This window comes from Macaca mulatta, chromosome 10 (assembly GCF_049350105.2).
Source record: "Macaca mulatta isolate MMU2019108-1 chromosome 10, T2T-MMU8v2.0, whole genome shotgun sequence".
Lineage (NCBI taxonomy): Eukaryota > Metazoa > Chordata > Mammalia > Primates > Cercopithecidae > Macaca > Macaca mulatta.
The window spans coordinates 85,634,662-85,874,492 of NC_133415.1; the positions used below are offsets into that span (position 1 = coordinate 85,634,662).

General features: G+C 48.7%; 5 protein-coding genes and 1 pseudogene across 10 annotated transcripts; 4 read left to right on the forward strand and 2 right to left on the reverse strand.

Moving 5' to 3' along the window:
- The first annotated feature begins 3,314 nt into the window (after positions 1–3,314).
- MAPRE1 (microtubule associated protein RP/EB family member 1) lies at positions 3,315–36,518 on the forward strand. 3 transcript variants are annotated; one of them, NM_001266800.1, is given in 7 exon segments: positions 3,315–3,436; positions 10,002–10,125; positions 19,573–19,718; positions 23,118–23,325; positions 26,162–26,283; positions 32,413–32,565; positions 34,792–36,517. In NM_001266800.1, coding segments are annotated over 6 exon segments (807 nt in total). In that variant the 5' UTR covers positions 3,315–3,436; positions 10,002–10,004; the 3' UTR covers positions 34,849–36,517.
- Positions 36,519–54,591: 18,073 nt separating this feature from the next.
- On the forward strand, positions 54,592–151,552 carry EFCAB8 (EF-hand calcium binding domain 8). Its single transcript, XM_077949063.1, has 26 exons — positions 54,592–54,600; positions 55,247–55,412; positions 64,311–64,429; positions 67,182–67,285; positions 75,060–75,195; positions 78,865–78,970; positions 81,849–81,933; positions 82,769–82,893; positions 85,907–85,980; positions 88,138–88,268; positions 95,907–95,974; positions 96,170–96,321; positions 97,592–97,729; positions 99,126–99,236; positions 101,077–101,304; positions 102,399–102,469; positions 106,840–107,044; positions 107,902–108,114; positions 109,632–109,769; positions 120,660–120,878; positions 121,437–121,595; positions 133,928–134,096; positions 148,198–148,327; positions 149,546–149,750; positions 149,831–149,929; positions 150,848–151,552. The coding sequence occupies exons 1-26, from the start codon at positions 54,592–54,594 to the stop codon at positions 151,319–151,321; spliced, it is 3,834 nt and encodes a 1,277-aa protein (XP_077805189.1). The 3' UTR covers positions 151,322–151,552.
- Positions 151,553–172,314: 20,762 nt separating this feature from the next.
- SUN5 (Sad1 and UNC84 domain containing 5) lies at positions 172,315–195,212 on the reverse strand. Its single transcript, XM_015149205.3, has 13 exons — positions 195,042–195,212; positions 193,648–193,706; positions 193,373–193,447; positions 191,988–192,054; positions 190,851–190,912; positions 188,440–188,489; positions 187,128–187,162; positions 186,426–186,534; positions 179,938–180,016; positions 176,477–176,592; positions 174,576–174,743; positions 173,947–174,033; positions 172,315–172,807 (listed from the first exon to the last, which is right to left on the reverse strand). The coding sequence occupies exons 1-13, from the start codon at positions 195,116–195,118 to the stop codon at positions 172,661–172,663; spliced, it is 1,131 nt and encodes a 376-aa protein (XP_015004691.1). The 5' UTR covers positions 195,119–195,212; the 3' UTR covers positions 172,315–172,660.
- Positions 195,213–198,392: 3,180 nt separating this feature from the next.
- BPIFB2 (BPI fold containing family B member 2) lies at positions 198,393–214,487 on the forward strand. Its single transcript, XM_015149224.3, has 16 exons — positions 198,393–198,527; positions 199,302–199,444; positions 201,784–201,877; positions 203,576–203,680; positions 204,550–204,696; positions 206,367–206,427; positions 207,902–207,962; positions 209,088–209,179; positions 209,467–209,652; positions 209,892–209,945; positions 210,376–210,546; positions 211,123–211,190; positions 211,337–211,382; positions 212,079–212,142; positions 212,487–212,563; positions 214,110–214,487. The coding sequence occupies exons 2-16, from the start codon at positions 199,336–199,338 to the stop codon at positions 214,149–214,151; spliced, it is 1,377 nt and encodes a 458-aa protein (XP_015004710.2). The 5' UTR covers positions 198,393–198,527; positions 199,302–199,335; the 3' UTR covers positions 214,152–214,487.
- Positions 214,488–214,626: 139 nt separating this feature from the next.
- On the forward strand, positions 214,627–234,347 carry BPIFB6 (BPI fold containing family B member 6). Of its 4 annotated transcripts, XM_077951453.1 has the most exons (16): positions 214,627–221,594; positions 222,270–222,377; positions 223,232–223,331; positions 224,438–224,542; positions 225,012–225,161; positions 225,330–225,393; positions 225,861–225,921; positions 226,681–226,772; positions 227,617–227,793; positions 228,841–228,894; positions 229,299–229,472; positions 230,203–230,270; positions 232,076–232,121; positions 232,927–232,990; positions 233,401–233,477; positions 234,125–234,347. In XM_077951453.1, exons 2-16 carry the CDS (start codon positions 222,278–222,280, stop codon positions 234,155–234,157), a joined length of 1,365 nt encoding a protein of 454 aa, XP_077807579.1. In that variant the 5' UTR covers positions 214,627–221,594; positions 222,270–222,277; the 3' UTR covers positions 234,158–234,347. The 4 variants fall into 4 exon arrangements, 2 of the variants coding, with proteins under 2 accessions (XP_077807579.1, XP_077807578.1); XM_077951452.1 differs by having other exon boundaries at positions 214,627–222,377; XR_013399782.1 differs by lacking the exon at positions 234,125–234,347 and having other exon boundaries at positions 214,627–222,377; positions 232,076–232,267; positions 233,401–233,473.
- Positions 234,348–235,125: 778 nt separating this feature from the next.
- On the reverse strand, positions 235,126–235,829 carry LOC100430085 (pseudouridine-5'-phosphatase pseudogene; annotated as a pseudogene).
- Positions 235,830–239,831: the final 4,002 nt, after the last annotated feature.

Here is a 239,831-nt window from a genome sequence, read left to right on the forward strand (position 1 = left end):
ATATCCCATTTAATTCTAACTTTCAGCAGAGTCAGAATTTGAACCCAGACATACTGGCTTTGCTATTTATTATTTAGCCTAATGAAAAGTTAATGTCGGCTGGGTGCGGTGGCTCACGCCTGTAATCCCAGCACTTTGGGAGGCTGAGGCGGGTGGATCACGAGGTCAGGAGCTCGAGACCAGCCTGGCCAACATGGTGAAACCCTGTCTCTACTAAAAATACAAAAATTAGCTGGGCATAATTCCAGCTACTCAGGAGGCTGAAGCAGGAGAATGGCTTAAACCCAGGAGGCGGAGCTTGCAGTGAGCCGAGATCACACAATTCCACTCCAGCCTGGGTGACAGAGTGTCTCTGTCTCAAAACAAAAAAACAAAAAAACAAAAAAAGAATATAAATAAAATACAGGTAACAGATGTTGCATCAAAGCACTTATAAATATCTTTAGTTGATTATCTATGCTTGATACCAGCTTACCATAATGTTCATATTACTACTGTTGCCATAATCATTTGTTACATGGCTCTTTATTGTTGCCTCTTTCTTTCTTCTTCTTCTTCTTTTTTTTTTTTTGAGTCTCACTCTCTCACCCAGGCTGGAGTGCAATGGTACCATCTTGGCTCACTGCAACTTCCGCTTTCTGGGTTCAAGCAGTTCTGCCTGAGCCTCCCGAGTCACTGGTCCGCCACCATGCCCAGCTAATTTTTGTATTTTTAGTAGAGACAGGGTTTCGCCATGTTGGCCAGGCTGGTATCAAACTCCTGACCTCGTGATCCGCCCGCCTCGGCCTTCCAAAGTGCTGGAATTACAGGTGTGAGCCACCGTGCCTGGCCTTTCTTGTCTTTTTTTTTGCTCAAACTCTTTTGCCAGAGTAACTCCTCATCTTTCATGGTAAGTGTCATTTCTGGGAAGCCTTTCCACACTACCTAGGAGAGGTCATGTCTCTTGTGATGTGCTCTTGGAGCAGTACTCGTGACCGAAGTATTGAAATGCCTCTAGACCTGTTGATAAACAGCTCCTGCCCCAGCTTCCCTACCCATTCTTCCCTGAATGTCTTCCTGGGCTTCAGCAACTAACTGGGTGAGATTTGGTATAGAGGGACCTCTAGGCTCCTGCTCCACACAGTGGAAGTACCATCAGCCCACCACATAATGTCCCTGCCTAGCATTGAGCCTGATTTCTAATTTAGCAGGGATTTGTGTCATTAATTGTGTCCCCTTTGCCTCCCCTGCCAGTCTGGAAACTTTAAGAGGTCAGAAGTTGTGTCTAGTTTTCGTTTTTATCTTTTAGAGACGGAGTTTCACTCTGTTTTCCAGGCTGGAGTGCAGTGGCGTGATCTTTGCTCACTGCAGCCTTGAAGTCCTGGGCTCAAGCAATCCTCCCGCCCCAGCCTTCCCAGTAACTGGAACTATAGGCACACACTACCATGATCAGATTGTGTCTGTTTTTTTTCATCAGGGCCTGATTGGTTAGAGAAAATATTTGTTGAATACTTGAATAAATGATACCCAGACCAAAAAAAAAATCAGCTTGAAATCGGGATCTACCTCTGATACTGGGCGAGTCAATTAGCCTCTTTGTTCCTCAGTTTCTTTCTGCTGTAAAGTGGTGCAGTTCCTCTTTTTTTTCTTCTTTTTTTTTTTTTTAGACAAAGTCTCACTGCAACCTCCGCCTCCCAAGTTCAAGTGATTCTCCTGCCTCAGCCTCCCAAGTAGCTGGGATTACAGGTGTCCACCACCATGCCCAGCTAAGCTTTGCATTTTTAGTAGAGATGGGGTTTCGCCATGTTGGCCAGGCTGGTCTCCAACTCCTGACCTCGGGTAATTCATCTGCCTTGGCCTCCCAAAGTGTTGGGATTACAGGCGTGAGCCACCACGCCTGGCCCAGTTCCTCCTTCAGCCAAGGCTCTCTTGAGAATGTAAGGGCCAGGTGTGGTAGCTCACGCCTGTTATCGCGGCACTTTGAGAGGCCGATGCAGGTGGATCTCTTGAGCCCAAGAGACCAGTCCAGCCTGGGCAACATGGCAAGACCCCATCTCTTAAAAAAAAAAAAAAAAAAAGGAACGGGCAAGAGAGAATGTATGTATAGGAACTGGGAAACAACCTGGAACAGGACTGAGGAGGCTCTTGCTTCTGTGGACTTCACAGAAGACAGACAGTAAAGGTACAAGATGCCTTCTTATGGTACTAAGAAAATATGCCACATGATATTACAGATGTTGAGGGGGGCATCACAGAACGTTGACTTTTTTTTTTTTTTTTGGGACAGAGTCTTGCTCTGTCGCCCAGGCTGGAGTGCGGTGGGTACAGTCTCACCTCACTGCCACCTCTGTCTCCCAGGTTCAAGTGATTCTCCTGCCTTAGCTTCCCAAGTAGCTGGGATTACAGGCGCGTGCCACCACGCCTGGCTAAGTTTAGATTTTTTTTTTTTTTTTGAGATGGAGTCTTGCTCTGTTGCCCAGGCTGGGGTGCAGTGGCTGGATCTCAGCTCACTGCAAGCTCCGCCTCCCGGGTTTACGCCATTCTCCTGCCTCAGCCTCCCGAGTAGCTGGGACTACAGGCGCCCGCCAGCTAGTTTTATGTATTTTTTAGTAGAGATGGGGTTTCACCGTGTTAGCCAGGATGGGCTCAATCTCCTGACCACGTGATCCGCCCGTCTCGGCCTCCCAAAGTGCTGGGATTACAGGCTTGAGCCACCGCGCCCGGCCTAAGTTTTGATTTTTAGTAGAGATGGGGGTTCACCATGTTGGCCAGGCTGGTCTCGAACTCCTGACCTCAGGTGATTCTCCCACCTGGGCCCCCAAAAGTGCTAGGATTAAAGGCGTGAGCCACCGCATCCGGCCCAGAACGTTGACTTCTAAGCCTTTCCCCAAAGTGTCTGTCAGGTATCGTTATTATTCAGTAACCCATTCTTACAGAAATTAATTGTAAGGCTGGGCGCGGTGGCTCACGCCTGTTATCCCAGCGCTTTGGGAGGCTAAGGCAGGAGGATCGCTTGAGGCCAAGAGTTCGAGACCACCCTGGGCACCAGAGCGAGACCTCCATACATCTCTAAGAAAAAAAAAATTCATTGTAACAGCAATTTTCTTTTTGGCTACTGCCATAGGGATTTTGTCACCGAAAGAGTCACACCGGGCCGAGGCGGGATCTCATTGGCTGCGGCCGACCACGTGCCGCAGTCGCCCCGGCGGTCGGGGCCCCGCTTCTCGGCTCCCGTTCTGTCGATCAGAGGCCGAGCTCCGCCCCCGGCGCGCGGCTGAGTCTCTCTCTATAAAAGGAGCCGGCGGAGGATGACGAGCCTTTACGTCGGCGCGTAACGGGAGGGGGGGTGCGTGTGAGGTCATCGCGCGGGCGGGCGGGCGGGGTCTGGCGGTTTGAACGAGACGAAGACGGAACCGGAGCCGGTTGCGGGTAGTGGACGCGGTTCTTCTGAGAGCCGGTGAGCCGGCCAGCGGGCCCGGGGGAGTGCGGCTGTGGGGGCGCCCGCGTGGGCCAAAGCCGGGCGTGCGCGGGTAGGCCCTACGGGCGGCGCCTGGCCAGTTCCACACGGCGGTGCTTTGCGAGCCGGGTGGGGGAAGGGCGGGGCCGTGACCCGGCGCGCGCGGGCTGGTCCTGGGGGCGCGCTCTGCGCTGTGCTCAGGGGGGCGGGGTCTCGGGCCGGAAGTGGGGGCTGCTGCTCCGTGGTGTGGGGGTTCTGGGCCGCCGCTGAGGTGTGGTCCCTGCGCTGCCGCGGCTGGAGGTCCTGGGGTGGTTGGGCCCTGGGAGGGTGTGGGCGTGGTGGGCCGTCCTGGGAGCTCTTGGGACCCACATTGTAGGAGGCCGTGTCGCTTGAGGACCGGAAGATCGGGTGGTGGATTCAGACCTTGGTTGGGTTCCGTGCGGTGTGACTTTAGACAGGTGCTTTAACCGCTCTGGACCTCAGCTTCCTCATCAGTAAAACGAGGACAGTAATACTATCCACATTAAACTCTTAGCGCGATGTATGGCAAAAAGCAAGCCAGCTCTTGGACTCCCTGCTTTATTCAGTGTGTTTATTGAGTGCCCACTAGGTGTTGGGCACCGAGCTAAATAAACCCTGGCTGTTTTCCCGGGAGCAAAGATTTGCTCTCCAGGAATCCACATTGTGATGAACAGGAGGACAATATAACAGGATGGTATCAACAGTGCTAGTTCAGTCCCTGCTTCACAGTTGTCCTCGGATGCTGCAGGGCAGAGCTTGACCTCTGCCCCATTTTGGGGATGAGGATCCTGAGGCTCATTGAGGGAGGTTATGCTAGGCCGGGCATCCACTTCTCTGATGGCATGTCACTAACAGTAGTAATGATAATAGCGGCTCTTTGTTAGTTGGGCACTTGTTCTGTGTCAGGCACTATGTTAAGTGCTCCATGTGGCTTTGTGTCTTTTAATACTGTCTTTAAGAGAGATTATTTTCTTCCTCTTTTTTTTTTTTTTGAAGCGGAGTTTTATTCTGTCGCCCGGGCGTGCAGTGGCGCCATCTCGGCTCAGTGCAACCTCCGCCTACCGGGTTCAAGCGATTCTGGTGTCTCAGCCTCCGGAGTAGTTGGGATTACAGGCGTGCGCCACCACGTCCGGCTAATTTTTGTATTTTTAGTAGAGACGAGGTTTCACCATGTTGGCCAGGCTGTTCTCGAACTCCTGACCTCAAGTGATCTGCCCACTTCGGCCTCTACAGTGTTGGGATTACAGGCGTGAGCCACCGCCTCCGGCAAGAGAAATTACTTTCATTTTACAAATGAGGGGTCTGAGACTCTGAGAGGTGGGGTGTCTTATGCAGCCCAGCAAGTGGCTGAACCCACGCCTGAGACTTAAGTGTCTAGGCTCTTAACGTCTTTATTACACTTTCTTCCTAAGGTCCAGAGCTACAGATCCAGATGTGCCCTTTGTGGTGGTGTGTCAAAGTGCCAAGCACAGTTTTAGGCACATAGGGAAGCTTAGGACGTGATGCACCTTTTGCTTAAGTGTTTTCATGTAGATTCTCGTTTAATCCTCACCACCACTTTGTGCAGAGGTGCTGTTTTACCCATTTTACAGGATGAGCCGTTTGTGGTGCAGGAAGATTAAGTGACTTGCCCAGGGTCACATGGCTCCTTTCTGGTGGCATCTCTTCCCTGTCTTTGCATAGGGCTCAGTGTGGTGCCTTGAAAGTAATAGAGTGCTGTAGAGCCAGCGTTGAATTCGTATAGATTTGGGATCTTGCTAGGAGAGCGGCTGAAGGAAGAGAGATCCCTGGGTAGGCTTGAGGGAGCTTTTTCATGGTGGTGGAAACCTGGATCAGGAAGCCTTGTAAGGGTGAGATTTGCGTGGTAGTCATGGGTCTTCCGTGGCTGCCAGTGATGGAATTGTGAAGGAAGGATGAGCTGGAGCTCTGTTTTGACTGTCAGGAGGAGCCAATTAATTGATTGAGTCCGTGGATGTTTATTGCACATCCACATCGTGCCTAATCCATGTATTTAGTGGTTGCAGCATTGGTGGAGCACGTGGGACCAGGTATTAATGTACTGCTAATGAAAGTTTTAAATTATATGATGATGAAAGGCCATTAACGTTTTTTGAGCTGGGGTGTGGTCAGGAGACAGACGTGGCTTTACCAGCTGCTTAGAGTTTATGGCAGCATGATGCACTCAGTACAGTATATATAGGAATGTTGCTTTAATAGATTACAAGTGCTCAGCTGGGACCATGTTTTTTTGTTTGAATGTCTCTGCTTGGTACCTGATTTTGCACACGGTATTTTGTTCATTCAGGGATTTTTAAACAAGGGAGACTCTTGCTCTGATTTGTGATTCAGAACATTCTCTCTGGTTTGCTGTGTAAGAACAGATTGACACAGACACATTTGAAGACTGTTGCAGTGCATCTCCATGCGAGATAGTGCTGGCAGGTCTCAGGCGCACTGTTTTTGGCACTGGAGATAGGAGGATGAATGAGACAAGGTCCCTACCCTACATCTTGTTTGTTTAATGCCTCTTAAATTAGATGCCATGCCAAATATTTTATATACCTTATCTAATTTAAACCCTTCTTTGACCCTTTTCAGATAGGTGGCTTTAACTTGTAACTGAGGTACATTGAGTTTAAGTTTAACTTGCCTAAGATCACACAACTAATGAGTGACTGCCTCACATTCAAACCCATGTCCTCCTGGCTTGAAATCCTCAGCTATTTGCATCGAGTGGATTGCCTCCTGGCCCAAATCTGGTTCCAGAATGGTTCAGAAATAACAAGATAGTAACAATTCATTGTGGCAATTCCTGTCATAAAGGTTCGAATGAGTTGCTCTGGAAACATAGGGATTAATTTCCCAGTGGAGTCAGTAACTAAATTGTGTTGGTGTCTTGCATAACATGGTTTTATCAGCTGATTTGGGGAGTGTAAGACTGTTGATGATTTGCTTTCTGACAAGTTTATATAGATACATTTTTCTTTGACACTGTTCTGCCAACCTGAAAGCAAGTAGTGAGTGCTTGCTATGTGCGAGACACTAACTATGAAGTGCCTGGGGGATGTGAGGGGACGCAGACCTGACAAGTTATTGACCTCTACAGACCTCAGTCACCCCATTAAAAGGGGACTGGATGGATGGATTTGCCTCTTCTGGCTGTCACATTCTGTAGCTTGGTGACTCAGGAGGCCTTGCAGCAGCTTAGTGCAGGAGACCGATGTGGAAAGACCAACTCTATACTAGTCACTAGGTGGAGGGAACGAAGTACCAGAAGAGAGCAAAGGGCTAGGATCTCAGGGTTGTTCCAAATTGCTCTGCATCTTTCCCCTGCCCCTCCCCACTGGTAGTGTTGCTGTCTTATGAAATGAAGAAAATTGTAAGTGTCTAGGTCACTATGAAATATCTGGTATTTTATTGTGTGTCCTCATGGTGACTGCCCAGGGATTTGATTTAAATCTGGATTAGCCTGCTTTTATCTTGAGTCTTCCCTCCCTGCTGTCTGTTCTCTACTAGCAGTCAGTGTGATCTTTTTCAAACTGTAATGAGAGAAGATTCTACCCCACTTAAAACCTGAAAGTGCCTGAGTGTGGTGGCTCATGCCTGTAATCCCAGCACCTTGGGAGGCTGAGGCGGAGGATCGCTTGAGCCTGGGCCACAAAATGAGACCTGGTCTCTACAAAAAAATTGAAAAATTAGCTGGGCTTGGTGGTGACCATCTGTAGTCCCAGCTACTTGGAAAGCTGAGTCAGGAGGATGGCTTGAGCCTGGGGAGTCAGGGCTGCGGTGAGCCGTGATTGTGCCATTGCACTCCAGCCTGGATGACAGAGTGACACCCTACCTCAAAAACAAATCCGACAGTGGATTTCTTAATAGAATAAAATCCTAATTCCTTCCCATAGTCTGCAGAGCCCGTTCATGGTCTGGCCTCTTGACTTCTGTTCCCACCTCAGGTTCTGCTCTTCCTGTTGCTGGCTGGGCTGGAATGCCCTATCTCTACAGCTTCATGTAGCTACTTCCTTCTGATCCTTAAGCTCACCTGTTCACCTCAGAGAGGCTTCCTCTGACCACATTCCCTAAACCCCGTTGCATAAGTGGTTGGTATGAAATGATGTTTGTTGGTGTATTTGGTCAGTATCAGACTTTGCACCACTAGAATGTGAACTCCCTGTGGACAGGCACCTTGTCTCTTGCTTCTCTGTTTCCTGATCCCTAGAACAGTGCCTAGCACGTGGTAGAGCTGGTAGACATTTGTAGAATGAGTGAGGGTTGACTAAACTGGTGCTCATAGACAATAACACCCACGTTTACTAGCATTTGAAAATTAGACTCATTGCTGTGTGTTTATTGTTTTGAATTTGAAAGCCTAGCAGGAAAGGGAGGGAAGAGAATGTGGAGGCTGGGGCTGGGCAGGCTTGCCTGCCAACCCCGAGGGCCTCTCTTGTCCTCACCTGTAAAATGAGGAACATGAAGTGAACCTTGCAGAGGGCTGTCAGGGTTAAACAAGTGTCTGTGAAGCTTCTGGCACTTAGGCCCTCAGATGCCCTACCATCCCCAGGTAGCTCTGCAGAGAATTAACTACAAGGATTCTTCACTTGTAAGGTCATTTGATACTGCTTTTTTTATATCTAGGTGTTGAAAAGCTGATTTGCTTTTTCAATTATGAAATTATTTATTTTATTTATTTATTTTTTTGAGATAGGATCTCACTGTGTCGCCCAGGCTGCAGTGCAGTCCTGTGAACATGGCTCACTGCAGCCTCAACCTCTTGGACTCAGGTGATCCTCCTACCTCAGCGTCCCAAAGTGCTGGGATTACAGGCATGTATGTGCCAGTGTGCCTGGCCTAGTATAGTCTTTAAGGAAAATTTGGGAAGTAGTGAAAACTATAAACAGGAATTAATAAAAATTGGGCCAGGCGTGGTGGCTCATGCCTGTAATCTCAGTGCTTTGGGAGACCGAGGTGGGTGGATCACCTGAGGTCACGAGTTCGAGACCAGCGTGGCCAACATGCTGGAATCCTGTCTCTACTAAACATACAAAAAATTAGCCGGGCGTGGTGGCATGCGCTTGTAATCCTAGGTACTTGAGAGGCTGAGGCAGGAGAATCACTTGAACCTGGGAGGCGGAGGTTGCAGTGAGCTGAGATTGTGCCATTGTACTCCAATCTGGGCAACAGAGCAAGACTCCATCTCAAAAACAAGCAAAAAAAAAATCTGAAGAAAATTGTAAACATTTTGATATCTTTTTTTTTTTTTTGAGATGGAGTCTCACTCTGTCGCCCAGGCTGGAGTGCAGTGGCGCAATCTCAGCTCACCGCAATCTCCGCCTCCCGAGTTCATGCCATTCTCCTGCCTTAGCCTCCAGAGTAGCTGGGACTACAGGCGCCTGCCACCACGCCTGGCTAATTTTTTGTATTTTTAGTAGAGATGGAGTTTCACCGTGTTAGCCAGGATGGTCTCGATCTCCTGACCTCGTGATCCACCCGCCTCAGCGTCCAAAAGTGCTGGGATTACAGGGGTGAGCCACCGCGCCCGGCCCATTTTGATAGCTTAATAGGTAAGCTTGGGTTGATGTTTTCTAAACGGAAAGCATTCTCGTTTGTGCATCTGCCTCCCATCATAAAGCACTTACTCAGGCCGGGCGCGGTGGCTCACGCCTGTAATCCCAGCACTTTGGGAGGCCGAGGCGGGTGGATCACAAGGTCAGGAGATCGAGACCACGGTGAAACCCCGTCTCTACTAAAAAAAATACAAAAAATTAGCCGGGCGCGGTGGCGGGCGCCTGTAGTCCCAGCTACTCCGGAGGCTGAGGCAGGAGAATGGCGTAAACCCAGGAGGCGGAGCTTGCAGTGAGCCGAGATCGCGCCACTGCACTCCAGCCTGGGCGACAGAGCGAGACTCCGTCTCAAAAAAAAAAAAAAAAAAAAAAAGCACTTACTCATCCCCTTATTTAATGCCTCTTGTAGTTTAGAATTGTATATTAATCACATTAAAATGGGGCCTCAATTTTAGGCCGACTAGTGTTGCACAGTTCATTTCAGGTCGTGTTTGTATGCGGAAATCCAGGTTCTGTGGCCAGGTTTCGTTTGGCCTCTTGGGGAAGAAGGTGAGGCTGAAAAATTCAGTGTTCCTAGGTTGGGCGTGGTGGCTCACACCTGTAATCCCAGAACTTTGGGAGGCCAAGGTGAGCGGATCATCTGAGGCCAGTAGTTCAAGACCAGCCTGGCTAACATGGAGAAACACCATCCCTACTAAAAATACAAAGATTAGCTGGGTGTGGTGGTGCACACCTGTAATCCCAGCTACTCGGGAGGCTGAGGCAGGAAAATCACTTGAACTCAGGAGGTTACAGTGAGCTGAGGTCGCGCCACTGTGCTCCAGCCTGGGCAACAAAAGAGTGTGATTCTGTCTCAAAAAAAATAAAAATAAAAGTAAAATTGAGTGTTCCTGCAGGTTTGCTCTTGGTGACTCTCTAGGAAACACTTGCCCTTACTGGCATGCCTACTGTAACATGGGCCCTTCTTTTTTCCTCCCATGCTTTAGAAGATGGCAGTGAACGTATACTCAACGTCAGTGACCAGTGATAACCTAAGTCGACATGACATGCTGGCTTGGATCAATGAGTCTCTGCAGTTGAATCTGACAAAGATCGAGCAGTTGTGCTCAGGTAAGACAAATCATCTAGATCATTTTTCTAGGAAAGCCTGTAGGTTTTTCAGGAATGTGAAGGCCTGTATCTGACTGCAAAGCCACACAGAGAGGTTCAGGGTCTTTGTTAGGGCCACCCTGTTTCTTCCTCTCAGCTCTGTCTTTGCTTCTGCTTCAAAAAGAAACTATACTTTTTTTTTTTTTTTTTTTTTTTGTGATACGGAGACTTGCTCTGTCGCCCAGGCTGGAGTGCAGTGGCGTGATCTTGGCTCACTGCAAGCTCTGGTTCCCAGGTTCTCGCCATTCTCCTGCCTCAGTCTCCCAAGTAGCTGGTACTACAGGCGCCCGCCACCACACCTGGCTAATTTTTTTGTGTTTTTTTTTTTAGTAGAGATGGGGTTTCACCATGTTAGTCAGGATGGTCTCGATCTCCTGACCTCGTGATCCACCCGCCTCAGCCTCCCAAAGTGCTGGGATTACAGGCATGAACCGCCGTGCCCTGCCTTTTTTTATTGTTTATTATTTTATTTTTGAGATGGGGTCTGGCTCTGTTACCCAGGCTGGAGTGCAGTGGTGCAATCTTGGCTCACTGCAACCTTCGCCTCCCAAGTTCAAGCGATTCTTCTACTTTAGCCTCCCGAGTACCTGGGACTACAGTTGCGCACCACCACACCCTGCTAATTTTTTTGTATTTTTGGTGGAGACGGGGTTTCACCATGAGGTCGAACTCCTGACCTCAAATGATCTGCCTGCCTCAGTCTCCCAAAGTGCTGGGATTACAGGCATGAGCCACCGTGCCTGGCCAGAACTAAACTTAAATAAAGAGTATGCTCTCGCTTGTAGATCCACCATCTTCTGCTCTAGAGACTGCATTCTGAGGCCTGGAGCTCAGCCCCGACTTCTTGGTGTCTATTATTGTGCATCCAGATTTCATGTTTTATTTGAGGACAGTAATTGTACTAACTACTGTCTGTACTAACTACTAACGTAAAACTGTTCTAGTTTTATGTTAGTTCATCAGTGGCATTTCTTATTGCCAAGAAGCACAAGATCAAAGTCAGGCAAGTGTCATTTCAGCCACAATTTTATGGAACTACTGTTTAACAACAATTTGACAAAGATATAATGATTTAAAGACTGGGTGTGGTGGCTCACACTTGTAATCCTAACATTTTGGAAGGCCGAGGCAGGCAGATCACCTGAGGTCAGGAGTTCAAGACCAACCTGGTCAACATGGTGAAACCCTGTCTCTACTAAAACTACAAAAAAAATTAGCCAGGGATGGTGGCAGGCGCCTGTAATCCCAGCTACTCTGGAGGCTGAGGCAGGAGAATCGCTTGAACCCGGGCGGCGGAGATTACAGTGAGCAAAGATCATGCCACTGTACTCATCCTGGGTGATAAGAGCGAGACTGTCTCAAAAAAACAAGAAAGAAGTAATGATTTAAAGCAAGAGCAAAAATATGGTCTCTTTCTATATATGCTAATTGTATGACGTGGGAAACTAGAAAGAAGAAAATAAAAAATGCCTTATGCCGGTGCGGTGGCTCACGCCTGTAATCCCAGTACTTTGGGAGGCCGAGGCGGGCGGATCACGAGGTCAGGAGATTGAGACCATCCTGGCCAACATGGTGAAACCCCATCTCTACTAAAAATACAAAAATTAGCTGGGTGTGGTGGCGCATGCCTGTAATCCCAGCTACTCAGGAGGCTGAGGCAGGAGAACTGCTTGAACCGGGACCCGGGAGGCAGAGGTTGCGATGAGCCGAGATCACACCATTGCACTCCAGCCTGGGCAACAAGAGTGAAACTCTGTATCCAAAAAAAAAACAAAAAAAAAACCAACTTATAATTCCACTATTCAAGCTGGCTACTATTCACTCACTATTCCTGAGCCACTGTGCCTGCCCTGGATCGATCTTAAATTATTGCCTTTGCTTGGCTGGGTGCGGTGGCTCACGCCTGTAATCTCAGCACGTTGGGAGGCCAAGGCGGGTGGATCATGAGGTCAGGAGTTTGAGACTAGCCTGATCAACATAGTGAGACACTGTCTCTACTAAAAATACAAAAAATTAGCCGGGTGTGGTGGCACATACCTGTAGTCCAGCTACCTGGGAGGCTGAGGCAGGAGAATCACTTGAACCTGGGAGGTGGAGGTTGCAGTGAGCCGAGATGGCGCCACTGCACTCCAGCCTGGGTGACAGAGCGAGACTCCGTCTAAAAAAAAAAATTGCCATTGCTTATAGAATTTTTTATTTATTTATTTTTTTGAGTTCAGCTTCTGCCCTTATTTTATAGCTGGGGTCCTGGTCTCGGTCTTAGTTTCATTGGCTTGTCTTGTTATTTCCTTGGTGAGGTGTATTTAATCTTGATTTTACAGATGGTCAGATGGAGACTACGTGTGAAGCTGTAGAGTAACACATGGTGCCCAAGAGTTGTGTTTATTCAGCATTAATTACTTTGTTGATCATAGACAACAGGTTGTTAGCCTTAGATCTGTGCTGTGTCCCCCCCCACCATTTTCTATTGGTTTCCTCATTATTTATTTCCCTATCCCCATTTGTGTGAGGCTTTTAAAGCACTTGTTTGACCTGTGATCTGTGACTAATGTGGGTATGAGGTCATCCTAGTTTTCACTGGAGCCAACTTTTTCACCAGCAATTCTGTCTAAAATTTACCTCCTTCTGTAAATATATTCCAAAGTCTCTTTCACTTAGTTAATTGAAAAATGTGATCTTGAATGTTTAGATAAGTTGTGTATGTGCTGATCGGGCTCTAGGTTTATCTCATTCAGGCAGGGAGCTGTTGCAGACAGGACTGGGCATAAAGAGGCTTCAGTCTGCTCTGAGCCATGTGACTTTTGACAAGACCCTTAATGTTTTAGTTCTTCATCTGTGAACTGGGGCAGCGATACCTGGCCTACTTGTTGGCCAGTGTGAGAATCACCTATAATAACAGCTCTCAGATACTGATTGTGTGCCAGACCCTGCAAATGAGTGCAGGTCATTTGGTGGGGGCACATCCTCCTTTTACAGATGAGGAGACTGACCCTGTAATATATGGCACAGCTTATGTATTACAGAACCTGGTTTTGAACCAGATCTTTCTGAGCACACAGCCCACATACATCCTGGTGCATATATGTTATATCTTTTAGAGAAACATTTGGAGGGGATTAAACAAATGTAAATTACAAATGTAAATTACATATAGTTACAGTGATTCTGTTTCACTATAAAATCTGTGAGGTTTGTCAGTTACTTTTTTTTCTTTTGGAGACTGAGTCTCGCTTTGTCACCCAGGCTGCTGTACAGTGGAGTGATCTTGGCTGACTGCAATTTCCGCCTCCCAGGTTCAAGGGATTCTTCTGCCTCAGCCTCCTGAGTGGCTGGGATTACGGGTGCGCACCACCTGTAATTTTTGTATTTTCAGTGGAGACGGGGCTTCACCATGTTGGTCAGGCTGGTCTCAAACTCCTGACGTTGTAATCCGCCCACCTCGGCCTCTCAAAGTCCTAGACAGGTGTGAGCCACTGCGTCTGGGTGGTATGTCAGTTTTGGCTGATGTCTGCTACTTTTCCCAGATAAAGTGCTTTTTCCCAGTAGGCAAGGGTAAGTGCAGGACACTTAACTGTGATTTGTAAACAAACTTGCTCGTTCTTAACTAGTCTTCTTGAAAGCCATATAGAGGCCGGGCGTGGTGGCTCACGCCTGTAATCCCAGCACTTTGGGAGGCTGAGGTGGGTGGATCACTTGAGGTTGGGAGTTCAAGACCAGCCTGACCAATATGGTGAAACTCTATCTCTACTAAAAATACAAAAATTAGCTAGGCGTGGTGGCGCATGCCTGTAATCCCAGCTACTTGGGAGGCTGAGGCAGGAGAATTACATAAACCCAGGAGATGGAGGTTGCAGTGAGCCAAGATTGTGCCACTGCACTCCAACCTGGGTGAAAAAGCAAGACTCCATCTCAAAAGAAAAAAAAAAGAAAGCTGTATAGGATGTCTCTTGGAGTATGTAGTTGGTTGCATTGTGTTTCACGTTGGTGTTTAGAAAATGAGGTCTTGCTTCCAGTACGAGAGCAGACAGGATGAGACACAAACATTGTCTCTCTGAAGAAGGCCCGCTGCCAGGGGATTGGAGTCAGAGAAAGTGAGGCTCCTCAACTCCTTGTGCTTACTGAGGCCCAAGGAGAATTCCAGGTGCTTTTGACGCTGGTGCCAGATCCCTCCTAGCTCTGTTGCGCAGAGGATCTAGCGGACCAGAGTTCTCCACCAAACACAGCTTTACAAAGTAGGAATAAGTTTCTTCCTTGAGAGGGCAAAGTGCTGAGGTCCTGTGTTAATCAGCCGGCTGCCTTGAAGTGGCCAAATTTTGTTGACAATGGGCTCCCGTACCCCCAACAGTGAGCTGAGCCTTTGCTTGGATATGGTAGAGGGAGATTAGGCAAGGATAGCTTTCAGTGAAGAGTTGGCAGGTTGTTTCAAGATTCATTAATACATTCTGTAGTCTCCGTAGTTTGGAGAGGTAGTTATCAAGTATTTTGGAAAGATAGTCATCATGAGGAAAATCCTGGTCAAAGAGAATGATTTTTATGAGAGCTTGCTTTTGTCAGAAAAGGAGTACAGGTTGCTTTTGTGAATTGTTCGTGTGTTGCATTCCATATTCAGGCCCCTCTGCATTTTCTCAAGGGCACAGCTTGGTCCTCTGCACATGTAGAGGGCCTCACTGCATGTATTTGGCTTTCCCCTTCTCTTTGTCTTCTCCCTCCAGCCTGGCCTCCTTTATGGGTTCCTTCGCAGCAAAGGTGTTGATGTTCCCAGGCAAATGGGAGGTTCCTTTCTCCTCAGCTTAATGTGGGGCCCTGACAGCCCTTGAGTTCATGTAAGACAGCTTGGCGATCTTGTTTCTGCTGCACTGCTAATGCCATGGTCCTCCTGCTCTGAGAGTGTGTTATCACACCCCTGACCAGGCCTCCCTCAGCTCAGATCTGGTCTGATGTTTCTGTTTATGGGATACTTTTGCCCTGCCTGTCATTACTTAAAATCCCAGCTTTGTTTTCTTCTCAGGCTTGCTCCTTTTTCCAGGTACTCCATTTGGAGCAATGATTCCACCTTTTCTTCCAGTGTCCCAGGCCTGAGAAGCATCTTTTGAGGCTAATTCACAGTTTTATTTGTCTTCTGAAGGATCTTCTAGATCCAGCCCCTTTTCAGATTGCTCACCGCTGCTGGCAGTGGCCTCCTTACTGAAGGAACGAACACTAAGTTCCCTCTTAAGTTCCCAGCCCCCACCTTCCCTTTTATATTGAGTAAGTCTGGAGCCTTTCTGAGGTACTAGTTTTATCAAGTCACACTTCTGATCAAGGAAGTATTTCTTCAGACTTTTTTTTTTTGAGGCAGAGTCTCGCTCTGTCACCCAGGCTGGAGTGCAGTGGCGAGATCTCCGCTCACTACAAGCTCTGCCCCCCGGGTTCATACCATTCTCCTGCATCAGCCTCCGGAGTAGCTGGGACTGCAGGCACCAACCACCACACCTGGCTAATTTTTTTGTATTTTTAGTAGAGATGGGGTTTCACCGTGTTAGCCAGGATGGTCTCGATCTCCTGACCTTGTGATCCGCCTGCCTCGGCCTCCCAAAATGCTGGGATTACAGGTGTGAGCCACCGCGCCTTTGCCTAAGTCTTCAAGCACCTCCTTGATTTTTCCCTTGCTTTACTTAAAGCAAAACAAAACAGAAGATAGGAAGCTCATTTTCTTCTGGTTATGAATAGTTAGGTCTTGTGGTAGCTCACGTCTGTAATCCAGCACTTTGGGAGGCCGAAATGAGAGGATCACCTGAGCCCAGGAGTTTGAGACCAGCCTGGGCAACATGACAAAACCCTGTCTCTAAAAGAGAAAAAGAAATATGAAGAGAATCATACTCGCATAAAAGTCTGTCAGGAGGACTGGATGCCAATATTGATGTAATTGATTCTCTTTTTAGAAATAGGGGAATTTTTGTTTTTTTTATTCCTATACAATTTTGGTAACCAATTTCATTCATAAGTCGTTGAGCTTTTTTTTTTTTTAAACTCCTGTGCAGTTTTGGTAACCAGTTTCATGTATAAATCGTTACCCTTTTTTTTTTTTTTGAGGTGGAGTCTTGCTCTGTCTCCCAGACTGGAGTGCAGTGAATGGTGCGATCTTGGCTCACTGCAACCTCCACCTCCCGGGTTCAAGTGATTCTCCTGCCTCAGGTTCCCGAGCAGCTGGGACTACAGGCATATGCCACCACGCCTGGCCAATTTTTTTGTATTTTTAATAGAGGTGGGGTTTCACCATGTTGGTCAGGCTGGTCTCAATCTCCTTACGTCAGGTGATCTGCTTACCCTGGCCTTCCAAAGTGTTGGAATTACAGGTGTGAGCCACTGTACTTGGCCAATTTTTTTTTTTTAATTGCATAAAATAGTACTGGGTAAAATAGCACTGTGGATATAGTTGCTTAATAGATTGTCTTCTGTTTGGGTTTTTAAAAAAAAGTTGGTTTGTCCGGGCGCGGTAGCTCACGCCTGTTATCCCAGCACTTTGGGAGGCCGAGGCACTCAGACCACCCAAGGTCGGAAGTTTGAGACCAGCCTGTCGAACATGGAGAAGCCCCATCTCTACTAAAAATACAAAATTAGCCAGGCAGGGTGGCGCATGCCTGCATCGCAGCTACTCGGGAGGCTGAGGCAGGAGAATTGCTTGAACCTGGGAGGTGGAGGTTGCAGTGAGCCAAGATCGTACCATTGCACCCCAGCCTGGGCAACAAGAGCGAAATTCCATTTCAAAAAAAATAAGAAAGCAAAAAAATGCCCTCAGTGTACTTTTGTTGGATGAGTAAATAAATCAGTCACCTCAAAAATCAAGGCCTTAACCTTCTGAAGATCCTTTCTACTAAAAATGTCACTCTGGTCACTGAAGTACCCCTGCTGTCTTTATGTTGAATTTCCGAAAATAATGGTAACTGAATGCTGGAACCAGCAGAGAACTGGTTTGGCCTGACCTCAAGTAAGTTGAAGATGCATTTTATGGCAGTCTTGAATTCTGCAGATCACTTACTGTTTAGCCACTGGTTTAGCTTCCCAAGCTTGTTCCGTTGGCAAATTAACTTTGGAAGGGCAGTAAAGTACACAGTGAAGCCTGCTCTGATTTAGGAGAGTTCAGTTTGTAGGCATTAGAGAAATAATCTTCCAAAAAGTTTAAGTACTAATAAAACACTTTTTGGAAAAAAAAATGGGCAAATGGGGGAAGGAATGAAATGGGATGAAATATTACAATAATTTATTATAGCAGTCTCTTTTTTTTTTTTTGGGGACGAGGTCTCTCTCTGTCCCCCAGGCCAGAGTGCAGTGATGCGATCATGGCTCACTGCAGTCTCAACCTCCTGGGCTCAAGTGATCCTCCCACCTCAGCCTCCTGAGTAACTGGAATGAAAAGGGCATGCCAACACCCCAAGCTAATTTTGGTATTTTTTGTAGAGACAGGGTTTCACCATGTTGCCCAGGCTGGTCTCAAACTCCTGGACTCAAGCGATCCACCTGCTTCCAAAGTGCTGAGATTACAGGCATAAACCACTGTGCCTGGCCTTATCATAGTCTTTATTTACTTTTGAGCCTGAGTTTTGCTCTTTTTTCTTTTTTTTGAGACAGTGTAGTGGCCTGATCATGGCTTACTGCAGCCTCAACCTCTCAGGCTCAGGTGATCCTTCCACCTCAGCTTTCTGAGTAGCTAGGACTATAGGCATGCGCCACCACCATGCCTGGATAATTTTTTTTTTTCTTTCTTTCTTTTTTTTTTTCCAGAGACAGAGTTTTGCTCTTGTTGCCCAGGTTGGAGTGCAATGGTGCAATCTCGGCTCACCACGACTTCCACCTCCCAGGTTCAAGCGATTCTCCTGCCTCAGCCTCCCAAGTAGCTGGGATTATAGGCATGCACCACCATGCCTGGCTAATTTTATATTTTTAGTAGAGACGGAGTTTCTCCATGTTGGTCAGGCTGGTCTCGAACTCCTGACCTTAGGTGATCTGCCCGCCTCGGCCTCCCAAGGTGCTGGGATTACAGGTGTGAGCCACCGCGCCTGGCCCAGAGTTTCACTCTTGTTGCCCAGGCTGAAGTGCAATGGCATGATCTCGGCTCACCGCAACCTCCACCTCCCAGGTTCAAGCGATTCTCCTTCCACAGCCGTCCGAGTAGCTGGGATTACGGGCACAGGCATGCGCCACCACAGCCGGCTAATTTTGTATTTTTACTAGAGACTGGGTTTCACCATGTTGGTCAGGCTGGTCTCGAACTTCTGACCTCAGGTGATATGCCCGCTGTGGCCTCCCAAAGTGCTGGGATTACAGGTGTGAGCCACTGCGCTTGGCCATGGTAAGTCTTTAAAAAAAAAAAAAAAAAATTTGGGCGCGGTGGCTCACATCTGTAATCCCAGCACTTTGGGAGGCCGAGGCAGGTGAATCACAAGATCAGGAGTTCGAGACCAGCCTGGCCAACATGGTGAAACTCTGTCTTTACTGAAAATACAAAAAATTAGCTGGGCGTAGTGGCGGATGCCTGTAATCCTAGCTACTCGGGAGGCTGAGGCGGGAGAATTGCTTGAACTCAGGAGGTGGAGGTTGCGGTGAGCCGAGATTGTGCCACTGCACCCCAGTTTGGTGACGGAGCAAGACTCTATCTCAAAAAAACAAAACAAAACCAAAAAATTTAATAGAGGAACACAAAAATGTCTTCTATTCAGCTTTGTTAATTAAATGACGGGTTGGCCGGGTGCTCTACAAAAAGAATAAAAAACTAATTGGGCGTATGTCACACGAGCCTATAGTCCCAGCTACTCCAGAGGCTGAGGTGGGAGGATCACTTGAGCCTTGGAGGAAGTTGCAGTGAGCTGAGATTGTACCACTGCACTCCAGCCTGGGCGACAGTGAGACCCTGTTTCAACAAAAAAGAAGAAAAGAAATGATAGGTTAAATGTATTTAGAGATGTAAAAAGCCCAGGGAGACAGACATCTTAGGGGAAAAAAAAGTTTTTTAAACTAGATCAAGGATGGATCTTGGAAATCCCCTCATGAAGAGGAGGGTATATCTTTGTGAAAAATCAGAAAATGTCACTTCTGTTATCTTTTCTGTATTTTGGGCATTCATTTATCTTTCTAGTGGTCATTTTATTGTCATGATGATTACCAATAAAGAACAGGAGTTTTAACATTTTGTAGAAACATTCCTTTTCTCCTTGTTACAGACGTCTGGGTTGCAAGTACGTTGTAGAATATATGGGGTGAAAACCACAGTCTTGTTATAGATTTTAAAAATTGACTTCACATGAAATCAGTGAAGCTTTTGGTTTTTGTAGATCTACTTCACAGCTTTTAAAATTGTATTTGGTTTAAGTGGGTCTGGGAAGAAGTTCACCCTGCTTCTTTAATTGTATTTTTCTGTTGCTGTTCATTCAGGGGCTGCCTATTGTCAGTTTATGGACATGCTGTTCCCTGGCTCCATTGCCTTGAAGAAAGTGAAATTCCAGGCTAAGCTAGAACACGAGTACATCCAGAACTTCAAAATACTACAAGCGGGTTTTAAGAGAATGGGTGTTGACAAAGTAAGTAAATGTTATCTTTTACTGTGGTTAATGTTCCTTAATTAATGATCATTACTAAGGATATAGATGCTAGCTTATGACTTTGGACATTTTCTTTTTATTCTTAATTTATCTAGTTAACTTTTCTCAGTTAACGTAGAATTTACTGGGAGCAGTTTCCCTCTACCTTCTTGCCCCTATGCCCCTTTCTTGTTTCTTTCTTCATTGTCTGTGAAGTTAGTAACTGTTTAGAGGAATCAGCCTGTAAATTTGTACAGTGATTTTTATTTAAAAAAAATTACTGTGTAATCTCTAGTAGTCTGAAATCTAACTCTCTTAATCTGGATTTACTTCTGTAAAAGCATACTGTATGTAGAATAGTTCCAATAGAGAAGGCCAGCCACGGTGACTCACACCCGTAATCCCACCACTTTGGAGGCTGAGGTGGAGAAGATTCTAGAAATACTTGCTTTTTACAGAAGGATACAAGGAGGCTCTGTGGTGGGTGCTGGAAAACTCCTTTCTGCCCCCAAAGTTTTTTGAGGGTAACAGAAACATGGTCCACCGGGCATGGTTTAGCACAAACATTACCTCTGTTTTAGTAGATAATAGATTAAGTAGTTTGTCCCTTCCCCCACCCTTGTGAAGGGTTTATCCTTTTAAGTCATTTTTGGGGGGATAACTTTTTTTTTTTTCCTTTGGCAAAGGTAGTAACACCCCCAGTTATCTTGCTGGTGTGTCTGGTTTTTATGTATTTTGAAATCAGGTTTTTTTTTAAATTTTAGTTCTGTCTCTACAATATATAAAATAGGCATTTATAGTATAAGAATATCACTTAGTTTCCAGGCATAGTTTAAATAGATATAGCTTATATACAGTAATTTTGCATTCATTTTTATGGAATTGTATTTTATTTTTTGAATATGGAAAATGTCTAAAGTATATAAAAGTAATAATAGTGTATAAATAATAAATAGTAAATAGTGTAATGATCCCTCGTGTACCTCAACGGTTAGCATGGCCAGTTTTGTTTTATATCTAATTCTGTCCCATGCTATGTATTTCTGGGTTATTGAAATGAGTACAGAGGTATTATTTGTGAATGCTTCAGTATCGTGCAAAGTAATTTTTAAAAATTATATTTGTCAGGGGGGGTGTATATATAATTGCATATATTCTTTTTATAATACATTGCAACTGGAATCTTTGGAGATTAAAAGATAGTTAAAAGCCAGGCATGGTGGCTCATGCCTGTAGTCCTAGCTACTCTGGAGGTTGAGGCAGGATCATCACTTGGACTCAGGAGTTTGAGGCAGCAGTGAGCTATGATTGCACCACGAGACTCCAGCCTGGGCAACAGAGCAAGACCCCATCTCTAAAAAAGATTAAAAAGTTAAGCTGTAGCCAACACTTCAGTGATTTGAATACTTGAAAACACAGTATTCTTGTATAGTAAAAATACTTACAGGGTCCTTATGTATATTTATTATTATTGTTTTTTGTGGGGTTTTTTTTTGGTGTTTTTGTTTTTTGAGATGAGGTCTTGTTGTGTTGCCAGTGCTGGTCTAAATTCCTGGACTCAAACAGCCCTCAAGATAGCTAGGATTGTAGGTACATAGCCCTGCACCCAGCAAGCATGTTTTAATAGGATTTGGAATTAACTTGGAAATCATATCATTTTGTAAAAATTTATCCTGAGACTGATTCTGCATCTTGATCTATTTTCAGGTTAGAATTATTGTTTTTTCTTTTATTTTCTTTTTTTGAGACAGTCTTACTCTATTGCCCAGGCTGGAATGCAGTGGCACAATCTCAGCTCACTGCAGCCTCCACTTCCCGGGTTCAAGCAATTCTCGTGCCTCATCCTCTTGAGTACCTGGGATTACAGGCGCCCACCACCACACTTGGCTAATTTTTGTATTTTTAGTAGAGACAGGGTTTCACCGTATTGGCCAGGCTGGTCTCGAACTCCTGACTTCAAGTGATCCACCCGCCTCGGCCTCCCATAGTGTTGAGATTACAGGTGTGAGCCACCATGCCCAGCCCAGAGTTTTCTTGAACACGGTTCATTGTAGATGCCTTTGGTTGATTTGTGCAATGGATTTTTCTTCCTTTTAATTACATTTATTTTAATGCTGAATTTACTCCCGTGCCGTAAGTTTTTGTTTCTTCAGTTTCTTCTGGGATATCTTTTTCTTCTGGGCAACGTCCTCTTCTGGTTTAGGAACAATCTATTCCTTTTCAGCAAGGATCATCTCAGTGTGGCAGGGAGAGCTCATGTATGGGTTAATCCGACCATGAGCTCTGTAGATCCGTCGGCGCATCTTAGGTGCTTTGTTCACTTGGATATGCTCGGTGACCAGAGAATCTACATCTAAACCCTTAAGTTCAGTATTACTCTCTGCATTTTTAAGCATGTGCAGCAAAAATTCAGCACTCTTTGGGCCACCGACCTTGTGTCCAGCCCCACTGCTTGGCCTGGGCACACCTGCCAACTCCACCATTGTAACGTTGGAATGGTACGCACTGTTTCTGTAAAGTGACATCTTTCAGATACTTCGTGGCTTTTTGAATATGCATACCCTTGATGGCCTGGGCAGTTTCACGAGTGTTCTTAAAGTGAACACGAAGATTGGAACCTCTTGATTTGCATGATTTCATAGGTTTCTCCGGGTCAAGTGAAGAGCGAACCATTTTCACAGATTACCTCAGGCCGCTTAGGGAAAGAGAGGTCTTCCCTTTTTTTTCAATGGGGTCTCTCTCTGTCTCTGTCACCCAGGCTGGAGTGCAGTGGCACAGTCTCGGCTCACTGCAGTCTCTGTCTCCTGGGCTCAAGCAGTCCAGTTTCAGCCTCCCAAGGAGCTGGGACCATAAGCGCATGCCACCACACCTGGCTAATTTTTTTGTATTTTTGGTAGAGTTGAGGTGTCACCATGTTGCCTAGGCTGGTCTCAAACTCCTGGGCTTAAGCAATCTGCCTGCTTTGGCCTCCCAAAGTGCTGGGATTACAGGCATGAGCCACTGTGCCTGGCCTATGCAGTGGATTTCATGCTTTGTGATAGGCACTGTGGCCATGCAAGTTATATGGCAGACCTACTCTTTATAGCATGATGACACTTGTATCATGTCTTAGGATGTGCTTGGATGTGTATATGTGACTTATATGATACTTGTTCCTTTTTTGTTTCTGATTCCTTTTCATAAATTTGAGAGAGTGGGGAGGGGTTGGTAAGTGTAGGTACTCTTGAAGGCAAACTGCATAAAACTTGCTTTATAAATTTAGGGGCTTACTTAGCCCTAAGGTCTCTAAAATATTTTTTTCTCCTTTTGGCAGAGCTTTATAATGAATTGATGCATGGACTAGTTTGATGCTTGCCAAAAGCCTCTTCTTTTGGGCTAAACAGTTGTTTTTCTCTGCAGATAATTCCTGTGGACAAATTAGTAAAAGGAAAGTTTCAGGACAATTTTGAATTCGTTCAGTGGTTCAAGAAGTTTTTTGATGCAAACTATGATGGAAAAGACTATGACCCTGTGGCTGCCAGACAAGGTCAAGAAACTGCGGTGGCTCCTTCCCTTGTTGCTCCAGCTCTGAATAAACCGAAGAAACCTCTCAGTTCTAGCAGTGCAGGTAAAAAAAACAACCCCAAAACGTTTCCAAAAGATAGCGTTCTAGATATTCATTCAGCATTCAACTAGAATTTTTTCAGTAGCCGTAGGCTTAAGGATCTTAAGAAGTATAATCCCAGGTATGTGGCCCGGGCATGGATTCTGGCATCAGGCAGATAACTGTGTTTGTCCTTAGGTATCTGTAGCCCTGTGTAAGCAACTTCAACTCTGCCCCACAGTTTCTTCCTCTGTAAAATGGGAATTTTAATACTTGCCCCAGAGGGTTTTTGAAACTTGAACAAGTTACTGTATGCAGTTTTGCCAAAGCTCTAGAAATCCATCAGGCCAGCTCATGTAAGAGAGCATTTGTTCATTCCAAAACAAGGGCATTTTCACAGAGCCCTAGGATGGGAAGTTATACCAGAGCTGAACTCCTTGAAGGAGCTGTGTAGGTCTCTCAGGGACTGCTCTTGGCTGTCTGTGTTATTCTGTCTGTAGACCAGCTTCCTATGTATACTCACGGCTTCCCTACCTGCCCTAGAACTATAGCTGTTAGGTGACTTTGGCTTGCCATGGTGCTAGCAGAGTCGAGGGGCTAGGGAGAGGCTCATTTTACATACCTTCTCAGAAGGGTATGGGCTTGATAGCTTTCCCAGGATGTGTTTACAGTAGTATAGAATGTGTATATTGTGGGACAGGGTAGATAATTAAGGTTTCATAATACCTTGAGAGAGGCTGGTTCATCTGATAGAGAGGGTAGGCTGAGTGCTTTCTAAATAGCTTTATGGAGAGACAGTTCGCATGCCATATAATTACACTTTTATATTTAGAGTATAAAGTTAAACGGTTTTTAATATATCTCAAGAGTTGTGTAACTATCACCACAATCAATTTTAGAACATTTTCATCACTCCAAAAAGAAACCTTGTGCTGGGCGCAGTGGCTCATGCCTGTAATCCCAGCGCTTTCGGAGGCTGAGGCAGGCAGATCACTTGAGGTCAGGAGTTTCAAGACCAGTCTGGCCAACATGGTGAAAACCCGTCTCTACTAAAATACAAATATTAGCTGGGCATGGTGGCGCATGTCTGTAATCCCAGCTACTCAGGAGGCTGAGGCAGGAGAATTGCTTGAACCCCAGTGGTGGAGGTTGCAGTGAGCCAAGATCGCACCACTACATCGCAGCCTGGGCGAGAGAGAGAGAGACTCTGTCTTAAGAAAAAAAAATTTAAAAAAAGGAACGTTGTGCGTAGTTAATAGTTGTCACTTTCCACTTTCCCCAGCTTTTCGCCCGCCCTCCAGCCCTAAGCAACCACTTGCTTTCTGTCTCTGGATTTGCAAATTCTGAAGTTCTGCTATACATAGAATCATAGAGTATGTGGTCTTTTGTGTATGGCTTCTTTTGCTCAGCCTGCTGTTTTCAAGGTTCATCCATGACCTAGCATGTATCATTCCTTCATTCTTTTCTATTGTGGAATAATATTCCATTGCATGCCTGTACCTCATTTTATTCAGCAGTTCATGGTCATTTGCGTTGTTTCCCACTTTATGGCAAATGGGGATAATGCTGCTATGAATGTTCATGTGCAGCTTCTGTGTGGACATACGTTTTGAGTTCTCTCAGTTACAGACTCAAAGGTATATACTCTGGGAGCAGAATTGCTGTGCCATGTGTTAACTCTGTATTTAACCTTTTGCGGAACTACCTGTTTTCCAAAGTGGCTGAGCTGTTTCCATTCCCATCAGCAGTATATGAGGGTTCCCATTTCTCTAGATATTGAGTACTTTTTATTCTTTAGCTGTTTAGAATGGGAAACTGCATAGATAACCCTGTGCATTTCATATTTCAGATGCTGCTACCAGTTGAGTGGAGACGTGCATTAAGCATTTAGTCTTTGGGATAAACGTGCTAGAGAGAGTCATCCAGAGGAAATGCCTGTTACTGTGGGTGAAAGGCCTTGTGATTATAGTTTGGGGTGTTAGGAAGATGAGATATTTCCAAACCTGGCATGTAATATGCAAACTTTACAAAATAATTGCTAAGTAAGTGAATCATCAATGATATCTATACCTTGAGGTTTAGCCCATTCTTGATTTTTACTTGTAGATAGGTTGGCTGCTTTACTCCTTTTTTCTTGTCTTTGTCTGCTTTTGGCTGTAAATACTGAGAGACGTCTGTAAATACTAGTCAGTGTGATGCTTTTCTCTCCTCACCTTCCTAAACTCCTTCTAAAAGGTAAGCAGAGAGAAAGATTTTAAAGCAATTCATGGGAAGAGCAGGCTCTCCTGCTCTTATGGATTCCCTCCCTCTTCCAGTCCAAGGAGTTGGAGGTGAGGAGTTAGGAGGGACCTAACTTTCCAGATGGGGAGCAGTGGGCACCTGGCAGCAGCCAGGACTGTGTGCTCATGCCTGGCGTGAAGTTTGCCTTTGCTCTACGAAGCTGGATTTGGTTTGTAGATGTGTTAACTAAATCTTAGCTGTTGTAACCAACATGAAACAACCTGTTTGTGGATTTGGTCAGAGCTGGGTTAAGGTGGATCATCTCTATGCACCGGAATGACTGTACCCCTTTCAGATGCTAGTCCTGTTCACCGCAGTGGAGAAAAGACCTCACTGAAGGACTTATTCCCGGCATGAAACATCATGACTGAAATTGGTACTTAACTCTGCTGCCAGGATAGAAACCACTCAGGCAAATGTGGGAGTGTGGTCTTGCATGCTGGGTCTCGCTAGCATTGGTTCCCTTCACTGAACACCTGTGGAAGGCAGTTGGTCACAGCTTCTCCATGTTGTCTTGTGGATTTTTTGTTTGTTTGGTCTGAAATTACTCCTTTTCAAAAACCTGTGCTCTCTTTTTCAGCTCCCCAGAGGCCCATGTCAACACAGAGAACTGCTGCGGCTCCTAAGGCGGGCCCTGGTGTGGTGCGAAAGAACCCTGGTGTGGGCAACGGGGATGACGAGGCAGCTGAGTTGATGCAGCAGGTGGGCACCCCTGTGTTTAGCACGTGAGTCACCTCGGGGGATAGGATCCTTGCAGTGGCTGGGGTGCCTTGTCCGTGTTCTTAGATGAACAGCTGCCTTGTTTGCTTGCCAGAGCATGTGACACATGTGAGCCTTAGGTGCTGTGTGTGGGGAGCATGAGTGTGGAGATGTAAGGGAGGGATCAGGCATGCCTGGGCTCTCTTAGTGTGGCAGAAGCCTGTGCTCGGAAACCAGTGCTTAGAATAGAATCCCGTTGAATGTTTCTGGAATGCTGCCAGGGACCTGGGATTCGGAGAATGAAAGATAAAGGAGGTCTCCTTTTTGAATAATTTAGTAAAAAGAATTCTGCAGTCTCTCTGCTGAGTCCCGGACTGGGGTCACTGGAGATTGGAATTGAGAGTGGAACTGGTATGAAATGCCTGTTGCTCTTCTAGTTCTATTCTTAGTAACTGGGTGATTTGAAATGTCTTCTTCAGGAGTAAATGTCCTTAAGCCACCTGTCAGAGGTCTCTGTGGATCAAAACAAGTTTTAGAATTTTAGACATTTTCCCACTAATCCTTGTAGTTGCTTTGTTTGCTTGCTTTCAGATGATTCTTTTTATTCTATTTTTTAAATTTTATTTTATTAAAAAAGTTTTGTTTTAATAAAATAGAGATAGGGTCTCACTATTGTTGCCAAGGCTGGTCTCTAACTCCTGAGCTCAAGTAATCCTCCTGCCTCAGCCTCCCAAAGTGCTGGAGTTACAGGTGTGAGTCACCACGCCTGGCTCCATTGAAAAAATCTGGAGTGCTCTGTGATTCCAGTGAGTTTGGGATTGAATCCTTTTACTTTTCTAAAAGCCAAGTCCTAAAACTTGAGGGAATTGATCTCTAATGCAGAACCTCTCATGACGCACACTTGAACTCCTGAGAGATCAGGACAGTGAGAACCTGCCCAAAGATTATGTTTCACTTTTTTATTTTTTCTTTTCTTTTATTGAGACGGAGTCTAGCTGTGTTGCCCGGGCTGGAGTGCAGTGGCGCGATCTCAGCTAACTGCAACCTCCGCCTCCCAGGTTCAAGGGATTCTTCTGCCTCAGCCTCCCGAGTAGCTGGGACTACAGGCGTGCACCACCGCGCCTGGCTAATTTTTTGTATTTTTAGTAGAGACAGCGTTTCACTGTCTTAGCCAGGATGGTCTTGATCTCCTGGCCTCGTGATCCACCCACCTTGGCCTCCCAAAGTGCCAGGATTACAGGCGTGAGCCTGAGCCACAGTGCCTGGCTGTAGCTAACATTTTAAAAGTGCTTTCGTCATGCACAGTGTAAGCACTTAATTTCACTTTCGCAGCAACCCTGTGAGGTTTTACACATAAGGATAGTGAGGCTCGGAGAGGTTAAATAACCTGAGCTAGGATTTGAACCCAGGTATACCTGTCTCCAGAACCTAGATCCGTCAGTCTGTGCTGAATGGGGAATTGAGGAAGAGGTTATTTGATTTATCAAAGGTATATAGATGTTTCTCTTCCTTGCACCCACCTTTGGAAACTGTAAGTACTCACCAGGTAATTACTCTGGGCAAATTGCTGCTAAGCGTTGATGAGAATACCAAGGCATGGGAGATCTGACCTAGACCTAGACGGGTTTAATACAGTTGGAGAAGATGGACTTGGTGCCTGCCTGTGGTCAAGTCCCAGATGAGGGTTACAGAAGGCAAAGACCACAGCTCTTACGGGGGAGAGTGTGACTGGGGTCTGAGGAGGCTTCCTTCCCTGAGAGGGTGACCAGAATTAGCTGCTTTGGATGGTTGGTGTTGTAGAACTTTAACAGTTGTTGTTGGGAGGGGTTGTGGTCTTGAAGTGACTTGTAACTCTGTTGTATGTCTGTCGGTGCTGGGGAACGTTGAGAGGCTAAGGTTGCAGAGGCTGAAGGTCACTAACCAGGTGCTTTGTTGATCCTGGAAGGCTGGGATCAAATGCTCATACCCAGGTGGTTCAACCCTGACATAGAAGTACTGTGTTTGGTCTGCACAGAGTTTTGTTTGTTTGTTTGTTTGTTTGTTTATTGTTTAAATATAAAGGATTTGTCTCCAGGTTGTCAGAGTCCTTCCCATGCCTGTTACTAACCCTCTTGGCTCATTGACATTATCAGGCCTCCCTGAAAGTGTTTGCATTTGGAGCCCTTTGTAAGTACGAAAACTGGAGCCACATGGGTTTATCAGGCTATGGGAAAAACAGTGTATCTGCACAGACTACCTTGTGGTATTCGTATCCTTGGGAGATCTGCAAAGATTCTACATTCTTAAGTCGTCCTGGAGAAATTTAATTGATTTTAGTCCAAAGCAGTGCTGTCCAATGAAAAAGTAAAAGGTGAGTCAGAAGTGTGAGCTACCTGATTTACACTGTCTAGTAGCTACACTAAAATGAATATAAAAGAAACAGGTAAAATTAATTTTATCAATACATCATCTAATATGTAAAAAATAATACTCTAGCATATAATCAAATATAAATGATTATCAATGAGCTGTTGTACATTTCAAGACTCTGTTACATCTTTGAAATCAGGTGTGTGTGTGATACTTGTAGCTCATCTCAGTGGCACTGGTCAAGTTTAAGTGTTTATCTAGACACATGTGGTTGATGGCTACTGTGGCCAGTGCAGGCCTGAAACACTGACTTGGGCTTCTTAGGTTATAACTGTTGCTTTACTTCAAGATAAGGTTCTAAGAGTGACCTTAATTACTAGCCACAGATTTTTTTTTTTTTTTTTGTCTTTCGGAGATGGAGTCTTGCTCTGTCACACAGACTGGAGTGCAGTGGTGTGAGCTCGGCTCACTGCAACCTCTGCCTCTCAGGTTCAAGCGATACTCCTGTCCCAGCCTCCCAAGTAGCTGGGATTACAGGTGCTTGCCTCCACGCCCAGCTAATTTTTGTATTCTTTTTTTTTTTTTTTGAGACGGAGTCTCGCTCTGTCACCCAGGCTGGAGTGCTGTGGCTGGATCTCAGCTCACTGCAAGCTCCGCCTCCCGGGTTCACACCATTCTCCTGCCTCAGCCTCCTGAGTAGCTGGGACTACAGGTGCCTGCCACCTCACCCGGCTAGTTTTTTTGTATTTTTTAGTAGAGACAGGGTTTCACCGTGTTAGCCAGGATGGTCTCGATCTCCTGACCTCGTGATCTGCCCGTCTCGGCCTCCCAAAGTGCTGGGATTACAGGCTTGAGCCACCGCGCCTGGCCTAATTTTTGTATTCTTAATAGAGACAGGGTTTCACCATGTTGGCCAGGCCGGTCTCGAGCTTCTGACCTCAGGTGATATGCCCTTGTTGGCCTCCCAAGGTGCTGGGATTACAGATGGGAGCCACTGCACCTGGCCAAGCCACAGATTTTTAATAACCTCATTAATACAAACTTAAAAGGAGTGCCACATGAAAGCCAGTGTCTTAGTATATATTTTTGAGTGATTTAGTGTTTATTATGTGTGTATAGTTATGAGCAATATCATGGACAAATGCTACTTTGGCCTTTATAGGTGGGACCCAGAAGGCTGGGTATCTGGTTTGGCCTTGATAATTTGTTGGACAGAGAAGGTTTTAAAGGGTTTGAGAGGGTAGCACTAGTGAAACGTTGGTGTATAGGTGGTTACCAAGCTAGCATTCCTTTTTTTTTTTTTTTTTTTTTCGTGGTGTGATCTGGGCTCACTGCAACCTCCGCCTCCCAGGTTCAAGTGATTCCCCTGCCTCAACTTCCTGAGTAGCTGGGACTACAGGTGCGCACCACCACGCCCAGCTAATTTTTATATTTTTATAGAGATAGGGATTCACCATGTTGGCCAGGATGGTCTCAATCTCTTGACCTCCTGATCCGCCTGCCTTGGCCTCCTAAAGTGCTGAGATTACAGGCGTGAGCCACTGTGCTTGGCCAGCATTCCTTTTCATAAACTCTTTTGACTTCCTTTCCTCCTTGGTCATTAATGCCACCAGGCATGTGATTATAGAAGACCCCTTCCCTGCCTTTTGGATTGTGGAGCTGTAGCTCTGAGTCTGCTTCCTGCTGGGGCTGATCAACTGCTCTTTGGGACTGTTGGTTTCAGGAAAGGCAACAAACTGCAGCAAAAGCAGAGGCGGGGACAGTGAGGGAAAATGGATGATTTCGCTTTGCTGGCCACCAGGCAGTAGCTGTACTGTATGTATGTATGTATGTATGTATGTATGTATGAATGAGTGAGTGAATGAATGAATGAATGAGACAGGGTCTTGCTGTGTCTCCCAGACTAGAGTGTAATGGTGCATTTATAGCTCACTGCAGCCTTGAACTCCTGGGCTCAAATGATTTTCCCGCCTCAACCTCTTAAATAGCTGGTACTATTGGCATACACCACCCTACCTGGCTAATTTTTTAGATTTTTTTTTGTAGAGACAGGTTTTGCCATGTTGCCCAGGCTGGTCTCGAGTTCCTGGCCTCAAGGGATCCTCTCACCTCGACCTCCCAAAGCTTTGAGATTACAGATGTGAGCCACTGCACCTGGCCCCTCTAGTACTTTATTGAAACTTTCAGTTATTTTTGATTTCTGTGGCTGGTAAAGGAATCGTGAAAGGCTGTCTAGAACTGTGATTCTGGTTTGGTCTGACAAGACTTTGATGATGAACTTTGAAGTTCGCTTTGATAAAATTGTCCTGGTGGTGTCGCCTGCTCCTCATATCTGGATGCCTTTTGACTGTAGGTTATAAAGAGGGTCCTGTCTTCCTGGGTTGAGACTTGATCTCTGTTGTGTTTGGTGTCTTCATCAGGCTGTGGGGAAGCTAGATAAGCTGTTTATTTCTGTTCTTAAATTTTTATTATTTATTTTTTAAAAAGATGGAGTCTTGCTATGTTGTCACAACTGGCTTTTAACTCAAGCAATCCTCTTGACTCAGCCTCCAGAGTAGCTGAGACTAGGTGTGCACCACTCCACCTGACATGCTTCTATTTTTGTGGCTGTAAGTTCGGAAGGCTGGACTAGATGACTTCTCTGGTCCCTTCTGGCTTGTAGAATTCCCTTCTGCCGAGGTTGTTCTCAGTAGCTGTACCTTTGATTTCATTGCTTTACTTTCCATGCTGCTCTGTGGCCATGACCTGTAAATACAGGTTTTTATGAGGGTTTTTTTTTGTTTTTTTGTTTTTTTTTGAAACGGAGTCTCGCTACGTTGCCCAGGCTGGAGTGCAGTGGCCGGATCTCAGCTCACTGCAAGCTCCGCCTCCCGAGTTTACACCATTCTCCTGCCTCAGCCTCCCTAGTAGCTGGGACCACAGGCGCCTGCCACCTCGCCTGGCTAGTTTTTTTTTGTATTTTTTAGTAGAGACGGGGTTTCACCGTGTTAGCCAGGATGGTCTCGATCTCCTGACCTCGTGATCTGCCCGTCTTGGCCTCCCGAAGTGCTGGGATTACAGGCTTGAGCCACTGCACCCAGCCTTTATGAGGGTTTTATGCTGAAGGATATGCCAGGCAACTTGCATTCGTTGAGAGTTAAATGGAATTCATTTGTCATAGATGTGAATACAGTACACTGGAATGAAGATGCACCATGGTTAAAGTACACACGGGACTGTGAGTGTTATAACTTTTATTAGTCTTGACTATATAGAGTCCTGGCCTAAGCACTGAGACTGATTTCTTCATAGCCTCTTAATGGGAATCAGAGACCCTCAGTGGGGCTAATGGAGGGTCAGAGCACTTTCCATTGGGCTTCCAAAGAGTTCCATTGAGCCCTTTCCAGGGTCCTTTCTATTGATCCCCTTGTGCAGTCAGACCTGGACTCGATTGTCCAGTCCTTTTGTAAGGACTCAGTTTATGATTGTCAGCTACCTTGCCAGGCTGTAATTGTCTCAAACTTCCCTAGTTCTTTCTCCTTAATCCTTTTTTAGTCCCTGAGAAGCTTCTGCATGTTTCAAGGTGTAGTCTGCCCTTTCTGGGAGCTGTTATCGTCAAGGTTGCCATAAACAAATCCATGTTGTTTATCTGAGGCTGAAGAAAATTGACATTAAACTGATGTGGTTTTTGTCAATGTTGGGGTTTGATCAAAGACCACATCTCCTTTTGGGTTAGAAGTCTGCCTGATATTTTATTGCCATACTAATGCCAGGCATCTCACCCTTTTTTAATGTCTTGTGCAGGTCAACGTATTGAAACTTACTGTTGAAGACTTGGAGAAAGAGAGGGATTTCTACTTCGGAAAGCTACGGAACATTGAATTGATTTGCCAGGAGAATGAGGGGGAAAACGACCCTGTATTGCAGAGGATTGTAGACATTCTGTATGCCACAGATGTATGTGTTGACATGAGGATATTTTCTTTCCATTTTACATAGTTTGGTTGGTGAACTCTGTGCTGACGCTTGTCGTATTCCAGTGTTGCAGTCATCAAAAGACTTCATCTTTGACCCCTCAAAGTCAGCCAGAGGGCACCTCTACCCAGCTTTAGCTTCTGCCTGAGATCTATGAGCTTTTGAAGAAGGAATAGGGCAAGGAGGTGGCTGGCTTGTCCAGCCTCTGTAGTATGCGGCCACTGATAGGTGATGAGTGCCACAAACTGCTCTTAGCCAGAAGCAACCCCTGTCCCCACCCCACCCCACCTCATATTGCTTGGATCCTTCAGCTTCAGGTGCTGCCTCCATTTTATCAGCGCCTGGGGCATGCCCGGAGAAGCAGGCACATGCTCCCTTTTTCACAGCGTGCCCTCATATCACATCATGTCTGGGCATGCCTTTGTCCTCCCTCCTAGGAATTTGCCTGGTTCCCACTCCCTCAAAGTACTCTATGATCAAGTTTCTTTGGATCCATGTTTATTGCACAGTCAAATCTGTTGATATTAATCACGACATGTTAGTTGATCAGGGAAGACTCTTTTTTTTTTCTAGATTTAGGATTTGTTATCTGGCTGTGTCCACTGTTTAGTGGTCATGTTTGTAATTCTGTGTGCCTGGCAAGGTCTGTAGGATCAAACTACAAACTATTGGTAGTATGTGTAGCACTATGCAAATACAAGGTGGTAATAATGCTGTTACTATCACTGTCCTTGAGACGTATCTTGTGAAATTTCAGGGGATTAAGACAGATGACTGAAAAGTTGATAATCTGCTGAATAAATCTTTAATTTAGAGCTTGCTCTGTGCTATGTAATGAAAAAAAGACAATGAAGATATAGGGGTCCTTGGTTTAGTCTGAGTATTATTTTAGTGGAGCCACATCTTAAGCAAGTTCAGCTATAGAGATTTAGTTAATAGAAATAAGGTAATGGTTGAAAGAGAAGTCTGATTTTACAGCAGAATAGTATAATAATTTCCTGCTCTGAGTCCATGCCAGAATGCCCTGGAGTGAGAATGAGGTGGGAGCCATGAATCTCCTCTTTCCTTGTGCACTCAATTTTTCTGCCACTGATGTTGAGTCAGTCTTGCTGTTGTGAATATTTTGGGTAAAGCATGACTCCTAAGTACAACAAAAGGAAGGCATAAAAGGAAAGCTGGCTGTATAGACAGTGTATTGAGAGAAGATGTTAGAGTACTGAACTTTACAGGGGACTTCAGGGATATTTGAGGGTAAATTTTATTTTTTTTTTTAGAAATGGGGGTCTCACTTTATTGCCCAGGCTGGAGTGCCTGGTGGTGCGATCATGGCTCAGTACAGCTTTGACCTGGGTCAAGCAATCCTTTTGCCTTGGCCACCTGCGTAGCTGGGACTACAGGCATGGCCCACCAGGCCTGGCTATTTTTTTTTTTTTTTTTTTTGAGACATTGTCTCACTGTGTTACCCAGGCTGGTCTTGAATTCCTGGGCTCAAGCCTTGGCCTTCCAAAGTGCTGGGATTACAGGCATGAGCCATCACACCTGGCCTTCTTTTTTAAAAAACTGTTTGTTTGTTTGTTTGTTTGTTTGTTTTTGAGACGGAGTCTTGTTCTGTTGCCCAGGCTGGAGTGCAGTGACGCGATCTCGGCTCACTGCAAGCTCTGCCTCCTGGGTTCACGTCATTCTCCTATCTCCTCCTGTCTCAGCCTCCGGAGTAGCTGGGACTACAGGGGCCGGCCACCATGCCTGGCTAATTTTTTGTATTTTTAGTAGAGATGGGGTTTCACTGTGTTAGCCAGGATGGTCTCGATCTCCTGACCTCGTGATCCGCCCGCCTCGGCCTCCCAAAGTGCTGGGATTATAGGCGTGAGCCACCGTGCCCGACAAAAAACAGTTCTATTGAAGTATAACTGACATAATAAATTGCACATATTTAAAATGTACCTTTGATGACATAGGTAAAATTACCACCATAATGAAGACAATGTACATATCCATCACTTTCAAAAGTTTGAGGGTAAATTTGATGGTGCTCAGTTTTTGTCTTTGGTGAGATGCAATTCTACTACTCAAGAAATAAAATAGCAGTCACCTGGCCTGTGTAGAACCAGGAAGAACCATTGTCTTTGAGAGGCTTTAAGTATGAGGAAAGTGAACTCACAGTAGAAATGGATCTTTCAGTGGCTTTCCCCTCTCATTTTCCTATTTCAGGAAGGCTTTGTGATACCTGATGAAGGGGGCCCACAGGAGGAGCAAGAAGAGTATTAACAGCCTGGACCAGCAGAGCAACATCAGAATTCTTCACTCCAAATCATGTGCTTAACTGTAAAATACTCCCTTTTGTTATCCTTAGAGGACTCACTGGTTTCTTTTCATAAGCAAAAAGTACCTCTTCTTAAAGTGCACTTTGCAGACGTTTCACTCCTTTTCCAATAAGTTTGAGTTAGGAGCTTTTACCTTGTAGCAGAGCAGTATTAACATCTAGTTGGTTCACCTGGGAAACAAAGAGGCTGACCATGGGGCTGACCGTGTGGATGCGTGTCACACTGAGTGCGGGAGAAGGTGTTGTGTAATATGCTGAGGCGGTGACCTCAGTGGAGAAATGGAAAGACTGAATTGAATTTTAAGCTAATGTGAAATCAGAGAATGTTGTAATAAATAAATGCCTTAAGAGTATTTAAAATATGCTTCCATATTTCAAAATATAAAATGTAACACGACAGGAGACTTTGCGTTTGACATTGTGTCTGGGAAGGAAGGGCCAGACCTTGGAACCTTTGGAACCTGCTGTCACAGGTCTTACAGGGCTGCTTGAATCCTCATAGGCCTAGGCTTTGGTCTAAAAGGAACATTTAAAAAGTTGCCCTGTAAAGTTATTTGGTGTCATTGACCAATTGCATCCCTGCTAAAAAGCAAGAGGCATCGTTGCCTGGATAATAGAGGATGTGTTTCAACCCTGAGATGTTCGAGTTGAAGAGCTCGGTTTTCATTGAGAATTTCTCTATTTTTCCAGTTATCCCCGAAATTTCTATGTATTATGTTTTTGGGGAAGTGAGGTGTGCCCAGTTTTTTAATCTAACAACTACTTTTGGGGACTTACCCACATCTCTGGGATTTGAATGGGGATTGTATCCCATTTTACTGTCTTTTAGGTTTACATTTACCACATTTCTCTTCTCTGCTCCCCTTGTCCACTGGGGACTCCTCTTTGGCTCCTTAAAGTTTGCTGCTTAGAGTTGGAAGTGCAGCAGGCAGGTGATCATGCTGCAAGTTCTTTCTGGACCTCTGGCAAAGGGAGTGGTCAATGAAGGCCATCTCGTTACCTTGGGATCTGCCAGGCTGGGGTGTTTTCGGTATCTGCTGTCCACAGCTCTCCACTGTAATCCGAATACTTTGCCAGTGCACTAATCTCTTTGGAGATAAAATTCATTAGTGTGTTACTAAATGTTAATTTTCTTTTGCAGAAAGTACAGTACCGTGTCTGAATTAATTATTAATATTTAAAATATTTCATTCCTTAACTCTCCCTCATTTGCCCACAGCCTACTCAGTTCCTTTGTTTGGCAGGATTCTGCAAAATGTGTCTCACCCACTACTGAGATTTTTCAGCCCCTGATGTATTTGTATTGATTTGTTTCTGGTGGTAGCTTGTCCTGAAATGTGTGTAGAAAGCAAGTATGTTCTGATAAAATTGTTGTGTAGTGCATGCTGTGTGGAGTTCAGAGGAAACCCAGATTCAGTGATTAACAATGCCAAAAAATGCGAGTAACTAGCCATGGTTCAGATGGCAGTGGTGCTGTTTCTCTTTTGTGGCCTTTTAGACTTTTGTTGCCCTAAAATTCCATTTTATTAGGAACCCATTTTCCACCTGGTCTTTCTTGACAGGGTTTTTTTCTACTTTAAACAGTTTCTAAATAAAATTCTGTATTTCAAGAGTATCATGTCTTCTGAAATTTGTCTTGCCCTGGGTATATGCTGTTAGGTTCAAGTCATGAGAAACTAGTGCTTCTTTCTTCAGTGAGGACTGATCTTTTCACATCCTTTACTGATTTTTCAGATGTGCTTATTTCTTCTTCTTTTTTTTTTTTTGAGATGGAGTCTTGCTCTGTCACCCAGGCTGGAGTGCAGTGGCATGATCTCGGCTCATTGCAGCCTCCACCTCCTGAGTTCAAACAGTTCTCTGCCTCAGCCTCCCAAGTAGCTGGGATTATAGGCACCCGCCACCATGCCCGGCTAATTTTTTTGTATTTTTAGTAGAGACGGGGTTTCACCATCTTGGCCAGGCTGGTCTTGAACTCCTGACCTCATGATCCACCCACCTTGGCCTCCCAAAGTGCTGGGATTACAGGCGTAAGCCATTGTGCTTGGCCAGATGTGCTTATTTCTAAGCTGACTTATTTTCTCTTCATTTACATTATGTTGCAGAGCCTCCTGCTTTTTAAATTCCCATTGCTATAAGAGGTTTTTTCTCTCGGAAGTCCAAGGCCTGGCCTATCTGCTGTGAAGCCTTTTCAGGGCATTTCCTCCTAAGAAATATAGCAGGACAGTGCTTGGCAGATGACTGTGGGGTGATTTTTTTGTGTGTGTTTTTTCTGAAGGTGTAGTTCTTTCTTCCTTTCTTTTTTGAGACAGGGTCTTCCTCTGTTGCCCAGTCTGGAGTACAGTGGCATGATCTTGGCTCACTGCAGCCTTGACCTCTTGGGTTCAAGCAATTCTCCCACCTCAGCCTTGTGAGTAGTGGGGCCAGAGGCGCGCACCACCATGCCCAGCTAAACTTTGTGTTTTTTGTAGGATGGGGTCCCCTTATGTTGCCCAAGCTGGTCTTGAACTCCTGGGCTCAAGTGATCCTCCCACTTTGGCCTCCTAAAGTGCTGGGATTACAGGTGTGAGCCATTGCACCCAGCCCTGAAATTGTTTCAAAGGCAGTTAACATGATCTCAATCTATAAAATAATCTAAAATTGTCACTATTTTTTTTCTCCCTTGTAAAATTCTGTGCCATTAGAAATGAGTTCAAAAGGAGACTTGCCATTTTCAGTCAGAAATAAAGTTAAATGGGCAGAGGTAGTGTGTTGTAGGATATGTAGAGTCATGGTTATGGATGCTCTATAAACCTAACCTGCTGATCTTGACAAGGGCTGCACCCATAGTTAATGCTGTGATACCTTCCTTAAAGTGTTAAGTACCTTCAGAAGGAATTTGACATCATATGTATTGGTCATCTACAAGAAGATACCTTCCAGGAGTGCAAGGAGTTTGTGAAGATACTGTTGGCTACTGTCAACTGAGAAGTTACCTTGGTAAGGAGAGAAGCCGATACTGTGGGTATCTGACCAAGTGCATTGACCTGGCTCTTGAATTTGAAGCACATACAGTCTTTGCTGCTTGGTTTGCTGGGCAGGTTCTGTGTTTCATGAAGGATAGGTAAACACATGGGTTCTCTGGCTGGATTTGGATCATTGTTCGTTCTGGTGATTCTCAAACTGATGGGCTTCAGAATCACATGGGGAACTTGTTTGACATAATGTATTTATAAAAGTTCATCACCTTAGATTCTTAGTTGGGAGGTTGAAAACCTGCATTTTAAGGCCGGGCGCGGTGGCTCAAGCCTGTAATCCCAGCACTTTGGGAGGCCGAGGCGGGTGGATTACGAGGGCAGGAGATCGAGACTATCCTGGCTAACATGGTGAAACCCCGTCTCTACTAAAAATACAAAAAACTAGCCGGGCGTGGTGGCGGGCGCCTGTAGTCTCAGCTACTTGGGAGGCTGAGGCGGGAGAATGGCGTGAACCCGGGAGGCGGAGCTTGCAGTGAGCCGAGATCATGCCACTGCACTCCAGCCTGGGCGACAGAGCGAGACTCCATCTCAAAAAAAAAAAAAAAAAAGAAAACCTGCATTTTAATTTGGGCCTTATCTATATGTCTGCAATTTTAAATAATAATTCTGGCAAGGGGAACATCAGACTTGAGTCCTCTTGCAGGTCTCTCCTGCTTTGTGAGTGTTGAGCTGTTTGACTTCTCTTGTTCTTACCTACAAGACAGAGATGATGATTTTGGCTGAAGCGCCTCCCTCACTGGGTACTTGTTGGAATTAGAAGGAGCTGATGGACAGAAGAAGAAAAAAAAGAAAAAACAACTACAAAGCTAGAAAGCTCTGTACAGACAAGAGACATTATTTATGGCACAAGTTCTTCGGATCCAGTCTGAAATTCTGTTTATAGATTAGAAAAAGCTTAGGACAGGGCTTTTGTATCCTGAGAATTCGGAAGGGCATTCCTTCAGACAGGTTTTGGGTATTTTATAAAATAAGTAACATGTTCTTTTAGTATTTCCTTTTCAGCATGGTAGTATGGACAAGTAGAACTCTCTTCTGTCTTCAGGCGGTTACATTTATCCTGTTTTTGTTTTCTTTTAAATGAAGATTCAGTGTCTCAGATTCATTGATTAAAAAACCCATATTTTCTTCAAGGTTTGCTCTCTAGAATGTGAAGCGTTTTGAAAAGGAAACATTTTTCTTTTGCTCTAGCCAAGGTGATCCTCTATAGTTTTTCTTTTAAGGATTGTTTCAGAAGATTGAGTATAAAGGACTCCTTTTGCGACGTTGACCATAGTTCATTGCAAAGTCCGCAAATAAAAATCCAAGCTTTAGGCCTGATCAGCCTAATCAGATTAGCTTGCAAGCATGTGGGTGACCCAAATATGACTTTTGACAACAGAGAACATTGCTTTGAAACAAGCTGAACCTCAGTCTGTGATCAGGGTTATGAACCACCCGTCATTTTTCTGGTCTGGCACCGTTGTAATATGCCTTTTTTTTTTTTTTTTGAGACAGAATCTTGCTCTGTCACCCAGGCTGGAGTGCAGTGGCATGATCTTGGCTCACTGCAACCTCCACCTCCCGGGATGAAGCAGTTCCCATGCCTCAGCCTCCCGAGTAGCTGGAATTACAGGCCTGTGCCACCACATCTGACTAATTCTTGTATTTTCAGTAGAGGTGAGGTTTTGCCAAGCTAGTCTCGAACTCTTGGCCTCAAGTGATCCACCTGTCTTGGCCTCCCAGCACTTTGCTGGGATTACAGGTGTGAGCCACCACTCCTGGCTTGATATCGTACTTTTGAATTCACACATTTAGTTTGTAAAATGTCAAAACCAGATGAATTCATATTTATTTCTGTATCTTCATGACGCTTGCTGCTTTTTTTCTCTTCATTTTCACATGCAAGGGTATAACAGAATGTTCAGTTTTCTCTAAAAGCCTGAAGGGATTCTGTACTTTTACATTGAACTTGACTTTAGTTAGAACCATTAACCTAGATGACTTCAGCCAAATTATGTATCGTTTTTTTTGTTTTGTTTTTTGAGACAGGGTCTCCTGTCACCAAGGCTGGAGTGCAGTGGCACAGTCATGGCTCATGGCAGCCTCAACTTCCTGGGCTCAAGCTATCCTCCCACCCCAGCCTCCCTAGTAGCTGAGACTGTAGTGCACACCATGCCTGGCTGTCTAATTTTTTTGTGTTTTTGTATTTTTTTTTTTTGAGACATAGAGTTTCGTTCTTGTTGCCAGGGTTGGAGTACAGTGGCGCCATTTTGGCTCACTGCAACCTCCGCCTCCTGGGTTCAAGCGAGTCTCCTGCCTCCGCCCTGAGAGTAGCTGGGATTACAGGTGCCCACCACCACGCCCAGGTAATTTTTGTATTTTTAGTAGAGACGGGGTTTTGCCATGTTAGCCAGGCTGGTCTGGAACTCCTGACCTCAGGTGATCCACCTGCCTCGGCCTCCCAAAGTGCTGGGATTACAGGTGTGAGCCACCACGCCTGGCCAGTATTTTTGTATTTTTTTGTAAAGACGGGGTTTGCTATATTGCAGGCTGGTCTTGAACCTCGGGCTCAAACAATTCATCCATCTCTGCCTCCTAAAATGCTGGGATTACAGGTGTGAGTCACTGTGCCTGGCTCAAATTGTTATGTAGCTGTAACTTGTGAAGGTCTATCTGTTTCCCCTTTGGCTTAATCTGATTTGGAAAGTAATGTTACCTTAGTCCCTGGAGTACAGAAGCTTTCTCTGTACTCTACTGAGGTTGTATCCGGCAGCTTCATTAATTTGGTTATCTAGGTGAGCAGGTCAAGCCTTAGAGTCAAATTTCTAGGCTCCTCAATCTAGAACCTTAAATCTTGAGAGGGATGTGTGTGTGTGTGTGTGTGTATCAAAATTTAACTCTCGTTTCCTTGTATTAGAGGCTCTCAGGTTCTGAAATGTGAAATGGAAATAGCCTTCATAGACATGTTTCTGAGTGTGAGGAGAGGCAGTTCTTTGTCCTGTGACCATTTGAAAGCAAACCAGGTTACCCACCAATGCCTAGAACTTTGTAAGTGGCATTAAGAGATAATTTATAATTGTAAAATGACCTATCAGCAGTTTGGGGCTGGGTGTCGGGGCTCATGCCTGTAATCCCAGCACTTTGGGAGGCCAGTGCAGGAGGACTGCTTGAGCCCAGGAGTTTAAAACTAGCCTGGGCAACATAGCAAGAGACCCTGTCTGTATTTAAAAGATAAAATATATATATATATATAAAGGCAGTTTGGAATTCTATTTGTCTTGCCTTATTTACTTTTTAAAAATTTCTACCTTAGGTTTTTCCTGGTTTACTTTGAGTGTCTTTTTGCAGTCTGAGGAGATTGTTGGTGAGGCTGGGTGTAGGTATGAGGCAGAGGAGGAAGAGCAATTTATTCCATCTACTGAGCCTTTCATTTACTTTCTGTTTTGGTGGTAGAGTGGGATGTGGGAAGCTTTTGTTGGGTGAGAGTCGGTCTATCAGGGTAAATCTTAAAAAGCTGGATTTGTGGCTCTTACTAGTTACTATGTCTCCAGTGGAGACAGAGATTAGTTTTTAAGATTTAGCCTTAATGGATGATTCACAAATTGCAATGCAGAGTATCGAAGTGAAGTCCAAGGTCAAGCATACAAGTGGGTAGACTGAACATATGAAGGGGGTGTGGGGTTGGCACCCACCTCTGACCTTTGCTGAAATAAATGAGGGAGACAGTGCTGTAAGTGGAATGCCATGGACCAGGAGTTAAGACCAGAGTCCTCTGCTAGGCCCTGCGTCTGAAGTCTGCAGAGCATGGCTTTTCATTGGCTCAGTGAAGAGTTGAGTCCTGGTTCAGAAAAAGTTACTGAGGTCTGTAAAAATCAGTAGGATACTGGAACAAGAAAGAGTGGGAGAGTGCCTAGTTCCCAGCAAATGTTGCCAGTGGAAGCTAATTTTCACCAGTGAAGGGTGATTTTGATAGAAAAGCACAGTGTCTCAACTACTTTTGGTTTTGACTCTGAAAGAGGAGGCTTTGACTGGAGGGATAATACAAGTGGCCTACCACCTGTCTGGCTTTTTCCCCACAGGTTGCAAGCTGCAGGGAGGGCCTTGCTAATTCTAGTACCTCCATCCCCGAATCATCTAAATGTATTTTACCCAGGACCTGTCATGGTTTATCTCAGTGACGAGTTTTCCTTTTCTCTCGCTTATTTATCGTGTTCATATTCATATTTTTCATAATGGGGCCTGTTTATATATTTTGAAGTAGTTCTAGTGATTTTAAGATCCAGCAAAACTTCAAGGTCATCTGGATTTTGGCATTCTACTTAAGTTTTCTAACCTGATACATTCTTGTTTTTGTTTTTGGGTGTTTTGTGTGTTTTTCTACAAAATGTGAGAGAGTTAAGCATGTATAATTATATATGACTGCTGTTTTCACTTTGAAATTTTAAATCCTGCTTGGGAGAATGGAATAAGCTATTGTATTTTTTGCAGGCAGCTATGGGATACCCCAATTTGTCCCTCCCTCCTCAATTTTGAAGGCTGAGAGAGGAAGTAATTTCTTTTTTTTTTGGTGGGGATGGGGTTTCACTATGCTGTCCAGGCTGGTCTCCAACTCCTGAGCTCAAGTGATCTGCCCTCCTTGGCCTCCCAAAGTGCTGGGATTACAGGCCTGAGCCACCGTTCCTGGTCCGAAGAAGTAATAATTTTAAGATTCAGTGTTGAGTGAAATACATTTATTCTTTAAAATTTCTAAGAGTCTTTAACTCTCTAACCTAATATTTAATATTTTCCCCAGTCATTAAGAAGTGCTTTTTGTTGTTGTTGTTTTCCAGGCAGGGTCTCGCTCTGTCATCCAGGCTGGAGTGCAGTGGCATGATCACGGCTCACTGCAGCCTCGACTTCCCGGGCTCAAGTGATTCTCCCACCTCAGCCTCCCAAGCAGCTGGAACTGCTCAGCTATTTTTTTTATTTTTGTAGAGACAAGGTCTGGCTATGTTCCCTAGGCTGGTCTCAAACTCCTGGACTCAAGCAGTCCTCCACCGTTCCTGGCCAAGAAGTGCCTTTTTTTTTTTTTTTTTAAAGTAGGTGCTGAACACATGAGAATCTGCCTTTTTGTTGAATCTTTTTTTTTTTTTTTTTTCTTTTTGAGACGGAGTGTTGCTGTTGTCGCCCAGGCTGGAGTGCAGTGGTGCTATCTCGGCTTACTGCAGCCACCGTCTCCCAAGTTCAAGTGACTCTCCTGCCTCAGCCTCCTGAGTAACTGGGATTACAGGTGCATGCCACCACCATGCCCGGCTAATTTTTGTATTTTTAGTAGAAACGGGGTTTCACCATGTTGGTCAGGCTGGTCTCAAACTCCTACCTCGTGATCCACCTGCCTCGGCCTCCCAAAGTGCTGGGATTACAGGCATGAACCACCACGCCCAGCCTGAATCATGTTTTTTTGAAACCATTGGCATCTGAACCTGTAATTCTGTCGGGTAGTGTTGTGTGGTTTTAAATGTCATGTGAGCTGAGTTACTGACCTCAACCTACTGCCAGGTGAAGGTGTGATCCTGTGATACCAATCTTGAGGGTCCCTGCTAGTTTTAGCAGTCAGTGACTTCTCTCGTGTTTATTTTTGTTTGAAAAAGAAAAAGGCTCTCTTTTTGGCTATAGAGTTGCATCTTGAAATTTTTGACTAATTACATAGAGCTGAAGAAGGATACAAGTTTTGATATCTTAAAATCGTAGGATTGAGGCTTGAAAGGACGGTATTGGCATTGCAGCTAAGTGGGAGTGTGAGGAAGCACCTTCTCTAGGGCAGGTGATTGCATTTGTTAGTGTGGCTCTTGGCCCCCTGAGTTGCTCCTTTCCAGTCAGAATTTCTTTAGCATTAGCAAGTGATGCCTGAAGTAATCTCAGGTAGGACTTCTAACTTTTTTCCAAATTATTTTTGTGCAGAGGTTTATCGAGGAGATTTTTCTTCTAAATGTCCTCCTTCCCACTTATTTTATTGTTACTGCTTTTTTCTCTTTTTAATTTTTTTTTTTTTAATAGTGACATGGTCTCACTATGTTGCCCAGACTGATCTCAAACTCCTGGGCTCAAGTGATCATCCTGCCTCAGCCTCCGAAAGTACTGGGATTATAGGCATTTGTGCCTGGCCCTGTTACTGTTTTTCTAACCCGAGTTACTTAGGATCATATTTTCATTCTTTTGTAAAAAGGTGGGAGTTTTCTGAACTTTTCCTTAACTAAAAAGTGGAATGCATCTTTGTATTTTCCTTTTTTTACTCATATTTCTCACCAGGGAGGGAAAAACATTTATTGTGACAGAATTTAGCATATTTTAGGCCATATTAAAATACTGATAAATGTATTAATCAGTGAAGATTGGTTATAGTGAAAAATATATACCATTTGATTAATGTGTGTTATTAGAAAAATGGCAGGAACTGCTGTAAGAATTGCTAACATTGTATTGGAAAATGAATATACTAAGCTAAGAAACAATGGGAAACTCATATTTAGGGCCATCAGCCTTTTTTTTTTTAAAAAAAATCCCTTCTAATTTATTAATATCTAGTCTAATAAACCCTGATTTATAGGACCTTTGCACCTTTTTTTGACTTTTTAATTCATCCACTCTTAAAATTCTACTCTTGACAAAATCCTTTGTCTCCATTATTGATGAAATGAGAACAGACTTTTGTTTTTGTATGTTGGTGTTCTCTGAGAGGTGAAGGCCCAGGGAGAATGTTTTGTTTGGTGGTCATGTAGCATTTGAAAACGTCCACTTCCACGTGAAATGTGACTTAGCTGGGTGTCTTTTAACATCTGGAATCCACATCCCTGGTTGAAATCTCTGGAGACAATTACCTTTCACCAACTTGTCTGCTGAATTGCGCCATGGATCAAGATTGCAGTGGCTGCATCAAGTCTTGGCCTGCCCTGAAGTCTGGATTTGTAAGTCCCCCATTTCACGCATAACGCTCTTGTCTCCTTCTTATTTTCAAAGAATTGGAGCTTACGCAGAGGGCAGAGGAGGCACTGTGCCTTTCACTGTCCTGGAGCCAGTTGGTCTTTTGGTTTTGGTGAACCCTGCTTTTTAAGAGGACTCCCTGGCATCTTCCAGTTTCCTGCTACTTGTTTTATGTATTATTTTGTATCTGTGTTTGTCCTGTTTGTGCTGTAGCTCCTTTCACTGTCTTCTGTAAGTTCAACTTCTTCAATAAAAGAAATTGGATGAAAAATGGTTCTGTGATTATGGTTTGTGGGCTGGGTTCTGATGCTTCATTTATGTTCTTCATATGGAATTCTGTCTCATTTCCCTGGTTCTAAATGTGACCAGCAGACCCAGAGTTCCATCTCGACTTCATAAAGGAGCTGTCTTGGACTGGGAACAGCTGCCGATGTCTTTGTTGAGATGGGAGTTGGAAAGTGATAGCACTTTGCCAGCAAGATTAACCGGGGAGATCAAATTGAGTCAGGGTGAGTGAGGGTGTTGGGTCAAAGTTGCACTCCAAAAGATTGGATACCTCTGCTGAAGACCTCTGCCTGAGCTCCAAGGCTGGAGAGCAGCTCTTACCTGTGTCCTGACCGGCTTTCAATGCGCGTATCCTTAAGTCATCTGCCTCTACAAATTCCTACAAACCACTCATTCCCCTTTAATCCCTAGCATGTTCCCCTAGTGGCTGCTCTGAATTCTCACCCCTGTTCCAGGTGATACTCTCCCCACTTGCCTTGCCCTGCCCCTCTTCCATAAGCTCCGGACAGGTCAACTTTAGGGAACAGATTGAGGCAGATGGGTGTGACTTCCGATCTGACCTGTTCTCCAATTCTGAATATCAACCGAGTTTTATATCTCAGCCTTCCCTTCCGAGTTGGAGGAATGGTACTTGTCTTGGCCTCTCCCCTCTTACTCCTGCCCTTTTCTTTGGGTGGTCTCTCTTGCCAGCAACCAGCATTTTTTTTTTCCACTTGGCATTTTACCTCTGTTCATGAACATACATAGAACCACTTTCTCCTGGTGAAAGACATTTCTCTTACAAAACGTTTAGTTTTGAAATAATTAAAAATATATAAATAGTGGGGCCGGGCGCGGTGGCTCACGCCTGTAATCCCAGCACTTTGGGAGGTTGAGGCGGGCGGATCACAAGGTCAGGAGATCGAGACCATCCTGGCTAACACGGTGAAACCCCGTCTCTACTAAAAATACAAAAAATTAGCCGGGCACGGTGGCAGGCGCCTGTAGTCCCAGCTACTCAGGAGGCTGAGGCAGGAGAATGGCGTGAACCTGGGAGGCGGAGCTTGCAGTGAGCCGAGATCGCGTCATTGCACTCCAGCCTGGGCGACAGAGCGAGACTCCGTCTCAAAAAAAAAAAAAAAAAAAAAAAAAAAAAAAATATATATATATATATATATATATATATATATATATATAAAAATGTAAGACTACTACAAAGAACTTCCCTTTGTCTAGACTAACTGAACATTTTGCTGCATTTGTGTTATTATACATGTATTTGTTTTTTTGTTTTTGTTTTTTGAGACAGTCTTCCTCTGTCGCCCAGGCTGGAGTGCAGTGGCTGGATCTCAGCTCACTGCAAGCTCCGCCTCCCGGGTTTATGCCATTCTCCTGCCTCAGCCTCCCGAGTAGCTGGGACTACAGGCGCCCGCCACCTCGCCTGGCTAGTTTTTTGTTTTTTTTTTTTTTTTTTAGTAGAGACGGGGTTTCACCGTATTAGCCAGGATGGTCTCGATCTTCTGACCTCGTGATCCTCCCGTCTCGGCCTCCCAAAGTGCTGGGATTATAGGCTTGAGCCACCGTGCCCGGCCTATGTATTTGTTAAACCATTTGAGAATTACAGACATCATGCCCTTTTACTCCTAAATACTTTTAAGTGTACATTTCCTGAGAACAAGGACATTCTCATAACCACAATACTGTTATCAAAAGCAGAAAACATTAATATAATGTAGAGTCCACGTTCAAATTTTACATAATTTCACCGAGAATAACAGTTCTTGCAGCATTTTTGTTTTTTCCCAATCTGGGATTCAATTCAGAATAGTGCATTGCCTTTAGTTGTTGGGTCTCTCTTTTGTTTTATTTTATTTTTTATTTTATTTTTTTGAGATGGAGTCTCGCTCTTTTGCCCAGGCTGGAGTGCAGTGGCGCGATCTCGGCTCACTGCAAGCTGCGCCTCCCAGGTTCACACCATTCTCCTGCCTCGGCCTCCTGAGTAGCTGGGACTACAGGTGCCCATCACCACGCCCGGCTAATTTTTTGTATTTTTAGTAGAGATGGGGTTTCACCGTGTTAGCCAGGATGGTCTCGATCTCCTGACCTCGTGATCCGCCAGCCTCAGCCTCCAAAGTGCTGGGATTATAGGCGGGAGCCACCGCGCCCTGCCAGTTGTTGGGTCTCGAGTCACCTTTCATCTCTAACAGTTCCTTAGCCTTTCTTTGGTTTACATGGCATTTTATTTTGGCCAGGTGTGGTGACTCACACCTGTAATCCCAGCACTTTGGGAAACTAAGGCGGGCGGAAAGCACTTGAGGCCAAGGAGTTCGAGACCAGCCTGGCCAACATGGAGAAACCCTGTCTCTACTAAAAATACAAAAGTTAGCTGGGTGTGGTGACGGGCGCCTATAATCCCAGCTACTGAGGAGGCTGAAGCATAAGAATCATCAGAACCTGGGAAGTGGAGGTTGCAGTGAGCCAAGATTGAGCTACTGCACTCTAGCCCGTGTGACAGAGACTCAAAAAAAAAAAAAAAAAAAAGTTATTTTGTAGAATATCCTGTAATTTGGGTTTGTCTGTTTCCTTATGATTAGATTCAGATGTATTTTTTTGGCAGTAATACTACTGAAGCAATGTGCCCTCCATGTATTGGATCAGAGTGGCCCCATCGCTGATGGTGGTAACTTTTTTTTTTTTTTTTGAGATGGAGTCTTACTCTTTCGCATAGGCTGGAGCATAATGGCACAATCTTAACTCACTGCAACCTCCACCTCCTGGGTTCAAGTGATTCTTGTGCCTCAGTCTCCCAAGTAGCTGGGATTACAGACGTAAGCCATTGTGCCCGGCCTATTTTTTCATTCTATAAAAATTGGCATCATACTATGCACCTTTTCTGCATCTTTTTTTTTTTTTTTTGAGACAAGGTCTCATTCTGTCACCCAGGCCCCAGAGTGCAGTGTTGTGATTACAGTCCACTGCAGCCTCGAACTCCTGGATGCAGGTAATCCTCCCACCTCACTGTCTTGGGTAGCTGGGACTACAGGTGAGTGCCACCGTACCCAGCTAATTTTTTGTATGTTTTGTACAGATGGGGTTTCACCATGTTGCCCATGCTGGTCCCAAACTCCTGGACTCAAGCGATCTTCCTGCCTTGGCCTCCCAAAGTGTTGGCATAGATGTGAGCCACTGTGCCTGGCCTGCATCTTGCTTTTCTTATTAGTACTTCATGGAAATCTCTTAGCTGCTGGAGGTCAGATTCATCCTTCTGATGTTTGGGTGATGTCCTAGGTGCAGGTGCACTGATTCATTCACTTCTCTATAATGGTTCACTTTTGGTTTTTGCTCCTATGAATGATGCTGCAGCAATCACTCTTCAACAGTGGCCTTTCACAAAGGAGTCATTTAAATTACTACCCCTACCCACTCCACTGAAACACATTTTATTTTATTTTTTTGAGACGGAGTTGTGTTCTTGTTGCCCAGGCTGGAGTGCAATGGTGCGATCTCACCGCAACCTCTGCCTCCTGGTTCAAGCGGTTCTCCTGCCTCAGCCTCCCAAGTAGCTGGGATTACAGGCATCCACCACCACACCCAGCTAATTTTGTATGTTTAGTAGAGACGGGGTTTCTCCATGTTGGTCAGGCTGGTTCTTGAACTCTCAATCTCAGGTGATCTGCCCACCTCAGCCTCCCAAAGTGCTAGGATTACAGGTATGAGCCACTGCGCCCAGCCATTGAAACACATTTTAAAGATTGCCATGAGCCTGGTGTGGTGGCACGTGCCTGTTGTCTCAGCTACTTGGGAGGCTGAGGTGGGACGATCAGCTGAGCCCAGGAGTGCAAAACCAGCTTGGGCAACATAGCAAGACCCCATCTCAAAAGATTGCCATGAACCCTTTTTTAATTAAAATAAAAATCAATTGCATGATTTAGGCTATAAACATCTTCCATAATCTCACCTGCCAGAGATGACTGCCATTAATTTTGGAGTATATGTCTCCAGGCTCTTTTTTTATGCATGTGCCAACATGTACATGCATATATTCTTAACAGAAATGGACTTTACATACACTTCAGCTTTTTCACTGGTAACCTCTTAATTGCCTTTTTCAATGGCCGTTTCTTTCCCTTATCACCTTAGCTCACTTTGTAGCATCCCATGCTCCTAGCTGTCTTGTGTGTTTCTCCCTCTTTCTGTAGCCACTCCTCAAGTTTCAGTCCCCAGATTTCCAGGTATTCGTTTTTATTATTTCTTTTTCTTTTTTTTTTTTGAGACAGGGTCTCACTCTGTCATCTAGGCTGGAGTGTAGTGGTACGATCTCAGCTCTCTGCAGCCTCAACCTCCTGGGCTTAAGCAGTTCTCCCACCTCAGCCTCCTGAGTAGCTGGGCATGTAGGTGTGTGCCACCACACCTGGCTAATTTTGGATTTTTTGTAGAAATGGGGTCTCAGTGTTGCCCAGTCTGGTCTCAAACTCCTGGATGCAAGTGATCCTCCTGCCTTGGCCTGTTTTTTAATTCCTAACTGGACAGCCTAGTATCACATGCATTAAACCACTTTCCCTCCTTGCTCCTTTTTTTTGGAAGTGGTTCTGGCATTTCTGTTAACTTGGTTCTTGGCTTCCAAATCTCCTTCCTTTAGGCTGTCCTCTCTCCTTTGGTCCTTAGGTGTGAGCTGGTGCCAAGACACTGCTAGATTAGAGCATTCTTGGGTACCGTTCAGTCTTCTCCCTCCAGCTTGTGCTGATGAATTTTATTTTTTTGAGACAGAGTCTTACTCTTGTCGCCCATGCTGGAGTACAATGGCTTGATCTTGGCTCGCTGCAACCTCTGCCTCCCAGGTTCAAGCAATCCTCCTGCCTCAGCCTCCCAAGTAGCTGGGATTATAGGAACCTGCCACCACACCTGGCTAATTTTTTGTATTTTTAGTAGAGACAGGGTTTCACCATGTTGGACAGGCTGGTCTCATTTGAACTCCTGACCTCAGGTGATCCTTCTGCCTTGGCCTCCCAAAGTGCTGGGAGTACAGCTGTGAGTCACTGCACCTGGCTGCTGGTGAACTTTCATAGTTGCCCTTCATTTTATTCAGACTGGCCAGGTATTCAAGATTCTACTTTCTGCTGCCAATTTTTTTTTTTCTTCTCTCCCATGATTTCTCCCTCCCTTCTGCCCCCAGGGCCCTTCAGGTCAAGCCAAGCTGGCTCACTTGGTCTGTCTCCTGTGCATGTCCTGGGCTTAACTATTTCTTGGCTGTCCCCCTGCCATCCTAGAGTGCCTTCTGGACTCTTGCCTGGTGGGACTTGCTGACAAGGTGGATTGGTGCTCCAATGACCCTAACAAAACTCTGTCATCTGTCTCATATGGAGGCCTTGCTGACCCAATAGAAACGTTCCCTTTATATTCCCAGAGAAGAGCTCTGTTCTGTCTGCTCTCCCGAAGTCCTGACTTGCAAGGGCACTGGAAGGCGGGTGGGGAGGGTATATGCAGCGGAAATGAGGGGCCCTCATTTTTCTAATCTGTTTATTGTACTTGTACTACCACATGGCCTCCTAAGATTCTTCTACTTCTGTAGAAAGTGTGATCCCCTTTAGAAAGCCTCTGGCATTAAGTCAGGAGTAAAGAAACTTGTGAAACCCCATGGCTTCTGCAGGACAACTCCTCTCTATCAGGGGAAGAAAGGCTCAGATGCAAGCTTGGCAAAAGCTTTTTGCTGGAGAAATCTCTGGGAAAAGGGATGCTCATCAAATGCTTGCTGGGAGTGTCCATGGGCAAGGGGCAGCCACCCTCTCCCTTGACCTTGACTTCTTTTCCACCTTTTTGTGACCTGGCTAAGTCAACCTTCCACGGGGTCCTTACAACGACTGGAGTTAAGTTGACTATGATTCCCTATTCTAGGTCAAGACTAATGTCTTCTGAAGACTTAGCAGAGATCCCTCAACTCCAAAAGGTAAGACAATTATCTGAACTAATAAAGGGTGGGGCATTCCAGAGTCACCCAAAACCTCACTTACCAGCATGGAAGTACAGTGGTTTCTGCATTGGGGAGGGGGTTGCATACTCAGACGTTTACCGGGCAGGTAACTTAAGTGTACTTTTTTTGTTGTTTTTTTGAGACAGAGTCTTGCTCTGTCGCCCAGGCTAGAGTGCAGTTGCACCATCTCGGCTCACTGCAACCTCCGCTTCCCGGGTTCAAGCAATTCTCCTGCCTCAGCCTCCTGAGTAGCTAGGATTACAGGTGTAATTTTTGTATTTTTAGCAGAGACAGGGTTTCACGATGTTGGCCAGGCTGGTCTCGAACTCCTGACCTCATGAACCGCCTGCCTCTGCCTTCCAAAGTGCTAGGATTACAGGCATGAGCCACTACACCTGACCTAAGTGTACTTTTAAAGGGCTGCCTGAAACTGGGTATGGTGGCTAACACCTGTAATCCCAGTACTTTGTGGGCCAAAAGCAGGAGGATCGCTGAGCCCAGGAGTTTAGACCTGCCTGGGCAACATAGTAAAACCCCCATCTCTACAAAAAGTAAAAAATTACATAGTGGCACATGCCTGTGGTCCCAGCTACTCCAGAGGCTGAGGTGGGAGGATTGCTTGAGCCTGGGAGGTCAAGGCTGCAGTCAGCTATGATCTCGCCATTGCACTTATCCTGGGCAACAAAGTGAGACCCTGTCTCTAAAAAAACAAAACAAAAAAGCTACATGAGTCAAATGCAACACACCCGAGCCCCCTGATGTACAGTCTGTACATGGACTCCACTTCTCTACTTAATTTTGTCCAGCAGGTTGTGATAATGGTGGGATGGGCTGTAAGAGTTTTTATCAAGCCAGGTTTGTATTGTCTGTTATGTGCTTGGGGCTGGGGAATATAGAGATAATTAATACAAATTAGATTAAGATTAAGTTAAACATGCCCTTGCCTTTGAAGAGCTCACTATGAGACAAGGAGTAATAACAAGAGCTGTCATTTATTGTGTAATTACAGTTTACTAGGGCTTCACATGTATTCAGGTGTCATTTAGGTCTCAACCACAACCCTGCAAGGTAGGGACTGTGGCTCTCTGTTTTGCAGATGAGGAAACCTGTGGCTCAGAGAATGACGTGATATGCCTAAGTTAAAATAGCCTGTAAGTGGGGGAGCCAGACAGAATTCCAACCCAGAGCTCTGGGGCTCTGTAGCCGTGTGCTTCCCCTCATGGCTTGCTGCCTACATGTATGGACAGACATGCACACTTACTATGCCTTGAGGGGCAGATATGAACAAAGACCTGGGAATATGGAGGTGGCGGCAGTGATGACCGTCATCTGAAAGTTATGGAAGAGCTCCTGGTGGGGAGGTTCTATTTGATCGAGAGTCTGAAGAGTGGGTAGGGGTTCACCTCTGAGGGAGACGGGCTGGATTGTATATGGGAGACAATGTGAGTAAGCACGGAATGCTTACTGGGCTTGGGGATGGTGGGAGCAGGTGGTGTGCCTGGAACATGGTACATGCTTGAAACTAGAAAGATAGATCAGAGCTGGTTAGGAAGTGTTTTGAATGCTACACTCAGGAGTTGGGGTGAAGAGTGTCAGAGTCAGGGTAAAATCATTTATCAGATTTGCTGCCTAGAAGCCAGGTGTGGTGGCCCATGCCTGTAATCCCAGCACTTTGGGAGGCTGAGGCTGGAGGATCACCTGAGGTCAGGAGTTCGAGGCCAGCCTGGTCAACATGGCGAAACCCTGACTCTACTAAAAATACAAGAAATTAGCTGGGTGTGGTGGCTTATGCCTGTAGTCCCAGCTACTTGAGAGGCTGAGACAGGAGAATCACTTGAACCCAGGAGGCAGAGGTTGCAGTGAGCCGAGATCATGCCATACTCTAGCTGGGTGACAGAGTGAGACTCTGTTAAAAAAAAAAAAAAAAAAAGCCGGGTGCGGTGGCTCATGCCTGTAATCCCAGCACTTTGGGAGGCCGAGATGGGCGGATCACGAGGTCAGGAGATCGAGACCATCCTGGCTAACACGGTGAAACCCCGTCTCTACTAAAAATACAAAAATTAGCCGGGCGCGGTGGCGGGTGCCTGTAGTCCCAGCTGCTGGGGAGGCTGAGGCAGGAGAATGGCGTGAACCCGGGAGGCGGAGCTTGCAGTGAGTGGAGATTGCACCACCGCACTCCAGCCTGGGCGACAGAGCAAGACTCCGTCTCAAAAAAAAAAAAAAAAGATGATTGGTGCCAGTGTTGGGAGGTGGATGGGAAGAGAAGGCCGAACTCTGGTCTCAGTTAGTGGTGGTCATTGTACTTGTCCCAGCAAAAGACTAGAGTTTGAGGCGAGCAGGGGTGTGGGAGAGGAGGCTTATATGTAGGTGGTGGATCCCAGGAATAATTAACTGGAGGGACAGTAGAATGCATAAGAGGAAGAGGGAAGAGCTGAAGGTGGTACTGAGATTTCTAATTTGGGACCTGGGTGGGTGGTGAGAGCTTTCACGTGCTCCTGTGTTGGGCTCCATGGAGGCAGGGACCCTCAGGGTGTTCACAGTGTATCCATAGTGCTGTATCCACAGTGCCTGGCACTCAGTCAATGTGTGTAGACCCTTGGCAAATGAATGAAAGGTCACAGGAGGACGAGCACATTTGCTCTTTAGTTGGGGCTAAGGTGGGGAGAGTGAGCAATTCAATCTCTTGTCTCTTGTCTTTTTGGACTAAAGTCTTCTCAACTTCCCAGGGCCCAAAGCAATGTGTCTCAGTGAGCAGCACTGCCTGCCTGCCACTCAGGCCATCTAATTGTCCACGTTTGGAGCCTTAGGGGAGGCAGCCTTTGATGGCCTGAGCTTTGGTGACCTGACACATTATGCTAAGTATCTGTATGAGTCTCACAGAGGGGTGATGAGAGGAAGCATCATGAGGCCTAGAGGGGTGGGGAAGGCTTTTGGGGGGGATCTGAGAAGGATGAGTAGAAGGGGGAAGTAAGGGAGAACCCCCAGTGGAGGGGTCTGTTTGAGCATTGGTGTGTTGGTAGCAAGGCCAGGGCTGGGGCAGGTGAGCTTATCTGACCCAGATGGGACATCTGGACTGGTCAGGACCAGGTCAAATTAAGGAAGATGGAGCTGGATTCCTTGGGGTCTTTTTTTTTTTGAGAAGGAGTCTTGCTCTGTTGCCCAGGCTGGAATGCAGTGGCACAATCTCAGCTCACTGCAACCTCCATCTCCTGGGTTCAAGTGATTCTCCTGCCTCAGCCTCCTGAGTAGCGGGGACTACAGGCACACGCCACCACACCCGGCTAATGTTTTTGTATTTTTAGTAGAGATGGGGTTTCTACCATGTTGGTCAGGCTGGTCTCAAACTCCTGACCTCAAATGATCCGCCCTCCTCGGCTTCCCAAAGTGCTGGGATTACAGGTGTGAGCCACCGCGCCCAGCCCCCTGGGGTCCTGAATTCTGACCACTGAAGATTTGAAGTGATATAGTTACTGAACTGAGGTCCCTTATAAATGAACACCGTTATGTGTAAGGTAGGACTTGGCTGTATCCTCCTTGAGCCTCACGTGTGGCATCTGTAAAAGGGGAGCAATGGTTCCCTCTCCAAAGTCAGGAGAGTCTAGATTTTTCTTTATCTTCTTAGGTCTAAAAATGGTTAAGAATTATGTGTTTCTCCATGGAATACTATGCAGCCATAAAAAAGGATAAGTTCATGTCCTTTGTAGGGACATGGATGAAGCCGGAAACCATCATTCTGAGCAAACTACCACAAGGACAGAAAACCAAACACCGCATGTTCTCACTCATAGGTGGGAATTGAACAATGAGAACACTTGGACACAGGGTGGGGAACATCACACACCAGGGCCTGTCGTGAGGTGGGGGGAAGGGGGAGGGATAGCATTAGGATATATACCTAATCTAAATGATGAGTTAATGGGTGCAGCACACCAACATGGCACATGTATACCTATGTAACAAACCTGCATGTTGTGCACATATACCCTAGAACTTAAAGTATAATAATAATAAAAAAGAATTATGTGTTTCTGTCAGTAACATCATAACACTACTTACCTTGTTCTTTCTCAAAGAGTCTCTCTTTAAATCATGTGCTGAAAATGTTTGGCTCAGGAAATTGAAACATTCAGTCCCTGGTTCTTGTTATATTCGTTCCAGCTGTCTGTCCCACATGGCTTCCAGAACAAGGAGGCTGTTAGCTCCCCAACACCATCCATCACCCTTAGCCAGGTGCCCGACCTCCAGCCTGGGTCCCAGCTGTTTACTGAGGTACACCTGGCCAAGATAGAGAAAATGTTTGAGGAGGACATCAACTCGACTGGAGGTAAGGCCTCTCTGTAGGCTCGGTTTTTGTGTGAGTTCTGCAACAGGGCAGGACCCAGTACCTGGGGTATGTGGAGGGTTCAGACATGATAAGCATTTTGTTTTTGTTTTTGAGATAGGATATTGCTCTGTCGCCCAGGCTGGAGTGCAGTGTTATGATCACCACAGCAGCCTCCACCTCCCATGCTCAAGCGATTCTTCCGTCTCAGCTCCCAGAGTAGCTGGGACTACAGGCACATGCCACCACTCCTGGCTAATTAAATTTTTTTTTTTTTTTAGAAACAAGGGCTTGCTGTTAGGTTGGTGAAAAGTAATTGCAGTTTTGCTATTAAAAGTAATGGCAGAAATCGCAATTGCTTTTGCACCAACCTAATAAGTGGTCCAGGCTCGTCTGGAACTACTGGGCTCAAGTGATCCTCCTACCTTGGCCCCCGGAGTAGCTGAAACTACAGGCACATGCCACCATGTCTGGCTAATTAAAAAAATAATAATTGTAGAGACAAGGTCTTGCTACGTTGCCCAGGCTGGTCTCAAACTCCTGGACTCAAGCAGTGCCTCCTGCCTTGGCCTCCCAAAGTGCTGGGATTACAGGTGTGAGCCACCATGCCCAGCCCTGATCAGCATCTTTGCATCTAGTTTCTCCTGTAAAACTTTCAAGCATTATGTAGGTATTGCAAGCATATTGGAGGCTATTTGGGATCTAGAAAATTTTAAAAAATATCCCTAGTCCAAATACCCAAATGTAACCACTGTTAGCATTGCGATGTATGTATTTTCTTCCAGTTTCATATGTATGGTTTATTGTCTGTTGCTGTGTGACAGTACCAAAATCTTAGTGGCTTAAACCAATGCACGTTTATCACTTCACAGTTCTGTTGGGGCAGGAGTCTGGGCATGGCTTAGCTGGCTTCTCTGTTCAGGCTCTCATAAGGCTGCAATCAAGTTGTTGGCTGGGGCCGGGTACAATGGCTCATGCCTCTAATCCCAGCACTTTTGAGAGGCCAAGGTGGGCAGATCACTTAAGGTCAGAAGTTCAAGAGCAGCCTGGCCAACATGGTGAAACCCTGTCTCTACTAAAAATACAAAAATTAGCTGGGCGTGGTGGCACGGGCCTCTAATTCCAGCTACTTGGGAGGCTGAGGCAAGAGAATTGCTTGAACCTGGGAAGCAGAGGTTGCAGTGAGCCAAGATCACGCCACTATACTCCAGTCTAGACCACAGAGTGAGACTCCATCTAAAAAAAAAAAAAAAAGTTGTCGGCTGGGGCTGTGGAATCATCTCAGGCTTGACTGGGGAAGGAACCACTTCCAAACTCACTCAGGTTGTTGGCAGAATTCAATTCCTTGCTGCTGTGTGACTGAGGGCTTCTGTTTCTTCCTGACTGTTGGCAGGAGGCTACCTTCAGCTTCTAGAGGCTGCCCACAGTTCCTGGCCATGCAGGATTCGCCAGCAGAGCTGCTTGCAAGGCTCAAGCCAACAACAGGGAGAAAAACTCCAGCAAGATGGGTGTTGCAATCTCTCTTTTTTTTTTTTTTTTTTGAGATGGTGTTTCGTTCTTGTTGCCCAAGCTGGAGTACAATGGCACGATCTTGGCTCACCGCAACCTCCGCCTCTGGTTCAAACGATTCTCCTGCCTTAGCCTCCCAAGTAGCTGGGATTACTGGTATGTGCCACCACGCCCAGCTATGTTTTGTATTTTTGGTAAAGACAGGGTTTCTCCATGTTGGTCAGGCTGGTCTCGAACTCCCGACCTCAGGTGATCCGCCCGCCTCGGCCTCCCAAAGTGCTAGGATTATAGGCGTGAGCCGCTGCACCCGGCCAGGTGTTGTAATCTTATATAACAAATCATGTAATCACATGCACATAGTCCTGCACACCCTGTCACCTGTGCCATATTCTGTTGGTTAGAAGCAAGTCACAGGTCCCATTACACTTCAGGGGAGGGGATCAAAGGAGGGATTGAGCACCAGGAGGCACACAGTATGGGGGCTGCTTAAGTCTCTCTACCACAGATGGCTCTGCGTGTTTCATATGTCTTTAATCATACTATATGTGTAATTTCAGACTATTTTTCACTTAATGCTAATATCCTAAGGAATTTTCCATATTGCTACATAATCTTCCAAGTCATCATTACTAATGGAGGCAGTTGTTTCACTGGCTAAGCTATTCCCCTATTTTCAGACATGTAGGTTTTATTGAGTTTAATGTTGTAAAGATATCCTTTGTGCATCAAGCCTTTTTTCTGTTTAGAGCTTGATTTTTCCCCTGAGATAATACTCCTGTAAGTCAAATAATAGGAATACTTAAAGGCATCTTTCCTCATATCCACTAGACCATGCCAGGGTCCTATTTACCTGCCCTGTGAATTTTTTTTTTAGATTTACAACCACACTGTGATGTGGGCAGGAAAAGATAAGAAATCTCAGTTTACAAATAAGTAAAGTGAGACCTAGGAGGGACAATTTGTGTCTGGTCTGAAGATAGGGGGGTTCCTGGGCGGTGGTCTTCAATATCATTGTTTGCAGCCAGGAATTGCCACCACTGTGTCTGGGAGGACCCCGCTGGTACTGACTTTGGCCATTGTTTTTATTGTGTTTGTGTTTGTTTTGAATAGGTAATATATCCACACAGTTCAATGTACCCAAACGGTTCAAGATCCAAAAGGTACTTTTTTTCATGGTACCTTTTAGATACACAGAGAAAATGTCTTTCTCCCCCACCACCCATGTGCCCAGGTATATCCCTTTAAGTGATTACTGTTTTCTGTTTCCTGTGATCTTTATTTTTAATTTTTTAGGGACAGTGTCTCGCTTGGTTGCCCAGGCTGGAGTGGAGTGGTGTGATCATAACTCACTGCAGCCTTGAACTCCTGGGCTCAAGTGACCCTCCTGCCTCAGACTCTGGAGTAACTGGGATTAGAGGCATGTGCCACAATGCCTGGGTAATTTTTAAAAACTTTTTGGTAGAGATGGGGTCTTGCTATGTTGCCCAGGCTGGTCTTAAACTCTTGGCTTCAATCAATCCTTCTGCCTCTGCCTCCCAAAGTGTTGGGATTACAAGCGTGAGCCAATGCACCCAGCCTCCAGTGACCTTTAGAAATACAGAAGTACCTTTAGTCATTTCTCTCTACTTCTTTTTTTTTTTTTTTTCCTGAAATGGAGTCTCACTGTGTCACCAAGGCTAGAGTACAGTGGCACGATCTCGGCTTACTGCAGCCTCTACCTCCCAGGTTCAAGTGATTCTCCTGTCTCAGCCTCCTGAGTAGCAGGGACTACAGGCACGCACCACCGGCTAATTTTTGTATTTTCAGTAGAGACAGGGTTTCACCGTGTTGGTCAGGCTGGTCTTGAACTCCTGACCTCAGGTGATCCACCTGTCTCGGCCTCCCAGAGTGCTGGGATTACAGGTGTGAGCCATCACGCCCAGCCCTCTCTACTTCTTTTAAATGTTAGTGTCCAGTCGTCAGTTTCCTCCCTTTTTTATATGAAGTGGCACCCTACTGTTCACACTGTTCTACTCTTTGCTTTTTATTTTTTAAAATTTTTATTGTTTTTTTTTTTCTTTTTTTGTGAGCCAAAGATTTATTTATTCATTCCTTGCATTTGAAGTACTCTTCGATAACATCCTTGGCCTGAGACTCCTTTCCATAGTCCTTAACTACTACACAACTGCAACCAACCACTTTACGGGGTTTCCCCTCTCTGTCAGTTTTACAGAGGCCTACCCATTCTCCTAGTTTCTTATTGTCATCAACCTTAATTAGGTTGATCTGGTGTTCAGCACAAAGGGCCTCCACCAACTTGACATACATAGGCTCATCACAGTTGGTTGCAAGCACACAAAGATGGGCTTGGCGCCTTTTCCTAGGTTTCCTGTAGGATGGATGCCATTCAGAACTTTTGCGCTAACACCATGAACTCCACGCCTTCTTCCCTTGGGTGGCAGTTTTGTTCCGGTTGCAAGAACCCACAGTATTGAGACTGATACACGTACTTGTCTAAGGCTTTGGCAGCTTCGCGAATTCCACGTGCTAGGCCATCGTGGATGAGGGCGGTCTTCAGCACCTCTTGTAAGGCAGTATTAATGTCTCTTACACCTCCAGCAGCAATGCCTTCCTCGGCCATGGCGGTGGGTTACGGGTGAAGCGGAATGTTGAACGCACCGAAGCCTCCGCCTCTGCACGACTCTGCGGCGGCAGGGAAAGAGCTACATTTTTATTCTTTTAAATTTCTTTTAGAGATAGGCTTTTGCTTTGTGGCCCAGGCTGGCATGTAGTGGTGTGATGATAGTTCACTGAAGCCTCGACCTCCTGGGCTCAAGCAATCCTCCTGACTCAGCCTCCAGAGTAGCTAGGACTACAGGTGCATGCTACCACATCCAGCTACTTTTTTCATTTTTATTTTTTGTAGAGATGGTGTCTTGCTATGCTGTATTCCTTGCTTTTTTAAAAAATTAATTTTAACAAGTTTTACCTCTTGCTTTTTACTGAATGTATCTTGCAGATATTTTCATATCAATGTAAAAAACCCTTTCTCATTTTAAAAAAACAACTGTGACTTTAAATGGGAGAAAGGAAAATTCACCTTTTGTTGATGTAGGATAAAGGAAAATAGGATAATTTTTCTCTTTCAAAAGTCTTTTAAGGAGGTGGATTATGAGTACGGGCTCCATACCGTGTCTTAGGCTCCCCAACTGTCAGTGTGTGCCTTGGAGGGAAGAGGGGACACGCTAGTGTCCTTCTTCCTGTTCCGTAAGTTCCCTTTTCCTAGCTTCAGTCCAGGTTGAATCCAGATCTTTGAGGGAAGTCAGTGGTTCTTAAAGAGGAAGGAGTGCCTTTCAGTCTCCCCAGAAGGTTTTGAAAGCACATAGAGGCAGTTTGACTCCCAGCTCTGTCTGGAAGGAGGCTGCAGGGCTCATGGCCTGTCCCCTGACATCTGTCTTCTACCTGGAAGGACCATTAAGTGCTTAAGCACCTTGGCTGTAACTCCAGATAAGCAAGATGGGTCCCTCTTTTAGCAAGGCATGATTTCGTCAGGCTTTCCATTTATTCCTTGATCCAGCAACAAAGATAATAATAATTACTGTTGTATCATTGTGCTGGGTGTTTTATAAGGAGCATAGAATGGGGTTAAGAGCATGAGTTCTGGAGCCAGATTGCTGGGGTTAGTATCTGGTGCTACCACTTACCAGCTGTGTGACCTTGGGCAAGCGACCACACCTCTCTGTGACACATTTACTTCCTTATATAGGTAGTCCGTGTGCATAAGGCACAGAGAACAATGCCTGGCATGAAGTGCCATCGCTAGCACATCTTAGTGCAGTGCCCACAGAAACCCTCAGGGGACCAGTGTTTGTTGAAGCCAGGACCCAGCCCTGGGGAAACAGGCTCATCATCTCTGCCATCCCAGAGCTCTCAGGCTGGAGTGGGAGATAGAAGACAGACAGACAACAGTGAAAGCGAGCTGGGCGCGGTGGCTCACGCCTGTAATCCCAGCACTTTGGGATCCCAGAGAGCTGAGGCGGGTGGATCGAGAGGTCAGGGGTTCAAGACCAGCCTGGCCAACATGGCGAAACCCTGTATCTACTAAAAATACATAAATTAGCTGGGCATGGTGGCGGATGCCCATAGTTCTACTTACTTGGGAGGCTGAGGCAGGAGAATCGCTTGAACCCAGGAGGTGGAGGTTGTAGTAAGCCAAGATCGTGCCACTGCATTCCAGCCTGGGCAATAGAGCGAGACTCCGTCTCAAAAACAAAAACAAGGCCGGGCGCAGTGGCTCATGCCTGTAATCCCAGCACTTTGGGAGGCCAAGGTGGGCGGATCGTCTGTGGTCAGGAGTTCGAGACCAGCCTGGCCAACATGGCGAAACCCCATCTCTACTAAAAATACAAAAATTAGCTGGGTGTGGTGGTGCACACCTGGAGTCCCAGCTACTCAGCAGGCCAAGGCAGGGAGAATTGCTTGAACCCAGGAGGTGGAGGTTGCAGTGAGCCGGGATCATGCCATTGCACTCCAGCCTTGGCAACAAGAGTAAAACTCCATCTCAAAAAACAAAACAAAACAAAGCAAAACAAAACAAAAAAACACCACTAAAAACAAAAACAAAACACAAAACAATGAAAGCGAGTGTGTCAGCTGATAAAGAATGTCAGCAAGAACCATGGAGCTGGGCAATGGTGGGGGTGGCCTCCTTAGATAGACCCTAGGAAGGCTTCCCTATGGAAGGAGTCCCCTGAATTCTGAGGATGTTGGCCAGGATGGTCTCAATCTCTTGACCTCGTGATCTGCCTGCCTCGGCCTCCCAAAGTGCTGGGATTACAGGTGTGAGCCACTGTGCCCAGCCCAGAAGCACTTTTTAAAGACCGTGATTATTTAAAAAAAAAAAAGTTGTAGACGGGGTTATTGACCCATTTGCAGACAGATCCTCTTATAGACCCAGCATGTGGAGAATTTTCTATCCTTGCCTGCTCCTCCTTTCTTCTCCCCATATTTTCCTTCAGTCAAAGTTTATATTTTGATAATTACTTTTAAAAGATACAGTTTGGCCAGGCGTGGTGGGCTCACGCCTGTAATCCCAGCACTTTGGGAGGCTAAAGAGGGTGGATCACTTGAGGTCAGGAGTTTGAGAGCAGCCTGGCCAACATGGTGAAACCTCATCTCTACTAAAAATACAAAAATTAGCCAGAAATCGCTTGAACCCAGGAGGCAGAGGTTGCAATGAGCTGAGATTGTGCCACTGTACTCCAACTTGGGCAACAGAGCAAGACTCTGTCAAAAAAAAAAAAAAAAAAAGATGCAGTTCACCTCTCTCCTAGATGTCTGAATTTATTAATGTCTATTTGTTGCCATTATATACTTTCATTCTGCTGCTTTTCTTCATTTTTATTTAATTAATTTATTTATTGAGACTGGGTCTCACTCTATTATCCAGGCTGGAGTGCAGTGGTGAAATCTCTGCTCACTGCAACCTCCACCTCCCAGGCTCAAGCAATCCTCCCAGCTCAACCTCCCCAGTAGTTGGGACTACAGGCATGTGCCACCATGCCTGGCTAATTTTTGTATTTTTTGTGAAGATGGGGTTTCACCGTGTTGCCCAGTCTGGTCTCAAACTCCTGGGCTCAAGCCTTCTGCCCACTTCAGCCTCCCAAAGTATTGGGATTATAGGTGTGAACCCTTGCATCCGGCCTTTATTTTATTTACTTTTTAGAGACAGGGTCTGTCTCCATTACCTAGGCTGGAGTACAGTGGCGAGATCATGGCCAACTTCAGCCTCTGCCTCCTAGGTTCAAGCCATCCTCCCACCTCAGTCTCCCGACCAGCTGGGTCTACAGGCTCACGCCACTACACCTGGCTAGTTAAAAAAATTTTTTTGTAGATTGGGTCTCCTTATGTTTCCCAGCCTGGTCTCAAACTCCTGATCTCAAGTGATCCTCGTACCTCAGCCTCCCAAAGCACTGGGATTATAGACATGAACCACTGTGCCTGGCCTTGCTTCTACTTTTCTTTTTCCTTTTTCTTTTTTTGAGACAGTCCCACTCCGTCGCTCAGGCTGGAGTGCAGTGGCGCAATCTCGGCTTACTGCAACCTCTGCCTCCTGTGTTCAAGTGATTCTTGTGCCTCAGCCTCCCGAGTAGCTGGGATTACAGGCACATGCCACCAAACCTGGCTAATTTTTGTTTTTTAAAATATTTAGATATTTATTTATTTATTTTGTTTCTTTTTTTTTGAGACAGAATCTGGCTCTGTTGTCCAGGCTGGAGTGCATTGGTGCGATCTTGGCTCACTGTAACCTCTGCCTCCTGGATTCAAGTGATGCTCCTGCCTCAGCCTCCCAAGTAGCTGGGATTATAGGCGTGTGCCACCATGCCTGGCTAATTTTTTTTTTTTTTTGTATTTTTTAGTAGAGACAGGATTTTGCCATGTTGGCCAGGCTGGTCTTGAACTCCTAGCCTCAGGTATCTTCCCACCTCTGCCTCCCAAAGTGCTGGGATTACAGGCATGAGCCACCGTGCCTGGCCTGGTTCTCCTTTTCTTTGCAGAGTTATCTTTGTCTCAATCCTTCGTCTTTGTTAATTGTATGGAAATGGGAATTGATCTTTTTTAGTGCCTCCCTTCCCTGCACTGCTGTGGGACCAGCACAGTGCTCCCATATGGTGCATGTTCAGCCAGGATTTGTGGGGTGGTTGAATGTTGAGCAGATAAGATGCAAAAGATAACCATGTGAGGACAGAAGCTTCCGGAATTGGCCTAGGCTGGGGTGGCTGGGGTGGATGCTGAGATGTGAGGAAGGGAGACAGGTCCAAGAGAGGGGCTGGATTTGAGTTTTGAGGGGCTGGAGGAGGCAGCCTTCTAAGGGCCCCGTATCTGGCTGGAGCCATCTCCCTTCTGTGCCCCCTGCAGTGGCCCAGCTGAGGACGGTAGGGGTGGCAGCACCAAGACTGCCTTCAACCGAGCGCACCTGGTAAACATGGTGTTTTTTTTTCTTTTTTGGAAACAGAGTTTTCGCTCTTGTTGCCCAAGCTGGAGTGCAGTGGCGCGAACCTAGCTCACTGCAACCTCTGCCTCCCGAGTTCAAGGGATTCTCCTGCCTCAGCCTCCCGAGCAGCTGGGATTACAGGCACCCGCCACCATGCCCAGCCAATTTATTTTTGTATTTTTAGTAGAGACAGGTTTTCACCATATTGGTCAGGCTGGTCTTGAACTCCTGACCTCAAGTGATCCACCCGCCTCAGTCTCCCAAAGTGCTGGAATTATAAGTGTGAGCCACCATGCCTGGCTGTAAATGTGGTCTTCAGTGTGTGCCTCTCAGCACTGAGACACTCGAGAACTCCGTGGCAGTGATGGGCCGAGGGACTTGTGAGGAAGGGGATGATGCTCTCTCTTCTCTCTTTGAAGCCCTGGGCATGGACGCCTTCATCAAGGCCATGAAGAAGGTTCTAAGCTGTGTGTCGAATGAGATGCTAAAGGAGCTGTTTTTGAAGGTGGACTCAGACTGTGAAGGCTTTGTCACCTGGGTGAGAAGGGTGCCCCTGCTTCCTCAGGTGCTGGAGGGAGGCTGGAGGGTCCAGTCCTTGACCAGTTGGTGGGCTGAAGATGGGAGGCCATCATGATGTAGGAAAGCCTCCCTGTGGATTCCGGCCCCAGCTGGGGGACTTGCCCAGTGGAGAGGTCCCTCCTAAGACCTGTGTGAGCTGAGTTCCTGGCAGCTCATTCCCCAGGGACAAGTGTCATTGGCCCCTATGTGAGACCTACTGAGTTGCAGCAGTGACCCTACCTGCCACGCGGCTGTGCTGCCCACCAGCCTCCCATTTGACTTGAGGGATTCAAGCTGGTACCACGACCATCTCATGACCCTTCACTGTCACTCAGGAAGAGGCCAACTTGTGGCTGTTACATCCAAAAATGTCAGGCTTTTACAGCAGTGTAATAATAATGCTTTCATGTTTTTCTGGTTCTAAACGTTCGACAATGGGAATATATAGCTTTTTTTTTTTTGAGATGGAGTCTCGCTCACCATTCTCCTGCCTCAGCCTCCTGAGTAGCTGGGACTATAGGCGCCGGCAACCGCGTCCGGCTAATTTTTTGTATTTTTAGTAGAGACGGGGTTTCACTGTGGTCTCGATCTTCTGACCTTGTGATCCGCCCACCTTGGCCTCCCAAAGTGCTGGGATTACAGGCGTGAGCCACCGCGCCCGGCCTATATAGCTTTTTAAGCATACAGAAAAGTACCAAGGATAGTCTGACAAATTGATATAGCAAAGATGACAATGATAACTAGCATTTACACCAAGCACTGTGCTAAACTCCCTATGTATTATTTTACTGAAACCTCATAGGAGCTATTACTTACCTCTATTTTGGCCGGGCGCAGTGGCTCATACCTGTAATCCCAGCACTTTGGGAGGCCGAGGTGGGTGGATCGCTTGAGCTCAGGAGTTCATGACCAGCCTGGGTAACATGGTAAAACCCTGTCCCTACAAAAAATACCAAAAATTAGCCGGGTGTCCTGGTGCACGCCTATAGTCCCAGCTACTTGGGGAGCTGAGCTGGGAGGATCGTTTGAGCCTGGGAGATTGAGGTTGCAGTAAGCTGAGATTGCACCACTATACTCCAGCCTGGGTGACAAAGTGAGACCATGTCTCAGGAAAAAAAAAAAAAAAACTTACCTCCATTTGACAGATTGGGAAATTGAGGTATGGGAAAGTTAAGAGTTTGCCCAAGGTTTCAGACTCATCAGCACTGGAGCCAGTGTTCAAACCAGGGAGCGTGCCTTGAGAGTCCTGGTGTTAATTGCCGTCTCATAGCTCTCCTCAGCGTAGGTATACATTATAGGTTTTATTCTTCTTAATTTTCTTGTTTTTATTTCTCTCTCTCTCTCTCTTTTTTTTTTTTTTTGGAGACAGAATCTTGCTCTGTCGCCCAGGCTGGAGTGCAATGGCACGACCTTGGCTCACTGCAACTTCTGCCTCCCGGGTTCAAGCAATTCTCCTGCCTTGGCCTCCCGAGTAGTTGGGATTACAGGTGCCCGCCACCATGCCCGGCTAATTTTTGTATTTTTAGTAGAGACAGGGTTTCACCATGTTGGCCAAGCTGGTCTCGAACTCCTGACCTCAGGTAATCCACCCTCCTTGGCCTCCCAAAGTGTTGGGATTACCAGTGTGAGCCACCACACTTGGCTGTTTTTATTTCTCTTAATGTTCTGTAATAAACATTTCCTTTAGAACTAATGAGACCAACTAAAAGAAAAAGAATAAAAAGTAATTTAACCCCCTCACATTCCCGGCATTCTCAGGGCTTTACCCAGTTGTCCTTCTCTACAACCCCCCATTTCTCGTTATAGCTTCATATGGTGGCTGCTTTGGGCCTTGGCCATGTTTTCCAGCAGCTGGGCAGCGGAATGGAGTCTGGAGTTGCGCCAGTGGCCCTGGTTGTGGGTGCTCCCTGCTGTTAACTTGATGTTTGAGCATGAGCATCGCATATCCTTACAGGGGCCTGAGTCTTATTACCCATAGGGGAGAGTGAATTAAGAGCTCCCAGGGCAATGGCAGTTGTGGAGGTGATCTGAGGATGCACTTAGCGCTTCAGGACGGCTAGGGAGGCGCTGTTGTGCTCTTTCCATGAATGCTGCGAGTAGGCTCTTCCCATACTCAGGATTCAAGAACAGGTCTGCTGTCCAGGCGTGGTGGCTCACACCTTTAATCCCAGAACTTTGGCAGAGCACTTGAGCCCAGGAGTTCAAGACCAGCCTGGGCAACATGGTGAAACCCCGTCTCTACAAAAAATACAATAATTAGCTGGGAATTGTGGCATGCATCTGCGGTCCCAGCTACTCAGGAGGCTGAGGTGGGAGGATCACTTGAGCCTGGGAGATTGAGGCTGCAGTAGGCTGTGATCACACCATTGCACTCCAGCCTGGGTGACAGAGCAAGACCCTGTCCCAAAAGAGAGAGAGAGAGAAAAAAAAAGGGCCAGGTATGGTGGCTCATGCTTATAATCCCAGCACTTTGGGAGGCTGAGTAGTGAACTGTGATCACACCACTGCACTCCAGCCTGAGTGACAAACTAACAGAAAGAGCAGGTCTCTTGCTTGGCCACCTGCATTGGCCAGTACTTAGGAAGCAGCCACCAGAAAGCTCCCCGTTGGAAGGGCCTGGGAGAGATGAGGTGGCAGGGGGGACCCTGGGAATCAGGCTTGGGTTCTTGAAACCGAAGGCCGAGACCATTTTGCCAACACCCTGCCTCCCTTGTGCTTTCTTTCTGAGGCAGCAAAAGTATGTGGATTACATGATGCGTGAGTTCCAGGGAAAAGAGGACATGCAAAAGAGCCAGTACCGCCTGCACTTCTACCTTCCCATGAGGGTCGTCCCCCTGTAAGGAGCCTCTTCCTGGGCCTTGGTGGGTGGGGTGACTGGACAAGTGCTGGTGCCAGCCTGCAGCAAGCCCCTCCCTCAATCCATGACCTCGCTGGTGCTGACCAGGGATTGGCATCAGCCTGCTGCCTGATGTCCTTTGGCTCATTTCAACCTCACAGCCCTGTAAGTGTTAGGACTAAGGTAGGTGATTTGTCCACATTTTATAGATGAGGCCACTGAGGTCTGGAGAGGTCAAATGGCTGGCCCCAGGCCAATAGGTAGAAAGTGGCGGGGCTGCTGTGTTTGGCCCTCTCAGCCCCTATTCTCCAGTATACAGCATTGCTTCACCTGCTTCCTATGCTGGTCAGTGCGGAGTGGGTCCGGCAGTTTCATCATAGGGGCACAGGTGGCACAGTTGGCCAGCACAGGGAGGAATAGGAGTCTCTTCCCAGGCGACAGGGAGGGAATTGCTCCTCAAGCCCCCAGTCAGGCCCTGGAGGCCTCAGTGTGGCTGGCCGTGGGAGCAGGTCCCTCTGTTACTCCTGGAGCTGGTGGCACTGCCCTGCCTTGGCTTCCGCCTGACCCCCCTGCTGACTCCTCCTCCTCGTGGCTCCTCCACCCACTGTGCCCACTGCACCCTGGCTTTGCAGGGGAGGAAAACTGTCTTTTCCTTCTACCCATCTGAGGTTCATTGGCAGGGACCTCTGTAAGAGAAGATAGAGTCACAAGGATGAGCATACAAGTTTATTTAATATAAGTTTTACATGACTTGGGAAACTCCATAGGAAATGAAGACCCTAAGAAATAGATAACCTGAGGCTTTTCATGCTAGGTTCAATGGAGGGTGGAAAGCTGTGAAAAAATAAGATAGGACAGAGGGGCCATGAGCCAAGGATAATACATGGCGGAAACAGCAAGGCAGTTAGTTCAGATTCTTGTCCCTGTCCCTGTGTCTTTGGGTACCCCTCACATGAGTCTTATGACCGGCTTCAGGGGAAGGTCAAACGGTCCTTCCTGAACATACTGCTTCTCAAATTCCTTCAGTTTAACAGACTCAGTATGCTGCGGTGCCCTATTTAGGGGTAGCATGTCTAAAACCCCCTCAACCTCTTCTGTCTGTGCCAGGGCTCAATCTGCCCCACTGTGTGTTCCTCCCCCGGACTCCCTAAGCATGAGAAGCACTGTGGGGGCTCTGACCTGCTGGGTCCGGGCCGCCCAGGTCACTGGCTCCCTTCCTGCAGTCTGACCTGGAGCACTGCTGCCTGGGGCAGGTGGCCGGGTGGGGAGCTGGGTCCTGAGGTACAAGGTGTGGCAGCCTACATTTGTGACCAGGTCAGGAGGGAGCTGTGGGTGGGTCTGTGCTAAGAGGACCAGACCTAGACCAGGCCACAGGGAAGACCAAGAGCTGGAAGGCAGCCCCGGCCCTCAGGCAGCCTGGGATTTAATAGAGAAGGCGGCTTGAATGAAAGTCACCACAGGGTAACTTTTTTTTTTTTTTTTTTGAGACAGAGTCTTGCTCTGTCACCCAGGCTGGAGTGCAATGGCGCGATCTTGGCTCACTGCAACCTCCGCCTCCCGGGTTCAAGCGATTCTCCCACCTCAGCCTCCTAAGTAGCTGGGATTACAAGCGCCCACCACCATGCCTGGCTAATTTTTTTGTATTTTTAGTAGAGACGGGATTTCACCGTGTTGGCCGGGCTGGTTGCGAACTCGTGACCTCAAGTAATCTGCCTACCTTGGCCTCCCAAACTGCGAGGATGATAGGTGTGAGCCACTGAACCCAGCAATAACTTAAAATTTTGGTTGGGATTTAATTGAGAAATAACCAATAAATATGAATGATGAGAGATTTCATAACTATTTTTTTTAACATTTACTGGTTTATTATAAAGAATATTGCGAAGAATACTGATGAACAGATGTGTAGGGCGAGATATGGAGAGAGGGATGCACAAGCTTCAGGACTCTCCGTGTGTTCAGCCAAGGGAAGCTCTCGGAACCCAGTCCTCGGGGGTTTTTAGTGGAAGCTTCATGACATCATCATTCCTTCCCCCAGGGCATAGGGCAGGACTCTCTCTGGGGCTGTGGGAGTTATGAGCCAGGAACTATCGACAAAAACATATATATATAAAATACCACAGGCCCCCACTCCTGGTTTTTGAACACAGAGAACACAGCTCCCTTATAGCAAAAGAATACACAACTCAAAAGATACTGCCACATTACTAGAGTCCCATTCAGTCATTAATAATTCATCCCGTCCGTCATACTATATGGCTCCCAAGCTGAGGCCACTCAGGTTTGCAGGCTTCCTTTCAATCTTGTCAGGTTCCAAAAGCTGGAGTTGCTTGGCAAATAAACCTCTAAGGCATATGGAATCAATGCCATCTCTCTTTTCTTTTCTTTTTTCTTTTTTTTTTTTTTTGAGACAGAGTTTTGCTCTTGTTGCTCAGGATGGAATGCAGTGGCATGGTCTCAGCTCACGGCAACTTCTGCCTCCCGGTTTCAAGTGATTCTCCTGCCTCAGCCTCCCGAGTAGCTGGGATTACAGGCACCTGCCACTATACCTGGCTAATTTCTATATTTTTAGTAGAGACGGGGTTTCACCATGTTGACCAGGCTGATATCAAACTCCTGACCTCAGGTCTCCCAAAGTGCTGGGATTACAGGTGTGAGCCACTGCACCCAGCCAGTCATCTCTTGCTCTGAGAACTCCTTCGAGTTGTTGGTGTAATACTGGATTTCTCTCCATTTAATCCATTTGTTCATCTTTACCCTCAGCTAGTATTCTTCCTTTTCTCCATTTGTCATTTATTTTTACCCAAACGTTTCCACCTTTGCAAGGGACATCAGGTTCAGCCACTGCCCATCTGGATCGCTGGTAGCAATGCTAGTCTAGCGAGTGCCTCCCCTCAGTCCATTCCCATTTATAGAGAATATGGTTACACGAGTTGCAAACTCATGAGCCATTTTTACCACGAGGCAATATAGCTGTATTTATTTTTAACCCCCATTTTGCCAGATGGGATGAAGGCACAATCCACCCCCATCAGGCCTTTAGGGAATTCTCACAACATTTTAAAACATGGTGACTGTTTCTTGCTTAGAAATTATCCCTGCCGAAGCATGGTGGCTCACACCTGTAATCCTAGCACTTTGCGAGGCCGAGGTCGGTGGGTCACCTGAGGTCAGGAGTTTGAGACCATCCTGGCCAACATGGTGAAACCCTGTCTCTACTAAAAATACAAAAATTAGCTGGGTGTGGTGGCACAAGCCTGTAATCCCAGCTACTCAGGAGGCTGAGGCAGAAGAATCGCTTAAACCCGGGAGGCAGAGGTGCAGTGAGCTGAGATGGTGCCACTGCACTCCAGCCTGGGTGACAGAGCGAGACTCAAAAAAAAAAAAAAAAAAGAAATTATCCCTGCTTCCAACACTTGTAATTGGACCCTAGGACCACTGGACCAACAGGTAGGGGAGAAAAAAAATGTTACTGGAAAGGGGTTCCGATCCAGACCCCAAGAGAGGATTCTTGGGCCTCATGCATGAAAGAATTCAAGGCGAGTCCGTAAAGTGAAAGCAAGTTTGTTAAGAAAGTAAAGGAATAAAAGAGTGGCTACTCCATAGGCAGAGCAGCCCCAAGGACTACTGGTTGGCTATTTTTATGGTTACTTCTTGATTATATGCTAAACAAGGGGTGGATTATTCATGAGATTTTGGGAAAGGGGTGGACAATTTCCAGAACTGAGGGTTTCTCCCTTTTTTAGACCATGTAGCAGTAACTTACTGATGTTGCCATGGCGTTTGTAAATTATCATAGTGCTGGTGGGAGTGTCTTTTAGCATGCAAATGAATTATAATTAGCATATAATGAGCAGTGAGGATGACCCGAGGTCACTTTCATTGGCATCTTGGTTTTGGTGGGTTTTGACTGGTTTCTTTAATAACGCATGCTGTTTTATCAGCCAGGTCTTTATGATCTGTACCTTGTGCCAACCTCCCATCTTATCCTGTGACCTAGAATGCCTGACCTCCTAGGAATGCAGCCCTGTAGGTCTCAGCCTTATTTTAACCAGCTATTATTCAAGATGGAGTTGCTTTGGCATTCAGATGGAATTGCCTCTGACAATTTGGGCAGGAAAGAAAAAAGTAGTCATTTTACAAGTATATTCCTCCCTTGGCACAACTGCATAGTCATACCAGCATCCTCCCCAGTTTTCTTCCCACATCAACCAAAAAAACAGAAAATCTAGTGAGGACACCCCTTTGATCCCACTCCTGCTGAAGGTGAGCGCACACTCTTGAGGGTGGGTAAGCCAGCGCCTTCATGCATCCGTCCCCTCCGTTTTAGGCAACCAGTGTTTCGATTGCCTGTTGTGCTTTCTACCAGCAATGGGGTTCTCTGCCATTGTTGGACATTAAGAGCTCAAGAGTTTGTTTCTTGGTCTGAAGAAATGACGGTCGGCCCTCAAACCCATCTGACATCTTCTGCTCTGTGTTTTTATGGCGCTCTGAGCAAAGCCCACTCCAGAGTTAGTGTCTCTTCCTGTCCAGACTCATTTGTAGCCCTCCAGGGCTACCAGCATCAGTCTCAGCTGTCTGCTGTGTTTCAGGACCTTCCCAGAGGGACTGTGTCTCATGGTCATTGGCAGTCTCTGTCTTCTTCCTGGCATTATCTGCCTGACGGAGTGCAAGAGGAACATGTCTAGATTCAGCCCATCTCCACACTCTGTAGCTCCCCACTAGTTACTCATTTTATGGAACCAGGTGGCCACCTCATGGGAGCACATGGGGATCTCTGCTTGTCAATTCTAGTCAGCTTCTGAACCTGGGAGTTCTTCTGAGGGGCATTGACTTGTTCAGCTTTAATGCACCCCTCAAATCTCCACAGGGCCGTGCTCCATGGGGCATCCCTTCAACAGGCCAGGTTTCCCTGGCCCTCTTGCCTGAGTGCATGGCCAGGCCATTGGTCACTGCCTGTGAGTCAGTAAAATCCCAAACACAGGAGCTTCCACCACTATTCAATTCTTCCATCACTGTTAGAAAAACAGCACGCAAGGCCGGGTGTGGTGGCTCACGCCTGCAATCCCAGCACTTTGGGAGGCCAAGGTGGGCGGATCACCTGAGGTCAGGAGTTTGAGACCAGCCTGACCAATGTGATGAAACCCTGTCTCTACTAAAAAGACAAAAATTAGCCAGGCGTGGTGGCATGTGCCTGTAATCCCAGCTACTCTCGAGGCTGAGACAGGAGAATCGCTTGAACCCAGCTACTTGGGAGGCAGAGGTTGCAGTGAGCCGAGGTTGTACCAACGCACTCCAGCCTGGGCAACAAGAGTGAAAACTCTGTCTCAAAAAAAAAAAAAAGAAGAAGAAAAACAGCATGCAAATGCAATTCAGCCCACTGAGGCTGATCAGTTTCTACCTTCTTTGCTCCAAGTAGCAGCCCTCCAGACAGAATATTGTTCATTCACTTTGAAACTGGAAAGCCAGCATTTCCTTGTTGGACACTTGATAGCTGTTCATAGCAACTGTCCAAGTGTTGATAGAACCCAGCAGCACCTCACACAGTTCCAGAATCAGTCCTGGGGTAAAGAGGCTCCCGGCTTGTGAGTATCTCTTGCTTGCATTCCCCAGGTAGCAAGATGCTGTGTAAACCATTTCCATTTTATTGTATTTATTTTTTTGGGATTTTTTTTTTTTTTTTTGAGACAAGGTCTTGCTCTGTGGCCCAGGCTAGAGTGCAGTGGCATCATCTCCGGTCACTGCAACCTCTGCTTCCTGGGTTCAAGTACTTCTCTTGCCTCAGCCTCCCGAGTAACTGGGACTACAGGTGGCCGCCACCACACCTGGCTAATTTGTTGTTGTTGTTTTTGGAAACGGAATCTTGCTCTGTTGCCCAGGCTGGAGTGCAGTGGCTTGATCTCGGCTCACTGCAAGCTCCGCCTCCCGGGTTCATACCATTCTCCTGTCTCAGGCTCCTGAGTAGCTGGGACTACAGGCGCCCGCCACCACAAAATACAAAAAATACAAAAATAATTTTTTGTATTTTCAGTAGAGTAGAGATGGGGTTTCACTGTGTTAGCCAGGATGGTCTCAATCTCCTGACCTCATGATCTGCCCGCCTCAGCCTCCCAAAGTGCTGTGGTTACAGGCGTAAGCCACTGTGCTGTCCTAGTTTTTGTATTTTTAGTAGAGACGGGATGTCACCATGTTGGCCAGGCTGATCTTGAAGCCCTGACCTCAAGTGATCCACTAGCCTCAGCCTTCCAAAGTGCAGGGATTACAGGCGTGAGCCCCCCCTGCCCGGCTAGGTCTTTCTATTTCTTTGGGCCATTTAGATCTCAAGGGTGTTTAAAAGTCCTGAAACAAAATATCAAGAGGCTTGTTCCTATTTTCTCCTATTTGTTTGTTCAACCTGCAAACCCGGAGAGCTTTCCAACTTGGTGGGGAAAATAAAGGAGTAATATTTAATTACCTTCATGAAAGAGTAACTTTAAAAAGTTGGCTTACCTTTACTGAGCCTGGGTCGGGTGCACCAAATGCAGCCTCCCATCTGATCCCAGCCCTAGGAGGTGCAGGTACTGTCGTCAGGCAGGTGAGGAAACCAAGTCCTCCCTGAGATGCCCGTAGGGCTGTCTTCCCTTTTCCTAGCTGTCACCTATCATCCCATTCTGCACCATCTTTGGCCCTGACAAGTGTCAGGGTTGGAAGAGACGAGAGGGCAACTGAGAATATTCATCACAATCTGCCCAGAGCCATGGGCTGAGGACAGGAGAGAGGAGAACCGTGTCCAGACACGTTTCCCTTGCTCTTCTGCAGAGATGGTAATGGCAGTTGAATTTTCACAGTGGCGTGGGTTATCCTTAAGCCAGGGTCAGACCAGGCCCACTGGATTTGGAAAGGGCCCTGGAGGAGGGGTCACAGTGCCTGGGTTCTAGTTCCAGCCCTACTGGTAAATAGAACATAACTCCAGGCAAATGATTATCCCCTGGGCCTCAGTAGGAGAAGGTAATATCACCTGCTCTGCCAGGGCCCAAAGATTGGGCAGATCAAGTAGGAGAGTGTGTGCCATGCCATGTTGGGAAGCTGGAATGGCAGGGACTCTTGATGGCCAGATAGCTGGCTTAGCCCACTTGGGTGCTGGGGAGCAACCCCCAGAGGGGAGCATCAAAGCCTGTGCGAAGGCTCAAGGGTGGCCTCCTGCGAGGCCAGGCCTGCCCCAGGAGCTGTTGGCTGTAGGGTTTGGTGCGTGGGGCCCTAATTCCCCACTGCTCCTTGTCCACTTTGATTTTATCCTTCGGTTCTGTTCCCCCCTCTACCCCAGAGCACTAGAGCAGTTGCAAGAAAGTGCTGTTGCTCAGTTTTCAGCCTCAGGCTCCACTCTGCTCACCCTCTGGCCAGCTTTTCCTATGAAAAGAGCTTTGCGAACAACCTCCGTTCTGTCTCCTCTGTCCCATCACGTCGCAAGGAGGCTGGCTGGCTACTCGCAGGATAAACCTGCTGCTTCTCGCTTCTGGAGCCCCGCCTCATATCAGCTTCTACGTGAGGCCCTTTTTCTTTTGGCCACTGCTGATGATCCAGTAGAAACCCGCTTGGAGGAGCCAGCTCTGGTTTTCTGGCGTGCGCGTGTGCGTGCGTGCGTGTGCGTGCATGCATGTGCGCATGTGTGCGTGCGTGTGCGTGACGCTCCGCCAGCTTTTGCCCCTCCTCCTCGGTGGCTCTCTGTTCTGCTGCAGGTGCCCCCTCCCTGAGCTGTTTTTTCTTGGGCTCTTCTCTCTCTCATCGCCTTCCACAGGAACCATGGCTGTGAGGTGGTGAAGGTGGTGTTTTTAATCCACCGGTTCAAGAAGATCGGGTGTTTCCTGACTGTCACCAAAGATGGCATCCTGCAGTTCTGGTCTGAGGCCTTCTCGCTGATCAGCTCCTTTAGGGTGAGTGGGGCCCGTATACATGGTACACACATGGGTCATTGGAGAGTCTCTGCCTTAGCACCCCCATGGTGAAGGTGACCTGGAGCCAGGCAGATTCATGGTCTAAGCAGCCTGGACTCGCAGTCACAGCACCTGGGTCCTGTGGGAGCCACACATTTCCCTTCTGCTAAGCGGGATTCCACCTGGATGTCCATTCCATGTGGTGTCTCACAGACCCCTCAAACCCATTAGCCCAAACAGCATGTCCCTTTTGCTAGCCCGGCCCACCAGGTTTCCTTCTCTTGCATCCCCATCTCAGTGAATGGCATCGTCACCCCCAAGACTCCTGTGCTACGGGTCAGCCGCTCCCATGCTGTCACCACGTCCTACCAGTTCAGGCCTTTTGCCTGGACCAGGCGGGAAATCATAGTGGTTGTGAGCATGGGCTCTGGAGCCCAACTCCCAGGGTTAGAGTCCTGACTGTACCACCTGCCAGCTCTGTGACCTGGACAAGGTACTATAGATGCCCCATGCCTCAGTTTCCCCATCTGTCAAATGGGGCTAGTTACAGTGCTTCTTCACAGTGCTTTTGGGAACACGCGATGACATAATACATGTGTAGTGCTTGGGGCAGGGCAGGGCACACTGCAAGTCCCCGCTGGATATATTGTCTTTGTACTGCCAGCTGCTGGCTGAGAGTAGTAAATGAGAAGACACTCAGGAGAACCCGCTGTGTACTTGGTCACCAGGCCAGTCCAGAATCCTCCAGCAGACAAAGAAAACATTGTTCTCCAGGGCTCTACAGAAAGGTTGATTGAGAACACAGCCCCCAGATGAAGGGCTTTCTGAGCCTGTGTAACTGCAGAGTGATTCACAGTTGCATCAGGGCTCATCCTTTGGGGAAGAAGAGACCTGGGTGAAACTAAGGTCCGTGGGGGACCCGTGGCTCTCCTGGGTGCACCAAGCGGGAGTCACGATTACCATCCTGAGGCTGTGGCTTCCATAGCCCTCCACCTTCTCTTTCTGTGTGTGGACTGGGGCAGGGTGTGTTGCAGCCAGAGCTCCTGCTTGTGACTGCTACATGGTCACCGAAGCACCTCCAGAGGCTGAAGGGGACAGAGGAAGGCTCTCTGGGAAGGCCCAGCAGACCTGGATTCTTCCTGGAGGGGCTGCTCTGGCAGGAGTAGGCCTCTCAGGACCACACACCCACTGTCATGAAGATGGAAAGACCTCAAGTTGGAGGCGGGGCCTGAGCTCCCCTCAAGAGCTGTGTGATCTTGGGCACAGGTCACTGAAATTCCCTAGGGCTTTTGGTTTCGCTGAACACTGCGGGGCAGGGGTGGGAGTTACCAAGCTACGGGTGTGTGTGAGTTAGACCCCAGCCCTGGGCAGGAGAGAGGGGCTCAGGAGGGTTCTTGTCCACTGTCTTCACCACCAGAACCACCTGGGGAGCCTTGGTGCTCTCTGAGTTCTGATGGGACAGGCTCCTCTCTGCCCCTGCCTTCCCTATTCCTTCTGATTATCCATGTAGAGGAATTGGTTTATGCTCCTCCCTGCTCCTTCCTTCCAGCTTTTCAGATCATACTTCTTTCTGCTTTCTTCAGTTCAGAGTCTGTGGTGTCATTCAAAGAGTAAAATACAGCACCACACACGGAGGCTCATGCCTGTAATCCCAGCACTTTGGGAGGCCAAGGCAGGCAGATCACTTGAGGTCAGGAGCTCGAGACCAGCCTGGCCACCATGGTGAAACCCTGTCTTTGCTAAAAATACAAAAATTAGCCAGACATAGTGGCACACACCTGTAAGCTCAGCTACTCGGGAGGCTGAGACATAGGAATCGCTTGAACCTGGGAGGCAGAGGTTCCAGTGAGCGGAGATGGCGCCACTGCACTCCAGCCTGGGCGACAGAGCAAGACTCTGTCTCAAAAAAAAAAAAGAGAGTAAAATACAGATGCCTTAGGTGGCCACACCTACCTCATCTCTGGTTCCTCTCCAGCTCTAAACTGAGTGGGCTGGCCTCCCCCTTCCCCAGGACACAGCAGCTCATTTCTGCTGACCTGACTCTGCTCGTGGCTTTCCCTGCCCGGAGTGCCAGCTCACATTGTCTGTGTGTACATGCTACACGAGTGCAGGAGGCACCGGTGCTGAGCTCCTACTGAGTGCCGGGCACCACCCTCAATGCTTTAATTATTCCATTCATTCCTCGCAACTTTGCAGAACAAATCCTTGGTTCATAAGCCACTTTGACCAGGTGACACCTGCAGATGGAAAACAGGATTCATACCTATGGAGGGGCAGACAGGGGAAGTCAGTCTTCCTTCCCTCAGTTCCTACTTCCTCTCCCTGCAGGCAAATGCTATGACCAGTTTTGGAGTGCTCTTCCATGGCTATCCTCTCTGCATACCCGCCTTTTCTTTTCTTTCTTTTTTTTTTTTTTTTTTTTTTGAGACTGGGTCTTGCTCTGTCACCCAGGCTGGAGTGTCGTGGTGCAATCATGGCTCACTGCAACCTTAACCTCCTGGGGTCAAGGGATCTTCCCACCTCAGCCTCCCAAGTAGCTGGGACTACAGGCATGCACCACCATGCCCAGCTAATTTTTTCTTGTTCTTTCTTTCTTTCTTTCTTTTTTTTTTTTTGAGACGGAGTTTTGCTCTGTCACCCAGACTAGAGTGCAGTGGCGTGATCTCGGCTCACTGCAGCCTCTGCCTCCCAGGTTCAAGTGATTCTTCTGCCTCAGCCTCCCAAGTAGCTGGGATTACAGGCGAGCACCACCACGGCCAACTAATTTTTGTATTTTTAGTAGAGACAGGGTTTCAACATTGGCCAGGCTGGTCTCGAACTCCTGACCTAGTGATCTGCCCACCCCGGCCTCCCAAAGTGCTGAGATTACAGGTGTGAGCCACTGCGCCCAGCCTTTTTTGTTAATTTTGTAGGGATGGGGTCTTCCTATGTTGCCCAGGCTGGTCTTGAACTCCTGGGCTCAAGTGATCCTCCCGCCTTGGCCTCTGAAAGTACTGAGATTACAGGCATGAGCCACTGTGCCCTTTTCTTTTTCAATGTGATAATGGAGGCATATTATAATGTTGCTTTTTACCTTGATTTGTTACTTAATCATATCTCTTGGCAGCTCTTTATTGGCATGTGCACAGCTCCCTTGTTCTTAATGTCTGGGTGGTGTCCATGGTATGGGTTGATATCAGCTCTGCTTTCCAGGTGGCTTCTGGCCTGTTGCTCTAACAGCAGCTGCAGCGTCCCCTTTGAGTAGATGCAAACACACTCATAGAAATATCTTGGAAACAGATCCGTGGATCATGATCTATGCATATTCAAGACTTTGGTTTTTTTTGGGTGGGGGGACAAGGTCTCACTCTTGCCTAGGCGTGAGTGCAGTGGTGTGTTCACGGCTCACTGCTGCCAAGACTTTTATAGAACTGTGAGACTGCTCCAGAAAGGGGTTGTAAAGAAGGTGTTCTTCAAGCCCGTTTTACAGATACGGAAACTGAGACCCAGGGAGGCCAGGGAGTTTATCTGTTTATCCAAGGCCCCCACCACTAGTCTTAGTGGTAGTGCTGGGCTCCCTGCTAGGTCTGTGGTGGCTCCAGGGCCTCGTGTAGCAGGAGAGGTTCACGGGGAGCTGTGCTGGACTGAGTATGCTTCCCAGCCCATCTCCTCTGCTCTTCCTCTGGCCAGCTTAACCAGACCCAGCAGCTCTACAACCAGCCGATGTGGGTCGTTGACATGGTATGTCTGCACAATATGAACCTCATTGCAGTGGCGTCTACCAAGCAAAAGATAGGTGAGTCCCCCTGGGGGCTCCCCAGCCCTGCTCTCAGCCACTGGGAGCCATGCATTTGTGCCTGGGAGAAGTCTGTTAGCTGAGCAACTGTGAACATGAATCAGAGCCCCATAGGAGGATTGCCAGGTGGAGAGGCCTTAGTGCCAAGCAGGCAGGGGGTGGTCTGTGAATGCTCGAATGAATACAGTGATGTTGAACAGACCGAAATTTACAAGCCAGAGGCCATAACTGGTCTAGCTCCGGTCCTGATTCTACCTCCTGCCTCTTGCCACTCCTAGTCCAGGCCCCCTTCACTCTCACTTAAATAGCCTCTCCTGGTTAGGTGTGGTGGTTCACTCCTGTAATACCAGCACTTTGGGAGGCGGATCACCTGAGGTCAGGAGTTCAAGACCAGCCTGGCCAACGTGGTGAAACCCTGTCCCTACCAAAAGTACAAAAAATTAGCCGGGCTTGGTGGCGGGCACCTATAGTCCCAGCTACTCGGGAGGCTGAGGTAGGAGAATGGCGTGAAACCAGGAGGCGGAGCTTGCAGTGAGCTGAGATCCTGCCACTGCACTCCAGCCTGGGTGACAGAGTGAGACTCTGTCTCAAAAACAGAAGAAAACAAAACAGAAAATACAAAAGTTACCTGGGTGTGGTGGCACACGCCTGTAATCCCAGCTACTCGGGAGGCTGAGGCAGGAGAATCGCTTGAACCTGGGAGGTGGAGGTTGCAGTAAGCTGAGATCACACCACTGCACTCCAGTGTGGGCGACAGAGAGAGACTCAGTTAAAAAAAAAAAAAAAAAAAGCCTCTACTGCATGCCGTGCTTCCCTCATGCCCCCAAAGGCAGGATGTGCATTTACAGTACCCTCTGCAGAAAGTCTTCACCCTACCCCAGTGTTCTTAGGATGGAGGCGGGATCCTCGGTCTCTGTGCCCTGCCATCCCTCCTGCCCCTCTCTCTGCCCCGACAGCCTCTGCTTTTCTTTTGGTTCTCATCTTAGAAGTTACTTCCTCCAGGAATCCCTCCCTGACTCTCTATTCCAAGATCCTCTTAAAAAGACCGCATGAGATTGTATCTCTTCCCTTCAAGGTCCTCCTTTCAGTGTCATCTCACATGTATTAGTGTGCTTCTGTTTAGTGCATGTCTCCTCCTCCAAACTGGAAGCTCCATGAGGTCAGGGACTGCATCTGTTCTGCTCAACTCAGTGTCTCAGTGCCTGGTACCTTCTGGATGCTCGATGACTATTGAATGGATAGATGACGAATGAGGCCTCTGACTGAGCAGACCCGTAAGGTGGTCAGGAAGAGAAATTAATACATGAAATGACAGCTGGCAATGCAAGGCTGAATGGGAGGAGAGAGCGTGGCTGTTCTGGAATAAACAGGGACTTTGGAATAAAAAGGACCTGGGTTCAGAGCCTGGTCCCACTGCTCTGTAGATGTCTGCCTTTGAGCAATTACTTGACCTCCCAGTGCCTCACTTTACCCAGAGGTAAAATGGGGCCAATGATACATGACTCGAGGGTGAGTGTGGCTTAGTAGTTAGGTGTGTGAAGCTGTGGGCATAGTGCCTGGCACATAGTGGGCAGTTAATTAACACTGACATCATTATGAGGCTAAATTGTGTGATACAGAGAAAGTGGTCAGCCATCAGCAAGGGCTAGATTAATCTATCTGTGACCTGCCTGGGCTTTCCATTGCAACACCTGTTTCCTGGGGACCCGGTGCTGTCCCAGACATTCTCACCCTTTATCCTCAGACAACCCTGAGAATTTGGCATTAGAACCCCATTTATTTTTTATTTTTTTGAGACGGTCTCACTCTGTCGCCCAGGCTGGAGTGCAGTGGTGCAATCTCGGCTCACTGCAACCTCTGCCTGCTGGGTTCAAGTGATTCTCCTGCCTCAGCCTCCTGAGTAGCTGGACTAGGGATTCATTTATTTTGGTTGAAAAAAAAATATTGAATTCTGGTTTGATGATGGGTTGGACCTGGTCTGCTGGGCCTGTGTTTGTGGGCTCATCAGGTGTCTGGGTATACAGGCGCACACCACCACACCTGGCTGATTTTTGTATTTTTAGTAGAGACAGAGTTTCACCATGTTGGCCAGGCTGGTCTCCATCTCCTGACCTCAGGTGGTTCACCCGCCTCAGCCTCCCACAGTGCTGGCATTACAGGTGTAAGCCATTGCACCCAGCCTAGAACCCCATTTTAGAGATAATTATGTCATCACTGCTGTCCTGATGGAGCAGCTGTCACCTGCTCGGAGGCACTCAGACAAGGCCAGAAGCAGGGGTGGAAGTGCCACCAGTGTGATCCCTGCCCTTTGTGGTCCCAGCCCAGTCCAGCCAGCGCTCCTCTTGTGACCCACAGCCCTCTGGGGTGGCCGGCCATATAGAGAGGCAGAGGAGGGCGACAGGCTGCCATTCAGATGCAGGAGACAGCACGATGGCGAGGCTGTTGCTCATCAGAGGCTGAAAATGAGGCTTGATCTGTTGGAAGGAGTCAGAATTTTTTTTTTTTTTAAATTGAGACAGGGTCTTGCTCTGTCACCCAGGCTTTAGTGCAGTGGTACAATCACTGCTCACTGCAGTTTCAAACTCCTGGGCTCAAGCAATTCTCTTGCCTTAGCCTCGCTGAGTGCTGGGATCACAGGTGTGAGCCACCATACCCAGCCTGGGATTTTATTCCAGCTGCAGTTGGAAGCCTTTAGGGGTTTTCAGTGGGGTTCCCAGTGGGTGGGTTTACTCTGTAAATAGCTGTCTGTGGTTACCATGGGGGAAAAAGGGCTGAAAGGGCCAGAGATTCCTTGGGAGAGCAATGAGGCTGCTCACTGTGACTGAAGACCTCTCAGGCACGGCTGTGGGCTTCATGTGGCCTTCTGTCTTTCCCCCAGATTTCTTTGATATTAGTGACCGCAAATGTGTCCCGGCCTTCACCTTTATTGATCTGGACAGCTGTGCCCTGGTCATGGACTACTGGTGAGTCTCCACTGGGTGTTCCCCACATGAACCAGGAGGCCCAGGCCTCCTGCAGCAGCCACATCACTGACTAGGGTTGGGGCCCCCAGAAAGCCTCCTTGGAAAGATCTGGAAAGATCTCCCCTCTGGCTCCAAGGCCCCTGTGTCTTCCTCCCTCCAGGCTGCTTCTCTCTCAGAGTCAACTCTCATGGTCACTCAGAGCTTGGAGTCATTGTCACTTCCCCACTCAAGACAGCCATCAAATCCCAGCAGAGGCTTGTCTGGCTGTGGCTGAGGAGTCCGGGGACATCACAGTCTATCGGGAGGGGTGACTTAACAAAGGGCAGCTGGAGGACTAGGGATTCATTTATTTTGGTTGAAAAAAAAAATTGAATTCTGGTTCAGTGATGGGCTGGACCTGGTCTGCCTGTGTTTGTTGGCTCCTCAGGTGTCTGGGCAAGGCCAGAAAGTCTTGTTGGAACTGCCCTTGCTTCCAAGGAGAAGGGAGGCTATTGGGGGGCAAGGGAGGGAGTGGAGGCTCCACAGCCTCTTTTTTTTTTTTTCTTTTTTTTTTTGACTCAGAGTCTTGCTCTGTCTCTCAGGCTGGAGTGCAGTGGCACCATCTCAGCTCACTACAGCCTCTACCTCCCGAGTAGCTGGGATTGCAGGTGCCTGCCACCATGTTTGGCTAATTTTTGTATTTTTAGTAGAGATGAGGTTTCACCATGTTGGCCAGGCTGGTCTCGAACTTCTGACCTCAGGTGATTAAGCTGCCTTGGCCTCCCAGAGTGCTGGGATTACAGGTGTGAGCCACCGCGCCCGGCCCACACAGCCTCTTCTCTCCATCTTTCTGCAGGTCTGACTATCATAGAGGTGTATTCTGCTATGGGGACGCCAAAGGCAATGTCATTGTCTTCACCTCCGAAAACGTGACCAGTGGGCTGTTCAACCCCCGTATTCTCCCCAGGGCCTCCAAGTGGGGTAGCTAAGATGCTGGGGAAGGGGGCGGAGGCCTGGGCATGGCCTAGACGTGGGTGCTGAGCCCATCCTGGTCCCTGAGCCCCCCACTCCCTGCCTCTGCTCTGGAGCCTCTGGGAAGGCATCTGCTTCTGAGCGCAGGATGCATGCAGCTCAGCACAAAGGGAGAGGCGATGGGGGACAGCAGAAGACCACGGGGGCTGGGGAGGGGTCGGCCTCTCTGAGGATGGGAGGCTGTGCGGGTGTGGTCTGGGGGTGCAGGACGCTTCTCACTCCAGCACAATGCCAGTGGTGGGACCCTGGGGAAGTCCCTCATCCACTCTGATCCTGGTTGACAGTGCTGATGCTAACTTCCTCGGATGGTGGTGAGGAGGCATGTGCTCTCCTTGGCTCTAGTGCTGCCTTTGGTGGGCAGGGGCTGTCCTGGATGTGGGCTCTGTGGAGCCTGGGCACTGGCTGGCTGGCGTGGGTGAGTGGGCACAGCTGCTAGAGTCTAGAGCACCCCTTGCTGAGCGCTTTGCGTGCATCATCTCCCATAGCTGCCCCTACTGTCAGGAGGGAGGAGCCGCTGCTGCAGCCCATAAGAGGCAGAAAGGGTGAGGTCACCTGCACACACCCCTGCCCGGTGAGCGGGGGCTGAGATCTGAAGTCCGGCCGCCTGCCTTGGAGTCTGTGCTTTTAGCCTTTTGCTGGGCTGCATCCCACACTGATTAAACGCAGGAGGAAGTCACTGGAGCTGTTCTGCCCAGGTCGCTAGATCCTCAGAGGACACGGCTCAGGGCTGCCTAGGAAACTCATCTGAACTGGAGCGCCTCTAGAATCCAGCCTTGCACGCACAGTGCTGCCTCTCCAGGTTGCCTCACATCCACCAGGAGGCCCAGGCCACCAGGGACCCCATACAGGGACACTGACCCCTCTTCCAGCCAGAGTTACTAAGCAGGACACTCCAGGGGTTCCCAGGCCTTGGTAACAGGCCCCTGGCAGGCTTGTTGGGGCAGTGTCCAGATCCTGTCCTGGACACAGCAGTGGGCTGGCACCCTGCTTGCCTCATCGGCCTCGGGGGCCTGCCCTGCCCTGAGCCGCCCACTTAGCTGCTTGAGCCTAGTCACTCTGTACTACCCTGGGAACTAGCATGGGAGGTTGTGGTGGTCTTTGAGCCACATGGTGAATGGGATATCGAGGGAGGCAGATGACACTGGAATGTTAGGCAGGAGTCCTTCCATGCCAAGTTCTGATTGAAGGCTGGGGACAAACATGAAGATGAGGTGGGCCCAGTATGTGAACTTGGGAGGAGATGGACAGACCCAGGTATGCACCCCAGCTCTGTGTGACCTGGAGCCAATTGCTTAACCTCTCTGGCCTCAGTTCCCTTATTCAAATAGGGATGGCCCTACTTCATTGATAGCTTTGGTATAAGAAACGTGGAACGTTAGGCACCTAGTAAATGCACAGTGACTATGACTTCTTCCCTGCCCTCCTTCACAGCCCTAGTAGGAGAGACAGGCAGGTAAACTGATGATTAAACCACAGCGCATCATAAAGCTGACTCCTGCCTGTGCGCATGCACGACCAGCCCCACTCTGGCAGTCTTGGGCAACTTTCTACCCCTCCCTGGGACTTACTTTGCAAGCTTCCTCCTGCCCTTGCAAGATGGGGCTGGTGACTTTGCAGCAGTACAATGCTTGGCATGAGCCCCCAGATCCATCCTTGCTGCCTCTTCCCTCCTCCATCCCTGGGAGGGAACCTGAGCCTAGACTGCTCCAGCATTTGCGACCTGCCTCCTTAAACTACTCTGACAGAGGACCCATGTTTGTCCCTAACAGTGCTGGCTCCACTCGTCTGTGTCAGATTGGCTTTGCTTTCCCTGAGGATCCATCAACTGCTGGCCTTGAATGGTTTCAGCGGCCGGGAGATGCTAAGCTCCATGAGGGCTGCACCTGGCATGTCTGAATTCCTCTAGACAGGCTTGTTTTGTTTAAGTGTGTGTGTGTTTTTTTTGTTTTTTTTTTTTTAAATTTTGAGACAAGGTCATACTCTGTTGCTGGAGTGTAGTGATATGATCATAGCTCACTACAGCTTTAATCTCTTGGGCTCAAGTGATCCTCCCACCTCAGCCTCCCAAGTAGCTGGGACCACAAGCACGCCACCACCACTTCTGGCTAATTTTTAATTTTTTTGATTTTTTTGTAGAGATGGGTTCTCACTGTGTTGTCCAGGCTGGTTTTTGTTTTGTTTTGTTTTGTTTTTTTGCAGAGTCTTGCTCTGTCGCCCAGGCTGGAGTGCAATGATGCGATCTCGGCTCACTGCCACCTTCGCCTTTCGAGTTCAAGTGATTCTCCCACCTCAGCCTCCTAAGTAGCTGGGATTACAGGTGCATGCCACCATGCCCAGCTAATTTTTGTATTTTTGTAGAGACAGGGTTTCACTATGCTGGCCAGGCTGGTGTCTTAACTCCTGGCCTCAAGTGACCTTCCCACCTTGGCCTCCTAAAGGGCTGGGATTACAAGTGTGAGCCACTGCGCTTGGCCCAGACATGCTTATTTTATGATGCATACCTGGAACTTCTACTTTTTGGAACCTGTGCTTTCTGGACAAGGAGTGCATGTAGTTTGAGGCATGATGGCGAACTCCCAAGTGATGACTTGTCAGAATAAAAAGAGCCTAGAGTCTCAATTCCTTTTCCACTCCAGCAAAGATGGAGCTCCTTAATAAAGAATCAGCTTGTTTAGATTGCAGCACCTAGGAAGCATGAGGTGCCCTGAAGTCTGGTTCTAGTTCTGCCATGCACTGGCAGGGGTACTCTAGGAGGCAGCATTGATCTGCCTGAGTCTTTTTCCTGGGGCGGGGGCACTCCGCTGAGCTCACCAGGACACAGTGAGGCGCCAGTGAGGGTTTGGGTGGAAAAGCCTTTTGAGAAGCACTGGAGTTGCAAGCCAACTTAAGACGTTTTTGAGGCTTTGCTTGCCGAGCAAAGGGGGAAAGCTGCTGATGTGGACCTTGATTTTTCCCCTGTCAGATCACTGGATCAAAGTTTCCATGCGGAAACTCTTAAATGAGAAGTCTTCTTTGTATAGAAGCTACCGGCTGAAGGTGAGTTGTTTCTTTCCTTGGCCTGTTACAATGGTAATTATCTGTACACACACACCACTCAAAATAAATACAAAAAGTAGATTTACTCCCTGGGTTCAGTCTCTGGAAACAGATTGTGGCAGCTGTTGGATCCTGCCAGCTGCATCTGCAGACCACATCTCAGTGTGGCCATGCCCCTCTCACCACCGCCATGGCTAAGCCCTGGTCCTGGCCAACACTGCCTCGCTCCTGGATGGCTGCAGTGGCCTCTAGCTGGGTTCCCCACTTCCTTTCTTCATGCAGCACTGTCTCCATTCAGGGCCAGAGGAATGATGAGTTAGAAATACAGTTGAGTCACCCTGGTAGCTTCTCATCACATTTGGAACATAATCTCAAGTCCTTACCACGGCTGTCAGGACATGAGGTGATCTGGCCCCTGCTTGCAAGCTCTGGGCTTGTTTTCAACCTTCTTTCTCCCCATTTGCTCTCCTGCAGAGGCACAGGCTCCTCTGCTGTTCCCTGAATGCGCTCAGCCCCTTCCCGCCTCTGTGCCTCGGCATGTGCTGCGCCTTCAGGCTGCAGGGCTCTCCCCGAAGGTACCTGTATTCCCCCTATCTACTTCTTGTGGTCCCAACCAGCCATCCTAGGACAGCCCTGTGCCCGCCTCTGCTTTCATCCCTTCACCGCAGTGTTTCCCAGCTCCCAGCTTTGTGTGGTCCGACCATTGATTCCTCATGCTGTCACCTTCACGAGATCGATGGCTCCTCGAGGGCAGGGACTTTGTGCTCTCGGTTGTCTCCAGTGCCTAAAATAGTACCCTGCACTTGGTGGGCTCCCAATACGTTTGCTGCACAAATGAATGAATGAATGACGCACTCCGGGCGGTCTGGGTGGTCCAACAGGCCTGCACTATTTTTTTTTTTTTTTTTTTTTGAGTCAGGGCCTTACTCTGTTGCCCTTGCTGGCATGCAGTGGTGCGATCATGGCTCACTGCTGCCTTGACCTCCTGGGCTGATCCTCCCACCTCGGCCCCCCGAGTAGCTGGGAATACAAGTACCACACCCAGCTAATCTTTTTATTCTTTTTTTGAGACGGGGCCTCACTATGTTGCCCAGGCTGGTCTAGCTACCTTGGCCTCCCAAAGTGTCTTAAATTCAGTGCCTTCATTGTGACAGACGCTTGGTGACAGTGTGTGTAAAACCCAGCTCAGGGTCTTGCATGTAGAAAGCACTGAAGAAATATTTGATGAACCAATGTCTCCAACCTGCCTTTTCCAATCTTGTCCCGGAGAGGAAAATCTCTAGATTGGGAGGCCAAGCGCTGGTCCAAGTCACAGAGCTGGGGCCAGAGAATTCAGAGCCCAGCCAGCCCCTTCGACTGCGTGTCATCTTTTGTGGCTCAAGTTGCAGTGAAATGAACATTCTCTTGCCCTCTGTGCTTCCGTGAGCAGTCCACTGTATGACAAACATGGAGGGTGGCAGTGGGCCAGGAGCACAGCCCATCTGTAGAGGTGGCTCCATGTGGATAACTCGACTGTGGCCTGGACAGACTCGAATTCATCCTTTCTCCCCTCGCGGGAGATGATTAGTATGGGCCTGACCCTCCCCATCCTCTAACTGACAGGATTTAAAATGAAACTACGCTTGTGGCCGGGCGCGGTGGCTCAAGCCTGTAATCCCAGCACTTTGGGAGGCCGAGGCGGGCGGATCACAAGGTCAGGAGATCGAGACCACAGTGAAACCCCGTCTCTACTAAAAATACAAAAAATTAGCCGGGCGCGGTGGCGGGCGCCTGTAGTCCCAGCTACTCAGGAGGCTGAGGCAGGAGAATGGCGGGAACCCGGGAGGCGGAGCTTGCAGTGAGCCGAGATCGCGCCACTGCACTCCAGCCTGGGCAACAGCGTGAGACTCCGTCTCAAAAAAAAAAAAAAAAGAAAAAAAAAAAAGAAACTACGCTTGTGTGCTCTTAAACATTTTCAGTGACAAGTGATGGCCAGTGCTGGTCCTAGGAACTGGGCCAGGACTGCGGGGCCACATCACTTTGTGATCGCGAGGAGAAGGGCATTAGACTCCGTGATATCTGGGCACCTCCAGTCCCAACACCTGGTCGTGTTCTGGGGGCTGGGCCTGGAAAGTTGTCCTTGGGTGGAGTCTCTCACCATTGCTACTGTCTTCCCAGGCTCTCCATCCCAACTGGTGTCAGCAGGTCAAGTTCATCCCCCAGATGAACCTGGTGGTCTCCTGTTCAGCTGTTGAGAAGTCCTCTCTGGTGCTGACAGTATTGCCAGCCAAAGCCTCTGAGAAACCCAAGTAAGAAGTGCTTCTCTCCTGGCTAAGGCAGTGGAGTTGGAAGGAAGGGGGGTGGTGAGTGGACTGTGGGGGCTGACAGTGGCAGATGGTGGTTGGTGTATGGACTCTGGAGTTTAGTTTTTTCAGCATCGCCACCAGCAGCACAGTGAGAACACAGTAGTCTCTTTTATCTCTCGATCTATATGCAAAGCTCAACATAGAAGCCAGCACAGAGTGAGTGGCAGTCAGTGAAATGTTTTCTGAATGAAGGGATGACTGTGAGTTACTTCCTCCTCTGTGACCCTCAGTTCCCTCATCTGTGAAAGGGTATGAAAGCGTGTACCTCACTTCTTCAAGGGTTGTGTGAGGGAATCCTCTGTGGTATGTGTTCAGTAACTGGCAGCGTTGGTTCTTTGCAGATGGTTCCAATCTGTTTCCTTCAGTCTAGATTCCTCTACCCCAGAGTGCGGTTTTTTCTTTTCTTTTGAAAAACCAGTTAATCACCAGGTGTGATGGCTCACGCCTGTAATCCCAGCACTTTGGGAGGCTGAGGCGGGCGGATCACAAGGTCAGGAGATCGAGACCATCCTGGCTAACATGGTGAAACCCCATCTCTACTAAAAATACCAAAAAAAAAAAAAAAAAATTAGCTGGGCGTGGTGGTGGGCACCTGTAGTCCCAGCGACTCTGGAGGCTGAGGCAGGAGAATGGCGCAAACCCAGGAGGCGGAGCTTGCAGTGAGCCGAGATTACGCCACTGCACTCCAGCTTGGGCGACAGAGCAAGACTCCGTCTCAAAAAAAAAAAACAAAAGAAAAACCAGTTAATCACACAAGAATGTATTAAATGCATTGTCCATGTAAAAAATGAAAACATTATAAAGAAGGTTGGAGTCCTGAGGGGCCCCCTCTTTATTCAATCCCCATTCCTTGACACAGTTATCAGAAGCTACCACTTCTGTTTTGTTTTGTTTGTTTGTTTGTTTGTTTGTGATGGAGTTTCGCTCTTGTTGCCCAGGCTAGAGTGCAATGGTGCGATCTCGGCTTGCCACAACCTCCGCCTCCCGGGTTCAAGCGATTCTCCTGCCTCAGCCTCCCAAGTAGCTGGGATTACAGGCATGCACCACCATGCCTGGCTAATTTTGCATTTTTAGTAGAAACAGGGTTTCTCTTTTTTTTTTTTTTTTTTTTTTTTTTGAGACGGAGTCCGCTCTGTCGCCCAGGCTGGAGTGCAGTGGCCGGATCTCAGCTCACTGCAAGCTCTGCCTCCCGGGTTTACGCCATTCTCCTGCCTCAGCCTCTCAAGTAGCTGGGACTACAGGCGCCCGCCACCTCGCCCGGCTACTTTTTTGTATTTTTTTAGTAGAGACGGGGTTTCACCGTGTTAGGCAGGATGGTCTCGATCTCCTGACCTCGTGATCCACCCGTCTCGGCCTCCCAAAGTGCTGGGATTACAGGCTTGAGCCACTGCACCCGGCCTGAGACAGGGTTTCTCTATGTTGGTCAGGCTGGTCTCGAACTCCTGACCTCAGGTGATAGGCCCACCTCGGCCTCCCAAAGTGCTGGGATTACAGGCGTGAGCCACTGCACCTGGCCTACTTCTGTTCTTTTACTGTGTGGCTTCTACTGTGCAGTTTATGGTAGATCAACTGGCAGGTATGTTCTCTGGTGGAGTCTTCCTGCTGGGTTGCTCTTGCCCCTGTAGTTTTCCTCCAGCCCCTAGATTTTTCCTTGAGCCTTTGGGGCTGTGACATTTTGCTCCTGCACAGTCTGAAGAATGAGCCTCAGGAGAGTCTTTTTTGGGGAACAGCAGGAGATTTGAGGCCTGTATTGGGGAAAGACTGGGTGAGGCCAGGGTTGGGTTGGGGCAGAGACCGAGGGCCATTTAGACCCCTGTCTGTCCCTTTCTGTCCTGGTTGTTTTTCAGGGGAAATTTCAATCCTGAGATGATAAAGCTAATTTAGTCCAACTCCTCATTTTACAGATGGGAAACCCGAAGCTTAGGGAGGGGAAGTGACTGTCTTAGAGCAGACACTTGAGCTGGAGTTTTATCTTGGGCCTGTATTATATGTCCAGTGCCTTTTTTTCTTTTGTTTTTGAGACGGAGTCTTGCTCTGTCACCAGGCTGGAGTGCAGTGGCACAATCTCAGCTCACTGTAACCTCCGCCTCCTGGGTTCAAGCGATTCTCCTGCCTCAGCCTCCTTAGTAGCTGGGACTACAGGCGTGTGCCCCCATGCCCAGCTAATTTTTGTATTTTTGGTAGATACGGGGTTTCACCATGTTGGCCAGGATGGTCTCAATCTCTTGACTTTGTGATTTGCCCACCTCGGCTTCCCAAAGTGCTGGGATTACAGGCGTGAGCCACCGCGCCTGGCCTTTTTAACCAAATAGTGCACTGCGTGCATTTCTAGACAAGTCCTGGACCTCCCTGCAGGCTGGAAAAGGGGGCCTCCGGGAATGTCTGATGTGAAGGGGAAGTTTCAGTCTTGGGTTCAGTGCTTTGAATGGGGCCTTGTGGTGGGAGTTTGCTTGGAGTTGTTTGCTGAGGCTATCTGTCTGCACTGGTGGTGATATCACTTAGTGTATAGCAGGGGTGGCCAATCTTTTGGCTTCCCTGGGTCACACTGGAAGAAGAATTGTCTTGAGTCACACATAAAATACACTAACACTAACAATAGCTGATGAGCTAAATAAAAATCACAAAAAAATCTCATAATGTTATAAGAAAGTGTATGAATTTGTGTTGGGCCACATTCAGAGCTGTCCTGGGTTGCATGAGGCCCGTGGGCCGTGAGCTGGACAAGCTTGGTGGATATGTGTTTCATTCAGATCTTGTTTTATTGAGTCCCAGTGGCAGGAGGATATCAGGGGGTCACCTCACCAGGGCCAGGAGGGCTTCCGTGGGCTGGGCCTGCTGCCTTCCTGACCTCACTGCCTCCACCTGCCCACTCAGCTCCACTGGCCTCCTTCAGGCTCAGGCATGCTCCTGCCCCAGGGCCTTTGCACAGCTCTGCTGTCTGTGGTATGCTCTTGTAATTGATTGACAGATTGAGACAGAGTCTTGCTGCGACACCCAGGCTGCAGTGCGGTGGTGTGATCTCAGCTCACTGCAATCTCCACCTCCCGGGTTCAAGAGATTCTCCTGCCTCAGCCTCCTGAGTAGCTGGGATTACAAGCACGTGCCATCATGGCCGGCTAATATTTGTATATTTAGTAGAGACGGGGTTTCACCATTTGGGGTGGTCTTGATCTCTTGATCTTGTGATTCACCCGCCTTGGCCTCCCAAAGTGCTGGGATTACAGGCGTGAGCCACTGCGCCCAGCCTTGTTTTTTAAATTAATTAATTTTAAATTAATATTTTCATTATAAAAAGTTTCAAACACACACAAAAAGAGATAAAATAGTATTAATTCTTTCATATCACTTAGTAGTTAGTCCACATTAATATTTCCCTAAGTACCTCAGAGTATCTTCTTACAATATTCAGAAGTAGATATAAGCGCGGTTCTGGGATGGTTTTGGGCAGAGAACTAGTGTGGTCTGACTTGTATGTTGCAGGTAGAGTGTCCATGGGCAGAGGTGGCAGTGGGGACGCCAGTGAAGAGGCCACTGCAATAGTTGAGGCTGTATAGGATGGTGGTCTGGAGCTGGGCTGTGTTATAGGATGAAGGGATTGGGGATGTATTTTTGGGGTAGGGTAGAGAATATATTTACACAAACACAGAGACACATGCTCCCTTCCTTCAGCCTGGGTGATAGAGCTCTTAAGACCCTGTCTTCAGAAAAGACAAAAGACTCCATTTGGGCCAGACACGGTGGCTCACGCCTGTAATCCTAGCACTTAGGGAGGCCAAGGCAGGAGGATCCCTTGAGGCCAGGAGTTCAAGACCGGCCTGGGCAACACAGCAAGATCCCATCTATACAAAAAATTTAAAAATTAGCTGAGAGTGGTGGCACACCCATGCATTCTTGGCTGCATGCAGTGCAATGTACAGGCCAGCAGGTGGCACCATTGACCACTTGCTGGTCTCCCGTTTTGGCAATGCCATCTTAGGGCATAGCCTCTGCGGGTGGGGCCTGGCATTGGCACCCCAACCTCTGCCTATGGAGTCAGCCTCAGCCTCCAAGGCAGCGTGGGCCTGAGGGTCTGGCTTCCCTGCAGCCAGCCTCACCCGAGTTCTCAGATGGTTCGAGCCAGGAGCAAATCTGATGGAGCGGGTGTGGTGGCAGGAGCTGGTGCTGAGTGTGTGGACTGACCCCCGAAGTCTCCCCCACTGTCCCCTCTTCCTTCACTTCTGCCACCACCACCTAGTTGAAGCCACCGTCATATCCCACCTGAACTGCTTGCCGTGGCCCTCTTAGCAGCCTCGCTGCGTCCCCTCAGGCCACGTTCCCTGACCCGCAGCCATCGACAGATCTGATCCAGCCAGGGCCCTGTATGGAGCCTTCAGTGGCTCCTGGCCAGGGCTGTGGATCCGGCCCTGCCCGCCTCTCCCATGTCCTCTCATGCCCTCTCCTCCTGGCCCACCTGGTGCCCACCACACCAGCCTTGCACAGGCTGCTCCCTCCAACTGAAGCCTCACCCCTCCCCTGGGCTCCCTGGGGCCGACTCCTTCTCACCCTTCAGGTCTCCGCAGCCCTGGACCCTACTCAGAGAGGCCGGCAGAAGTGAGCCTCCTTCTGTTGTCCTCCGTCAAAGCCATGTGCTTATGTCCCTTGCAGGACTTGCCATGATTTGTAAATGTCCGTCTCCCTTTGGTGTGTCCACTTACTCCTGCTGTTTCCCTCTAGAAGGAAAACCCCCTGTGGCAGAAGCCTCATGTCTGTGCCCCTGGTAATCCTGGCGGGAGTAGGAGCCAGGAAATCTTTGTTGATGAATATGTGAATCGGCCTGAAATAATTTCTACTAACATTCTAGTGACCATTCTTCCAGAACATTGTTTGGCAGCACATTTACTTGTGGAGGGAGGAATATCTTGTTTGGCAATAAATGAAATGTGTGTACTGCCATCTGTTCTCTTTGAAGCTTTGATTTTTAGAGGAATCCTTGTGGCTCTGGAGAGATGATTTAAAGGGGAGCAAGGCTGGAGATGAAGGAACTGGCTGGGAGGCTGATACGGCAAAGTCAGGGGCCTGGGCTAGCAGCGGTCATGGGAGCGGAGGGAAATGGGTAAGGAGGACTTGGGGCCAGGCTGGATAATGGGAGCCATGATGTCCAGGTTGACGCCCAGGCACCTGGCTTAGGTCCCCCGGGAGTGGTGGAGGAGCCGGGTGAGGGGTCAGTTCAGTGGAGGGCATGCTGTGTCGGGGGGCCGGGGGCCCTATTACAGATGCCTTTGAATGGAGTTTTTGGTTTTTTTTTTTTTCCTGAGGCAGGGTCTTGTTTTGTCACCCAGGCTGGAGCTCACTGTAACCTCAAACTCCCAGGCTCAAGCGATCCTCCTGCCTCACCTTCATAAGTAGCTGGGACTGCAGGTGTACCATCACGCCCAGCTAATTTTTAATTTTTTTGTATAGTTGGGATCTGGCTGTGTTGCCCAGGCTGGTCTTGAACTCCTGACCTCAAGGGATGCTCCTGCCTCGGCCTGCCAAAGTGCTGGGATTACAGGCATGAGCCACCGTGTCTGGCCTGAATGGAGTCTTTTTGTGTTTTTCGTGGACAGGTTCTTGCCCTGTCCCCCAGGCTGGAGTGCAGTGGCATGATCACAGATAACTGCAGCCTCAACCTCCTGGGTTCTAGCAATCCTCCCACCTCAGCCTTGCAAGTATTTGGGACTACAGGTGCGTGCCACCAAGCCCAGCTAATTTATTTTTTGTAGAGGCGTGCGCTTACTATGTTGCTCAGGCTGGTCTTGAACTCCTGGGCTCAAGCAGTCCTCCTCCCTCGGCCTCCTAAAGTGCTGGAATTACAGGTGTGAGCCACCACACCTGAATAGAGTTTTGTTTTGTTTTGTTTTTTGTTTTGTTTTTGTTTTTTTTTGTGGGGTGGGGGCAGGGGGTACTGAGTCTTTCTCTGTCGCCCAGGCTGGAGTGCAGTGGTGCAATCTTGGCTCACTGCAATCTCCACCTCCCAGGTCCAAGCGATTCTCCTGCCTCAGCCTCCCGAGTAGCTGGGATTACAGGCACATACCAGCATGCCTGGCTAATTTTTGTATTTTTAGTAGAGATGAGGTTTTACCATGTTGGTCAGGCTGGTCTGGAACTTCTGACCTCAGGTGATCCGGCCGCCTTGGCCTCCCAAAGTGCTGGGATTATAGGTGTGAGCCACTGTGCCCGGCCAGAATGGGGTTTTGAAGAGTGTAGAAGAAGGAAGGGGCGGGGCAGGATGTTGTGGATGAGAGGCATGGGCATGGGCATAGGCACAGAGCATCTGGGGCTCTCAGGCCTGTGAGGGCTGCGGGGCCCTGGGCTTCCTGGAACTCCTGTCTGGGCCTCTCTGGCCCTCTGAGCCTCACCTGGCCCTGATGAGCCTCTGCTCTCCTGGATCACTGCTTACTGAACTTCCTGTCACCTCCTGCCGTGTCCACCCTAGGTCTGAATCCTGACCCCTGTGTGGGTGGAGTAATATTTTTTCTTCACCCATTGCAAGGTTTATGGCTGAGACCCTGATAACAAAAGGCAGATGAACAAGAGAAAAGCATGCACATTTACGTTTCATGTGACATGGGAGCCTTCCGGGAAAAAAAACAGAGAGACAGGGACGCCTGTGTATTTTTATGCGAAGTTTGGTGAAGAATGGACAGTCATGCAGGATGATTGGACTAGTACCATCTGATGGCAGTAAACTCTTTGTCCAGATGCCTCTCTGTGTCCCTGTGTCTTCAGAAATAAGGACATTCTGGCTGGGTTCAGTGGCTCGTGCCTGTAATCCCAGCACTTTGGGAGGCCATGGTGGGCGGCTCACCTGAGATCAGGAGTTCCAGACCCGCCTGGCCAACATGGTGAAAGCCCGTCTCTACTAAAAATACAAAAATTAGCCAGGCGTGCTGGCAGATACCTGTAATCCCAGCCACTCGGGAGGCTGAGGCAGGAGAATCACTTGAACCTGGGAGGCGGAGGTTGCAGTGAGCCAAGATTGCACCACTGCACTCCAGCCTGGGCGACAGAATGAGACTCTGTCTCAAAAAAAAAAAAAAAAAAAGGGACATTCCTTTCCCCCAGGTATAGGTATAGAGTGGGCACCAGTGGAATCAGTGTTCTATGGCCTGCTTCAGAGAGAAGGCTAGGGGAAGGCAAGTGTGGCCCTCCCCGGCTTTTTTCTTGATTTGTATCATGGATGGGAAGATGCCTGTCCCAGTACAGTTGATGTGAAAATCAAACTTGCCCTTGGCATGATGCCAGATGCTTCACAAATGTCAGGAGTAGCTCCTGCCTGGGAGCCGTCTATACCTGGAAAGTGGCATCTGCCCTGTGGGCTGTTGGTTTGGGGTCGGGACCAGGCTGCTGCTTTTCCTGTGGTGCTGAGCCCTGACCAGGCGGCAGAGGGAATGCTGGGTGGTCTCTGGGGCTGCTCCTCTCCTAGAATGGAGAGGTAGTGACTCCTCCCTAGACCTCCTGGGAGGCTCTGCCTCCAGCTCCTCCCACCCCAGGGTCAGTCTCAGAGGCTCTCTTAGGGCCACTGCTCCCGGCCCTGCAGCCCTCACTCCTTTGATATTGTAGGTTGTCAGTGCTGCATGTAAGGAAAGGGATTCTTTGCTTTGATTACTGCCCAGAGAGGAACTTCCTGGGTAAGTCATCTTCATGTCACCCAGAAGCTGCTGGAGGGAGGGCTGCTGGGGATGGGGGGACCACCAGAGCTCAGGAGAGGGCTGCGCAGCTTCTGGTCCTGCTGCTCTTGTCCCCACTTCTGGGCACCACCTTCACCAGTGGGTGAAGGTCCCCAGTGGAGGCCCCTGGGATTGACACCCACGTCTTGACCCCAGTGACTGGTGGCTACGATGCCTTCATCCGCCTGTGGAACCCCTTTGTCTCAAAGAGGCCCGTGTGGCTGATGAAGGGACACCAGACCTCAGTGACACACATCCTCGTGGACAGCAGGAACAGCAGCATCCTCATCAGTGTCTCCAAGGACAAGGTCTGCCCCGACAGTCCGCCCGACTCCTTCTGTTCCTCAGGGAAACACATTAGCCAGAGGAATGGCATGACCTCCCTGCCCACAGCCCCACATCTGGCCAAAGGCCTAGGAGGGGGCCTCAGGTGGAAGGAAGACGAGGGTGGCCATGAGCCTCTGAGCATGTCCCCAGAGCTGGGTTCCCAGGTAGCACAGCCTGGCTTCTTACTTTGTGACCCTGGCAAGTCCTTCCCTTTTCTGAGCCTCAGTCTCCCCATCCAAAGAATGGGCTGTTGAGTAGTTTAGAGAACCAGCAGCAAAACAGCAGTGCAGCATCCGGCGCAGGGGAGTTGTGCAATGCATGGCAGCCGTTTGCCTGTGCTGCCCTGCCCTCGATCTTCACCTCTCAGCTGCTCTAGTGACCCCTCCTCAGCTGCCTGGTCATCAGGGCCGGGCTTGGCCTTTCCCACATGCCAGGGCTCCCACTCGGGACCTGCCACTGTGCTCCTCTGCAGCTGTAGGCTCAGGATACTGCCCAGTCTGCTGGGCTGTGGTCCTGCAGTGCTTGGGGCCCTCCTTTAGGGGACAGGTTATGTTTTCTGGGACTCTGGAGATGAATTGTCAGGGCCCTCAGGGTCACCCAGACCACCCTCTCCAACATATCCACACACCCTCCTGTCTGGAATTTTCCCAGAAGCCCTGGGAGCTGGGATCATCGCCTCTGATGAAGGGTCTGAGTCTGGGGGCATGGGGACAGGGACGGGCTCCCTGAGGTCCCCAGTCAGCCACGGGCAGAGGATGCCTCCAAGAAGTGAGGGTCTTGGAAGGACTTCTGTGGGGCCCTCTAGGGAAGGTTCCTTCACCTGGGAGGAATGGGAGGGGCTCCTCTGGGGACAGGCAGGTCACTGTGGCAACTATGTTGGTAGCCACTGTCGGACTGTGTCCCAGGCTGGAGTGGCAGCAAGGGAGGGCCTGGGGCCAGCATGTGCTGCCTGGCTTGGCTTTTGTGCCCAGCCAGTGAATTCAGCTGCTCCAGCAGGGTGGAGGCCTGGGGGCAGGCGGGGGGGTGGAGCTGTGCCCGGCCCTCACTCACTGTGTGCTTGGGTTATCTGAGCACAAGAGTAGCCTCTCTGCTGCTGGGTGTGACGGTGCCAACACCATGTGTGTGTGTTGGAAGTGCTTGGACGGACGATGTGCCCTGGGCTTGTCCGCCGGAGGCACCCCCAAGGCTTCAGGAGCCAGCTACATCCCCGAGCACCCATGCTCAGCCTCTTGCCTATTTCCCATCCCCCAGAATATTCGCGTGTGGGACATGCTGGACTACATATGCCTCCAGTCCTTCTGCGGGAAGTTTTTTGCCCTGGGAAACTGCCCCATCACCAGTGCCTACTTCTTCGAGAAGGACAATACCCTCATCTGCAGCACCTACTCAGTGAGTGCTGTCCCAGGAGGGAGTGGGGTCGAGGCCACAGGTAGAGGGCCAGGGTCTGAATCCCATGAGACACCCAAGGGGTGGCCGCGTCCTGTCCCTCCTGGGACTGCTGAAGTGGCTGGACTCTGTGGCCTGGCCTGTGAGGGGCCGTGTCTTGGGATTTCCTGAAATCCTGTTTCTAGGCCTCCAGCCTGTCACTGTCTCTGCAGCTGCTGCTGCTGTCTGCTCTGTCCCCACTCAGCTTCTTCCTCTGGGAGCCACCCTGAACCTCAGGCCTGTTAGGAGCCCTTCTTCCATGTTTTCTTGGCCCCGTTCCTTCTCTCAGTCACGAGCCTCATAACTCTGTCCTGTCACTATTACGTGACTGTTTTTCCTGCTAAGTCATGAACTCTGGGAAACAGGGGCCGCATCTGAGCAACGTCTCTGCAGGAGAGACCCTGGGGGAAACTGAGTCACAGAGGGGAAGGCCATCTGTGACTCAGGACTCAGCTGGAACCCCTGCGAGGTCTGTACTGACCCTGGAGGACAGGAAAGATTGGGACAAGCACGAGGGGCTTCCTGTGGAGGATGGGGGTAAGGGCGCCCACAATAAGATGGAGGCTTGGGGAGCTGCAAGGCTGAGCCACAGCCCATAAATGGGAGCAGAAGTCCAGAAAGGAGACATGGGGGCCACGGTGCTTGAGCTCCACGAAGGCCTCCCATGCTCTGTGGGCTGAACCACCCTGGCTGGTGATACATTTGTCATCCTTATGCACTTGGCTAGCTCTCCCGTAGACGGCAGTTTTCTTGAGAAGGAAGGTCATGGGTTCCTTTATCTCCTTGCTGAGTGCCAGACAGGTGGTCAGCATTTGTTGAATTAAATAGGCCTTTGAAGTTCATTTCAGATCACCAAACCTTATCAACCCCCTGCCTTTTGTCGTGAACTGAGAATATATGACAAAGATACTGTCCCATCTCTCTAGGAACCCACAGGGTAGAAGAAAAACAGATAATTTCAGTAGAAAGTGCTGTGTGTTATGGTAGAGTTGTGTGCTAAGTGCTTTCTGGAACACAGAGGAATCCTTAGCAACGGGGAGGCAGGGAGGGCTTCCCGGAGGGAACATCTGATCGAGGCTTCAGCTTCTCAGAAGTTATAAGGTGAAAGGGACCTTGGACTTGGAATTTGGGGTTCTAGGAACACTAGGGTTTGGGAGGCTCAGTCCCGGGGAGCGGGAGCCACGGAGTAGGGTGGGGGTATCTGCAGGCCTGCTGAGGAACCTGGAGTCTGCTGGAATCAGGCCTGCGTGTGGTCAGGATGTCTTGATGTTGTGATTTATTGGAAGGTTTTCCCGGCGGCCCATCATTGTGAGCAGGGCCCTTCTGACAGACGAGCTCTCTGCCCTTTCCTCACCTACAGATTGGGATCCTAAAAGGGTACTTAGAGGCCCAGGGGCCTATCAAAGCAAGGAAGAGGACCACTCATTGCTCACCCCTGTGTGCTGTCCTCTACAGCAAGATCTTTAAGCAGGTGAGTGGCCCAGGGCTCGCCTCTGAGGCTGGTAGGAACACCAGGTGACACAGGAGAGGACCAGACCTCCCTGTGTGCCTGGGTCTGTAGTCAGCTCCCATGGCACACTGGGAACACTTACAGCCTTGATGGTGGTGCTGGGGCGGTGGGATAGACACAGAAAGCAGCTCTGCAGATGGGCTGGCGTGGGATCAGCTCGGAGCTCCATCCATTAGCCATGGGCTCGCCTAACTCTCCTGAGCCTCATGCCCTTGGCAGAGCGCCTTGGGTCGGCTCTGGACCGGGCCTTCTTTCCATGGAGTGTGAGATGGAGGGCTAGTTGTGGGGCGCTTTCCTAGGTTCCCAGAGTGGGTGCTGTTCTTGGGCATCTCTTTCCAGGGAAGCCATAACTTGGCTTTGTTCATTGTAGGAAGGGAGGGAGGCCCAGGCGCAGGCAGCACCTTGGTCCTGCGTGGAGTCTCTGGGTTGGACAGGGCAGCTGGGCATGAGGAGTTGCTTCTGAGGTGTGAGGACAGGAGGGGCTGCTGCCTGAGGCCCTCTGCTCACTCCCACCCACTGGGGCCTCTTGTCTGGCCCAGGCTCTGGACAGGGGCGCTGCATTGGGTGTACAAGCTTGGAGCCCCCCATTCTGGGCTTCTCTCCCATCCTGGCTCCTGCCACCACCATCTCTCATTGCCTTAGGGCTTAGGCTCTTTAGTACCTTAAAAAAGTTTCTTTAGAATTAAAAAAAAAAGGCCGGGCGCGGTGGCTCAAGCCTGTAATCCCAGCACTTTGGGAGGCCAAGACGGGCAGATCACAAGGTCAGGGGATTGAGACCACCCTGCCTAACATGGTGAAACCCACCCTGGCTAACACGGTGAAACCCTATCTCTACTAAAAAAAAATACAAAAAACTAGCCGGGCGAGGTGGCGGGCGCCTGTAGTCCCAGCTACTTGGGAGGCTGAGGCAGGAGAATGGCGTAAACCCGGGAGGCGGAGCTTGCAGTGAGCTGAGATCCGGCCACTGCACTCCAGCCTGGGCGACAGAGCGAGACTCCGTCTCAAAAAAAAAAAAAAAAAATTTTTTTTCAGCTTTTCTAGATGTTCTCATTAGGGAGGGTTGGTCCAAAACCACCTCACCGGCTACTTTTTTTTTTTTTTTTTTGCCAGGGTCTTGCTCTGTTGCCCAGGCTGGAGTGCAGTGGGATCTCGGCTCACTGCAACCTCTGCCTCCTGGGTTCAAGTGATTCTCCTGCCTCAGCCCCCCAAGTAGCTGGGCTTACAGGCATGCACCACCACCCCCGGCTAATTTTTGTATTTTTAGTAGAGACAGGGTTTCAGCATGTTGGCCAGGCTGGTCTCAAACTTCTGACCTCAAGTGATCCACCCACCTCGGCCTCCTAAAGTTTTAGGATTACAGGCATGAGCCACTGCACCCGGCCTCACCTGCTATTCTTGCATTATAACAATGGTCATGGTGGCAAAATGTTTCATTGAGTGGCATGACCATCCTTATTCTCAACATTTCCCTACTTAGGAGCAGTTAGTTTTTTGACGGGGTGGTCACGATTAATGTTGCTTCAGTAATGTCTTTTCCACATAGGGATTATTTTCTTTGGCTAGATCCTGGTAAGTGCCATTTCTGAGTTAACAGGTCTTCACCAAATGTTCCAGTTTGCACTGCCCTGTGATACAGGGCAGAGGAGGTCCTGTTGTCAAGAGTGGCTTATGCTATAGCAGGGGGCCCTGAACGTCCGTTTTTTCAGTGGGTGGAGGGGAGGGGCCAAGGCAGGCTAGAGACCACCCTTGGGAGTGGAGTCCCCGGCCTCTCCAGCAGCCCCCAGCTGTGTGCTCTCCACAGGTGGTGAGTGGCTGCCTGCGCGGCATCGTGAGTGTGTGGGAGGTCGTGACGGGCAGGAAGACGATGGAGTTCTCTGTGTCTGGGGGCCAGCACGTGGAGCTGACCGCCATGGCCCTGGATGAGTCAGAGCGGTGCCTGCTCACAGGTTTGCGGGATGGCACAATGAAGATGTGGAACTACAACATTGGCAAATGCCTGTTGACCTTTCCCAATCCGGACCAGCTGGAGGTCAGTCTTGCTTGTTAACTAGAGCCAGGGACAGCCTCTTGGGAAGCAAAGCACAGCTCTTGTGACCCTGGGATGCACTATTTTTGGACCTCTCTGAAAGGGTGTTCATCATAGTCAGGTGGCCTGGCTTCAAACCTCCCGGAGCCTCTGTGTCTCAGGCATGAAATGAAGACAGCTAACAGTGCCTGGACTAATGGGTTTCCACTAAGGTTAGCTACTGTTGCTCTTTAAATTTGCTAGCACTTCTCATTCCTCATACTGGAGCTTTGGATTGCATTTCTAGCAGTGGCATCAGTTAATTCACAGCCACCCATGGTCACCCGTATTTGGGAAATGCCTGACAGTATTATTATAGGGCCAGTCCATGGGAGTGGCATAGGACAAAGCCAGCAGTTCCACCCTAACTTTTGTGACACAGACCTTTAACCAACTCAGAATGTGTACTTAGCTGGCCAGGCAGTGGCTCATGCCTGTAATCTCAGCACTTTGGGAGGTCGAGGCAGGGGGATCACCTGAAGCCAGGAGTTCGAGACCAGCCTGGCTAATATGGTGAAACCCCCATCTCTACTAAAAATACAAAAAAAAAAAAAAATTAGCCAGGCGTGGTGGTGGCTGCCTGTAATCCCAGCTACTCAGGAAGCTGCGGCAGGACAAACTGGGAGGTGGAGGCTGCAGTGAGCCGAGATCGCGCCATTGCACTCCAGCCTGGGCTGCAAGAGTGAAACTCCATCTTAAAAAAAAAGAAAAGAAAAGAAAAGAAAGTGTACTTAGCCAAGACGCCAGGGGTTGAGTACTGCTCCAGATCCTATCACTCAGTAATGACTTGACCTTAGCCAGGTCACTTGCCCATTTCCCAGCTATTCTCTCTGAAAAATGGACGTGGATGCCTATTCTATCTGCCTACCCTAAGTCCATCAAATGAGGGAATAGGATGTGAGCGCATGATGAAAAATACATGGTGGTATCAACTGTAGGCGATTCTCATCATCATTGAGAGGTTTGACTTCTTGCTGGCACCTTTAGGAAGGCATTTAGGGCCCAGAGCCATTTTCTCTGAGAAGTTTTCTAATTCTGTTTTCTTTCATTTTCAACAGATTAGTGGGATTATCCATATGAACAAAGTGTTCTATGTGACAGGATGGAGTAAGAGAATCACGCATTTTCTGTGAGTAGAAAGCATGCATGGTGAGTAGGTCCCAGTAGCTGCGTGTTCTCTCTTCAGATGGGTTCCTCCATTCCGAGCTTTCCTGGTGGTTGGAACACCATGCAGGAAGTTAGTGGTGGTTAATGACTGTTGCTTCATCTGCTCATCCATCCATTCATTCATTATTCATTGAGGCTAATATATTCTTGGCCTTTTGCTAGGTGCCTGGGATGGGTATAAACAAGAATGTTGGAGTCTTTATCCTCTTGGAGTATCTAGTTCAGTGGGGGAATGTCTTAGTCCATTCGGGCTGCTGTAACAGAATATCATAGACTGAGTTGCTTATAAACAACATAAATTTATTTATCAGAGTTCTGGAGATGGGGAAGTTCCAGACAAGGTGCCAGCAGATTTGCTGCCTGGTGAGGGCCCACTTCCTGATTCATAGACAGCTGTCTTCTTACTGTAAGCTTACATGGTGGAAGGGGTAAGAAATCTCTCTGGGGCGTCCTTTATAAGGGCACTAATCCCATTCATGAGGGCTCCATTTTCATGACCTCATCACCTCCCAAGGCCCCACCTCCAAATATGCTCACCTTGGGGATTAGGTTTCAATATATGAATTTTGGGACCAAAATTCAATCTCTGGCATTCCATCCCTGACTTCCCAAAATTCATGTCCTTCTCTCATGCAAAATATATTCATTTCATCCCAGTAGCCCCCAAAGTCTTAACTTGTTCCAGTATCAACTTTAACGTCTAAGTCCAAAATATCATCTAAATATCACCTAAATAAAATATGGGTGAGTCTCAAGGTACAATTCATTCTGAAGCGGATTCCCCTCTAGCTGTGAACCTGTGATACTAACATGCTATGTACTTCCAAAATAGAATGGTGGGACAGGCATAGGATAGATACAAGGGAGAGAGAGGAAAGGAGAAAGGAGGGACAGGTCCTGAGCAAGTCAAAAATCCATCGGGGCAAATACTAGTAGACCTTAAATCTCAAAGATAATCCTCTTCGGCTTGCTGCCCTGCCCTTCAGGACTGCTGGGGTGGCAGTTCTGCCCCTGCAGCTTTGCCAGGCAGGTGATCAGAACCCTAAGACTCTGGGCAGCCCTACACCTACAGATTTGGGGAGCCTTGGCCCCCTGGTGGCTCTATGCCTGGGCCCTGCCCCTGTGGCACTTCCCCGCATGAGCCCCCTGGCCCTGTGGGGCTGCAATTCCAAGGCTGTGGCTCTGCTGGGAGGCCCTGTCCTTTGAAATCTAGGTAGTGGAGGCAGCCATGTCCTCCCAGCTCTGCTGAGTGCAACCCATGCTGTACCATGGTCCACAGGAGCCACACCTAGAGTGGTCAAGGAGCATGAAGAATGGAGCCTGTGAAGTTAGGCGATGATGGTAAAGTGTACTGTGGTCCCATGGGCACTGGTGGCCATTCCCTTGAAACCATTCTGCCCCCAGGGCCCTTGTACTCTCTGGTGATGGGAGGGACAGTCCTAACGATTTCTGAATTGCCTTCAGGGTCATTCTTTCATTGTCTTGGAGAACAGCACTGGCTTCTGTTGGGTTGGCTGATCCATACTAATCTCATCAAACAGTGCTTGGCTATGTCTTTAATGATTGTATTAGTTTGTTTTCACACTGCTATAAAGAATGCCTGAGACTGGGTAATTTATGAAGAAAAAAGGTTTAATTGACTCACAGTTCTGCATGGCTAGGAGGGAGCCTCAGGAGACTTACAATCATAGTGAAGGGGAAGCAAGGCACATCTTACATGGTGGCAGGAGAGACTGCAAGGGAAACTGCCACTTTTAAACCATCAGATCTTGTGAGAACTCACTCACTATCACGAGAACAGCATGAGGGAAACTGCCCCCATGATCCATTCACCTCCTACCAGGTCCCTCCCTCGACATATAGGGATTACAATTCAAGATGAGGTTTGGGTGGGGACACAGAGCCAAACCATATCAATGTTCTGTCCTGAACAGGCTTTCTCATTCCTTTCTATATGGATAGGATGAATCTTTTAAGTTCTGCTTCCTTTTTTTTTTTTTTTAAAGACATGGGGTCTCACGCTGTCACCCAGGCTGGAGTGTAGTCATGCAGTTATAGCTCACAGCAGCCTCAGCTCCTCCCACCCCAGCCTCCAGGGTAGCTAGGACTACAGGCACATACCACCATGCCTGGCTAATTAAAAAATTTTTTTTTATAGATATGGGGTCTTGCTATGTTACCCAAGCTGGTCTTAAACTCCTGGCTTCAAGCAATCCTCCTGTCTTGGCCTCCCAAAGTACTGGGTTACAGGCATGTGCTCCTGGATTCTGCTTCCTTTTTGATTAACAGTTTGGTTTTTAAACCATTTCTCTCTTGTTGCATTTTATTATAAGTTGTCAGGAGGAACCAGGCAACTCCTTCATTATGTTACATAGAAATTTCCTCAGTGAAATATCCAATTTCTTATCTTGCAAGTTCTACCTGCCTCAAAACACTAGAACACAAATATGATTCAGCCAAGTTCTTTGCCATTTTGTAACAAGTAGGACCTTTCCTCTAGTTTCCAATAACGTTTCTCATTTCTGTCAAGACTTCACCAGAATGGTCTTTAACATCCATATTTCTACCAAAATTCTGTTCAGGGTTACTTAGGTATTCTCTTAAGAATACTGAGGCTTTCTCTGCATCTGTCCTCTTTTCTTTCTAGGCCCTCACTGAAATCACCCTTAATGGTCTATGCATAGCAATGCAGGCTTTTTCTAGCATGGACCTTCCATCCTCTACCTATTACCTACTTTTTTTTTTTTTTAAGACAGAGTCTTGCTTTATGGCCCAGGCTGGAGTGCAGTAGTGCAGTCTTGGCTCACTACAACCTCCACCTCCCAGGTTCAAGTGATTCTCGTGCTTCAGCCTCCCAGGTAGCTGGGATTATAAGTGTGTGCCACCACAGCTGGCTAATTTTTTGTATTTTTAGTAGAGACAGGGTTTCGTCATGTTGGCCAAGCTGGTCTTGAACTCCTGGCCTCAAGTGATCCACCTGTCTCAGTTCCCAAAGTGCTGGGATTACAGGCGTGAGCCACCCTGCCTAGCTGACATTACCTGGTTCTAAAACCACTTCTGACATTTTTAGGTATTTGTTACCATTTTCTGTCTTCATTCACTCAGGCTGTTATAACAGAATACCATAGAGTAGGTGGCGTATAACAACAGAAAATTATTTCTTACAGTTCTGAAGGAAATTCTTAGATCAAAGCACTGGCAAATTCAGTGACTGCTGAGGGCCACTTCCTGGTTCATAGATGGCCATTTTCTTACATGGTAAAGAGGACAAGGGATCTCTTTGAGCCTCTTATTTTTGTTTTATTTTTTTGAGAGACAGGATCTTGCTCTATTGCCCAGGCTGGAGTGCAGTGGCATAATTACAGCTCACTGCAGCCTTGAACTCCTGGGCTCAAGTGATCCTTCTGCCTCAGCCTCCTGAATAGCTAGGACTACAAGTGTGTGTCACTATGCCTGGCTAATTAAAATTTTTTTTTGTAGAGATGTGGTCTTGCTCTGTTGCCCAGGCTGGTCTTGAACTCCTGGCCTCAAACAATTCTCCTTCCTTGACCCCTCAAAGTGCTGGGATTATAGGCATGAGCCGCCATGCCTAGCTTAGGACCTCTTTTATGAAGGCACTGATTCCATTTGTGAGGGTTTTGCCCATCTATCCTAATAACCTTCCAAAGGCCACACCTGTGAATATTCTCACATTGAGGATTAGGTTTTAACATAAATTTTTGGAGAATATGAATGTTCAGTCTATATCAAGAAGGCAGGTACTAATCAAATATTAATACTTTCATTTATAATTATAAAGTATATTAAGTGCCATGGAAAAGTAGGAGTTTCTATGAGGGTTGAATGCGTGGAAACCTGATTTCTTCTTGGGGGCGGTGGTCAGGAAAGTCTCGGTGAAGGTGTGGTGGCTGGAGTGCAATCTGAAGCGTGAGAAGGAAGGGTCTCTGTGAAGTCTTTAGGATAGGATGAGTATTCCAGGCAGAAGGAACACTATGTTCAAGATCCCTTTCTTTTTAGAGACCTCTGTAAGGCCACTGTTCCCCCCCCTTTAAACCTTAATCCTTACCTAGTTGTCTGACTGGGGGTGTGTTACGCATTCATTATCCGTAGGATTAGTTTATGTAAAGCCCCTACGACAGGGCCTTTGCAGAAGGCACGTAGTAAGCGCTTAGTAAATGAGGTCAATGGGGCATGGCCTCAGCCTAGCCCTGACACCTAGGAGTATCCTCCTCTGAGTCGGCTCCCAGAATCCTCAAGGCTCCAGTGCTTCCCCAGTGGATGGAGCATTAAAGGCTGAGCTCTCAGCCCTCCTGCCTCTGGCCATGTGCACAGGTTCCACAAGACCAAGCCGGTGCTCTTATGCTACCACTGGCAGACCTACCACACGGAGGACATCCTGAGCATGGCCAAGTACCAGAACCAGTTCCTCGGGACCTCCTCCTACAGTGGGGACATCCTCTTCTGGAACACCGGCACACTCAAGCCCATCTTCAACTTCAATGCCTCTAGGAGTCCCTTGCCCTTGCAGCCCAAGAGGGTATGTTAACAGAAGCACACTCTCCTCCCACCCTTCTCTCAGCTGTGAACCAGAATCCTGTGGGGCAGGGAAGGTGGGGAGCACCCTGGGAAGCAGGAGGAATAACGGCAACTTGTTCTGGAGGGGGTGGGGAGCTTGGTTACGTAGGTGGTTAGTTTCTGTAATTATCCTCATTGGACAGATGAGAAAGTGGAGGCACAGGGAGGTTAAGCACCTTGCCTAAGGTCACACAGCCAAGGAGTAGATCCAAACCCAGGCAGTCTGACTTCAGAGGCTGGCAGTGCTGGTCCTGCCATCTTTAGTAGATTACTCACTCCTTTCCCATTGCTACTACACATTACCACTCTGGGCTCCCCAGTAGGGACTTAGGAAACCTATACAGTCTCCAAATTCCCATATCTCAGCAGATCAAAGCAGGAAGGGACCTTAGGGGCCGCCTCATCCAGTGGTTTTCCAAATGTGTTGGAGAGAGATGCTTCGGAGCTACTGCAGGGGGGCTCTGGTTGTTGGGGTTTCCCCCAGAATAGGTCAGCTTTTTGTCTATTTTATGCTTCGGAGGAGCTTCCCTTGAGATTAAAGAAAGCCTCAAAAATATTTGGAAACTACTGTCCATTTTACAGATGAGGAGACTGAGTTCCTCATGGGAGCAGTGTCTTGCCTGTGGGTACTCAGGGCATTGCAGCTGGCCAGGAATGGGGTTAGAAGCTCTGGTCTGATGCTTTTAAGGGGGCTAGGTTTCTGGGAAGCAAGCCCTGGGGGGCCGGAGGGCCCTGTGGTGTTGGCATTGATCTGGGGCAGCCCAGAATTTACCTCTAGGACATTGCAATGCCTTAGGGGCTGCTTTCTCCTTGGTACAGGTGAAAGATGTGAACAACTGCCTGCCTGAGAGCCACGGGCCCATCAGACCCTGTGTGGAGCGGGAGAAGTGGGCATACAAGACCCCCAGGAAGCTCTGCAGTCTCAGCCCCAAGTCTGCGGCCAATACCAACCTGAGGCGGAGCCTGGTGTCGGCTCCCCCAGTGATGAGGCGCTGGAGAGACAAGGAGCCAGTCAGGCCTGAGTCCCGGAAGGTGGGAGCAAGAGCCCAACCAGAAGGCTACCCTCACTTTCCAGCTGCCAGCATTCACACACCTGCTGTGTGTGTATTTTCTTATTGGGATGTACTTTTTCCAGAGTGCCTTTAGGTCCCTAAACTCACTTGTTTCGAACATTGTGGGCCTGGGCAGGGCACCCTCTGGTTTTAGTCCCACTGTGTCTAACCCGGAGCTGGGGCTAGGTCCCTTTCCAGGGCATGGCTAATACCAGGCCTAAAAGTCTGAAAGCTGAAAGGCAGAACCCAAAGAGAACACAACCCTGGAAACCTAAAATTGGAAGTTAGATCCTGGACTGCATTCTCAGTCCTCAAGCGCAAGTCACCTGACCTTGGCCCAGGTGCAGAGGGAGCCATGGGGGCCTCACCTGCTCGGAGACCAGGCTGCAAGAGTCTGAGACCCAGATACAGACAAACCACTTTCCTCCTCCTCTGAGCCTCATCTCTGCCCCAGGACCAGCCCTTCCAAGAATGACTGACAGTTCTATTTTGCGGCGAATAGGGAGAAAGAGAAGGAGGAGTTACTCTTTCCTCTTTCCCTACTTGTAGGGGATGGCTCGCCTTTGAACTTTCAGCAGTGAGTACAGCATTCCAACAATCAGTGCAATAATCTCTTGTATGGGGCAGGAGGAACCAGTGAGATTGTTCTTGCAGTCAAAGTCTGATTTCCATTCCTAGGAGCTGAGGCTTGAGTGAGAAACACCACCTTCCCCAAACACACAATAATTGCTAGGCATAAGGCAGTCTAGACCTAGATCCAACATGGTCTGCTGGGATATAATTTTGCCGTAAGATGTGTACACTTGACCATAAGACGCTCATACCATCTTTGAGTTATCAGAGGTTAGACCACTGCTTTCAAATCTTCTAGGGAAATGGGTGTATAGGTATGTTTGCCCCTCTATCCTTATTTTTATTTTTATTTTTTATTTTTGAGATGGAGTCTCACCCTGTCGCCCAGGCTGGAGTACAGTGGTGTGATCTTTGCTCAGCGCAACCTCTGTCTCCCAGGTTCAAGCGATTATCCTGCCTCAGTCTCCCTAGTAGCTGGGATTACAGGTGTGCACAACCATGCCTGGCTAAATTTTTTGTATTTTGATTGGAGACAGGGTTCGCCATGTTGGCCAGGCTCGTCTCAAACTCCTGGCCTGAAATTATCTGCCCGCCTCGGCCTCCCAAAGTGGTGGGATTACAGGTGTGAACCACCATGCCCGACCTTTATCCTCATTTTTAACCAGGATGGTCTCTTCCAGGACAAAGGAAGGGTCTTCCCCAAAGGCAAACTCAAGTCTCTGCCCCAATTTTGCTCTAGCAGAACTGCTGGGAACTTAAAGTGGAGGTTTCCCGGGATCCACTGAGTGCTGCTTTTTCCAGGACAGTGTGCCTACTGCGGGGCCTCGGGAGGGCCGCTCTTTTGTCATCTTCCTCTGGTCTCTGGTCCCCCATGGGGAAGGGAAACGCCCTCATGGTGACTTGGGTGCCCATCTTTCTTTCCAGAAACCTTCCAGTGCTGCTGGCACATCCATGCAGCCAGGCAAGATCCACAGCAAACAGTCCATTTACGAAGAGGATGAAACAAGAAAAGCAGAATTGCAGAAGAAAATGTTGTTTCGATCCAGTGCCTCGGTGGAGAAGGTTGGCCATGATCAGCCAGGGAGTGGGATATGAGCCGGGGAGTGGGCCATTAAGATGGGGCTCGGGGGCCTGGGTTCTGGGCCTGGCCTGATTCTCCCCAGTGCCCAGAAGGCGTCTTGGAGAGGATGGAGCCGCTTGGGATACTGGAGCCAGGGCTGCAGTGTCTGGGGAGAGCTCCTGTATTAATTTGTTTTCATGCAGCTGATAAAGACATACCCAAGACTGGGAAGAAACAGAGGTTTAACTGGACTTACAGTTCCACATGGCTAGGGAGACCTCACAATGATGGCGGGAGGCGAAAGGTGCTTCTTACATGGCAGAAGCAAGAGAAAACGAGAAGACGCAAAAGCAGAAACCCCTGATAAACCCATCAGATCTCGTGAGACTTACTCACTCTCATGAGAATGGCATGGGAAAGACCAGCCCCCATGATTCAGTTCCCTCCCTCTTGTTCCCTCCCACAACACGGGGGAATTCTGGGAGACACAGTTCAAGTTGAGATTTGAGTGCAGACACAGCCAAACCATATCAGTTCCCCAGGAGGTGGAGTTGGGGTGCCTAGGGAGGTGAGCAGTGTTCCCTCTGGACTGGGGGTAGCAGTGTCCTCTCTGGGCAGGGAGGAAGAGAGGTAGGAGAAGTGACATCTCCAGACTCTAGTTAGAATGCCCTCCTGTTAACTGGGAGAGTGTTTTATACCTAACAAGAGTTGGGTATGGATTCATCTTTGTTCTTCCTCTTGTACCTTCCCCTTTCTGACCCTGGACACCCCTCACTGTGATACTGACTCCCCGTCCTGAAGACACAAATCATAGTTGAGCTAGGGTGTGGGAGGCCTGCCCCATCATCTAGCTCCAGGGACCAGGACTTGAGGACAAGGGGGCAGTGCCCTGAGAGCTGGGTTTTGCAGTGTTGGCAGGGAGAGCAGGAGTGGCTACACACCCTCCTCCAGGTTCTGATTATTTCTCTCTCCTCCTTTTTTTTTTGTTTTCTTGAGACAGGGTCTCACTGTCACCCAGGCTGGAGTGCCATGGTGTGATCACAGCTCATTACAGCCTCAACCTCCTGGGCTGAAGTGATCCTCCCACCTTAGCCTTGTGAGTAGCTGGGACTATAGGCATGCACCATTATGCCAAGCTATTTTTTTTTTGTATTTTTTTTGTAGAGATGGGGTCTCACTATGCTACCCATGCTGGTCTTGAACTCCTGGGCTCAAGTGATCCTCCTGGCTCAGCCTCCCAAAGTGTTGGGATTACAGATGTGAACCATTATACCCCGCCTCTTCCTTCTCTTTAAAAAAAAAATACTTTAAATAACTTTTAAAAGTAATAATACTAGTTTATAATAAAAAAAGAAGTGTGTGTAAATGAAAAAATAAAAATAAAAGTCTCCTATGTCTCACTCACCCTATCCCATCTCACTCTCAACAGCAGCAGTCGCTGCTAGCAGATTGGCTTTAGCTTTGTTCTTTTTTTTTTTTTTTTTTTTTTTTTTTTGACTAGTAATATAAAATGATAGCTACATCCTGCCATTTGTTTTTTTCTATAAGTCTATAGCATGGATATACTTTCATGAGAGGGATTTAGATTCATCTTATTCTTTTGTTACCTTACTCTTTTTTTAAGATGGAGTTTTGCTCTGTCACCCAGGCTGGAGTGCAATATCAGCTCACTGCATCTCCGTGTCCTGAGTTCAAGTGATTCTCCTGCCTCAGCCTCCAGAGTAGCTGGGACCACAGGCACATGCCACCATGCCAGCTACTTTTTGTATTTTTAGTAGAGACGGGGTTTCACCATGTTGGCCAGGCTGGTCTCAAACTCCTGACCTCAGGTGATCCACCCGCCTCCGTTTCCCAAAGTGCTGGGATTATAGGCTTGAGCCACTGCACCCGGCCATCTTATTCTTTTTAACAACTGCCCGCTGCTGCATAACTTGGATGTATCAGGAACTATGAAGCTGGTCCTCTATGAATAGGTCTGTGGGTTAGTTCCAGTTTTTAGCTTTTAGGAGCAGGACTGCACTGAACATTCTTGCATGTACATTTCTGGGCACTAGTGTGAGTATATCGAGAGGATGGATTCTTGGAAGCAGAATTGCCAACAGTCCCATCCCTTTAAATCTGCGAAGTCAAGATAGATGGCTCAAAGCTTGATCTTTCAGGCTGGTGACCTAGTGCTGTCTGGACACTAGCATTCGCTACATGCCAGGCACTGGGGAAGGAGCAGTGAATGAAAGACATCAAGCCCCTGACCTCTGGAGCTGTCATTATAGTTGGGGCGAGATAGACAATTAACCAGCAAATAGAATAAAGGGCATGTCACAGAGTGAGTGAGGACAATGGAGGGCAAGAAAGCCGGGAAGAGCCGGGCACGGTGGCTCAAGCCTGTAATCCCAGCACTTTGGGAGGCTGAGACGGGCGGATCACAAGGTCAGGAGATCGAGACCATCCTGGCTAACACGGTGAAACCCCGTCTCTACTAAAAAATACAAAAAACTAGCCGGGCGAGGTGGCGGGCGCCTGTGGTCCCAGCTACTCCGGAGGCTGAGGCAGGAGAATGGCGGGAACCCGGGAGGCGGAGCTTGCAGTGAGCTGAGATCCGGCCACTGCACTCCAGCCTGGGCAACAGAGCCAGACTCAGTCTCAAAAAAAAAAAAAAAAAAAGAAAGCCGGGAAGAGGGCAGGGAGAACGGACATGGGAGGAGATGGCATTGCTGTTTTATGAATAGGCTAGTCAGGGAGGGCTTCACAGTGGAGGTGGCATCTGCAAAGAGCCTGAAGGAAGTGAGGAAACATGGCCTGCAGTTATCTGGAAGGAGGGTGATGCAGGCAGAGAAGGTAGCAGGTGCAAAGGCCCTTATGGGAGAGCTGGCATGGAATGTTCGAGAATGAGCACTTCTCTCTCTCTCTGTGTCTGTCTGTCTCTCATACTTTCTTCCTCTAATTAGAAAGTGATACATGTCCTTAATTAAAACTAAAAAAATTCAGGCAGAGAACAGTGGCTCACACCTGTAATCCCAGCCCTTTGGGAGGCCAAGGTGGGAGGATTGCTTGAGCCCAGGAGTTCTAGACCAGCCTGGGCAACATGAGAACTCATCTCTACAAAAAATTTAAAAAATGAGCCAGGTTTGATAGTGTGCACAGTGCTCCCAGCTCCTTGGGAGGCTGAGTTGGGAGAATCACTTGAGCCTGCGAGGTCAAGACTGCAGTGAGCCGTGATTGTGCCACTGCACTCCAGCCTGGGCAACACAGCTAGACCTTGTCTCTTAAACAAACAAACCTGACCGGGTGCGATGGTTCACGCCTGCAATTCTAGCCCCTTGGAAGGCAGAGGTGGGCGGATTGCCTGAGCTCAGGAGTTCAAAACCAGCCTGGGCAACACAGTGAAGCCCCATCTCTACTAAAATACAAAAAATTAGCCAGGGGTGGCGGCATGCTCCTGTAGCCCCAGCTAGTCAGGAGGCAGAGGCAGGAGAATTGATTGAACCCAGGAGGCGGAGGTTGCAGTGAGCTGATATTGTGCCACTGCACTCCAGCCTGGGTGACACAGTGAGACTTGACTCCAAAACACCACCACCACCACCACCACCACCACCTACGAAAAAAATTCAAACTTTATACGAGTGTATAAAGTAAAAGAATGGCTGCTCCCTTCTTAGCCTTCAGAGGTAATTGCGTTAAGACGTGTTGTAGCCTTCTAGAATTTTTCTATGCATATACAAGTACATACATGTATGAATGTATATATGTAAATATAGATATTCTTCACCAAATAATATCATATTGCATATATTATTCCAGGACTTGCTGTTTTTCACCTGACTCCTCATGGGCATCTCTTCATGATGGGGTTTACAGAGCCATGGCATTCCTTTTACTAGTCACATCATGTTCTGGGTACACTGCACAGAGTCTGTCTAGCCATCCACTGCCACTGGTGGATGGCTAGGTGACCGGGTTTTGCCTCTATAGAAATCATTGCAATGAACATCCTTGTACATAAATTTTGGACCTCTTGTCTATTTCCAGATATAAAGCCCTAGGATTAGAAACACAGTCCTGGAAAGCTTTTGCTGTGTTGCATTATGTTTCAGTGATAACTAGTATTTATTGAGCGCTCAATATCTGTCAGACAATGAACTTAACGGTTTACATGTGTTATTTTTGTTTTTCGAGACAGAGTCTCAGCTCTCTTGCCAAGGCTGGAGTGCGGTGGCACAATCACGGCTCACTGTGGCCTCCACTTCCCAGGCTCAAGCAATTCTCCCATCTCAACCTTTTGAGTATTAATAGCTGGGACCACAGGTGTGTGCTACTGTGCCTGGCTGGTTAAAAAAAAAATTATTTACAGAGATGGAGTCTCCTTATGTTGCCCAGGCTGGTCTTGACCTTCTGGGCTCAAGCAGTCCTCCTGCCTTGGCCTCCCAAAGTGCTGGGATTACAGTCATAAGCCACCATGCCCAGCTATATGTGTTGTTTTTATTTTGTCCATCAAACAGCCTTGGGAAGTATGTACTATTATTATTTATTTATTTATGAGGGATTTTTGTTTGTTTAATACATCTGAAAAGAATGAATGTGAAAGGAATGTTTAATACATCTGAAAAGAATGTACTATTATTATTATTCCCATTTTATGGCTGAAGAAATAGGCCCAGTGAGGTGAAGTGACTTGCCCAAGATTCTTGTGGCCAGAAAATGACAGAGCCAGGGCCTGATTCTAGGTCTATTTGTTTTTGAAGTTCAAGTTCTTTTAACTCTTTGTGCTGCCACTGTTGGGAATTCCTTGGGTTTTTTTATGTGGCTTGGTGATCTGCATGTAATAAGGATTTGTATCATGAATCTTGATTGAATTTTTGGCCAGATAATTACATGCAAAGGATCGAACGTCTGTTGGTGAAATTTGAGGCACTGTGGCTGGCAGGGCTGTGTGTGTGTGTGTGTGGTGTGTGTGCCCCCTCTGGACGCTGACCCTCACCCCTGGCTTCAAGGTGTACAGTCTTCCACCCGCACCACTCCTTGAGCAGCAGGGTCCCTTCTGTCTGGGGCACTTGTGGGCAGAGTGAAGCATTTTAGCGTGGTGCCCTGGAGAGGGTCCAGAGTGCTTGGGTCACCTCTGATCTCAGCCTTTCCTTAGTGGAAGAGAGGCTTGGGTGGGCTGGGGTAAGGACACCTGACGGGGAGTGGGCGGGGATCTTACCTGTTGGGTCTTCCTTCCCATTTTTTCTGTCTGGCCATCCTGGAAGACTGTGAGGCATGGCAGAAAGAGCACTAGGAAGGAGTCCAGGATGCAGATCCAGGCCCAGCTGTGTCCCTGACAGTTTTTATTTTTAATTTTACTTATTTATTTATTTTTGAGATGGAGTCTCACTCTGTTGCCCAGGCTGGAGTGCAGTGGTGTGATCTCAGCTCACTGCCACCTCAATCTCCTGGGTTCAAGTGATTCTTGTGCCTCAACCTCCTGAGTAGCTGGCATTACAGGCGTGTGCCACCACACCTGGCTAATTTTGTGGTTTTTTTTTGTTTGGTTGGTTTTATTTTTTATTTTTTATTTTTATTTTTTTTGAGACAGAGTCTCGCTGTGTCTCCCAGGCTGGAGTGCAGTGGCGTGATCTCGGCTCACTGCAAGCTCCGCCTCCCGGGTTCACGCCATTCTCCCGCCTCAGCCTCCCAAGTAGCTGAGACTACAGGCGCCCGCCACCACGCCCGGCTAGTTTTTTGTATTTTTAGTAGAGACGGGGTTTCATCATGTTAGCCAGGATAGTCTCGATCTCCTGACCTCGTGATCCACCCGTCTCGGCCTCCCAAAGTGCTGGGATTACAGGCTTGAGCCACCGCGCCCGGCCGTTTTTTTTTTTTTTTTTTTTTTTTGAGACGGAGTCTCGCTCTGCCGCCCAGGCTGGAGTGCAGTGGCCGGATCTCAGCTCACTGCAAGCTCCGCCTCCCGGGTTCACGCCATTCTCCTGCCTCAGCCTCCCGAGTAGCTGGGATTACAGGCGCCCGCCACCTCGCCCGGCTAGTTTTTTGTATTTTTTAGTAGAGACGGGGTTTCACCGTGTCAGCCAGGATGGTCTCGATCTCCTGACCTCGTGATCCGCCCGTCTCGGCCTCCCAAAGTGCTGGGATTACAGGCTTGAGCCACCGCGCCCGGCCTCTAATTTTGTGTTTTTAATGGAGACAGGGTTTCACCATGTTGTCCAGGCTGGTCTTGAACTCCTGACCTTAAGTGATCCTCCTGCCTCAGCCTTCCAAAGTGCTGGGATTACAGGCGTGAGCCACCACACCTAGCTAATTTTGTGTTTGTAGTGGAGACGGGGTTTTGCCATGTTGTCCAGGCTGGTCTCGAACTCCTGGCCTCAAGTGATCCTCCTGCCTCGGCCTCCCAAAGTGTTGGGATTACAGGCGTGAGTGATGGCGACCAGCCCCTGACAGTCTTTAGATGAAGCACTTGCCCCTGGCCATCTCCCTAGTAGGGAAGGACCAGATGGCAGGCAGCAGAAGATTGCTCCAAGTTATATGAAGTTTAGCCCGTGAGTAGCTGCCATGGCTTCTTCTGAAGGGAACCTCAGGGAGGCCGTTAACCCCCCGTGGTCGAGAAACTATCTGGGATTCCTGGGCTGAGTGAGACTGAAATGCTCACCTTTAGTCCAGCAGCTCTTTCCAAAATGAGCAGCGCAATGTATTGGAGGGAGCTGGATGCAGAATGCAAAAGGAATAGTGTTGGTTACCTGTCCCTTGCAGCCACACGGCTCTGTCCTGCCTAGGGCCACCATTCTGACTGCACTTTTCCTCACTGTGAGCGCTGGATGCTGGCCATGCAGTTGACCCTGTGCTCTCGGCAGGCCGCCCCTCTCCATTCCTGCCGAAGTCCTGGGCACTCATTCACCTTCACCCTACCTGCTCTCACCGTCCCAGGGCTGGCAAAGGAATGGCTAGGAAGGATGCCTCAGCTTTTCCCCAGTTCAGACATGGGAAGCCTTTGTGGTGCTTCACTTTGGTGAATTCTGTGCAGTTATGAGGAACCACATTTTAGAAAAATACTTAATCATTGGAATGTGCTTATGACAAAATGTAAAACATATCCTTTAAAATGACAGTTAATGACTACTGTGAAAGTTGTGTGCACCTTAAATTTTTTTTTTTTATGGTTTTGATTTTTCAAACAAAACTGAGAACATTTGAAACTATTGTTTAGCTGTTTGCTTTTTTTTTTTCAGACCTCACAATTCATGGTGGACAACGTTTCCTCTCAGCATGTAATAATCTATCCACTTCATTCTGTTTAATAGTTTTATATGGGGGCCTATCTAGGTTTTTTGGAGCCTGAAACTTTTGCAAGAAAAATGCACAAAATTATAAAAAATTAGGTACAAAAGTGAATATTTATTTAGAATGAGAAAAAAGTGAAAACAAATTTCAAAACTTACAAATCTGACAATTACAAAAGTCACTAGAACTTTCTATTCTTCCTAGAACCTTGAACTTAAACTTGAACTTAGCCTTGAGCTTCATGAACTTCACCAGTAAATCTGCCACTGGCTGCAGTGTATTTCTTTGGATTCACCAAGATATATTTTTTTATTTATGTAATTTAAATTTTTTTGGAGACAGTCTCGCTCCATCGCCCAGGCTGGAGGGCAGTGACGCGATCTTGGTTCACTGCAACCTCCACCTCCCAAGTTCCAGCGATTCTCCTTCCTCGGCCTCCCGAGTAGCTGGGATTACAGGCACCCGCCACCATGCCCAGCTGATGTTTGTATTTTTAGCAGAGACAGGGTTTCACCATGTTGGCCAGGCTAGTCTCGAACTCCTGACTTCAGGTGATCCACCCACCTTGGCCTCCGAAAGTGATGGGATTAGAGGCAAGAGCCACCATGCCTGGCCAAAATACATTAAAATCTTAATGGTGATTATTTCTGGGTATTGGGATTTTGTGGGTGATTTTAATTTCCTTTCATATGTCTTTGCTGCCCACATTTTGTACAGTGAGCACTTGCGTAAAATGGGGGAAATACTTGCCCTTTGTTTTTGGTTCAGGGATTCCTATTTTTCTTTTTTTCGAAAAATTTTTCTTGTAGTAAAATGCACATAACATAAAATTTACCATCGAAGCCATTTTTAAGTGTATGGTTCAGTGGTAGTAAATATATTCATAATGTGCAACCATCACCACCATCCATTCTCAGAACTCATTTCATCTTGTAAAATTGAAACTATACCCATTAAACAGTAACTTCCACTCCCCTCTCCCTCCAACCCCTGGAAACCCCCTTTCTACTTTCTGTCTTTATGATTTTGACTACCTCATGTAAGTGGAATCATATGTTTGTCTGGCTTATGTCACTTAGCATAATGTCCTTTTTGGTTAATTTCCAAGTATTTTACTCTTTTTTGACACTATTGTAAATGGAATTGTTTTTGTAATTTCCTTTTCAGATTGTTCATTGTTAGTATACGGAAATGCAACAGATTTTTTTTTTTTTTTTTTTTTTTTTAGATAGTCTTGCTCTGTCGCCCAGGCTGGAGTACAATGGCACGATCTCGGCTCACTGCAACCTCCGCCTCCCAGGTTCAAACGATTCTCCTGCCTCAGCCTCCCAAGTAGCTGGGATTACAGGCGCCTGCCACCACACCTGGCTAATATTTGTATTTTTTGGTAGAGATGGGCTTTCACCATGTTGGCCAGGCTGGTCTCGAACTCCTGACTTCAAGTGATCCACCCACCTCAGCCTCCCAAAGTGCTGAGATTACAGGCGTGAGCCACCATGCCCGGCCAATGCAACTGATTTTTATGTGTTGACTTTGTATCCTGCCATTTTGCTGAATTCATTTATTAGCCCCCTTTTTTTTGGTGTGGGAGCTTTAGCGTTTTCTACATATAATATCATCTGCAAACTTATAATTTTACTTCTTTCTTTCCAGTTTGGGTGCCTTTTATTTCTTTTTTTACCTAATTGCTCTGGCAGAGCTTCCAGTACTCTGCTGAATAAAAGCGGCAAAAGTGGACATTCTTGCCGTGTTCCTAATTCCAGAGGAAGAGCTTTCAGTCTTTCACTACTGAGTATGATGTTCATTGTGGGTTTTTCATATATGGCTTTTATTATGTTGAGGTAATTTCCTTCTATTCATATATTTTTTTAATTTTGCCAAATCGTTTTCTGCATTAATTAAGATCGTGTGGGTTTTTTCTTTTTTCTGTGAAGTGGTATATTATATTTATTGAGTTTTGTATGTTGAATAATCCTTGCATTCCAGGAATAAATATCACTTGATTATGGTATATAATCCTTTTAATATGCTACTGAATTCAGTTTGCTAATTTTTTTTGAGAATTTTTAAATATCAGTGTTCATAAGGGATATTTCTCTGTAGTTTTTTTTTTTTTTCTTTTTTTTTGAGACGGAGTCTCGCTCTGTCGCCCAGGCTGGAGTGCAGTGGCGCGATCTCAGCTCACTGCAAGCTCCGCCTCCTGGGTTTACGCCATTCTCCTGCCTCAGCCTCCTGAGTAGCTGGGACTACAGGCGCCCGCCACCGCGCCCAGCTAATTTTTTGTATTTTTAGTAGAGACAGGGTTTCACCATGGTCTCGATCTCCTGACCTTGTGATCCGCCCGCCTCGGCCTCCCAAAGTGCTGGGATTACAGGCGTGAGCCACCGCGCCCGGCCTTTTTTTTTTTCTTATAGTGTCTTTGTCTGACTTTGATATCAGGGTAATGCTGGCCTCATAGAATGAGTTAGGAAGTGTTATCTCCTCTTTAGTATTCTGGAAAAGTTTGAGAAGGATTGGTATTCATTCTTTCTTAAATGTTTGGTAGAATTCACCAGTGAAGCCATCAAGCTTTGGGTACAAGTGACTTCTGGTTTTTGACCCTGGCATCGGGGCTAGTGGGAAGCAGTTTGAACAGCTAGTTTCGGATTTCTATGACAATAAGGATAATTGAGATTTTTTTCTTTTCTTTTTTTTTTCTCCCTCCCCACCCCTCCCCTTCTTCTTCTTTTTTTTTTTTTTTAAATAGAGACAGGGTCTCACTATATTGCCTGGGCTGTCTCGATCTCCTGTGCTCAAGTGATTCAACCGCCTCAGCCTCCTGCAGTGCTAGGATTACAGGCATGAGCCACAATGAGATTTTTGATAATCCAGATTTTTGTTGTTGGTGGTGACATGCTTTGGGGACACATAAGCTATTACACTGTAAAGTTCTGAGTTAGCAGGAGTGAGGAAGCTTCCAATTTCCCCTTTCTGGCCTGATTCACTCTACCACCCTGGCTATGCTCTCAGCCTCCTACTGGGTGCCAGGCAAGAAACTTTCTTCTCATGGTTGCCATGCAGACTAACTTCCCACTGTGGCCCCCACATGAGCCACAGGAGTGACATGTAAGGGAAAAGTGAGCAGAGTGGGGAATTAGCAAAAGGCATATGATCAAAACAAGTCTTGAACAAGAATTTGTTTAAAATGCTTTCTTGATGATTGGCTGGAAAATATGGGTATTTCACTATAGATGTACATGAAGGGGAATGAGTTCCTTCCCCAAATCACTTTGAATTGAGTTACAGGTTGTGAAAATCTTGTCTGAGCCTATGTCGAATCAAACTTGTAAGCCTTCATTTGATAAACATTTATTGATCATGTATTATGTGTCAGGCACCATTGTGGTTACTAAGGACAAAGTAGTGAACAAAAAAGACACAAAATCCCTGCCCTCTAGTAGTTCATAGTCCAGTATGATGTTCCTTGTCACCAGCCGGGTAGGAAGGGTGGGACTATCATCACCACTTTCACTGGGCATCTAGGAAATTGGGGGGACCAGGTGGGTGTGGTGACTCGCTGGGATCCCTCAGCACCATGTGACACTTGCTTACAGCCCTGCTGAGCTGGGCCCTCCTGTCTTCCTCAGATAATCTTCCTGCAGACCAGGCCTCGCCTGCCATACACGGCTGCCCTGCTGAGCAGCTGCATGGACGGCTACATCTATGCCTGGTCCCTCCACGGGAGCGGAGGCCTGCTGGGGAAGTTTCCTGTGGACCTAGACAATGAAAATGTTGTTGTGGGTGCCATGGCCACTGATAAAAATGACTGGATCCTCATCACGGGGGATTGTAAAGGATACATCAAGGTGAGGAAGAACTGGCAGGAAGATTGAGGAGCTGGTGCCAGCCAAGTGTCCAACCACCTCTTCGCTGCACGTGGCCCTTGCCTAGTTCCTCCTCCCTCTGGGTACTGGTTCCATTTGTAAAACAATGCAGGGAGGAGGGTGGGTTACCTTAGGAGTCCTCTCCTGCTCTGCTAAGCTCAGTGACAGGGACTTGGTTCAAAAAGCCTTCCCCGGAGAATTCCATGCTCCATCACTGTCTTCTCCAACTCCCTCATCCCCTAGTCGTGTGGCTAATCTAGGATCAGCTGTCTCAGGAGCTGATTTTGTGCCTTGTGGCAAGACATGAGGCAGGGGTGTGCTGTCCTTGAGCTGATCACACCCTTCCTGCCTGCTAATCCATGAGTCTGGCCTAGAAGATCCCTAAGGCCCTTTCTGGCCCTAGTGGTGAGGCATCTCAGAGATGTAAGAACTACCCCCCACCCCCACCAAATGAAGAGGAATGTTCTGGGAGGAGCCCACAGAGTGAGTTGGGTTCTGGGTCAAGGGGTGTGAGGCCACTAACCCACATGTTGTGTCTAGATCTGGGACATCAAGGATTACTGCATGTTGATTGATAAACAGCCATTCCAATCCAATGTGGCCAAGGTTGTCTCTGAAGCATACAACAAGTTCCGGTTATTAATTCCTCAGCAGCTTGGGACCAGCTTCCCGCACTACATTCCCTTGGAGGATAAAGAGGTAGGAGGATTATTACTGGAGGGTTGCTCAGGAAAGTGCCTTTGAGCCCCACAAATGAGCTAGGACCATAGACTAACTCAAACCCAAGAAAAATACGCTTACTAAAAGATAAGAGCAAAAATATTGATAGAATTAGTATTCGTGGCCAGGAACAGTGGCCCACACCTGTAACCCCAGCACTTTGGGAGGCCAAGGCAGGTGGATCACCAGGTCAGGAATTTGAGACCAGCCTGACCAACATGGTGAAAATATAAAAATTAGCCAGGTGTGGTGGTGCGCGCCTTAATCCCAGCTTGTCAGGAGGCTGAGGCAGGAGAATCGCTTGAACCCAGAAGGCAGAGGTTGTAGTGAGCTGAGATTGCACCATTGCACTCCGGCCTCGGCAACACAGCAAGACTTCATCTCAAAAAAAAAAAAAAAAGGGTTAGTATTTATAATAGTGCCACATTAGAAACAACCCAAATGCCCATCACCGTAGACTGGAAAATAAATTACAAATAAATTACAGTGTAATATCTGGCACCAGAAATGAATTTACTCACTACAAAATGGAGAACTCTTCAAACGATTTAGGCAAAAGAAGTCAGACACAGAAGAATACGTATTAGAAATGATTGTTTTTGTTGGGGAAGTGGAGAGGCTGGAAGTAATCATGAAGGGGACTTCTGGGGAGGTTGGCAATGTTCTGCTTCATTAACAGGCCTGATCATGCAGTTGTGTTCAGTTTCTAAAAATTTATTCAGTGGTGGGCCAGGCGTGGTGGCTTGCTCCTGTAATCCCAGCACTTTGGGAGGCCAAGGCTGGTGGATCATCTGAGGTCAGGAGTTCAAGACCAGCCTGGCTAACATGTTGAAACCCCATCTCTACTAAAAATACAAAAATCAACTGGGTGTAGTGGTGCATGCCTGTAATCCCAGCTACTTGGGAGGCTGAGGCACAAGAATTGCTTGAACCCGGGAGGCAGAGGTTGCAGTGAGCCAAGATTGTTCTATTGCCTTCCAGCCTGGGCGACAGAGTGAGAATCTGTTTCAAAAAAAAAATTCAGTGCTATACTTATGTACAATTTTCTATGTGTATATTATACATCAATGAAAGTTTTAAAAAGTCAGGTAACATAAAAAGACTTACAGCGAAGAGTCTAAGTCCCATTCCTGTTCCCCCAAACAGTTCATGCTCCCTGAAGTAACCACGTGTTGATTTTTGTTATTCCTCCAGTATTTACTTATGCAAACACAATGTGTAAAGTTATTTTCCACTGAAGGTATCATCTCACTTATACTGGTACTCATCTTGCTTTTCTTGCTGTATGATGTATCTTGGAGATCTTTGCATAGCAGCACACTATCCCATTTTAAGGTACATTTGTCTTTAAAAAAATCTTACACAAAAGTGAATAGTGAATGTTATTTCACATATGTGAAGGCATTTCTGTAAGAGATGTTCTTGCAAGTGGGATTGCTAAGTAAAAGGGTTACATGCATTTGCAATTTTGGTAGCCCTCTTAAAGGCAGGTAAGACTATTCTTACCTGAATCTTTGCATGAGTGTGTTATGGCCAGTTCATTTTAGTATGAAGAGAATGTCATTATATTCAGATCTCTTGGGAACTGATTACCCACAGCATCAGTATGTGAAGAATTTATAATGTGGATACAATCATTATAATAATAATATTTATTTACTGCTTGCAATGTTCCAGGGATGGTGATAGGTAGGTTATGTATGCATTCATTAATCTCCATAATGACTCATGAGGAAGATGATATTTTTCAGATGAGGAAGTAATGAAACTGAAGAGCTGAGAGGCTCATCTAAGCTCCAGTAGCAACCAGTGTAGACCTGAGACTAAACCTAGGTCTGTCTGACTGCAGAATCTGTGTTCCTGATCATCTGCTCTTAGCTTTATAATGATATATTTTAAACAATTGGGATTATGTTGTATGTAACTGGAATTTCCTATGCCATCAAATAATCTTTTTTCTTTGAAAATTTTATTAATATTGTTTCAAATAGATACATCATAATTGTGTAAATTTCTGAGGTGCAGTGTGCTGTTTTGATCTGTGTACACATGTGGAATGATTAAATCAAGCCAGTTAACATATCTACCACCTCACTTACAATTTTTATGGTGAGAGATTTAAAATTTACCCTTTTAGTTATGTTGAAGTATGCAATATATTATTGGCTATAGTCACTGTGCTGTGCAGTAGATCTCAAAACTTACTCCTCTTGTCTGACTGAAACTTGGAACCCCTTTGACCAATAACTTCCCCTTCTCTCTCCCTCATTCCCCACCCCACCCTCTAAGCCTCTGGTAACCATCATTCTCCTTTCTACTTCTTTTTAAAGACCTCTTTTTGGCCAGACGCAGTGGCTCATGCCTGTAATCCCAGTACTTTGGGAGGCCGAGGCGGGAGGATCACCTAAGGTCAGGAGTTCAAGACCACCCTGGCCCACATGGTGAAATCCTGTCTCTACTGAAAATACAAAATTAGCCGGGCATGGTGGTGCGTGCCTATAATCCCAGCTACTCCAGAGGCTGAGGCATGAAATCTCTTGAACCTGACAGGCGGAGGTTGCAGTGAGCTGAGGTTGTGCCACTGCACTCCAGCCTGGGCAACAAAGTGAGTCTGTCTCAAAAAATCAATCAAACCAAATCAAATAAAAAACTTTTTTTTTTTTTTTTTTTGGTAGAGATGAGGTCTCACTATGTTGCCCAGGCTGGTCTTGAACTCCTGGGCTCAAGGAATCCTCCTGCCTTGGCGTCCCAAAGTGCTGGGATTACAGGTGTGAGCCACCACGCCCGGCCCTTTCTACTTCCATGAGTTTGACTTTTTATGATTCCATATATAAATACGATCATGCAGTATTTTTCTTTCATGCCTGGCTTATTTCACTTAGTATAATATCTTCCAGATTTATCTATGTTGTCCCAAATGGCAGGATTTTTTTCTCTTTTAAGGCTGAATAGTATTCCGTTAAATATATACACCACATTTTCATTATCCATTCATCCATTGATGGCCCCTTAGGTTGATTCCATATCTTGGCTACTGTGAAAAGTGCTGCAATGAACATGGGAGTGCAGGCATTTTTTTGACATACTGATATGACATATTGATCTCTTTTGGATATATACCCAGAAGTGGAATTGCTAGATGATATAGTCGTTTAGTTCTAATTTTAGTTTTTTAAGGAAACCCCATACTATTTATCATAGTGGTTGATTTGGCTTTGTTGTATCCCCACACAAATCTCATCTTGAATTGCAGCTCTCATAATCCCCATGTTTTGTGGGAGGGACCTGGTGGGAGGTAATTGAATTGTGGGCCACCCTATGCCATTCTCATGGTAGTGAATAAGTCTCATAAGAAAAGATGGTTTTATAAAGGGTAGTTCCCCTGCTCATGCTCTCTTGCCTACTGCCATGTAAGAGGTGCCTTTGCTCCTCTTTCACCTTCTGCCATGATTGTGAGGCCTCTCCAGCCATGTGGAACTGTGAGTCCATTAAACCTCTTTACTTTATAAATTACCTAGTCTCAGGTATGTCTTTATTAGCAGCATGAGAACAGACCAATACAGTGGTTGTACTAATTTACATTCCCTCCAGCATTGTACAAGGGTTTTCTTCTTTCTGCATCCTCACCAACACTTATTTCTTGTCTTTTTGATAACATCTAATCTAACAGATGTAAGACGATATCTCATTGTGGTTTAATTTGTTTTTCCTAATAATTAGTGGTACTCAGCATTTTTTTTCTTGAACCTGTTGGCCATTTGAATGTCTTCTTTTGAGAAATGTCTCTTCGGATGCTTTGCCCCTTTCCTTCCTTTACTTTCCTTTCTTTTCCTTTCCTTTTTCCTTTACAGGCACAAGCTACCACACCCGGCTAATTTTGTATTTTTTGATAGAGATGAGGTGTCACCTTGTTGGTCAGGCTGGTCCCAAACTCCTGACCTCAAGTGATCCGCCTGCCTCGGCCTCCCAAACTGCTGGGATTACAGGCGTGAGCCACTGCGCCTGGCCACTTTGCCTATTTTATGTTATTTTATTTTGAGATGGAGTTTTGCTCTTATTGCCCAGACTGGAGTGCAATGGCGCGATCTTGGCTCATCACAACCTCCGCCTCCCAGGTTCAAGCGATTCTCCTATCTCAGCCTTCCCAAGTAGCTGGAATTACAGGCATGTGCCACCACTCCCAGCTAATTTTGTATTTTTAGTAGAGATGGGGTTTCTCCATGTTGGTCAGGCTGGTCTTGAACTCCTGACCTCAGATGATCTGCCCACCTTGGCCTCCCAAAGTGCTGGGATTACAAGTGTGAGTGTGCCCGGCCCACTTTGTCCATTTCCTAATTGGGTTATTCATTTTCTGGCTATTGAGTTGTTTGAGTTTCTTATTTATTGTAGATGTTACTCCCTTATCAGATGTATGATTTACATACATTTTCTGTCACTCTATGGGTTATCTCTTCACTTTGTTCATTGTTTCCTTTCTGTCCAAAAGCTTTGTATTTTGTCTAAAATCCCATTTGTCTATTTTTGCATTTATTTATTTATATTTTTATTTTTTATTTTTGTGAGATGGAGTCTTGCTCTGTCACCCAGGCTGGAGTGCAGTGGTGCAATCTCAGCTCACTGCAATCTCTGTCTCCCAAGTTCAAGCAAGTCTCCTACCTCAACCACCTGAGTAGCTGGGATTATAGGCGTGTGCCACCATGCCTAGCTATTTTTGTATTTTTTTGCTAGAGACAGGATTTCACCATGTTGACCAGGCTGGTGTTGAACTCTTGACCTCAGGCAATCCACCTGCCTCGGCCTCCCAAAGTGCTGGGATTACAGGTGTGAGCCGTCGCCCCTATTTTTGCTTTTATTACCTGTGCTTTTGGGGTCATAGCTAAATAACCATTGCTTAGATCAATGTCATGGAGCTTTTCCTCTAGGTATTCTTGTAGTTGTTTTACAGTCTCAGATCTTATATTTAAGACTTTAATCCATTTTAAGTTGATTTTTTATACTGTGTGAGATAAGGATCCAATTTTCCTAGTACAGTTTATTGAAAAGACTGTCTTTTCCTCATTATGTATTATTAACAACTCTGTCAAAAATCAATTGACTATTAATGCATGGGTTTATTTCTGGGTTTTCTATCCTGTTACATTAGTTGATGTGTCTATTTTTATGTTAGCACCATATTGTTCTGATTATATTAGCTTTATAATATATTTTGAAATCAGGGACTGGATGTCTTTTTTTTTTTTTTTTTTTTGAGACGGAGTCTCGCTCTGTCACCCAGGCTGGAGTGCAGTGGCCGGATCTCAGCTCACTGCAAGCTCCGCCTCCCGGGTTCACGCCATTCTCCTGCCTCAGCCTCCCAAGTAGCTGGGACTACAGGCGCCCGCCACCTCGCCCGGCTAGTTTTTTGTATTTTTTTAAGTAGAGACGGGGTTTCACCGTGTTAGCCAGGATGGTCTCAATCTCCTGACCTTGTGATCCGCCCGTCTCGGCCTCCCAAAGTGCTGGGATTACAGGCTTGAGCCACCGCGCCCGGCCTGGATGTCTTTAGCTTTGTTCTTTTTGCTCAAAATTGTATTGGCTAGCCAGGGCCTTTTATGGTTGCATGTGAATTTAAGGATTATTTTATTTCTATAAGAAATGACATTGGAATTTTGATAGGGATGGCACTGAATCTGCAGATTGCTTTGGGTACTATGAATATTTTAATAATATTCTTCTAATTTATCAACACAAGATAGCTTTCCATTTATTTGTGTTTTCTTAGTTTTTAAAAATGTTTTAGTTTCTTGTGTACAGATCTTTTAACTCCTTGGTTAAATTTACCCTTAAGTATTTTATTTTATTTTATTTTAGTTACTACCACATGCCTGGCTAATTTTGTATTTTTAGTAGAGACAGGGTTTCTCCATGTTAGTCAGGCTGGTCTCGAACTCCAGACCTCAGGTGATCCGCCTACCTCGGACTCCCAAACTGCTGGTATTGTAGGCATGAGCCACTGCACCCAGCTGAAAACCACACTTTCTATTGATTAAATAATATTTCATCTCATGGAATTACAAATTTTCATTTTATGAGGTTATCACTTATTTAGCTTGTTATCTTATTTTTGTACATTAATATGGTTTCTAACTTTTCATTATCAAAAAAGAAAATGGACAAAACCGTAGAAAGACACAAACTACTAAAGTTGACTTAAGAAGAAATAGAAAATCTGAAGATATAAAAAATCTGAATGTAATAAGTAAGGAGATTGGATTAGTAATAAAATTTCCCACGAAGAGAAGTCCACATTCAGATGGTTTCACTGGTAAATTCTACCAAATATTTAAAGAATTTTTTTTTTTTTTTTTTGAGACAGAGTCTCACTCTATTGCTCAGGTTGGAGTACAATGGTGTGATCTCGGCTCACTGCAACCTCTGCCTCCCAGGTTCAAGTGATTCTCCTGCCTCGGCCTCCTGAGTAGCTGGGATTACAGGCATGCACCACCATGCCTGGCTAATTTTTGTATTTTTAGTAGAGACAGCGTTTCACTATGTTGGCTAGGCTGGTCTTGAACTCCCAACCTCGTGATCTGTCCACCTCGGCCTCCCAAAGTGCTGGGATTACAGGCGTGAGCCACTGTGCCTGGCTAAAGAATTAATGTCAATTGCTCACAAACTCTTCCAAAAGAGTTCTCTATGAGGCCAGTATTACCTTGACACCAAAACCAGATAAAGGTATCACAGGAAAATAAAACTACAGACCTAATATTTTTATGAATATAGATACAAAAATCTTCAAAATACTAGCAAATTGAAGCCAGCAACATATGAAAATGATTATACACCATGACCAAGTAAGATTTATCCCAGGAATGCAAAGTTGGCTTAATATCTGAAACAAATTAATGTAATACACCATATTTACTGAATAAAAAACAAAAGCCATATGATTATGCCAATAGATGCAGAAAGAGCATTTAACAAAATTGAACACCGTTTTCTGATTAAAACACCCAATAAACTAGAAATAGAAACTCCTTCAACCTGATAAAAGCTATCTATGAAAACTCACAGGTAGCATAAAACTTCATATTGAAATATTAAATACTTTCCTGTAAAATCGGAAATAAAACAAGAATGCTTACTCTTGCCACCCCAATTTAACATTTTACTGGGAAGTCAATTAGGCAAGGAAATGAAATAAAAGATATCTATATTGGGGAGGAAGAAATTAACTCTCTCTATCTGCAGATGATATGATCTTTTATCTAGAAATCCTAAAGAATTTATTAAAAACTATTAAAACTAATAAATTCAGTAGGGTTGCTTGATATGGTAAATATACAAAATCAATATATTTATATACACTAGCAATAAACAATCTGAAAATGAATAAAAATTTCACTTATAATCGCATCAAAAAAATTTAGGAATAAATTTGGAAAAGTAGTGCAAAACTTGATCCCTAAAAATTGTATAACATTATTGAAAGACATGAAAGAATACCCAAATAAATGGAAATATATCTCATGTTCATTGATTGGAAGACTGGATGTTGTTAACATAGCATATTCCCCAAATTGATTTAATGCAATTTATATCAAAATCCCAGCTACTTTCTCTTCTTTTCTTTTCCTTTTCCTCTTCCTCTTCCTCTTTCTTTCTTTCTTTCTTTCTTTCTTTCTTTCTTTCTTTCTTTCTTTCTTTCTTTCTTTCTTTTCTTTCTTTCTTTCTTTCTTTCTTTCTTTCTTTCTTTCTTTTCTTTCTTTCTCTTTCTTTCTCTTTCTTTCTTTTCTTCTTTCTCTCTCTCCCTTCTTTCTTTTCTCTCTCTCCCTTCCTTCTTTTCCTTTCTTTTCTTTTTTCTTTCTCTCTCTTCCCTCCTTCCCTCCCTCCCTCCCTCCCTCCCTCCCTCCCTTCCTTCCTTCCTTCCTTCCTTCCTTCCTTCCTTCCTTCCTTCCTCTCTCTCTCTCTCTCTCTTCCTTTCTTTTTGACAGTCTCACTCTGTTGCCCAAGCTGGAGTGCAGTGGCGCAATCTCAGCTCACTGCAACCTCCGCCTCCCAGGTTCAAATGATTCTTCTGCCTCAGCCTCCGGAGTAGCTGGGACTACAGGCGTGTGCCACCGTGCCTGACTAATTTTTTTGTATTTTTAGTAGAGATGGGTTTCACTGTATTGATCAGGCTGCTCTGGAACTCCTGACCTCGTGGTCCGCCCACCTTGGCCTCTCAAAGTGCTTGAATTGCAGGCATGAGCCACCTCGCCCGGCCGGCTGGCTTTCTTTTCTTTTTTTCTTCCTTCCTTCCCTCTCTCCCTCCCTCCCTCCTTACCCCCTTCCCTTCCTCCCTCCCTTCCTTCTCTCTCTCTTTTTCTTTCTCTCCTTCCTTCTTTCCTTCTCTCTCTCTCTTTCTTTTCTTTGACAAAGTCTTGCTGTGGTACCCAGGCTGGAGTGCAGTGGCACCATCTTGGTTCACTGCAACCTCCACCTCCCAGATTCAAGCGATTCTCCTGCCTCAACCTCCCGAGTAGCTGGGATTACAGGTGCCTGCCACCATGCCTGGCTAATTTTTGTATTTTCAGTAGAGACGGGGTTTTGCCATGTTGGCCAGGCTGGTCTTGAACTCCTGACCTCAGGTGATCCACTCGCCTCAGCCTCCCAAAGTGCTAGGATTACAGGTATGAGCCACTGTGCCTGCCTGCCTTCCTCCTTCCCTCCCTTCCTCCCTCCCTCCCTCCCTTCCTTCCTTCCTTCCTTCCTTCCTTCCTTCCTTCCTTCCTTCCTTCCTTCCTTCCTTCCTTCCTTCCTTCCTTCCTTCCTTCCTTCTTTTTTGGAGATAGTAGGATCTAGTTAGTAATAAAAAAAATCTTAAGAAAGAACAGAGTTGAAGGATTCACAATTCCCAAGTTCAAAACTGAATATGAAGTTAAGTAATGAAGACAATGTGATACTGGCATAAAGAAAGACGTATAAATAAATGGAATAGAATTTAGAGTTAAAAAATAAATTCTCACGTTTATGATCAATTGATTTTTGACAAGAATGCTGAGACAGTCAAATGGGGAGAAATAATATATTTTTTAAAAAATGTCCTGCTGGGACAATAGGGATAACTTTATCTGTATTAGAAGAATGAAGTTAGACTCCTACTTCATAACACACACAAAAAAAACTCCAAATGGATCATAGACCTAAATGTAAGAGCTGAAATTGTAAGACTTTTAGAAGAAAATAAAAAATAAGTGCAAAGTATTTGTGACCTTAGACAGTGTATCTTAGATATGACAGCAAAAACAAGCTACAAAAGACAAAAACAGATAAATTGGACTTTGTCAAAATTAAAAACTTTTGGAGTGCAAAGGATACCATCAAGAAAGTGAAAAGATAACCTTAGAGAAAATACTTGCAAATCATGTATCTGATAAGGGACTAGTGTCCAGAATATATAAAGAACTCTTGCAACTTGATAAAAAAGATAAATAACCGAATTAAAATATGGGTAAAGGATCTAAATAAACATTTCTTCAAAGAAGATGTACAAATGGCTAATAAGTATATTAAATGGTGCTAAACATCATTAGCTATCAGGGAAATGCATATCAAAACTATAATGGGATCCCACTTTACACTTGCCAGGATAACTATAGATAATAGCAATGGTTGGCTGGGATGTGGACAAACTGGGACTCTTACACATTGCTGGATAGAATGTAGAAAGCTGGCCAGGCACGGTGGCTCACGCCTGTAATCCCAGCACTTTGGGAGGCTGAGGCGGGTGGATCATGAGGTCAGGAGTTTGAGACCAGCCTAGCCAACATGGTGGAACCCCGTCTCTACTAACAATACAAAAATTAGTAGGGCATGGTGACAGGTGCCTGTAATCCCAGCTACTCCGGAGGCTGAGGCAGGAGAATCGCTTGAACCTGGGAGGTGGAGGTTGCAGTGAGCAGAGATCACACCATTGCACTCCAGTCTGGGCAACAAGAGCAAAACTCCAAATTCCATTAAAAAAAAAAAAAAAAGTAGAACGCTGCAGTCACTTTGGAGAACAGTCTGGCAGTTCCTCAAAAATTAAGTGTAGAGTTACCATATGATCAAACAGTTCCACTCCCAAGTGTATACCCAAGAGAGATGAAAACATGTTCACATAAAATCTTGTACTTGAATGTTTATAGTAGCATTATTTATAATAATACAGAAGTGGAAACAACCCAAATGTCAACTTCCAAATGGATAAAGTGTGGTATAGTGATACAATGGAATGTTATTTAATAATAAAGAATAAAGTACTGATGCATGCAACAACATGGATGAACCTTGAAAATACTATGCTAAGTGAAAGAAGCCAACCACAAAATACCACATATTGTGTGATTCCGCTTAAATGACATGTCCAGAATGTCCACATTATACTTTCTATAGAGTTAGAAAGTAGATTAGTGGTTTCCTGAGGCTGGGGGAGGGAGTTGGGGGAATTGGCTGGTGACTACTGGGTAAAGAATTTCTTTCTGGGGTGATGAAATGGTCTAAAATAGAATGTGGTGGTGGTTGCACAACTCTGAATATACCAAAAACCATTGAATGAGCACTTTAAATTGGTAAATTATATGTGAATTATGTTCAATATAGTTGTGTTTAGATATCTGTAAAAATAATGGTGCAAATATTCTTTTTCACAAACCTTTTTTGTTGTTGTTTATAGTTGTTTATTTGCACATCTAGTAATTTGTCCCAAGGAAAGAGTATGTAAAAGAACATAAGCCATTTTAAGGCCTTTCATGTATGCTACAAAATTGCACTCCAGAAGGTTTATACAGTTTTGCATTTCATTAGCCTGTTTTGTTTTATCTTTGACAACCTAAAGAATTTATTAGTAGTATTCGTCTGAGGATCCTCTAGATCTATCAGAGTGTCTTTCTTATAGAAGACATTCAATAAATAAATGTCCTAAGTGAGCAAAACATTTTTAGTTGATTTTTAGGTGCAAATGGTTTCTTTTGATTTTAATTAAGATGCCTTTGTTTATTAGTGATATTGACATCTTTTCTTATTCTATCGGCTTTGTATAACTTTGTGAATTGTCTCTTCATGTCCTTTGCCTACTTTTCCATTGTGGTAACTATCTTTTATAAATGTTGTATAATTAGTTAAAAATATATTAGGCTGGGCATGGTGGATCATGCCTGTAATCCCAGCTCTCTGGGAGGCCAAGGTGGACGGATCGCTTGAGCCTAAGAGTTCGAGACCAGCCTGGGCAACATAGTGAGACCCCATCTCTAAAAAAAAAAAAAAAGCAATAAAAATATTTGAAAAGATTAACTCATTGTCTATCATATGGATTATAAATATCCCCCCAAATTTGTCACTTGCTTGTTAATTTTATTTATGATGATTTAAAAATTACAATATATTTTTTGGTGTTCAAGTCTGTTTTTGTTCCCATTGTGATATTTTCATTTGCCTATCACTTTCTTAGAGAAAAGATAAACATTGATTCATTCTTTGTAGGTGTTTTATGATTTCATTGAAAATAAAATCTTCAATGCATCTAGTATTTATTTTGTTGTAGGATAAAAGATAACAACATAGGTTTCTCTTATAGTTCATCAGGTATCCCACTACTGTTTATTGAGTCATGTTTTCTGTTACCACTCTTACTATATACCAAAGTTTTACGTACATTCGGGTTGGTTTCTGAGCTTTCTATTGTCTTCCATTGCTTTGTTTAAAATTTAAAGTTTATTTTTCTGACTTTCCATACTTGAATATGGTCGAATAAGTCCCCCTTTATTAATCTTGTTTTATTTAAAAATGGTCATTTTCACTAATTTTCCAGTTCAGTAGTTTTATTCTCTCAGTGTAATGTGATTTATCACCCCATTGCTCATTCTATTCATCTCCCAATGCCCAACTAAAAAGCTTCAGAAGACTGAGGCTCTTGCCCTGGCCCCATCACTTTCTAGCTATGTGGGCTTGGTCTAGTCATTGAACATGTCTGACTCTCACTTTTCTCCTCTGTAAGTCAGTGAGAATTATATATTTCCTATAAGGTCGTGAGGTTCAAATGGAATAATATGTATACAGGCACTTGGTAAACAATGTGGTCATATGCAAGTGCTTTTTATGGTTTTACCTAAGGGGCCACTGAGGGCCAGAGAAGTGTCGGGACCTATGTAAGGTCACAAGTAAGTTCATGTGGAACACATCTAAAACTAGAACCCTAGCCAGTGTCCCAGGGCCCTTCCAGCTGGGCTCTGCAGCCTGCAGTCTTAGGTGCCTTCTGATTAGCCTGTGTAGTGGTCTTGGTGTAAGTGTTTCTCCTGTACTGTCCCCTATAGGTTGTGGCTGGCCATACCATTTCCCTGGTTCCCCCCACGCTCCTGATTACCTGGAAGGGCCATTTGGATAGTGTGGCAGACATCCTGTATGTGGACAACTTCCAGTTGGTTATCAGCGCTGGCCAGGACCGGGACGTCAAGGCTTGGAAACTCTCCGGTGATGCCATTGGTATGGGTCCTGCTGAAGCTCAGCCATGCCCATGGCCCTTCTTTTCTCTGTCCCTGTCTGAACATAAGCTGGTATGAACTTTGTACTCTGTGGGGAGGGACTCTCAGGCCACAGCAAATGCCTTTGCTTAAATAATATTACAGTCTGCCCAATTGTCCGTTCAGCAAATGGTCCATCTATTCACCCATTCACCCAATATTATTCACCTATGTATATTTTGCAAATCATATATCTGATAAGGCATATTCCTTTCTCTTTTAAAAAATAAACTTAATTGTTGCATTGTATATATAAAAAAAACCCCATACAAACCTGAAGGGTTCAGCTTGGTGAATTTTGACAAAGTAAACACATCCCCACATAGCCACTGTTCATGTCAAGAAACAATTAGGGCCAGGTGTGATGACTCACTCCTCTAATCCCAACACTTTTTTGTCCCCTTCTCCTCCTGTGCTGTCTTCCTTTTTTTTTTTTGTAGTGCCCTGTCTCTACTAAAAATACAAAAATTAGCCGGGCATGGTGGTGCATTCCTGTAATCCCAGCTACTTGAGAGGCTGAGGCAGGGGAATCATTTGAACCTGGTAGGCAGAGGTTGCAGTGAGCCAAGATCATGCCACTGCACTCCAGCCTGGGCAACAGAGTGAGACTCCGTCTAAAAAAAGAAAAAGAAAAAAGAATTAAAGGTGACTTATGTACCACCATTACAGTATTACAGCATTCTGTATTTTTCTAAGTACATTTATCAGAAAGTTTTGTATTTTCATATGCTTTCGTGTTCCTGCCTAGCATTCTTTTGTTTCAACTTGAAGGGGTCCCTTTAGCATTTATTTAAAGGCAGGTCTAATGGTGATGAACTCCTCTTGTTTTTATTTATCTGGGAAAAGTTTTATATTTCCTTCATTTTTAAAGGACAACTTTCCTGGATATAGTATTTTTGGATGAGATTTTTTTGTTTTTGTTATTTTTTATTTTTTATTTTTATTATTTATTTATTTATTTTTTTGTGACAGAGTCTCACTGTGTCACCTAGGCTGGAATACAGTGGTGTGATCTCGGCTTACTGCAAGCTCTACCTCCTGGATTCATGCCATTCTCCTGCCTCAGCCTCCTGACTAGCTGGGCCTACAGGCGCCCACCACCACGCCCGGCTAATTTTTTGTATTTGTAGTAGAGATGGGGTTTCACTGTGTTCGCCAGGATGGTCTCGCTCTCCTGATCTCGTGATCTGCCTGCCTCAGCCTCCCAAAGTGCTGGGATTACAGCACTGCACCTGGCCGAGTTTTTGTTCTTTTTATAATGTGTCTCCTTGTGGATTACTCTGACTTTATCCTAGTTGGAATCCCTTGAGCTTCTTAAATATAGGTTTCTTTTCCTTTTTAAGATTTGAAACATTTTCAGCCATTATTTACTAAAATAAGCTTTTTGTCCCTTTCTCTCTCTCTCTCTCCTCCTTCTGGTACTACATAATGCATATATTGTCCATTTGACGATGTCTCATAAATCCCTTAGGCTTTCTTTACTCTTTAAAATTCTTTTTTCTTTTTGCTTCTTTGACTGGATATCTTCAAGTCTGCTGATTTTTCCTTCTGCTTGATCAAGTCTACTGTAGATGACCTTTGAATTCAATTATTTTATTTTTCATCTTTAGCTCTGGAATTTTTTTTTTTTTCTTTCTTCGAGATGGGGTCTTGCTCTGCCACCCAGGCTTGAGTGCAGTGGCACGAATTCAGCTCACTGAAGCCTTGACCTCCCAGCCTCAAGTGATCTTCCCACCTCAGCCTCCTGAGTAGCTGGGACTACAGGTGCATGCCATCACGCCTGGCTAATTTTTTTTATTGTTTGTAGAGACAGGGTTTCACCATGTTGCCCAGGCTGGCCTTGAATTCCTGAGCTCAAGTGATCCGCCCGCCTAAGCTTCCCAAAGTGTTGGGATTATAGTTGTGGGCCACCATGGCTGGCCTCTGTTTGGTTCTTTTCTATATTTTCTGGGTCCTCACTAGTATTCTCATTTTGTTCATGTATTGTTTCTGAGCTTGTTGAGCATTTTTATCATGGTTACTTAGAATTCTTTGTCAAATAATTCATATACCTCAATTTCTTTAGCGGCAGTAAATTTGCAATTTACGTGCATAAGTTTATTTTTTTTAGGAGTCCATTATCTCTTGCTCCCTCTGGTGTCTGTTTGGAGTACTGCAAGTTCTCTAGAGCTGCTACAAGCTTCCCCCAGGCCTCTAGAATATGCTAGGTCTTTCAATAGTCTGAGGCAAGACAGAAACCAGTCTCTTGGGTACCCCTCAAAGGCTAACAAAGGCTAACACTGGATATATATGCTCCAAATCTGCTTCCTCAGGGAGAAGCTGGAAGTTGGGTTATTTTCCCTACTCATTCCTCAGAGCGGCAGGAGGGACTCTGATAGTGAGTGTATGCTAGTCTAAATTGTCACCTTTGTTCTTAGTAGCCCAGTCTGGTGCCCCTTCCTGTCAGTGCTTAGATTTAGGCAAGACAGAAACTGGTTCATCATGCAGCCCTCTGAAAAGTCTGCATGTTAGATGTACATCTCAGTCTTTCCCTCCCAGGGAGAAGCTGGAAGCTGGGGGTTCCTTCCCAATCTGCTTCACTGAGCCAGGAGGAGGGATTACAAGTGAGCACCATGAATTTTCCTACTGGCTTCAGTGCAGCTGGTGTGTGTGTGTGTGTGTTTGTTTGTTTGTTTTGCATTCATCTGGGATGAATGGTCCTGGTTTCTGGTCCATGTACTGTTGTTCAGTCAGTGTCTCCATAAGGGGAAGGAGGTGCTGGATCTTCCTATTCTACCATCTTGCTGATGTCACCCATTTTTTGTATCTTTCAAAGACGTCTTTGACTATCCCCTAAATATAATATCTAGTGTTTTTTTTAGAAGCTTGATTGTTTTAAAAATCAGATTTTTGAAGTGTAATTTACATCCGATAAAAGCACGTTTTAAAAGTATATAGTTCTATGAGGTTTCATGAATGCATAGAATTGTGTAATTAGTATCACAATCAAGATATAGACATTACCCCAAAAAGCGACCTCATGTCTCCTCATAATAAACTCTATTTCCTTCTCCTAACCCCTGGCAGCCATTGATCTGTTTTGTCTCTATAGTTTTGCCTTTTCCAGATTATCATAAATGGAAACATACACATGTAGCTGAGTGAAATTCTAACTTTCACTTAGCATAATCAATTTTAGATTCATCTGTGTCGTTGAATGTTTCAGTAGTTTGTTCTTTTTATTGCTGAGTATTATTCCACTGTATGGCTCTGTCATAGTTTGTTAACCCATTCACCAGTTATAGGACATTTGGGTCATTGTCAGTTTTGGGTGATTATGAATGAAGCTGTTTTAAACATTGTTTTCATTTCTGTTGGGTAAGTATTTAGAAGCAGAACGACTGGGTTGTATGGTTAAGTGTATTGAAACTTTATGAGAAACGACCAAACTGTTTTGCATTTCTACCTCTGCGTCTTCATCAATATTTGGTGTTTGATCTGTTATTATTTTAAATTTTAATAATCTATAATTATAGCATGATATTTCAATACTCTTCTCTCAATAATTTATAAGACAACTCTACAGAAAATCATTAATGATATAGAATACTTGAATAACACTATCAAACAATTTTACTTAATTGACATTTATAGATCACTCCATTCATAAACAAACATTATTATTATTATTATTATTATTATTTTGAGACGGAGTCTCGCTCTGTCGCCAGGCTGGAGTGCAGTGGCGCAATCTCAGCTCACTGCAACCTCCGCCTCCCAGGTTCACGCCATTCTCTTGCCTCAGCCGCCTGAGTTGCTAGGACTACAGGTGAGCGCCACCACACCCAGATAAATTATTTTTTTGGAATTTTAGTAGAGATAGGATTTCACCATGTTGGCCAGAATGGTCTCGATCTCTCGACCTCATGATCCGCCCGCCTCGGCCTCCCAAAGTGCTGGGATTACAGGCGTGAGCCACCGCGCCTGGCCAACATTATTTTTAAGTGCACACAGAACATTAATTCAAACAGACCATATTCTGGGCCACAAAACAAATCTCAATAATTTCAAAAGGATTTATGCCATACAGAGTATGTTCTCTGATCCCAATGAAACTGAATTATAAATCAAAAACAGAAATATCTTTGAAATATCCCTAAATATTTGGAAGATAAATGACACACTTCTAAATAACCCATGGGCCAAAAAAGAAATCCAGAGGGAAATTAGAAAACATTTTGAACTGAATGAAAATGAAAATATAACATTTCAAAATTTATGAGATGCCACAAAAAACAGTAGTAAGGGGGAAATTTATAACACTAAATTCCTATACTAGAAGGAAAAAAGTTCAAATCACTAGCCTCAACTTCCACATTAAGAAACTAGAAAGAGGCCTGGTGCAGTGGCTCACGACTTTGGGAGGCAGGTGGGGGGATCATTTGAACCCAGGAGTTCAAGACCAGCCTGGGCAACATAACGAGACCCCATCTCAATGAAAGAAAGAAAAGAAAGAAAGAAAGAAGGAAAGAAGAAGGAAAGAAAGAAAGAGCAAGTTGAACCCAAAGTAAATAGAAGAAAGGAAATAATAAAGATTAGAATGGAAATCGATGAAACAGAAAAGTAAAAAATAATAGGGAAAATCAATGAAGCCAGAAGCTGGTTCTTTGAAAAGATCAATTAAATTGATAAACCTCCAGCTAGACTGGGCAGGAAAAAGAGACAGAAGACACAAATTACCAATATCAGGAATAAGTGGGATGACATCACTGCTGATTCTACAGATGTTAAAAGGATAACAATGAAATACTATAAACAACTTTATACAATAAATTTGGCAACTTACATGAAATAAACTCCTTGAAAGACACAAACTACTAAAGCTTACACAAGAAGAAGCAGATAACCCAAATATCCTTATATCAAAGAAATTAAATTTGTAGTTTAAAACGCTCTTCACAAAGATATCTCCAGGCCTAAATGGCTTCCCTGGTGAATTTTACCAAATATTTGAAGGAGAAATAATATAAGTTCTACAGAAACTGTTCCAGAAAGTTGAAAAGGATACAATACTTCCCAACTCATGAGGCAACTTGGTACCAAAACCTGACTAAGACATTATAAGAAGAAAGTGAAAAAGAAAAGGAAAGAAAGAAAGAAAGAAACAATTGATTAATATCCCTCATAAGCATAAATGCAAAATATCTTAACAAAACTTTTGCAGATAAAATCCAGCAATATATAAGAAGGGTAATATATCATAATCAAATAGGGTTTACCCCAGATATACAAGGTTGGTTTAATATTTGAAAATCAATATAATTTATTATATTAATAAACTTAAAGTGAAAAACTATGTGATTATCTTGTTATAATAAAGTCATTTGACAAAATTCAACATCCATTTCTGATAAAAACATTTAGCAAAATAGAAAAAAACTTCCTCAACCTGAGGAAGTGCATCTGTGAAAAAACCTAAAACTAACTTCACACCTAATGGTGAAAGGCTGAGTACTTTGCCCTGACCAGGAATAAGACATGCCACTTCGATTCAAAGTTAGACTAGAAGTGTAGAGGGCAGTTAGAGAAGGAAAAAAAAGGCATTCAGATTGGAAAGGAAGAAATAAAACTTTTTATTTGTAGTTGACTAATTGTCTATGTAGAAAATCCAGTGGATTTTACTAAAAAGAGTTAGTAAGGAGTTTAACAAGGTTGCAGGATACAAAATCAGTATAAAAAATCAATTGTATTTCTATATACTAGCAAGGAACAGTCAGAAATGGAAGTAAAAGATACATTTACGATAACATAAAACATGAAATACCAAGATATGTAAGTACACAGAAAAGTACTACAAAATATTGCTGAGACAAAGTGTAGAAGATTTACTGTTAATGGGTAGAAGACTCTCTGATTAAGAATAAAATTATCTCCAAATTAATTTGTAGGTTAACTGAAATACCAATCAATACCCCAGAAGAATTTTTGTAGAAATTGACACAGTGATTCTAAAATTTATATAAACCAGTCAAAATAGCTTTGGCAAAGGAAACTAAGATGAAGTGCTAACATTGCCTGATTTCAAGACTTATTGTGAAGCCATGGTAATCAAGACAGTGTGGTAATGGCATAGAGACAGACAAATAGATCAATGGAATGGCACAGAAAGTCCAGAGATACACCCATACATATACGGACATCTGTTTCCGACAAAGGTGCAAAGGCAATTCAGTGGAGAAAAGACAGACTTAAAGCAACGAACTTGGATCCACACTTCACACCACATACAAAAAGCAGCTCAAAATGGGCTGTGCATGGTGGTTCATGCCTGTAATCCAAGCACTTTGGGAGGCTGAGGTGGGAAGATCACTTGAGGCCAGGAGTTCGAGACCAGCCTGACCAACATGAGAAGACCCCATCTGCTAAACATACAAAAAATTAGCCAGGCATGGTGGTGCCGGCCTGCAGTCCCAGCTACCCAGGAGGCTGAAGCATGAGAATTGCTTGAACCTGGGAGGTGGAGGCTGCAGTGAGCCAAGATCACACCACTGCACTACAGCCTGGGCGACAAAGCAAGACTCTATCTCAAAAAAACAAAACAAACAAAAACAATTCAAAATGGATCATAGAACTAAAGGCAAAAGTTAAAACTAAAACTTCTAGAAGAAATCATGGGAGAAAACCTTTGTGACCTTGGTTTAGGCAGAGATTGTTTGGATGCAACACCAGTAGAGCACAATTAATAAAATATCAAGTTAGTAACAGTTTATCAAACTTAAAAACTTCTGCTCTTCAAAAGACATTGTTAAGAGAACAGAAAGATAAACCACAGACTGGGAGAAGATATTTGCAAATCCTATATCTGATAAAGCTCCTATTTAGAATATATGAACTTTCAGAACTCAATAAGGAAACAAATAATACAATAAAAACATTAGAAAAAGGTTTGGATAGACCACAAATTTGAAGAAACTTCACTGTAATAATTAAAGAGGAAACACGAAGGACAGCTCGACAGTCAGCAGGGACAGGTTTATTTTAAATAAACCTGAGAGGGGCAGCTGGCTGAGTTAGGTTAGAGCCACACTCTCTTACAGACTAAGAGTTTTTAAGGATTCAGGGTGGGAGAGTTTATCAGAGGCTTGGACTGCTTCTGTGTCTTTTTGTTGTGCTTATCTGGGAGGGAGAGTTGTGTGTCTGTTCCCATACATCTTTCTGCAGCTGCAGGCATATCCCCTCTGCTTTTAGCTTCCCTATCTTAGTGCACCTGAAGGGAAAGGAATGTGCTTATTAAGGCCTACTGTTTTACTGGGGCCCATTGTATGAGGGTGAAGTTTAGCAGTTACCCAAGAGACTTTCCCCTGACCTCTCTCTGTGCCGGAGCTGTCTTATCAGTGTTTTACTGTCTGCTCTTTCTGTCTGCTTGTAGTTAGAAGTGATTTCCTTGAAATGCATGAGGCTAGAAAGGGAGCTGGAACTTAAAGTGGTGGTGTTTGTCCGCGATGACGGTGCTCCTGCTCTGTCATTCACCAAAGAAAATATATAGAAGCATGGAAAGCAATGCTCAATATTTATTCATTAGAAGAGACATACTAATTAAAACCGCTAAAGATACCATTTATCTTATTAGAATGGCTGAAATTAAACAATATTGATCATACTAAGATGGTATATGAAGGAGCTGAAACTCTCCTGCATGGCTAATGGGAACGTATAATGGTACAACTGCTTTGGAAAGCGTTTTGGCAGTTTCTTAATAAAGTTAAATGTGCCCCTATGATATGAGTCAGCTGTTCCACTTCTATGAAAGCATATGCCCGGGTAAAGACTACATACATAAATGTTCACAGCAGTATTTTTTATTTTATTTATTTATTTATTTATTTATTTTTGAGACGGAGTCTCGCTCTGTCGCCCAGGCTGGAGTACAGTGGCCGGATCTCAGCTCACTGCAAGCTCCGCCTCCTGAGTTTACACCATTCTCCTGCCTCAGCCTCCCAAGTAGCTGGGCTACAGGCGCCCGCCACCTCGCCCGGCTAGTTTTTTGTATTTTTTAGTAGAGACGGGGTTTCACTGTGTTAGCCAGGATGGTCTCGATCTCCTGACCTGATGATCTGCCCGTCTCGGCCTCCCACAGTGCTGGGATTACAGGTGTGAGCCACCGCGCCCGGCCAGCGGTATTTTTTTGTAACAGCCCCAAACTAGAAACAATTCAAATGTCCATCAATAGTTGAGTTATAAACTATGGTTTATGGAATATCACTCAGCAATAAAACAGAATGAAGAATTGATTCATTATATAATGTGGTTGGATTTCAAAATAATTATGCTTAGTGAGAGAAGCCAAACAAAAACCTGTACATATTGTATGATTTATTTTTTCCCAACCATTTACATCTGCATCTATTTATATAAAATTTTAGGAAATGCAAACAAATTTATAGTGTGACAGCAGATAACTGGTTGTTTGGGGATTAGGGGCTGATGAGGGTTGGAAGGGTGAGAGCTCAAAGAAGCAGGAAGAAACTTTTGCAGGTGATGGATATGTACATATTAAATAGAAACCGGTTATTGCATGTCAGTTATACTTCAATGAAACTGTTAAAAATAGTCATCCTACTAGGTTTATAGTGGTATCTTATTAATGATTTTAATTTGCATTCCTCTAGTGACTAATGATGTTGAAATATTTTCTTGCACTTATTAAAGTTTTTGCCCATTTTAAAATTGGGTGTTGTTTTTAAGTTGTAGGAGTTATTTATATATTATGGATATTAACCTCTTATCAGGGATATGATTTTCAAATACTTTCTCCCATCCTGTAAGCTTCTTTTTCATTGGGTTCGTTGTTGATTGTGGTTTTTATTTGTTTGTTTGTTTGTTTGTTTTGAAATGGAGGTTCGCTGTTGTTACCCAGGCTGGAGTGCAATGGTGCGATCTCAGCTCACTGCAACCTTCACCTCCCTGGTTCAAGCAATTCTCCTGCCTCAGCCTCCCGAGTAGCTGGGATTACAGGCACCCACCACCACACCCATCTAATTTTATATGTTTAGTAGAGACGGGGTTTCATCATTTTGTCCAGGCTGGTCTTGAACTGCTGACCTTAGGTGATCGACCTGCCTTGACCTTTCAAAGTGCTGGGATTATAGGTGTGAGCCACCACACCCAGCCTGATTATGTTTTTTGAAACACAGAAGTTTTCACGTTTAATGTCTATTTTTGCTTTCATTGCCTGTTTTTTAGTGTCATATCATTGGCCTAATCCAATGTTATGAAGCTTTCCTTCCATATTTTTTTCTAGGAGTTTTTACAATTTTGGGTATTATGTTTAGGTATTTAATTCATTTTGAGTTCATTTTTGTATATGGTGTAAAAAGGGTCCAGTTTTACTCTTTTGCATGTGGCAATTTGGTTTTCCCAGCACCATTTGTTGTAGAGACTGTCTTTCCCAATTGAGTGGTCTTGGCACTTTTGTTGAATATCATTTGGCTACATATGTGAGGCTTTATTTTTTAATTTAATTTTATTTTTTTTGAGACAGAGTCTTGCTCTGTCGTCCAGGCTAGAGTGCAGTGGCGATCTTGGTTCACTGCAAGCTCCGTCTCACAGGTTCACACCATTCTCCTGCCTCAGCCTCCCGAGTAGCTGGGACTACAGGTGCCTGCCACCACACCTGGCTATTTTTTTTATTTTTATTTTTAGTAGAGACAAGGTTTCACCGTGTTAGCCAGGATGGTCTCGATCTCCTGACCTCATGATCTGCCTGCCTTGGCCTCCCAAAGTGCTGGGATTAGAGGCTTGAGCCACTGCGCCCGGCCGAGGCTTTGTATTCTATTCCATTGGTTTATATGTCTGTTTTTATGCCGGTACCACACTGTCTTGATTACTGTAGCTTTGTAATATATTTTAAAATCAGAAAGTAGATGTTTTTGTTCTCTAAGAAATTTTTGCTTACATTAAAATTACAAAGATATTCTCTTAGATTTCCCTCTAGAAACTAGAGATTTTGGCTTTTAATTTAGGTCTATGATCTATCTTCAATTGATTGTTGTATAGAGAGGATGTTTTGTCTATTTCCAGTTAGCCAAGAGAGTTAAAAAAAAATCATAAATAGGTGTTGAATTCTGTCAAATGCTTTTTCTGCTTCTACTGTGATAATCATATAGCTTTTGTCCTTTATCCTGTTGATGTGGTAAATTACATTTTTTGAATTTTGAATTCAAACCTGCATTCCTGGAGTAAACCCCACTTAGTCAAGATGTATTATTCTTTTAATATATTGTTGAATTCTATTTTACTCCTTAATGGAACTTTATTGTGTTATGGCCAGGAACCCTTGAGTGCCTAAAACTTTCTTGGTCCTGGACATCTATCCTCCCATGAGTAGAGTGGCCAATGGGAATTCAAAATACCATTTTACTTTGGTTTTCTTGGTTTTGCCTCAAAAATGCAGCATTTTTCTGGTAAGTGGAGATAGAGCCATATGATTTTGCCTAAGGCAGGCCCCTCCCTTTCCCTAAAGCCAAACTCGGATCTTACCCTAGCGGGCCATTAGAGACAAGAACACAAGTGAAAAACAGAATGGCTCCTCCAAGTGCATTTATAACAAGTGATCCCTGCTGGGCTCAGTGGCTCACACCTGTAATCCCAGTACTCTGGGAGACCAAGGTGGGAAGATCACATAAGCACAGGAGTTTGAGACCAGCATGGGCAACAACGTGAGACCCTGTCTCTACAAAAAATTTAAAACTTAGCTGGGCATGGAAGTGCGCACCTGTAGTCCCGGTGACTCAGGAGGCTGAGGCAGGAGGATCGCCAGAGCCCAGGAGTTCGAGGCTGCAGTGAGTTATGACTGTGCTGGTGTACTCCAGCCTGGGGAATAGAACAAGACCCTGTCTCAAAAAATAAAAATAAAAAAAAAAAAATAAAACAAATGATGTAAAAAACATGCTCTCTCAGTATTCGAGAGTCCATCCTGTTTGGATTAGCAAATGTTCTATTCTTGAGGAAACCCCAAGAAGGGCTTGAGAAGGGGGCTGGGAGCCTTCCCCACCTCCAAACAGCAAGCATATATCTTCTGTTCCATGTCCTGAGCGAAGGTATAGGTGGCCTCCAACCCAACTGGAATAAAGGCCCTGCCTCACATGTGCAAATGCTGCCTGCCCATGTAAGGGAGAGAAAATGCTGTTTCTCTGTTTTTCGTTAAAAAGAACCCTTTCAGCCCATCTCTGTTCTTATATTTGTGTGCCTCTTTTAAACAGTGTATAATTGAGTCTTATTTTTTTCATCCTGAAAATCTTTACCTTTTAATTGAATATTTAGTTCATTTAAATATCAGCAATTACTTACATAGTTGGTTTGAAGTGTATCATCTTGCTATTTACTTTTTCTGTTTATCCTATCCTTGGTTTCTTTTTTCTTCCTTTTCTTATTTCTTTTGGGTTAATCAAATATTTTAAAAATTGTTGTTTTGTGTGCTCTGTTTGCTCTTTAAATGGTATCTTTTGTACTGTTCTTTTAGTGATTACCTTAGACATTATATGTATTCTTGACCTAGTGCTACTCCCTGTGCAAGAATCTTACATCCCCCCCATGTTTATGTTATTATTATATATTTTATTTCTACATATGTTGTGTCTTCCTATAAGACATTGTTATTATTATTTCTTTCAGCAGTCAATTTCCTTTTATGGTTACTGACATATTTACCATTTCTGGTGCTCTTCAATCTTGAAATTCTAGGATTCTGTCTGCAATTGTTTTCCTTTAGTCTGAAGAACTTCCTATTTCTTATAGTGTTATCTGCCACTAATAAATTCTCAGATTGATAATTTTCAGATCAAATTTTCCAATCAATGAAAATATCTTTATTTTGCCATAAAATTTAAGACTATTTTACTGGGTATAGAATTCTCAGCTGGCAGTTTCTTTTCTTTCAGCATTTAACATACGGATTCAATGGTCTTCTGGTGTTCATATTTTCTGTTGAAAAGTCAGTTGCAAGTTGCTTCTTTGAAGGTAATTTGTCTTTTTTTCCTCTGGCTGCTTTTGGTTTTCAGCAGTTTGACTATGATATGCCTAAGTGTGGTAGTGTTTGTATTTATTCTGCTTGGAGTTCACTGATCTTTTAAATCTAGAGGTTGATGTCTTTCATCAGTTTTGAAAAGCATTCAGATATTATCTCTTCACTATTACTTCTGCATTATTCTCTCTCCTCTCATTGTGGGGGTACTAACTATATGTGTGCTAGACTATTTGACTTTGTCTCATAGGTCTCTCATGCCTTTTTTTTTTTTTTTTTCATTTTTTTTTCAAGCTCTGAATTCCACACTGTTTTTTTGCTGACCTGCCTTCCAGTTCACGAACCCTATCCTCTTCTGTATGCAGCTTGCTATTAAATCTATTGAATTAGTTCTTAATTTTAGATTTTTTTGGTTTTGTTTTGTTTTGTTTTTTGAGACAGAGTCTCGCTCTGTCGCCGAGGCTGGAGTGCAGTGGCTGGATCTCAGCTCACTGCAAGCTCCGCCTCCCAGGTTTACGCCATTCTCCTGCCTCAGCCTCCCGAGTAGCTGGGACTACAGGCGCCCGCCACCTCGCCTGGCTAGTTTTTTGTATTTTTTAGTAGAGACGGGGTTTCACTGTGTTAGCCAGGATGGTCTCAATCTCCTGACCTCGTGATCCGCCCATCTCGGCCTCCCAAAGTGCTAGGATTACAGGCTTGAGCCACCGCGCCTGGCTAGATTTTTTTTTTAGTTTTAGAATGTCCATTTGATTCTTTTCTATAGATTGCAATTCTTCTTTTCCACCATTTTATTCAATTTTCTTTAATTTTATTTAACATTATTTGTAACAGTTATTTAAAGTTTTAATCTGCTAACTCCAATGTCTGAATCTTCTGGAGGGTCCACTTCTAATGTCTATTTCTTCTCTTGATTATTGGTTTTATTTCCCTTTTCAAATGTCATATATACAAAATAAAATAAAATAAAATAAAAATCCAAAACTTTTCTGGGCTTGTATAAATGGACTGTAAAGACTTTAGTTGATATTATTTCCCCCAGAGCATTTGCTCTTTCCTCTGTATAGGGCTGAGCATCTCCATCAAGTTGGGGATTGAACTGGGTTGGGGCTGAGTAGCAGCTTTAGGAGGACTCAGTTTGCCTCTGTGTTCAGTTGTCTCAAGGATGAAATCTGTGTCTGTTTCAGGCTCCTCCTTCAGTGGGACTCTGTTTCCCAATGATCTCATTCTGCTTTTCTATACCAGCACCTACAACCCCAGCCTCCCTGGTGCTCGGCAAATGTCCTAACAAGAAAAACAGCTGTGCATTCAGGCGAGATTTATTAATCATGCCAGCCACAGTGGATGTCAGAAGCTCTGCTGGTCTCTGTCTCTCTAAGCCAAGTCTGATTCTCATTAAGCCTGTGTGTAGACTCAGGAGCGCCCCCGAGACAAGAAAGCAGCTCCCACTCCGAGCTTTTCTTGGAAAAACTTGTCCCTTTCTGTCATTTTAGTTCACCTGGCCCTCTGCTTCTATTGCTCTCCAGTGATTTTTTTTTGTTTTTAGTGATTTTGTACCTATCTGTTTTATTTTTCTTAACTTTAAAAATCCTGCAGCAGGAGAATGGCCTGCTACTCACTATTCTCTGCCCAGGAGCAGGACTTAATTCTGTTTTCACTATCTACTTTTTACTCCAGCCCCATTCCTTCCCCCACCATCCCCAATCTCATATCTGATGGGTGTCTGACCGTTTTATGCCATTGCCATTTTACACACAAGCTACCTGAAGCCCAACTGAGGATCATTCAGTCACTGCCATAGTACTCTCCCCATCTCAGTTCACATGTGGGGCAGGATGCTTTAGGCCTGAGCTCCGAGTGTGTCCTAGGGCTTCTGTCTGGCTCATCCACATATTTGTGGAGTACATATGCTTGGCATATGGTGGGCACTCAACATTTGAGTGGGTGTGGGGGCTGAGGGTAGGGGTTACTAGCTGACCCCTGAAGGTAGAGGATAAGGGGCAGAGGGCTTGGAGGAGGGGAGTATGCCAGTTGTGGTTCTGAGCAGTGTCTGATCAAATCACAGGAACATTTGGCCTGAGTGTGTGGAAAAGACTACAGGATGCCCGTGATGGTCCTCATGAAAACAGAGCAAGCTTAGAGGAAGAGGGCAGCTCCACTGGCACCACCCAGAAGGCCTTCCATCTGGAACTGCAGTGAGTGAGCACAGCCTGCTTGATCTTCTCTGGCCTGAGGAGGGAGAGGCTGTGAGTCTTCCCAGGTCCCAGGAAGCCTCTGCCTGGGTTGGGTAGAGCTAGACATGGGTGAGGAGGACCCTCAGAAGGCCAGAGGTTTGAGAGTTGCAGGCAACTCTAGTCCACAGTGGCAGCTATGGCTGGAGAGCCCAGGCCCTGTTTTAGCCCAGCTCAGCTGAAAGGTTGAGCGGTGAAAGGGGAAAATACAAAAACCCAAGTGCTTGGATGGGGCCCTGTCCCCCAGCCAGGCCCAGATTTGCTAGAGCTGACTTCCCTGCAGAGGTCATTGCTGCATGGCCAGAGGTCCCTGGCAGAGGAGTGCTCAGGCCCAAGGCCCTGATCCTGAGTGGACATTTGTGTTATTTCCCTGATTTGCAGGGAACATCAGGCTGCTGGCTACTTGTTCCTCCCCCTGCAGTTTCATCTCCAACCCACTCCATCCACTCCATCCTTATTCCTGACCAAGTCTTCAGTAATTCTGGTTCATTCAAGAAAATGTGTATTGAGATCCTACTGACTGCCAGACCTTGTGCTAGGTTCTAGAGATACAAGACACCAGACACAGTCCTGCTTCAGAGAACTCACAGTTTACTCGGGGAGGTGGACATGCAGACTCATGGCTGCAGTTTTATGTGATAAGTAATGAGAGTATTAGGAACAGGGATGGCTCGGAGGACAATCTACGTGATTGAGTGGATCAAGTAAGGAAGGCTGCATAGGAGAGGTGATTTTGGAGTTGGGTTTTGACATTTAAGCAGGAGTCTGTCAGGTACCCACAGAATCTTTGTGGCTCCAGTGCTGCCATCAAGGCATACATCTTCACATGCTGTGGAGGGACATCAAACAAGGCAAAGGCAGGGTTTCCCTGGGGCAGGGGGCAGACATGTTTGAATAGTCCACAAGGGGAGATCCAGATAAAGCCAGACGGGGTGTCAGGTCTGCATGGTGGAGAGGACAGAGTGGTGGGAGAGTGGCAGGACTTGCTGGGCCAGCTGCATCGATCCAGGATTTGCAAATTCCATACTTGCTCAGTGGTGGGCTCTGGGAATTTGCCCTGGGGGAGGGATGGAAGTTTGGAAAGGATCAGGCCCAGGAAGGGAGAGCCTTTCAGGGTTTCTGGGAGGGTCACCCTGCCTTGTGGTGGGGGGACATCTTGTGAAGAAAAGCCTCCCACACTAGGGAGCAGCGGGATCTGGCTGAGGCCCTGATATACCAGCGGCGAGAGCAGGCGGCGCTGATGGCCCTCCTGCATGGGAAGGCAGATAAGGAGACAGAAGCTTGGGCCAGGCTGCAGAAGATGGCCCTGATGTCCCCATGGGCCGGAGAGCGCCCCCTGGAAGACATTGAGGACAGCTGGAGCAAGTGGGAGTCCAGGGACAAGCAGGTAAGGCTGGGAGGGGAGCACAGGGAGGGGTGCGGGGACCCCCAACTCGCAGGCTTCACTCTTGGGCGTGGCTCCTGCAGGTGAGCAAAGTCTTGGGAGCGGCGTATAAGCCCAAGGAACGCTTGCGGAATACCAGGTTCCTGTCCATGAGGGTGCCGTACGGCTGGATGAAGCAGCAGGTGAGGCGGGATGGGGCGGCTCCCCAGGAGGCTGGGTCAGGGGCCAGGGAATCCCATGTCCACCGGCAGCCACCCTTGTGCCCACACAGCCCTTCAGTGGGGGTAGACGGGAGCATTTGTCCTTTAACAGGATTCTGGGCCATAGACAGTTCTGGGATGAGACTGATGTGTCTGGTTTGTTTGCCAATGCCCTGGCTGAGGTCACTGGCGCAGCTTTTGTCCTTGAGAACAAGCCTCAAGGGCCTGTGGGACAAGGTCCCCCTTGGGCAGGGCCCCTGTCTATAGCCTCCAAGCATTTCCTATGGTCTGTGGCTGTCCATTTGCTGGTTAGCATATTTCCCACCTGTGTCCCCACTACTGTGGTGCTCAAACAGCAGACCAGGGTGTCGTGCCAGGCCCGTAGTAAGAGACAGGGTAAATGGAAGGAGTGGCTCTCCATTGGGGACAGAAAGGAGCAGGGGATGTTCGAAAGAGCAGATTAGAGCTCCAGATTTGAGATCCCAGCCTCTCCCAGCCTCCCTGTCCTTATCTGCCATGGGAGATAACACTGAAGGCCATGTCTCTGCAGGGCCCCCCTGTCCCGGGCTGGGGAGAGGCTGGTGTGAGATGGATTGTTCCAAGGAGCTCTTTGCACCTGGGCCTCACCCAGCGTCCAGCTCGAGGCCTCATTCGCAGAAGCGGACAGTCTCCTCGCCAGCTCACAGGGTCGTCAGAAGCACCATAATTGGGTGGAGAGCAGGGCTGGGTGCCTGGCCTGGTGCAGGGTGGATGCATAGGTCTGCAGACAATGGTGGTTAGTGGCAACCACGGTCCTCTGGACATGCCTTCTTGGCATGGGAAGACCTCAGGGCACCTGATCCTGGGTGTCCCTGGCTCCACCTGGTGCCCCGTTCCCGCTCCCCACTCTGTTCCCTGCAGATCTCGCCTCAGGTCTACCAAAGCCTGCACTTCAATGATCTGATGCCCACCCAGCAGCCCGACTTCCTGACCAGCAGGGGCCCAGACCAGCAGGACCAGCACATCCGCCTGGTAGCCCACGATGTCCAGAAGGACCTGGTGCCCAGCAGGGAGCAGGCTGTGCTGGATACCATGGACAGCACGCCTGCAGCCACCTCCTCCCCGTCTTCCTTGTTATCTGTCACCGCCTCAGCCTCCAGGCTGCTGGACTCCAGCTTGCCTGCCTTCCTGAGGCCCCAGTTCTCTTTCTTGCTGCGGCCCCAGTCGGCCTCCACAGCCCATTCCACCCCCTCAGTCCCATCCCCGGTGTCCAAGTCCACCCTGCAGAGGTCAGCAACCCCCAAGCACATTGTCTCCTCCCTCGAGCGGCCCCCAAGGCCTCTGAAGGCCACCTTCATGTCCTCTGTGAAGGAGGGCTCCCACGTCAGGTTCTGAGGTGCTCTGCCATCTTCTCTAGTCCAGCAGCAGGGCCACCAGGCCCATGGCGGGCCTGCATGTCCCTGGCTTATTCCCTACCAGACCCAGAGGATGTGGCCCTTCCCCCGGCCGCCCCACTTGCCTCTCTGGGGAAGTCCACCTGTCTCCTAATCTTATCTTCTCTCTGGCCCCGCACAGAGCCCTGGGGCAGAAAATAAATGTTCTCAGCTGTGGGCGTCCACAGGCGATGAGGTCGGGCTGTGTGTTCCTTACCCCCTTAGGTCCCTCCTTATCTGAGACCGTTCACATCCCCTGGCCCTGGCAGAGGCAGAGAGGAGAGTCCCTCTCCAAGGACACCTGGGCGTGGCTGGTTGCCTTGGAAACTTGGTTCAGCCTCATTGCAAGAGTGAGGCCTGGCAGCCATCTGGTGAGGGTCATGGCTGTTTGTCTTCTGCCCCTGCTGTCTGTCAGTCTTCCCTCATCATCAAACACTCCATCCCAAGCACCCTTTTCTGTCCTGTGTGCAGAGAGGGCTGGAAGCACGGTGGGCAGCACCCCTCGTGGCTCTGCCGCTGTCTGGCTGTGGAGTCCCATATGTCCTTCCCCTCTGGCCCAGAGTCACCTGTCCAGACCTCTGCTGGGCCGTCAGCCCTCTCGGCAGCTGGAGACCCCATTCTGGGGCATGTGGGGTCTTCTGGACACGTCACCTGCGGCCTGAAGGGAGCCGGGGCTGCCCGCTGCTGCTGAGCAAGGAGGAGGTGGGCTATAGGCTTGGGGTTCTTGGGGGATCTGTCTGTCCCAGTGTCCCCACAGACCCTCCTGCCCAGTCCGAGGCTCAGCCCTGAGGGGCACCTGTGTCCTTTCTCATCTGTCTCTTTCTCCTTCCATCTCCCTTTACACTTCACAGCGGTGGAAACACGGGCTGCCCGCCGCCACTCTGCTGGGAGGTGTTTTGGTTCTTTTCGTTGTTTCTGAGAAGGAGTCTCACTCTGTCACCCAGGCTGGAGTGCAGTGGCGCGATCTCGGCTCACTGCAACCTCTGCCTCCCAGGTTCGAGTGATTCTCCTGTCTCAGCCTCTCGAGTAGCTGGGATTACAGGCATGCGCCACCACACCCAGCTGATTTTTGTATTTTCAGTAGAGACAGGGTTTGGCCATGTTGGCCAGGCTGGTCTTGAACTCCTGATCCCAAATGATCCGCCCACTTTGGCCTCCCAAAGTGCTGGAATTACAGGCGTGAGCCACCGCGCCCGGTCTGCTGGGAGTTTCTGGGTCACCTGTGCCTCCTTCCTGGGATCACTGCATCCTCTCCTGTGTGAAGAAACTATGATCTGAGCCCTCCCCGCTTGTTTCTTGCATTAAGGAGTCAGGGGCACCCAGGAGCCAGGCATTTTTGAGGCCAAAATCCATCTGCAGGTTGTATCCCAATTACTGTCTATCCGTTTCCTAGTGCTGCTGGAACAAAAGTACCATACTTGATGTCTTAAAACAACAGAAACTTATTGTCTCAGCTCTGGAGGCTGGAGGTCAAGGTGCCGGCTTGGAAGAGGCTGCAGCTTACGTGTCAGTAGCTTCCCAGTAAACCCGCCCAGCAGCCCTTGTTGATTTTCATTTTCACAGCAGACACCTATTAAGTGCCTTCTAATCTAGAAAACTCTTCCTTACGGCGGAGCTGAAAAAGGCGTCTGTCTAGGGCTGAGGAGAGGCTGCAGTCTGGGCCACAGAGGATCACGGCCTGTGTCCCTAGGAGGAGGTGCTGGGGATCAGACACCTTTGCACTCCGGGTTGGGAGCACAGGTTAAGGGGCCCTACCCAGGCCACGCAGACCCCACGCAGTGCCTGCCGTGGCCTTCCCCTCATACCACCTCCCCTGGGAAGGGGCTTCTCATTTTAGACCTCTGCCTTTGCATCCTAGGGCTCCTGGATGCCCCTGGAAGTTGGTAACAGAGCACCACACACAGGGGCCTTCAAGCACCAGACATTAATTTTTTCACAGTTCTGGAGGCCAGAAGCCCAAAATCAAGGTGTCAACAGGGCACCTTAAACCTGGTGGGGGAGGACCCTTCCTTGCCTCTTCCAGCTTCTGGTGTTTGCTGGTAATCCCTGCTTGGTGTTACTTGGCTTAGAGATGCATTCCCCATCCCCCTCCTCACTCTGCCTCCATTGTCACACGGCCATCTCTGTCATGGGTCTCCATGATCCCTCCCTCCCTCTTTCTCTCTTTCCCGCCCTCCCTCCCTTCCTCCCTCCCACCCTCCCTCCCTCCCTTCTTCCCTTCCTTCCTTCTCCCCCCCTTCTCCTCCTCCTTCTTCTTCTTCTTCCTCTTCTTCCTCTTCTCCTTCTTCTCCCCCCTCCTACCCCCTCCTTCTCCCCCTTCCCCTGCTCCTCCCCCTTTTCCTCCTCCTCCCCCTTCCCCTCCTCCTCCCCTTTCTTCTTCTTTCTTCTTTCTTCTTCTTCTTTCCTCCCTCCTCTTCTTCTCTTTTTCCTTTGAGCCAGGGTCTCACTCTGTCACCAAGGTGGAGTAGAGTGGTATGATGATCATAGCTTACTGCAGCCTCAACCCCCCAGGCTCTAGAGATCCTTCCACCTCAGCCTCCCAAATAGCTGAGATCACAGGTGCACACCACTATGCCTGGCTACTTTCTAGAATTTTTTGTAGAGGCCGAGCACAGTGGCTCATGCCTGTAATCCCAGCACTTTGGGAGGCCGAGGTGGGTGGATCACCTGAGGTCAGGAGTTTGAGACCAGCCTGGCCAACATGGTGAAACCCCGTCTCTACTAAAAATACAATAATTAGTTGGGCGTGGTAGTGCATGCCTGTAATCCCAGTCACTCGGAAGGCTGAGACAGGAGAATTGCTTGAATCTGGGAGGCAGAGGTTGCAGTGAGCCTAGGTTGTGCCACTGCACTCCAGCCTGGGCAACAGAGCAAGACTCTGTCTCAAAAAAATAAAAAAATAAATGAATATTTTTGTAGATACTAGATCTTGCTGTGTTGCCCCGGCTGGTCTCAAACTCCTGGGCTCAAGGGATCCTCCTGCCTCAGACTCCCAAAGTGCTGGGATTACAGGCATGAGCCACTGCGCCCGACCACAATGTCTTCTCATAAGGACACCAGGCATATAGGATTAAGGGCCTGCCCTACTCTAGTATGACTTCATCTTAACTGATGACTTCTGCAATGACCCTATTTCCAAATCAGGCCACATTCTGGGTTACTGGGCCTGAGGGCTTCAACGTATCTTTTTGGAGGACATAGGTCAACCCATAACAGCCCCCGAGGTTGGGGAGTGGAAGAGAGTGTGGCTACACTGAAGATTTTCCCAGTTTCTTTTTTCTTTTTTTTACTTTTGAGATAGAGTCTCACTCTTGCCCAGGCTGGAGGGCAGTGGTGCGATCTCGGCTCACTGCAACCTCCGCCTCCCATGTTCAAGTGATTCTCCTGCTTCAGCCTCCCAAGTAACTGGGATTACAGGCATGCAGCACCATGCCAGGCTAATTTTTGTATTTTTAGTAGAGATGGGGTTTCACCATGTGGGCCAGGCTGGTGTTGAACCCCTGACCTCTGGTGACCCACCCACCTTGGCCTCCCACTGGGAGGCACTGGGATTATAGGCATGAGCCACTAGGCCCGGACGATTTTCCTAGTTTCTAGAACTTTCTTTCAGCTTTGTAACTGATGCTGTCCTCTTAAATCCCAGTTGTTCTCCCAGAAAATTTCAGCTAGAGTCCCGCAAACCAATGATGAACTCTAAGTTACCTGCCACCTCCCCACTGACCCAGGGACTGGCGTTTCCGAGCCAGGCACGGAATGGGGTGGCTGTGCTCGATCCCTCTCTTCCGCCCTCACCGGATTTCCCTCGTTGACTTATCCCAGAAGGAGTGGGCTTGAACTCTTTTTCCCTTCTGCAAAAGGATGGAATTTCCAGCATTCCTTCTTTCCCAAAGTTGAAGGAAGTGAGAGATAACCTTTATTAGACACGTTCCAAGTGTCAGGCCCCGAATCAGATACTAAAAGTGCATTTAATCCTCATAGCATTCCATGAGGTGGGTGCTGATATTACCTCATTTTGCAGAGAAAGAAACAGAGGCTCAGAGAGGTGAAGTCGCTTGCCCACGATCACGCCAGGAAGTGGGGGAATCGGTGTTTGAACGCTGGCCAGGCTCAGCTGCTTTGAGTGTAACTGCTGGGCTGTCCCAGATAACTCAGCCCCCACAAAGCTATGTCCAGTGGAGTTGGCTTTGGGGCCTGTCCTAGGCTCTGGCCTTGCTCCCTGGGAAGGAAGGACCCCTGGTCCCTCCTGACTGTCCTGTCCTGGTGTCTGTCCAGTTTAGCCCAGCCTGCGAAGGGCTTGGTGACCTTCGCCACCACTCGAGGTGGGAGGGGAGTGTCCCTGCCAAAGTCTCATTGGCTGATCCCAGAAATCAGCTTCATTTTACCAAGGTGCCCAGCTGATGTGCCCAGGCCTAGTTGCCAGCGCCTCAGGGTCCTGCCCCTCCGTCGCGGAGCCCTGGTGTAGTCTGTGCAGGTTTGGAAAGTGAGTTGTGGGCCCGGGCAGGGGTGCAGCTGGGATTGGAAAGGAAAGGCAGGACAGGCAGGGCCTGGAGTGGCCGTGGGCTCTCTCGAGGGGGATAAGTGAGATGCTTCTCACCAGTCCAGACTCTATTTCCAAAACCCTCTCCTGCCCATGAGCTCACTTGAGCTGGACAACAGTCTTCTTAGGCGTTTGCCCCATTTGACAACAGGGCAAACTGAGGCTCAACGAGCAGTAAGGTTTCACAACTAGAAACTGGTAGAGCTAGGATTCGAACCCAGGGTTTTCTGAGCTAAAGCCCTCGATCCTTCCATTACATCGTGCTCTGCACAGCATCTCAGGTGGAGAACTCAGGAAGTGGGGAGGTGTGTGGATAAACTGGTGAAAAGGCCTGAGACCAGGCCTAGGGCTGGCCCCTCCTCTGCCCAGAGGAAGGACACGGGGGAAGGACACTGGGGCTGGGGAGTCGGGGAGACAGGGGTGATAGCTACCAGGCTTCGGGGAATTTTCTTAGAGGCCTCTGCATAACCCTGACCTGGAGGGTGATTCAGGGTTTCCTTCAGAGACCCATGATCCTGACATGGAGCCACCTGGCTGGACAGCGTGGACCAGGATAGGCCAACCTGTCCCCAGTCCCCCGATTCTGGGACTCCTCAAACCTCCCCTCAGTGCACCCAGGCCCATTACAATAACATTCTGTGACCCACCCTTGAAGGGGTCAGTTGACCCTAATACATCCTATCCCTGCCCGGTGCTATTTGCGCCATGAGGACAAAACCAGATTGGGCAAAGCAGAGTCAAACTTTATTTGTTGATCAAGGAATGGGGAAGGGGAGCTCCTGCTCAAAGCACCTTCTCCCTAAGGCATAGGGCAAAGGGGGATTTTAAGGGCTTTTAGGGCAGGTAAGTGGAGACTGGGCCAGGGATTCCTGGAGAAAGGTGGGTTCTTCCAGCGGGGGCTGGACCCTGCACAGTCTTGTCTTTTGCACCCAGCACTTTTTGTGCCTAGCAAGGTGCATTGCTCCCCCTGGGTGGAGATTTTCGCAGGGTAACGAGGCAAGATTCAGTCAAGGCAGCACTGCTCGGTTCAGCTCATCCTGTGGCTGGTTCGTGGTTACTGGCTTCCAGCCTTCGCTTCTGCAAGCACAGCTGCGAGCACAGGTTAATTTTGCGGGCTGTGGGGCTTTCTGAAGGAATTAAGACCATGCTGCTGTGACACTTTCACTATGTTTCTCACACACTCTAGATCTGGTGAGTTGTAGGCACTTAAATAATTGTAAGGTCTGAGTCTCATCTCCTACCCTGACTTCAGCCAACCCTGGAGATTTGCCTCAGGTACCAGAGCCCACAGACCGTCCCTCCCTGCAGCAGGTGTCCAAGATGCAGCCGTCACAGGCCGGGCATCACAGGCAGGGTTGAGCTCCAATAGCCAGTGAGCAGCCGTGTCTGCCCTGCTGCCCACACCCAGCCTCTGCCACCCAGGCCCTACCTGGGATGCCAGTTAGATCATTCCAGAACGCTAGAGTCAGAAGGAGCTTAGAACCCAGATGGGGAAACGAAGCCAACGTCCTCCAGGAGCCGGCACGAGGAAGCTGGATTGAGGCCCTGCCTCCTGGTCGCTGGTCACCCCGGTGCCTCCTCGAGTGCCCTAGCCCTCCTCGCCTGCTCTCTGCTTTTTGGACCAATGGCGTAAACCCCACTTGGATTTAGTTCTTTTCTGATTCTAAAAGTAGCACAGACTGGGTATAGAACTTTAGAAAAACAGAGAAAAGCATCAACGTCAATAAAAACCGTCTGGACTCTATCACCCAGAGATCATTTTGGTGCAATTTTCTTCCAGATTTCTTACCCCCGCAAAAAAAAAAAACCAGGGTTCATTTGCCTGGCGAGCCATAAACAGCTCTCTGCGAGCGCTCGGGCTTTGGTCAGTAGGGCTTCATTCCTTGGCACAAGTAAGGAGGGTGCTGGGTGTATTCTCCAAAGCATGGTCTCCCTGAGGGAAAGTGACGGGGGGATTCTGGGTGATGGAGAGGGGAGAGGGTGCGCCACAGCACATAGAGGAGCGGTCCCAGTGGCACAGACACAGTGAGTCATCATGCGGCACACAGGTCTCACATGCTGGTGATGAGGCTACAGCTCCTTCCGGGCAGGAGGCTTCAGCACGGTCGTGAGAAAGTTCACTGGGGTCCATCTGTAAGTTGCCGGTGTCTGTGTGGTGCCCGTTTTAACCACCTAGGCGACTGCATACCACATAGGGTTTTTTTTTTTTTTTTTTTTTTTTTTTTAGAGATAGAGTCTCGCTCTTGTCACCCAGGCTGAAGTGCAATGGCATGATCTCGGCTCACTGCAACCTCTGCCTCCTGGGTCCAAGCGATTCTCCTGCCTCAGCCTCCTGAGTAGCTGGGACTACAGGCGTAAGTCACCACGCCTGGCTAATTTTTGTTAGAGATGGGGTTTCACCATGTTGGCCACGTTGGTCTCGAACTCCTGATCTTGGGTGATCCACCCACCTCGGCCTCCCAAAGTGCTGAGATGACAGGAATGAGCCACCACACCCGGTCCCACAGAGGGTTTAGGAGGACATAGGCTGCGGAGTGGGAGGCTGTCCAACAGGTTGAAGGCCAAGTTGATCATGAAATTCCTATTGTCCCTGGAACTCTCCCTGTCTGTGTACAGAGACTTTTCTGTTTTTATGTGAATTTGTGCACACACCCACATACACACCCATGCATACCCTTACACTCACACACACGCACACTCAGACTCACACACACTCATTCACTCACTAAGATACTCACACACATGCACGACTCATAATCTTCAAACACATCATTCTTCATGTGATGAGTAAATGCCTCAGTGCTGCAATTCCTGGAGGCCTCGCCCACGATGGCTGCTCCTTGGGGGCTGAACCTTCTCCAGGATCTAGAGCCACTGCCCAGCTACTCTTGAAAGGAGCAGGAAGACATGCATGAGGGCATCCTGCCTGCCCCTAACAATGTACTTCTGCCACCAGACAAAGGAATGCGCAGCCATCTCCCTGCACTGGAGCAGAACTGTCTCCCCGGGCCCAGCTGGGCTGAGGGGTCATGACCACAGGCTGGAAGCCCAAGGACGGGAGTCCCTCCATCAGGACATGGGACATGAGGGCACTGAGAAGAGTGTGAGGACAGCTTTGTCCTCAGAAAGAAGCCACCCTTGACCTCATTTTCTGGTACCACTTCCAAATTTCACATGTGCTCAACTCTTGTTAAGCATCTACTGTGTGCGGGGCACTGGGGACACCAGAGTGAGGAAGACCCCGCCCTTTCCTGTTGGGACACGGATTATTCCTCTACAGCATGGATGCAGCTTCTTGTTAGCTTATCCAGCAGATTATCTGTCCTGAACGCAAGCCCAGTCTTCTGTGCCGGCCAGGCAAATCTCACGGGAGAGTGGACAGACGTGGGAGAAGCAATCCAAGACGGCTTCCTGGAGGAGGGGGTCTATAAGCCCAGGGCCAATCAGGACCTTTGTGTTTGGAGAACAGGACCCTATTCTCTGCCTGAAAAGGCCTTCCCCCAGATGGAATGGCCTCTCCCTCAGGCTCTGCTTAGATATCCCCTCAGATACCCTGTCACCCCTGGCCTACTTTATCCTCTGATAAGCCCTGACTTTAGGGAGGATGGGGGTGGGGGAGGGAAGGTGGCTCATGAAGGTGCCTGGGCACACAGGAAGTTCTCACCAGTTGCCGACAGTCCACGGGATAGGTCAGCTAGAAGCCTGGCATTGCCTGTAACCCACAGAAAGCAGTGGCAAGGCAGGGGGCGGCCGGCTGACTCAGCCTATGCCGTCTCACGGCAGTTTCCTGGCCACGCATGTCCAAATCCTGGTCTCCAAAAGCATGCGGGAGCTGCGATCCTGCCTGGTGAGCCCTGGGGCCCTTGCAATTCCACTCATTCCCCTTGAGCCCGGAAAGGCTGAGCCATGGCCAGGAGTCATAGAGCACACTGGAGAGTGTCCAGCAGGCCACCATGACCAGGGACACACTCCTACTTTGCCCCGGCTGGTGGTGCCGCTTGTGGGAAGAGAAACATCCCAGGACCCAGAAACTGCTCAAGGCACCCAGAGGCTGTGCTCAGTCCCCCAGAATACTGCAAGGAAGGAGGAGAATAATGCAATAGGCTGAGCTGCACCTATTATTCAGATGAGGAAACTGAGGCTCAGGAGGTGATGAGGACCAGGTGGTCTTGGGACATGGATATTTTGGAAAGTAGGGAAGCTGAGCAGACCCAGGGGCCCAGGGACGTAGGCACAACTCTTGCTCACTTGCCCGATTCTCAGGTGGGAAGAGAGCTGCGCTTTGTGTTGGTGGCGTGGCCTAGCACCCTAACCCCGTTTCCTCAGAGTTCACAGCAACACTGCAGGTCAGGGCAGTGGCCCAGAGATGGAATGGGACCAGGCAGGGGCCACACAACGAATCAATGGCAGGGCCGGGTCCGGGTCTCAGCCCCATCCTGGCTCCCTCCTTCAGACCCCAGCCCTGTCTCCGGCCTCCTGAGCCCCTGGCTTGAGGCTGGGTTGGGGAGGCTTGGGGGTGGGATTCCTCTTCCACAGTGGGCTTGTCTTGGTCTGGGTGGGGCTAAAGTGCTGAGCCGCAGGGTCCAGGGGACACCAAGCCCCCTTTCCACTCTCTGGTTTTCTTGTCAGTCTTGGGGAAAGAGCTTGGGATCTGGGGCTAGCAAGGCTGGGTTCCAGTCCTGGTTGTGTGACCTCAGGTCAGAGATAGCTCCTTGCTGAGCCTCATCTGCAAAACCAGGGTGACAATACTGCCTGTCTCATGCCCGTTATGCCTGGGCACGCTGCCTGGCACACAGCAGCTGCTGGGGAGAGGCCATTATGCCCGGGCATGCCACCTGGCACACAGCAGCTGCTGGGGAAGGGCTGTGAGGTGCTTTCCCTTCCTCCCAGTGCCATGGGCAGCACGGAGTGGGCCCAGCTGTGGGCTCCAGCTCCCGCTTTGAGGTGCTGTGGGACCCCTGTGAGGCTCTTCCCTCCCTGAACCTGTCTCCCTAGATGGGGTACCGGCAGGCGGGGGCCTCTGTGCTCAACCGTGAACCAACATGAGCATGGGGTGGGGGTGGGAGGCAAGGTGGGGGGCCCAGGGCGGGAGGTGGGGGGCTGAGGGTTCAGCTGGGACAGGGAGGCAGTCACAGGGTCTTTGGATTGCCCCCAGTGAGCAGGAAAATAGGGTCTGGAGGCAGAGAACATAAGGCCAATTCCCACTTCAGCTAGGACAGGAAATATCCTCTCCATGGGGTGTAGGCCAAGTAAATAGCTTTGTAATTTTACTTCATCCTCTCCGTTTACATAGGGTGTACCTCAGGTAACCAATGGAATGCTCTAGAGGGTATTTAAACTCCCACAAATTCTGTAACGGGGCCCTTGAGCCCCTATGCTCGGGCTCCTCCCACACTGTGGAGTGTACTTTGATTTTCAATAAATCTCTTCATTCCTTCCTTGCTTTGTTTGTGTGTTTTGTCCAATTCTTCGTTCAAGATGCCAAGAACCTGGACACCCTCCACCATGAACGCCATCTCCCTGTCCCATTCCACTTCCTGCCTCTCTTTCCCCCGTCTCTGTGTCTCTAGCTGTGACTGTGTCTTCCTGTTTCTCCGTCCATTCTCTTTCTGCTTCAGTCTCACTGCCTCCTGTCTTTGGCCTTGTGTTTTCTCTGCCTCCACCTCTCTGCTCTCTCAGGCGCTGCTTCTCACCCTTATTCTCTCTCCTCTCAGGCATCCCGAGGTTCTAGTGTTATCGGCGCCCTGGGTTCTTGTAATCTGCCAGGATAGAAATCAAGAGCAATCACCAGACATAGCAGCAAAGAGAAAGAGCTTTGTTTAGCTTGTGCACGAGGGAAGTCAGCAACGTGAAAGGAAAAGGGCGGGCTGCTCCCCAGGGGAGTGTGTGAGTTAGATTTCTAGGGCCTTTCTATAGGGAAGGGTTTCGCCAGGGCATGGACAGGAGGAGGGGTTTCTCTAGCATTTGCACAGTGGCTCAACACGTTTTTTCAAACATTGCATGTAACATCAGCATTTTTAATCTCCACCCTTGTGTGTGATTTGCAGCATTAAATGAAGAAGTTAAGTCTAACTGCACATGCGGAGCCCCAGGGAAGTCCCTAGCCCGCTAAAGCAGAGACTCGTGGTTAATAGCTTCCTGTGTCTTTGGCTGCTGACTGGTTGGAAGTTAGGTGAGCTACAGCCTGATAAGGGGTTTTCGTACTTTTTCTTTAAACCACATCAAAACCAGGAAACCAGTCAGCCTACTTGTGTCACTAGCCCTTATTTCCTGTTGTAGATGGTGACCAGCTTGTCCTGGTGACCAGCTTGTCCTGGTTTGCTTGGAACTGTCCTGGTTTTCAAACGTAAGGTCCCACATCCTGGACACCCCCGAGTCCTGGGCAAACCAGAATGGTCGGCCAGACGGTTGCTGTGACTGGGGTGGGGCATATCCTGCCTGCTTTTCTCTGGGCCTTGCCCGCTAAGTGGTGTCTAAGGAGAGGCCCTGGGGGTCCAGCTGTGGGATGGGCTTGTGACTCGTCCCTCCCTGCCCTTCCCACCCACTCTTGCCCTTAGTGCTGGTGCCCCTGGGCACCTGGGCATCCCGGACACTGTCCAGGGCATCCTGGCTGGATGGTCCATTTTCATGGGCCATGGTGCAGGGCTCAGGCTAGAGGCAAGTGGGGGATGGGGGGTCCGAAGCCCCTGCTGTGCCTGATGTGCCTTCGGTGTATCCCCTGTCCCCAGGTGGCTCTGCACTTGATGTCAAGGAACACAGCCATTGCCCCACAGCTTGGTCCTCTGACAGTGGCCCAGCCATGGCTCCAAGGGTATGCGCCCTCCCTGGGCATTCCCAGGCCTTCCCGTTGGCTTTGTTCTCTGTCCTGATCAACGTCCCCCCCGCAGACCCCTCCCTTCACGCAGAAGTTGGTGGTGAGGGGATGGCCCTGTGCTTCGGCCCCTAGATTCTCCGTGCAGCAATCACAGCCCAACCAGAAACTCCTCACTCATCAGGAGCTCACAATTACCGCAACCTCAGGCTTCTAGACTTTGGCTCGGGCCACGGATCACGGCCTCGGAATTCCACAGGTCCTCATCCATGATGTAGGTGAGATGTGTTTTAAGTCCTCTCTCGGTGCCAATTTGTTCAATATGTTCACCGAGTTCTAACCACCTTGGATACAGGTTTTTCAAAGCTCAGAGCATGTTAGGCTGGTGATGTAGTATAGCTGTTAAGGGCATGGACCCAGATGGCCTGAAACTGAATTCGAATTCTGCCCTGTATTAGACCTTTTTTTTCTAAGCCTCAGTTTTCTCATCTATAAAATGGGTTCAATGGTATTACCTACCCCATGAGGTGTTGTGAGTATTCAATGAGATCATCATAGTGCCTGGCATGGAAAAATAACAATTTTTTATTGAGTAGTTGTTTTATGCAAGGCATGACTACATTTAACCCCTGCACCCATGGGATTCAGAGAGGTCAGGTAATTGGTCCAAGGTCACACAGTTAGGAGGAAGCTATATCCCTAACCAGCAGGCTATCCTGCCTCTGCAGTAGTAATGACTAACATTTACAGAGCACTTGTTATGCACCAAGCACTATTGAAAAGGCTTGATATGTTCTAAAGATTTTACTTTTAATCCTCACAATTCTAAGAGGTAGCTACTAATATTATTCCAGTCAGTTAGATTAGGAAACTGAGGCATGGGTAGGTAAAGTCTCTTGCCAAAGGGTCACCTAGCTGGTTAGTGGTGAAGCTGGGATTTGAACCCAGGAAGAAGTCTAGCTGCAGAGATTGTTCTTCTTTTTCCTTTTTTTAGGTGATGCTTTTAACCACACTGTTTTTTCTTTTAAAACAGCCTGTGTCTTTATCTTGATCCTCTGAGGGTGCCTAATGCCCAATAATTATGAGCTGTGATTATTATTATCATTATGATAGACAAGAAGCTGGAGGAAGGTGCAGGAGGCTTTGAGGGGAGGGGCATGCTGACAGCAGAGCGTGGAAAACTAAGAGCAGAATTCAGGTGCGTAGGCTGGACATGGCCCCACGGCTCAGCAGGTGAAGGGGTTAACAGCTCTTCTTCATGGCTGAAGGAGCTACGTCCTTTCTGGAAAGACTTCCATCAAGACAGGGAGAACAAACAGAGATGTGACACCATCAGAGTGGGCCCGTGAGGACAAGAAATTGACACAGGGGACGTAGCCATGAAGTAGTGACTGCCAGCGCCCCTGTGATGTTTGCTGAGAACTTTGTTCCTCTTTCCATAGCCTCATGGCCGCAGTCCCATTTGATTCTCAGAATGGTCCCTGTCAGGCAAAATGACTGCTCTGTTTTATAGATTAGCAAACTGAGGCTCAGAGGGGAGCTGTGACTTGCTCAGTGTCACACTGGCTCCTGTGCTGAGTCCAGCCCCAGGCTGGAATGCTCACACACCCAAAAGTGGGCACTGCGGTCCTGGTTTCACAGGCCTGGGGTGTAGAGAGAAGTCAAACACGGCTTCCCGTGTAAACTGCAAGTATTGAGGCCGAGACAGGGTTTAACTATCAGGGCCTGGCAAGTTCAGTTTTCAGAGCTGCTGAATCTTTATCCCAGTGGTAGAATTACAGGAAGAAAAGGCCCATGGAGGCTTGCACTTACGCCCATTTTTACCAGAGACACGCTGTGTACCCTTAGGCGAGACCTTGCTCCTCTCTGGGCCTCTGTTTGCCACGTGGGGCTTGAATTAGATCAGTGTTTCTCAACGTGAGGACTCATTTTCTCAGCATGAGATGTCAGGATGGGGAGGACCCTAGAACAGGTAGTGTCTCAGGGTTGAGCTGATGCTCTGCAGAACGTGGGCTCTGGACTTGAACTGACTGGCTTGGGTTCAAATCCCAGCTTCTCTACTCACTCCTGGTGTGACCCTGAGGAAGTGTCTACACCTCTTAGAGCCTCAGTTTCCACATTCATCAAATGGGGATGCATGATTGGCAGCTGAATTCCCTGGTGAGGAGAAGACATGGGCTGGCGGCAGGGCTCTTGGGCTCTCATAGGGCCGAGGACAGTCGCAGGTATCCCACAGTGCTTCTTACACTTGCCAGCAGTGACCTTCGGGCTAAAGCTGACTTGGGCGCCCCCATGGTGCTGTTGGAGGAGGGCCGGTGGGTGGTAGAGATGTGCGCCCACGTGAAGCTGCTGCTGTGTGGACCCCACGGCTTGACTTGCTGCCGTTCCTGCTGCTTGGACTCAAAGAGGTGAGTGCTGCATGAGGCACCCTCACCCTCCAGTTCCTCCCCTCACTGTCCCTGTGCCATAGGCCCTGCCGGACTCCTCCCCACTGAGGGGTGAGTGACCGAGAGCAGCACAGACAGGGACAAAGCTTCAGGCCAAAGGCTCGTGATGGGAATGGAATTATCTCAGCAGCAGGCCCACAGGGAGCTGCACTTCCATGCACAGATCACCGGTGCCGGGTGGGGGCCAGGGAGGGTCCTGAGGGGTGGGGTGACTCATGGGTGTCACCTGCATGAACCTTGGGGGACTGAACAAAGGATGACAAACATGGTAATAAAGATAAAGACAAAAGAGTATATTTGGAAGAAGGGGTCAGGGGCCTCCTTGCTTCTAGTGAACAAGGGCCCTGAGCTTTAGAGCCCTTTGCATTTTATTGGGTAAAGGAGATAGGGAGAAGGCGGGGTGGTTGTTGGTCAGTGACTTGATTTACAGCAGGCTTTCAAGACTGCATTCTTCGAATAATAGGCTCTAGATGTCCCAGTAGATAACCTCAAGGAGCATGGCGCCAGGACCCTCAGCAAATCTTCTGGCAGTAGGCGCAGTCGTGAGTTTGCCCACATCCTGCATTCATGATAAACAGTTTGCTGTTCAATCGTATAGCCTTCAGTGGAATGCTGAGTTGGTCTCGATTCCTTTGGCCTTTTTAGCTCCCAACACTTGGGAGCTCCTCTTTGCCTCAGTCCCGATCCCCTTTGCAGGATCTGGTCCTCACAGCCATGCTTGTGGTTGATGGACGCAAACTCACAGTCTCTGTGGACGTGAAGAGATGAGCAGGATGGCTGCAGGCGCGGCCCAGACTTCCTGGGGAGCAGAGGTTAGGCAGCGGGCAGGCTCCGCAGTCACAGCTGCTCAGGGAGTCCTCTCATTGCAGTTGCTCCCAGGAGGCTACCTCTCTTTCTATCCCTCTTTCCCTGTGGATCGAAGGACTGGCTCCCAACCTTGCAGGGCCAGAGCTCACTCCCTCCTTGCTCCCAGGGAGTCTGGTCACATTGGCGGAAACAGAGGCTCAGAGAGGTTGAGACTTGCCCTCAGCCACACAGCGAGTGAGCAGGGCTGAGTGCTGTATTCCTGTCCCAGGCTGTTCCAAGGCAGTCCCTCTTGGGGAGAGCCTCAGAGACGCCCTTTCTCTGCTGTGCCTCCCTCACCAGGTCCTCACTTTTCAGGAGGAATGTTCTTGTAAGTGAGGCCCTTGGGGATTCAGGCACATTCCCTCTGAAGGATGAAGGGTTGGTGGTGGAGGGAGATCCCCTCTGATGCCTCCTCCTTCACCAGCCCAGGTGTCAGACCTCAGCCTATGAATTGTCAAGTTCCAGTGTGACCTCCTGGTGCCCAGCACTGATGGTCAGCTCCAACCCTGGCCTTCCTGGTGGGGTTGTGGTCGATAGCACTGCCCTGCCTGCCTGAGCCCCATGGCCGACCCCTGAGCTAGCTCCACTGGCTTCAGGACCCCACACAGTGCCCAGCAGGCCACTCAGTCATCCACACCTGAACGGAAGGGGAGGCGTTGGTCTAGTCCTTCCTGAATGAACAAAGGCCCTGCGAGGGGTAGGGACTGGTGAGTGGTCACATAGCTGGGAGGTGGCCGAGCTGAGGTGTTACTTACCCAGCTTCCCCCGGCAGTGCCGGAGTGCTCATGTCCTGCAGTCCAGCAGCCTGCACGTGGCAGGGCTCTTGTGATCACCAGATCCTGCAGAGACCTTTGGACTCGGGAAAGGGGGAATGAGCTAGCCTTGCCTGGTGTGGACACCGAAGGCAGAACCTGGACTCAGTGCCTCAGATACTGGCTGAGGCCCCCCAGCTCATGAGGGCAAGGGAGAGGTATTTGGAGGGTGATGAGAAGGTTGGCCAGTGTGGGTCTGATCTCAGTCTCTCTGAAGGCAGCTGGCCAGGAACCCACTGGAGACATAGCCCAAAAGAGTGCAGCAGAAGGCTCTGATTATTTTACATAGATTAGCCTGATTTTGGCCTTCTATCCCATAACATAATTTAATATGAAAACACTGCTTAACAGCTGGGCGTGGTGGCTCATGCCTGTAATCCCAGCACTTTGAGAGGCTGGGGGCAGGCAGATCGCTTGAGGTCAGGAATTCCAGACCAGCCTGTCCAACATGGTGAAATCCCGTTTCCACTAAAAAATAAAAATTAGCCAGGCGTGTTGGTGCATACTTGTAATCCCAACTACTTGGGAGGCTGAGGCAGGAGGATTGCTGGAACCCAGGAGGCAGAGGTTGCAGTGAGAAGAGATCACACCACTGCACTCCAGCCTGGGCGACAGAGTGAGCCTCCATCTAAAAAAAAAATAAATAAATAAAATAAAGAAAGAAAACACTGCTTAAGTACTTACAGGTAAATTTCTTTACCTTTCTCTGCATGGGATTGACACCCCGTGTCTTCCCAACTTGCTGGCTTGGCCAGGGCATTCCTAGATGTTTTGGGGGCCAGTGGGTGTCATGGTTTATGGGGGTAGGTTCTAAGTCTTGATGACTTTACTTTTTTTTTTTTCCCCCAAAATGGAGTCTCGCTCTGACACTTGGGCAGGAGTGCCGTGGCACAATGTCGGTTCACTGCAACCTCTGCTTCTCAGGTTCAAGCGATTCTCCTGCCTTAGCCTTTTGAGTAGCTAGGATTACAGGTGTGCACCACCATGCCCAGCTAATTTTTTGTGTTTTTAACAGAGACAGGGTTTTGCCATCTTGGCCAGGCTGGTCTCAAACTCCTGGCCTCAAGTGATCTGCCTGCCTCTGTCTCCCAAACTGCTGGGATTACAGGTATGAACCACTGTGCTGGCCGACTTTACACTTTCTAACTCTGGTCAGGATTAATAGGGTTGGTCTGGTCTTGTCCTTCCTTTCCTTCCTTTCCTTCCTTTCCTTCCTTTCCTTCCTTTCCTTCCTTTCCTTCCTTTCCTTCCTTTCCTTCCTTTCCTTCCTTCCTTCCTTCCTTCCTTCCTTCCTTCCTTCCTTTCTCTCTCTTTCTTTCTTTCTTTCTTTCTTTCTTTCTTTCTTTCTTTCTTTCTTTCTTTCTTTCTTTCTTTCTTTCTTTCTTTCTTTCTTTCTTTCTTTCTTTCTCTGTCTCTCTTTCCTTTCTTTCTTTCTTCCTTTCTTTCTTTCTCTTTCTCTCTTTCTTTCTCTTTCTTTTCTATCTTCTTTTCCTTTCTTTTTTTCCCCTCTCTCTGCCCAGCATCCTGGGTGTCAGCTGGTGGGCACCATTGTGAGGCCGATAGAGTAGGAAGTGGTGTGCCCATTGTGTAGATGGGGAAACTGAGGCCCAGAGAGGGCTTTGGCTGGACCCCAGGCCTCCCACTTCTCAGCCCTTGCTTTCCTCCCCACCCATTTGTGGATGAACCACCATGAGATTGTCACCCTGAGATTGTCTTGTCCAGGGAATGCTGCTGGTGTGCTTGTGATCCTGAACCTAGCCTCAGTGAGGACTCTCAAGGAGTGTCCCCTGGGGACTTGGGCGAGGGCAGGCCATGCCAGCCCCCTGCCCATCCACAGCGGGCCTTATGCTGCAAATAAACGTCGCTGTTTGCTCCGGTTCCCAGAGTCTGAAGCTGTGCCATCTCCCCCGCTGGCAGCTCCGGTTCCCAGAGTCTGAAGCTCTGCCATCTCCCCTGCTGGCAGCTCCCGGCGTCGAAAGCCCTCCTGTTCACTCATCCGCTTCTATTTATGGAGCAGCTCTTGCGTGACAGGCTCTGTGCTAGGCTGTGGGGACCCCACTTATCATACAGCCAGCAAGAGCCTTTCACACAGCATCCTGGGGGCCTCAGGCCATCTCTGGCAGGGAGGGAGAAGGTGAGGACAGGCATCTCCTGGTGCAGATGAGGAAAGTGAGGCTTAAAGACCGACTCCCTTGGGTACTCGGTGAAGGGGCACAGGCCAGGGGAAGGGCCTAGGCCCTGTCTCATCACTGGGGCCCTTGCCATCGTCTGTCCAGGGGTCTCATGCAGGGGTCTCTGAGTCTCATCACTGGGCCCTTGCCACCATCTGTATGGGGTCTCATCGCTGAGGCCCTCACCACCGTCTGTCCAGGGGTCTCTGAGTCTCAGAGAAGCAGCCTGCCCCAGCCATGCCTGGTCTAGTCTCCAGGGATTAGCGGATTAGCTAAAACCGTAGGGCTTGAACTGGGCTTAACGGAGGCGCCACTCTGGGGCCCTGTGGGTGCTTGGCACTCTGCACCTCTGGTTCTTGTCTTGGTTGCCTTGGATCCCACCCTGGCTGGCGGCCGACTCCTCTGCTGTAGTCCAGTGGGTGGGCTGAGTGGCGGGCAGGTGGCCAGCCTTGTGCATTGTGGACCTGGACTGGGGGTAGGTGGGAGAGAGACCTTTGTTCTGCTGCTGCCCCAGAAACGAGTCCCTGTCCCTGCTGGGCTGAATCAAGGTCCTGTTGTGGGACTTGGGTGAGACCGGGTCCCTCGCAGGGCCTCAGCCTCTTTGTCCACACAGAGGGGCTATTCGACTGCACTGTGAACTGTAATGCTCCATCCAGGGACTGCTGACCTTGGAGGACGGGAGGGATGTGGGGAAGGGGTGGGTGGATAAAGGGGACCTAATCATTTGGGCAGGGGGCTGAGCTGTACGCAGTGGGGCTCCTCGGACGTATGACAGAACTCCCATTCATCAAGCACCTGTACATTGTTTGTGTGACGGTCTCAGCCATCTGGGTTGGTGGGGGCACCATCTGCTCCCTGGGACATCACTGTAAGAATCACGGTTCAACCTTCTACTCACGGCTCCACAGAGTTGGCTCAGCCAAACCCACTGGGACCTGAATGGCTGTAGGAAGGGTTGGGCGGGGACCAAGCATTCTGGGGCCTGGCAGGTCTGGACCAAGGGTCAGAGCATCACTGTGACTCACTGTGTGACCTTGGGAAGCTGCCACATCTTTCTGTGTCTTGGTTTCCTTGTTTAGGGGAATGTTGAGTCCCCGTGGTGGGGCGGGAGGGGGGAGATGTGGTGACAGGTGTGACACACTGTGGATTACGTAGTGTTTGTGGACCGGGTGTCCTTCTGGGAGAATTATGTGAACTCTCAGGAGGGTGACATGGGGTTGGGGCGAGTGCCACATGAGTGTCAGGCAGCAGGAGCTTCCTCCACCACAGCACTGACCATAGAGAATGTCACCAAGGCTAAGGATCCCATTCATCACAACCCTAAAACTGGTAAAGTATCTAGGATTAAATCTGGCAAGAAAAGTACAGAATTCATATGAAAAAAGTGAGGACACCTGACTGAAGGATGTTGAAGGAAAATCATAAGAAATGGGAGAAGAGTCCATGTTTTGAGAAGAGCTAACATGGCCAAGAGATTTGTTCTTCATACATAAAACCAGTGTCAATTCAGCAGCATTTTAAAAATGTAAGTTGACAAGCTGATCCTCAGTTTGCCTGGAAAAGAAAGTGGATGAGAATGGCCAAGAAAGTTTTGAAACAGGAAGAAAGATGGGGTGCTGGCACGTACCAAATGTATTCCAAAGCTGGAGTCACAGAGCATGGTGCTGATGCAGGACCAGGTGGGGCTCAATGAAACAAAAAAGAGGCCAGGCACTGCATGGAGAGTGTTTCCAAGCTCTGGGAAAAGACAAACCATTCAATGATGATCCCATATTGTGGTCTTTGGGTAGTAACACACAAAAATTAGATTCCCTACCTCACACCATGCAAAAATAAATTCCAAATGTGTTAAGGAGGTTTTATACATTTATATCTTGTGTGGGTTTATGCACTAACAAGTGTATATATATTCATATATATGTATGTATAAAATATGTGTATAATCAAATTAATAGAAGACAAGCCTGGCCAACATTGTGAAACCCCGTCTCTACCAAAAAGTACAAAAATTAGCTGGGTGTGGTGGTGGGCACCTGTAGTCCCAGCTACTTAGGAGGCTGAGGCAGGAGAATTGCTTGAACCTGGAAGGTGGAGGTTGCAGGGAGCTGAGATCACACCACTGCACTCCAGCTTGGATGATAGAGTGAGATCCTGTTTCCAAAAAAAAAAAAAAAAAAATATTAGTAGAAGAAAATACAGGAGTATATGTTTATAAACTTGGAACTGGGGATGTCCTTCCCAACAATGCACACAACTTAGATGCCATAAAGAAAAACATTGAGTTGATAATATTTTCGAGAAAATCTGTTGAACAAAAGACACTTAAAAGACAAGTGATTGGGAAAAAACACACGCCAGCTAGAGGAGTGAGCCTGGGAGGGGCATGAGGGGGTGGGGGAAGTGGGGTTTTTCAATGGATTCGCTTTTTAGCAAACCTCAGTTTTATTTGGCTTTTTAAAAACAAGAATGGTTTACGGAAAAACTGCCCTAATGATGCCAGGCTGGATGTGTGTGGCTTCCAGGTCCCCTGATTGCTGGGAGGAGCAGGGAGCAGCAGGGATATGAGGTGACCCCTTGAAGCCCATTCCACTGTGAGGTCCATCAGAGATGGGCTTGGGCCAGGTGCTGGAGGAGCCTTGGGTGCTGGCGTGGAGGCCTGGCAGATGGCCAGAGTGGCAGATTCTGCAGCAGGGCAGGCTGGTGCAGGGTGCCCTCCCTGGAGACAAGCATACTTCTGATCTGTCCACCCTTCTAATGCCCAGCTGGCCCTGTGCCAGCATCTCCACTTCCCTGCCCCTGCCTGCCAGGAATTCCCTCCTTTGAAGGCTCCAATTCCTGCTGCCATTCCGGCTGGGCCAGTCTGCCCTATTCTGGAGCTCAGCCCCTCCCAGAGGACTAGGCCTCCTATCACTTGTCTGGGGCCAGAGGTTGACAATAACCTCGAGGATCATTTACCCAGCACCCATCGTGTGTCATGCTCTGTGCTGAGAGCCTTGTGCACACAGCTGCTGTAGGTACCAGGAATAGGCACTGTTTGTAGCACCTCTATAAGCTCTCAAGACAATGCTAGAGCAGGAGGGACCTCAGCTATGGCAAAGATTACACGGACAAAATATGAGTGACTGAAGTTTGCGAAACAATACTTACATACCTGGAAAAACTGAAGTCCAGAGAGGGTGTCTGACTTGCGCAATGTCACACAGTAAATTGTCAGTATGATGTTGAAACACTCCACAGTGGGTAGGGTTGGGACCTCTGATCTATCACCTTGTGTGACACAATAACCATAATCCTGTCCGTATTTTATGGCTAGGGAGACCGAGGCTCCTAGAGGGTAGGGTGCTGACCGATGTCACACATAGTTTGGGGACAGAGCTTAACTTGAAGCAAGAAAGACTTCTCATGTACAGGAGTCAGACTGCTTGGGTTTGAATCCTGGAGCTGCCATTTGTTGGCTGTCACCTGCAGCAAGTCAGTTTGCTGCTTGGAGCCTTCACTGTCCCCATCTGTGAATGGGGTCTCCTGGGGCTGTTGAGAAGGTGCCTGGGCACCCGGCATGGGATTAACCATTGCTAACCATCAAATGCTCAGAGGTCAAAGGCTAGCCCACTCTCTCTCTTTGGGGCCAAAAGACACTCAGCCTTGGTCTGGGGGTGAAGATAAAATTTTAATCTCTCTCAGGGTAGGGGTTCTGGTGAGGCTTGCTCTCCGGGCGGGGCCACAGAGCCATGCACTCGCACGCGGTACAGGCAAGTGAAGGCTGGGTTCCCCCAGTTGCTTGAGATCTTCACCTTGACCGCACCGAAAGCCCGGGCTGGCTGGTTCTGGAAGAGAATCAGTCACAGAGGCAGCTCACCCATAGACTCCCACCCTGCCTGTCGAAAGGTGGGAACTTTCCCATTTCATAGGTGGGAAAACTAAGGCCCAGAGAGGAGGATGGACCGTCCCAAGGCCTCACAACAAGTCGATATTCAGGAGTTCTTACTGAAGATGCTGAGGTCAGAAGGACGGACACGCTATGGGTGAGGAAATGTCCCGGCCTTGGTGCTGTGTGATCTTGGGCAAACCTCCACCCTTTCTGGGCCTCAGTCCTCCACTCCTGCCCTGCCCCCCCGCCCATAAGATGGGAGTGGTAATATCTGCTTCCCAGGATTGCCGTGGGCATGAAATGAGATTTGGGGGCCAGGCGGCCTCTGGAAGCGAATCAGTCACAGAGGCGGCTCACCCATAGACTCCTGGCACATAGTAAGTGCTCTGTAAGTGAGGCCCCTCCCTGTTTTTGCCAAGCAAGAGGGGGTGGAGCCTGTGTTTATTACTCTCCCTATCTAGTGCAAAAAGTGGGGCAGGCTTGGCCTTCACTGGATGGTTTCAACCTCCCAGGGAAAGACAGAAGGGGAAACTGAGGCTCCAGAGAAGCAGGGCTTGGTCCAAGCTCACACATAATTTGTGGTTGGGCCGAGATTCAGGCCAGTATGAGTTTGATTCCTAAGCCTGAACATTCGCCCTGTCAAGCCCCAGGGCCATTCCAGTGGTCACTCCTCCGGACCTGCTTCTGTCTCCAAACCCCTCTCCTTCAGGCCTCAGTTTCCCCACCTGTGGTTGGATCAGGTGCTGATTATGGGGTCACCCACTAGGGAGACTCTGCCTTTGGAACCAGCAGCCCCTGCCCAATGGGAACCTCTTGCTCAACGTCTGCTGTCCCTGGGAAGAAACGCAGCAAGACGGCTCCCGGGCGCATCAGGGGAAAGGGGACACAGCCACAGGCGGTGGGATCTCTCTGGAGTCCCACTTGGTCCTGGGTAGCGGCTCCCACTCTCTGAGTCTCAGTTTCCCTGTCTGTCAAACAGGTTAGTCATGACTGGGCACCTCCTGGCAATACTGGGGGATGAAGAGGGGGCCCTGGGTACAGACTACACACTGTGCATTCAGCAGGTGCTCAGCACAGGCGGCTCTTCGCGGGTACCTGGAGTGGGAACATCTGGATGATGCTTTCTGGCTGAAACTGAAATGCCCCCAGGAACACCTCCTCCTTGGGGGAGCCCTCCATGCCCTGTGGAACCAGAACCAAGGTGATGGTGTCAGATACAAGCAGGGCCTTCAGAGGGTGTCTCCCCTCTCCAGTGGAGACTTGCACACTCCCCAGGATGGGAGCTCACTACCTCTTTGGGCACCGTTTCACTGCAGCACAGTGTAATGAACAGGAAAGAGCATTGGCCTGGGAGTGAGAGGCTGAGGGTCTATTTCTAGCTCTGCCATTGACTTGTAGGATTTCCCTGATCCTTCTCTGGACCTTATTTTACTAAGATAGTTCAGATGATGCTTTGGACCTTCTTAGCAAAATGGGGGCTCCATGGTCTCTGAAGATTATCTTGGCTCTGAAAAGCTGGGTTTGAAATAGAGTAGCTGTTTATCTCCTACCCCTGAAGGCTAAAATCAGACCCCAGCCCTGGCCACTTCCAGCCTTAACCAAGCTGCATCCAGCCCCTCCAGCCTGCATGCGTTGTGCAGACACTGCTTACCCCAGGCCTGGAATACCACTGTTGGAAGGTTGTCCCCTTAGCTAAGCATAGCTCCCTACAGGGCAGTGCTCACGTAGATGACGAAGTCCTTGGGGGCAGTGTCCAGGCTGCCTGATGGCGAGATGGTCTTGGGGATGTGCTGCAGTGTGAGGTTGGACAGGTAGACCTTCTGAGCCAATTGGATGGTCACCTGGCCGCGGTTACCCTCAAAGGCCCAGCAATTGCCAGGTGTCACGTTGGGCTAGAAGAGGCAAGTACAATAAGGGATATGCTGGGTGGGTAGGGGGGTCATCCCACCTTTGATCCCCTGCACTTCCTGGGCCCTCCTGGGTAGGCCAGTCCTTTCTTGTCTCCAAAGCTTGGCTCAAGTGCCACCTCCTCCAGGAAGCTCTTCTGACTGCCCATGCAGGGGTAAGCCTTACCTCAGTTCAATGCAGTAAGGGAGGGGCCTGCTTGGGGCCTCCCAGCCTCCACCCGCTCCCCATTGGCACCCATTCATTCATTAATTTACTCATTCATTCATTCATTCATTCATTCATCCCTCCCATTATTCTTTACATGGTCTCACAATCACCCCATGACTTAGGCACCATCACTATCCCCATTTTGAAGGTGAGGAAACTGAGTTGGGGGAGCAGGACAATGACTGATCCAGGGCCATGCAGAGCTGGAAGTGCAGCCCAGGGAATCTGACCTTGGAACGTGCCATTAACTACCACAATCTCCTGCCCCACAGGAGGGGAAACAGGCCCAGGGAGAGAAAGAGGTTTGACGGAAATCACCCAGGAAAGGCGATTACTCGGTGGGTTCTGAGCCTTTGGAGCTGTGGCACGGACAGTCCTTATCTGAACAGTAGATGCTAGCCCAGGGGTGCAGGGGGCTGTGGGCGTCAGGGAAGGCCTCCTGAGGAGCTGGGGCCAAGGGAGTTGAGGAGCCAGCTGGGAAAGGGAGCTGAGGGAACAGCACGGGAAAGGAGCAGGGGCGAACCAGGCTCGATGCTGTGGGGACCTGGAGAGCTCAGTCAGGCCGGAGCTGGGAGAGGGCCCAGGAGGGGCAGAGTCTTGCCTGGGCTGCCTTTCACTACTGCTCCAAACATGACGGTAGCCAGCGCTTTGCAACCCAATCACTGCCCCACCTGGATGTGGGCACCACCCTGCACTCCCGGGCCCTGTGCTTGGCCTGTGCCCCTGGGTTCTCTCTGCCTGCAGATCTGCTAGTCCTTGGCTGCCTCCACCAGGAAGCCCTTCGCCCCGTCCAAGCTGAGCAAGGTCAACACCCCAGCTTGACCTCGAGTGCCAAGATCTTGGAGCTCCTTAAGGTAGAACCCGCGGATGAGTGGCTTGTGACCTTCTGGCATCACCCAGGGTCGGCCACTGGGATGAGACTCTCAGCTGGTGTTCACTGAATGAAGGCACCTGCTTTGTGACCAGGACAAGCCCTTTCCTTCTCTGGGCCTCATTTTCCTCATCTGTGAGGCAGGATCCTGGAAGGGTGAGGAGTTCAGGTTTGAACTCTGGCTCTGCTACATACTAGTGACCAGCTGTGTGGCTGCAGTCAAGTGACCTGGCTCTTTGAGCCTCAGTTTCCTCTTCTGCAAAATGGGTCTATGATGGGTCCATGCCCAGTGTAGTCCTGAGGTTTCTCTGACCCTCAAGTCTTAAGGGCTGAGTGGTGGGGTCTCTTCCAATGCCAAAGCAAGCTGTCCCTCTGCTTCACTCCTACCCTAGCCCCAGCAGCCCCTGCTGTCTGTTCTCACCTCCTGCCCCCTGCCTTCTTCCCAGCCCCTGCCTAGTCAATAGCCCCCTCCTTCTGTTCCCTGCCTTTGCCCCTGCATGTCTCCTGCTCCTACCTCTAACCCCGCCCCTGCCCCCACTCCCTTTGCTCCCACCCCCTACCTCTTCTGCCAGCTCCTGTCCCCAAACCCTGCCCAGACCACTCCCCTGCCGCTGTCCCATCTCCCGCCATCCCCCCTGCCTCGAGGATCACGTCGGGGGGCTGTGCGTAGTTCCACAGCTGGATCCAGTTCCAGTAGGAGTGGGCCTTCTCATGGTTATAGGTGGCTGATGTGTGCTCAAAGTCAATGCTGGCCCCTGTATAGGAGAAGAGGGTCTCAGTCAAGCAGCCGGGCTTCTGCCTGGTGGAGGGGCCCACTGACGGGCCCTCACTATGTGCCGGGCGAGCACTTTGGATGAGTCACTGGTCCTGTTCTCCTCTAGGAAATGGGATTACAGCCATGTTAATAATGGTAATCATGGTGGCTATTTATTTATTTATTTATTTATTTTGAGACACAGTCTTGCTCTGTCCCCAGGCTGGAGTGCAGTGGCGTGATCTCAGCTCACTGTAACCTCTGCCTCCCAGGTTCAAGCAATTCTCATGGTGGCTATTATTAGCAGAGCCATGGTGGTGGCAATGGCCCCCACGTCATAGGGCTGCTGTGGCGCTGAGATGAGCCATCAGAGCACATTTCCCAAAGTGCCTGGCACAGGGTGAGCGCTCCCCATGTAACAGTCTTGTGATGACGACCGATACCCATTGTGCGGAGGAGGAAATTCCAGCTCTGGGAGGCTAAGTGAGGCCCCGCATCACTCGGGGGCTGGGCTGACACTATCTGACCCCACGTCTCACTGATCCTGGGGTGCCCGAGTTGGCGGTGCTGCCTGGTAGGGGTCTGCGCCCGAAGCCTGCAGCCCATACTTCGCCTCCTCCCGGCTGTCCCTGAATGGCTCTCACCCGCCTTCTCACAGCCTCCCTTGGTCTGGAATACCTTCTCTCCTCAGCAAGTCTCAGCCCAAATGTTCTCCCGAGTGGGAGGCCTCTCGGCCCAGGTCCCCTCCCTCCTCGCCACCTGCCTTATTCTTCCGGAAGCACTGATTCTTTTTTTTTTTTTTTTATTGAGACAGTCTGGCTCTGTTGCCCAGGCTGGAGTGCAGTGGTGCAATCTCGGTTCACGGCAACCTCCGCCCCCTGGGTTCAAGCAATTTTCCTGCCTCAGCCTCCCGAGTAGCTGGGATAACAGGTGCCCACAGCCATGCCTGGCTAACTTTTTTATTTTTCTTAGAGATGGGGTTTTACCATGTTGGCCAGGGTGGTTTTGAACTCCTGATCTCAGGTGATCCACCTGCCTCGGCCTCCCAAAGTGCTGGGATTACAGGCATGAGCCACCGCATCCAGCCAAAGCACTGATTCTTGACTGCGGGGTGGGGATGGCTCTGTCCTGCTGACCTGTGTGCCCAGCACCGGGTTTGGAGAAGAGTGGTGGGTGGGGGCGGTGGAGAGGTAAAGCTGAGAACAGCCCGAGCACATAGTAGGGGCTTTATAGATCTTCTGTAACGTGGAGGGTCTATGGATTCCTGTGCTCTCTCCCACCCCACCCCGTCCCCCATACCCCACCCTGTCCCCCATACCCCACCCCTATCCCCCATACACCACCCTATCCCCATACCCCACCCCGTCCCCCATACCCCACCCTGTCCCACCACCCCACCTCTACCCCCATACCCCACCCCGTCCCCCATACCCCACCCCTATCCCCCAGACCCCACCCTGTCCCCCATACCCTACCCCTATCCCCCATACCCCCCCATCCCCCATACCCCACCCCTATCCCCCATACCCCACCCTGTCCCCCATACCCCACCCTATCCCCCATACCCCACCCCTATCCCCCATACCCTACCCCGTCCCCCATACCCCACCCTATCCCCCATACCCCACCCCATCCCCCAGACCCCACCCTGTCCCCCAGACTCCACCCCTATCCCCCATACCCCACCCTATCCCCCATACCCCACCCCTATCCCCCATACCCACCCCTATCCCCCATACCCCACCCTATCCCCCATACCCCACCCCTATCCCCCACACCCACCCTATCCCCCATACCCCACCCTATCCCCTATACCCCACCCTGTCCCCCATACCCCACCCCTATCCCCCATACCCCACCCTATCCCCCATACCCCACCCCTATCCCCCACACCCACCCTATCCCCCATACCCCACCCTATCCCCCATACCCCACCCCGTCCCCCAGACTCCACCCCTATCCCCCATACCCCACCCTATCCCCCATACCCCACCCCTATCCCCCATACCCACCCCTATCCCCCATACTCCACCCTATCCCCCATACCCCACCCCTATCCCCCACACCCACCCTATCCCCCATACCCCACCCTATCCCCTATACCCCACCCTGTCCCCCATACCCCACCCCTATCCCCCATACCCCACCCTATCCCCCATACCCCACCCTGTCCCCCATACCCCACCCCTATCCCCCATACCCCACCCCGTCCCCCATACCCCACCCCTATCCCCCATACCCCACCCTGTCCCACCACCTCACCTCTACCCCCATACCCCACCCTATCCCCCATACCCACCCTATCCCCCATACCCCACCCTATCCCCTATACCCCACCCTGTCCCACCACCCCACCCCTATCCCCCATACCCCACCCCTATCCCCCATACCCCACCCTGTCCCACCACCCCACCTCTACCCCCATACCCCACCCTATCCCCCATACCCACCCTATCCCCCATACCCCACCCCTATCCCCCATACCCCCCCATCCCCCATACCCCACCCCCATCCCCCATACCCCACCCCTATCCCCCATACCCCACCCTGTCCCCCATACCCCACCCCGTCCCCCATACCCCACCCTATCCCCCATACCCCACCCTATCCCCCATACCCCACCCCATCCCCCATACCCCACCCTATCCCCCATACCCCACCCCTATCCCCCATACCCCACCCTATCCCCCATACCCCACCCCTATCCCCCATACCCCACCCTATCCCCCATACCCACCCCTATCCCCCATACCCCACCCAGTCCCCCATACCCCACCCCTATCCCCCATACCCCACCCTATCCCCCATACCCACCCCTATCCCCCATACCCCACCCCTATCCCCCATACCCACCCTATCCCCCATACCCACCCCTATCCCCCATACCCCACCCCTATCCCCCATACCCCACCCTGTCCCCCATACCCCACCCTATCCCCTATACCCCACCCTGTCCCCCATACCCCACCCCTATCCCCCATACCCACCCTATCCCCCATACCCCACCCTATCCCCCATACCCCACCCTGTCCCCCATACCCCACCCCTATCCCCCATACCCCACCCCGTCCCCCATACCCCACCCTATCCCCCATACCCCACCCCTATACCCCATACCCCACCCTGTCCCCCATACCCCACCCCTATCCCCCATACCCCACCCCGTCCCAGACCCCCTTGAGAAAAAACAAACTTGTAGCAAGAAAACCAGCTTGGAGCCGAGGTCAGCTCTGAGGATGAACTTCCCAGTGGCAGATGGAGTAGCACACCAGAACTGAAACCCACCGTTTGTAGAGCTTCTGAGGATGCTTGAGGCAGTCGGATGGTGGGGAAGAGGGTCACCTACCTGTAGACTTCAGGGCAAAGTCTGGCTTTTCGATGTAATCGCCATGTATCATCTTCATTATTTTCTGGGCCACTTTTTGCTGAGAAGGCAGAAAACACAAGTTGTCCCCTGGTGTGTTGTCACGGACTGTGATCTCCACGTGTCCACGGGAGGTAACAGGGGGCTGCAGGATGCTGTCCTCTCCCTAACAGCCTGCCCCTGCCTGTGGAAGCCTGTGGCTCTGTGAAAGCCCAGGAGACACAAAGCCATCCTGACCCCACCCGTGGGTTCACTGGGTGCTTTCAAGTCCATGTGACCGGATGTCATACGAGGATCCCGGAGTCTCAGTGCGGTTCAGACAGGGGCTCCGACGTCAGGCCAACCTTTACTGTTGTGGGGCCTTGGGCAAGTTACTGCCCCTCTGAGACTCGATTTTCTCGCCTGTAAGATGGGGACAATAATCGTGGCTCCCTCCCACTGTAGGTCCACAAAGCCCCTACTATGTGCCAGGGCTGTTCTCGGCTTCACATATGCTCACCCTTTCCCCTCCTAGCACCCCTAAGAAGTATCACTATTATCATCCTTGTATTAAAGATGAGAATACTGAGGCACAAAGGTGTGGCTTGTTCAAGATCACCCAGCTGGTATGAGGCAGAGCGATCACTGTGGTTCCAGAGTTCAGGCCCTTAACCATTCCACTCTGCTGCCGGATGCAGATGGCAAAGCACTTAGCACAGTAGGTGCACAATAAATACCAGCTGTTCTTTTTATTAGACTCTTCCCAGTGGTGGAAGATTCTGTTTTCCAAAAACAACTGCAACAGGGTCTCCCATTCCAGGCTCTTCTTTCAGGGTGACCTCCCACTGAGAGTTGGGGTCTCAGCCCACCAGTCTGGGCTTATGACTACGGCAGAAGTGATGCTGTGTGACTTCTGGGGCTAAGTGCTAAAAAACAATACAGCACTGCTTGGTTCTCTGGGCACACTCACTCCTGGAGGCCAGCCGCCATGTTGAGAGGAAGCCCAGGTCACACGGAGAGGCCACATATGGGTGCTTTGATCAACAGCCCTGAGTCCCAGTTGACAGCCGGCATCAATCTCCAGTCACGTGAGTGAATCCAGATGATTCCAGCCCCCGATGTAGAGTCACCTCCAGCTTTCAAGTCTTCCCAGCTGAGGCCCCAGATACCATGGAACACAGACAAGCCATCTCCACTGTGTCCTGTCTGAATTCCTAACCCACAGAATCTCTGAGCACAAGTGGTTGTTTTATACCACTACGTTTTGGGATGGTTTGCTACGCGGCAATGGTAACTAGAACAATAGCCAGGGTGTTACAAGGCAGTGATTATGATTCTATTTTGTTGATGTGCAAACTGGAGGCTCAGAGAGGTTGATGACCTGCCTGAGGTTACACAGCTCCAAAAGGCAAAAAATCCCCAACTCCTCCCTTCGTTGGCTGGAGACAATAATCTCACCTATTACTTTTCAAAACTGGGTCGCCAACCCCAAGGAATTTCCCTGATGGCCCCCACCCTCTCTCTGCCCCAAGGCTGGGCGCAGTCTTCTTCTCTGGGATCCACAGGTTCTGGACTCTGCCTTGAGGGCAAGGACAAGCTCTAGTTGATCCCCGATCCTGGATTCCCAGCACGCTGCAGGCACTTAATGATTGCGCATCGATTAGTGCATGCCTTTGGATTCTACCTTTATTTAAAGGCAACAGACATTTAGGGAGCACTTACCATATGACAGACATTAGTCTAAGTTTACATGAATGACCACGTCTAATCCTTACAACTCATCTTCTAGATGAAGAAACTGAGGCACAAAGATGGTAAGTAAATTGATCAGAGTCACACAGCTTATAGGTGGTAGGGATGAAATTCAAAGCCCAGCAACCTGACTCTAGAGCCAGTCCTTTTAATCGCTATACCTTACTGCCTTTGTAAGTCGTAGCGGGGCCTCCCTCCCCACTGCAGACGAAACACCTGGCAAGAGCCTCACTTGATAGTGAGTGACTGACACGGTCCCTACTCCTCAGTCTGTCTGAACAGAGCTTAGAGGGGAGATTCAGGGGCACTGGAGACCTAGGACTCTGGGACAATAAAAGATAAAGATGAGTTTTAGCAAAGTTTTCCTGAATCTTCCACAATGGGATCCTTTGTGAACTCTTTTAAAAATTCAGCTTCTGGGTAAAGATGATGGATTGAAGACATCATCTAATTTTACTTTCTCCCAACGCCCCATTACAGCTTCAGTAAAGGGATTTAAAAAGGCCAAACCCATATGAACAGGAAGCATAGGAGAGGAGAAAACCAGCCTGCGGCGTATGGTTGTGCATGTTGCGCACTGCAGAAAGGTTCCCAGTTAAGGGGCCCTGTGTGGGGGCTGAAACCCAGCTCTTCAACTGTTCTTTGATTTGGAGGAAGGTGCATTTTGCAATTCATTTGCCCAGCACAGGTAGCTTTTTCCAGGCTGCAAAAAGGCACAGTGTGTCCCAGCAGTGGCCCTGGAGACAGCAGTAATATTCTAGAAGTTGTCCTACACATTGTAGGATGTTTAGCAGCATCCCTGGCTACCCACTAGGTGCCAGTAGCATCTCCTCCTCACATTGTAACAACCCAAAATATCTCCAGACATTGCTAACTGTTCCCCAGGGGGCAAAATACTCCCCAATTGAGAACCACTGATTTAGCAAAAATGAGAAATCTGAATCTGAAACTGGCCATCCTCAAAAAGCTCAGGATTGGTGGCCTTGGGTGCCTCTGAAATTGGGGTGGAGGATTGGGTGTTAAGCCATTTAAGAGGAATCTCCAGATTCCCTGGGGACTCCCTCTTACTCTGAGAAGCTGAGTGACTTCTCTGCTCCCCAGCAGAAGACTAGAAGTTATTCTGGAGAGGGTAAAACAGAGGGCTTCTGTTGGGACAGGTGAAGGTTTCTTAAATAGGACACCCAAAGCACTGCACATAAAAGGTAGATGCACTTGACTTAATTAAAATTAGACATTTTTGTCACCATTGAGAGTGAAAAGCTACACTATAGCCTGGGAGAAGATATTTGCAATATATACATCCAATAAAATATGTTTACCCAGAACACATAAGAACTCCTACATATCAATAAGAAACGGCACTCTCCCCCAAAAGGCAACAGACAAAATCCAAATGGCCACTGGATACATGAAAAGACACTCCACATTATTAACAACCAGAAATGCAAATTAAAGCCATAGTGAGATACCACTTCTCACCCTGCAGAATAAAGTAAAAAAGACTTGGCCGGGCGCGGTGGCTCACGCCTGTAATCCCAGCACTGTGGGAGGCCGAGGCAGGTGGATCATGAGGTCAGGAAATCGAGACCACAGTCTCTACTAAAGACCGAAACCCCGTCTCTACTAAAAATGCAAAAAAAATTAGCCGGGGCCGGGCGCGGTGGCTCAAGCCTGTAATCCCAGCACTTTGGGAGGCCGAGACGGGCGGATCACGAGGTCAGGAGATCGAGACCATCCTGGCTAACACGGTGAAACCCCATCTCTACTAAAAAAAAATACAAAAAACTAGCCGGGCGAGGTGGCGGGCGCCTGTAGTCCAAGTTACTCGGGAGGCTGAGGCAGGAGAATGGCGTAAACCCGGGAGGCGGAGCTTGCAGTGAGCTGAGATCTGGCCACTGCACTCCAGCCTGGGTGACAGAGCGAGACTCCGTCTCAATAAAATAAAATAAAATAAAGTAAAAAAGACTTATGATACCAATTGGTGAGGATGTGAGACAACTGGAATTTGCATATACTTTTCACAGGAGTGTAAATTGAAAAACTATTTGGCAGCATCTAATAACATGAACACACTCATACCATATGATCCAGCAATTCCACTCCTAGTTATATCTACTCCCAAGATCGATAAGTATATATGTTCACCCAGTGATAGGAAAAAAAATTAGAATTGTTCAGGAGCTGACATTCAAATAACAGGAGCTTCAAAAATGAGAATAGAGCAAATGGTGCTGGGGGAAATCACCAGTTTAGTCACATGAATAAATAACATTTCTTAGGCCCGAAGGCCAGGAGTTTCCAGATTGACAGGTTCCAAAGGGTGGCCAGCCCATAGGCACATCTGTGGAAGCAACAAGGACCAGATGAACTAAAATTCTACAGAGCAGAACTTTATTCTTACAATCAGCAGAGTGATTATAAGGACTGGCTCATTTTTTTGTCTGTTTGTTTTAAATTTTGACAATTCTAGGCATGGGCTAAGGATCTGGGCTTAGGCCAGACACTGGGCTGCTGCTACTAGTGAAAGAGAAAGAAGCAAAGTTTTTAATGGTGACAAAGAGCTAAAGTAACAAAATTGGGGACTTGAGGAGCCTTAAATATGGCCAGTTTTCTTCACAAGGTCTTAACTGAATTTCAAGACGATAGGAGGCTATAGGCCACTTCAAGTGTTTCTGAAAGGCAGAATAAAACTTCACATCTTCACAGTGCTTTGGAAATGAAGTCCCTTTGAGGGAGGGCACCTCAAAACACAACAAGCAAGAGATCAAAGTCTTAGAACAGTGATTCTCTCTGGTATGTGTCAGAACCACCTGGAAGGCTTGCTGGGACACAGATGATTGGTTCTCATCTTCAGAGCCTCTGATTCAGAAGGTCTGAGTGAGGCCTATTAACTGGAATTGCTAACATTTTCCCAGGTGATACTCGTGATGCAGGCACGTGGGCTGTACTTGGAGCTCCATTGCCCTAGAAGGGGTGGTGGTGAGTCAATACTGTGCTTCAGCTGCATTTCACCTGGGGGCACTAAACCAATTCTGGGCACAATTAGCAGCCAAGAATCCACGTTTGCCACTGGCAGAGAAGGCTGCCACCAGGTCCAGAGATTTTTGCGTTCATGCAGGGGTGAGAGACAGATTTGGAGACTTGTGAGGCCTCAAACATATGGTAAGTCTTTGCCACTAAGACAGTTGCCAAATTTTTGAAGTTGCATGGGAAGGAGTCTAAAGAATGAAGCTTAAAACCTCTGGATAAATCTTTTAAAAATTGTGATCCAGGTCTGTCTGAACTAGCTTAACACATGTCTAGATAGAAGTGACCAGTCTATTTCATCTTCCTTATAAAGAAAAGGGGAACTTTCTCTAGTGGAATTATAATTATTTGGAACAGCTACAGTTCTTTCATATACAATGTTCAGAAACCACTAAAAGTTACTAGACTTGAAGAGGCAAGACCATATGATTGATACCCAAGATGAAAAGCAGAAAACAGAGGGAGGCCACAGATGATCCAGATATTAGAGTTAGCAGACAAGGATTTTTAAAATAACTGTTGTTAACGTGTTAATTAAAATAAAGGAAAAGATGGACAACATAGGTTAAATGTTGGAGAATTTCACCACAGAATTAAAGTCTGGAAAAAAATCAAGTGTATATCCTAGAACTAAACAATGCAGTATCTGAAATTAATAACTAAGGCTGGAAGCGGTGGCTCAAGCTGTAATCTCAGCACTTTAGGAGGCTGAGGCAGGTGGATCACTTGAGGTCAGGAGTTCAAGACCAGCCAAGTCGACAGGTGAAACCCTGTCTCCACTAAAAATACAAAAATTAGCTGAGTGTGGTAACACGCACCTGTAATCCCAGCTACTCAGGAGGCCGAGGCATAGGATTCACTTGAACCCAGGAGGCAGAGTTTGCAGTGAGCCAAGATTGCGCCACTGCACTCCAGCCTGGGTGACACAGGGAGACTCTATTAAGGAAAAAAAAAAAAAAGAAAGAAAAGAAAGAACTAAATGCATAGATTTAATAGTAAATTGGAGAGACAGAATGATGCAAGATTATTAGTAAACCTGAAGAAAGGTTAATAGGAAAATATCAAAACATAAGCACATACAGAAAAATAATGAAAAACAAACCAGGTAATAGCATAGGAATCACATGAAGCATTCTAAAGGCCTTCAAAGCATAGGCCTAGCATAGGTGTAATTAGAATCCAAGGAAAGGAGACAGATAATGGAAAGAAGAAATATTTTAAGAGATAAAAGGTAAAAGTTTCCCAAAACTATTGAAAAATATCAACCCACAGATTCAGTAAGCTCAGTAAACCCCAAACCACTTTATATGAGGAACATTAGAGACAAAAAAGAGTGTTCTACAAGCTCCCAGGGATAAAAAATAGATCAGACTCAAAGGATCAATAATAAGACTGACATTAGACTTCTCAATAGCAACAGTATAAACTATAATACAGTGGTGGGCTTCCTTCAAAATTCTCAGGAGAAATTATTTCATATTTAGAATTCTATACCCAGCCAAACTATCAACCAAGTGCAAGGATAGAAAAAGATGCTTTTAAAAATATAAGCACTAAAAAATATACTTCTTTCACTCTTTTCCTGGAAGTCACTGGGGGGTGTGCTCCATCAAAATGAGAGATAAAACCAAGAAAGAAGACTTGAGGTATAGGAAACAGGACATCAAACAGAGAGAAATTAGATGTTTGGGGCAGAATGGCCAGTGTCTCACCTCATCAGACATGGCTTCCATCTCCTGGAGCTTGGCAATGAGCAGGTTCATGCTACCTCGGAGGTCCTGGATTTCCCCACTGTGATGTCTCACCTTCTCCTGGTACAACCTTATCAGGAAGGAGTGATAACAAGAACGGGTTGATGTGTGATGCTGTTGTTGTTACCCTCAGATTTCCCCTTTGCTAGTTGGCTCTCAAAGAATGAGTTTCAGATTTTCCTACTCTCTTGGTCCCATCCCTCGACCCATTCACCAGGTTATTATCTCTAAAACATTACTTATTCTCTTTTTTTCTGCTTGGAATATCCTTATGCCCAGCTCATTCCTTCCAAATATTCCTATTTTGTCTGCAATTAAGGATGCTGCCATCATGTGGTGTCTTGGTTAAAATTTCTTCTCAGCTACCATTTGCCGAGTACTGACTATGGGTCAGGAACTATTCAAGACACTTCACATCTTCTTTAATGCCCATAGTTGCCAAGAGCAAGATGGGTGTTATGCTTCATCTCATAAATGAGGAGTCAAAGGCCCAGAGAGAAGAGGTGACTTGCCTAAGGTCAGCCATGTAGAAGGTATGGGAGTTAGGATTTAAACCCAGGTTGGTCTGACTGCAGAACCTACATTTGTAGCCAATACACCTCAGATTCTAGCTATAGCTCTGCTTTTAGGTAATAATATGGTTACTCAGAAGATTCCTCTTACCTCAAGCTCTGCAGTGGACCATTTATGCTGTCATCCTGGTGGAGTATTGAGAAAAGTAAGGGGTCTCCTTCAGATGGCTTAATCTGGCCCCAGGAGAACTTCATCCATCTATTCTCCCACAATTATAAACCCATACATTCATCCACTTTCCTGTTGACTCTTCCATCCATCCACCTACCTATCATTTATCCAAACTCTAATTTACTGTCCTTTTTATTCATCTATCCACATTTTTATCCATCCAACCACACCTTCATCCATCCACCCTTCTACCCACGCACCCTCCCTTATCAATCTCTTCTTCCAACTCCCCAACCTCCCCGATCTGTTTACACTCCAACCCATATACCACTATCCATCTACCCACTCTTTCATCCATCCATCTATCCACCAACCTACCCATCCACTCATCTATCCCATCTGCTCTTCCATCCACCCATCATTTCATCCATCTATTCACCTATTCATGTATTCATCTAGCCTCCTATCTCTTTCCCCCAGTCCTACATCCATCAAATCCAACCTTCCATCTGTCCATCCTCCCATCCATTCTCTCTCCATGCACACTCCCATCTGGCCATCCAGTCATCCAACACTGACAGTGGCAACCCTCTTGCTGGCACCAAACTAAACATTGCTGGGGTGAATAGGACCTGGCTCCTTCTTTCAAGAAGCTGCCAGTATAGTTGGAGAGACAGTCATGACCACAGAAAATTATAGGAGGAAAGAGGAATGTGACCACTTCTGCCTGGGTGTTTCTAGAGGAGGTGACATTTTAGCTGGACCTTGATGGATATGAAGGGGTTTAGAAGGAGGAAAAGAGGAGAGGGAGGTACAGGCCTTTTGGATCCCCTTTCTGAGGTCCTCTGAGACTTTTTGCGGACCTCAAGTAGGAGTTTCGCCACTTATTTCCTCCTCCTTCCTCCTCAGAAACCCGAAAGCAAATGAGTATCATTGCTGTTAAGCAGAATGACAAGCTGCCTTAAGTACAGAAATGTGTTCCCTGTTATCACCACCCCACTTTAAGTGGGGCCTTGAGAAAGGAGAGATGGGTCATCTTTGAGAGTAAAAGACAGGAGAGCCATCTTGGAGGAGGGACTATTGCATCCAATCTTTGAAAGTCACCTCTGGCAGAAGAGATGGGTTCTAGGTGGGTGGCACGATGAAGACAGAGATTTGGATCTGGATCTGGGTTAAGTCAGGAACTGATTAGGGGCCTGATTTGGTGAGAATGAGTGGAGCTACGGAGGTGATATTGACTGGTTAGGGTGAGACCAGTGAGCCGTGGGGCCTGAGGGGGTTGCACACTCACCTGCCAGACTTTCATTTTCGATGGTAAGTGAATAGAAAACATCCAGAATCCTGTGAGGCCATGAGAATAAGAATGAGCCATTTAACATGCAAGATGAAGAGCTTAGGCACTGGAGTTAAGGCGTCTGGGCTCAAATCCCAGCTATGCCACTTGCCAGCATTGTGCAACACTGGGGGAGTTGCTTAATGCTCTATGCCTCAGTTCCCTCCTCTGTAAAAATATGAATAACAATAATATCCACTTTGTGATCAAATGATATCAAATGTGTAATATGTGGCACATCAACCAAGTCATCTGTGGCTCTCCCTTCCCTGTTCCAACTCTACTGGGGACAACTGGCAAAGAGAAGAAGGCACTCTGCATTTTTGATCTCCATGCTGGCTGAAAAGCCACCATTCAAGCCATTATTTAAAAGTCTTGACGGGCGCGGTGGCTCATGCCCATAATCCTAGCACGTTGGAAGGCCGAGGCAGGCAAATCACTTGAGCCCAGGAGTTCAAGACCAGCCTGGCCAATGTGGCGAAACCTGGTCTCTACAAAAAAATTCAAAAATTAGTCAGGTGTGGTGGTGCACGTCTGTAGTCCCAGCTACCTGGAGGCTGAAGTGGGAGGATCACTTGTGCCAGGAAGTCGAGGCTGCAGTGAGCTGTGATCCACTGCACTCCAGCCTGGGCAATAGAGTGAGACCCCGCCTAAAAAACCCAGCTTTTACTGAGGCAGGAGAATCGCTTGAACCTGGGAGGGAGAGGTTGCAGTGAGCAGAGATCATGCTGCTGCACTCCAGCCTGGGCGACAGAGACTCTGTCTCAAAAAACCCCAAAAACCAAAAAACAAAAACAACCTTTAAAATTTATTTGTTGTTCTTGATAAAACCCTCAACGAACTAGGAATAGAAGGGAACCTCCTCACCATGATAAAGACCATCTATGAAGAACTCACAGCTCATATCCTCTTTAATGGTGAAAGACTGGGCGCTTTTCCCCTAAGATCAGGGATGAGACAGGGATGCTTGTTCTTGCTAATTCTATTTAACACGGTACTGGAGATTCTAGCCTGGCCAATTAGTCAAGAAAAAGAAGTAGGCCAGGCGTGGTGTCTCACACCTGTAATCCTAGCACTTTGGGAGGCCGAGGTACGATGGTTTGAGGCTAGGAGTTCTAGACCAAACTGGGCAACACAAGACTCCATCTCTACAAAAAAAAAAAAAACACAAATAAACAAAAATTAAAAAATTAGCTGGGGGTGGTGGTGCACGCTCATAGCCCTAGTTACTCAGCAGGCTGAGGTGGGAGGATCACTTGAACCCAGGAGTTCGAGGCTGCAGTGAGCTATCAATGCACCACTGCACTCCAGCCTAAGTGACAGAGGGAGACCCTGTCTTAAAAAACAAAAAAGAAGTAAAGCTCGTCCAGATTATCATGCAGAAAAGAGTTAAACTACCACTATTTGCAAATGACATGATCTTGCATTAGAATTCTAAGGGATCCGAGATTAGGTGTCTTGCATTGTGTTGTAACTAAAAATTGGGTTCAGCAAGGTTGCAGGATATAAGATCAAGGTACAAAAAGTCAGCGGTATACACTAGCAATAGATAACCTGAAAACAAAATTAAGAAACCCATTTCGAATAGCATCACAATAAAGGTGTTATTTAGGCCGGGCGCAGTGGCTCACACCTGTAATCCCAGCACTTTGGGAGGCCAAGGCGGGTGGATCATGAGGTCAGGAGTTCAAGACCAGCCTGGCCAAGATGATGAAACCCCATCTCTACCAAAAATACAAATATTAGCGGGGAGTGGTGGTGCGCACCTGTAATCCCAGCTACTCAGGAGACTGAGGCAGAGAATGGCTTGAACCCGGGAGGTAGAGGTTGCAGTGAGCCGAGATTGTGCCACTGTACTCCAGCCTGGCAACAGAGTGAGACTCTGTCTCAAAAAATCAAGGTGTTATTTATCGAAGTCCTCGTTGTTGGATTTTAAAGCAAGACAGTTCTCTAGGATTCAGTGTTCATTTTCCCATGGGAAGCTGATTCTCCCTGCTTCCCCCAACCCCAGTCTCCACTCCAAAGCCAGTATATTTCAGTGGAGGGAGGAGATTCCTTTGCTTGGGAAAGCTAAGCTGTGTGGTAGGAGGTTGGGGGCGGGTGGCTGGAAAGAAGCCATGGAAACCCAGAAAGCGGGAGTAACGTTTATAACACGGTTTGGGGAGAGCTTTATAATTTCCGAAGCATTTCTTGGCTTCCAAAATATTTTCATGATCATCACTTAATTTCATAATTTTCACAGCAACACCCATCAGGCAGATGGGGAAACTGAGTCATGTGGAGGGGCAGTGTCTTGCCCAGTGTCCTATAATCAGTGCCAGGGCCCAGGAATACCTCGACCTGGGACTGGGCAGGGCCCTGGGACGCACCGAAAGCACAGAGGAGCAGAATGCCTGTCTTCTCCATGAGCTTCTGGCACAGCAGCTTGCATCTGGAAGGCAGGGAGTGGTGGTCAAGGTCAGGTGGGCGAGGCGCTGCCAAGTGTTCACCCTCCTCTTTGTCACTCTCTTTCTCCGTAGGCATGCTGTTTGCCCTATCCCTTCTTCTCTCCCTGGTAAATGTGTCCTTCAGGATTCAGCTCAAATGTCCCCTCCTCCAAAGACCTCCACAGGCAGCACTCCCAACCCTCCAAGCTTGCATGTTTTGGTGCCTGCCTTTCCCGCCTGAGTGGGAGCTCATGAGTGGCAGGGCTGAGCTAGGCTCAGAATAGATGTTAAGAAAACATTTAAAATTTAAACTTCAAATGAATGAATGAATGAGGTGGATATCTCTGCTGGAGCTGGGAAGAATTTCCAAGGACAGGAAAGGAAAAGGGAAAGAATGGGGCAGGCCGTCAGGGCAGGAAGAACAGCATGTGGTGGGCTGGGTGCGGTGGCTCATGCCTGTAATCCCAGCACTTCGGGAGGCTGAGGTGGGAGGATCGTTGGGGTTTGAGACCAGCCTGGGCAACATGGTGAAACTCTGTCTCTACAAAAAATACAAAAGTTAGCCAGATGTGGTGGTGTGTGCCTGTAGTCCCAGCTACTTGGGAGGCTGAGGTGGGACGATTGCTTGCACTTGAAAAGTAGAGGCTGCAGTGAGCCGTGATGGCATCACTGCACTCCAGCCCTGGTGTAGAGTGAAACCCTGTCTAAAAACAAAAAACAAACAAACAAAAAAACTTAACAGCATGTGCAAATGTGTGGAGGCGGGAATAGGAATAGGAATGGTGTGTCCAGGGAGTGAGAACCCTGGCCTTGCTGCCCAGTGGGTCCCTGGCGGGAAGCCAATTGAGAGCAGCTTGGAAAGGAAGGGTGGGACAGGATTCCAGGGCCCTGCAGGCTGAGGGGCTGGAGCAATGGGGGGCCACAGTGGTTCTGGGGTGGGGGTGTTTGATAACAGCCAGGTTTAGGATAGCTTTTCTGGTCTGGCTACCAAGGGGTGATCCAAACTGATGGAGGGGCTGTTATGATCCCCAGCTGCCATTTCCCCCTCCCCATCACCCTCCCGCTGCCTTCCCTGCTCACCTGCACGTGTTAAACAGAACCTGCTGGGCCTGAGTTCTCAGGGAGCAAGCAAAACAGGTGAACCAGGCTGTACAGGAGACAGAAAAGCAGTGAGTCACTGTGCCCTCATCTTCGTTCCACTACAAGGACCTGCTGACCTTTCTGGGGCTGGGGGAGGCCCTGGAGCTGGGCCACTCTCTCAACTTGTTGGCTGAGCCCAGAACAGCACCGGGCTCTGCTTATGGGTATGCACTAGCCTGGAATGAGTACCGGTCACTACAGGTGGACACTGCTTGCCACTGGCAGTTAACAGACGTTTTCTTTCTCCTTCCTTCCTTCCTTCCTTCCTTCCTTCCTTCCTTCCTTCCTTCCTTCCTTCCTTCCTTCCTTCCTTCCTTCCTTTCTTCCTTCCTTCCTTCCTTCCTTCCTTCCTTCCTTCCTTCCTTCCTTCCTTCCTTCCTTCCTTCCTTCCTTCTTTCCTTCCTTCTTTCTTTTCTTTTCTTTTCTTTTCTTTTCTTTTTTGATAGAGTCTCACTTTGTCACCTAGGCTGGAGTGCACTGGCATGACCTTGGCCCACTGCAACCTCCACCTCCCGAGTTCAAGCAATTCTCTTGCCTCAGCCTCCTGAGTAGCTGGGACTGCAGGTGTGAGCCACCACGCCCGGCTAATTTTTGTATTTTTTAGTAGAGATGGGGTTTCACCGTATTGGCCAGGTTGGTCTCTAACTCCTGACCTCGTGATCTGCCCGCCTCGGCTTCCCAAAGTGCTGGGATTACAGGCTTGAGCCACCGTGCCTGGCCAATAGACAATAGTGACTCAGGAGCACAAAAGGCCTGGAAGGTAACAATGCCCATTTCTAGACAATGGGAGCTTGGCAAGAGTGGGGGCCTTGTCTGGTTTATCCCAGAATGCCCACTATGGAGCTAGGCAAAAAGTACGGACTCAGAATGGACGGGAAGGTGAGAGGACACGGGGTGGATTGAAGAAGGAAGAAGGGAATGGCTGTCTGGCTTGGAAGATGGATGAATCGGGAGATAAGCGAGAGAATGGGAGGCTGAGAGGATGGGTGGATAAACAGAAAGAGGGATGATTGGGTGGATGTGCCTATGAAATAAGGTCTGGGTGAATTGATGAACTCAACAGGTGGATAAATGGGTGAAACCAGCAGCCAGACTGGTGGTAGAGGAGGGTTGGCAGTTAACTCCTCCTCCAGACCGTAAGCCTCCCTCCCGGTTCCCCTCTCCAACCACCAAAGACATTGGCAGGAATGACACCTCCGATGGGTGGAACTCCAGAGTTCAACCTGCGGCTCCCCTGCAGCCCAGAGCAGGCCTTGCCACCCCCAGGTGGACCCTCTCCCCAGGCCCATGTTGATGACCAAGGCGATTATTCAGTATATACGTACACACACATCCCAGCATGCACTGAGTCAGGCCTAGGGCTTGGGCATTGATGCGCACAGGCAACAGGAAGTTGTCATCTGCAGAGAGCACAGAACTGTCATGTCACTGCCAGCCTCTGGATTTGGTGCTTGCAGAGACCTGGGGAGCATCCAGAGCTTGGTGCAAACATCCCTGCCCTCTGCCCCTTGCTGGGTAGCCCCAGGTTGCCCGTTTGACATCCCTGAGCCTCAGCCCCTCAGCTGCCCATGAAAACACCAGGGCACCTGTCCTTGCTCACTCATGTTTGAGGAGGTGTCCTCTACCATTCTGCTGGTGTTCCGGCCTCGCTGGGCAATCCTGGGGATGATAAGATTCACGGTTGCATTTTACAATTATGAGGAACGTAGTGTCCTTGGAATGTGCATACCGCATTCCAGACTGGGGAGCTGAGGGGCAGAGAAGCTTTCCCAACACCACCAGCCTGGGATTCAGGGACAGACCCAGGTCTGGCTGACCCCAAATCCAGGTATCTATCAAGGAAAAGACCCAGGTTGCAGTGGCAGTCACAGGTGGTTGTCGCCATGTCCCAGAGGTTGGCAGAAGCCTGGTTTTGTTCCTTTGTCTGCTCCTACCCCATGTGATTTTAGGCCATTTTGATTGGTCAAAGCCTGCCGTTGTGCTCCCATTCCCTGTGCTGTGATTGGTTCAAGCGTGAGGAAGTCTGCAGGGGTGAGGTGGGGTGGGGTAGGGGGGTGGTTATGCGGTAAGGGACTTGGGGGAAAAGTTAGGTTTAGGATTAGCTAAATGAGAACCACAGAAAACGATACTTATTCTCCTTCCCCTAGACGGCCACATTTCTGCGTGATATCTGAAACTGTGGTGGCCATCTTGTGACCATGAGAGGGGACTAAAAGAGCAAAATGATGACAGGAACCTGGGTCTTGGGTGGCAGAACCGAGGAATTAATGCACTCCGGAGCCCCCTGCACCTTGGGACGTCTTGATATGTGAGATTTAAAATTTTCCCTTATTAAGTCAAAGCTCCCTAAACATTTTTATCATACCCTCAGTGTATTTATATTGGTTTATTAATAAATTATGTATACACCCAATTATACTAATACATTATTTACCCTTCCCAAATGTGCAGATTTAGTGATAACATTCCTGAAGAATACAAATTAAGAGGATGAAAGACATACGTTCTAGCATGGCCATTTCTTTTCTCACCTTTGCGGATTGTTTGGTATGCTCTCTTGGGATATACACCCAGATTTGGGTGCCCAGAGATAGGCATCATTTTGAGTTGGAATTTCTGTCACCTGCAGCCAGAGGCCTTCTGACAGATAAAGATGGCGAAATACTTGTTTCCTTGTTTCATATCAGTCTCCTGCACTAGACTGTGAGCTCCATGAGGGAAGGGAGCACATCAGGCTGATGCCACACCGTGTTCCCTGTCCTCTGTGCATTGCCTGGCACACAGTAGATGCTCAATATACGTGCTGAAAGGATGGCTGCCTCGCCACTTCCTGGCTGGGAGACTTTGGGAATACCACTGCCAAACCTCTCTGGTCTTGCTGGCTGCCTCTGTACAGTACAGTTGACAATGCTGCTCACCTCCAAGGACAGGGTGGAGGGGCAGCATTTTGTGAACTGCAAAGGGCTGGGCAAAGGGAGGGGGTGCCCTCCTCACCTCCGGGGTCTGGGATTGTGGGCCACATCTTCGAGTGGGGCACCTGGGTCCCCAGGGCTCCTTGAGGACCGTGGCATCGATATCCTTCTCTAGGACTGGGGATGGAGGCGGGGATCTCTGGGAGCTGGTGAGAAGGAAGTGGCTGATGCCTCTGAATGTCCTCTGAAAAGTGCCAGTGGAATCTACCAGGATCAGTGGAGCAGTTGGCACTGTGACCTCACAGAGCAGGTGAGTGAAGGGACAGGGGGTGGGGGCTAGTCTCCAGCTTGGCTCTAGAACTTCCCCCAGAGGAAGCCATTGTGACCCACTTTCCTTTTTTAAGATGGGGAAATTGAGGCATCAAGACAGGAAGGGCCATGCCAGGGTCTCAGGAGCTAGACAGGGGCGAGAGCTGAAGCTCCAGTAACCCAACCATGCTTTTCCGTGTTCCCTAGACCCCTTCCTTGCCCCAAGCTTCCCAGGTTTTTCACCCTCTTAGGTTGCCTGTGAATGCATTTTGTAATGCTGAGCTTCTCACTGGTGGACATTGTGCATAACACAAAATACATGGCATGTGTTGTTGTTTTAATAAAGTTCTACTTTTTGGCTGGGCGCGGTGGTTGATGCCTGTAATCCTAGTATTTTGGGAGGCTGAGGCGGGTGGATTGCCTGAGCTCAGGAATTTGAGACCTGCCTAGGCAACATGGCAAAACCTCTTCTCTACTAAAAATACAAAAAATTGGCTGGGCGTGGTGGTGTGTGCCTGTAATCCCAGCTACTCAGGAGGGAGGCATGAGAATTGCTTGAACTCGGGAGGTGGCAGAGGTTGCCATGAGCCAAAATTGCGCCACTGCACTCTGGCCTGGGCCACAGAGTGAGACTGTCTCCGGAAAAAAAAAAAAAAAAAAGTTCTACTTTTTTACTGGGAAAAAAATAAAAGCATAACCAAGTGGAAATGTCAGGCTAAGTTTTTTCTGTTAGCCCTGCCTGTAGGGAGCTTGACTATTTGGACAGCAAAACTAAAATGAATTCACTTTTGCCCCCTGGTGGCAATTGCTTAAAATTGCAGGCTAATGACCAATGGGAAGTGGTCCACATACTAAAACTTGAACATGTAAATATGTTAAGTCACAAGGCAAAGGGGAGCTAAAGCTAGAAGAGGAATTTAAGTTGCTAATCAGTCGATCTTGAGATGGGGAGAATACCCTAGATTACCCATGTGGGTGCAATGTAATGAAAAGGGTCCTTATAAGTAGAAGAGGGAGGCAGGGAGATGGCTGCACAAGAAGCACTCAGCTCAACATGCTGGCTTTGAAGATGGAGGAAAGGACCAGGAGCCAAGGAATAAGGGCGGCTTCTAGAAGCTGGAAAAGGCAGGTGGACAGTTCCTCTCCTACAGCCTCCAGCAAGGAACGCAGCCCTGCCAATACTTCCTTGATTTTAGCCCAGGGAGACCCATCTGAGACTTCAGACCTCCAGAATGGTAACATGATAAATTGTGTCTTAAGTCACTAAGTTTGTGATAATACATTACTGCAGCAAGAGGACACCAATGCAAACCCCCTGAGAATATTCAGTGAAGGGGAAACTCTGAAATGCCACCACTACAATTGTTACAAGGGTCTTTCAAATGTATACTCATTCATTTATTCATTCAACAAATATTTATGCATCCTAGTATGGTCCAGGTGCTAGAAACAGGGCTGAGCAGAACCAGCTCCCATCCCTGTAGATGCAGGCAAAGTGGCTGGCAGAACATTCTGCATATGGCAGGTGCTCACCAAATGGTACTTACCATTGCTGTAGGGAGCTGGTTGAGATCTGAGATGGGCTGGTGAGAGTCTCCCTCTTTTATGTCTACTGGCTGTCACCCAGATGGCTCCTGTGCTGGAAATATTTAGGAAAAGGAAGTGTCCAGGCCAAGAGCAAACACCAAGAGCGGCTTTGGTCAATATTTGCACCTCTGTCCATTGAGTCTGCTGTTTGCATCATCAGCTATGGTGAGGGTGCAGGAGGGCCCTGTCTTATGCACTGGTGGACAGACCAAGGCCAGGAGCAGGGTGTCAGGGAGCTCACAGCAGGCTCTTCTCATTCCTCTTTGCCTCTAGAATAGGGGCAGGGGAGCACTGGTTGGGAGGCAGGGCTGGTTCAAGTGAGCTCCAGCTGCTCAGGGGAGGGCTTGATGGTGTCTGTGGTCAGCTTTGTAGGCACTGGTGGGGGCCTAGCACAGGGTGGGCCTAGGAGCTGGGCCTGATATTTGAGCTGGTGTGGGGTCAGTGGGAGTCAAGGAGTGCCCTGGAGTTGGGGAAAGGCCCCAAGGCATCCTGTGCCAATGAAGAAAAATGGCAAGGCCATCACCTGCTGTGCCCACGTGTATGCACAGACATATATGTACCTCCCCATCCCAGGAAACAGTCCACTCACATACACACATGCACCTAACACCACACACTCACAGACCCACAAACACTCAGTAGGCCAAGCCCACACATGCATACATGTACACAGAACTCCCCACTTCTGTGGTCCTGTCGGATTGTGTGAATAGATACGTAACACCATAAACCAAGACGCCAATGCGCCCATTTCACGTCCACACCCACACTTAAGAGCACACATTTTCCCTGCACATGTGTACATGTGACTATGCACACACAACCACACACATGTATCAACACACACAATCCTCATCCACACACGTGCATGTACAAATTCCTTCATGGGCACACACAGTTCCTTAGATCCCATATAGTCAAGGCAGAGGCTGGCGTTTGTAATGTAGAAAGAGACGGTGGACGAATCCATTGTGAATGGAATGTGCATTTGGAGAGGGGCTGGGGTGTTAAGCTGCGGGGGTGGGTCACGCACACTTTCTCTTCTGTTCCCTACTGAGTTAGGGCTCAGTTTGTCACTGGGATCAGGGCTCAGCATGTGATCAGGGTCAGAGCTCGGTAACTGGGGTCAGCACTCAGTGTGTGAATATGTGACAGGGTCAGGGCTGTCAATGAATGACAATGGTGCTCAGGTAGCCTTCTGCCCCTCCTAAAAGGGTCATGTTTCTGAGACAGCTTGGAGGTACCAGGCTTGAGGGGTCATTGTAGCCATCCCCCTGCCTATGGCAGGGGGGGTGGGGTCCTCATGGGCCCCATCCTCCCAGGCCTTGGCTGGGCATAAGGGTACCCTCCTAGAAGTGGCTTTCCTTCCAGAGATCTCCTGGCCCCTAAGGCCATAGCTGCCTAGCCCCAGGGGCTTGTAGTGGTTGGGAGCTGGGCCCGGCTACTGGCTACGTGGCAGCCCCAGCACACATGTGGGATGAGACACTTTGGCAAAGGCCATGTTTACAGGGAAAACACTTGCAACCACAAGCAAACTTGCCACTCCCTGGGTCCCTTCCCAGTGGACCCTGCACATTGGGAGCCTTATAAAGTAGCCTCTGCATCTGCCTGCCTGGGGCAGAGGAGGGCTACCCTGGGGCTGAGAGTTCACCTGTCTCAGGAACCACCTGAGGTAGGCACGGGGTTGGGCTGGTACTCCACCTCCGAGGAGTCTCAGCTTCTTTATCTGTTCAATGGGGATGCTACTTCCAGCCACCCCCTGCAGAAGTGTCCTTCCATCCCTGGCCTTGCTGTGGGACCTGGGCAAGTGCCACCATCCTGGGTCTCAGCTGACCCACCTGAGCAGCAGTCCCTCATTCCTGCCTGGCTCCCTCTCCCTGAGTCAGACACAGATCTGCCTACTTGGCCAGACTGCGTCAGGAGTGGATGGGGGCCATGTGAGAGGCCTACTCTTAGGCCATTTCTCACCTGGCCAGGAGGGGATGAGGACAGGAGCCACCCTGGATCTTCCCCTGGCTGAGTTTGGACAGCTGGACACCAGGCTGGGCTGTCACACTGGGCTGGGCTCCAGCATCAGGTGACACAGTCCTGGGTCTCTTAGGACAGGAAACTACCCTCAGTCTCCCCATTTGGGAGGCTCACCATCCTTCTCTGCCATGGCTTGGGTCCTGCACCTGGTCCCAGTCCACTGTGTGGCCCTAGGCAAGACCATTTCTTCTCTGGGCATTGGGGGTCGTTTCCAGAAAGGACTCGCCCATGATTCCTGAAGAAGCAAGCAAGGCAGGATGATGGTTACCAACGCAGAGATGCAAAAACAATGTCTGTGGGCCTGGGGTAGGGCTGGGATCACCAGTCAGGGCTTGTTCCCTCCAGGCTGGAGCGGGCTTCGGGCGGCTCAGGGGTGGGCTGTTCTGGCTGAGCTCCCTGATGCTCGTTTCTACCCCAGCCCACAGATCCTGTGGCCAGCGGCCAGGGCAGCCATGGCTTGGGCATGTAGGCTGGGCCTGCTGCTGGCACTGCTGCTGCCTGTGGTCAGTGCCTCCACGCCAGGCACCGTGGTCCGACTCAACAAGGCAGCATTGAGCTACGGTAAGGGGTGTGCCACCCAGCGAGTGCCTGCGAGCCGGTACATGCGTGCACAATCCTAAGTGTGTGTGCTAATCCATGAACTCAAAAGCCCCATGATCATGACCCAGATTTTAACCGGAAATTGTGTCCCTGGCACCCAGACAGTGCCGGACACACGGCACTGCTCAACAAATGCTTATTACATAAATGCGTGAGGGGGAATACGTCACGTGGCCAGTGTGCAAGTGTGCACACATGATCTGCTCACGTGCTTTAGTGATGTGGGCATAGGTCGGTTTGAGGGGCTGTTTTTACCTATGTGTGTCTACTTATGAGTTTGAAATTTCATAGAGCTGTGCCCACGTGTGTACTTAAGTGTTGGGGAGGGTGCAAGCCCATGACGCTGCCTGGATGTGTGTGCACAGGTATGGATGTGCACCCTGGGTGTACAGGTTTGCGTATGTGGTGTGTGCACGCACACGTGTGCTTGGGAGAGATCTGTCCAGCACCGTGATGCAGGGAGTGTTCTAAAGTATAGCCCTTCTGAGCTCCGTGTGAGAGAACCATCTGCTCTCTGGGTCCCACTTGTGTGAGGGCTCTGTCTTATGGCTTTGCTGCTAGATCCTTCCAAGTCTTGCCCCAATCCCCTACGGAGGGCACAATGAGGAAACTTAGGCCCAGGGAGGCACAGACATTGCCAAGGTCCAGGACGCCAGCACAAACATGTTTATTCACCTTCAGCTGCCTCTCGGTGAGAATTTGGTTTCCCACCAAAGCCGGAGATCAGAAGCTGTTTCCCCCAAGGCCAAACACAGATGATTGTGTGAGAAAGTCAGGTCAGACAGTAGATGGGACTTTCAGTGGCCCAGGACACGAAGCAGGGGCTCAGGGAAGTAGCAGGGTTCCCCCACCCCTGGGTACACGCAGCCTTCCGGGACCTTGTATCCGGGCTGATGGGCAGGCAATGAAAAGGGTCAGTGATCCGTGCCAGAGCGTGACATGGAGCCATTCATGGATGCCCGCAGGTAGGGCCATGAGGTCCGCGCCCTCTGCTGCCTTCCTGCCCTCTGCCTGTCCTGTGCAAGCCTCCTGTGTTCCCAGGGAGCCCTCCCCCGCTTGCCTGCCTGTGTTTGTTCTTGGCAGAAATCCGGCTGGAGGCCCAAGCTGGATGCATTGCTCCCCAGGCTGGGCTTAGTGGCTACTTCCAGTGTCCTCCCCACCCCATCCTGCAAGCCCCAGAGTTCAAACCCTGTGTCAAAGGAGCACTGTAGATGGAGTCTGAGGTCTGGGTGTGAGTCCCAGCTCAGCTGCAGATGGTTAGGTGGGAGAGGGGTGCTGGGAAACGTGGAAACCGGCGCCTTTATGCTTCTTGTTGGGGGAGACTAAGACCCAGAGAGGTGCAGGGACTTCCCGAGTTCCCTCAGTGAGTCTGAGCAGTGGGCAGTCCTCTTGACTCCTCATCTGAAGCTCACTTCCAGCACCATTACCTCTTATTTTAATTCAACTTCCGTTTAATGAGCACCTCTCTGGGGCCCAGCAGCACAGGTGAGTGAGGATGCCCAGAGGCTTGGGAACCAGGTCCCTTGTCCAAAGCCAGCTTCCCCCGGCCAGGTGCCCTCACCTCTCTGTAAACTGGGCATGATAGTAGGAAAAGTAGAGCACTCAGAACAGGGCCTGGCACTACAGGATCATGACATAAGTGATCGCTGCTATTATTACAAAAATAAATAGCAATGGTAGTAGCTAGCATTTGCTGTGCACTGAGTGTTTACAATGATCCTACGTGACAGATAACATTAGAATCATTGCAAATGTATAGATGGGGAAACTGAGGCACAGAGTAGCCACAGAGGCAGTGAGTAGCAGTGAGCACTGGGGTTTGAACCCAGGATCTAAGAGACTCTTGAGTCCTCAGCCTCCAGGTGAGGCTGTCCCCTCCCCTCCTAAGGGATGTCCCCCCTGCTCCCATGGGTGCTTCCGCAGCAGGCCAGGGATGACTGGGACATGCTCCTTCTGCTTGGGAACTTAGGGAAGGCTCCCAGAGGAGGTGGGATCTGACTGAAACCTTGTAAGAGGGCAAAGGATTTTGTTGCTTTTGAAGGATGGGGTGAATCAGCAGGATTTTGAGAGGCAGAGTGGGTGAAGGAGGCCATGCCCAGGTGGAGAAGGCCTGGTGCGAGTGGCACACCCAAGGTGGGCTCATGGGGAGTCAGCTGCCCTCCGCACATGCTTGGAGCAAGTCTACCCCTTCCAGTCTGAGTACCCTCTGCCCAAGGTGCAGGGTAGATGGCAGGCAGTGTGTTCTTGCTACTTGGTGGTTCTCGAGGGCACCCTGACCTCAGTCTACCCTGGCCCCACAGTGTCTGAAATTGGGAAAGCCCCTCTACAGCGGGCCCTGCAGGTCACTGTCCCGCATTTCCTGGACTGGAGTGGAGGGGTGCTTCAGCCAACCAGGTGAGTGCTCCCCTTGTCCAGAGAAGGTGCTCCTGCCACCAAGTGGAGTGTTCCTGCTTGCCAGGTGGGTGCTTTAGTCCACTGGGTGTGTGCTCCTGCCTGCTGGGCAGGTGCTCCTATCCACGGGGCAAAGTGTTCCAGTCCACCAGATGAGCACTCTTCACTGAAGGTGAGTGCTCCCTCCCACCAGGTGAGTGGTTACAAGATGATTTAAGAGACGGACTCAAGGTAGAGATGCCGGGGCCTGGTGCCTCTGAATTAGTGAATTTCTGCCCTCAGAGGCTAAGACTGGCTCCTGGGTCCCCAGGGCTGGCAGGACCCTCTGTTTCTAGAAACTGGACACTGAATTTAGACACGAATCTGAGCCTCCCTTACCTCCACGCCACCCTGCTTAATGCAGAGACTAAAGACACAGGGAGGTGGAGCATCCCAAACTTAGACACCCCCAGGGCTGGTCAACAGCTGCCTTCCACATAGGAACTCGGGCTCACTACTGTCGGATCTTTGGGTTTCCAAGGGAAAATATACATCTAGAATCCATCAAATTTGGAAAGATAGCAACTAATTAAAAAACATTTAAAGGCCAGGCTTGGTGGCCCACACCTGTAATCCCAGCACTTTGGGAGGCTGAGGCGGGTGGATCACCTGAAGTCAGGAGTTCAAGACCAGCCTGGCTAACATGGTGAAACCCCATCTCAACTAAAAATACAAAAATTAGCTGGGCGTGGTGGCGGGTGCCTGTAATCCCAGCTACTTGGGAGGCTGAGGTGGGAGAATCTCTTGAACCTGGGAGGCAGAGGTTATAGTGAGCTGAGATCGTGCCATTGCACTCCAGCCTGGGCGACAAGAGAGAAACTCCATCTCAAAACAAACAAACACAAACAACAAACAAACAAAAAACATTTAAGACTTTAAGACCCTGGAACAGTGGGTGGGTGGTTAAAAAAACAAAACAAAACAAAAACACATCTGGCTGGGGGGCCACTAGTTTGAGATCCCTTAGGTAGAGCTGAAATGCAGTTCATGGCACGGTTAATAAAGGTAGAGAACTGGACATAAAGACCCAACGACCAAAGATGCCTAAATCACTTGTGGTCTGGCCACACAATGGACACCACATGGCTGTTTGAAAACAGCACCCATGGTTCTCATTTGTAGACACGGGATCGAACCCAGGATTGTTGCGCGTACAGAAGCAGCTTCTGTACAGGGGACCTGAACTGTACTGTGCAGAAATGACTTTCATTTAGGAAATAAAAGACATCACAGGTTAGCGGGAGAGTGCTTGGAGCTTTGAAGTGGGGGCGTTTCTTTTGCTGTAGGCTACGAGCTGCAGACATTGACTAGGATACCAGAGAGGATTTCTGCCTTCTGTGGTTCCTGAAGTTTTTCTTTTCCAACCTTTCCAATTTTCCAGGCAGGTGTCAGAAACTGTCAAAAACCTGAGCAATCATCTCACCCAAGTTCTACCCAAAGCGGGGGCCCCCTCTGCATGTTCTCCCTACCAGCTGGTGTCCCACCTTGGTTTGCATGCCCCGTGGTGATGGAGAACTCACCACCTCCCCCTCACCTCATGGTTCCAATTGTCAGAAAGCCCTTCTTTATAACATCGTGTGGGTATGACTCAGAGCACCCAGCTCAGAGTTGATCCCATGGTTTAATGGGGGCCATCCCGTCATCTTGATTACTATCCTGCAGGATCCGGATTCTGAATGTCCATGTGCCCCGCCTCCACCTGAAATTCATTGCTGGTTTCGGAGTGCGCCTGCTGGCAGCAGCTAATTTTACTTTCAAGGTGTTTCGGTGAGCGGATCTCCTTGTTAGGGGGTGAGAAGGGTTTCAGGGATGCTTTGAGGGGGCACAGTGAGGGGATGGGGGGTAGCAGCTCCTCCGGGACTCTCATCCAGGCCTCTTGACTCCCTGTCCAGTGCTCTGTCTCCCCTCACCCTTGGAGGGGAGCAAGATAGTGAGAGCATTTCTGAGAACCCTGCTCAACAGCTCTGCAACTGGGCAGAGTCACTTCACTTGTTTAGCCCTCAGCTTCCTCATCTGTAAAACGGCATGAACTTCTGCAGAGTGCCAATGGGTTCATTGCTGTGGTTATAATGACTGTCCTCCCTTTCCCAGGGCAAGGCATGTGAGAGACGCTCAATAAGCATAATGATCAGAGTTATTTTTGTGTGCCTGGCATCTTATATGTTACTGCATTTAATTTTCACATCGTGAGCTGTGCAGTCAGAAGGGTCTATTATCTTGCTCCTCTACCCTGACACTATGATTTTATGCATGCTTCCTATGGGCCAGGCTCTGTGATTATCTCACAGGAAACTCAGCACAGCCCTGCGACATAGGTCCCACCAACCTTATGTCCATTTTGCAGAAGAGGAAACTGAGGCTCAGCATGGTAAATGGCTGGCCCAAGGTCTCACAGTGAGAGGCTCTGGACAGCCAGTGCTCACACCCACTGCTGCAACGTCCATGACCCCAAGTGGAGTCTTGGGGCCGGGGGCTGTGGGCCTGCCCCAGGTAGAGCCATCTCAGTCTGGGAGCGGGGGGGCCTCCTGGGCCAAGTGGAGGGCAGGCAGGGGCTGGGGAGTTTGTAAGATCTCTTGTCAGTCACGGTAGGCTCTGCTGGGCGGTGCTGCTTGGACTCAGGACTGTCCTCCCTGCAGCGCCGCAGAGCCCCTGGAGCTGACGCTGCCTGTGGAACTGCTGGCTGACACCCGTGTGACCCAGAGCTCCATCAGGACCCCTGTGGTCAGCATCTCTACCTGCTCTTCATTCTCAGGCCACGCCAACGAGTTTGATGGTAGTAACAGGTGGGTGCCTGGTGAGGGCAGGGCCACAGGAATCCTGGATGCCAAAGCTGTGCTGCTGTTTCCTGAGCTGCCCACTCAGGACTTTAACCAATGGCCACAAGGGCCTGAGAGGCCCCCATTATTGTGTTTGTTTTATGATGGAGTACACTGAGGCTCGGAGAGGGGAGAGGCATGCCTGAGGTCACACAGCAAGTGAGCAGCCAGAACCTGGGATCTTTCCATCTCCTTGACAGTACACTTTCCATTCCCTTTCCACCACTTGGCAACACACACTAGCTATTAGCACACTCTTTGGGGAGAGATTTTGGGTGGATCAGACTGGCTGTTAGGACCTCGGAGACCCACCCCTCCTTACAGTGATGGAAGCCAGGCAGGGGCGGGACCCGCCAAGAGCGAGCTCTCGCAGGTGGCGGCTCCCTTCTGCATAAAGGCTGACCGCAGCTCCCGCCTCCAGAGCACCTGTGTGTGCTGAGCACTGTTCCAGGCCCTTTCGGTGATCATTTCGTTTGATCCTCACAGTATCCTACCAGGTAGGTGTTAAGTATTTCCTGCATTTTACAGGAGAGCAAACGGAGGCCCAGAGCAGTTAAGTGACTTGCCTAAGACCACCAGCTGACAAATGGTGTAGCCAGATTCAAGGCCAGGCAGCCTGACTAATCCCATGGCTTGCAAATCCCCCTAGATGATGTCTGCACCTTCCCAATGTGAGCAGGGCTTGCTGAGGTGTTGAGCATCTTGGAGGCTTAGAAGAATGCAATGTTTGCATCAAGACTGAGCTTTTTCCCCAGAGAGGGGTGTGGCTGTATAAACCCATTCACACTTGTGTCCCATGATCATCATGTGTGACTCGTGACCCCTCGCTGCCCTCCCAGGCAAGGGATGCTTACAGCTTATTGAAGGGGAGATGAAAGCCAAGAGCCTTTGGAAACACAGACGCCACCCTCCTACCTCCCCAGGGAGCTGGTTCAGCGAGGTTGGGCTGTGGCTTGGATCGACATTTTTGCAAATCAAGGAACCATTGGTGCCTATGGAGCACTGTTGAGTTGTTTAAAGGGGAAACGGAGGCCCAGAGCCAGGAAGGTATTTTGTTAGGTGTGTCACAGAAAATTGGACCCAAAGCATGAAGCAGACCCAGGAACCCCTGCCTGGGCACCACCCTCCCACCAGCTGAGCTCCAAGAGTGAGCTCTGAGCCCCGTTGCAGCAGACTCCCTGCCTCAGTTGCTCAAGCCCAGCTGTGACCACCACTGCTGGGCTCCACGGCCCCTGTTCTTTCTTCGTGCCTGGGGACCTATGCTCACACTGCCCAACCCAGTTGGGTTAGGCTCTAGCCCCTAACCCAACCTTCACTAGGCTTAGAGTGGCCACGAAGCCAGCTGGCCAAGGTCATGGCCACGTCTAGCTTTTGCAACGCCCTCCCGGTCTCACTTGCCACATTCTTGGCCATTTCCAAACCTTGAGATAAATGAGCCTCTCTTTTGAGACTCAATTTCCTTATCTGTGGGGCCAATTATGCCAGCACTGTGTGTGGCGGGTGGCAGGGCGCCGAATGGGATTGATGGACCTCCTGGCTGAGGACAGAGACTTCTCTTCCCAGACACGCGACTGTGCTGAGCGACGGGACCTAATATGTTTGGGGGCCCAGGAGCTCTTTCTCTGTTTCCCCCTCAGCACCTCCCACGCACTGCTGGTCCTGCTGCAGAAGCACATTAAAGCTGTCTTGAGTAACAAGGTAAAGGGCTTGCCGATTTCTCAGAAAGGAGGGCATGGCTTCACCAAGAAGGCACAGGGAAGAAAGAGTGGGATTTCAGGCAGCGGGTACTTTGCTTGGGATTAAAAAAAAAGAAGCCCCTTCATGGTCCCCATGAAGGCAGGGAAGAGGCTGGTGCCAGGGTCCAGGGGAGTGACGGGGAGATAGAAATGAGGGCAGAGTTTATGGGGTTGGAGGAGAGGGAGGTTCATTCTCTTGGGACAGCTCCAATTTCATGCCAGAGGGTGGATGGAGTGGGGTTCATGGGCCTGTGGTGTGTGAAAAGAAGACAGAACGAGAGTGAAGGAGGGTGTGGGCATGGGGCCAGCTGTAGCCTGGATGGGTCCCTGTCCTTTCCAGATGTGCACTGTCTCTGCTTCTGGTTCCACATCTGTACTGAAAGAGACAAAGCCCCTCCTTCGTGGGGCGACTGCAGGGCACAAAATGCATTAACATTTCAGAAGAGTTCGGGACAGTGGTTGACAGAGTGGGTGCTGCTATTATTATTGCTGTCTTAGCTCTTGTCATTGTCTGCATGGAGCTGACTTGGTGAGAGAGGGTAGCCCAGGGGCTAGGGTCCCACTGCCCAGGGGGAGCTCATTTTCTCCCTGCCCTATCCCATCCCAACCCCACTTACTGCTTTAAGGGGCAGTAGTAGAGACGAAGTCAACCTTCTGCGTGCCACCCCACGCCCCCCAGAGGGCGACTGCAGCATGCCCACCTTACAGATGAGAAAACCGAGGCTCGAGGGGCGAAGGTGGGGCAGCTCCTCTTGAGAGTCCTATGGGATGCCCAAGTGGACGGCTTGACTTTGCCTGTTGGTCCAGCCTCTTCCTCTCCTTGTAGTCCCCCTGCTGCCCTCATAGCCAGCCTCTTCTGGGCAAGGGGCTTCAGGCAGCACTGCAGGAAAGAAGACCCACCCTCTCCTCTTCCTCTTGACCTCACCCTGCGCAGCCAGCTCTTGCCTGGTCGAGGCTGTGAGTGCCCCCGGCCTTGCAGTTCCTCCTCTGCCCCCATCTTCTATCACACGGATCCCAGCATAATATACTTATCTGGCTGCCCATGGTGCCCAGGGGAAACCTCTGTAGCTCCCTGGCCTGGCATCTGAAGCTTGGCTGGTCTGGCTTGCTGATCACTGCCTGCCCCTGCCTGGGCACCACCCTCCCACCAGCTGAGCTGTGACCACCACTGCTGGGCTCCACGGCCCCTGTTCTTTCTTCGTGCCTGGGGACCTATGCTCACACTGCCATCAGCCTTTGGGCTGCTTCTCCTCTGTTTCTTCGGTGCCTGGAAGGGGTCCTAGGAGATGCCCACTGGCCGGTGGAGGAAGGGGTTCCAGGCATGGTGTACAGGCTGGGGAGGCTTTTAGACAGGGACTCTAGACCCCTCCCAGCCTTGTGCCCTCCAGCCTGAGGGCTGCCCTAACCCCAGCCTCCTTCTCTCTGTCTTACCACAGCTGTGCCTGAGCATCTCCAACCTGGTGCAGGGCGTCAATGTCCACCTGGGCACATTAATTGGTAAGATCTGGGAGCCAGGGGAGGGGGGTGGGGCCTCTGGGACCCCCTGGAGCCCCTAGGACCCTCCAAAGGTTCCACTCTGGATCACGATCGACCTCTAGGAGGGTCAGTTGTAGGGTGACTGAATTGTGAGCTCCCAAAACAGTATAATTATTCATGAAATCTGGGAATCTCCAAATTCTGGAACCAAAACCAAGTCTTTGATTCTAGAATCTGCATATCTTAGATCAAAAAAGCTGAAAAAAATTACAATTTTGAAATCATGAGTCTTAACATTGGAGAATCCAAGGACCATTGACACTTACAATCTAGAATCATTCTAGAATCTAGAATCCTCATTCCAAAGACCAGCTCTTGCCTCGGCCTCCCAAAGTGCTGGGATCACAGGTGTGAGCCACTGTGCCCGGCCTTGCCCTTTGAAACTTCCCTGCAAGAGTATTCTGAGGCTCAGAGGAGTTGGGCTCTGAGCTGTGCCTCCCTGAAGGCTGCTCGGAGGGTCTGTTGGGGAAGCTGGACTTCTGTGATCTTGCATAACTGGCTCCAGTGGGGTGTGCCCTTGGAGCTCCCATAGGAGACAGTGTGATGAGGTGGGGAGAGCATAGCTTTGGGGTCAGACTGACCAGGTATTACACTCCTGGGCAAGACCGAACCTCACCAGACTGTGTGTGCGTGTGTGCATGCATGTGTATAAAATAACCCTACAGGATTGTAACGAGGATTGAATGAGATACTCTAAGTCCAATGTCTGGACATTGATAAGTGAGAGCTCTCTTCTTTTTCTGTGGTTGCTTCTCACCTTTGTCAGGGGATATTTGTGCCTGAACTGGGCCCTTCTCCTTCCTTCTAACTTGGAGTCACTAGTCTTCCACCGAGGGGAAAAGCAGAAACCATACCTGTTAGAATTGTGTCTAAACTAAGAGTCAGCAGGCTGTGAGTAGCTTAATCCTGGCCGTGTGCACTTTGCCACTTACATTTGCTTATTCAGAGGCTTGCTCGGCTAATTTTGTGGCCTGGCTCTGGCTAATCAGGATAATCAGACAATAAATAAACTTTTCTGGATAGATGAAACGTTGGTGAGCAGTGCTAAATATGTCATCTTTTCTTCTCCACCCTGGTTTCATGAAGGCCTCAACCCCGTGGGTCCTGAGTCCCAGATCCGCTATTCCATGGTCAGTGTGCCCACTGTCACCAGTGACTACATTTCCCTGGAAGTCAATGTAAGTGCCTCCTGGCCAGCCCAGCGCTGGGGGCTTGCTGCCCCTGGAGTCCTTGGTGTTCCAGAAGATTCCTAAAGGAACGGGGGAGTGGGAAATGAGAGGAGGAGCTGGAACAGTGTCCCAGCCGGGGGCACGCCACACGGGCAAAAGTGTGAGCTAGACATATGGCATCTTGCAGGGGGTGGGGGGGCAGGGAGTGGCATCTAGGAGCCCAGGTGCTGCCATGGAGCCACCTCCCTGCTGAGGCCCTGCTGCTTTTCTCCCATTTCCCCCTCCTACCCCTACAGGCTGTTCTCTTCCTGCTGGGCAAGCCCATCATCCTGCCCACGGATGCCACCCCTTTTGTGTTGCCAAGGCATGTGGGCACTGAGGGCTCCATGGCCACTGTGGGCCTCTCCCAGCACCTGTTTGACTCTGCGCTCCTGCTGCTGCAGAAGTCCGGCGCCCTCAACCTGGACATCACAGGGCAGCTGGTGAGGGCCTGACCTGCAGCCCAGGGCCTGTGGGGCAAGAGCTCCCTGTGGCCCAGCCTAGGGAGACCCCCCAGAGGCCATATTGTGGGTGGGTGGGACTGCTAGAGTTGGCGCCACAGGGTGGCTGCTGGAAGGATTAAACAGGGGCTATGGGGAGCGATTGCTCGGGGGGGACAGTGGTGATCTATCTTGGGAGCAGCTGCCCTAAAACCTGTTGTGGCCTGGGGGGCTGATTTCAGAGGTCGGATGACAACCTGCTGAACACCTCTGCACTGGGCTGGCTCATCCCGGAGGTCGGTGATATTTCTGATCATTCCAGGGGTTGAGACAGGGGACGGGGGTGGGGGTTCTCCGGGTCGTGGGATCTCTGCTGGGTCTTATCTGTCCCAAGTGAAGTCCTTAAACCTACTCCTCCATCTTGGGGAGGCTCCACCTTCTGCCCAGACATCACACTCTGTCTCTCCGGGCCTTCACTTGAGCAGTGTCTGCTGTTTGGAAGGTCTTTCTCCTCCCTTTCCCTTATCCTTCTTCAAGACCAAGCTCAGGGTCACCTCCTCGGGGAGACCCAACCCCCTCGTCTGGTCCAGCAGCCTGTGGGGGACCCACCTCTGTGCCCAGTCACATGCGGCACCATGGTGGCCCAATCAGCATTGGAGGAGTGACTGACCAGAGAGCCTGCCAGCCACTGCCCCAGCAAGGCCTCCTCTGCCTCTGCCTCCCCAGGTGGCCCGCCAGTTCCCCGAGCCCATGCCCGTGGTGCTCAAGGTGCGGCTGGGTACCACACCTGTGGCCATGCTCCACACCAACAATGCCACCCTACGACTGCAGCCCTTCGTGGAGGTCCTGGCCGCAGCCTCCAACTCGGCTTTCCAGTCCCTCTTCTCCCTGGATGTGGTGAGTGCGGTGGGGCTGGCCGGAAGGCGGGCAACTGTCACGGAGACCTCCCTCCCTGCTGTGCTGTCCCCTCGTCTTTGCTCTACTCACACTAGTGTCTTCGCTGTTCCTTGAACATGTCAGGACACTCCTGCCCCGGGACCTTTGCATGTGCTGAGCCCTTGGCCTAGGACTCTCCCACCCTGGCTCTTGGCATGGCCAGCTCCCCCTCCTCTTCCAGGTCTCAGCTTAAATGTTGCAGCCTTGCTGGCCCACCCTGAGTAAGAAGGTCCCTTCAGCCTTCTCGGCACCTCCTCTCTGTGTTTGTGGCCCCTGCCACTCTCTGAAAGGATGGCTTCTGGTTACTGTGTTTACGGACCCCGTCTCCCACAGCTGGCGGCTCGTTCCCAGGGCAGGGAGCTGGTCTGTCTTGTTCACACTGTGTTGTTCCCAGCGTTCAGCGTGGGGCCTGGCGCCTAGCGGGGGCTTCACAGCCACCTGCTGCCTGAATGAGTCGGGGGATGGGTGGGAGGCTGGGTAGCTGGTGCCCCCCTCGTGCCTCTGTGCCCTCTGACCCTGCTCTCCCTATACACCCAGGTAGTGAACTTGAGCCTCCAGCTCTCTGTGTCCAAGGTGAAGCTTCAGGGGACCACGTCTGTGCTGGGGTAAGCGAGCCCACCTGGACCCAGCAGCCTCAGTGTGTTCTTGTGTGCAATGGGTCCACCACTGCCCTGGGTCACAGTGTCAGCCAGGGAGCCTGGGGGTGGGGAGGTGCCAGACCCTGTCCTGAATTCTCCTGCTTCTCTTTCAGGGATGTCCAGCTCACGGTGGCCTCCTCCAACGTGGGCTTCATTGATGTGAGTGTGGGGCTGCGGCCTCTAGAGAACCCCCTCCTGGGTGGGGCATGCCTTGAGCCTGGGGAAGCCATGTCTGTGTGTGTGTGCGGACCCGTGTGCTTGTGTCTGCCACTATAGTCAGGCTTCCCCAGGCTGCTTGGGGACAGTGGCCAGTCAGTCCATCTGCCTGATACTCTGCCTGGCAGTCGATGTTCTGTCACCCAGCCCTCAACCCAAGAGTCCATCGGTCAGTTGGACAATGAATGTTAGCTGTCCTTTCAGCCAGGTGATGTGACTGGGTCATCAGCCACTATACATCCACTTGTCAGCTGGCATGCCATCAACATGCCCCCCTTCTGCCCAGCTGTCAGTCTGTCTGTCTGTCGGTCATCTGTGTCAGGCAGTCTGCTGGCCAGTCCACCTGTGGGTCACACAGTGCGTGAGTGTCCACAGTCAATGCTGTCCCTCAGCCTCCCATCCGGTGAGCACTGCCACTGGGTGTGATCCTGCGGAGGCAGAGCCAGCCCCGGAAGTGTTGCTGGGCCCCACTTGAACCCAGGACATAGGTGATCTGCCCTCCTCCCTCTGCCTCAGCCTTTGCCACCCATCCGTTGTCTATCTGTCTGTCTCTGTGTGTATTTATGTATGTGCCTTACTGTCCATCTCTCCTGGCCCCTCGGCTGGGACGGGCTTATCTCCCTGGCTCCGTGGCCACAGACAGATCAGGTGCGCGCACTGATGGGCACCGTTTTTGAGAAGCCCCTGCTGGACCATCTCAATGGTAAGCCCTGCCCTCCACCCCAGCAGGGCCCCTCTGGCCCCCTCCGTACCCCACATCTGCTCAGTGCTCAATCCCAGCCCCCTTCTCACTTTCCAGGCTCAGAGGGTGAGAGGGGGCCTCTGGAGTCTAGCAGCCCATGTGTGCATGCCCCTTGGCACACATCTGTGTAGCAGCTGTGTGATCTTCACCAAGTTCCTTTTTCTCTCTGAGCCCCAGCTTCCTCTTCTGTAAAATGGGTGTAATAATAATGGCATCCATCTCCCAGGTGCCTGTGAGGACTCAGTGCCGTGGTGCATATGAGGGCTTCAGCATAGGCTGGCTCCTTTCTTCTTTCTTGCCTGCAGCTCTCTTGGCCATGGGAATTGCCCTCCCCGGCGTGGTCAACCTCCAATATGTCGCCCCTGAGATCTTTGTCTATGAGGTGAGAGCCTTTGGGTGTGACCAGAGGGGCCTTCTTCACTCAGAGGGACTGAGTGAGGTGGGGGTCACCTCTCTCCCTCCCTACCTGCTGCCGCAAAGACTGTGCCATGAATCCTTAACTGCAATGAAATGAAAAGTCCAGGATGCCAAGAGACCCTGGGTCGAAGGTTTCATTCTTCCTTTAGTCCTCATAAAATATCATACCAGGCCACACTCGGGGAACTGGGCTTTCACTTATCCCATGATCCTGTGCCCTGGGATGGGCACAACCCCTTTGGTATCTGGGGCAGACGACAGTGAGACCCCATCTGCTTTGTAGACAAACTGTGCAGCCTGGGTGGGAGTAGAGAACTTCCTGAACTTTCTAAAATTGCTTTCCCTGGATCTGAAATCATGGGCCCAGGGTGAGATTCAGTCATAACACTGCCCAGGGTGAGATCTTACCTGGGATATAAAAGGAAATTCACTCAACAAGACATGTGTAAGACAGAAAGCTGAACCCAGGTCTCTCAAGCCCAATGTCTCAGGTGCTGTTTATACCCCATGAGTGTGACCTGCTGATGTAATTCCAGGGAGGATGCCCTTGTTCCTTAAGAACTACCGTCTCAAGGTACTTGGGTGATCCGCCCCCACGAGAAGGAACAATTGACACACAGAGGAGCAGGGCTATGTGGGAATTTCCCTAGGACTTCCCAGAACAGGCACGGTTAGTGGCTGACCCACCTTGGCCCTTGACCCAGCCACTGGGTCAGAGGTGACAAGTCCCTAGTCCAGTACTGTCCGATGGAACTTTCTGCAAGGATGGAAGTTTGTACTGTCCAAAGCAGCAGCCATGATCAGTCACAGGTGCATGTGGCTACTGAGCACTGAAGTGTGGCTAGTGCAACTGTGGACCTGACTTTTTTATTTTATTTCATTTTAATGAATTTCAGTTTAATTAGCCATAGGACTAATTAGCCATAGCCGCCAATTGTGGTTGCCTCATTGGACCACATAGCCCTACACTATGAGCTACATTGTGGCAGGAACTGGGTCTGGCTTTTTCTCTGCTGGTTCCCAGCACCTGCCACGGAACTTGGCTTGTAGTAGAGGCTTGATGAAGATTTACTGAATGAATGAATGAATGAATGAATGAATGATCGGCAGCCCTCCAGAATGCTCCTGCAGTGGAGTGTAGCATAGGGGAGCTATGGGGGGGGGCGTGCCTGACTCTGCCGGAGAGACTTGGACTTGGAGAAGATGCTCCATGGTTCTGCGCTCCCATTCATAAAGCATCAATGATATCCACCATCGGAGCAGCAACCAGTGCCTTCCTGGGGGGTCTCACTGCCTCCTCACAGTGCCCTTGTGAGGTGGAGCCTGTTACTACCCCCAAAGTGACAGACTGGGAAACTGAAGCCCAGAGAGGCAAAGGACTCTCCTCACAAACCGAAACAAGAATGGCAGAGCAGAACTCAGAGCCAGGCTACGGGGGCGGCTGGGGTCCTGCCTGTGCCTGTGCCTCCTCTGACCCTCTGACCTGGTCCATCGTTTCCTTTGCCCTTCAGGGCTACGTGGTGATATCCAGTGAACTCTCCTACCAGAGCTGAGGCAGGACCACTGGGAGGCCTGAAAGTGGGCCAGCTCACTGCTCAGGCGAACTTCTTATCTCAAGTTACTGGGGAAATTGAGACAAAACCATACTTAGTAATCACCAACAAGCTGGACTGCCCAGCTGGGCTGTTTTATCTTCCCTGAGTGCCTGGGTCTCCCTCCCTCACTTCTGCCCTATCCCTTCCTCCTCCTTTCCTCCACCCTCTTCCCTCACCTCCCCACTCCTTCCTCTGTCCAACCCCCAGGGGGAGCAGACTGCTCCTACAGGCTGTATAGACCTGCCCTGTTGCATTAAACAACTTCTCTTGAGCTGCAACTTTCAGCCAAACACAGCAAACTCTTTGTGTACCTAAGGCCAGTTCCCTACATGCAGTCTCCAGGTTCTGTCTGTCCCTGGAGCCACCAACGCTGCCTGGGAGAAGAAGAAGACATAACCACATCTCTGTCGATTACATCTCTGCTGATGACATCCCTGTTGACCGTATCACCTCTTTGCCTGGGGGAGCTCCTATTTTGAAAAAGGACCCTGGAGAGCCACACGGATGAGTCTGAAGTTAGAGCACCATGGTGGCACTTTGGGCACAGTGCCCCTTGCCTGGCGGCTTGCCCCATCTTGTAACTAGAACCTCATAGGAGCCCCATGAATCAGGCAGGCAGAGACTGGAGTTCCATTTTATGGATGTGGGGACTAAGGTCCACTGAGGAGGGGAATGCATGGTGTCTGAGAGCTGGATGGTGACACAACCTTCCTTCAATCCAGACATGAGCTGTCTGTGTCCCTCTCCCATTCTCTGGCTCCCAGAGCTGGACCTTGTCCCTGAGCCACAAACTTCAGGTAATGGGGAGTTCATTGCTCTCCTAGGCAGCTTCCCCGTCTTTGGTTTACTCCAGTTACGAGCAAGATTTTTGTCCTAAGGAGGCAACATCTGCTTCCCAGGCCTCTGCCCTTCTGGTCACACTGAACATGTCTAACCCCTTTTCCCTCTGAATGCCCTTCACACCCAGTGAATCACACAGGACAAGATGACCTAAGAAACGCCAAGGGATGTAAATGCCAGCAAGTCAAAGTCATGTGATTTTCTAACCCTGATAAGTTAATCTCTTAGCCGGAGATAGGATTCCTTCCTGCCTAGATATATGGGATTTATGTTCTGTTTATGTTTCCTTTGGGGAGTAAAAGGTGCCTCAATTTTTACCACCAGTAGGCAAAGCCTTTGGTACAGTGTGACCCTAGCCACTCTTCCTGTGAGGGTTCAGGTTTCAGGTTCATTCCTAAAGTTTCCAGTGTGAGAGATTGAAGGGACTGGACCAAGCCAGGAGGCTTGGTGGTGGAGAACAGGTTGGGGGTGGTACTGAGAGAGTGGCAAGGGGCAGGTTGGAAAATCCACCCCCATGAGTTTGCTCAGGACAATGTGACTTGTATTTCATTTGGTTATTTGGTTAATTAAGTCATTCATCCTACTTTTATTGAGGGTTAAAATAGGCTCAGTTCTAGAAGTAAGGAAGGGAGATCCAGGCACTCAGAGTGCTCTGGAGTATGAAAGAGACAAAAATCTTAAGATAGAGCCATAGTCTATAAAGTTAATAACCTAGGGAAAGATTAGGAGCTCAATATGTCAGTCCAGTGATCGATCGATCTATCTATCTATCTATCTATCTATCTATCTATCTATCTATCTATCCTTCCACCCACACACTCATCAATCCATATAACCATCCATCCATTTGTTCATCCATCCATTCATCCATCCATCCACCCATCAATCTATATAACCATCCCTCCATTTGTCTATCATCAATCCATCCATCTATGCATCCACCTACTCACTATCCATCAATCCATATAACCATCCATACATTTATTCATCCATCCATCCACCCACCCATCAATCTATATAACCATCCATCCATTTGTCCATCATCCAACCATCCATCCATTCACTCACTACCCATCAGACCATATAACCATTCATCCATTTGTTCATCACCCATCTATCTGTCCATCCATCCATCCATCCATCCATCCATCCATCCATCCACCCTTTTATTCAGTCATTTTTTCCAACCAGCCAGGCTTTGTTTGTACTCATGATATACCTATTTCAATAATACATATTCTTTTAGGAGAAGGGGGAATGAAAATGCCTGAGTCAAGCTCCCTGCCCTGAAGGAAGCTGGTGGTCTGTCCAAAGAGAGTTGCCCTAATCCTAAGGGACACCCTTTGGTCATTCAGTTAGGTGCCTGATGGGCTCTGGCTGCTGAGAGGGACAAATGGGTGTAGCAGTCTGAGTCCAGTTAGAGGACAGAAATCACACAGGAGCTCAAACAGGGGAAGTTTAACATGAAGAGTTATTAACTATGATAAAAGAGTCACTGCAAGACATAAGGAAACTCTATATGGTCCTCTAGGGCTGAGGGAGAGTACCCAAGGAAAGACAAACTCGGAAGGGCTTCAGGCCTCATTGGAGAAGACATTGCTCAGCCTGCTGGATAGCACAGATGTTGGCTGGTGTGGCCAGGCTGGAGATGACCTGAGCTGGCCTAGAGTTTCTGGGCAAACAACAGGCAACTAAGACCTTGGGAACCAGTGTGCAAGCAGCATGGGGGGACGAAAGAGGGGAGCACTGGGGTGTGACTTGCACATGGAACAGCTCAGGGTGTGGCTCTCTGGGCTACAGGTGACTGGATAGAGGTAACATGGGGCTACTTACAGAGGAGTCTGGGCACTGGCATGGGCAGGAGGCCTTCGGAGGGGCTGGGCCAGATGGGTGGGGGTATGGGGAGTAGCTCTGATTTCCGTTTGGAAGGGCTGGCCCCAGGCTGAAGCTGCAAGTTTGCAGAGGGATTGAGTTCTGGACCCATGGCTGGGACAGGCTTCACCTGCACACACTCACATAGCCAACCACAACCCACACTGGAAATTGCAGGAAGCCTCTTCCTCATGCACTGCCCTCTCCTAAGAAAGGTTGACATCATGCTCACTGTAAAGGAGAAATGCTTAAATGAGTCCCATTGCTTATCATGGAACATACACTGAAAGGTGCTTTCGGAGCTGAGGGGCGGTAATAGATTGCTAACTGACACAATGGGGCAGAGGAGAAAAGGTCTGTGTTTTCCCAGCTCGGGTTCCTTTGCAAATCTCTCACTTGTCCACTTGCATGGCCCACTCTTTGCCCTGAATGTCTACCCTGCATATTTCCTTGCTAGGCTCTTTGCCCAACATGGGATGTCTTTACTGGAGCCTGCTACCCCCACGCAGCAGCTCAGATGCAGTCTCCCCTGGCCACAGTGTGGGGTGACCTGCCTGCCTTGTTTCAGTCTCCAAACCCCTCCTCCCCAATCACTCTGATGCCCTTTAATTGCACACCATGGTTATTGGTGTCCATGGCTTCCTTCTCCACCGCACCTCCCTGACCCCTCCCAGAGCCCAGCACACAAGTGCGTAATAAATGTGTGGCGAGTGATTTGTTTGGACACATAGATGGTGGAGCTCTGGCCCAGGCTTGCCTCAACCCTAAGCCCTGGGCAGGCCATGTGGACAGCCCTATCCTTATAGGCAGGTGAGGGCTGCTAGACTTGGAGTCCCCTGTGTTGGGTCCCCAGAGGGTCAGTGGGGAAGGGAAAAGATGACACTGAGCTTCAGGACTGGCCCGGTCTCCAATGTCTGAGAGTTACAGGGAGGAAAGGAGGCTAGGGAAGGCTCCCTGGAGGAAGGATTCTCAGCTGCTCCTGGAAGCATGACTGAATTTAGAGCTGGAGGCAGGGAGGGTGTTATAAGGAACCAGGCAGGGCGATTCTGGGGCCCGGGAGAAGAGAGGAGCCCTGTTGGGTATGCCTTGGAAGGTGTTGGCCTGGGCTCTGGAGCCCTTGGATCCACATTCAACCCCCAGCTGTGCCATTCACTCGCTGTATGACCTTGAGCAAATGACTTGATCTCTCTGAGCCTTAGTTTCTCTAACTATAAAATGGAGAAAATTGCTGAAGCGCCCGCCTCATAGGGTAGTTCTGAGGATTAAGTAGGTGAGTGTAAATAAACACTTAGCATGATGCCTGATACAGGGGGGATGCACAGTACATGGGTCCTACTGTTATTGGCAGCAGCATAGAGTTCTACTCCCTCATCCATCATAAAGAGGATTAAATAAAAGTGGCCCAGAGAGGTTGAGGGAGCTGCCCAAGGCCACACAGCTTGCGAGGGCAGTGGCTGGGACTGGGCCAGGTCCCTGAACCCATTCAAGGGGTTTCTCCTGTTTCTCCCGCCCCATGTCCTTTCTGCTCTCCACCCCAAATACGCCCCTTAATACCCAGATGGCTCTGGTGGGAGGCAGGGAGAGCCAGGAAACTGCAGTCAAGACACACCGGGGTGGATTTGTGGGCAGTAAGAGGATGTAAGTCCTGTCTGTCTGTCTGTCGGGGGCGGGTCAGCAGGGATAAGACGATGCTATCTGTGGACCTGGCTCCTGCAGCTCAGGGCTTGGATCAGGGTAGAGATAGAGACCGTCTGGCCACCCTGGGTCCTGCTCTCACCCTTCCCGGCCTGGCTTCAGCCGCGGCTTGTGACCTCAGGCAGGCCCTCACTCCCCTCGCCTCAGTGGCCCCACGTGCACACGAGCACAGTGGCTTCCTCCATCTTCCTGGACCTGTGGAGTCCGTGTGGGGTGGGAAAGAGAAAACCCCAGGCCCCCAGCAGCCTCCTGGGGACTGTTCCTCAAGCACAAAAGCCCTCAAGGGGCCTCCGAGCCAAGCCTCCCCAAGAAGCTCATGATGGGCAGAACAGAGGCTGAAAACCCCCAGGCCACCTGGTCCCAGCTCTGTGGCTGGCGCCCCCGTGCCTCTGAAGTCACCCCCGCATTCATTTCTCCCAGGTTTGGACCTTGAGAGAAAGCACCCCCCGACCTTGTACTGCATGATAGCATCTTCAGGGGTTCCCTTTGAAGACACCTCACTTGGCCATTAGCTCCTTGTGCCCGCTGTGAATGAACCTTGGGGGACACAAACCCCAGTGGGCTCAGCCAGCATCTCCTAAGCCTTGTGCACTTGCTGGCCCCTGTCTGAAACACCTTTGCTCCCGTCTTGCAGAGCTGTCTTTGCTCACCCCCCGGCATCAGCTCCAACAACCCTTGCTCACGGGTCTCCGGGTTCTGATGATCACCTTGTTCTTCCATCTCTGTCCCATCTCTCTGGTTTAGTGGCTTTCATCACCCTTGCCTCCCTCGGGAACAATAGGCTTTGCGGTTGTTGACTTGCACAGTGCCTATCTCCCCCTTTGGCCTCCAGAAACTCTCTCAGGGCAGGAAGCCCAATTGCCTGCTCACTGAGATAAACCCAGTGCCCTGCACAGGCGTGGCACGCAGTAGGTGCTCAATAAATGTTTCTTGAAGAAACAAATGCATGCCCTCTGTGTGCCCAGACTTGTGGGAGGTGCTGGGTCTAGGAGAGGGTACAGTGTGAGCACTGATGGCCACTTGCGCAGCCACATCCTGCCCCTGGTACCCGCTCTCATGCGGCCACCGGGATTCCCAGCCACTCTTGTCTTCCATGCTATTTACATTGGAACAGACTGAAACGTCACGTGAGCAGTGGGGCTCCTGTTCTTCAAGCCTCTAGATAATTATCTGGGCCTTATTAAGCCCTTAATTATTCCAAGCCACCAATCAGGCTCCCGAATATAAGGGCTTCCTCAGCTCAGGGTCAGGAGGAAGGGGTCAGTCATCTGCAGAACTTCCCTGAGCTCAGCAAGGTAAGGACAGTCCCCTACCTGTGGAACTCTCCCCAGAGAGTGTCTTATCCAGCTTCATCATTTTACAGATGAGAAAACTGAGGCCCAGAGAGGGGAAGAGACTTGCCTGAGGTCACACAGCAAATGGATGGCAGGGTCAGGGCTTGGATCTATGTCCTCACCTCCAACCAGTGCTCCCCACCTCACAGGTGACCACTGGGCATTGCAATTTTCCGATGCTGTAGGAGTTCGGAAAGATCAAGGAGACAGCAGATCAAATGGGTCTCCCTTGGGCTCCATCTGAGGTTGAAGGGAGACTAGGGAGGGGAACCCCAGGCTCTGCTTTGTAGGAGCTCAGAGCCGAGCTGGGCACCCAGGAGTGGGAGGGCATCTAGGAGTATGTGCCAGGCAGAGAAAGGGAGGAAGGGTCTTCTGGTGGGAGAAACCATGAGCAAAGGATGAGGGTGGTTGGGGGTAGCAGGAAACACTCATCACAGGTAGGGTGGATTATTTGCACGGTCAGGTTTAATTTGTGATTTTTGAGGACAGGGGCAGTAAGGGGTTGAGGGAAGCTTCGTGGTAGATAAGGCAAGGGCTGAAATTAGGACTTGAGGGTTGAGCCGGTGATAGATGGATGGAGGGAAGGCATTCTAAAAGGGAGGGACAGCTTAGGACATGCACATTCAGAAACAAAACCCTAGCATTAGCCATTTGTCCCAGAGACACCTGCATGACCACATTACCTGAAGCCACTTATTCTGAGAGGGCAAAAAAAAAAAAAAAAACAACCCTGCACCGAGTGACCATACCGCCTGGCATCAGTTCTGGCCTGGGGATGGGAGACTGGTGAGGCTCAGTCACCCCATCTGTGAGATGAGACTGGGGCTGGAGGAGACCTTCACCAAGCCCCTCCCAGCTCTGTTGCCTGGCTCAGAATTTCACAGCCCCTTTGGGGATGATTTTCAAAAAGATTTGACATGGGGTGTGCAGGGACATCAGCATATGTCATGGCACACACCTGTGCATTCACGGGGGTCGAGAAGCGCTACTGTGGATCATTTTAAACCCAGATATATCTTCCATGTAGTGAATATTGACTATTGGCTTGAACGCTTCTTGATACTTAAGTTCCTTTTCATCCCTCAGGTCTCAGCCTAAATGTCTCCTCCGTAGAGAGTCTGTTCCTGACCCCTTTATCCCACATCCCACGCTATTGCTTCTCATTCCCCGCCAGACTTTAGGATTTAGGAGGAGCAGGGCTGTCTCTGCCACAGAGACAAAAAAGACAAGCCCAGTCTGCTTGGCACATAGAAGACACTCAATATATGTGAGCCGAATGAATGAATGAGTGAATGAGTGAATGAATGAATGAGTGAATGAGTGAATGAATGAATGAGTGAATGAGTGAATGAATGAGTGAATGAGTGAATGAATGAATGAGTGAATGAGTGAGTGAATGAATGAATGAGTGAATGAGTGAATGAATGCAGGCATGGGCTCAGACTGGGAAGGCAGGCCCATGGTAAGGGCCCATCTCAGTTTGTGCATTAGGGGAGCCCTCAGTGACTTAGCCTGCTGAGAGCAAGAGAGTCTGGCCGGAACCTCCCCTCTCTGGGTGGAAACAGGCCCTGCTCCCAGGGGCCCTGCCTTCATTCTTTTCAGCCAAAGCTCAAAACTGAAATATATGCTTGGTCCCTGGTTGGGAGAGTTTCAGGTCTTGGTAAGTAAGAGGGAGAGATTTCTATGGGCCCAAGGTTGGGATAGGACTTTCCTGGGAACCTGAAAAGGTCTGGGGTGGGAGGTCCTTACTCAGTTCACTGTTCACTGGCCATGATACCTAATGTCTGTGCCTCGGTTTCTCTATCGGGGAGGCGATGTCTCAAGGGGCCTTTCAGAGCTCAGAGTTGAGCTTTCTGAGTTCCAAATGGAAGTGAGCTGAGCTGGAAGAGGTCGGGGTGGGGCACTGGCTGTAGGATCAGGGTGGGAACACAGGACTCCCCACTCCCACAACATAGTGTGGGGCTCAGGGAAGGTCTGGAATTCTCTCTGTGGCTCCAGCATTGAACTGCCCTTGAACCCATGAAAAACTGCAGTTGAACCTTCCTCTAACCCCATCTTGCAGGCTGGTCAGAACACATCATGCCCATGGGGAAACTGAGGCTTACAGAGGGAAATGAGCTACCTGGGCGTGGCTCCAGAGGCCCTGTGTTTAATCTGGGGGTTCCTCAATCCCTTGGGAGAGGGCAGTGCTTATGTTTGCTGAACTGGCTGGAGTCCAAAGCCTCTTGGACCCCAGAAACATCCAGGGGGCTCAATCTGCTCAGAGACAGGAGGTCCCCTAGGGAGCCAGGGTCTGGTCTGGTGGGCTGCACCCAATTCAGGCCCCTCGGCACAGGTGGCGCCATGCTGCGGATCCTGTGCCTGGCACTCTGCAGCCTGCTGACCCACGCGCGAGCTGACCCTGGGGCACTGCTGCGGTTGGGCATGGACATCATGAACCGTGGTGAGATTGTGGGCCCGGGCGTGCGGCTGGGAGGTGGTGCTTGGGGTAGATGGTAGGTAGTCGCTGCTCATGGTTGCACATCCTGGGGCATCCTGTGAGCTCAAAGTAAACTTATAAGCAAGAGTGATTATTATTTTCCCACTTTACAGAGGGGAGAAACCAAGGACCAGAGAAAATGGGATGATTTTCCCATGCTCCCTCTGCAAGTTAGAGGCAGAGCTGGAAATCCTGCTCCCTTGGAGTCTCTCCTTGGCCCTGATGGCAGGGGTGTTTAGCCACAAGTGGGCTGTGGGAGTGACAGACAAGGGTCAAATCCCAGCAACAACTTGCTGTGTGACCTAGGCCTGGGAGTGGCTGGTCCACAGGACAAAATCAATACCCTAGGGTTCAAGAGGTTCACTTCATGCCCCCTGCAAACTGCTCCAGCTTCTCTGTCATGTCTGTCCTCACCCTCCAGCCATGCTGAATCTGTCCTCTTCCTCCCACTGTGCCATCTTCTTTCCCAACCACCTTTGCACTTTGCTGCGCCCTCTGCCCAGACTGACACCTTTTATCCCTTTGCTTCCTGCCGAAGATTACTATTCCCCCTTCAAGGACCAACTGATCTGTCGCTTCCTCCTGGAAGCCTTCCCCAGCTCTTCTCTTCCTGCCTAAATGCTCGTGTGGCTCCTACAGCTTGTTACTGTCGTTCCTGGTGACTCCATCTTCCCCCATTAGGCTGGGGCGCGGTGGGACTCATCTCTGGGTCTCTGCCATCGTCCAGCCCAGGGTGGGGCACAATGACTGTGAGTGGCCTGGGATGCCTGAGAGACTGGCCCAGGGATAATCTCTCCAACTAAGTGTCTCCACTCCAGAGGTCCAGAGCGCCATGGATGAGAGTCATATCCTGGAGAAGATGGCAGCTGAGGCAGGCAAGAAACAGCCAGGGATGAAGCCTATCAAGGGCATCACCAAGTAAGTTGGGGGTGAGGGGAGCTGGAGGGTGGTGGTTAGGGCAGAGGGTGGTGGGGAATGCTGTGCCCACGATCTCAGGAGGCCAGGTGAGGGAGCTGGTGAGGGACGTGGGGTCTCTTCCCTGCCTTGTGCTGTCTTGCTGTGTGGCCTTGGGTAGGTCGCTGCTCCTGCCTGTGCCTGGACCTCCTCAGCCATTCACTGAGGAAAATTTCTGCCCTGTAGTGAGCAGGGTAATTTTGAGGAGGAAATGAGGTTGGAAAGTCAAATTTCAACTCTGCATGCAACATGAGCTCACTGAATGTACATGAAATTAAATGAAAACGTCCTCAAATGGTAGAGCTGGAAAGGTGTCAACAATCATCTAATGACAAGAGGAAATTGGTTCCTCTGCCAGTGCCATGAGGGATTGATCAGTAGGGGCTGCCTGAAACGATGCACTTGGGAGGGCTCTGAGGCACTATCTGCACTCAGCAGGAACTAGGACTGTGATCAACCAGCAATGTCTGCCAAGAGCTCAGAATGGGCAAGTTGGGGTATGTGTGCTACATATTTTGTTACCCTGGATCTCAACTGGTGGTTCTCAACCAGGGGTGATTTTGCCTCCAATAGGACATTTGACAATGTCCAGAGACATTTTTGGTTGTCACAAGTTGTGGGGACTGGGGGAATGCTACTGGCATTTAGTGTGCTGAGGTCAGAGATGCTATTAGACATCCAATAATGAGCAAATCAGCCTCATGACAAAGAATTATCCCGCCCAAAACATGGATAGTGCCACTTTTGAGAAACCCTGATCTAAGCAAACCTCCCATTTTGTTGATGGGGAAATTGAGGCCCACATAAGGAAATGACACAGCCCAAGGTCACACAGAGTCAGCCATGTGTCCCACCTCCCATATAATGAGTACTTTCTATATACAAATTGACTCATGTCCAGCCTTTTGTTTGCATTTCATAATGGCCCCATGAGGCAGGCTTACCCCCATGACATGGGATGGGGGGCTGGGGTTATGGAAAGACCTCCCAGTAAAGTGATGGAGAAGTGGGTGGAGGTCCTGGGTCTTGCCTGCTCAGATCTTACTGGTGTGGCTGCCCGTCCCTCCCAGTTTGAAGGTGAAGGATGTCCAGCTGCCCGTCATCACACTGAACTTTGTACCTGGAGTGGGCATCTTCCAATGTGTGTCCACAGGCATGACCATCACTGGCAAGAGGTGAGTGTGGCAGGGGAGGGGCAGCGGGGAGAACAGCCTTCCTGTCTCATCCTTACATGCACATTTATTGAGTGCCTACTGTGTACCATCTGAGTGTTGTAATCTGGGATGATGTAGACTTGGTCCCTACCTTTGTCAGGAACCAAACCTAAGCACAATCACAGACTGAGTGACTGGTCTAGGGCAGAAGAAGCATTGAGCAGTGGTGGGGGATGGTCAGAAAAGGTTTTGGGGAGGCAATGACAGCAAAGCAGAATTTAAAGGATGTGTAGGGGTTCACCGAAACAAGCAGGGAGGGAGAAAAGCTGGTTGTGTAACCTGGGGCAGGTCCCAGCCCCTTTTCTGTCTTGTAGGAGTGGTCTCCTACCCTTTCCCCCTCTCAGCTGCTGAGATTGTGAGCAAAGAGAAGGCAGGGAGAGTGGACACCATGGCAGAGATGCCCATGGTGCCTGCCTGCTCTGTCCTCCAGCTTCATGGGAGGGAACATGGAGATCATTGTGGCCCTGAACATCACAGCCACCAACCAGCTTCTGCGGGACGAGGAGACTGGCCTCCCTGTGTTCAAGAGTGAGGGCTGTGAGGTCATCCTGGTCAGCGTGAAGACCAACCTGCCTAGCAAGTGAGGGGCTCTGTGGCTGGGGAGGAAGGCTGGTCCATATTGCTATACCCCCCAGTATATCACTTCCTGAGCCATGGAGCCTCCTTAACCATGCCCCTTCATATCCTGTGCCTAAACTCCTGCCCTGATGCACCTGCTCACCTATCCTTGTTGCCTGTGTCCATCTAGCATGCTGCCCAAGGTGGTCAACAAGTTCCTGGACAGCACACTGCACAAGGTCCTCCCTGGGCTGGTGAGTGGCCCAGAGAAAGCCACCACCCCTCGTTGCTGGGACTGCCTAGGCAAGGGCTGGCAAATGCATTTCATGTTTGGTGCTGACCTTGATTGGCTGATAGTGGCTGGGAAGTGTTCTGAGACTGTGGCTGGCTCAGTGGAAGAAAGTGCCACAATCATCTAGTGATGTCTGCCATGAACAGGGGAGGAGAAAATGACAGCCTGCATGCACAGCTTGCCAACCCTGCTTTGATGTCCAGTCCCAGGGAAAGAGTCCCTGCTAATTTTTGCAGACTTTGATTTGGTCAACAGATCTGCACTCTAGTCCGGGGTCTGCCATTGACTTTCTGTGGGACTTGGGACCTCAGTTTTCTCACCAGTTCCTATCCCACCAGGGCTCTTGGGATGCCCCATGGAGTACCATTCAGCTGTGTGGAGGCTCTCCATGCAGGGACCCTCTCAGCCCAGTGCCTTCTCTGCTTCCAGATGTGTCCTGCCATCGATGCGGTCCTGGTGTATGTGAACAGGAAGTGGACCAACCTCAGTGGTGAGTGTAGCCCTGCTCACACCTTGCCCCTACCTGGGGACATCAGGATAGATGGCTTTTATGTCCCATTCCCCATCCGAGTGCCTGCTTCCAGCCCAGCCTTGGGACTAGAGGAGGCTTGAGGTCATGATGTTCAATCCCCCACTGTCCCAATGGGAAGCCTGAAGTCCTCAGGGAATCTGGGTTCCTTTTCTCTCATCTCCCTATCCAATATTGCATCCCAAGCCCCACAAGACTCCAGAGACAGCAGCCCTTCTCTGCTCATCCACAAGCCTCATGCCTATATAGTAATCCCGCTGGTGGTAATGCCTGAATCACCTTTGCTGAGGGGATATACTGCCTCCATCATTTTGGGGTCCCAATATGGGAGAGAGGAAACCTCCGTGACTGGGACTGAAGAAAACTCATTCATGTCCCCAGCACTGTGGACTGGGAAAAGTCACTTCACTCTTCTCAGCCTCAGTTTGCTCAGCTGTGAAATAGAGCTGATAATCCTGACCATGCCAGTCTGTTGCAAGGTCCAAGCAGTGACGGCCCTTGGTGAACTCTCAAGCTCTGTGCTGGCTGAGTGATGTGATTTTCCAGGCCAGGCACCATGGCCTCCATTCTACAGATGAAGTTACAGAGGCCCAGAGGTGCTAAGCAATTTGCCTTGAGTCACATGGAGGGACAGGCGTAGGTAGCCGCTGGCTGGTGCCAGCTTCTCTGGGCTGTTCCTGGGGTTGGTGCCTCTTTTAGTGGAACCTCCTTTTCACACAGACCCCATGCCCGTGGGCCAGATGGGCACCATCAAATATGTCCTGACATCCACACCGGCCACCACAGCCAGCTACATCCAACTGGACTTCAGTGTAAGCGACAGGGGCCACCTGGGGGCTGGGGTCTCAGGCTCACTGGTCTGGGTAGTGGGTGCTGCTTCTGCCAGGACAGGTGGCTGGACTAGGGCTGTGGAGGGAGGGAGGCCCCTCAAGCCCTGGAGGTCAATGCCATGAGTGTGTTTGTGGGCCCTGGGCCTCTCCCTCTTTCTGCTCTAAATGTGAACCTTCAGTGCCCCAGCTGGCTTCTGAGGCTGCTGACTTCACACTCATATTGCCCGCTAGGCTGTTTGCTTCTCCTAGTGAGTGGCTCACCCAGTTGTACCCTGCCATTGTACAGATGAGAACACTGAGGCCTAGCGGGAGGGTAGGACTGGGCTAGGGTTCTGCAGCGAGTTGGTGTCAGAATTGGGCCCTCACCCAGATCTCCAGAGCTCCAGGTGAAGGGGTGAGATGCATCTTCCAGGAATGCGAAGTAAAATGCTAAGACATCACCTCCCTGTGAAGTCTTCCTCCAGCAGGGTTCTTACATGCTCCGTGTCCATTTCCGCCTGCCTCTTTCTTTTGAGAACAAGGCAGAAATCATGTTCTGAATAAATGAAGGCCCCAACCACTCAGAGCAACTGAGGCTACCAAAGCAGTGCTAGGAGAAAGTGCCAGTGGTTTAGTGACCGACTCCCTTATCCTCCCAGGCCTCAGTCTACCCACCTGTACACTGGGAGGGTTGGCCCACTGTAGCCCGTTGTGGTTCTATTAAAAACATTTATTGATTTGCTGACTTTGGGTTTGGCTGGAGCCCCACTTGCTCAGAGGACTGAGACACTCCTGGCCACCGTCCCTCTTGGCCAAGGCTGAGTGTCTCTCTCCCGCTGCCCCACAGCCTGTGGTGCAGCAGCAAAACAGCAAACCCATCAAGCTTGCTGATGCCGGGGAGGCCCTCGTGTTCCCCAAGGGTCATGCTGAAGGTTCGTCGCAGCTGCTGCTCCCAGACACCCTCCTTTCCACAGAGCTTGCCCTTCTGCAGAAGTCCTTTCATGTGAATGTCCAGGATACGATGGTGAGCTGTTCAGTTCCCCATCCCATCTGCCTCTGTCCATTACAATGCAGTCCCTGCCTAGTTTTTCTATTATGAAAATTATCCTGGCCTTGTGGGCAACACTAGGACTGGAAGATGCAGGACTGATTTGAGTTTCTCTCAGCAGTTCATCTCACTACCCACCATCCCTCTGTCCATATAACTACCATCTACTCATCTGTACATCCATCTGTCCGTACAACCAACCGTTTATCAACCTGCATCTCTAATATCTTGGCCATCCATCCACCAGTATCAAAGTCTGATACTGTTGAATGAATGAATGTATGTACCTGCCTTTTACCACCCAGACACCACTACATCCACCCAACTTTACCTTATCCATCCTCCTACTCATCCACTCATTCAGCCATCCATCTATCCAACCATCCACCCACCTGTCCATTCTTTCCCCACTGATCTATCCATTCATCTTCCCAATCATCTGTTTACCATTCATCCATGTACCTTCTCATCCATCCTCCCACCCATCAGTCCATTCATCTATTTTCTCATCCATTTATCATTCTACTCCACCATCTTCCCATCCACCTATCCTCCTATCCACCATTCCTTTCATTCATCCACCACCCATCTTTCCATCCACACATCATCCATCCATGTATTCTTCCCTAGATTTCCACCTACCCATCCATCCATTCATCATCCTCCCACCCATTTACCCACTTATCTGTTTATCCATTTCCCCATTCATCTGTCTATTCATCTCCAAATAGATCTACCCATCCCCTTTACCCATCACATCTACCACTCTCCCATCTATCTTCCTGCATTTTCATTCAACAACATTTTCTCAGCATTTGACCTTGTGCTAAGAGTTATGAGCACTGAAATGTGTAAGTCATCACCTGGGCTACCCAGAAAGCACAATATTTAGTTAAACCCAGAGTGGTAAGTATTGTGATGAAGGGAGCCTCAAAGGGTACACTTTATTACGTCAGTGGAGATGTTTGTTAGGATGGGCCAGGGAGGACTCCAGCAACCCTAACCTTGACTTTTATTTTGTAGATTGGTGAGCTGCCCCCACAAACCACCGAGACACTGGCTGGCTTCATTCCTGAAGTGAGTGCCCCACCTCCCCATCACCACTGCACCCTGTCCTGCCCTATTGTCCTCCAGTCTGTCCTCCAGTGGGACTTGGGAGACAGCTTCTCACACCACATGTTCCTTGTCCAACGTTGAAACATCTTTTCTTCTTCATAAAGTACTTTTTGAGTCCAACGTAGAAAACAGCTCTACTTTTGTGCATTGTACTAACATGCATTAGAACATGGCTATTCTCCATTAGAGAATAGCCAGATTGTGTATTTTGTTTCTTTTATTTCCTGATAGACACATCCTGGCCTTTGCATGTTGTACTTCCTGTGTCCAAGGTAGAAATTACCCATGTCTTGAGGGAGCCCTTATTTCAACTGAAGCCACCAGTCTAAGGACTGGCCCTGAGTGAAGTGTTCTGGCTTCTGTAGGTGTCTGTAGCTTATCCCAAGTCAACGCCCTTGACAACCCAGATCAAGATAAAGAAGCCTCCCAAGGTCACAATGAAGACAGGCAAGAGCCTGCTACACTTCCATGGCACCCTGGAGATGTTCGCAGCTTGGCAGAGGGGCAAGGCTCCAATGTCCGTCTTTCTCCTAGAAGTGGTGAGGGAAATCGTTCCCTTCCCCGTTTATTCCCAACCGCTTGGATATTCAAGGCTGGAGATGGGATTTTTAGTTGATAGCCAAGTCATGGATCAGAGGGTTCTCAGTTAATTTTGATTATGTCTGATCCTTGACTCTGCGATTGAACCTTTGAATGGCTGGAAAGCCCAGCAAATGGAGGGTCAGTGGCTTAGTCCTTCCTTTCTCTTTCCTCCCTGCAACATTCTTCAGCAACTACAAAGGCAGTGAAGGGTGCGCTGAAGGGACTATGGGTGCCTAGGGAGATCCCAAATCCAATTTGGGGAAATCACAAAGGGCTTCCAAGAGGAGGTGATAGCTGACCTATGTTTTGAAGGTTGAGTAGGAGCTTGCCAGAGAAGGGTTGGGGACAAAGAGTCTTACCAGGGAAACTGGGGACAGAGGACACCCCAGGCAGAGTTTCCAGCATGTGCAAAGACCCGGATCAATAGTATGATGTGTGCAGGGACCTACTGACGGTGCCAGGTATTTTGGGGGGTGCTGCCCTGGCTCAGGACAAGGAGGGATGAGAAGCCTGGGCTGGGGCTATGGGGAGATGGCTGGGTTCAGTTCCTGAGGACGGACAGAGAGAAGATCCCCTGCTTTGTCTTGGCAGTTGTGGTGGTGCTGGGAGGGTGATCATCTCTGGCTTTGCCAGCCCTGATGGTGGGGAACACACTGCCTTTTCCCTGCTTCCTCCCCACCATGTCAGCACTTCAATCTGAAAGTCCAGTACTCAGTGCGTGAGAACCGGCTGCAGATGGCCACCTCTTTGGACAGGTAGGACCCTGCTGCCCCATGCTGGCATCCCTGTTACCTTCACATTTGGCCTTCTGCTCCAGCACACCCCACACTACCGGGCTGATCCACCTAGCACACCCCCAACTACGAGGCTGCTCTAGTTACTCTTCCTGCTCTAGAACCCTCAATGGCTCCCCATTGTCTGCATAATCTTTTCCCAAATCTTAGCCTGGTACTCAAGGCCCTTCTCAAGTTCTTTCACCTCTACCCTCACTCTTCCCCTAGGCTCTTTTACAGTGAATCTGGTCATCACGCCCCCTTTTCCATTAATAAGCCTTTACCCATGCCATTCCAATGTCACCTGAGAGTCAGGGTCCAGCTCAAATGCCACCTCCTCCACAAAGCCTTTCCTTATACTAATAGCAGCTAACATTTATTTACGGAGCTCTCTCTACATGTGAGGCACTGGCTGCATACATTATATTCATTATCCTATTTTATTCTTATGCTTTGGGAGGAGGGTACTACAAACATCTTAGCTTAACATTCAGTCCCTATTAATTCTTGTACTTGCCTTAATAATGAAGCACCTCAGGATTCATTCTGTCGGGATTCCTTCAGTTGCAAGAGAGAGAATTCCAACTTTAACTGGCTTAAACCCCAAAGGGAATCCCTTGCTCATATAATAGAAAACTTTAGGGGTAGTTCTTTCTTTTTTCTTTTTTTCTTTTGAGACGGAGTCTCGCTGTGTCGTCCAGGCTGGAGTGCAGTGGTGCAATCTCAGCTCACTGCAAGCTCCACCTCCCGGTTCACGCCATTCTCCTGCCTCAGCCTCCAGAGTTGCTGGGACTACAAGCGTCTACCACCACGCCTGGCTAATTTTTTGTATTTTTAGTAGAGACAGGGTTTCACCATGTTAGCCAGGATGGTCTCGATCTCTTGACCTCATGATCCGCCTGCCTTGGCCTCCCAAAGTGCTGGGATGATAGGCGCGAGCCACCACACCTGGCCTAACTTTAGGGGTAGGTCTACCTTCAGGTGTGGTTGGATCCAGGCACACAAACAAACTCCTTGAGAATCTATCTCCCTCTTCCTCTTGACTTTGCTACCCACTTTGTTGGAAATTCTCAGGCACTTCTCCCCTCAGGGTGGCAGAGTGACCCTGGCAAGCGAAGCCTCTTGTCCAGTGGTTCTGACAAAATTACCAAGGCTTGGATGTAGTTTGGGTCACATGACCAACTCTAAGCCAGTCACTTGACTGAGAGATGGAATATGCTCTGATTGGCCAGGCCTGGGTCATAGACTCACCCAAGGGACTTTGGGTTCAGTCCATCTGAATGACTTGGAATCAGAGTGGAAAATGGAGGATGTGTTACTGGAATACAGAACAGAAGGACAGAGCCACCAGATGGTCATCACATGGCCTGTTCTGGTGCCAACATATGTTAGTGCCTCCTGGAGATTGTGCAGGGGAGGGGGTCGGGGGAAGGGCTTCTGCTCTGTGTCCTGCAGGGACCTGAGACTGCCCAGTTGGGCTGTAAACCTCTGCATAGCTGGCCTTGGGCAGGAGCAATAGACACAAATGGGGGTCCCAGAGGGAAGAGTCACAACCAGTCTACCGGTTTGAGCTTTGAGAAATCATGTGCTGTAATGAAAGGTGGTGAGTGTCCCATCACAGGCAGCAGGCAAGCAGACTCAGGAGCACCTGGTCTGAAGACTGTAGAGGGAACTCCTGCATCAGGGAGGCATTGGGGTGCTTGGGACCCCCTTCTCCAGGGCCAGGGCCACTGGCTCTGACGGTTCTTTCCCCTCCCCACCTGGCTTGCTTCCCCACTCCCCCACAGATTACTGAGCTTGTCCCGGAAGTCCTCATCGATTGGCAACTTCAATGTAAGTGTCCCAAGTGCTCTTGCCTGGTCCAGCGTGAGGACAAGACTGGGCCTATTCTCCCTTGGAACTGCAGGGCCGAGGCCCTGAAATGGAGGCAGATGAACAGAGCAAGGCCACTGTGAGGCCTGGCGCACCTGACTTGCCATGTGAGCTCAGAAAAGTCCCTTAGCCTCTCTGAATCCCTGTTTCCTTTTCTGGATAGAATCTGGACATCTCCCTGGATTGGTTTTAAAAACATTGTCATGAATAGTGGCAGCCTGGGTTGGCCTTGGTTGGCCAAGCTGTTATTTTTATTAGTCTCTGTAGCCTCAGGGCCCAACACAGAACATGACGCCAGTAGGTGCCAACACCGCCATCACTTACTTTGCAATCGTATGCTTTATCCAACCTCTTTTAATCCTCATGGAAACCCTCACCTGGGAGCAGGTGTGATTACAGTTCACTTTCAAAGATGGGGAAACTCAGCTATAGAGAGGTGGTAAGTGAGTGACTCATCAAAGCTACTGAGTTTCTATAGGATCAGGAGTGGGGTCCACAAAGCCACCTCTTGTATCCTGAGTTTTCCTGTTCCTGCACCATGGGCCAAAGCCCCACATGTCATAGGTACTAAGCAGAGGTGATGGGCATGGGTCTACCCAAACAGAGCCAAGGCCAGGCCCAGTTTTGATGCCAGCTGGACAAACCATTTGGTGTCTAATATTCACTTCCGTGGTCCCCAGGCCTAGCCAGAGAGGACCGAAAAGATCTGTTGAATGCTACTGGACTGAATGGAATGTGGATATTTTCTCTTTCTTCCTCTCTCCAGGAGAAGGAATTAACTGGCTTCATCACCGACTATCTCGAAGAAGCCTACATCCCAGTTGTCAATGGTGAGGGCTCCAAAAGGCTTTGGACCATGGTGCCAAGAAGCACTTTAAGCAAGAAGGGATGCCACCTGGGTGGTCTCAAAGCCCTATCACTGGCTCTAGATGGGGGAAGCTAAAAGGGGGTAGAAGATAATTGCTGAATCTTTGAAGTGAATATAGTCTTAATGTCACCTGTCTGAAGACAAATGTCTCTCCCACAATTTGGGCTCTGACGCGGCCCCGTATCATAACCCTACATCTTGACCTGGGATGTAAATACATGGCAAATCAGGCTTATTAGCTCTTTACCTGTACAGCTGGCAGGAATTATGAATCAATCACTGCACTATTTCCCACTATCCCTACCCCAGGCTGCCACTCTTTAATCAACTGCACAGCAGTCAGACTGATATGACTCTTACTCTATTTCTCAGATGTGCTCCAAGTGGGGCTCCCGCTCCCGGACTTTCTGGCCATGAATTACAACCTGGCTGAGCTGGATGTAGTGGAGGTGAGAGGAGGGGCTGGGGAAGGTCATGTCAATCAACACTGTCAGCCAATGAGTGATGAGCAGAGGCTACCTCTCTCAAACTGGAAGGGGTAGAGCCTGGGAGGGCAGGTGGCCATCAGTATAATCCTGCCCTTTAAAACCTAGAACTCTCCTTGACCAAGGATTCCATAGAAGGATACTTGGACTCTGCTACTTTCTTGTTCTGCCATCTTGGGCCAATTACTTCACCTCTCTCTGTGTCTCCATTTTCCGGTGCTTAAAATGGAGATGATAATACAGATATTGTCCTCATAGAGCTGTTATTATGCTTCATTGAGATAATTTACCTAAAGGCACATAGTAAGTACTCAATAAATATTAGCTTTGCATTGCATGCCAGCCTTTGAGCTTGGAGTGGTAAATGTACATTTTTCTTATTTGATCTCTCTGCTCTGGGAGGTGGGGGTGCTTGTCCTCACTTAACAGTTGAGAAAATTGAGAGTAAGAGAGGTGAAGAGACCTCCCCAGGGTCACAAGGGAAGTCTACTTCAACCTTTGCTTAAACGCCACACTGGTTTCCATGTCCTGGCAAGAGGCCCAGTTCCATTCCATCCCTGGGCCTAGGTGGTCCCTGGTCATTGCTCGCCTACCCCTTTGCCTTTTGTCAGAATGCCCTGATGCTGGACTTGAAGCTTGGCTGACCATGGCAGGACTTCCCTGCCAGCTGCCTGCTTACCACCAACCGCCTGCACCCCATGGAGGAGCCCCCCTGATTGGAGCCAGGTGGGCCTGGCGCCCTACCACTTGTGGCTGCTTCCTTTGACAAGGAGTGAATGGATCAGGTCCGGGCTGGAGCCTTGCCAATAAACAGGAGAAAGGCTCTTACAAATATCTGGTGCTTCGATCTCTTTATTTTTTTAAGTGACAAATCTGTGTGTGGCTATTCTTTCCCTTTGGTGGGCTTTGGGGTTTAAGACCAGCTTGGGATCTGGAGGGCAGCTGGTCACAGCTTGGGGGAGTTCTTGAGCACATACTGAGTACTGTTCAATGCCATGCCCAGGGCTTTACTTACACCATCTCATTTAATCTACACAATAACTCTATGGGTGGAGGGCAAGTGTCATCCCCACCTTACAGATGAGGAAATTGAGGCACAGAGAGGCCAACTCCCTTGTCCAAGGTCTTACAGTTTAGCAAGTGGCAAAGCTCTTCCTACCTTAGCTATGTGCAAAATCTTGGCAGCTTAAAGATGGCTCTATTCACTTGGAACCTGTTACCCCAGAAGCCTTCCCTGTGTCACCTTCTTTAATCCTCACAGCAGTTGACGGGGGTGGGAACTGTCCCCATTGCACTGATGAGATTGAGGCTCAGAGAGGTGGAATGACTGGCTTAGGCCACCTGGCAAGTCAGGAGGCAGAGCTGGGATTGGAATTCAGGCTGTGAAGCCAGCTTGCCTGGGTTCAAATCCTGCCTCTGCCTCCTCTTTGCTGCGTGTCCTGGGCAAGTCACATCACCAATCTGAGCCTTCGTTTCCTCACCTGTAAAATGAGAACGATGACAGTACCAACCTCAGAACAACCTCAGCAGAGTTGTGAGGATCACATGAGTGAAATCATAAAAGGTGCTTAGCACAGTGCCTGGCACACAGTAAGTGCTCAACAGATGTTAGTCACGGGTGGGTTTTTGAGTCAGAGAGCTGTGCACAAGTGTTTCTGTGTTGGTGTGTGGGCAGGTAACCATGTGGCCCTGAACCAGTGCACGTATCAGTGTATGAATGGCCTGTGGATGAGGTGACCTGGCGGGAGGGTCTGTGGAGAGGCAGGGCCAAGAGTGGAGGTTTGTGTGCATCTTCAAAGACAAGGCACTCCTCCACAGGAGGAGGTGGAGAGAACCTCCTGGCACAAGCCAGGAATATGGCAGGGTCGGGCTTGCAGCTCTTCACTTCGAGTCGTCTCCCAGCATGATGTGATGGAACAGGCTGAAGAGTTCCTTGTGCCTGCTTGTCTTCACCTCGAAGGATGCGGACTCTGAGTTGGTGGCCAAGGCGAAGGGGATACTGTGTTTCCACAGGTGGAGGATGAGTTTCTCAGCCCCTGGCATGAGCGCCACGGTGGGGAACACGTCCCTCGGCCTGGCTTGCCTTTCTTCCAGCAGCTCCTCCTTGGACACCAGGAGCCGCAGGACGTCCACGACCACCTGTGCCACCTCCAACGCCTTCTTACCCATAACCAGGGACTTCACATCCCAGGTGTATTCCTTTTCATAGCAATCACATATGTCTTGAAACACCACTGAACGGAGTCGTTCAGTATCCAGAAGCAGGCCGTCCACGTCGAAGAGGAGGTGGGCAGCAGGCCACAGGGGTACAGCCATGACATCTCTGCCTTGGGTCGCGTCCAGGCAACCAGGAGTTGTGCGCGCACCCACCAGCCCCGCGCATGCGCACTGCGAGTTCCCGCAAAGGACTTCTAAGCCCGCAAATCAGTGTCACTTGCTAGAATGTCTTTTTAAAAAATCTAGGCTGGGCGCGGTGGCTCAAGCCTGTAATCCCAGCATTTTGGGAGGCTGAGGCGGGCAGATCAGGAGGTCAGGAAATCGAGACCATCCTGGCCAACACCGTGAAACCCCGTCTCTACTAAAAATCCAAAAATTAGCCGGGCTTGGTGGTGCGCGCATGTAATCCCAGCTACTCAGGAGGCTGAGACAGGAGAATCACTTGAACCCGGGAGGCGGAGGCTGCAGTGAGCCAAGATCGCGCCACTGCACTCCAGCCTGGGTGACAGAGCAAGACTCCGTCTCAAAAAAAAACGTATAACTTTAGGGAAAAAATGTATCATGGGCCTCCTATGATCAGCTGGTGCCCTGGCCCTGGAAATTATGGGGATGGTGGCTACGTGTGTCCATATGTCTGCTGGGGTGTGTGTGTGTGTGTGTGTGTGTGTGTGTGTGTGTGTCAGAATGTCTGTCTTCCTGGGGTGAGGCTCTGGATGTGGAAGATTGGGGGCGTCTTTGTGAGTGGGTCTGTGTCTGGGCACATACATGTGTCTGTGGGTGGTGTGGTGTAGCCAGAGGCCTGATTAGGTCAGTGCTAACCTAGCCATGGGGCCCTGGCAGGTATACCCTGTCCCAGCCTGGGCCAGGCCCATGCCACAGAGGAGGGAGGGCCCCTCTTGCCTCGTCCCAGATGCCAGGGCAGTCCCCTTGTCCCTCACCATGAGCTCTAATCCTGTTACTCATCATCTCCCCAGCTCTGGGACAATGGCAGCCTTAAGGTAGGCCTGGCAGGTGCAGACGCCGGGTAATCCATGGGCTGCTGATACTTGGCCCTGGGCATGCCAGAGACACCCCTCCACCCCCAACCCCACTTTTGGATGTTCCCACAGCATACATATGGCTCCCTAAAGTCTTGCTGCCACCCTCTCCAGGCTCAGTGTGCTGATGGGGAAGCCAGGGCACAAGCTGTTAGGGTTTGAAGACCCGGCTTCTTGCCAGGCCTTCGGTACTGTGGCCTTAAACAAGCCACAGCTCCTCTCTGAATCTCAGTTTATTGATCTTTACAGTGAGGAAGGGGTTAGATGCTCTGACCTCTAATCTGACGTCAACAGTCTTTGAGTGGTCAGTTCCTCCAGATTCACCCCGAGCAGAAAATGTGGGCTGGACCAGCAAGGGAGCCCTACTCCATGACCCCACTCCCTGGGGAGGCAGTGATAAGCAGTGTGCTGGGCACTGCTCCCCTCCCAGACTCCTCCAACCCCAGATAAGGAAGTGGAGGCCCAGAGAGATGAAGTGACTTGCCCAAAGACTCGTGGCACACGTGGAGCTGGGCTTGAACCCTATCTTCCTGAGTCCAAGTCTCTTCCTCGCTCCTTCACACCACACTCAGCAGTGGAATGCAGTGTCCTTCTTTCAAGAAACTGAGGCTCAAGCCCACAGAGTGAGAAAAGGGCAGAGCCAGGTCTTCGGTCCTGGGCTCACAGCTATTGACCCCCAGGGACTTGCCAGACAGCATCACGCTAGGAAAATGAAGACCACACAACGTTCCCCGCACCTGTGTTCATGCCAGTCCCCACCTACCTTGCATTCTCCCTTCTCAGCCCACTCTCAGCTCGAGTAGCATGGGGAGGCCTCCCAGGGATCTCACCACCATCTGCACTCTTGGCCCCCCTCCCTTGATGCCCTAAAGTTCGTTTCTAGGATACCTGTCCTCACGGCCATACCAATTAGGTGAGGGTGGCCACCTTTAATATGAGCCCATCTTGCAGATGGGAGAACTGTGGCTCTGTGAGTTAAGTCACTCAATTGTGAGTGACAGAGCCAGAATTTGGACCCAGAAATTTTGACTCCAGAACCTTCACTCTAGGAACTAGTGCCCCAGGGTATTTCTCCTCATCCAGTCCCTCCCCTGCTTAATCCCTTCCCTGGCTCCCCATCACCCTCACCAGGGATCTCAAAAGCACTGCACATCGCATTGCCTTGGGGGCTTGTTAAACATCCCCCTAGGTGCTTGTCAGTGGAGTCAGGGTTGCCAAAGGTGAGGCCAAGAGATATGCATTTTAATGAATCCCTTCCTGTGGGAAGGCCCAATCCCTGACCCAGCTTTGGTGCATGAGGGGATATAGGGATGCCTGGGGAGCTTATGGGGGCGTCAGAGTCCCCTGTGGTGTGGGGATCAGGAAGGAGGAGAAGAGATGAGGCAGGCTAGAAACTAGGTAGCATTTTCCTCTCTTCCAGGAGGCTCGGCTGGGCAGTGATTAAGACAATGGGTGTTAGACGGGCTGGCTGGACTACTGTGTGACATCCAGCAAGCTGCTTACCCTTGCCAAGCCTTGGCTCTTTGAGTGTAAGAAGAGGAAATAATAACAGCACTGACCTCACTGGGTCTTTGTGATGACTAGATGTGCTCACATATAGCAGGTGCCTTATGCACGGTATGTGCTCAATAAATGCTAGTGTTAGCATTTATTTCCTCTTCCTTCAAACAAATGCCTTAAAAACATTGGGGATGCCCAGCACAGATGAGGCTGTGGAGTAGCAGCAGTGACCATGTACAATGGCATAATGCTTGGGGGAACCATAGCCATAGAGAGTATGTCTAAACATGCACATGCATGCTGTGCTCCAGCAATTCCGCTCCTTGTTATTTACCCAAAATAAATGAAGAATAAAAACATATGCCCAAGCTGAGTGTGGTGGCTCACGCCTGTATTCCCAGCACTTTGGGAGGCTGAGGTGGGAGGATCACTTGAGGTCAGGAGTTCAAGACCAGCCTGGCCAACATAGCGAAACTCTGCCTCTATGAAAAATACAAAAAGTAGCTGGGTGTGGCGGCGTGTGCCTGTAGTCCCAGCTACTCGGGAGGCTGAGGCAGGACAATCGCTTGAGCCCAGGAGGAGGAGGTTGCAGTGAGCTGAGATCACACCACTGCACTCCAGCCTGGGTGACAGAGCAAGACACTGTCTCAAAAAAGAAAAAAAAAGTCCACCAACAAGAGTGTTCATAGCAGCTTCATTCATAATAGCCAACACCTGGAAAGCCCAGGCGCCTCTGGACATGAGAATGGATAAACACACTGTGGGGATTCACACAGTGGAGTAGCACACAGCAAAGAAGACCCAGTCACTGCCTCACACAATGGGAGCGAGAAAGCCGTGCACGTACAGCACACTGCAATTGCACTTAGTGACCCCCAGGAACATGCTGGACTCAGCACTGGGTTAGCAGTCAGGACAGTGGTCACCCCCAGGTGGGCAGTGACCTGGAGGGGACACAAAGAGGGCTTTGAGAGGGCTCCATTTGTAAAAATTCATCACACTGTATACTTGTGATCTGTGCCCCTTTTTGTGTACATGTTTTAGATTTTAGTAAAAAGTTTATTTTTTTAAAAAGTGTGGTGTGGTTGAGTAACCTGGCCCAGGGCCTAAAGTCATCAGCATGAACATTGTAGGGTGAGGGCTTTAGAGATGATTGAGGTAAACAAGGCAAATGTCGTCCTTCTTCTCCATCTCAGCAGGCAGAGGTTCAGGGCCCCACGCAGAAGACAGACCCACAGACTCACAGAGCCACAGACACAGTGACAGCTTGGCATGTCACAGATTCTGAGAGAGGAAATCCCAGGGGAATGTGGGAGCTCAGAGGTGATACGTCATGCAGCTTGGGGCTCATGAAGGCTTCCTGGAGGAAGGGATGCCTGAGCTGGTGCCTTCAGAGGAATTGCCAACGAAAGCCAAAGTCAGTAAATCCATACAGTAGGTTCCAAGGCCTCATCACACATCGTTGGCCCCTTTTCTGTTACCCCCCTCCAGTCACATGGCCCCACTGCTGTTCCTGGAACACCACCCTAGGCCTTTGTGTGGGGGTCCCTCTGGTCAGCAGGCT

Coding starts and splice junctions, on each gene's coding strand:
- MAPRE1 (XM_028827333.2), top strand. CDS start 10,005: ATGGCAGTGAACGTATACTCAACGTCAGTGACCAGTGATAACCTAAGT. Junction 10,126..19,572: donor GATCGAGCAGTTGTGCTCAG/GTAAGACAAATC, acceptor CTGTTCATTCAG/GGGCTGCCTATTGTCAGTTT. Junction 23,326..26,161: donor TCTCAGTTCTAGCAGTGCAG/GTAAAAAAAACA, acceptor TCTCTTTTTCAG/CTCCCCAGAGGCCCATGTCA.
- EFCAB8 (XM_077949063.1), top strand. Junction 75,196..78,864: donor CGCTGATCAGCTCCTTTAGG/GTGAGTGGGGCC, acceptor TCCTCTGGCCAG/CTTAACCAGACCCAGCAGCT. Junction 96,322..97,591: donor TCAGTGTCTCCAAGGACAAG/GTCTGCCCCGAC, acceptor CCCATCCCCCAG/AATATTCGCGTGTGGGACAT.
- SUN5 (XM_015149205.3), bottom strand. CDS start 195,118: ATGCCACGGTCCTCAAGGAGCCCTGGGGACCCAGGTGCCCCACTCGAA. Junction 193,448..193,647: donor GGACACCTCCTCAAACATGA/GTGAGCAAGGAC, acceptor TGCTCTCTGCAG/ATGACAACTTCCTGTTGCCT. Junction 188,490..190,850: donor TCTGCTCCTCTGTGCTTTCG/GTGCGTCCCAGG, acceptor ATGGCCTCACAG/GATTCTGGATGTTTTCTATT.
- BPIFB2 (XM_015149224.3), top strand. CDS start 199,336: ATGGCTTGGGCATGTAGGCTGGGCCTGCTGCTGGCACTGCTGCTGCCT. Junction 204,697..206,366: donor GAGTTTGATGGTAGTAACAG/GTGGGTGCCTGG, acceptor TTTCCCCCTCAG/CACCTCCCACGCACTGCTGG. Junction 210,547..211,122: donor CCCTCTTCTCCCTGGATGTG/GTGAGTGCGGTG, acceptor CTATACACCCAG/GTAGTGAACTTGAGCCTCCA.
- BPIFB6 (XM_077951452.1), top strand. CDS start 222,014: ATGCCCATGGGGAAACTGAGGCTTACAGAGGGAAATGAGCTACCTGGG. Junction 223,332..224,437: donor CCTATCAAGGGCATCACCAA/GTAAGTTGGGGG, acceptor CGTCCCTCCCAG/TTTGAAGGTGAAGGATGTCC. Junction 230,271..232,075: donor ATGGCCACCTCTTTGGACAG/GTAGGACCCTGC, acceptor ACTCCCCCACAG/ATTACTGAGCTTGTCCCGGA.